Genomic DNA, 286,626 nt, shown 5'->3' with positions numbered 1-286,626 from the left:
CTGCATTGCTAGGAAGCGGGAGTTAGGAGCCAGTGGTGGGCATGGAAACCAGGTAGGATGACCTGGGACTAACTGCTGGCACCAACACCAGATGTTTAATTGTACATTTCTATCGCAGCTATCAATGAGTTTGTGAGGATACTATCCATCTTTAAATAAGTGCTTCCTTAAACTGAGTCCAGTGTTTTTAAAATTATCAGTTTCTTTTCCTTATAATATTAGAATTTCAACTTTTTAAAAATAAAATAGTTGCTTCTGTGATTTAATAGTTGCTTCTTACAGAGAAGGAACTACTAATATTTACAGAGACATGGAAAGACAAAGAGAAAGATTTTCTGTCCTCTGATTGACTCCCCAAGTGGCCACAATGGCCAGAGCTGAGCTGACCCAAAGATAAGAGCCAGGAGTTTCTTCTAGGTCTCCCATGCTGGTGCAGGATCTCAAGGCTTTGAGCCGTCCTTGACTGCCTTCCTATGGCACAAGCAGGGAGCTGGATGGGAAGTGGAGCGGCCGAGACACTAAATGGTGCCCATATGGGATCCTAGCACGTGCAAGGCAAACACTTTAGCCATGAGGCTAGTGCACCAGAGCTTCTCTTCAGTTTTGAAACAAGTCTGAGTTTATTCTCTGGTTGAAGCCACAGCTTGTTACACTGGCATCTCATGTCACAGTGCTGACATACAGGATGCACCTGGACAGATCTGGTTGCCTGCTCATGGTCCTGGTATGTCAGTGGAAGATGCCCCAAGCTCTGAGGAAACCTGAATGGAGGTTCTGCTTCTGTCTTTAGCCTGGCACAGCCCTAGCTCTGGCAGGCATCTGGAATAAACCAGTGTATGGGAAGATTTCCTCTATGCCTCTCAAATAGATTTTGAGCAAGAAAAATAACTTTAAAAATTATTTAAAAGCCAGAAACAGAAGAGTAGCCAGGATATATCTGCTCTTCATCTTAGCCAAAAAGCCAAAAACAATTCAAAACATTTCTGAAAAAGAATAGCCAGGGAAAAAACTTGCTGTCCTAAATAATTAAAATGCAGACTATAGAATAAATTATTATCAAGGGATGAAATAAAAAGTTAAAATCAATTCTAGTAAATGTAAGAAAGGATTGAGGTAAAATTTCAAAGAAAAACAGTGCTAGAATGACTGAGTAACAGTTGGAAAAATAATATCATGATACAAAAATAAATGCATAAATTGAAGATTTAAAGTTTAAAATGTAAAATGACTATTATATAAATAGGTAGCATTGAAATGCAGATGAGTTTTATTAGATTCTCTGGGAAAGTGGAAAATGAAATTTTTAAATTACCACATGAGGAGCACTAATAAGAACACAAACAGCAAAACATTTCCTGTTTAAAATAAAAGGTTAATTTCTTTTTTAAAAAGACACATTTATATATTTGAAATGCAAGCTAGAAAGACTTCCCACATGACTACAATGGTTAGGGCTGGGTCTCCACATGGGGCTAGGGAGGCATGTACTGATACTTTTCCAAGGCACATTAGCAGGGAGCTGGATCAGAAGTAGAGCTGCTGGAATTTGAACAGATACAAGCAATGTCAGCATTACAGCCAGGTTAACAATCCAAAAAGTCAACAGGCATAAACAGGCAAATACATAAAATCATAAATACAAATGGCTGATTAATTCGATCAAAATGTTCAACTTCATTCAGCTAGTGACAATCTGAACTACACCAGCAGCCATAACTCCACCAGCAACAAGGTGGGAAAGGACATTTCCCCGGGAGCTCAGGAGGTGAACCCAGACAAAGAAACAGCCCATCCTGCTGGTCTGTTTGATTTGATCAGGAGCAGAGACAGAGCAGCAGATCCCAGGCAATGCAGGAACCTGGTGGATTTCACAGCCCAGTCTGCCCCCTAGAGCTGATTTGTGTGCCATTTTGTTTAAGAAGGCAAAGGCTAGGGGAGGGACTGTGCATGTGCTGAGCTGAGAGTGAACTCATTCTCATTTTGGGCTCAGTGACCTGCAACAACGTGGCATCCTACACGTTCCACCCAAGACAGGTCTGGGTAGCCCTCAGACCTGACGGCCAGCAGAACTCTACTAGTTCTAGTGAACTCATCAGTGCAATTTTGTACGGTGTGGCAAAGGCTTTAAGACTGCAGGGACAACAGTGAGCTGCACATGCGATGAGCTGGGAGCAACTTAGCTCAGTGCACTGGGCTCGCAGGAAAATAATACCGACTTTGGCATCGTATAGGTCAAAATAGATCCATGTGGCCCTCAGACCTAACAGCCAACAGATTCCTGCAAGATTGCTACCACCAACACCCTAGCTATATAGGACACCTAGTGTCTCCCTAGTCCAGGGACCTACTCCAACTGGGAATGGGAGAAAGGTTGTACAGACAACAGTGCAGCCTCAGCACGGTATCACCGGAGGTAAAAACTGGTGAGCCAAGAGCTGGGACTATGGAGATCATGGTGGAAATCTATGATAAGAACCCAGACCTAGAACTCGCTGGAGAGAGTGGCACAAATGACTGCAAACAAAGAGCCATGTACCAACTGCAATAAGTAAAATAAAACTGTAGACCTGTGGGTGACACAGCTTAGAAACCTGCCCCAAGGAGAAGAAGCTGCTAACCAGAAGTACAATAACCAAGAGCAAAAGAAGAGACAGAGGCACAATTAATATTACTGAAAACTTCCCTGCAAAGGAGCAAAAGCCTTTGCCAACCTCAGAGTTCACTGAGGAAGACAGTGAGAAAATGGGGGTACAAAATTCAAAACACTTGTTATAAAACTTGTCATCAACAATGAGGAGCAGGAATGTGTCACACTGGAAATGAATCAAATGAAAGTTGATTTATCGGAAATGAAGAATACAGTGGAGCAAACTAAAAATACAGCAGAGAGTCTCCAAAAGAGAACAAATGAGGCAGAAGAAAGAATCTCAGATTTAGAAGATATTTCCTGTCACCAGGGGGAAACAAACAAAAAGCTGGAAGCAGAGCTAGATCAGGCAAAAAAACTATTCAAGAATTGAAAGACACTATTAAAAGGCCAAATGTAAGAGTTATGGGACTTCCAGGAAGCACAGAAAGAGAAACTTGGATTAAAGGTGTAGTCAATGAACTAATAAGGAAAAATTTCCCTAATCTAGAGAAAGAATTGGGAAATAACATCCAGGAGGGGCACAAAACTCCCAACAGGCTTGATCAAAAACAATCTTCACCAAGACACATGATAATCAAGCTCTCTTCAACCGAACATAAGGAAAAGATCCTTAAATATGCACGTGAAAAAAAATCAATTGACATATAAAGGAATGCCAATCAGATTCACAGGAGATCTCTAAGAGGAAATGCTACAGGCCAAAAGAGAATGGAGTGACATATTCCAGATTCTAAAAGAAAAAAAGTGTTGGCCCAGGATAACATATCCAGCAAAACTTTCCTTTGTCTTTGAAAATGAAATAAAATTCTTCCACAGTAAAGGAAAGTTAAAAGAATTTGCCTCTTCCAAACCTGCCCTATAAATGATACTTCAAGATGTTCTCTTGACAGAGAAAAGGAATAGCACCAAACAAAACCAAAGGCAAATGTGAAGAACATCCCAGTAAAATAACAACAGATGACTAAATCAGTGAACAAACCGCTGCTAAAATGACAGGACCAAATTACCACCCATACATATTAGCCCTGAATGTAAATGGCTTAAACTCATCACTCAAACATCACAGATTTGCAGACTAGATTAAAAAAATCTGTTTGTTGGGCCTGGCGGTGTGGTCTAGTGGCTAAAGTCCTGGCCTTGAATGCACCGGGATCCCATATGGGCGCCAGTTCTAATCCCAACAGCTCCACTTCCCATCCAGCTCCCTGCTTGTGGCCTGGGAAAGCAGTTGAGGATGGCCCAAAGCTTTGGGACCCTGAACCCTCATGGGAGACCTGGAAAGAAGTTCCTGGTACCCAGCTTCGGATCACTGCAGCACCGGCCATTGCGCTCACTTGGGGAGTGAATCATCGGATGGAAGATCTTCCTCTCTGTCTCTCCTCTCTGTATATCTGACTTTGTAATAACAATAAATAAATCTTTAAAAAAAATCTATTTGGGCCTGGCGGCATGGCCTAGCAGCTAAAGTCCTCGCCTTGAACGCGCCGGGATCCCATATGGGTGCTGGTTCTAATCCCAGCAGCTCCAACTTCCCATCCCTGCTTGTGGCCTGGGAAAGCAGTCGAGGACGGCCCTGCAGTCGAGGATCCTGCACCTGTGTGGGATACCCAAAAGAAGTTCCTGGATCCTGGCTTTGGATTAGCATAGCATCCGCCGTTGCACTCACTTGGGGAGTGAATAATCGGATGGAAGATCTTCCTCTCTGTCTCTCCTCCTCTCTTTATATCTGACTTTCCAATAAATAAATAAATATTTTTAAAAAATCTATTTGTTGCCTACAGGAGACATATCTCACCAACAAAGATAAGCAGAAACTATATCTCATTAATTTTGATTTTTTTTGTTTCAATTTCTTATTAAATTCTTTAATGACTCACAAATCATACAGTGGCATCATTCTCTTCAAGAAGGTTGATTTTCTTTTTCGTTTCTTCAGCGACACATTAGTCATTCAGTAGCATATTATTTAACTTCATGGTGTTGTTAATTTCTTTTTTCTTCCTGTTGGTGATTTTGTTTTGTGGCTTTTCACTGAAGGGGATATATAGTAACTGTGTAATGGAGACTATCATATCCAGATGTGAGGATACAATGCAGTATGCATCTCTACTTCCAGACTAAAGATGGACTCCCAAAAAAACTGTTAAATATATCTTGACAATAGAATACTGGATTCTGCCATTGTCATGCCAACAATAGTGGACATAGACTGTTTATGAAGAACTATACAATAGTAATAACATAGGGGAACCCAGTGAGGTAGGAGGGAATAGGGGAGGGGATAAGAAAAATCCCAGTAACTATGGAACTCTATCATAAAACAATAAATTTTAAAAGGTGAAAAAATAAAACAAAAATATTACATAAAATATGTTCAATTTCACAAATAATCAATGACACAATACTAAATAACATTATTCACTCATCAGAGTCACAAAGCATACAAAGAATGACAATACCAATCACACATACTACTTATGATTATAATTTGGTGCGGTCTTTTTTTTTCAAAGGCAATTGATAAATTTCTCCTGTTTCTGAAGTAATTGCATAGAGCCCTTTGGAAAGAAAGGAGAACAGAAAAAATCTTGAGGTTTTGAAATGTAGCAGGGAACACTGAATTTAACTGCACTTAAAATATACCAGTAGGGTTTCTTTCTTCCTCCTCCACAGGAATTAACAATATATTTCTCACTGTTCTGTCAACTACTGCTATTATCTAAATGTCTACCACTATGAATAAGTGAGTGACTCATTCCACTGAACTATTTCGTAGGGTCTTATGATGTTTCAGCGGGAAAAAAACACCCCATTTTAATTTCCAGAAAAAATAAACTTATTCAACTAATAAGAATTTCACCAGTGAAATGGGACTCAACAGATTTTTAATGCATTTGAGTACTTTTTAACAACTTTGATAAATATGTATGAGATCATTTTTCCTTTTTAAAAAAAACTGGGTGTCTTTTCACTGTGCATTGTATAAAGAGTTTTAAGCATTCTGAAAATGTTTAAATCACTTGAAGATAAATCATAAGTGAGACTTGCATGGATATTCCCAAAGAAAACTAGCATAAAACCAGCAAGGGAAGCCCTCAATACCCACTGAGCCAAGGCACCAGGCTGTGGATGGCCAGAAGTCTCCAGAGCCCCGCCCATAGGCTGCAGGGGTCGTGCAGACCCTCACTGCTCAGAGGGGCTCCATGCTTAGGTTGAATGCTTTACAGACACCATCACAAAGTTCTTTTATTATTATTATGATTACTGTTATTATTATTAAAGATTTATTTTGTTATTGATTTACAGAGAAAAGGAGAGACAGAAAGATCTTCCATCTACTGATCCAAACCCCAGCTGTCCACAATGGCTGGAGCTGAGCCAATCTGAAGCCAGGAGCCAGGAGGTTCTTCTGGGTCTCCTACACGGGTACAGGGTCCCAAGGCTTTGGGCTGTCCTTGTCTGCATTTCTCATGCCACAAGCAGGGAGCTGGAAGGTAAATGGAGCAGTCAGGACATGAACTGGCACCCATATGGGATCCCGGCAAATGCAAAACGAGCACTTTAGCCACTAGGCTCCAAGCCAGGCCCCGTCACAAAATTCCTAACAATTTTGGCTTTAAATGTGTGTTTTTTAATTATAAATTTTATTTTTTATAATGATTACATGGTGGATCAGGGTGGGACGGGCCAAGATTTAAGGATCATTGGGTGTACTCACTGCTTTCAAATTTGCTGTTTCTTCTTGTTGTTCCTGGGGAAAGGGAAGAGTCAAAGGGGTAACAACCACTCATGACTTTCCACACATCTCAGTAACCACTGATGAGGAACTTCTCCTTGTATGAACCCAAAGTCTCAATGTGTACATATTCTAAGGGTTCTGTCCAAGTGGCTTGGATAGTTCTGAAATGGTGCCGATTTCACTGTTCCGAGGATGATGTCACCCTCCCAATGTCCATTGGCTCCGTTCACCAAGATGTTTTGTTGTCATCGTTTGTTTGGTGTAGTTGGCCAGTTATTTCTGTTCTTCTGCTACAGCACCAAATGTACTGCCATATTCTCCCTTTACAACAGGGCCTGTGTCCACTGCTCCACCTTTTTCAGTAAGTAGGACATGTTCTAGCAGGCAGGACCCAGGACCCAGGACCCAGGACAGGAGAGCCAAGTCCCGTCGGATGCCCCACCCCTAGGACTCATAAACCCGGCAGCCAATTCGCAGATAGGCCCCAGGACCTGGGCCAGGCAACCTGAGTCCTGCCAGATTCCCCACCCTTGGGGCTCACAAACCCGACATCCACCTAAAAGGCAGGCCTTAGGATCTGAGCCAGGCAACCCAAGCCCTACTGGTTCCCTTGTTTTTGGGGCTCAGGAACCTGGCCTCCACCACGCAGGTGGACCCCAGGACCTGAGCCAAGCTACCTGAGCCCTGTCAGATCCCCCATTCCTGGGACTCACAAACCCAGCCCTGACTGGACCCAGGCTGGCATGACTCACCTCACCTCAGCATCCATAATCTTATTGCACAGCCTGGCCTAGTCTAGTCTGCCCCCTGTTCCAACTCCTACTGGTGGATGGCACAGCCTATCCCGGCACAGCCTGATTGCTGTCCCAGTCCTAATGTGAACTGGCTGGTGTTGTGGCCTGATCTGGCTCCTCCTGTCCCCCTGCCTTGGGTCTCAGATCTGCCAGTGAGTACTATATGCTGGCCCAGACTGATCTGTCCCCAGACCTAACCCACATGTATTCCAATGGGTACTGTAATCTGGCATGGTCTGGGCTGCTCCTTGCTTGTTTTATGTGCTTACCTGCAGGGACTGCTTCCCAATGAAGGAGTTTCTCAAGTTTCTCCAACAAGTCTCCTCCCAGTGGCAGTTCTTGTGCACACCAGTGGGTCATTGGCTCAGCTTGCCTTTGTACACCTCCTGCCTTGACAAGAATAGTGGCCTTGCTCAACCAGTCACACACATTCTTGTTCTTATTGTTGGTTGTTGCAGCCCAGTGCTACCTGGTCCATGCCCAGACATAGCTTTCACGTCATTCAGTGGTAGACAAGACCTAGCCTGGCCTGTTCTATACCCAACCTGGCTCTCATGAGTACTAGTCGGGGCTGGAGTCTAGCCCAATCTGATGCTCCACAGACTCAGTGAAAATTCTTAACAATTTTGTCTTTAAATGTGTGTTTTGTAAGTGAAGTTCAATGGAATCCTGGAATATCCATTAGAGGCTCGAAGCCTTCAGACTCCACCTCATCCAACAGGTTCTCAGCAACCAGCTCCCTAGGCCTTGATGCCTTACCCGGCTGCCCTCCTCTTATCCCTCCTCATGGCTTAACTACCTTCCCTCTAGAATAACAATTGGTATAGCACTGGCAGGAGAGTTGGGAGGGAGGAGCATTCTCCCTCAAGTCCTCAGCCCCTATCAGCAGCCTCAGTGCCAGTACAAGAGGGCCAGTGGGGTCCTGTATGCAGTGTGTGCACAAGTGTCACATGGTAGAGAAGACAGCAGTCATCCCTGCCTGTGACTGGGAGCACCAAGCCAGTCCACTGGGTGCCTTCTCAGCCTTTCTAACTCTCTTCTGATTCAGGTAATTCAAGGCCTGGGGTTTGGCCAAACCAAAGCCAGGAACCAAGAATTCATTTCTATCCCGGCAGGAATCCGATGACATAAGCCATCATGGACTATAGATGTTCCATGTGCTATGCTAAAGGCCCACCCTGGAAATCAGATTCTGAACAAGTAAAATTAAATTGAAGAAAACATTGAAATCATGCTAGGGGAGGGGGGAAGCTTTGGATGAAGGAGTTAAACCACTGATAAATGCTTGGTCAATTACCATTTAAAAATCACCTCCCTCAGTTTTTATTTGACCCTTTTTTAGAGGGGATTGGATTAGAAAATATCTATGGATTCTCTTAAATGTAATATAATATTCTAAAATATATTAAGTCTAAAGTCTATTAAGACTAAAGTAAATTAAAGCTAACAAATTAATAGATTATACTTCTGATCTCCATTTAATTAATTATCCTCAGGGATTCCTAAATTAACATAAATCATTAATTCTTTAAAACTGTGCTACAGAGTAACTGAAACATAAAACATTAACAAGCATAGCTCATCAACAAACTTCTCTAAGTTTCTGGTACTCACGTTAAAGAGTTCATAAATAAGGTCCTGGCATGATGGCTTAGCAAACTAAACCTTAGCCTGCAGTGCCAACATCTCATATGGAACAGTGTTCATGTCCTGACGGCTACATTTCTGATCCAGATGCCTGCCTATGGCCTTGAAAAGCAGTAGGGGATGACCCAGAGCCTTGGGCCTCTGCACCCTCATGAGAGATCTGGAGGAAGCTCTGCACTCCCAGCTTCAAACTAGCCAGCTGTTACTGCTTCAGCCACTTGGGGAGTGAACCAGTAGCTGGAGAATTTCTACATAGGTCTGAGTTGCAAATAAAATAAGTAAATCTTTATTTGAAAAAAAAAAAGTTCATAAATAAGAGTTAGTTACTTTTACTAAAAGGCACTACCACTTACACTCTTTATTCCATTGCTTAAATGTTTCTATTTCTGGGCCTGGTGCAGCGACCCAGCAGCTAAATCCTCACCTTGCATGCACCGGAATCCCACATGGGTGCTGGTGGTTCATGTCCCGGCAGCTCCACTTCCCATTCATCTCTCTGCTTGAACCAGCAGACCGAAGAGCTTTCTCTCTGTTTCTCCTTCTCTCTGTAAATCTGTCTTTCCAATAAAAACTGATAAATATTCTTTTAAAAAGTTCCTATTTCCAGTATCAAGGATAAAAATGCCTTTCTAATTAAACTGTAGGTCTCCAGAATCCTGCTCCTCTCCTCCTGACCCCTAACACACAAAATCAGAGACAAAGATCTCAGAAATGGGGTAAAAAGAGGTGAGGGGGTACTTATGGTGAAAGCACCTCACTTGCTGGATTAGAGTTCAGGCCAGAAGCAGCCACTGAGTTTTCTCCATGCACACACACACCACGGCAGAAAAGTGTCTTGAGGCTCTGAGTCATCTTCTGATATCAACCAAGGATAATTTAGAAGATCCCAGGGCGGACGGTGCAGTGTTAACAGTTAACCAGGAGATCTGGTCCCACATTTACCCACTTCTTAGAACCGTCCTATAAATCCTTCAGTTAAAACAGAAGAGATTTCTGATTTTCTCTGAATTTCCTCTTGGCTTTGAAATCATTTTAATCTCTATCCTAGAACAAGGTGACATCTACCTTTGGTAGGAGGTCACCATGCTACAGATTCGCATTTTCCCAAATTACGTAATCTCCAGAGGACACATCAGAAATATGTCACGGTGCTTATCCTTGTGATTAGACCTTATATTGGAAAAGATGAAAACCTTAAGGAGATGAACATAAAATTTATATGCACATTAAGAAAGGTTGTCATGGCAACTTTGCTTGAAACTATGTATTTTTAAATCTAAGTAAATTTAGCATTCAAAACACATTGCATCTCCCTCAAACGTTCTGTATCAAGAACATTTTTTAAAAACTACTTTCAATTTCCCCCTGAATCTACAGTTTCTTGAAAGCTTAGTAAAATCCTCTGAACAGAATAGCAGCAGACTCAACCACAGGCTTTTCAGAAGGCCTTATATGAAGCAGGCTCAAAGCTAGGTCCAATTATACCACTCTTCTCTCCAAAGTCCTACCAAGGTTTCTCTTCTAAAGGCCTTAGGTACAGTTCCTTTCAGCCACCAACCTCCTGATTCCCTGAGTTACTTTCAAACCTAGGAACCAAAATGTTCTGGATACTAGAAGATCCAAGGATTTTAATGTGTTGGACACAAACTACAGAAGGTCAAGTAAAGTCCAGAAGACAGAACACAGTAATGATGTCGTATCTCTTGTGTTCATTTCTTTAACCCTAGTGCCTAGCATAATATCTCACACAACTTGTCTGACAAATGAATCCCATTTGTGTGGAGAGAAATGGAAAAGTAAGGATGGGGTCGGGTGACAGCAGAGGTATAAGGAGCTGTGTTGACAGATGGAACTAAGGGTGAGAATACTGAACGCAGATGGTCTGCTTCTAAGACTGGTAATTCTTAAATTAGCCTGTCTCTGGACCAGGCATAGATTAAACAACTAGCTAACACAGATGTTTCTTAAAACTCCTATTTGTCTCTGTATCATGTTGACAAAATGGGTTCTGTTCTAGAGAACACTACTTAAGTAAACCACTGGTTTTCTGGAAAGTGTGTGTGTGTGTGTGTGTGTGTGTGTGTGTGTGTGTGAGAGAGAGAGAGAGAGAGAGAGAGAGAGAGAGAGACTGGAGTAAGGATGCCTTTATCAAAAGCATTTAGTTAAACAAGTTAATTTTTCCAGCATTTCCGATGTCAGTATGAGTTCTAAATATCTGAGAAACAATATAGTGTGGACAATGTAAGAATGAATATGAATAAGGAAGCTTTTCCCAGAATATCTGATAGTATAACAGTGAGGTACACAATGGAAAATAATACTCTCACTAACCTTGCAATAAAAGCCCTATTAGACAGTTCCTGGTTCAATGATGAGCTAGGGATAAAATATAGAAGGAACCAGGGACTGCCTGCTTGTCAACTGTTTTGGTGGAAATCTTACATAACCAGTCTATTACTCATCTATGTTCGCACTTAGTACCGGCTTTCAGGCATCACCAAAACGACAGCCCAGCATCATTTTAAACATTCCCAGTAACAGGATACTCAGCATATCACCAAGTACATTAGAAGTAGTGGCCACTTGGGCCTATTTTTTTCAACTATTAAGTAATTTTAATTCTAAGTGTTTTATTACTCGCACAAAGAAGACCCCAATAAAGATTTCACTCATTTACTCAGAAATATTTGCTGCAGCCTATTGTGGAGACAGTTTATGCTTTTATCTATGACACAGTTACAGTGGTGAAGCAACAAGGTTTCAATTCATATAATCAAGTGAATAAATTTAAGTGATTGATAAGCAAATGATGCAAAATTACCAAATAGAGTGATATGGCTTATTTGTTCGTGATATTCTATCACACGAAATAGCAAGATTTACTTCCTGTCTCAAGAAAAAACAGCCTCCATACTCCAGATAATTTAAAGGGTCAAAGGAACTAAAGAAATGTCACATCTAGCCTGGTTATTGTCTGCACATTTTACAAAGTGGCTCTTAATTCAAACTTATAACTGTCAACCAGTTCATAACATTCTACCAAACAAATACTGAGATTAAAATTGACATATTTTAAACTTTAATCCTTACTGAAGTCCTTCTAAAACTGAAATTACAAAAAAAAATGAGATTACAAAGAAAAAGTTTTTAAGTTTATTAACTATAAATTAGATACTACTGTTAAGAATACAATAAATATACTGGAAACAGAAAAAATTAAACAGTTTGTACAAACATGGTTGGGTTGGCAGTACTCTCTTTTTGTTTCCTTATTATATGAGAGGCAGAGAGACAGGGACACAGGGAAATGGCAGAGAAGCAGGAGAAAGAGAGCAAGAGAGGGACTACATTCTTCTTTGCCGATTCATTCCCCAGATGCTTCCAACAGCCAAGGCTAAAGATGAATAGTGTGAAGTCAATCAACTGAAGCACCATCCCACAGGTTCTACATTAGCAAGAAGCTACAGTCAGGAACCCAAGCACCCAGATAACCACCAGGCCAAAGGTGCCTGCTCCTCCTATCCTTGTACAAACATCCCTCCTGACTGGCACCATGGCATAGGTCAGACCTCAGCCTGAAGGCTGGAATCCCATATGGGTATTACTTTCCAGCCAATCCAGCTTCCTGTTAACGTGCCTGGGAAAGCAAGAGAAGATGGTTCCAAGTGTCTGGGACCCTGTACCGACATGGAAGATCTGGAAGAAGCTCCTGGCTTCCAATGCTTCAGATCAGATCAGCTCATTCTGTTGTGGGCATTTGGGGAAGGAAGATGTGAACCAGCAGATGAAAGATCTCTCCTGAATAATTCTGCCTTTTAAACAAATAAAAAATCTTAAAAATACCAATAAATCCCACTGAAGATATTTAGATAATTTGAAGTGCAAGATTTTACCTTTTTTTTCTCTATATTTGCCTATCTTCATTTATAGGAACTGTTGCCAGAATGAGAAACTCACAGTCGGTATTGAGCTGACTGTTATGCTCTAAGAACTAAACAACATATGCATGTAAAGGAGTTGGCTCATAGCAAATTCAGCATGGTCCCTTGTTCTCCTTTCAGTTTACTGCTGCCTGTCTCTGGCTCCTCCCTGTTCTGTCAGAGCAGGTCATTCCTCATGGTTCACAGTAACTGAACTAACTCCCTCTGTGCTCATTTCCTCTGACTTGAGGGGCAACAATAACAGCTTGGTTCCTATATCCTGCCCCCAGATCTTCTGCTTCTGCTTTAATCATCAGTCTTGGTAACTTAGCAAACTGGAGCAGTACTAGCTCAGAAGAAAATGAAGCTCACCGCTATGAATGCATTGCTATTACAAAAGCTGCCTTGAAAACAGTGTCTGTTCCTCTCCCAGGTTTTCTTCCTGCCATTACTAAAAGACTACCGAACCACTCTTTGCGGGTTTTGGTGTCATCCTTGGTTTTATACATGAAAACAAAGGACATTTTATAGGTTATCAATGCTTTTTATGGACTTAGAGGAAGAGAATCGAGAATTTCAAGAAACAATTTTAAAATGGCTGCCCCATAGTCTACAAAAAGACTAAAAATCTATAAAACCAATTCATTTTTAAGGTTTATTATTTGGATGACAAAGTGACAGTCGCAAGAGGGAGAGACAGGTGTTCTATCCACTGGTTCACTCCCCAAATGCACAACAGGTAGGGCTAGGCCAGAGCTAGGCACTGCATCAGGGTCTGCCATGTCAGTTGCAGGAATTCAGGCAAAGCTTTAGGTGCCATAGGCTGGATCAGATAGCCTGGGTGGGACTTAATCCCAGGCAGTCTGACACTATACCACAATTCCTATCCTCAGAGAGTTTGTTAACAGGTTCTGTAGAAAAGGACTCTCAAAAAGGCTTTAGGTTAGTCACGTAAGGATAGATAAATGTGCTTATCTCTGCTCTTTGCCTGGATCCCAACCATCACCAGACATTCCACAACTCATTTATTGGCTAGCAGTAATGCCAGTGCCCTGACTGGCTGAGCTGCCCTATCTTTGCCCCAATGGATTCTGACATCTAATTGCTTTAACATTCCACCTCTCAGCTCTCCAATCCAATTTCAGCTATATTTGGATTATGTATCACCTACTCTGATCTTCCATTGCCAGTTCCCATCCCACTAATGAAACTTATATACAAAGGAAATTGCTCTCCACACCACAACCACAAACAAAAACACATACAAAATGACAGGGGCTAGTTAGGGCTTGGCGCCACGCGCATCAGCCCACACTGGGGTGTTGGCTCAAGAGCTTGAGTACTTGCTAACCACATGGCAGATCTGGATGCAGTGGTTTTTTGCTATTGTTGTCAGTTTTTGTTTGTTTGTTTGTTTGTTTGTTCTCTATTTTTACCACTCAAGCTTCACTCTGCTTTTCAAAGGGGAAATAAACACTAAAAATAAAGTAGGGGGTAGCCTAGTGACACAGTTGGTTAAGCCACCACCTGCAACACCAGCGTCACATATGGGTGCAGGTTTGAGTCCTAGCTGTCCACTTCTAAACCAGCTCCCTGGAAAGCAGAGAAAGATTACCCATCTTGCCACTCTCTGGCTCTCTGAACTCTGCCTTTCTTTCCTTTCTTTCTTTTTTTTTTTAAAGATTTATTTATTTTTATTACAAAGTCAGATACACAGAGAGGAGGAGAGACAGAGAGGAAGATCTTTCCTTCGATGATTCACTCCCCAAGTGAGCACAACAGCCGGTAGTGCGCTGATCTGAAGCCAGGAACCAGGAACCTCTTCCGGGTTTCCCATGTGGGTGCAGGGTCCCAAAGCTTTGGGCCGTCCTCGACTGCTTTTCCAGGCCACAAGCAGGGAGCTGGATGGGAAGTGGAGCTGCCGGGATTAGAACTGGCGCCCACATGGGATCCCAGTGCGTTCAAGGAGAAGACTTTAGTTGCTAGGCCATGCCTCCAGGCCCATTCTGCCTTTCAAATAAACAAAATTACGTCTTTACAAAAAAATAAGTGGGAAGAAACAGATTTAACAATGAGCTTTTTCTGAAACAACATAACTAAGAAAAGATTTAACTTAAAAGTTCTGGAGTTTAATTATTCCATAAATTATTTCTTCAAAAACAAAAGCCATTTCTGATTAGTCAAGTTTTATGTTAACTCATTACAACTGGCCTAAAATGTTAGCTATTTAACCATAAACAGCATAAAATATCTCAGTAACTAGGGTACATTCTTTAAACTAAAAAACTAAAATTACAAATAAAATTCAGCAGTGTTAAAAATAGACCCGCTTGCAAACAATTATAATTTTTTCCTTCCTTTCCTCTCTACCAACACTTGGCATACAAGACGACTTCAATAATTTGTAGAGAAGTGGAATCTAAAAAGCAAGTTTTCATTTTGCTGCAAAAGAACTTTTACATGTATGAATAATTTTTTCATTATGTACATTTTCCATCAACTTTCAGAGTACCCTTCATACTTCCTTCAGTTTAAACATTTTCTAAATTCAGTAATAATAGGGAGCAGGAGTTGTGGCTAGCTAGCAGGGAAAGTCTCTTCCTGCAACTCCCGCATCCCACGTGGGCCCTGATTTGTGTCCCAGCTGCTATACTTTTGATCCAGCTCCCTGCAAATGCCCTGGGAAACATAGTAGAACATGGCACAAGTGTTTGGGCCCCCGCCACCATGTCAGAGACTCAGATGAAGTTCCTGGCTCCTGGATTTGTCCTGGCCCAGCCCTTGGTGTTCTGACCATCTGGGGCATGGAGCATAGGATTAAAACTTCACTCTCTCTGGCTCTGCCTCTGTTTACCCCTCTATATAACTCAATTTTTCAAATAAATAAAATAAGTTGTAAAGAAAATTCATTGCTTAGCAAAAACAATTGGGTTAAAATACAATTCTATCATAAAATGTTTTATACATAGAATCATTAAATATTATATATATATGTAATATATATAATCAGTGCTTAAAATTTAACTTTGGAACACACCTAAAATATTCTTGAAACAGTCCTAATAATTCTTTGCTTAGTAGTTAGCTTGAACAGTTTTCTAAAAGCCTTCCGATCATCTAATCCTGCAAAAGCTGTTTGTATCTGTCTAATTTTCTAACCAATTTGTATGAACTCCTCATATGTAATATACGTGTTATATATCTCAGGCACAAGTTTTACAAACATTTTCAGCCATCTATTTCCTTTCTCCCTTTTGGTTGTGATTTTGGTCTTGGATGAGAGTTCTGTTTATTTTTTAGGTTTATTGATATGAAAGGTAGAGTGACAGAGAGAGGGAGAGAGACTAAGAAATACAGAGAGCGATCTTTTTCCTAGTTCACTCCCCAGATGGCAACAACAGCCACAGCCAGGCCAGGCCTAAGCCAGCATCCCAGGACTCCATCCAGGTCTCCAACATGGGTGGCAGGCACTGAAACACTTAGGCCATCACCTGCCGTCTTCCCAAGTGCATCGGATCAGAATTGGGGAACACAAGTTGGAAGTTCTGATATGCGATGCAGGCATTGTGGACAGTGGCTTAGCACGTGTTGCCACAGAATTAGTCCCTGATTTTGGATTCACACAATACAAGAATATCAAATTTAGGAATTCTGGTTTTTCCACAAATGAGAATTAATGAAGAGATTCAGTGATGTTGAGACTTCCAGCAAGATGGAAAGATAAACTAAATTCATAGTTTGTGCCACAGGAAAGATGCTTCAAAGCACATTCACAATTAGCCATATTATTTCCAAACTACCCAAAATGGTTCAAACTGGGAAGCACTGAGGAAGCCATGAAATGAGCACTGTGTGGTTAAGAAGAAAAAGATAACAACTACAAGGCGAATATTTCCCAATGAATCATTCAGACCTAATAAACATGATTAAAGCCAATTAATTGATACAGGGCCAGAAAATAAAGATTACTTTTCCAAGAAACTAAATCATGGAAAGTCCTTTTTATTTCACTTGAAGGTGTTTTATTGATGTACAAAAAGAAATTACAGTTGCCTGGCAAGATAGCCTAGTGGCTAAATCCTCACCATGTATCATCCACTGGGATCCCATATGGGTGTCAGTTCTAATCCTGACAGCCCCAGTTCTCACCCAGCTCCGAGCTTGTGGCCTGGGAAAAAAGTCAAGGGTTGTAAAGCCTTGAGACCCTGCATTCACGTGGGGGATCTGGAAGAAGCTCCAGAACTTCGGATTGGCTCCAGCTATTGTGGCCACTTGGGGAGTGAACCATCGGACAGAAGATTCTGTCTCTCTTTGTCTATGTAAGTCTGACTTTCCAATAAAAATAAATCTTTTTTTAAAAAAGAATTAAGATTATGTCTTTTTATAAAATTCTCAGAAAACATGATTCCCTAATTTGTACAAAGTAGCTTTGCTCTTCAAGAATTTTTCTTTTCCATTTTATTTGAAAGTTAAGAAATATGCAGCAAAAAAACAGAGATCTTCCATCGAGCAGTTCAGTCCCCAACTATCTGCCCTGGCCAAAGTGGAACCAGGCCGAAACTGGAGTCCAGAGCTCAACCCAGGTTTTGGACATGACTGGCAGGGATCTAATTAACTACCTGATTAACTAATCATCCATAGCCTCTAAGACTGAATACTGGCAGGAAGCGGGGACCAGAAGTAAAGCTATGATCTGAACCCAGGAACTCAGATATGGGATGTGGGCACTTCCAACGGCACCTTAACTGCCATAGCAAAGCCTCACTCCAATAAAAAATACCTTTTAGAAATGAAACAAAGAAAGAGGATATGCAAATAATGGCATAGAAAGTGATGAAAAATACAAGTAAATATTTCCAATAAAATTATCAACACATTGTTATAAAAAGTATAAATGTTTACCATGCAATTAAAAATTTATATGTAAAGTCAAATTTACATAATAAAGTGCTAGTAGGTTTATATTACAAAATGACATTCGGTTTATGAAAGTATACAACACAAATTTTCTAAATGGACATTTTCCTTGTTCAATTTAACAAAAACCTTAAATGTATATAAGTTCAATATCGCTTTGAGACAGTGATCCAAGCTTCTTCCCTTGATGATGTTACTAATTCATACTTCATTTCAACAACTTGTCCCTCCACGGAATGCAGGCGAAGTCTCCTTACCAATACACTCAGAAGTACCGTGCACACTGTATACGCAAACCTAAATCAGAAGAAAGTTAACTAGTTACTGAACAGAAAAAATGACAGTTTAATTGTATATGCTGCTCATTCTTATCCACAGCGATCATCAACAAGTGTAGACCTGGCATCTCTTCCTTTCCCATTACTTTCTCTATCATTTACCTCAATTCTGGACATTCCTGTGAGCCCGAAAATCCAAGTGAGGAGAAAGTTTTCATTACTGACTCATCTGCAAACCGGTCTGGATCAAACCTACAAAATAAAATTGGGGGTTAATCACAATATAGCTCCCATATTGACACTAAAAGAACATAGATATAAAACTCAAGCTTAAAATCTAAAATCTACCGACACAGAAAATGCTCATACATATATCTACATATCACCTCTTTGTTCCCAAATTGTTGAACATGTATACAGAATATAAGTCTCTTGCTATTAATGATTTCTACACAATACATGCGAAATGCACTTCTCAAAACTGGAAGGGAAGGAGATTTAACAAAGGTTTCTTTCATTTTATGAGATACTTAATACAAAGCCAGAAAATATTTAAATAAATGTATGACCTGTTACATGAAACCAGCTTATCAATATGTGAAGCACTTTAATTGCCTTTTGAACTAATATTTATTTATTAAAATTTGAGGCTCTGGCCTTATAATTATCAATTACATTGAGATTTAGATTTATGGACAAAGAAGAGGGTCAAGAACAGGCTCTCATATTCAGAACTCACTGCGTAAAGTCACTGACAGAATCGATATTTTAAAGCCAAAGAAATAACCCACCAACTTTGGAGCATGAAAAATGAGAAAAAATATATACAGCAAGATCTTCCATCTGTTGGAGCGTTCCCCAAATGCCTGCAATGGCTAGGCCTGGGCTGGACTGAAGCAGAGAGCAGGGCACTCAATCCAGATCTTGCACGTGTCTGGCAGACACCTAATTTCTGGAGTCATTCCTTGCTGTCTTCTGGCATGTATACCAGCAGGAAGCTAGCAACAAGCATGGAGCTGAGACTCAAACCCAGGGACTTTGAAGTGGGACACAGGCATCCCAGCTGGGATTAACCACTAGGCCACATGTCTGTCCCTTCAAAAAAATGTTTCTGAAAGATCTAAACTATGAGCTAAAAACAAAACAAAAAAGAATTCTGATTTTATCTTATTAGCAAATGTGAATTTTTACTTTCAGAATTTACTTACACTAAAAAATATCAAATATAATCAGCTGTTCCCTTTTAAACTACCCTGAACTTAGGGTCTTACACGTCTATCTAATGATATTCAATTATTTGCAGATTAAAAGTAAGTCAAACTTGATCTTTTCAGATGATTTTATAGAGTCCCACATCTTCATGCATTAAACCAAAAACAGGGGCAGCAGGCTTAAGGACCAGCACTAGAAACACCACTGTCCCATGTAAGAAAACCTGAGTTCAACACCAGCCTCTGACTCCTGACTCAGCTCCCTATGATGTGGATCCTGAGAAGCAGAGGTGATGGATGAACTGACTGGGTTCTTGCCAGCCATGAGAGAAGGCCTGGACTGGAGCTCCTAGCTTTGGTCTCAAGCCCAGCACAGACCATCATGAACATTTAGGAAATGAAGAAGCACATGGGGGCACTTGTGTGTTCTCTGTGTGTGTTTCTCTCTCTATTCCTTTCTAAAGCAGTTTACAATTTTTTTAAAAAATAAAATAAGGTTCCAGTGTTAAGCAGAGAATTAAGCTGCCACTGTGACATGGCATTCCAAATGGGAGTGCTGGTCTGAGGCCAAGTCATTCTACTTCCCATCCAGCTTTTGTTCATGTACCAGGGACGGTAATGGAAGGTGGCTCAAGTACTTGGACCCTATCATCCACAGGGGAGACCAGGATACAGTGCCTGCCTCATGGTTTTGTCCTGACCCAGACCTGGCCGTTACTGCCATTTGGGGAGTGAACCGGTAGACAGATGGTTTCCTCTACTCCACCACCATCCCCCCACCCCCATGCTCTTTCAAACAAATAATTAAAAAAAAAAAGAAAGAAAGAAAATAAAGTGGTATTTGCACTTTTTAATCTTTACGTTCATCCCATTTAAAGGTGACAATTTTTTAGTTTCATTTTTAAAATGATGTTTATGTAAAAAGCAGAATGACGAAGTAAATAAACAGTGAGAGAGAGACCTGCCATCAGCTGATGTTCCCAAATGCCTGCTACAGGCTACAACTCTACCCAGGTCTCCCACATGGATGGCAGGGACAAGCACTCAATTCACTGCCTTCCCAGTTGCAGTAACAGGAAGCTGGATTGTAAGCAGAATATTCTGGATTCAACCTGGTACTTTGATATGGATGCAGCCATCAGAAATGATTTCCTTTCGTGCACTGTTATAAAAGGACTGGACATCTGTCCTAGTGGCTGCCACCTGTGTCCACATGGGAGTAACTGGTTTGACGCATGCTCCAGCTGCCGACTCCAGCTTCCTGTGAGTGCAGATCCTGGAAGGCAGTGGTACAGGCTCATGTAACTGGATTCATGCCACCCCTGTAGTAACTATGGAAGGAATTCCTGAGTTCTGGGTTCTGATCCAGCTTGTCCTGGTCAGGACAGGTATGTGGGGAGCAAATCATCAAATGGGAGCTCTTTCTCTCTGCGTCTCAAATTACAAATAAAGTAAAATGTAAAAACTTAAGGTGAGCAAGATGTCTAAAAAAGAGAAAAACAGTTAATATGCCCCTCTCATATTCCAGAAATCAATTACCTAGTACTTGATCCGTGCCACCAATCCTGCATTCCTATGTTTTATACTCAATATATATAACCTTATTACAGGGGTAAAAATCCTAACTGGTCATCTTACAGCAAAGTTTATTAGATGCCCATGTAGAAGCAAATAATAGCTTTGCTTTCACCTTTTCCTTCCTTGTCCTCTGCACATCTAACACACATACACGCTGCACCTGCTTGTGGAATTTCAATAAAGAGCTGAACAGCTAAGAACAAAAGGGAAAAAAAATCCGCATGAACAATACACACTTAACCAAAAAATCCCAAATTCTACTAAAACTAGGAGAGTTGTAGCAATCAAGTAATTAAGCAAATCTAATTACATATGTGATACTAAGAGAGATTAAGAGTAGTAAAAAACAAATGTATGGAAGAAAAAAATTAGTGAATGGAACAAAAAACAGAAGGCAGAGATTTTCTTTCTGTTCAATCATTGTTACATGAAACTTCCTCCCCAAAAGAGAAAGAAACAATGCACAGCACGTAATCACATCAAAATGAACAATGACAGCTGCTTCATACTTGTATGGTGACGGCCAAGCATCAGGATCCTGGAGAACCACTCCAAGGGCATACAAAATAAGAGTCTGCAAAATATAATACATCTAGTTAATCAAGCCTTAACACAGAAAAAAAAAATTTTCTCCCAGAAAATCAATTCACCCTAAAGGTTTCTTCATCAGATAATGAAAATTAAATAAAAACATAAAATATCGGGAAAACACACCCATCACTAATTTTGTATTCTAATTACAAGTGGGAAAGCAAGTAGTAAAAGCTGGAAGCCATAAAGAAATCAGACCTAACTATATCAAATCTGAAGCCTGCATCCAAACAAACAAAAAAAAGCCATAAGCAATAGTACAAGCAAATACAGGCAAGAAAGACACATGTGACATACGACTGATAAAACCGGTTTTTATAGTATATAAAGACACAAATTCACAAGAAAAAAGGTTGAAAGTTATAAAGAGATAGTTCACAAAGAAATACAAACTTAATTATGTACAAAAAATTATTAAATCTGTCCAATGGTCAGAGAAGAACAGATAAAAATTAGATAATTTTTATGCAAGATTCACAAAATATGTAGAAGATTCATAAATCCAGAGCTGGCAAAGATTTAGACAGAGAAATAATTTACACTCATTTTTTTAAGTTTATCTATTTACTTCTATTGGAAGAGCAGAATTACATAGAAAAAGAGAGGCAGAAAGACGTCCAGGCCCCTGATTTACTCCCCAAGTGTCAGCAACAGCCAGAGCTGAAGCGATCCAAAGCCAGGAGCCAGGAGCTTCTTCTAGGTCTCCCACGCGGGTGCAGGGTCCCAAGGTTTTGGTCCATCCTCGACTGCACCTCCAGGCCACAAACAGGGAGCTGGATGGGAAGCTGGACTGTCGGGATTAGAATTGGCACCCATATGGGATCCTGGCGCGTGCAAAGCAAGGACTTTAGCCACTAGGCTACCACACTGGGCCCTGCACTGATGCTTGTTAAAATCATAAACTGCCTTTTGGAGGACAACTTAAAATGTGAATACATAAAGTCTTTGAACTGTAAATTCTACTCTGTACCTGAACAAATCTGTAACTTATAATTAAACACATACATATACACACATACAAATTAACCTGTTAAAAACAGTACCTGTAGGGAAGGAGAGTGAGCATCTGCTATTTGGTAATTAAAATGAATTAAATTTAGTAATTAATTTGTGTTCTATTTAACAATGAGAAGAAATTATTGGGCATTTCAAAGAAAAACATTTTTAAATAGACACCAAAAGAGTTAAGAGAAATAACTGAATGAGCTAAACATGGCAAACGTTTCTCACCTCTCTAGGAATTACAAACTGGTTCACTTTTCCTTCAATATCCTGAAGCCGGGCAGAAACTGGTGTCAGTTTGGCAGTCCGAACAGTTTCACAAAGTATTTGCCGACAATATCTGTTAGGAAAAAAATCTATTTTAACAATTTGGGAGAGGCAATTTGATATATAAGTACATTTTTAAAATGCCATTGAAGAACTTCTCAAATCTTGCCAATTTAAAATAATTCATCATATTTTTTATTAGCTTAAAGGTATGATACAGAGAGCAGGTATACACATTTCTGCAGCATTGGGATCACATATGAGAACCAGGTTAAGTCCCAGTTACTCTGCTTCTGACCCATCTGTCTGCTCATGGCCTGGGAAAAGCAGTGGGAAATGTCCCAGCTGCCTGGGCCCCTGACATCCAGAGGGGAGACGTGGATGGAGCTCCCAGCTTCCTGGAACCTGTCTGGGCCTGGCCAAGCCCTGACTGTTGAGTCCAAGATGGAGTGGACTAGTGGATGAAAGATAACCCTCTCTCTGTAACTCTTAAAAAAAAACAAATAAATATATGAGGAGGAAAAAAGGCAATTTACACACTCACAGAAAAATAAATGGCAAGATGTGAAATCAAGATCTACCTTAATAATTTAAAATCTGCTAACTAAGCCTTTGTAGTTTTACTTGCCACATTGGCAAACATAACAAAAAATGAGTTTAGACAACAGACATTACTAACAAAAGCCGATACCCACAAATGCAGTTAGGGGAAGGATAAATGAGTATCAACTTTCTGAAGTGCAACTGACAATATATGTAAAAAATATTAAGTACATATCACAATGAGAGCAAAAACTAAAATGTACAGTAATTCTGTCATGAGATACTTCACTTAGATGCTTTATGTTTAGGACTTCATTTAATCCTTACCAAAACACTGAGAGCACTATTATTTTTACAGATTAAAGCTAAAGGCAATCATTTAAGATCATACTGCAGGAAAATGATATTGATAGGACTCAAACTCATGCTGGTTTTACTTCAGAGCCCTATATTCATTTTTTTTAAGATTTGTTTTCTTTTTATTGGAAAGTCAGATATACAGAGAGGAGGAGAGATAGAGTGGAAGATCTTCCATTTGTTGATTAACTTCCCAGTTGGCTGCAATGACCAGAGTTGCGCCAATCTGAAAACAGGAGCCTAGAGCCTCTTCTTCTGGATCTCCCATACAAGTGCAGGTCCCAAGGCCTTGGGCTATCCTCAACTGCCTTCCCAGGCCACAAACAGGGAGCTGGATGGAAAGTAGGGCTGCCAGGATCAGAACCAGTGCCCATGTGGGATCTTGGTGCATGCAAGCAAGGACTTTAGCTGCCAGGCTATCGCGCCAGGCCCCAGAGCCCTATACTCATAACCACTGAATTTTTCAAACATCCTTAAACTATTGGTTTGCTTTTACAACCTTATGGTCCAGAAATATTCTGAATCAAGGAATCCAGAATCTAGTAGGCAGAGGGAGCGCACAAAGTACATAAAATATGAACAATTAAACAAGTACACTAAGTATCATGATAAAGCAATGTCAGGTATATGGGAACAAATGGCAGGAAAAGCCAATCTAAAGAAAAGGCTTTTGTAGTGAAACACACACGTAGCCTGAAACCTGAAAGAAAAAAAAAAAAAAGACTCCAGAATTAGCTACAGGAGAGATAAAAAGAGAATCTAAAACAAGAATAGTCTGTGTAAAAGCCAGAAGGTAAGTGAAAAAGTGTGTAGGTTCGGCTGCGGGGCTTGGGTGAAGGGAACCCTCAGCCAGGTTGGACACAATGCTTGGGACTCTGGACATGGGCACTGCTGCCACACAGTGAGTGAGTCCTGGGCTTTGGACTGTTAGCGTGCCAAGTGGTAACAGGCTCTGCCTGCTGGCCGTCCCGCAGTGAGCTATATAGGATTTTGGAATATGTAATTGCTGTCTACGGATTTCCACGGATAAGGTCAATGTGCGTAAGTGAGGAATGAATCCTGTGTGACTCCCAGCAACAGGGTCACTCAACTTGCAGGCAAGCGTGGGGACTAAGACCTAGTGGTTTGGAGGGGAGGGTAAGATTTGTTTAGGTCAGACTGATTCTCCACACCACATGGCAGTCCCGAGATGGTCTGTTAGCATAGAACATCGCTGAGTGCCACACACCAGCCCACACGAGAGCTATGACTGAGGGCCTGTCTGGCAGGCTAGATCTCAGTACTTGACTGAGTGACAGAACAGGGGATGGGTCACATTAGGCAGGGTCATGATACTAAACAGCACGTAAGAGAACCAGGTCTGGGGGTAGATTCTGCAAGGGATAACAAGGTCCAACCCTGTGAAAGCACAAGTCCCACTTGTTAGCTTAAGAGTTGGGGTGGTGATAGATTGAGCAGGTCAAGGCTGCAGCACGCACATGTGCATCCTAAAACAGGGTGTGAGGCGGGTAGGGCTGCTACATCCTCCAGCTCATACAAAGGTCAAGATGGAGCGGCAGGCTAGGCTGGGCAAGGACCTAGCACCTGTCGTAGCATGTGAGATCTGGGTCAGGAAGTGGACCAAGTGGGGGAACCTGGGAAACTACCCTACCGGGATTACAGCTCTCGCTGGTGAGCTGGTGTTTCGGCTCTGGGTGTTGGGCAGCCTAAGCAGCTTAACTCCAACTCTTGGCTAATCTGTGGGTTGGTTTTGGTGAGGGGTGGACCAGGTAGGGCCAAGTCAATTTCACCTTACTAGAAAGAGCAGAAACCAGGTTGAAGTACAGCTCAAGCTCAGCTAGGGTGTCACACCTATTGGTTTGCATGAGCCAGGGTTGTGAGCATACGGAGCAGGGCCAGGTTCCAGCACCTGCCAGCAAGTGGTGGGACTTGGTGTAGGCTGGGTTACGCCAAGCTATAGCATCTAAGGCAAAGGCCAAGAGAGATGACAGGATATGCCAAGCTGGGTCAGAGCAACCATCGCCACGTGCAAGATCTATAGCTGGGAACAGACTTGGTTGAGGAGATAAGGGGACACCCTGTCTGGGCTGTGGTTCCCACTAGTAAGAATGGGACTGGAAAGAAAGTCACATTCTGGTCTGGAGAGGGCTGAGTGCACCAGACTGGGCTAGACCCCAGCATCCACTGGTGCTTGTGAGGATCAGGGCAGGTGTAGGACAGGTTAGGTTTGGTTTTTGCCCCTGCTGAGCCATGAGTGTGAGCTGTGTCTGTGTGTGGACCAGTCTAGACTGGGCTGTAATACCCAACAATAATAACCAGCCTGGGTTGAAGGCCAATCAGGAAAGGCCATTGTTCCTGCTAGGTCAGGAGGTGGATTGAGTAGGGCTGGCCCATGGACACAACAGTATGCATGAAATCTGGCATTGGGAGAGGTTCTGATAAAGGAGCCTGGGAAACTCCTCTGCCAGGACACAGTCCATGCAAGTGAGAACAAGAACCACGATAAGGGGCTGCCCAGACTATGCCAGGGAAGGGTATACCCACTGGCATACATATGGCACAGGTCAGGAGTGAACCAGGTAGGGCCAGTTCACATCACCCACTGGTGAATCTGAGCACCAGAATGGAGTGTAGGTCCACACCAGTACGCATGAAGGCCATGACTGGGTGCCAGCTGGGCTGGGATAGATTACAGCCCCACCAAACTGAGCTGGAACTGGGGTGGACTGGGCCAGGCCAGGCTACAGCACCCACTGGCAAAAGCTGAGGTGAGGCAGTCCATGCCAGACCAGGCCACAGCACCCAACCAACACATGCAAAACCCAGAGGAGGGGATGAAGCTGGTAGGAGCTCACCTGCTGGATCACTACTCCCACTGGAGAACATGAGTTGGGATGGGGGCAGAGAAGACTGGCAGAGCTACAACAACTTTGGCCTCATGTGAACTGCACCAGGGAAAAGCCAGGCTGGGTTGACTGTTCCTACTGATGCAAGTATAAGTCAGAGTGGGTGTGGGTTGGTTGGGTTCTGCTGCAGCATTAGCTGGCAGATGCTGGCATAGGGGTGGCTAATTCTGTCAAGCCAAACTGCAGAACCACCTGGAGAGTACATGATCTGGGAGTGTGATGGAGCCAGTAGGGAAACAGTGGGCACCTCCCTCCTGGGTTGCCACTCTGTCTGGGGAGCATGAGAACCAGGACTGGGGTAGGTATGGCTAGACAGAGTGGCACCTGTCAGCAGGTGTGTGTGGGCTGGATAGTGGGGCCAATTAGGTTGAACTAGGCTTCAATGCCCACTGACATTTATGAGAGCTGAATGGGATGTGGAACAAAATGAACCATTCTGCTGTACATATTGACAAGCATGGAAAAGCAAGGCAGCAGACAGGGCTGGTGAGGGTTATTGGGAGTCATCCCAACTAGGCCTTAGCTTTCACTGATTTATGTGGCCAGTTGTTTGGTGGGCAAGATTGGGATGGGCTCTAACAGCCACTGGTTTGTGTAGAAGACAGGGCTGGAGTCAGAACTGCTTCAGCAATGGCAACCATCAGCATATGCATAGGTTGATAGCGGCGACAGACTGTGCCAGATCCTGTACTGGCAAGAACACCCAAGAATCTGGTCTGGGATCACTTCAGACAAAATTTCTTTGGGAATCCCCCAAGCCAAACTGCTGGACTTAGAACCCCAACCATGAATTGAAGGTTCCATGGTCTGACCATGGAGTCCATATGGCAAACCTGAGCCACCTCAGTGGTTCTGACGGAGCAATGGACAGCACATCCAGGTACATATGGAGAATATGGTAGTACACTGGAGCCTGCATAGGACACTTGGTACCACCACAGAGGACAGAACAAATTGATCAACTACCCCAGCCAAGTGTTGGCAGAAAAAATTGGGCAAGTGGGAAAACACTAAAGTAGACTATGTCAGCCAGTAGATTCTGAAGAGATTTTATTGTGCTTGGAGTGGCGAGATTGGCAGCAATTCAGAACAGTTGAAATATCGAACTACTTGAGCAGTGCCATCGGAGCATGCCCCACACTGGGGACCCTGGGCTGGTTGGAAGGCTGGGTGTGGCTTCTTCCTTTGTCTCTCTCCTCCCCCCAGACAGAGGAAGGAAAAAAAAAGAATGTGGAAACAATGGTCCTACCCACTTTCCTAAGGCCCTTGATCCTTGGAGCCTTAATCAACTATATAAAGATCATCAAATTATATATATATACATGGGCCTGGCGGCGTGGCCTAGTGGCTTAAATCCTCGCCTTGAATGCACCGGGATCCCATATGGGAGCCGGTTCTAATCCTGGCAGCTCCACTTCCCATCTAGCTCCCTGCTTGTGGCCTGGAAAAGCAGTCGAGGACGGCCCAAAACCTAGGGACCCTGCCCCCATGCGGGATACCCGGAATAAGTTCCTGGATCCTGGCTTTGGATTGGCATTACATCGTCATTGCACTCACTTGGGGAGTGAACCATCAGATGGAAGATCTTCCTCCCTGTCTCTCCTCCTCTCTGTATATCTGACTTTCCAATAAATACATAAATCTTTTAAAAATAAAATAATATATATATAATATATATATTTTAAAGTGTGTCTTCCCATTTCACAAAGGAACAAACCTAAATGGCAAACAAACACCTGAAAAAATGCTCAAGTTCCCTGGCAATAAGGGAAATCCAAATTAAAACATCAGTGAGGTACCACCTAACGCCAGTAAGATTGGCCCACATACAAAAAAGCACCAACAACACTTGCTGGCGAGGATGCGGGGAAAAGGGAACCCTACTCCACTCTGGTGGGGCTGCAGGTTGGTACAGCCTCTATGGAAATCAGTATGGAGAACACTCAAACAACTCAAAATCTGTATACTATATGATCCAGCAATAGCACTCCTAGGAACATATCCAAACCACCTATTACACGAGAAACCTACATGCACCCCTATGTTCATAGCAGCACACTCAGTAACTGCAAAACCATGGAAGCAACCGAAATGCCCAACAGCAGAAGACTGGATAAGAAAGCTATGGTTCATCTACTCCATGGAATACTACTCAGCTATTAAAAAAAACAAAATGCAGTTCTTTGTGGCCAAATGGGCCCAACTGGAAACCATAATGCTAAGGGAAATGAGCCAATCCCAAAAGGTTAGATACCACATGTTTGTCTTAATTTAAGATGAAATGATGTCAATATGAAAAATAGTATGTGTGAAATGTAATATTATCTCAACCTCAAACAGCCTATCTCACATGCAATAAGATATTGAGAAGTAACCAACGAACCAACAATCAATGTGAGTCAGGCTGCTTATAATCTACATCAAAGAATTGTAAAACCTAATATACTTTTTAAAATTATTGATTACATTGCATTATGTGACACAGTTTTATAGGCACTGGAATTCCCCTTACCCCTCCCAACCCCGCCCCCCATGGTGGAGTCCTCCACCTTGTTACATTATCACAGTTCAAATTCAGTTGAGATTCTTTCATTGCAAGCATCTACCAAGCATAAAGTCCAGCATCTTATTGTAAAACCTAATATACTTTTTTAAAAAAAAATATTTATCTATTTATTAAAGTCAGATATACAGAGAGGAGAAGAGACAGAGAGGAAGATCCTCCGTCCGATGATTCACTCCCAAAGTGAGTGCAATGGCTGGATGGGAAACAGGGCTACCAGGATCAGAACCAGCGCCCATACGGGATCCCAGCGCATTCAAGGCAAGGACTTCAGCAGCTAGGCCAGGCCGCCAAGCCCAAACCTAATATACTTTTAATACCCTATGTTATTCCATAATAGGGCAGGAGAGCAGAGAAATCTTCCATCTCCCTAGAAGGAGTGAGGAAGACGTGAAATACAACCTACCAGGATCAAAATTGGTAACTCATAGACAACAGACTCGAATCAGCATTAGACAATAGTTAAACTACAAAGACATATGGGGGAATCAAGAGTGATCCTGACAATCTCTTAACAGGAGGTCATATGCACAGCGCAGCGGGGACCCCAGAGTGGAGCAGGAGGACAGGAGGGGCTTGTATCCCAACCCTGAAGACTCCTGGATCCTCACCAAGGACTATCAGTATGAGCACCAAGAACTACATCCTAACTGCCAAGGAGACCACGGGGAATTGGAGTGCCTTCGGAGGCCAAGAACTCTGAGGTCATCCACTCCCGCTTGGATCTACCACATGGGATGGAAGAAGTTCAAATCCTTCTTTACAGGATACAAGGGCATCAGAACAACAGCCAGGAGCCCTGAGCAGTCCGCAGAAACGGAAGAACAGTAAACTTCCTTCAGGAATAGGGAGGGGAGCTCTCTCTGGTCCTCGCTTGGTTCCAACTTGGGGTCCCCACCCTCTCTTGCAATGATCATTAGGATCACCCCGGAAACCCCTCAAAACAAATAATCAACCAAACAAACAAAAAATTAGAATAGATAAACAGAGAACAACAAGAAAAGCTTAGAATCAGACAGGAAACGGTCAGTGTGGATTCACTTATACCTTACTAGGTGGACAAAAAGATTAGTTACTCCTCAGTAGTGTACTGCAGATTTCTCTGCACACCCCTCCTAAAACTGTTCTGCACCTAAACAGTTGACATATGTCTTGTTAGAGTTATAAGCCAGTCTAGACTACTCGAAAAAAAGCCAGGTTCAGCAAAATTATGCTTCAATGCTATAAAATGCTAAATATTATAATGAAAATAGACATGAGACAGCTGAACAGTAATCTATAGCCATTTTAAGATGTATAGAACCCAGTTGTATATAAACTAAAATTGAAATGTCAATGAAGTAGTCACAGGATGTGGTTAAGAACTCTGCTGGCTCTACCTTCAGACCAGAGAAGGTCTCCTCAAGAAGCTGTTGAACTTATCTGAACAATAAGATGCCAGACTCTATGCTTGGTATATGCTTGCAATGAAAGAATCTCAACTGAACTTGAACTGTGGCAATAGAGCAAGGAGGAGGAATCTACCATGGGGGGAGGGTTTGGGGAGGAGTGAGGGGAATCCCAGTACCTATAAAACTGTGTCACATAATGCAATGTAATTAATAAAATACATAAATAAATAAATAAAGCGTGTCTTCCAAAAAACACAAAAGACCAGAGCTGAATTGAAGGGCATGAAAAGATACAGTAATGAGAAAATGAGCATGGTTCTATGTTAAATTCTTTTTTTCCCTTAAGGGCAGAGTTAGAGAGAGATAATCTTACATCCACTGATTCATCCTCCAAGGGCAGCAGCAGCTGGCTCTGGGCCAAGACAAAGCCAGAAGACAGGAGCTTCTGCATCTTCCCACCCAAGCACTTGCGTGATTTTCTGCTGTTTTCCCAGGAGCATTAGCAGGGAGATGGATGGAAATGAATAAGTTGGGACTCTAACCAGTGCCCATATGGGATGCTAGTGTTGCAAGTGGTGGCTTAATCCACTACGCTAAAGTGCCAGCACCATTAGGCTCAGTCCTTAAGATATTATAAGGATAAGATGTTATAAGGATACTCTGGTTTCTCTTCAAATTGTATAAATCTTTGCCCCTGAAATGTTATGGGGTTTAGTAAGTTACAGAGAGAGTCTAAAACTTTATTTAAAGAACACAGAAGAATTTTAAATTTAAGAATGGGTTGATCAGATGTGACTCTCCGCATGTAAAATAAAATCATTCCCCTCTTCCAACCCCTTCCCCCAATTCTTAACTTGGATACACATCAAGAATCATCCAACAAGCTTATGCAAAATTGATGCCAAGAAATTGTGAAACAATTGGTTTGGGATTGGTCCTACATATATCTGCATTGTTTGTTTGAAGTGATACAGAAGGAGAGACAGCAAGAGACAGGTCTTCCATCCGCCAATTCGCTCCTCCCAGGTGGCTGCAATAGCCAGGACTGGGCCAGGTTTAAGCCAGGAGCGAGGGATTCCATCTAGGTTTCCATAAGAGTTGCTGGAGCTCTAGAACTCAGGCCATCATGTTTCCTCCTAGGGCGCATTAACAAGAAGCTGGATTAGAAGTGGAGTTGCACCCTATTAGGTGGGATGTTGGCAATGCAAACAGTGGCTTCACCTGTTGCACCACAACACCAGCCCTCCAAATACCTGTATTGTTAAGCATCCTCGCTGATGGCAGGTGTAGACAAGAGCTCCAGCAGCAATCAGGAAGATGGACCCAAGAGGAAAATGATTCAGGGCTACTGAGGTCTCAGCGTTACACAGTGCTTAACCTTGACGTTTAGACAGATTCATCCCACAGGGGTTCAATTCCCAGCTCCAATACTGGTTCTGGATTCCTGCTAGTGCTTACGCTAATTAACAAGTAAAATTGTCTAACAGTAAAAATATGATACACCATTAAGAGGGAAAAAATTAATGTTTTTAGGATATCTAACCAGAACATTATAATCGCCAGAATATCTGCATCCACTATGAAACCACAGCAACAAAGAACAAAGGCCGACTTTCCATCTCCACCTGAGATGCCGTGTGTTGATTGAAAAGTTATTGCTCATTATGTGTATCTATATTTCTTAGGTAAGAAGAAACATCAGAAGTGGCTGAGGAAGCCAAGAAGCAGATCCTCTAGGGATAAGTTGACTTGTGCTGGATAACTTTTTTTTTTTTTAATTGGAAAGGCAGATATACAGAGAGGAGAGACAGAGAGGAAGATCTTCCATCCAATGACTCACTCCCCAGGCAGCCGCAACGGCTGGAGCTGAGCCAATCCCAAGCCAGGAGCCTCTTCTGGGTCTCCCACACAGGTGCAGGAGCCCAAAGCTTTGGGCCATCCTCGACTGCTTTCCCAGGCCACAGGCAGGGAGCTGGATGGGAAGTGGGGCTGCCAGGATTAGAACTGGCGCCCATATGGGATCCCATGCTTGCAAGGCGAGGACCTTAACCGCTACGCCATCGCGCTGGGCCCTTGTGCTGGATGACTTTTAAAAATGTTTCCTGCAGGGCTGGGTGTGAACCAATGGATAGAAGATCTTTCTGTCTCTCCTTCTCTGTTAATCTGCTTTCCAATGAAAAGAAATAAACCCTTAAAAAATGTTTCTCCCTAAGTCATTAACAGTGTTTTTAATCTTAGAAGCCTCGCTTGGCTTTTATAAGCTCTCATGATTTCTTGTTCTGAATATGTATGGCTTTAGAGTATCAAGAAACCTCGCACACATTTCCACCAAGTCCACAGGTAGTTTTCCTGCAGTATTAACATCATTTTCATCATCGCTATTATCACCATCATCCTGATTCAGAACCATTTCAGGTATTTCACCACCATTCAATGAATGAACAACTGGAGCCTCATTACCAATGTTGAAAATTTCAGCATTCACTCTTTCCTGCTTTCTGATGACCCTGAAGGTATATCCTTTGCATATGCAACTAAATCAAACGTGTTTTTATTTTTACAATGGACATATGGAATCTTTCAAAGTCACCACCTTATTTATCACTAATGTACTACTGTGCCAGATGACCATATATTGTGTTACATGTCTTGGCAACTGCCTATATGGTATCCTTTCTGCAAAATTCCTTCAGGAAACCTGGGAGGCAGTAGCCATGCAGCAGTTGCTACCAACCACGGGAAAATACGGATTGCATACCCAGCTCCTGGTTTTAGCACCTGCCTGTCCTAGCGGTTGTCATCATTTGGGGAGTAATTCAGCAGATGGAAGTTTTTCTTTTTTCTTTCAAATTAATTAATTAAAAAATAAAGTGCAAAAAATGCCCATACTTATGGCTCTGTTAGAATGCTACTACTGGCATACAATTCAAGAAAGTGTTTTTGTATTTACTCTAGTCACATTGCTGAACTAATAAAGACACATTTGGGGAATTATGTGGCATAAACATCTTTGATGAGAATTTCATATGGGAAATAAGCAGAACAGTTGTGAAGGAATGATAAGATTTTTCCATTATTATCTGACTTAGCTTCTCTGCAGACAACACAAGCCACTGGTATACAATATTTGCAAAATCAATCAGAAATGAGGTTCCTGGTGATATGTGTTTTTACACAGAATAATGAACTGATAAGAAATTAATTTTTGTCTACCACACCAAGTCTACAGTTAGAACATCCCAACTGCATTAGTACATCCCAATACAACTATTCTTTTTCATTCTTCTCCTTTTTTCCTTTCCTTTTTTTTTTTTTTTTAAGATTTATACACTTATTCGAAAAGCAGTTACAGAGAGAGGGAGACAGAACAATCTTGCACCTACTGACTCATTCCTCAAATGGCAACAACAGCCACATCTGGGTCAGGCTGATGTTGAGACAGAAACTCTATCTTAGTTTCTGTAAGACTGGCAAGGGTCCAACTACTTAGGCCATTTTATGCTTTCTTAGCTGGAAGCTGGATTAGAAAAGGAATAGCCAGGACTCAAACCAGCACTCTGTGATCTAAGATGCTGGAATAATAAGTAGCAGCTTAACCCACTGAGTCACAGTAAGAATCCCTGTCCATTCCATCTTCAATTTCTATAGGAGCTGCCTCATAGGCCATAGTCAGTATCCTCCTAAGGCAATAATGCCAAAGCAACGTCACTTCAAAAAATTCGTGTTTATTTCAAAGGAAGGAAGACTGAGATCTCTCACTTGATGGGTCACTCCTTGAATGTCCACACAGCCAGAGCTGGGCCAGGCCAAAGTCAGGACCTAGAACTCAACTCAAGTCTCCCATGGGAGTAGCAGGAACTCAACTACTTGACCTGCCACTTGCTGCCTCCGAGGGTGTACGATATCAGGAACCTGGATTTGAATCTAGGCACTTCAGTGTGGATGCGGGTGACCCAAGCAGAATCTTAATTGTGCCACATGCCTGCCTGGCCTTAGCAAACTCATTAATGAACATCTCTATTGCTTCATAATCAGCAGACACGTTATTAACAATGTTTTTTAAATGCTGTCTTTCCTTTTCTCTGGTCATCTAGTGAATATTCATAGTTCTCTTCCATGTTCAGTACACAATGACAGATCTCTGCCTGTCATACCAAGTGGTATGAGTTCACTGCAAAGCTGACAGACCTAGGGCCCGGCGTGGTGGCGCAGTGGTTAAGGTCCTCGCCTTGCACGCCCGGGATCCCATATGGGCGCCGGTTCTATCCCGGCAGCCCCGCTTCCCTTCCAGCTCCCTGCCTGTGGCCCGGGAAAGAGGGCGAGGACGGCCCAAGGCTTTGGGACCCTGAACCCGCGTGGGAGACCCGGAGGAGGCTCCTGGCTTCGGATCGACATAGCATCAGCCGCTGCGCTCACTTGGGGAGTGAATCATCAGACGGAAGATCTTCTTCTCTGTCTCTCCTCTCTGTATATCTGCCTTTCCAATAAAAAAATAATAATAAAAATAAATCTTTATAAAAAAAAAACTGACAGACCCAGTATTTCCATACACAACATTCAGCTTCATATGAGCTCTTTCTGTTTTTCACTAACTTCTGTTTATCACATTCAGCAGCACAGAACTTCAACAGTTTTTCCTTCTAATGATCACCCACAGTGGCCATTCTTTTCTTAAAGCTTATTTGTATTTATGTGAAAAGCAAAGTGACAGAACAAGAGAGAGAAAGAGCAAGAGTTAGTAAGAGAGAGAGAGAGACAGAATCTTCTGTCTGGAGGTTTACTTCCTAAATGGACACATTAGCCAAGCCTGGATGAGGCCAAAGCCAGAAGTCCACCTAGGTCTCCCACATGCGTGGAAAGAACCCAGCTACTTGAGCCATCATCTTCTGTAATCTCAAGGTATGCACTGGCAGCAAAGCTGTATGAGAAGTGAAAGCAATACGTGATTCCAGGTATTTTAAGACAGGAATCTGATACTCCAAGTGTACCTAAATGCATGCAGTTGGTGTAACACCATATTGTTTAAAATGTTTTTAATTTATAAGAACCACATTCTTCTACAAGATGTTTCATACTTATGTCACTATCAATTTCTCCAACATCTTGCTTGATTTTTTTGTACAGTAGATAAACATAAGCATTTTCCCTTTTTCCTATCACTTCTATTCAAGGGGATATATTCAACAGTATCTTTACTTCACAAAGAATAAAGACAAAAACCCATAACATATCTAGGTCTTGGCCCTGTGGGGGCATCATGGGAAATCTTCCATTGACAGTCTGGCTGTTATATTACGCTTTGTTGGCCTGTTTATTGGGGAGAGAGCATGCTATCTGGGTATGCCCAGAAAACATATACCATAGTTCAGGTGGGCTGCGAAGTCCTTTTCCCCTTGGGAACACTGCATAAACTGTGTAATGTGTGGCTGCATTCTGACGGTATCTCATACAAGCGACCCAAAGTGGAATTTCTAACTTGTAACATCACGGTCAGCACTCGGTTTCAAAGGGCTGGGCATCTGACCAAGAGCTAAAAGTGCTGGTTGCAATGCCAACATTCCAGTGCTTGGGGCTGACTGAGTCCTAATTTCAGCTTTCTTCTAATGCATACCCTGGATGTAGCAGATGACAGCTCAGATAGCTAAGCCTCTGTCATCTTCATGGGGACTTGGATTGAACTCCTGGCTCCTGACATCAGTCGGTCCAGCCTTGGCCACTGTGGGCATTTGGAAAACAAACTAGCAGATGACAGCTCTCTTTGCCTAGCTGCCTGTGAAAGAAATGAGGATGAGAGTTCCAGACCTCAGATGTTCAACCTAAAGTTGCACACAATCATGTGACCACAGCTGCAAGCAAGACAGAGAGTAGTTTTTTTCCCTCTAAAACATTTATGCAAGCCCTGTGCACTGGATCTTTTCCTCGTCATTGTACTAGACGACTAGTGACCACTTTCGGTAACCAGTTTATTTTTTCCAGAATTTCAAATAAACAGTTTTTGTGTTTTACTTCTTTTGCTTAGTGTAATGAGATCTATCTGTGTAATATGCTGTATGATCTGATACTGGATTCCTTTTCATTACTTAGCAGTATTTCATGGTATTGTTATACAACAATTTATCTATGTATCAGTGGGTGAACATTTGAATTATTTCTACTTTGTGTCTACTTTGAAAATACTATTGTGAACATTTGTCCACTGATTTCTCTCTGGACATGTTCATTTCTCCTGTATAACTATTTAGAAATGTAATTTATTTAGAAAAGTCCCAAGGGGGGAGGAGTGTTTTACTTGCTTGATACTTTTGGTATTATTACATATAGGGCAATTTATACTGATATAAAGTTATTTATTAAAATCTACATAAACATTTTAAATCCTATCTCTAAAAAACCTGTTACTTTTCAAGATAATAACATTAGCTTTAAATTAGATAAGTCAGTTCAAATTTACCTTTCAATGATCTGCTCTTCCTTTAAGAATATTCTTACCTGAGATGTTCAATTTTTTCTGGAGTAACAGGTCCTTTCCCAAATACTTGGTCTATTTCTTCATATAGTTTGTTTTGAACTTCTTCAGAGGTAGACAAAAAACAGATTGCCCAGGTACACACTAAGTGAAAAATTATAACAATAACAATGAAAACAGCTAACTCCTAGCCAGCCAGAGTACAAAATAAGAAAAAAATTGGATTTTCATTTTTAAATTTTGATACAGGGAAGGGTGGGAACCTTTTTTTTTCTGCCAAGCACTATTTGGATATTTATAACATCAATCATGGGCTGTACAAAATTATCAGCTTAACAATAAGCCTGCAAAAGACTTATTCAATTCCAAGTTCCACCTGCAACTGCCTTGGCATAGCAAGAACAAATTATTTCACTCATCTTATGTAGTCCATGGATATTCTCCACCTTGAATTACAGAAGATATATAATACTACACATGCAAAACAATAAAAATCAAAAATTAAAAATTCCTTACAGGATTCATATTTCATTGAATGGACATGAATCTTATCAAAAGGAAAGTACAATCTAGAGAACATTTAAAAGATTTATTTATTTGTTTACTTATTTATTTATTTATCTATCTGAAATGCACAAAGACAGTGAGGGGGAACAAAAGAAAGACAGAGACAGAGAAAGATCTCCTACCACTTGGTTCATCCACAAATGTCTGCCTTAGCCAGGGCTGGACCAAGTTGAAAGTAGGAGCCAGGAACTCTATCTAGGTCTCCCAGTAGCTGACAGGTACCTCAGTATCTAGGCAATGATGATACACTGTCTGTCATCTGTGTCAGCAGTGAACTAGATCGGAAGTGTGAAGAGCTGGAACTAGAATCCACTCTCTGAGAGAGGATGCAGACACCCGTGGAGATGACTTCATTCACTGTGCCACAACTTGGGTCCTGGGTGCTTCCTTCTTACAACTAGCAAGTACCTAAGTCATCTAATGCACATCACCTCAGACAAAACAGTAGTAAGTTCCTTATCCAGGAGGGGATATTCCCTGCTAATATTTGTGATGAATGATCTAATTCACTCATTCTTGTTTAAAAAAATTGATTTATAGTTCACAAGTCAAACTAGAAAAGATTTAACCAGAAGTCAATATTCTACTTTTCTTTTTTTAATGGTAAATGGCCTGGATCGAGAACACCTGGGAGTTGGGTGATGCCACAGTCTCACATCCAGGTTTGGAGTCACTCGATTTGCGACAAGATACAGGCAAGGGCACTGAAAGCATCCAGTTTTCTAATGAAAAACACAATTAGAATGCCACTGGTTCATGGATTACTTCTGCTTTATTTGCCTGATTCTACTCAGTGAGGAAATAAAAATATGAAAAATTACACAAAGAACATGAAACAGAAGAAACAGTTTCCTGTAGGAATTCACTAGAAGTGTAACCATTCAGAGAATGGAGCCATCTGTATATACAATGACGCCAAAAAATATGCCTGAACAGACACTGCAGTTAACTATACCTTTTTTTTTCTGTAATAAATTTTTAAAATATGCTTACTATAATTGCTACTTGTAACTACCAATTATCTGTTTTTGAACTAAGACTGATTTAAATTTGCCTCAAAGTTAATTTTAAAAAAAACATTTGCCTGATCCACCTAAAATGCAGAGTATTATCTCTAAACTGCATAGTTACCTCATATTCAATTATTTTGGTAATTTCCTCACATTCTGAGTTCAGAAAAAAGCATGGGTAAGTGTCCCTAACCTTGACTACACGTGTTTCTTTACTGTGGCTTTTGAATGAACTACAAAATTTTTATTTCACAAAAAGCATGAAAAACTTTGTTATACACAATATGGACACACAACACAATTTTACAATATGTAGTACTACACAACTGAAAGATTCCCCACCAGTATTTGCATACAGTACTTACCTATATGCCCTACTTGACCAAATTACCACTTGAAAGTATAACTGTATAAGCTTATAAGCCTAAACACTGATTTTTTTTTTGTAGAATTCTACTAAAAAGTATGACTGGAATTAGCTTAAAACAGTGACTTCAAGCCATTTAACATTTCTTAAATACTGAATCAGACATAATTTCATAGTTGAAAGACACCTTGGAGGCTATCTAATGATAAAAACTGATTTTTAGAAAAGGAGAGAATACAAAGCTATCCAGGTGTCTCGTTTATGCCTCATGAATGGCAGAGTAAGGACTTTAAGGTTCTCTATCGTACCACTCAAAAATATGAAGATTGCCCTAGGAAATAATCTCCTGGCAAAGAAACATTCCCCTTAAAATTCCTTCTAAAACATGAAAATAAAGTTAAAATATTAATCCAGTATTGAAATGCTAAATTTTGGGTGTTTTTGAAGGCCTTGCAGAAAAAATACAGCATTTAGTGCAATTCATATTTTTAAAAGAAATGATACATTATTTTAAAAGGATTAAATATGAGACATGCAGTGGCATGGCACATTGGGTCTCCACCTATGGCACTGGCATCCTATATGGGCACTGGTTCAAGTCCCAGCTGCTCTATTTCTGCTCTAACTCCCTACTAAAGCACCTGGGAAGGCAGTAGAGAATGGCCCAAGTTCTTGGCTGCTACACACATGTGGGAGAACCAGAAGTTCCTTGCTTCTGTCTTCAGACTAGCCCAGTTCCAGCCACTGTGGCCACCTGGGAAGTGAACCAGTGGATAGAAGAGACCTCTGTCTCTCCTCTCTCTATTGTAACACTGCCTTTCAAATAAAAGCAAATAGGGCCTGGCAGCATGGTATAGTGGCTAAAGTCCTCGCCTTGAACACACTGGGATCCCATATGGGCACTGGTTCTAATCCTGGCAGCTCCATTTCCCATCCAGCTCCCTGCTTGTAGCCTGGGAAAGCAGTCGAAGATGGCCCAAGGCCTTGGGACCCTGCACCTGTGTGAAAGACCTGGAAGAAGTTCCTGGATCCTTGCTTCAGATTGGTACAGCACCGGCCGTTGCGCTCACTTGGGGAGTGAATCATTGGACGCAAGATCTTCCTCTCTGTCTCTCCTCTCTAAAAGATTTATTTATTTTTATCACAAAGGCAGATATACAGAGAGGAGAGATAGAGAGGAAGATTTCTGTCTGATGATTCACTCCCCAGGTGGCCGCAACGGCTGGAGCTGAGCCAATCCCAAGCCAGGAACCTCTTCCAGGTCTCCCACGCGGGTGCAGGGTCCCAAAGCATTGAACCATCCTCGACTGCCCTCCCAGGCCATAGGCAGGGAGCTGGATGGGAAGTGGGACTGCCAGGATTAGAACTGGCGCCCATATGGGATCCCAGTGCATTCAAGGCAAGGACCTTAACCTCTGCTCCATCACGCCAGGCCCCAAAAATAAATAAATAAATCTTAAAAAAAAATAAAAGCAAATAAATATTAAAGAAAAAGTGTGTGTGGGGGGGGTCTAGCACAGTCACATAGCTAGCTAATCTTCTACCTGCGGTGCCAACATCTTATAGGGTGCCAGTTCCAGTCCTGCCTGCTCCACTTCTAATCTAGCTACCTGCTTATGGCCTAGGAAAGTGGTAGAGGATGGCTCATGTCCTTGAGAAACCTGAAGAAGCTCCTGGCTTCATACTGCTTCAGCTCCAGCTATAGTCGCCATCTGGGGAGTGAACCAACAAATGGACAAACTTTCTGTCTCTCTCTCCTTATCTCTGTAAGTCCACCTTTTACATAAAAATAAATCTTTTTTAAAAAACAGGATCGGGCCTGGCGGCATGGCTTAGCGGCTAAAGTCCTCGCCTTGAATGTGCCCCGGGATCCCATATGGGCGCCGGTTCTAATCCCGGCAGCCCCACTTCCCATCCAGCTCCCTGCTTGTGGCCTGGGAAAGCAGTCGAGGATGGGCCAAAGCTTTGCGACCCTGCACCCGCGTGGGAGACCCAGAAGAGATTCCTGGTTCCCGGCTTCGGATCCGCATAGCATCGGCCGTTGCGGCTCACTTGGGGAGTGAATAATTGGATGGAAGATCTTCCTTTCTGTCTCTCCTCCTCTCTGTATATTTGACTTTATAATAAAAAATAAAATAAATAAATCTTTAAAAAAAACAGGATCAAATATATTATTTTTGACACATGGTTTCATAAACTCTGTTTAACCTATAAATTAGAATATCTCTGGTACACATCTGTATTCATCATTTTAAAGAGAATTCCCTGAAACAGAGAATATAAATTTTATAGACTTTAAAATGATGTCCTAATTTTTCCTTAAAGTACTTTTATCTTTCATGTCTACACAAGCTCTTTTTAGAAATACTGTAGGAATGAAGGGTACTCCACCAGTCTAAAAACCAGTAAGTAAGCTTAGAAATGTACCACACATTTTAGAATTTTAAATAAAAGTCTCCTTCAATTCCACCAAGAAAGGAGTTCTTTTAAACTGCAACTTTTGTGGCCTATATCCTCTGTTGGTAGACCTCAATTAGCAGACCGGCTCTGAATCACAGTGAAAAGCAGCAGCAGGACATGGAAAAGCTCACTGCTCGAAAGGTGTCAACAGCAGCTCCTTCTAAAGGCACTAACTAGAATTCATGATCCACAAAATGTGTCAAAAACTTTATGGCAAGATTCAGAGGTGGCATTGAGCACCTGGTAATTAAAGAAAAAGGATCTGCATGAATCAAGCCTTTAAAATGAGAATAAAAAAAGGAAGCAAGTTATAAAGAGGTCATTCTGAGAGTGTTCCTTTATATCAGAACAGCTTTATCCTCACAGATTTCATAATCTATCCAAAAATGAAATCCATATTACTTACATTTTGCAGTTACCATGCACCCGGCCAGCGAAAATATCATACCATCTTCTAAAATCTAGGAAATAGAAGTAAATTTAGAAAATGTGCAATGTAAGGTGGCCTATATTAAGCTCTACTAGATCATCTAGACTATAAAATTAGGGTCAATGCAAGAAAAAAAGTGCACAGCTTCCTTCTGATGTTTTTAATAGAAATACACATAATGCAAAACTCAACTTACTCAGTGCATTGCCTTTTGAGTGCAATAAACATTTAATACTAATGGCTGAAGACAAACATTGGCAAACTGGCTGGGTCTTCGCTTTCCAGCAGAGCCTAATGTGATAACAAAACCCTGACAAAGTGAAAAAGAGCCTGTCACTGGCTTCAGAGCCCAGTGCAGTGTATGCACCCATGCCTTCCCAGAAAATCAGTTCTGCCCTCAAGGGCTGACATGTGTGGAATGGAACAAAAGATCCCTAGAGAGAATGGGTGTGGCTATAATGAGCCCATACCTGTTCACTGCCTGATAACCCCACAAAGGCAGGGAGTGAGTGCTGGTGATAAGGCACTTACCCTGTGAACAAGCCAAGCTGCTAAAGTTGGCTAAGAGGAAGTGGCTTAGCCTGCAAAGGCTTTTACAAGTCATCCATTATTAGGATCACAAAATTCCAGCTCAAGATTTGTTTAGGGCCCGGTGCCGTGGCCTCGCGGCTAAAGTCCTCGCCTTGAATGCACCGGGATCCCATATGGGCACCGGTTCTAATCCTGGCAGCTCCACTTCCCATACAACTCCTTGTTTGTGGCCTGGGAAAGCATTCGAGGATGGTCCAAAGCATTGGGATCCTGCACCCATGTGGGAGACCCGGAAGAGGTTCCTGGTTCTCAGCTTCAGATTGGTGCAGTATCGGCTGTTGAGCTCACTTGGTGAGTGAGTCATCGGATGGAAGTGTTGTGCCGGATTTTTGAAATCCCCAGATAATCATCAAGTCTGAAGTCCAGGCTAAGGCAAAAAGGTGGCTTATTCAGGTTAGCCTAGGTACCCCAGCCACCTCCCGAGCCCAGCATGGCTGGGCGGGGGAGGGGCAGCCGCAGCTGCAGCCAAGGCTGCTAGGATCCCACAGGGAGGACAAAAAGAAGCACAAGCCAGAAGAGCGAAGAGAGCCCAAGCCCTCCAGTTCTTATACATTTCAGGCTATTAATTATACAGTCATGACTTAGCAGGCTTCTATTGGTGGGTTTGAAACAAGCAACTTTCAAAAAGTACAAATCGATGAGCTATTGGGCTGTGAATCTTATCAAATACCAGGTACCTCCTTTCTGAGGAGTGGTCTGCCTACGTGACCTGCCAGGTGTCCTGCCTGGTGTCAGGACTATCAGGCCTGAGGTTCACACAGCCCCCAGCCAAGCCATTAAGGCAGAATCACAAAAGGCAGAAAATGCCTAGGTTCTTCAGAAGATCTTCCTTTCTGTCTCTCCTCCTCTCTGTATATCTGACTTTCCAATAATTAAATAAATCTTTAAAAAAAAAGATTTGCTTATCCAAATATCAAAAATGCACAGCTGCTTCAAACAGCTAAATAACTATAAATTATCTTGTATTACTTACAAGGTACAATAAAAGAAAACTCATTCATTTTTAGAACATTTAAATTACAGTAAATTCCATACATATTTAATTATGATTGAGTGAATCATCAGATGGAATATCTTCCTCTGTCTCTCCTCCTCTCTGTATATCTGATTTTCCAATAAATAAATAAATCTTTAAAAAAAAAAGGTTTATCCAAATATCAAAAATGCACAGCTGCTTCAAACAGCTAAATAACCAGAAACTATCTTGTATTACTTACAAGGTACAATTAAAAAAAAACTCATTCAATTTTAGAACATTTAAATTACAGTAAATTCCATACGTATTTAATTATGTTTGATAAACATTTAACAGTTACATTACCTGTTGGTCATTAAGGTTCCCATGTACTAAGGAATCAATGAAAATATGTTGACTAAAGTTCCTTCCTTTTCGCTCTTTAATGATTTTCTTTAAGGTACATTCCAGCTGCAAAAATGCTTAGAGAAGACAAAAAATTAGAACACAAGCATTTGTGGAGACTGAGCTTTTCAAGAGTGAAAAGCACAGTTAATTAAGTACAGAACAAAACCTCCAAAGATAATAAAAACAAAAAAGAAAGCTACTTTATATTTTAACTCAGCTATTTCCTTTTCCATCTTCTTTTTCTTATGCTTAACAGACTTATAAAAACATGTAAGTACAATTTAGGAATAATTTAAAAAGCAAATACTTAAGACCTCACCATGCAGATCAAGAGTTGGAACCAGACCAGCACTGTGGCATAGCTATATGGGTCCCGTCTTGAGATCTGGCTGCTCCTCCCCCATCTAGATTCCAACCCTAGCTGTTGTGGGCAACTGGGGAATGAACCGGAAGACTTTGATCTCAATCTATTTCTCTCTCTCTCTCTCTTTCTATTTCTCCCTCTCTCTGTAACTCTGACTTTCAAATAAATAAATACATCTTAAGAAAAAATTGAAGAGAACTTCAAAAACATAACCCTTTTGCTGATATTATCCACCTTTTTTCAACAACTATATTCTTTCTCTTAAATCAGATATCACTTATTGAAAACAGAAGTTATGAAATAACCAGAAAATATATGAAACCAAGAAGATGTAAATAACTGACATCCACAGGTCAATAAAATTGTCCAAGAGAAAGAAGTGCATGATGGTTCAACTGGCTAATTCTCTACCTTCAAGTGGATCCGATATAGGTGCCAGTTTGTGTTCCAGCTGCTCCACTTCAGATTCAGCTCCCTGCTTATGGGCCTGAGCAAGCAGTAGAGCATGGCCTAAAGCCTTGGGACACTGCACCTCCCATGTGGGAGACCCGGAAGAAGTTCCTGGGTCCTGGCTTCAGATTGGCTCAGCTCCAGCCATTATAGCCGTATGGGGAGTGGACCAGTGGAAAGAATATCTTTCTCTCTCTGTATCTCCTTCTCTCTGTAAATCTGCCTTTCCAATAAAAATAAATAAATCTTTTAAAAAATTTTCCAAAGATCCATCCCAGGGCTCCCCTTGCCTGGCCTGTTGTATCATCAACAAAGTTGAGAAGCTATTTATCAGCTACACTCTCATTGGCTCCATGGACCCCATGCTCCCCTCGCCCTCTGCAACCTGATCACGCATTCACAGTTTTTACTGAGACTTCCTCAACTGTTGATTTTCTTAAAAGTGGAATGTCCGAGGACAGGGCTAAGTTTTTGGATCACTTCTCTTTGTCTACCGGTATTTATGACATTACATCTCTATTCAGGACTCTTTTCTGACTCTAGTCTCATGTATCTAGAAACAAAACACTTCCACTTGGATATGTGAAGCACCCAACATGCTGAGCTCTTGATCCTTTCCCCCAAAATTGGACCTTCCAACATTCCTCCTCCACTCATTTCCTAATTACATCATCTTCCAACTATGCAGACCTAAAGCCTCGGTGTTGTCCTCTCTTACATACTGCATTTATTCTGTAGCCCAGTGTTGGTGCTTTTAACTTCAAAATATAGAATTACCCTTTTTTTTTAAAAATGTGAGTAGATTGGGTCTGCTGCCTGCCTACCTGAACTAAACAACAGAATTTATCTTCCTGGCTCACTGTTATAATTCTGTAATCAGTATAGCTAGTGGTGGGCCTTTGACCAAGTGCTAAAGACACTGCTTGGGATATCTCCGTCCCAGAGCTTCAGGGTCAAAGTCTTTACCTGCTCTTGATTCCAGCTTTCTGCTGATTGCTACTCTGAGAGTTCAAGCATTTGGGTCCCTGCCACCTGCCTTGGATGATGTTCACAGCTCCTGGCTTCACCCTTGGCCTTTTCTGGCACCAGAGAAGCCAATCAGAGGTCAGAAGCTCACTCCCTCCCTCTCTCTGACACCTCTCAAATACAAAAATTTCAAAAACAGGGCCTGACGTGGTGGCCTAGCAGCTAAAGTCCTCGCCTTGCATGCGCCAGGACCCTATATGGGCAATGGTTCTAAACCCGGCAGCCCTGCTTCCCATCCGGCTCCCTGCTGGTGGTCTGGGAAAGCAACAGAGCATGGCCCAAAGCCTTGGGACCCTGTACCCGCATGGGAGACCTGGATGATCTCCTGGCTCCTGGCTTCAGACAGGCGCAGCTCAGTCTGTAGCAGTCACTTGGGGAGTGAATCATCTTGCCCTCTGTCTCTCCTCTCTACATTTTTGACTTTGCAATAAAAATAAATAAATCTTAAAAAAATTTTCAAAAACATAAAGGTAATGAAAACTAGATAACAGGAGATGTATAGATTAAGCCTTTTTACTTCTGTTAGGCGTAACTTTAAGCAAAACTCTTCATGTCCTGTGCATAGAACATAGCCTAGCATTTAAGTCTCAATGAATATCTGCTGAAAGAACAAAGACTGAGAATTTTGTGAAGCAACACTATTATAAATGGAAAAGTAAATTAATTATTCCAGTGTAGCCTATGTATTTTAATTTTCCATTACCATTTCCAAGAAAGAAACCAAAACAGCTTAAAAAGAAAGTATTAAAGCATTACCATCCCACAGACAGAAAAGTATCATTTGAAGAAGCTATCTTAAACTCACTATTTTCCTGTGTACATTTATCAAGTGAAATCAATGTTATGCAAATTATGAAAACAATTTTACTCAGTTGTAATGGCAAGAATTTTTATTCTTGCTACAGTTTTTAAAAATTCTTTGTAATATTTAATCAGTTTCACACTGATTCCTCAGGAGCTCCTACAATGCTGAAAATAGTCCACTTTCTACTTGTAGAAATAATGCGACAAACAGAATCTTCATCAACATTTTTTCTCTTAAGATAATTTCATCCTTTACTTACGGTTTTTCACATGAATTATCAAGCTGCTTTCTTAGGATTATACCCTTAAATATTCCATAAATCCCATACTATAGATCAGTCCTTTTTATGCCCTCATTCTGTATTTAATACTAGACATTTTAAAATTAACTTATACCTCCCCCCCCCTTTTTTTTTTGGTTAAAGAAAAACGTTCATTGTAGGGAGAAAAGGCAAGTGACCGATCATCTCTCCATTCACTGGGGCAGGCATGTTTTTGTCTTTACCAACAATGAGGAGCAGCCAAACTTACCATCTTCATATTGCTTTTTCCAAGTTGTATTTTTATCAAGCGACCCATCTAGAAAGCCTTTTCCAATCTCAGTCCAAACCTGAAAGTAGAAAAATATACTATTATCCTGAATCTAGATTTTCTAAATAATATGGAACAATGTAACCTAAAAACTAAAGACCTCCCTTTTCAGCAACAAATCTGAAAATCAAGCTCTCCCTTTTAAGTGGGATGCAGTTTTTTACTTATACATAGGATGCAATATATTTTGATGATTTCTATTAACTGGAAAATTTACTCTTTAAAAGGAATAAGAATAGGGGAGAGCAAAGTGATGTAGCAGTTTACGTGTCCACCTGAAGTGCTGGCATTCCACATGGGTTCAAGTTCCAGTTGTTCTACTTCAGATTCAGCTACTTACTGATGAGCCTGGGAAAGCAGCAGAAGATGGTCCAAGTCCTTGAGCCCCTGCATCCACGTAGTAAACCTACATGCTCCGAGCTCCCAGCTTTGGACCAGCCCAGCTTTGGATATTGCAACCATCTGGGGAGTGGGTCAGCAGATAGAAAACTGTCTCTCCCTTTTTCTATAAATATGCTTTTCAAATAAAAATAAATATTTTTAATGGAATAGGAATAGAAAGGAAAAACAACACAATAGTTAATCCTCACTTTATTATAATGAAAAAAGTAGCTAAATAAATAAAATTTTATTTTGTCTATGATATTAGCAATGGCAAAGGTGCAGAAAAAAATTAAAAATTAGGAGTCCACACTTGATAAGCAGTTGCTTGAGACATTTGCATTTCATGTAAGGTACCAGCTATTGAGTCTTAGCTGGTCCACTTCTGACCCAGCTCCCTGATTATGTCCCTGGGAAAGCAATAAAAGCTGGATGAGGAGTAGGGTCCCTGTCCCCTGTGTAGGAGACTCAGACTGAGTTTCTGATTTTGGGTTTGGCCTGGCCCAATCATGACTGTTGAGGCCAACAGAGAATTAACTAGCAGATGGAAAAATCTCTCTCATCTGCTTTTCCCTCTCTGTCACTTTGCATTTCAAATAGATAAATATTTCAAAATGGGTTGAAGGTTTGGTGATGATAAGCAGTAAGTCAGGGCTTCATTACTATAAAAGTGGGTCAGAAGCACCCCCCCAAAATCATTAAATGTAATTCAAACATTCTCAAAGAACTTGAAGGAAACAACATATATTGATCAATGGCTAAATATCTGAAAAACAATACTTAAAAGTCTTTAACTCCTAACTTAAGAAAGAAACATTTCAAGGCACTTACATGTAAAAACTTAAACTGCTCAAAATACGATATATACATAGAGCAAATATTCATATTAGAAATATCCTGGGGGTCTGGTGTGATAGTGGTTAAACCCTCACCTTGCATCCACTGGGGTCCCCTGTAGGTGCCGGTTCATATCCCAGCTGCTCCATTTGATATCCAGCTCCCTGCTTGTGGCCTGGGAAAGCAGTCAAGCACGGCCCAAATCCTTGGGATCCTGCACCTCCCACATGAGAAACCCAGAAGAAGCTCTTGGCTCCTGGCTTCAGATCAACAGCTCTGACCACTGCAGCCACTTGGGGAGTGAACCAGCAAAAGCAAGATCTTTCTCTCTGTATATCTGGCTTTCCAATTAAAGAAAAATACCCTTAGTATTAAGCAAAATTCACAAAGAAACAAGGTAAAATGATTTAAAAATGTAGAATTACAGAGAGAAAAGGCGAAACAAAGAGGAGAAAGAGAGAGCTATCTTCTATCCACTGGTTCACTCTCCAAATGGCCACAACGGACAGAGCTAAACCAATCTGAAGCCAGGAGCCAATAGGTTCCTCCTAGTCTTTCATTCATGTAAGTACAAGGTCCAAAACACTTGGGCCATCTTCCACTGTTTTCCCAAGCCATAAACAGAGAGCTAGATCGGAAGTGGAGCTGCAAGGACATGAACTGATGACTAGACTATATGGAATACCAGAACCACAGGGCAGAATATTAGCCTGCCACACCACAGAGCCAGCACCATGAATTAAATTTTTTAATAAAAGCACAGGGGAAGGATACATAATGCTGGGGGGAAATAACTGAAATGATCTTTGGGCAGTTCAAAAATTATAACTGAATATTTTATTGAGCTGAATTGAGTGTGCAGTATACATTTTTCTCATTTTAACACTTGTGAAATCAGCACACATCTTACAGCGAATGACATTTCCCAACTGTCACCAGCCAGTTAATATTCATGATACAGTTGCCATCACCTTTGAACTTACAAACTAGTTATTATTCTGGTGACATGACTGGACAGAGGAATCCTTTGGTGTTTCAGACACTGAAAGATCATTTGAGGATGGATAGTAAGTGCTGCTTACGGTCTGAAAACTTTGAGTAATACTAAGAATACCTAACTGCTGCTAAAATACATACTTGGAATAAACTCATGAAATATCAGAAACATCCAGATTGAGGAATACTCTAACAAAATAATTGTCCTGTGTTCCAAAGATACCAAGGTGCAAAAACAAAGAAAAGTTGACAAATCCTTGTAGGTGAACGAAGTTTGATTAACAGGTCTGGTGTTGTGGCCATCATTTGCAACCCTTAATCCCTTACAGATACCAGTTCCAATCCCAGCTGCCACACTTTTGATCTAGCTCTCTGTTAACACACCTGTGGAAGCAGTAGAGGATGCCCTACGCGTTTGGTCCCCTCACTTATGAGGGATAACCAGAAGAAATACAGGTTCCTGAAATTTTAGATTAGCCCAGCTCCAGCCATGTGGCTATTTGTGTGGTGAATCACTAGATAAAGACCTCTCTCTGTATGTCATTAAAACGTAATTTTTTTCCTTCTAGAAAATTTTTTAAAAGATTTATTTATTTATTGGAAAGTCAGATGCACAGAGAGGAGGAGAGACAGAGAGGAAGATCTTCCATACGATGATTCACTCCCCAAGTGGCTGCAATGGCCAATGCTATGCCGATCTGAAGCCAGGATCCAGGCACCTCTTCTGGCTATCCCACACGGGTCCAGGGTCCCAAAGCCTTGGGCCATCCTCTATTGCTTTCCCGGGCCACAAGCAGGGAACTAGATGGGAAGTGGGGCTGCCAGAATTAGAACCAGTGCCCATATGGGATCCCAGCATGTTCAAGGCGAGGACTTTAGCTGCTAGGCCATGCTGCCAGGCATAAATTTCTTTTAGAAATTTATACACAAAAGGCCTTTAAGCACTGGGACAGGACAAGATCAGGACCCAGGAGCTTCTTCCAGGTCTCCCAGATGGCTGAGAGGAACTGAAGCATTAAGGCTATTTTCTTCTGATTTTCCCAGATTGTTAGCAGGGAGCTGTATCAGAAACAGAGCTGCAAGGACACAAATCTGTGCCCACATGGAATACGGGCATCCCAGCCAGTAACTTGCCAGCTATACCACAAGGTCAGTTCCAAAGAAGGAATGCATATATGACAGAATCTTGAGCTTTCTACTTTAGAGGCAAAAATCTGTGTTATTCAACAATTTGAAGTAGAATAATTTACAACTGCCCCCATAGACTTACTGTGCCATGATTCTTTTGGAAGCGAATGACTTCCTGTTCATCTTCAAATGTACTTCCCATGACTAACTGTGTAACGCACTTCATAGCAAAACCAAGCATATGCTGGCTGAGGGGTACATGCTGGCCCTCCGGGTAGGAAAGCCATCTACCTAACAATTCTTCTGAAAGCTGAAAGAGAACAAAAGACCACAATGATTTATCATTTATACTTGCTAAATCTTTAAAAAAATCCAGCAGACAGGCCAGTTCCACATTGTGAACGTTGGCTCCACCTGTTAACTGATTAAAACAGAACACAATCATCATCACACCAATAAAAACAGGAAATCAATGAAAAACTATAATAGACAAACCTTGAACCTAGTGAAAACTAAAAGACCTAAAACTTTTTATGTAATTAAGAAGAATAATGGTTCATTTTAGAATGTCCACAATATTGTAAAAAAAAAAGTCAGTATACGTACTACATTTGTTTCAAAATCCCTTCATTTGCTAAGTACTTATTATATCCATCATGGAATAAAAAGATCACATACTTTGGAGTCAAAATAAATGGTTTTATTTCAATATATTGAGTCCTAGATGCACTACAGCTTTAGATGATTTGCTTAGCCCAAAGCTCAGCGATCAGCAGCCAACCCTCACATAGCCCTTCCTACCTTGCTTTATTAGGGATAATAATCTCATGGTGTAATAACATGGCAAAGGTTCCATAAAGTAATAAATCAGAGGTACTTCAGACACTTTGTGGAAAACTGGAAATAAAAGTAGGAGTCTATTTTACTGCAAAAGTTTTTTCCACCCACATTTACTTTTTTCATAATACAAACATTGGTGCTATGGGGAAAAACAGCTTTTTTTGCAACAAATAAAAAAAACTTTTACATCAAAACATTATAAAAAACATTTTGGGACCAGCGCCATGCGGAAGCTGGGGGTCTCTGCCCAGGCCACCTCTAGCCCGAATAGGGGAGATGCCCAGAGCAGAGCCGCAGAAAGGGGAGGCTTGTATCCCACTCTTAAGGACTCCCGGACTCCTATCAAGGTCTATCAGAACGGGCACCAAGGACGTCATCACAATTGCCAAAGAGAACACGGGGAATTGGAATGCCTTCGGAGGACGAGAACCCAGAGGACAGACATCCCCCCTCTTTGGACAAACTACACGAGATGAAAGAAGCCCAAGTCCTTCCACATAGGAAGCAACGTCATCAGAACAACAGCCAGGAACCACGATCGGTCATCAGAATCAGAAGAACAATAAACTTCCCATCCCAGAGAAAAGGGAGAGGAGCCCTCTCCAGTCCTTGCCTAGTTCCAGCTCTGGGCCTACACCCTCTATAATGACCAACAAGGTGGCTCCGGAACCCCCTCTCCCCCAGCACACCCTCACACACACACACGCACGCACACACACACACACACACACACACACACACACAAACACACAAATAGGAATAGATAAGCAGAGAACAATAAAGAAAGATAGGTCATCAAAAACCCACACATAGGACCATGCGGCTGGGGGAGTTTGGGAGGAGTTCGGTCCTTGGGCTTGGGGGCAACTGACGCTCCCTGCAGTGTGGCAACTGTGGGGGGTGCCCCTGCCGGGTCGGACCCAATGCGGGGGACTCACGCCAAAGACACTGCCACAAGGCAGTGAACGAGTCCTCGGCCTCCCCCAGGACCCAAGAGAGCTCTTCCCTCAGGGTAAGTCCGCCATGAGGGAACTTGGGAACTGGGTGGAAATTCCTAGCTCCGCCCAGCTGCTAAGACCATGCGGCTGGGGGAGTTTGGGAGGAGTTCGGTCCTTGGGCTTGGGGGCAACTGACGCTCCCTGCAGTGTGGCAACTGTGGGGGGTGCCCCTGCCGGGTCGGACCCAATGCGGGGGACTCACGCCAAAGACACTGCCACAAGGCAGTGAACGAGTCCTCGGCCTCCCCCAGGACCCAAGAGAGCTCTTCCCTCAGGGTAAGTCCGCCATGAGGGAACTTGGGAACTGGGTGGAAATTCCTAGCTCCGCCCAGCTGCTAAGACCATGCGGCTGGGGGAGGTGGTGCCAGGCTTTGCCTGCTGGCCGCCCGGAAGGGCAAACTCTGGGGTTTTCAAGATATGTAATTGCTGCCTGGGTCACTCATGACTAAGACTAGGTTGAGTGTAGGTGCAAAGTGAATTTTCGGGTATTCTCAGTGACAGTGTCATGAAAGATACAAGCAGGCAAGGGGACCAAGACCTAGTGGTTTGGGGGAAGTGTCCAGAAGATAATTTTAGTAAGACAGATGCAACAGCTCAATTATGAATACAGAGATGGGATATTAGTATAGAACATCACTGATCACCATATACTAGCCCACACCGAAGCTATGGATGGGGCCTCTTTGGCAGTGTTGGGTACCATTGCCCGACTGAGTGTTGGAGTTGTGGAGTGGTCACATTTGGCAAATCAAGACACTCTCCAGCACACAAGAGAACTTGGGCTGGGGGTAGGCTCTGTGGGGTTGTGTGGGCCCAACCCTTTGGAATACAAATCCCCCGGGTTAGTTCCCAAGCTGGGGTTGCAATGGTCTAAGCTAGGTGTGACCACGACATCTGCCATCACTCATGGGTAAAGGAATCCACAACAGTCAGGGTAGGTCAAGGCAGCAGCACCCAAATGTGCATCTTTAAACAGGATGTGGGGTGGGCCGGGCTGCCACTGGAAGGGGACAGAAGGGGCAAGGCTGAACAAACCTTAACTCACAAGTAACAACAGAAATCAGGTTGGAGCACAGCTCATGCCAGGTAGGTCCTTGCACATACTGATCTGTGTGAGGCAGAGGCACTAAGCCACAGCATCCAAGGGGCCACGACAAGTGAGGGGCTCTGCCAAACAGAGACAGAACAACCACCGGCCTACACCTGCTCTATGGCAGGGCAGAGGCCCGGTTGGGGGAATAACAGGACACCCTAGCTGGGTTGAGTTTCCCACCAAGGAGCGCATGGGCTGGAACTGAGGCTACATTCTGATCAGGATACGATCGTAATCTCACTTGGCACAATTGTGGACTGGGATGGGAAGCACCAAGCCAGGCCAAATTCCAACACCATCTGGTGCTCTGGAGGACCGGGGAGGGTTGTGTGACAGACTAGGTTAGGTCTCAGCTCTTACTGAACCATGTGTGAGCTTGGTAGGGGTATGGAAGAGCCATGGCTGGGTTGAAATATCCAACAACAAGAACCAGCTTGGGTCGGAGGCCAGGCAGGAAAAGCCACTGTTCCTCCTAGGATAGCAGGCGAACTGAGTAGTGCTGGCTCATGGACCCACTGGTATGCGCGAAAACTGGCATTGGGACAGGTTCTGGTGGAGGAGCCCGGGCAACTCCTCTGGCAGGACACAGTCCCATGCAGGTAAGCGCAACAAGCACAATAGGGAACAACCCAAAACAGGCAATGAAAATTATCCCACTGGCATACACATGGCATGGGTTGGGGGCAGACCAGCCTGAATCTGTTCACATTACCTTCTGGTGAATCCGAGCACCAGAACAGAGTGTGGGTCGAGCCAGGTTCGGTTGCAACACATACCAGTACACAACAAGTAATGCCAAGGTGAGATGAGCCGTACCAGATGTGGCTGCAGCACACAACCAGCACATGTGACAATCAGGGAGGAGGCAAAGCCAACAGGGGAACGTGGGCACCCCTGCTGGATAACTACTTCCATTGGAAAGTGTGAATACAGATGGGGGCAGTTCAGACTAGGCAGGGCTATAGCACCTGTGGGCCTCACGGTGAGCTGACTGTTCTGACTGGTGCAAGTTAAAATTAGAGTGGGTTGAGGGGTGTTTGGGCTTAGCCACAGCATTAGCTGGCAGAGGCTGGTACTAGGAGCCAATTCTGACAAGTCAAATGCCAAAACTACCTGGAGACTGCATACTCTAGGAGTGGGTGTGGCCTAGTAGGGAAATAGTGGGCACCTCCCTCAGGGTTACCACCCTCACTGGACAGCACGAAACCCAGGCTAGGAGCAGGGGTGGCTTGACAGAAAGGCACCTGCCAGTGGGTGTATGGGCTGGATAATAGGTTGGTTGGGTTGAACCAGGCTTCAATGTCCATTGACGTGTGCGGGAGCTACTTGGGATGTGGGACAGACTGGACAAGCCTGCAGTGCATACTGGCAAGCATGGGAACCAGGTTAGGGGGCAGAACTGATAGGGGTTTTAGGGAGTCGCCTCAACTAGGCTGCAGCTCCAACTGGTTTGCATGAAGACCGAGTATGAAGTGGGTAGAATCGAGCTGGACTACAACACCCATTGGTTCACAAGGAAGACAGGGCTGGAAGCCGAACGGACCCAGTAATCGCAACGACCAGCATATGCATAGGCTGATTGGTGTGACGAACAGTGTTGGAGTCTGTACTAGCAAATTCACTCAAGAATCAGATCTGGGATCAACTCAGATGAAGTTTCTTTGGATATTTCTCCAACTGAACTGCTGATCTTGGAACCCCAACCATCAAGAGACTGTCAGCCAGTGGACTCTGAATAGGTTTCATTACGGTTGGGAAGGAGAGATTGGCAGCAATCCAGAACTGATGAACTATCAAAACTGTATGAGCAGGACCCTTGGAGCGCGCCTCATGTTTGGGATGGGGGATGGGTGGGAGGTAGGGTGGGGCTTTCCCCTTTTGTTACTCCCCTAACCCTACATACAGGGCAAAATGATAAAAAAAAAAAAAAAAAAAAAAAAAAAACCCCACACATACCCAGTTAGATAGAGCAGAAAGAACAAGTACTCATTAACAAAGTTTGAGAGATTTCTCTGCAACTCCCCCCAAACTAGTTATGCACCTCAATTATTAAAATGCCATTGAATCAGTTATAGGAGGTTCTTAACAATCTACATGTAATCTCAACATATTGATTACTCAGTATTGTGTAATTTAATTCAATAACGATATATATCGTGCTGCTGGGGCTTCTAATTGAACGGGATCATGCACTTTTGGCCCTGCCTCCGGACCAGGGAGGGTCTCTCCAAGAAGCGGAGGAACTTATCTGGAGACTAAGATGCTGGAATCTATGCTTGATATATGCTTGCGGTGAAGGTGTCTCAACTGATCTTGAACTGAGGTCTCGTAACAGGGTGGAGGAATCCACCAGGGGGGGAGGGGTAGAGAGAATCCCAGGACCTATGAAACTGTATCTCATAATACAAGATAACCAATAAAAAAAAATTTAAAAAAATGTTTTGGGGCACGGCACCATAGCATACTTGTTAAAGTCCTCGTCTTGCATGCACTGGGATCCCATATGGGTACCAGTTCTAATCCCAACAGCCCCGCTTCTATCCAACTCCCTGCTTGTGGCCTGGGAAAGCAGTCAAGCACGGCCCAAGGCCTTGGGACCCTGCACCTGTATGGGAGACCCAGAAGAGCTCCTGGCTCTTGGCTTCAGATTGGCTCAGCTCTGGCCATTGTGTTCACTTGGGGAATGAACCATCAGACGGAAGATCTTCCTCTCTGTCTCTCCTCCTCTCTGTATATCTGCCTTTTCAATAAAAAAAAAGTTTTGTAGAAAAATAAATTAATGTTTTTAATTCCATTTTTATATGAACTTTTGGAAAAATTCATATGATGTGTCCAATTAGAATAGGAATTAAAAATTAAGCTCCTTTTCCATATCAACACCATAAAATTTTATTCACAGGATAAAGATTTAAAGTTGGAATTTGTCAGAAACTATATTCAAAATGAAAAAATTTGGCATCACACAGATTTATGCCTAAAGAAAAATATATGGAATTTCAAATTTACTTTTGGAAAAAGGAAAAGAAAGCCTTAAGGATTCCAAAGTATCAAGGGGAATGTTAGTATATGTATTGAAAGAACTCTTGAGATTTGGTGAAAGTATGAAGAAAGCAGCAGTTAATTTGTGACAAACTGTGTAATTTAAATTTTTTTAAAAGATTTATTTATTTTTATTACAAAGTCAGTTATACAGAGAGGAGGAGAGACAGAGAGAAAGATCTTCTGTCCGATGATTCACTCCCCAAGTGAGCGCAACAACCGATGCTATCCCGATCCGAAGCCAGGCTTTGGGCCGTCCTCGACTGCTTTCCCAGGCCACAAGCAGGGAGCTGGATGGGAAGTGGAGCTGCCGGGATTAGAACCGGCACCCATATGGGATCCCGGGGCATTCAAGGTGAGGACTTTAGCCGCTAGGCTATGTCGCCAGACCAAATTCAAATTTTTTTACATATTATTAAAAAAAATACTATCAGGCAGGTCCGGTGCAGAAGCCTAGCAGCTAAAGTCTTCGCCTTGCATGCTCCAGGATACCAATATGGGTTCTAATTCTGGCAGCCCTGCTTCCCATCCAGCTCCCTGCTTTGGCCTGGGAAAGCAGTGGAGGACGGCCTAAAGCCTTGGGACCCTGCACCCGCATGGGAGACCCAGAAGAGGCTCCGGGCTTCTGGCTTTGGACTGGCGCAACTCCAGCTGTTGCAGCCACTTGGGGAGTGCATCATCAGACGGAAGATCTTCCTCTCTGTCTCTTCTTTTGTCTGTATATCTGACTTTCCAATAAAAATAGAATAAATCTTTAAAAATATATATTATCAAGCACAAAAGGTGCCCTTTATCCATTATCTGGCTTTGCTGGCCCACATCCTACATCCAAGAGCCTGGGTTGGAGTCACTGCTCTGATCCCCACTTTAGCTTCACCTAATATGTACCCTGGAAGGCAGCATATGGATCCCATGAGGCACCTGTTTATGTCCTGGCTGCTCCACTTTTCATTCAGCTTGCTGCTTGTGGCCTGGGAATGCAGTGGAGGGATGACCCAAAGCCTGGAGACCCTGCACTCATGTGGGAGACTTAGAGGTTCCTGGCTCCAGGCTTTGGACTGTCTCAGCTCTGGCTATCGGAGCCATTGGGGAGCGAAACAGCAGATGGATGATCTTTCTCTCTGCCTCTCTTTCTCTAGGTAAATCTGATCTGCCTTTCCAATCAAAAATAAATAAACCTTGTAAAAACAAGTGGTTTGGAATAAAGTGTTTATAGTTAAGACAATAGTGTCCTCATCAGCCTGTCTGGATTCAGTTCCTAGCTCGGGTTAATGATTTCGGCTTTTCCTCAGTACAGAACATGGGAGACATTGGTGATGTCTTACACAACTGGAGTCCTGCCTCACACATGAGAAACTAGGATAGAGTTCCCAACTTCTGACCCTGGCACATGGTCTCAGCTTGGCATTTGCAGGTATTTAGGGAATGAAGTGGCAGATAGGAACTCTGTGCCCCCACTTCTCCAAAAAATAAGTTTAAAAATGATAGTGCAGCAGTTAAAGTACTCGCCTTGAACATGCCCGGATCCCATACGGGCACCAGAAGAAGCTCCTGGCTCCTGGCTTTGGATTGGCTCACCTACAACCTTTGCAGCCGCTTGGGGCGTGACCCATCACTTGGAAGATCCTTCTCTCTGTCACTCCTTCTCTCTGTATATCTGCCTTGCAATAAAAACAAATAAATCTTTAAAAAATAAGTTCAAAAATGTTCAGTTAATAGCATCTCAATTATTCCCCAATAACCATGTTTATTTTTTAAGTGGTAGGGGATGGCAATCTTTCATAAACTTTCAAAACAGAAAGGAGAAAAATTGTATTCCTCCTCACAGTAGAGATAGGGAAACTCTGGTGTCAAAGCCAGAGGTTTCAGAAGAAAAGAATACTACACAGCAATTTGCCTCATGAATCCAGAGGATAAAATTCTCAAGAAAAAATAAGCAAATGAAATCCAGAAACATATAAAACCCGAAAGTAGAGGCCGGCACTGTGGTTTAGCAGGTTAAGTCTCCATGATGGCACTAGCACCTCATACTAGAGCACGTGTTCCAGTCTTGGCTGCTCCACTTCCGATCTAGCTCCCAGCTAACACACCAGATGCCCCAGTACTGCTGGCTGCTGCCACCCATGTGAGAGATCAGGATGGGTCCCAGGTATCTGAGTTCGGGCTGGTCCTGCCCTGGCTATTGCAGTTTTGAGGAGTGAATCAGCAGATCAAAGATTTCTTTCTCTGTTTCTCCTTCCTTCTCTGTTGTTCTGATTAAAAAAAAAAAATTCCAAAAATTTTTTTTAAAAGTTTCTTTCTTTTTTTATCAGAAAGGCAAATCAGCTTTACAGAGAGGAGAAAAAGATCTTCCATCCAGTGGTTCAACCCCCCCAAAGAGCCGCAAAGGCCAGACCTGAGCCAATCCAAAGCCAGGAGCTTTTTCCAGGTCTCCTAGTCAGATGCAGGGTCCCAAGGCTTTGGGCCATCCTTGACTGCTTTCCCAGGTCACAAGCAGGAAGCTAGATGGGAAGTGGAACAGCCAGGACATGAGCCAGCAACCACACAGGATCCTGGTGCATGCAAAGCAAGGACTTTTACCACTGAGCCATTGTGCTGAGCCCAATAAAATAACTCTTAATAAAATGAAAGTGTATAACTCTCAAGATTAATAATACAGGCTTCTATCTCATAGCTAGGGGGAAAAAAAGAGCACATTAAAACTTAAGAAACCTGAAGACAGGAAATGAGAAATCAAAGAGCATAAACTGGACTGGAAAACAAACGTAAAGCAGGGGGGGCGGGTAGAGCCAGTTCATAGAAAACAGGCCATAAAATTGGCATACCTGGCATTAGTTATCAATTCAGTGCCCTAACTCTTTTTGACTGCTCTGTAAAAATGGAATTGAGTCCTTTAAGTAATTTTTCCATTGTCACTTGGCATGCTGTAAAGCTCTCCCGGCAGAAGGTGTGAGAGAGACATTTGCTGGAGAAAAGGGTGCTGTTTCCAGCTTCTGCTGTGCTTGCTTAGCACAGCTTCTGCTGTGCCTCTGCCACGTGTATGGTTTCCCAGTGCCAAGCTCCCACAGACTGCTGGAAAGCACTCTCCTACCAGCCCTCCTCTCCAGCCTTTGTAGCATGCATCTCCTGTAGCACCTCCCGCTGCACTTCTCACTCTGCGGGGGCTTGGTTTCCACCACGGCCCTGCAGCAGCCACAGGGAGAAGCCCAGAGCCTGCCCCTCACTCGCCCCAGGCCCTCATATTTGCGGTGAGACATCGCCCATGAACAGCTTTCCCTCTTCCCTTCAGAACATCACATTAATGGATGGATTTCCAACAGGCTCCTAGGGACAGATCAATGGCAAGTTTCACATCCTTGGCACCTCAGCAATTTCTCTGCTATAGTCCTTCAAAAGCAATCCCAGTCCTAAAGAAAAAAAATCTTCCAAGGGCTCTCTGGATTGATTCTATACTGGGGAACTGGTCTATACATATTTCCTATTCTTACATTCCTAACAGCTTCTTTACTTCTGACTGGCCAATCTTTCACAATGCTAGTCCCTTGTTATTGTACATTACAACAAACTTTTCTTTACAATTATGTATGTGTTTTCTTGTTCCTAGTTGGTTTCAGTTATAAAGACTTCTAGAAACATCAATCAAGAATAAAAAAAGAAAGATGCCAATGCGGACCCCAAAGACATTAAAAATATTACTGCTGCAGGTATTTGGTCAAGTAGTTAAGACACTGATTTCTCGTTAAAGCACTTGTGTGTAAGCGCCAATCCCGGCTTTCTGCAAGCACAGATCTGGGAGATTTCAGGAGATGGCTCAGGTAACTGGATGCCAACACCCACATGGAAGACCTGGGTTGAATCACTGGCTCTTAGATTCATCTGCTGCAGGATTTTGGGGAATGATTCAGCACACAGAAATGCAGTCTCTACCTCTTAAATTACAAACACATATAAACAAATATATATCTATGCATACAAATACAGAAATAACACAAAAATACATACATAAAATTTCAAAATAAGCAAAAGTAACAAAAGCCATTAAATGAGTTAGAAAGAGGAAACAGATTATTGTTACTATCAGACACAATGATAAACCACTAGTTAATAGGGCTACTGACTCCAGAGTGCATACACAAAAATCAATTTTGTACTCAGCAACAAGCAAAATGAGTTTAAAAAAATAGTGTTCTAAACACCACTAATTTCTCTTTAATTTGTCTATATTGATTTTTAACTTTTTAAACCATTTATTTATTTTTATTTGGAAGGCAGATTTTCACTTCTATTATTATCTCCCAACATATAGTTTTGTAGGTATATGGCTTCTTCCCATCCTTCCCTTTGCAAGGGAGAAAAGAAAGAGATTTTCCACATGATGGGTCACTCCCCAAATGGCCACAATGGCCAGAACTGAGCCAATCCGAAGGTGGGAACCAGGAACATACCCTGGGTCTCCAACCTCAGTGTAGGAGGCCAAGAACTAGAGTTAAAGGGCTGCCTACGCCTTTATCAGGGAGCTAAACTGGAAGTGGAGCAGCCATGATATGAACCAGCGCATTCACATGGGAGACCTGCATCTTAGTCAAGGGCTTAGCTATTATGCCACAGTACCGGCCTTAATTTTCCTCTTAAATTATCAGTATTACTATTAAGCTTTTTAACAAACTAATCAGATCTGACATGGTAGCCTTGTGGAAAAGTCCTCACCTTGCACGTACCAGGATCCCATATGGATGCTGGTTCGTGTCCCAGTGGCTCCACTTTCCATGCAGCTCCATGCCTGTGGCCTGGGAAAGCAGTCAAGGATGGCCCAAAGCCTTGGGACCCTGCACCCATGTGAGAGACCTGGAAGAAGCTCCAGGCTTCGCATTAGCTCAGCTCCGGCTATTACGGCCACTTGGGGAGTGAATCCTTGGACGGAAGATCTTCCTTTCTGTCTCTCCTTCACTCTGTATATCTGGCTTTCCAATAAAAATAAAATAGATCTTTTAAAAAAACAAACTAAAAAAAAATCAAAGTAATCAACTGCAAAATACTCTAAAGTTCATTTAATTTTGATTAGGAACAAAAACTCTTAATTCAGTGAGTTATTCTATATTATTATTCAGTTGATCTAGCATAAATTATTGAGAAAATCAACTTTTCTCTATTGCAAAATAATACACAATCATTTGTTTTCTTGTTGCTGCTGTTGCCATTATTTTTAAAAATATTTATCTAATTATATTACAAAGTCAGATATACAGAAAGAAAGAGAGGAAGATTTTCTATCTACTGATTCATTCCCCAAGTGACCACAATAGCCAGAGCTGTGCCAATCTGAACCCAGGAGCCAGGAGTCTGTTCTAGGTCTCCCACGTGGGTGCAGGGTCCCAAGGCTTTGGGCCATCCTTGACTGCTTTCCCAGGCTACAGGCAGGGATCTGGATGGGAAGCAGAGCCACTGGGATATGAACCAGCACCCATATGAGATCCCGGCACATGCAAGGTGAGGACTTTAGCCACAAGGCTACTGTGCTGGGCCCTGATGTTATTATCTAAGACGTATTTATTTATTTGAAAGGCAGAGTTATAAAGATGAAGAGAAAGAGAAAGAAATCTAAAGAGAGAGAGCTTCCACCTGCTGTTCAATCTCCAAATGGCTTCAGAAGCTAGGGCCTATTCAGGAGCTTCCTCCAAGGGCCCAAGCACGTGGGTCATTACCCTTGTCATGCTTTCCCAGAATCACTAGCAACGAGCTGAGTCAGACGTGCCCATACAGGAAGAGCTATCACAGGTAGGGGGTTAACCCACTGTGCCACAATGCTGATCCCAGTCATTTGATTTTGTAAAGTCACACATTTTATCACCTTCTAATCACTGAACAGGAAAGAACATTATTCCATTTTAGTTTAAAGCACCATACAGTGAACCAGGTAGACATAACTATTGATCCTATTTTTTATATAGCTTTTCATGTGTTTTCCTATAATTAGGTAGGTTTTCTTGGATATTTATTAAAAATGTAGTAATGTAGGCCCGGAGCAGTGGCCTACTGGCTAAAGTCCTCGCCTTGAACACACTGGGATCCCATATGGGTACCAGTTATAATCCCGGCAGTCCAACTTCCCATCCAGCTCCCAGCCTGTGGCCTGGGAAAGGAGTCGAAGACAGTTCAAAGCCTTGGGATCCTGTACCCATGTGGGAGACCTGGAAGAAGTTCCGGGCTCTTGGCTTCAGATCAGCACAGCACCGGCCATTGCGATCACTTGGAGAATGAATCATCAGATGGAAGATCTTCCTCTCTGTCTCTCCTTCCTCTCTGTATATCTGACTTTGAGATAAAAATAAAATAAATCTTGGGCCCAGTGGCATGGCCTAGCGGCTAAAGTCTTCACCTTGAACGCACCAGGATCCCATATGGGCACCGGTTCTAATCCCAGCAGCTCCACTTCCCATCCAGCTCCCTGCTTGTCGCCTGGGAAAGCAGTTGAGGACGGCCCAAAGTCTTGGGACCCTGGACCCATGTGAGACCTGGAGGAGTTTCCTGGCTCCTGGCTCTGGATCACTGCAGCATCGGCCGTTGTGGTCACTTGGCGAGTGAATCATCGGATGGAAGATCTTCCTCTGTCTCTCCTCCTCTCTGTATATCTGACTTTGCAATAAAAATAATAAATCTTAAAAAAATAAAAATACATAAATCTTTTTAAAAATGTAGTAATGTACAAATCTGTACAAGGTGTGTGAGATCATTATTTGCACATTCTCCTTTTTTCCTTCCTTTATCTGGAAGAAGAGAGGAGATAAGGGGAGAAGTCACACCCAGCCTCCCAAATGCCTTTGTATCCTGGGATGAAGGACAGTTCCCCAACACCACTCGAGTCCCTGATGTGGGGCATGCTCAAGAGGTTTTGCTAGTTCAACAGTTTTGAATTACCACCAATCTCGCCACTGCAAGCACGATGTAATTTCTCCAGAATCCACTGGCTGACATAGGCCCCTGAGAGTCTCCATTTGCCCAGATACTCACTGCCAACACTGGGCTGGGGTAGCTGATCAATCTGTCTGTCTTCTGTCCTCTATTATGATACCAGGTGCAGCTACACTCCAGTGCACTGCTATAACCTCCATGTTCACCTGGATATGCCATCAACTGCTCCATCTTTTGAGCCATGGAGGAGGCCCAGTTCTGACACATGTATGCCACAGTCAGAACATGGAACCTGTGATTCTCTTCATGGTTGGTGTTCTGAGTCTAGCAATTCAGTTGGGAGGATCCTCAAAGAAACTTTATTTGAGGTGATCCCAGATCTGATTCTTATGTGTCCTTGACAACACAGGGTCTGGCACAGTCCTTCGCCCCAATCAGCTTATGTATAGGCTGGTGGTTACAACTGCTGGGTCAGTTCTGTCTCCAGCCCTGTCTTCTATACAAACCAAAGGGTGTTGCAGCACATCCCAATCCTGCCCACCACACATTCAGCTCTCATGCAAACCAGTGGGAGCTGCAGCCTAGTCGGAGCAACCTGAAAAAAACCCACCAGTCCTGCACCCTGTCCTGGTTCCCATGCTTGTCAGTATGTACAGCAGACTGCTCCATTCTGTCCCGCATCCCATTCAGTTCTCATTTTTGTCAATGGGCATTGAAGCCTAGTTCAACTCAATCAGCTCCACTATCCAGCCCACACACACCCGCTGGTGGGTGCCACTATCTATCTAGTCATGCCTGTCCTAGTCCTAGTTCTCAACCTCACCAGGTGGAGTGGTAACCCAAGAGGGAGGTACTCACTGTTTCCCTACTAGACCCACTCCCACTCCTGGATCTTGCACTCTCCAGGTAGTTCTGTACCTTAACTTCACAGAATATGCCCCACTTGCCAGCATCTGCCAACTGATGCTGTGGGAAAGCCCAGCCAATCCACACCCACTCTGATTTATATTTGCACCAGTAGGAACAGTCAGCCCAGCCTGGCTTTTCCCTGATCTAGCTCCCATGAGGCCAAACAGGGGTTGTAGCCCTACCTAGCTGGGTCTGCCCACATTCCAATTCCCATACTTACCAGTGGGAATGGTGGTTTAGCAGGGGAGCCCCACACAACTACCTATCAGTTTCACCCCTCCCCCCTTGGTCTCACAAATGCCGGTTGGGTGCTGTGGCCCGGTCTGGCATGGCCCGCCTCACCTCAGCTTTTCCCAATGGGTGCTATAGCCTGGCAGGCCTCAACCATCCCTAATTCCAGCAACAGCTAGAATTCCTAGTCCAGCCCAGCTGGCCCCCAGTCACAGCCCTCATGTTAACTGGCTTGTATTGCAGCCCAACACAGCCCAACCCACACCCAAATGGTGCTCAGATTCACCAGTGGGTGATATGAACTGGGCCAGCCTGGTCCGCTTCCAGACTGTGCCAAATGTATGCCAGTGGGTACCATTCCCTGGCCTGGTCTGGGCTTCTCCTTATTGTGGTTCTTACGCTCACCTGCAGGGGCTGTGTCCTGACAGAGGAGTTCCTCAAGTTAATCCATCAGAACCTCTCCCAGTGCCTGATCTCGTACCCCTCAGGGGTCCATGGGCCAGTCTTACTTAGTCCACTTCCTGTCCTAGCAGGAATAGTGGCCTTTCCATACTTGCCTTCACCCATTCCAGCTGGGTATTGCAGCTTAGTCACGACTGGTTCATACCCAGACACAGCTCAGCACACATGGCACAGCAAGGACAGAGAGCTAGATCAGCCCATTCTACACCTACCCTGGTTCTCATAAGCACCAATGGGTGCTGGAGTCTAACCCAGTGTGGCACACCCCAGACCCAGCCCACACTTGTGATGAAGGACACTGCAACCATGTCCAGACCAGATCGCAGTCCCACTCCGGACTTCACATTCACCAGTGGGAACCACAACACAGCTAGGGCATCCCCTTTGCTCCCCAACCAGGCCTGTTCCTAGCCACAGATCTTGCATGTGCCAGTGGTTGCTCTGATGCAGCTTGACATAGTCACTCACCTGTCTTGGCCTTTGCATTTGGGTCCTATAGCCTGTCCTAACCCAGTCTGCCCCCAGTCCCATCTCTCACTGGCAGGTGCTGGAACCTGGCCCTGCTCAGTCTGCTCCCATCCCTGGCTCATACAAACCAATAGGCTTCTGGCTTTGGACTGGCACAGCTCTGGCCATTGCAGCCACTTTGGGAGTGAATCAGCAAACGGAAGATCTCCCTCTCTGTCTCTCCTTCTCTCTGTATATCTGACTTTCCAATAAAAATAAATAATCTTTTTTAAAAACACAGCTGATTAAAAAACAAAAGGAATGATAAGTAGTAATCAAACACTTGTTCTAATTTTCTTCTATGAGACAATATGCAGGATAAAAAGAGGAACTGGGATTACAAATGGTTTCCGAAACAGAAAAGGTCATTCTTGGGACACGACCCAGCAGAGATTTAAACAGACTGTCCTCTCCCAGGGTCAGATCACAACAAATGCCCATAGCCTGTGCTAGCAAAGTCCAGCCACAATCATTGATACTTTGCAACCAACATTGTTACTCTCTCCCGTAATTGAGTTACGATTTGCTTATGGCTTAAGCTGTTACTTTTGCAATAATTCATAAATGTAGTATTGTTACAAGTGCATTACAAGTATTACAAATGACTCATCTAGTATTTTTTATATTCTAAACATACACAGAGTAACAAACAGCTAAAGGACTACAAAAACCCTAATCAGTTCTTGAAATCTGATTATAGTGGTACAAAAATTTTAAATTATCATTTATTTTATTTGAAAGAAAGGCAGAGACAAAGATTTTTCCATCCACTGATTCATATGTCAAATGCTAGAAAAGCCAGGGCTATGCCAGGTTGAAATCAAAAGCTGAGAATTCAGTCCACATCTGCCCTGTGGGTGGCAGGAACCTAACCACTTGATACACCACCTGCCAGCTCCCAGGGTGGCCACAAGCAGGAAGCTGGAGTCACAAGCAGAGTGAGGGTTCCAGCCCATGTTCACTATGGGGAGTGGGCATCCCACGCAGCGCATTAACCACAGCCCCAAACATCTGTCCAGAGAGAATTTAATGGGCTTTATTTGGTAGTTCAGTTCAGTTCAATACTAACTTATTGGAAGAAATATCCAAATATATTACAAATGTCTTTTTTTCCTAACAGACTTCTTTTCAGAATAGCTCTTCAAATTTTTGTCTTGCCTGACAAACATTTATATTTACATGAAAGAACTATCCAGTGATTAACAACAATGTTTATATGCTGGAACATTATATTATCAGCTATATTTAAATAATGCATCACATGTATAAACTGTAAAGACTCAAAAATGAATGCTATTAGTCTTATGTATTTTAAACAAAGATAAAACGATTTACAGATGTCTTAATAGTGTTCACATTAAAATACCATGCTAATTTCAACTACCACCTAATTTTATAACAGAAAAACAAAAGTCAAAATTACAAAGACATCTACAAAGCAATATTTGAGATTTTAAATTTATGCCACATAAAAAGAAAGAATACAAAGTCTGTTTTGAAAAAAGTTTTCAGGTAATCACAGTAATTATTATAAAATTATTAAAATGTCAGTGAAATGATTTTTTTAAAATTCCAGCTTATATTCAGATACTAAAAGATTTGCTTAAAAACTCAGCCAAGCCAAAGTATACTGCAGGGAAGCAGAATTAAGGTATGAAGAGGCAGCATAGCTTTGTGCTCAGTGTATAAACTCTTGAATCTGATCTACTGGGGTCAAATTCTAACCACATTACCGTTCACTTATCAACTGTCTGACCTTGGACAAGCTACTGAACCATTTTCTTCATCTGTAAAAGAGAAAATAATATCTACCTACAATGCTCTTGTGAAGATTAAATGAGCCCATAATACAAGTTATCAAACCAATTAACTCCATGATTTTGACCATCAGCATTACTACCAAGCTGTCAATTAAGCAGATTTTGGAAAACAACTATGGATTCTAAAATTTAGAAACACATGGTTTAGATAGTGTTTAGCCTTAAATCACAGGAAAATATTAAACTGACACACATAGAAAAAAGAAATTACACTCACAGTTTAAAGTGGAGGTTCAGGCCTTGAAGCAAAGGTGGTCAGAGCAGTAAGGAGCCAGAACCCACAGGATGAAGTTGAGAATATTAGAGGCATTAGAGGACTAGATAGAACACAGAATGCAGATCTGCTAAAAAACAAAACCCAAAAGCCAAAAAGTTTATTACGGGCAGTGAGGCATACAACTTACTTGGTGTGTGTAAGATCTATTTGTTATATGAAAGGCAGAGTTACAGAGAGGGAGAGTCAGAGGCACACCTTTCATCAGCTGGTTTACTCCCCAAATGTCCACCAGGGCCAGGGTTGAACCAGGCTGAAGTCTCCCACACAGATGCAGGGGCCTAAGTGCTTAGGTCACCTTCCACTGCTTTGCCCAAACCATTAACAGGAAGATGGATCAGAAGTGGAGTGTCCACATAGGATGCCAGCACCACACGAAGTGGCTTTACCAGCTGAGCCACAATGCCAGTCTCAGCACACAACTCATAAAGTTGCATGCTCTGGTAAACAATACTACTCTAATCGACCTTAAGGAAATCAGGTAGGGAGGAGAAGGGTTCCCCGACAGCATCATGTTTCAGTAATGTTATTACTAATTAATTATTTAACGACTGTGTCTAAGTAACTCTGAAGTTAGGTACCTGGCTTATGCTGTAATACTGACGATATAAACCTAAAACAAATTTATCACACAATGACCCAGTCAAGGAGGCAAAACCTGAAAACATGATGGCAAAAAACATACACATAATCTGGGAAACAATTTTTTATCCCGTAAAGCTTTTTACAGGAGAGGAAAAAGAATGGAATATAAAACTACAATAAAAAGACTGTAAGTTTAGAAAACAGCCTGTGATAAATGGTTAAGGAAGGGGCCAGCACTATAGTACAGTGAGTTAAGACGCTGGCTACGACACCAGCATCCCTAACCAGAGTGCAGTTTGAGTTCTGCTCGTTCTGATTCTGATCCAGCATTCTGGCAATGCACCTGGGAAGGCAGCAGATGGTGATCCAAGGCCCCTGGTCATCCTAGAACTTTATCTAGGCTGCTAGCTTCCACCTGGATGAGCCCATTGTCATTACGGTCATTTGGAGAGTAAATCAGAAGTTGCAAGATCTCTTCCTTTTCTTTTATCACTTTGCTTTTAAAACACACAAAGAAAGACATATTAATTTAAACATTAAAGAAATTAGGAACTGGGCCAGTGCAATAGCCTAGTGACTAAAGTGCTCACCTTGCATATGCTGGGATCCCATATAGGGACAAGTTCATATCCTGACTTCCCATCCAGCTCCCTGCTTGTGGTCTGAGAAAGCAGTAGAGGATGGCCCAAAGCCTTGGTACATGGCACCCACGTGGGAGACCCAGAAGAAACTCCTGGCTCCAGGCTTCGGATCAGCTCAGCTCTGGTCAACTGCTGCAGCCACTTGAGGAGTGAACCAGTGGATTGAAGATTTTCTGTCTCTCCTTGTCTCTGTAAATCTGACTTTACAAAAAAAATTTTTTTTTTTAATTAGGAACTGGCATTGTGATAGAGCATGTTAAGCTGCCACTTGCAAATGTGGAATCCCCTGTCAACACGCTGGTTGGAGTGTCACAAGCCAGTGATGGCCCAGGCTAAAGCCAAGAGCCAGGAGCTTTATCCTCGTCTTCCATGTCAGTGGCAGGAGCCCTAACACTTGGGTCATCCTCTGCTTCTTTTCCAGGGGCATCACCAGGGAGCTGGATCGGAGGTTAAGCAGACAACATTTTTGAATAGTCACCATTCTAGTTCCCGTGAAGAGTTTTTTACATCAATATCTAACGATCTTCACAACAAATCTGTAATGTGGTTATTATCCTTAACCTACATTACAGGAAATAAAAGCTGACAAAGGTCAAGTAACATGCAAGGGCTCATGTCAACACTAAAACACTACCAAGAGATAGTGATATAATACAGTGACTCGAGACACAGCAGGTTAAGCCACAAGCTTCAGCTGCCAGTGTCCCATATCTGCGTGTGTGATCAAGTCCCAGCTCTGCTTCTGCTCTAGCCCCCTGCTAGAAGCTGCAGGTAATGGCTCAAGTACTTGGTTTCCCAACACTCATGTGTGTGGCTCGGATGGACTTCTCTTCTCCTGGCTATGGCATAGTTCAGGTCTGACTACTGTAGGAATTCAGGGAGTGAACAAAGAAATGGAAGATCTGGCCATGACTCTTCCCTTACAAATAAATAATCCTTTAATCTACAAATGAACAAAATTCAAAGTCTCTTCTGGGCAAGCACTATATAAATACAATTAATAATGTTATTTCTCAAGAAGCCATATTCAAACTATAATAAACAGCTTTAAGTACACAGATGAAAGGAAACGGAAGAAAAACACAATCTAAAACGGGGACACAGAGAAGAAAACCAATTTAATTGTATTGTGTGTAGGTTGCCACAGTATTTTACAGAAGGCACATAAGGAAAACACACATCAGAGGCTAGAGTAGAAGTTAGGCAAGGCTGGGAAGCAGCAGATGGCAGCGCAAGGAGCTGGATCACTACCCTGCACATGGGAATCCTGGATTAAGTTCTTGGCTCCCGGCTCGAGTCTGGCACAGGCCCAGGCATTATGAACATGTGGGGAGTACAGTGCAGTCTCTCTCCACCTCTCAATTAAAATAAATATAATAAATAAAATCATACATGCAGTGTGATCTCAGTTTATATGAGGGGTCTTCAAAAAGTTCATGGGAAAATGGGATTAAAAGGCAAGCTTACGAAGCCTGCACAATGGCACAGAGGGTTATCTGCAATGCTGACCTCCCCATATGAGTGCTGGTTTAGACCTGAGTGCTCCACTTTTGGTTCAGCTCTCTGCTACTGTGCCTGGGAAAGCAGCAAAACAAGATCAGTGTACTTGCATCCCTGCCACCCATGTGGGAAACCTAGATGGAATTTCAGGCTTCTGGCTTCAGCCTGCCCAGTCCCAGCCATTACAGCTGCTTGGAGGGTGAGCCAATGGAAAAATTTCTCTCTCTCATTTCTGCTCTTAAATTCTGCCTTTCCAATAAGTACTTTTAAAAGTTTATTTTGGTGCAAAAAGTGTTTTTGGAATCTATGCATTCTTTTACAACATGCACTTTCAATTAACTCATTAAAGATCCCTGTTTACAGTAAAATTATGGGTGGCTTATTTTAGACAGACTTCCTATGTTCTCTATGACAACAATATATTTTTAAAAATTTGGTTATTTTAAAGGGCATATATGGATAGAGTAAATGCTTCGGACAGATGCAAAGATTTTTTAAGACCTAAAATCAAGAGAAAAGACAAAGGACTGAGATTGGCAGAATTTGTTGGTGGGGAAGCAGGAAACAAGGAATTCACACATAAGGAGGAGGGAAGGACATTTACAGGAAACAAATGGTTTGTGGAAGACTGGCAATACCAGATGAGGATGAGGAGTTTGGGGGTGGCATTGTGGAGGAACGGCTGAAGCCACTGCCTGAAACACCGACAGCAGCATGCCATATGAGTACTGGTTAAGAGTCCTACCTGCTCCACTTCTTACCAAGTTCCATATTAATAGCCTGGGAAAGCAGCAAAGGATGGCCCCTATGTTTGGTTCCCTGTATCCATGTGGAAGGCCTGGCTTGTAGCATCAGTCCAGCTTAATCTTGGCATTACAGCCTTTTAGAGAATGAACAAGCAGATCAGAAATCTTTCTTCATATCTCCCTTCTTTCTTTTTTGTTACCTTGCCTTTCAAATAAATTAGCAGTTCTTTAAAAAAAACAAAAACAAAAAGGATAATGGTTTGGGATAGTCTTGTGGGGCCAGAGAATGTGAAGTAGTATACTGGGCTCACGAAGGATCTTTAGGGACAAAATGAGAAGGCATCATCAGCAATGTTTTCCTCCAACCCAGCAAATGATTTGTGGAACTTCTTAGAAATGTCAGGCACCCATCTCAGTGACTCAGTGCTTCGAAGCAAAGGCTCAATAAGCTGCATTTTTAACCAGAAGCAGAGATTATAGGTGAGCTTAAATCATGCTTCACAAAATTTAGGCCCAGAGTGTGGCCTAAAAACAAAATTAAAACCAACCAATAGAAAACTCTGGGTTCTCTACAGTCCAGTTATTGCAATGAATACAACGAGTCTCCATGTTACTATTTTTGCTTTCTTGCGTATATATATATCTTTGTGTACATTTGCGTTGAAATTTCACAATAAAAATTAGCTTAAAAGCTAAGAAAAGAGGAGCAAACACAGGACACATTAATAATTTTAAAAATACATTATTACATAAATTGTGGATCATGTACTAAACTACTGATCACCTTACCTTTAGCAGAAGAGTAAAATTACTCTGTAGAGAAGTAGTCACCCCATTTTCATACAATTTTTTCCTCATGTGGATTTCGCTCACACTCTCACCACTTGACTGATACCTCAATAATGACTTCAGCATGGTTTCAAAAGAGTCCGCTGAAATACAGATTAAACATTTGTAAATGAAAATAATCACTTTCTAACTTTTTACAGCAAGAGGACAAAAACATCAGTGAGGAAAGGCTTACTGGCTGACAGCATATTTTTCTCCTACAACTCCCTGGTCTTTTCTAAATAGGAATCCCCAGCTATAGGCAACTGCCTAGTTTGCCTTATACCTAGGCAAGTGTTAAACTGCTGGGAGAAAAGCAACCAATCACTGGCAGGCATTCTGGGCCTGGTTAATGATAACCTTAGGTTAACTATACTAATGTGCCAGCATAGTTGCCTATTCTTTATTTACTTATTTTTAAGATATGTGGGTAGTAATCCATAGCCATTTTAAGGTGTATAGAATCCGGCTGTATATAAACTAAAATCAAAATGTCAATGAAGAAGTCACAGGATGTGGTTAAGAACTTGCATTCTTTTTAACATATTGGTTACTCAATACTATGTCCACTAATTCCATAACGTTATAAATTGTTGCTGATGTTATGTTGGGGCTTTTAATTGATCGGGATGATACTCTGCTGGCTCTACCTTCAGACCAGAGATGGTTTCCTCAAGAAGCCGTTGAACCTATCTGGGCAATAAGATACTGGATTCTATGCTTGGTATATGCTTGCAATGAAAGAATCTCAACTGAACTTGAACTGTGGCAATGCAGCAAGGTGGAGGAATCCACCATGGGGGGAGGGTTTGGGGAGGGATGAGGGGAATCCCAGTACCTATAAAACTGTGTCACATAATGCAATGTAATTAATAATAATAATAATAAAAGATATGTGGGGAAGGTGGACACTGGGCCTGGACTTATCACCCTGGCCCGGTAGGCCATTTCAGGCTGGGCCATAGCACTCACTAGCACATGTGAGATCTGGGGCTTGGGGCAGGCCTGGTAAGGGAATTCAGGAAACTCAACTGCTGGCCTGTAACTCCCACTGGTAAGCACAAGGGTTAGGGCTGGGGACAGGGCAGACCAGGCAGGGCTGCAGCACCCATTAGCCTACATGTAAGCTGGGTCTGGGGCCATGCAGGGCTGGACCAGTCCACAGCACACACTGGCAGAAGTAACAGCCACAATGAGCTGCAGGCCAGGATATGTTGGACCACAACACTTGCCACCTCACATGAGGACTGGAGCTAGGCTGATGCATCCATCAGAGAGAGCTAGGACTGGGGGTAGGCTAGGCTGAGCCAGGCTGTAGCACTTGCTGGCAAACGTTGAGACTGGAGGTGGAAAATCTCAGATTGAGCATCAGCAACCAATGGCATACGCAGGTCTCAAAGCAGCAGAGTGGGGGCCCTGCGGCCATATAGGAGACCCAGCAGAGGCTCTTGGCTCCTGGCTGTGGACTGGCCCTGCTCCACTATCACAGCCATTTGCGGAGTGATCCCGTGGATGAAGGATCTCCCTCTGTATATCCCCTATCCATGTAATTCTGCCTTTCAAACAAAAAATGTTTATAAAGAAAAAAAAAGGTCCATTCCACTAATTTTAAAGCCATTAAAATGGATAAGTTCATGTGTTGTCAGACAGTACAGCTAAAGTTAGTTAAGTTCAACATTTCCTCCTCTTTTTTGTCAAAATATTTATTTATTTTTATTGGAAAGGCAGATGTACATAGAGGAGAGACAGTGAGAAAGATCTTCCATCTATGGTTCACTCCCCTAAATGCCCATGACAGCCAGAACTTAGCAAATCTGAAGCCAGAAGACTCCTGTGGGTCTCCCACACAAGTGCAGGGTCCCAAGGCTTTTGGGCTGTCCGCCACTGCTTTCCCAGACAACAAATAGGGAGCTGAATGGGAAGTGGAACAGCTGGAACACAAACCAGTGCTGATGTAAGATGCTGGCACTGGCAGGCAGAGGATTAACCAACTGAGCCATCACACTGGCCTCTCTGTCATTTTCTGAAAATGCTTCTTTTATGGCTTTATTGTTCTCTTTCATTTTCTTTCACACACTCTCTCTCTCACACACACCACTATAAACAATTCTAAAACAGGAAAATGCAAAGAAGAAAAATTTATTCTAAATCTCACAAACACAGAAGTACATTTTAACATTATAGAAATTATTTACATACTTAATTCATAAAAAGAGACACACGGGAAAGAAATCTGTCCTATTTCACAAAGAACTACTTGTTTCAGAGCACTCTGTTCTGCCTTTGTACAATCATTTAAATAATGTTTACACTCTTCGCTCACTGTCCACCTCTAGCCTAGAAATGTCAAAGCAGCAAAGCCCACCTCTGGTTTACTGTTTTCCTTAACAACGCCATCTTTTCTAATTGGGCAAAGTTGGGTGATCATGATTAGCACCATTTTGGCCCACCAGTTCCTTTGCTATTCACTTGTGACCCTGTGCAGTGACTTGTACTACCCTGTCCAGACCACAGCTTTCTTTTGCAAAATCAAGATACATAATATCTACAGTTGCTATGAGGAGTAAGCAAGTTAATATTTGCATAGGGCTTAGAATAGTGCTAACATAAAATGACTGCAATTTTATATTGCTACAAGTAATTTTAATATATTTTACGTATTTCACACATTAAAAAATCGGATCATTGAGGCCTAAAAGTATTTTATTCAGCAATTGATACATATTTAAGTTGTTTAACTTTTCTCACTTATGTGATTATCAACTTACAGATAAATTCCTTAAGATGTTGTTACTAAGTGAAAGGTCATTATCAAAATTGTCTATGTAAATTTTGTTTGACATTTATACTCCATGTTTCCATAATCTCTCATCATCAATCAATTTTGCAATATTTTTCATCTCTTCTAGTTACACATAAAAATCTCATTTCTATTTGTATCCAACTGATTATTAATGAGACACCAATCTTTTCATTTGCTTACTGGCAATCTGTATTTCTTACTTACACTGTTTCTCCATTATTTTCTATAAGGATATTATTTTCCTTATTACTTTCTGAAGTTGCTATACCTATACTTACATGTACAGGGAGCAAATAGCTTCCCTTTTCTCGTCTTTCATGGTTTCTTTATTTACAGCAGTATAGCAATCAAGTGTATTTCTAAAGTTCCTTTTTTTATTTGAAAGGCAGAATTACAGAGAGATTTTCATTTCCCTGGTTACTCCCCAAGTGGCCACAACGACCACAGCTGAGCTGATCCAAAGCAAGAAGCAGGAGCTTCTTCCAGATCTGCCAAGTGGCTGCAAGGTTCCAAGGCTTTGGGCCATTCCCCTCTGCTTTCCCGGGCACATCAGCAGGAAGCTAGACAAGAAGTGCAACAGCCTGGGCACGAATTAATGTCCGTGTAGGATGCTGCTGCCACAGTGGGGGCTTAGCTGCTACACCATGTCACAGCCCCATCACAATTATTACAGATTCTGTTAGTAACAGGTGGCCAACACTTCTACTACCCTATACCAAGCTGTTTTTAAATTATACTAAAATTCCTATTTTTCCATAGATAGATTTTGCCATCTTGGGTTATACAGCTTCTAAACCTTGGGTCACTGAAGGAAAGGTTTATCTACATGACCTCTAGACAAAATAATTACAATAATAACAACTGAATGGGTTTTAATTATTTCTTCTTTTAATCATTTGCAATTTATTTTTTTTTAAAGATTTATTTTATTTTTATTGGAAAGGCGGCTGGCTATACAGAGAGGAGAGACAGAGAGGAAGATCTTCCATCCAATGATTCACTCCCCAAGTGAGCACAATGGTTGATGCTATGCCGATCCGAAGCCAGGAGCCTCTTCCGGGTCTCCCACACAGGTGCAGGTTCCCAAAGCTTTGGGCCATCCTCAGGTGCTTTCCTGGGTTCACAGGCAGGGAGCTGGATGGGAAGCGGGGCTTCCGGGATTAGAACCGGCGCCCATATGGGATCCCGGGCGTGCAAGGCGAGGCTTAACCACTTGCGCCATCGCGCCGGGCCCTATTTTTATATAAAGAATAAGGCATGGGGCCTGGCGCTGTGGCCTAGCAGCTAAAGTCCTTGCCTTGAAAGCACCGGGATCCCATATGGGCACCGGTTCTAATCCCGGCCGCTCCACTTCCCATCCAGCTCTCTGCTTGTGTCCCGGGAAAGCAGTCCCAAAGCCTTGGGACCCTGCACCCATGGGGGAGACCTGGAAAGAAGTTCCTGGCTCCTGGCTTTGGATCGGCATAGCATCGGCTGTTGCACTCACTTGGGGAGTGAATCATCGGATGAAAGATCTTCTTCTCTGTCTCTCCTCCTCTCCGTATATCTGACTTTCCAATAAATAAATAAATATTAAAAAAAAAAAAGAATAAGGGAGGTATTGAGATTTATTTTTCCAAAAATCTCACTATTTTTCCAAAAATATTAATTGCACCTTTATTCTTTGCCACAAAACACTATCTTTTATACATATCCTTGATTTGTCAGCTAAACAATCTATTCCATTTCATCAATCTCTCTAGTCCTATCATAGTATAAGACTTAAAATTAATCCAGCTGTATCAAATATATAATGTCTGAACTGTTATTACAAACATATCCCAAACAGGGTTGGTTTTATGGTATAGTGCCCATTTGGGTGCCAATTAAAGTTGCTGGTACAACACTTCTGATTCAGCTCCCTGGTAATGCAACTGAATAAGCAAGTGGAAGATGGCCCCTGCATTCCCATGTGGGAGAGCCAGAAGAATCTCGTGGCTCCAGGCTTCAGACTGCCTCAACTCTGGCCACTGCAACCATTTGCAAAATGAACTAACAGCCAGAAGATCTCTTTCTCTCCCTCTCTGAAACTCTGCATTTCAAATAAATAATAAATATTTTTAAAAGTATTTGCCTCAGTAGTATCTCTTCTAGATTTTTCTTTAAGTTTACATATATTTATTTACTTCTTCAACCATACTGGGGAAAGTATGTTTTCAGGTTCCCAAAAGAGCCCTGCGGGAAATTACATTGGGATTTTTTTGTGTATACCTATATATTAAACATATAATTATTTTATAATGTCTTAATTGAGGTAATAAATAAAAAATACACTAGCACATCCCTAGCAGTAACATACTGAACAACAACAACAAAAAAGAACATGTACTGAACAATGTACGATTCTTTATTTATTTTATTTTTCAGAAATAGGGGTCAGAACAGTAAGAAGATGAGACTTACATGTCTTGTTGGGGTTTATGTGCTGCTTTAGCACATCCACGGTGCCCAAACTGACCACAAGCCGACTGCCAAACCAGAAAGAAACCACAGGCCCAAACCTCTCATGCAAATTAACCAGGAACTCATGCAAACTTCCACTGTTCACAATATCTGGGAGGTTACCATCTCTGGTAAAAGATACACATTTGACAAATCATTAACACAAATTAGAAAAACTGGAAAATCAATGGCTTACTTTGAATTAACAGTCTTAATGATGAACACAATGGTTGAGAAACTCGACTTATGGCAAAATCCAAAGTTCAACTACATATGCCTTCTCACTATGTTGTGGGGTCATATTTACAAATGATCTGTCTGATATCTTTGTTTATTTAATTTCAATTCTGAAAAACAGTGACAGACCGAGATGGGGATCTTCTGTACTTCTTTGCTCCCCAAATGCCCATAATATCATTTGGCCTTGGCTGAGCCAGCTCAAGCCCAGGGGTCAGAACTCAATCCAGGTCTCCCATGTTGCAGCAGGGACACAATCACTTGAGCCAGCATCCCTGCTTTCCCAGGGTACAAGTTAACAGGAATAAAGACTCCAAAGTGGAGCTAGGTGTCAAACTTACATATTCAGTCATGGGATACAAGTATCCCAAATGATGGCTTAATCACTGTGTCATATGCCCAACCTGGGTTTGTCTGACATTTTGAGAAATCACAACACTACACAAAGCTACACAAACTACATTTGACTCAGATACAGAAACTACCCAACTTATTCTGAGATAGCAATAAACATAATTACAGGCCAAGGAAAATCCCCAATCAGCTACAGCTATTTTTGTCTTCTTTTCTTTCATCTTAATTTTGTTTTTAACAGTCTCCAAGGGAAGCAAAAAATGAAAACAAGCAAGGGTTGGACTTATAAATCCCTCCCTTCTCTGTTCTTAAAACGTTTAGGAAAGGGCCATCATTGTAGTACAGTGGTTAACACACATCTTGAACTCTGGCATCCAATGTGAACACAAGTTCGAGTCCTGCCTTTTCCACCTTTGATCTAGCTCTCTGCTAGTGCACCTGGGAAGGCAGTAAAAGACAGCTGAACCACCTGAGCCACCAGCACCCCCATGGATATCCAAATGGAGTTCCAGGATCCTAGTTTCAGCCTAGACATTCCCAGCTGCTACAGCCTTTTAGGCAGTGATCCAGTAGATGGAATATTTCCCCCTCTCTGTCTCTTTATAATTCTGTCTTTCAAATAAACAAAGAGATCTTATAAAAAAATTAAGAAAAGTTAGGTAGTATGCCAGAAATAAACTGAGAATAAACAAAGGAACTAAATAAGATAGATAATCTAAATATATGGTGTTGTTCTTCAAAACAAAAACTTTTGTTTCAGTTAAGTCATTATATCTTAAAATATGTATTTATTAGAAAAGAAAAGTGCTAGAGAGCAAGCAAGAGAAAATAAGAGAGACAGCTTTCAAATGCTGGTTCTCTACCCAAATGGCCTCAACAGCCATAGCTGGGCAAGGTCAAAGCCAGAACCAGGCACTCCATCCAAGGGATGGCAGGGGCTCCAAGAACCTGAGTTATCATCTGCTTCCTTCCCAGGAGTAGTAACAGGACACTGGATCAAAGGGGAGCAACCAGGACATGAACCAGCACTCTCGTATGGGATACCAATGTAGCCAACTTGTACACTACAATGTTGGTCCCTACTAGTTTTGATAGCAAAAATGTCTGTACTTGATTAGAAAAACTGTAAACAATGACTCACTTTTCTGCAGTTGGAGTAAGCCCTGGAATTCCTGCAGCTTGTCTGGAAGCCTTAAGGAAAAATATAAAAGTAGTTTAGCATAATGAAACATCATATGTCCTTTAAATCAGAAGTGTGTTTTGGGGCCCGGCGGTATGGCCTGGTGGCTAAAGTCCCCTCCCATATGGGGATCCCATATGGGCGCCGGTTCTAATCTCAGAGGCTCCACTTCCCATCCAGCTCCCTGCATGTGGCTTGGGAAAACAGCTGAGGATGGCCCAAAACCTTGCAACCCTGCACCCGCATGGGAGGCCCAGAAAAGGCTCCTGGCTTCGGATTGGCTCAGCTCCAACCACTGCGCTCACTTGGGGAGTGAGTCTATGGACGGAGGATCTTCCTCTCTATCTCTCCTCCTCTCTGTGTATCTGACTTTGTAATAATAATAAAAAAAATCTTTAAAAAAATAAATACATAAAATAAAATTTAAAAAATCAGAAGTGCTTTTAAGTTTTATTTGAGACACAGAGAACATTCTCAATTGTTGGCTCACTCCACAAACATTCGTAAACGCTGAGATCGGGCTAGAGAGAAATCAGGAGCCAGGAGCACAACCCAAGACTTCCATGTGGGTGCTGAAAACCCATTACCTGAGTAATGATCACCTCCAAGAGACGCTTTAGCAAGGAGTTGCAAGCAGGAAGGGAACCTGAGTATACCAGTATAGGCTGCAGCTCTGCAAACACCCAGCAGAGTAGATGTGTTGTACCAGGGCAATTTCACATTTTAAACAATAGATTACAACAGATTTCCAATTTAATTGACTTTAAGGGATTATTTCTATATTAAAATATTTTTAAACATGAGTCCTTTACATGGAAAAAATCTGTCGTAATATTCTTCTATGTCAATTACACTAAGGTGTTTGAATTTAATATTCATTCTACAACTAGTACATAACAAGCATATCTTTCTTTGCTCTGATTCTATATTTGTACCTCAACTTGCTCAGATTGCAAAAAAAATTCAGTGTCAAAGCTTATAATAGCTTCATTCCTCCTCCCTCCCCCAAATTACACTCTTTTCAATTTGCTAACACACTATTTCTATGTTCCCAAAAATTCACATCAAGATTTAATCCTTTATTGATGGGAATAATAGGTGGAACTTTTGCGTGATTACGTCAGTAGGGAACAGTCCATCCGAATTGGGTATTATAAGTGGCAGAAAGGAACTTGTTTGCTCCTTCCACCATGCAAGAAGATGCCATCCGTGAGCCAGGAAGTGTGCCCTCTTCAGACACTCAGTGCCTAGCTCGCAGAATGGGAAGAAACAAATTTATATTTAAAAGCAACTCCACTTGTTATTTTTGTTATAGTAGCCCAAACCAACTGAGACAATTATGTTCATCTTTTGCTTTGGAAAAGTATCTGTTACCAGCACTGAATGCTCATTAAGATATCTGGATTTATAGCAAACTGCTAAAATGTAACATCTAAGGAATAAACTGCGACAATGTTAAGGAATTTTAATTTCTATTACCTTATATTTGCTGGGGTCTTAAGTTGTTGTTGCTTACTTTTTAAATTTTACAGCAATCATAAAACCTAAAATGCTCAATTTCAGAACTGGTAGTAAATTTTATTAATGATTTTGACTATTACTAATCAGAGTTTTATCTTTGATATTCTGTCCTTTCTCTATTTAACATTAATTTATATATAAGTGAAATTTTACTTATTTAGACATTTCATCAGAATTACTTAATAATTTTCCCACTAAATTCATGTAATACATCTGGGCTACTTGCTTTTTTATTAAAAGCAGTGCTAGGAAAATCTTAGTGCAATCTTACTTTGTTCCTCTTGTTTTCTACCTTTGGAGTATGTATCCCTAAAAGAATATGGATCAATTATATTAACTGAAGAGTTGTATATTTTATACTAAATATTACAAATTCATACCTAGGCAAAAGTTTGCAATCTGTCTTTAACTTATCACAATGAAAATTACAATGCATAATTTTATCTTATACATAGTTATGTTATCCATTACAAATACTGGGAAATAGCTCCCTGCCTGTGGCCCGGGAAAGCAGTCGAGGACAGCCCAAAGCTTTGGGACCCTGCACCCGTGTGAGAGACCCAGAAGAGGCTCCTGGCATCGGCCGTTGCGCTCACTTAGGGAGTGAATCATCGGACGGAAGATCTTCCTCTCTGTCTCTCCTCTCTGTATAGCCGCCTTTCCAATAAAAAAATAATAAAAATAAATCTTAAAAAAAAACACTGGGAAAAGTATGGAGTACCCCGCATTTCAAAAACAGAGTCAATGGTATAAAAATCTCTTTTATTTTCTAGGCAAAAAGTATTACATTTTAAGCGGATTTATTTATTTATTTTAAGATTTATTTATGTTTATTACAAAGTCAGATATACAGAGAGGAGGAGAGACAGAGAGGAAGATCTTCCCTCCGATGATGCACTCCCCAAGTGAGAGCAATGGCAGGTACTTCGCCAATCCAAAGCCGGGAACCAGGAACCTCTTCCGGGTCTCCCACATGGGTGCAGGGTCCCAAAGCATTGGGCCGTCCTCGACTGTTTTCCCAGGCCACAAGCAGGGAGCTGAATGGGAAGTGGAGCTGCCAGGATTAGAACTGGTGCCCATATGGGATCCTGGCGCGTTCAAGGTGAGGACTTTAGCTGCTAGGCCACGGCACCGGGCCCCTATTTTTGTAAAGATTTATTTATTTTTATTGGAAAGTCAGATTTACAGAGAAAGATCTATCTGCTGGTTCATTCCCCAAATGGCCACAATGGCCAGAGCTGAGGTGATCCAAAGCCAGGAGCCAGGAGCTTCTTCCAGGTCTCTCACATGGGTGCAGGGTCCCAAGACTTTGAGCCATCCTCAACTGCTTTCCCAGGCCACAAGCAGGGAGCTGGATGGGAAGCAGGCCACCAGGACTAAAAGCAGCGAACATATGGGATCCCAGAGCATACATAGGTGAGGACCCCAGCCACTAAGCCATCACACCAGGCCTATTGCTTTATTTTTTTAAGATTTATTTATTTTCATTTGAAAGGCAGATTTACGGCTAGAGAGATCTTCTACCCGCTGGTTCACTCCTCAAATGGCCCCAACAGCCAGAGCTGAGCTGAACTGAAGTTAGGAGCCAGGAACTTCTTCCAGGTTTCTGATGGGCCCAGGAGCCGAAGGCTTTGGACCATCCTCCACTGCTTTCTTAGGCCACAGCAGGGAGTAAAATTGCAAGTGGAGCAGTGGGAGTAGAACCAGCGCCCACATGGGATGCTGGTGCTGGAGGGCGGAAGATTAGACGAGGCTAAAATTATTACTGGCTGAACAATTCTCATGATTTCTTTTCAGATACGGTAAACTGGTGAGTCATCTATTTTCTTTTCCTCCTGAATCTAAGCAAAATGCAAGTAAAGAACTATGCAAAGAGAACGGGAGAGGGAGTAAGAAACACTAGTGGGGAACAACTTTACCACGTTCAAGAGTGACACTGTTAGAGGAGTGGTTCACTGACAGGCTGATGGACTCAAGGCTTAGGACATCTTATGCTGCTTTCCCCGGGCTGCTTCACTTCCCATCCAGTTTGCTCCCAATGTGCCTGGGAAAGCAGAAGATACCCCAAGCATTTGGGCTCCTGCACTCACGTGGCTGACCCAAAAGAAACTACTGGCTTCAACTTGGCCCAACCCTGGCCATTTGTGGCCATTTGGGGAGTAAACTAGTGAACGGAAGATCTCTCCCTCTTGTTTTGTAATTCTGCCTTCCAAGTAAATGAGTAAAAAATAAAAAAGAGAGGGCCCGGCAGCATGGCCTAGTGGCTAAAGTCCTTGCCTTGAACGCACCAGGATCCCATATGGACGCTGGCTCTAATCCCAGCAGCTCTACTTCCCATTTAGCTCCCTGCTTATGGCCTGGGAAAGCAGTAGAGGACAGCCCAAAGCTTTGGGACCCTGCACCCGTGTGAGAGACCTGGAAGAGGTTCCTGGATCCTGGCTTCGGATCAGCACAGCACCGGCCGTTGCACTCACTTGGGGAGTAAATCATCAGACAGAAGATCTTCCTCTCTATCTCTTCCTCTCTCTGTATATCTGATTTTGTAATAAAATAAATATATATTTTTAAAAAAGAGAGAAAAAAATAATGGCTCCAATAATTTTATTTCTTACAAGCCAATTTTTTCCTCAGAACTTGGCAGCCCTGACCAGCACATTAACACAACATTGGTCCTTTCTCCCACCTTAAACAATTCACCTTCTCTTATTTCACTCCCTAGTTGGAGCCCCCTTTGAAGAGTTATCTACACTTGATAATTCTACTCCAAACCCACCTTCTGTTTATCACAACATTCCACTGACAGCCACTCAACATTGCTACTCAACTCTCAGACCTATCTTCCATGACAAGTCCGCAGCATCTGACTTAGCCAATTCTTCTAAACAGGGTGGGCGTTTGGCATAGCACCTGAAACACCCTTGGGATGCCCACATCCCATAATGGAGTCCCACATGGGAGTTCTTACTCTGCTCCAAATTCCAGCTCTCTGTTTCTGTGCACCCCAAGAGGCAGCAGGTGACTCGAGTGGTTGGTTCCCTCTCCCCGTCTAAGGAAGATCTAGGTTGGTTAAAGACATCCCCAGCTTTAGTCTGGCAGAGCTCCAGCTGCTGCATGCATTTAGGGAGTGACTAGGCCTTCACATTCTCTTTCTCTTCCTTTCAAATAAAATAAGTACATTTTTAAACACAACTGTCTTCCTTCCATGGAGCTAGCTGCTCCTTCTTAGCTTCCTTCATTGGCTACTGTGCCTCACCTTTAAATATTGCAGAGTACAAGATTTGGATCTTGCATTTCTTCTGTCCAGTATTTGATTTTTCTAGAAGACTGCAGCATGCTTTAAATGCCATGCATACACTGAGAGAGCTCCTGATTACTATCTCCAGCTTAGACTTTCCTTTTGAACTTGATGTACATACCCAATTACCTTCCTAATATTCACTTGAATATCTGACATCTCAAATCTGGCAGGCCCCAAACCATCTTCTAATCTCTACTAATTATCCCCCAAATAACTCTACACAAAAGCACATAACTAAATCTCCAGTGTTCTTTGTAGTCAATGCTTTTATCTGTTGGGCAAAAAGAATTTTTTTTTGATGTTTTCCTTGATGTCTGTCTCATATTGCACACACGGCAATTGGGGAATCCCATTGGCTGTGTCTTCACACACACAAGAAAAAGTCTAGGCAGAGAGGAGCCTCCTATGAGCCGGTTTGCTCTCCAACTTGCTCCAACAGCTAGGGGCTGAGCCAGTTGGAAGCCAGGAGAAGGGAACCCTATCTCACAGGGCAGGCAGAGACCCACCAGCCTGATCCATCATCACTGCCTAGAATTTGAAGAGGTACCAGAACCCATTTGGGGCATAGGTATTCCAAATGGTCGCAACCACTACCTCAAACATCTTAGTCTATTAATACACCAGACCGGCTGTTCTTTACAAATCATAGAAAATTCAACTGTAATTCCCTTAACGTGTCATTCAGCCTCTCACAGGTCATTTAGACTGCGTCCTTCATCCCCAACCCGCTGGCTTTCGGGCCCACTGGTCTCTCCCTTGGTCTGTTTGCAGGCCCCCGGGGAAGCAAGTTTCCTTCTGATGGTTGGCATTTGCTGTGCCCTGCGCCTGCATCCTTCCTCTCCCAGACTGATCTGAACCGCGTGCACCTTCAGCCTCTAGAGGTCTCGGCTCCAACGAACCCTTACTTCTTGCTCAGCCTCCTTTAAAATGAACAAGCCCAGAATATCCAAAACTTTTCTCTCTCCACCTCCCCACCCTCGCAGCAGGCTGGTGCGGAGAAAGGCAGGAGACACTGGGACAGAAGCCCCCTAAGTGCCATGGCGCCTGACTGCAACACCCAGGAGTCACTAAGCAGACCACAGCAGGCGTGTCTCCTCCCCGACGTAGGAGCCAACGGAATACGGGTGTGGCCGAGGGCGACTTCTGGGCAAAAAGCCACCTCAAGTAACTTGGAAGGCGCCTTGCCATAGCCCAGTCCGCGCCTGAAGCCGGCCAGAAGACCGAACCCGCCCGCGGCAGCACCCGGCGCCGCGCCAGCCGTTCACGTGGCCCCGCCGGCGGCGGCCGTGTCCCCTCAGGCCCGCCCCCTCGGGGCCCGCGGCGAGCCCGGGGCGAAGGGCAGGCCGAGGCGGCAGGCGGCCGGAGCCCCCTGAGGGCCGCGCAGGCAGTTACCGGGTAGAGGTAGAGCACGGCTCCCACCAACGCCAGCAAGAAGGTGACGGCGAAGATGGCGAAATCCAACATTGTTTCTTCCGCCCGGGAGCCACGTCTGGGCTCCGGCGCTCGGGCAGCCGCGCCTCCGCCTGGCGCGACCCGAGGAAGGAGCGTGTGGGCGGAGGCCAGCCAAGGGGCCGCCGCGGGGCGTGACCGAGGGAGGGCCGCTGCTGCCCCGCGGGGAGAGCAATGGATCGCCGAGCAGCGGGGCCGGGGTGCGCTGCCTGAGGCGGCTGAGGCCCGGGAACGCGAACGTCCCGTCCGAGGAGGGTTGGGCACTGACGGGATTTCCGAAAGCGCCCCGGCCTCCTGAGGGCCGGAGTTGCTGTAAGAGATAGTGAGAGTTGTCTTGCTCCACGCGAACCGGCGCATCCGAGCCTGCACAAGGTGGCCGCGTGGACACCATTACCCCTCAAATCTAATTGACCCTCCAACTTGCACACTTTGCCTTAGTTTGGGGGCAAAGACCGCCGAGGACCCGCACTTGTGTAGTCTCCCATGACTCAGGAGTTTTGACAGGGCTGATGGAAAGCGGTCTGAGAAGCTATGTGTAGATTTTTCTAACGTTTGTAACACAAAATGTCAGGAACGGTCGGAGATTTCAGCAAGAGAAATCACTCCAGACTGCATTCTAGAACTTACGTGAGAAATGTTACATAAGCATGAACTGCGAAGGCCACATCTTTTGGCAGCTACAGCAAACGAAATGACACATCACCACTTAATATTTCATGTGGCAGAGATTAACACTTTGAAAATTACTTCTCTGTAGATCTTCCCAATAAAAATAAATCTTTTTCATAAATGACTTATTTAGGAGGCAGAGAATTGCCAAGTGAGAGACAGGAATGGCTTTGTCCTGCTGGTTGGCCCCCTAAACGCCCCCAACACTGAAACCCCCGGTAGGAGCTCCAGCTCCAACCAGCCAACATTGCACCTTTAGGGGCTCTGCCTGCCACGTCCAGTGCTCCCTGAGCAGGAGTCTTATTTTCTCTCCTTGCAGTGACAGTGGCTTTCTGTGTTGCTAATCTCCAGGTATTCCAATGTCTCATGGATTCCCTTAACCCATTCAAGTCTATTGAACCTTCCTCAGTCAGATTGGACTTGAGTAGACACAAGGCATGACAACCCGTGAGCAGGTCCACTCTTGAGAGTTTGAGGCATGCACTGGCAACAAGATTATTCTAATGGTCACCAGTGGTGGCCTAGGGGTGGTCAAGGAACAGTACGTGACAGTGGAGACTATGAAAGATTGTGGGTTTCTGATTGCATTAGAGAGCCTTGTATAGGGGGAGGGGAGAAGCCAAGTATAAGACCTTGAACTTGAACTCCTGACAGAAGGCTTCTACTGTAGTTTCAAAAGAATCCCTTAAGCAGGGGCAGCTATAGAACACCTACTAAAGAGCTGTGTCAGGCTCCTGAATCTAATGGTACCGGTTGTGGAGTAACAATACCAGCAAAAAGCACCACCTTTTCAAGACTTTTATTCTGTTACAGCACTAAGAATAGGACCCTGAGATCAAGATGTTCGGTTCAAGAAAGACAAACTTGAAATCCCAAATCTTCACAAAGCTCTCCTATCTGAAGAAACCAATCTCTCCTTGTAAGAGTCTTTCAGATTTCTCTTGGGACAGTCACTTCACAAGCAAGTCCCTGTAATCTTGGAGATTCCCATTTCCCCTCACATTTTGACTAAAAAGAATTCTTACAGGGAGAGGGGGTAATTGCCAGTTCAGTTCTCAGGGGAAATACATCCAAATGGGGCTCCCTTGGTGTGAGGGGACAGGAACAGCATAGCATAGCATGGAGAATAATTCATCACTGAAAATTTGGTCTAAAAATCATTTCAATTAATTTGTAGGGTGAGGGTGAGAGATCATTGTATTCCATATGAACAACCAGTTCCAGCACCATTTGTTGAAAAACTGCTCATCTCCCATAGGATTTCATAGGCACATTAACACCCAGGGACTCAATACATGTACAGGTGTCTAAAGGGCTTCTGTTTCTTCTGGGATTATTGCAACTCTATACAAGTTTTTGACATTCAAGTGTTTAAATCCTCAAATTCTGTTTTTGTTTTTGAAAATTCTTTGGGCCATTCTGGGTCCATAGCATTTGCATATAAAATGTTGAACCAGGGCCTGGCGCCGTGACCTAATGGCTAAAGTCCTCGCCTTGAATGTGCCAGGATCCCATATGGATGCCGGTTCTAATCCTGGCAGCCCCGCTTCCCATCCAGCTTCCTGCTTGTGACCTGGGAAATTAGTCGAGGATGGCAGCCTTGGGGCCCTGCACCCATGTGGGAGATGTGGAAGAGGATCTGGTCTCCTGGCTTTGGATTGGTGCAGCACCAGCCATTGTGGTCACTTGGGGAGTGAATCCATGGACAGAAGATATTTCTCTCTGTCTCTCCCCTTTGTACATATCTGACTTTGAAATAAAAATAATAAACCTTTTGAAGCTGTACAACCAAGTTTTCATTTTCTTCAAATTTGTTTGCATTTGTTCTTAACAAAGGCTTTCTAGATTTCAGAATATGTATCCTGCTGTATTTTATTACATTTACTTTTAAATTTCACATTTTAAGTGCTTTTGAAAATTGTGTTATGAATTTCAAGTTATTACTAGTTTATACTCATACACATTTTGAAAAAAAAAATTGACAGGGAGAGATCTATTTTCCATCAACTGGTTCATTAATGAAAACCTGGCTGAATCAAACTGAGTCTCTTACATGTGTGGCAGTACCAAGTACCTGAGCTATCCTCCGCTGTTGTATCTCTCAGGTACATAAGCAGGGAGCTGCATGGGAAGTAGAGCAACTGGGATCTGAATTGGTACATCATTATGGGATGATAGCATTGTAAGAAGCAGTTTGACTGGTACCACCACACTTTTTTTACTAAATTTTTTTTTTTTAATTTTGAATTTTATGGTACAATTCCTTAGGGTCTGGGATTTCTCCATTCCCATCCTAAATTCCTACCCCCTGACTAATTTTCCCTATACTATTACAATAGTATAGTCTTTCATAAGCAGTCACAAGTCCATTAGTCTGTTATTTAAGAGTGCCATGACATTGCTGCTAAGGACAATGTCAGACAGTCCAGGATTCCATTGTCTAGATACATCCAACAGTTTCATTAGAAGTCCTTCTCTGATTTGAAAGTAGGGATGCATATTGCATTGTATCTTCACATCTGAATATGATAGTCTCTATTTTGCTGTAAGCACACATTCCTTTCAATGGGAAGCCACAAAACAAAGTCAACAACAGGTATGAAGTTAAAACAACAAAATTTACAGTACCATGGAGTCGAAAAATGTGCCACTGACTGAGTAACATGGGTAAAGAAAACACAAAAGCTTCATGGGAAAATGATGTCACCATACATTCCATGAGCCAGCAATGATTTTGAAAAGACAAAAACTATTTGGGAAAAATGAAAATGAAAACAAAAACATAAAAACACATGGAATGCATAAAAAAAAAACAGTATGGAATGGGTTATTGACCTTACAATTTGCATGATTGCTGCCTTATATCAGAGAGAACATATGATATTTGTCCTTTTGGGATTGACTCATTTCACTGAGCATAATAGTCTCTAGTTGGAACCATATAGTTGGAAATGGTATAATTTCATTCTTTTTAATGGCTGAGTAATATTCCATGGAGATGTACCATAGTTTGTTTAACTACTCCTCTTTGGATGGGCAACTGGATTGTTTCCATGTCTTTACTACTGTACTTTGTACTGCTGTAAATATACGATTACAGATCCCCTTCTCATATGCAGCTTTCATTTCCTTTGGATATATTTCTAGAAGCAGGATAGCTGGGTCATATAGCAAGTTTATTTGCAGTTCTCTAAGTACTCTCCATACTGATTTCCATAATGGTTGTACTAGCCTACACTCCCACCAGCAGTGAAGGAGGGTATTTTTCTCCCCACATCCACACCAGCAAGTGTTGTTGAGTTCTGAATGTTGGCCAACCTCACTGGAGTTAGGTGGAACTTAACTGCAGTGTGGTTTTCATTTCTATCTCCCTGACAGCTAGTAAGCCTAAGAATCTAATCCTTTTGAAAAATGTTCAATTTCTTCATCCATTTTTTCACAGTTTTTTTTTTGTTTGTTTTGTTTTGTTTTTTTAATACTGTTTTTGGATTTCTGAAGCTCTTTCTAAATCCTGGATATTAGTCCCTTATCAGTTGTGTAGTGCGCAAAGGTTTTCTCACATTCTATTGGCTTCTTCTTCACTTTGTTAATTGTTCCCTTTGCTCTACAGAAGCTTTTTAGTTTGATGTATTACATTTGTTCATTTTATCTTTGCCTGCTTGGGCTTTTGGTGTCTTTTCCAAGAAGTCTTTCCCCATTCCTAGTTCTTGTAGAGTGCTTTCCTTTAATAGTCTGATGGTTTCTAGTTGTAGATTTAGGTCTTTGATCTGTTTAGAGCTGATTTTTGTATTATGTGACAGGTAAGGGTCTTGCTTCTTAATTCTACAAGCTGCCATCCAGTTGTCCAAAACCATTTGTTGAAGAAAGCAGGCTTTTCCCCTGGATTATTTTCAGTTTTTTTTGTTTGTTTGTTTTTTGTTTGTTTGTTTTGTCAAAGAAGTGCTGGCTATGCATTTGTGGGCTCCATTCTGGTGTTTCTATTCTATTCCATTTATCTTCTCTGTTTCCGTACCAGTACTAGACTATTTTGATGATCACTGTTCAGTAGCATGTCTTGAGGTCTGGAATTGTGATTCCTCCAGCTTGATTTCTATTCTCCAAGATAGCTTTGGCTACTCATGGTTTCTTGTGTTTTCAGATGAACTTTAGTATCTTTTTTTTCTATCTCTAAGAATATTGTTGAGATTTTGATTGGGACTGTGTTGAATTTATATATTACTTTTGGTAATATGGACGTTTTGATGATATTGATCCTGCCAATCCAGGACATGGCAAGTTTCTCTACTTTTCAATGTCTTCTTCTATTTCTTTCTTCTATCTATGATTTGTAGTTTTCATCATAGAGTTCTTCCACATATTTAGTTAGTTAAATTCCTAGGGATTTAAGATTCCTCTCCGCTCATTTAAAGGGGACTGTACTTATAATTTCTCAGCTATGGTGTTATTTCTGTATTTATCATCATTGATTTGTGTTCATTAATTTTATATCCTGCTACTTTGCCAAAGTCATTTATGAGTTCCAATAGTCTCTTGACTGAGTCTTCTGGTTCTCCTATGCAGAGAATCATGTCATCTGCAAATAGAGATAATTTCAATTCCTATTTTCCAATTTGAATTTCTTTTTCTTACCTAATAGCTCTAGCAAGGATTTCCAATACTATATTGATGAGTTGTAGGGAGAGTGGATATCCTTGTCTGGCTCCAGATCTTAGTGGAAAAGCTTCAAATCTTTCTCCATTTAGAATGAGGCTGCCATTGGGTTTTTCACATATCACTTTATGTTACAGAATGTTCCTTCTATGCCTAACTTGCTTAAAGTTTTCAGCATGAAGTGGTATTAGAATTTGTAAAATGCCTTCTCTGCATCTGTTGAGATGATCTTATGGTTTTTATTTTTCAATTTGTTGATGTGATGTATGTATCACATTTATTGATTTGTGAATGTTAAACCATCTTTGCATGCCTAGGATGAATCCCACCTGGTCTGGTTGAATGATTTGCTTTATGTGCTATTGGATCCTGTTGGCTAGTATTTTGTTGAGGATCTTTGTGTCTATATTCATCAAGGATATTGGTCTGTAGTTCTTTTTTCCTGCTGTTTATCTGGCTGTGGTATTAAGGTGATAATGGCTTCAGAGAAAGAGTTTGGAAAGACTGCCTCTCTTTATTGTTTGGAAAAGCTTATGGAGAATTGGGGTAAATTATTTTTGAAATGTTTGGTAGGATTCAGCAGCAAAGCCATCTGGTCCAGGACTTTTCTTTGTTTGGAGGGCTTTAATTACAGATTCAATCTCAGTCCATGTTATAGGTCTATTTAGATTATTAATTTCTTCTTGATTCAATTTTGGTGGATTGTATGTGTCCAAAATCGATCCATCTCTTCTAGGTGTTTTGTTGCTTGTAATAGTTGCTTGTAATAGTTCCTAATAATTCTGTGTATGTCTGAGTATCTGTTATATTTCCTTTCTCATCTCTGATGTTATTGATGCATATCTTTTCCCTCCTTTTTTTTTTTTGATTAGTTGTGCTGGTGAGGAGCCTATTTTGTTAATTTTCTCAAATAACCAGCTCTTTGATTTATTGATCATTTATTGTCTCTATTTGGTTTATTTCCTCCCTTATTTTGGTTATTGCTTTTTTCCCAGTAATCTTGGGATTGCTTTGCTGTTGTTTTTCTAGTTTCTTCAACTATAAGGTTAGTTCATTTTATTGGTGCTTTTCTAATGTCTTAACATAAGCATTGGTTGAGATGAACTTTCCTCTTAACACTGCCTTGATTGTGTTCCATAAGTTTTGATTTGTTGTGTTGATGCCTTCATTTGTTTCAAGCAATTTTTATACTTCCCCTTTGTTAGCCTCTCTAACCCATTGATTTAGTAGCCTATTATCCAGTCTCCACATATTTGCATGTCTTCCTGGGTGTTTTGACTTCTTGGTCTCTAGTTTTACCCCATGATGGTCTGAGAAGATGCATGGTATAACTCTGATATTTTAAAATTTGCTGAGAATTGTTTTGTGGCCTATAACATGGAAAATTCTGGAGGAGATTCCATGTACTGATGGAAAAAAAAGTGTATTCACTGTCTGTAGGATGGAAGGCTCTGTAGATATCAACTAAGTCCATTTGCTCTAGTGTTTGGGTGAGTTATGTTGCTCCTTTGCTGAGTTTCTGTCTCATTGATTTGTCCACTGATTTTAAAGGGATATTAAAGTCCCCCACTATTATTGTATTGGAGTCTATTTCTCCCTTTAAATTCATTAATAATTGTTTCACGTAGCTAGACGCCTTGGCATTTGGCACATACACATTTATTATGAGTGTCTCTTCTTGTTGAAAGGATCCTTTGATCATTATGTGGTGTCTTTATCATCTGATATAAGAATAGATACATTGCATGGTTTTTTTTTTTTTTTTTTACCATTAGCTCAGAATATCTTTTTCCAACCTTTTACTTTGTTTCCTTTAATCTTTGTTGGTGGAATGTGTCTCCTGTAAGCAGTAGATAGATGGGTTTTGTGTTTGAATTTAGTCCTCTAATCTATGGCATTTGATGAGTTTAAAGCAATTACATTTAATGTTAATATGGATAGGTGGCAGTTTGGTCCTGTTATTTTAGTATTTAGCAATGGGTTGTTGTTGATTTAGTCTTCTGATGGCCTTTTATTGGAATGTTCTCCACATTTGTTTTTGCTTTTGGTAGTTGCTTTTCCTTTTCTCTGTCAAGAGAACATCTTTGAGTATCATTGGTAGGGCAGGTTTAGAAGAAGCGAATTCTTTGGGTTTTCTTTACTCTGAAGAATTTTATATCATTTACAAAAACAAAGGAAAGCTTTGCTGGATATGCTATTCTGAGCTGAAAATGTTTCTTTTTTTAGAATCCAGAATATGTCACTCCATTCTCTTCTAGCCTGTACTGTTTCCTCTGAGAGGTCAGCTGTGAGTTTGATTGGAGTTCCACTATAGATCACTTGATTTTTCACAAGCACATTTAAGGATCTTTGCTTTATGTTAAACTGAAGAGAACTTGATTATCATGTGTCATGGTGAAATTTCTTTTGATCAATTCTGTTGGGAGTTCTGTGGCCCTCCTGAATATTGTTTTCCAATTCTTTCTCCAGACTAGAGAAGTTTTCATTTATTATGTCATTGATTATACCTTTAACCCCAGCTTCTGTTTCTGTGTTTTCTGGGATTCCCATAACTCTTACATTGGGTCTTTTAATAGTATGTTTTAGTTCTTGGACACTTTTTTAAAGCTCTGCTTCCAGCTTTTTGTTTGTTTCTTCATGGTGACAGAAAATATCTTCCAATTCTGAAATCCTTTCTTCTGCTTCATTTATTCTATTTTTGGGACACTGCACTGTACTTTTAATTTGCTCCACTGTGTTCTTAATTTCTGATATATCAGCTTTCACTTGATTCATTACTGCTATTTTCAGTGTGACATAGTCCTTAAATTACTTGAACTCTTGTATGTGCTTCTCATTGTTGGTCAGAAGCTTTATAATGTTTTGTCTGAATTCTGTGTCCCCTATTTTTTCAATGCTGAGGCTTTTGCTTCTTTTCTAGAGAGTCTTAAGTAACATTCATAGTGCTTCTGTCTCTTCTTTTACTTTTTGTAATTGCAATTCTGGTAGGCAGATTCTTCTCCTTAGGGCCAGTTTCTAACATATGTTACCTATAGATCTACAAGTCAGTTTTATGTTCAAGAAGTATGCTGGATTAAGAAAATGCCAGTTGGGCGCAGCGGCGTGGCTTAGCGGCTAAAGTCCTCGCCTTGAATGCACCAGGATCCCATATGGGCGCCGGCTGTAATCCCAGCAGCTCCACTTCCCACCCAGCTCCCTGCTTGTGACCTGGAAAAAAAGTCAAGGACGACTCAAAGCTTTGGGACCCTGCACCCATGTGGGAGACCCGGAAGAAGTTCCTGGATCCTGGCTTCAGATCGGCATAGCATCGACCATTGTGCTCACTTGGGGAGTGAATCATTGGACGGAAGATCTTCCTCTCTGTATATCTGACTTTCCAATAAATAAATAAATTTTTAACAAAAAAAAAAAAGAAAGAAAAAAGAAAATACCAGTTGTCCTAAATAACTGGGTTGTCCTGCTGACCCCTGCTAGCCATTAAGTCTGAGGGCCACCTGGAGTTATTTGGTGGGGAGGAGGTGGAGTCTGTGGAGCGTCATGACGGAACTGTTTTCTCTGTTGTCCCTTCAGTCTAACAGTGTCTTGTCCCATGAAAATGGCACCTGAGCCCTACTGATTTAGTGCATGCACAGTTTACCATTGCCCCTCTCGTCTCAGCCCTTGCCCCTCTGTAAGATGGCACCCGGCAGGGAACCAACACAGATCTGGGACTGCTGGCTGTCAGATCTGGGGACCACACAGATCCTGCAGGAGGATGTAAAGCTGGTGCTTCTTTCCCCTTGAATTAGCTCAGTGTGATTAATTAGAAACGAGCCTATTCTGGGCTGTCCCTTCAAGTCCACACTCTCTGTCCCACTACTCAAGATGGCACCTAATCTCTGTGCTGTGAAATTCACCTTGCACTGGAACATCCCCTTGGAGTCCCATGCTCCTTCTCTGCTCGTTGTTGGTTCAAACAAATCAGCAGCACAGGCAGTCTTTAGCCTGGTATTCACCTCCCAAGCTACCTGTGAATTCATGCTCCCACCTGGCTTTTGCAAAATCTGTGGCCACTATTGCATCTCTGGCTGCTGCTGGAGCCTGGATCACCAGAGTCTGGATCACTGTTTGCCAGCTGCTGGTGAGTTTTCTGTTCACTGCAACACCACTTTGATGTTGCAGTTACTTCCCTGTGTTCAGGGGTCTCCAGGTACACCCCATGCCAACTGCTTGACCTCTATCTTTTCCTGGAATCTGCTTCTTGTGCTCCACCTAATGATTCTCCGTCATCCTAAACCTGTCTGCTCCCTAGACTGTCATCTTGCCTTTCATTTTTTAAAGATTCATTTATTTTTATTGTGAAGTAAGATATACAGAGGAGGAAACACTAAAAGGAAGATCTGATGCCTGCTGGTTCACTCCCCAATTGGCCACAATGGCCAGAGCTGAGCCAATCCAAAACCAGGAACCAGGAGCCTCTTCCCAGCCTCCCACGTGAGTGAAGGGTCCCCAGGCTTTGGGCCCATCTTCAACTGTTTCTCAGGCCAGCAGCAGGGAGCTAGAAGCCTGAACAAGCACCCAATAGATGCAAGGTGAGGACTTTAGCCACTAGGCTACCATGCTGGGCCCACAACATTATTTTTGTATGCTTTGTATTCTGTGACTTTGCTTGGCTTTATTCGCCCTAATAGTTTTTGTGTAGATTTTTATGATCTTTTATAAATAGACTAGTTGTAGGGATGCATCATTTTAGTTTCCAATATGGATGGTAGGCTTGGTGTTGTTGTTCTGTCCCTTGATTTATTGCGGTAGGGTATGGGGATGATTTTCTGTCAAGAGCTATTTGGATACTTAAAATGTCTTTCATGTACTATACAAAATCATCAACTTAAAAATAAGCAGTAGCCTAGCGGCTAAAATCCTTACCTTGCATGTACTGGAACTTGTATGGGTGCCCCGGTTTCTTCCCAACTCCCTGGTTGTCACCTGGGAAAGCAGTTGAGGATGGCCCCAAAGTCTTGAGATCCCGCACCTGTTTAGAAGCCCAGGCAGAGGCTCTTAGCTTCCAATCAGATCCAGATCATGCAGCCAATTGGGGAGTGAATGAATGGATGGAAGATCTTCCTCTTGTTCTCTCCTCCTCTGTGTATACCTAACTCCTCGCCCCCTAAATCTTTAAACCCTCATCTTGCATGTGCCAGGACTCCATACGGCATCTGTTAACATCCCAGCTGCTCCACTTCCCATTCAGCTCCCTTCCTGTGGCTAAAAACACAGTCTAGGATGGCCCAAAACCTCAAGACTGTACACTAATATGGGAGACCCACAGAGGCTCCATGGCTTCTGGCTTTGGATTGGTTCAGCTCCTGGTATTACAGCCATTTTAAGAGTGAACCAGAAGACAAAAAAATCTTTGTCTCTCCTTCTGTGAATCTGACTTTCCAATAAAAATAAATAAACCTATATGTTAAAACAGCCAGCTGTGGACTTACTTGGGAGTGCCAAGACCAGTGATTTTACAAGTCTTATATCACCCATGACCCACACGTTCCTCATTTCTTACCCAGTACAATACCAAAACAGGTGAGAATGGTCTTTTTTGCCATGTTTTCACTTACGAAAAAATCACTCAGAGGAAAAAGGCGCAAGAATCTGGAGCTCTGTAGCTGAGGGCAGATGATCAAAGTCCCAGCTTCAGAATAAAGTGACCTTGCTATCTCCCCTTGCTGTGCACGGAATTATGCTTAACCACACTGGTGAGGGTGGATCTTCTTTACTATCTGCTGCCTGAATTCTGATCTCTTCTGAAAACATTTTCACAAACTCTTGCAGAAATGTTTCACCACTTACCTGGGCATGCTAATTCATAAAACTATCCCAGAGTTGTCATGCTTTATCCAGTGTACACACTGTGCAAATGGCTCTCCTGTATCCTCTGGAGGACTTTTGCATCTTTGGTCATGATAGATAATGAACTAGTTTTCTCTGTATGTGAGGCATCAGTTTATATGCTTTCCAGTATTTTTATCCCTCTATTGCCAGCAAGGTCCTAAATATTAAATTTTCCCACTCTTCATCCTTTCCAGCTTACTACCCAGGCTCCAAAGAGACTTACTACATTCCAACAACAATGCTTCCAGAGACTGCCCCATCAAATCTTGCATACTATAAAACTGCTTCTCTGTGTAGTACTCTGATCCACTTAGACCCTTTTTCAGTATTTTTGCACTTAGGTAGCCTCTTTTGGGAGTATTTTTTGTATATTTTTTTACTATGTGCGCAGTAATCCAACAGTCCTAACAAGAGGGACACAGCAAGAGTCAGAGGCAGAGAAAGGAGCAGTGGAATAACAAGTTTTGCCATCTGAGAATGGGAATGCATCTACTGGGGCCAAGCGCAGTAGCCTAGTGGCCAAAGTTCTCACCCCACATGTACTGGGATCCCATGTAGACACCAGTTCTAGTCCTGGCAGTCTGCTTCCCTTCCAACTTCCTGCTTGTGGCCTGGGAAAGCAGTCGAGGACAGCCCAAAGCTTTGGGTTTCTGCACCCGTGAGGGAGCCCCATAAGAGGCTCTGGGTTCCTGGCTTCGGATCAGCATGGTTTCAGCCACTGAGGCTGCTTGGAGAGTATGTTAACACATGGAGGATCTTCCTCTCTGTCTCTCCTCTTCTCATTGTATCTGACTCTCCATTAAAAAAAATCTCTAAAAAAAGAGTACATCTACTTTCAAAAATTATATTGCTGAAGTATGAGTAATGGCTACAGTTTTTCTATACCCAAACCCCAAACCTTTCAAACTCTATAAAATTATATTTAAATTACCTTTTAATAAACACACTCAGTGCTACTTAGGTAATGAGTTTGACAAAAATACTCAATGGAAAATAAAACAGTAAAAATTTCTGTATAAAAATGTGTAAGATTGTTTAATCTAAGACACTCATTAAATGAATAATAGCATCATGTAGTGAAAACACCATAAACTCCAGCATTATTGTGAGGACCAAACACATCTATTTGACAGTTGATATGATGTCACAGACTTACTTTAAAGGGAAGGCAGTCTTACTGAAGCCTGTAAGTAACTGAGTTTGGACTGTCTAATGACCGAGAATCTTACCAGATGACTGATGCAGCCAGTGTCGAATTCTGGTGAAGCATCTGCAGGAGGCTGTTGGAAAGTGGATGGATGGTGCGAGACACAGGGTAGGCCTCATTTCTGAGTCTTATTCATCTGAATCTAGACACAAAATTAAAAGCAAGAACCTGCAGCGCAATGTAAAGTACGTCTTATTGCTGGTTAGGTTCTAATAGCCTTAACAAAAAAGACTGCATAATGTGAAAAGCTGATGGACAAAAAGACTATTTAGAGAATGTTTAAAAAAAGAACAGACTAACGTATTATTTCTTTAACCACAAATACTGACTTACGGCACATGATCTTTTATTCTGAGATAAAAATGCAGATTTATTCTGTGGTAGCTTTAAAATGAATAGATAACTGCACCATTATAGAAGGGATTCAATAAATGAATGGAAAGATGGAATTAAAGTGTACAGTTTCCTGTGAGAGATCTCCTGTGAGTTTAATTGGCATTCCTTACATGTCAATTGATTTTTTTCACGTGCACATTTAAGGATTTTTTCCTTATGTGCAACTGAAGAGCGCTTGATGATCATGTGTCTTGGTGAGGCTCGCTTTTGATCAGGCCTCTTGGGAGTTCTGTGCCCCTCCTGGATCTCCACAGATCCTTCACAGGAGATCTCTCACAGGAAACTCCACAGGCAAGAACAGAATGGAGTGACAGATTCCAGATGCTAAAAGAAAAAAATTGTCGGCCTAGGATAACATATCCAGCAAAGTTTTCTTTTGTCTTTGAAAATGAAATAAAATTCTTTCACAGTAAAGAAAAGTTTAAAAATCTGGCTCTTCCAAACCTGCCCTACAAATGATACTTCAAGATATTCTCTTGACAGAGAAGAGAAATAGCACCAAACAAAACTAAAGGCAGGGCCCGGCGGCGTGGCCTAGCAGCTAAAGCCCTGGCCTTGAACGCCCGGGATCCCATATTGGCGCCGGCTGTAATCCCAGCAGCTCCACTTCCCATCCAGCTCCCTGCTTGTGGCCTGGGAAAGCAGTTGAGGACGGCTCAATGCTTTGGGACCCTGCACCCGTGTAGGAGACTCGGAAGAAGTTCCTGGATCCTGGCTTCGGATAGGCATAGCATCGACCATTGTGCTCACTTGGGGAGTGAATCATCGACTGCAAGATCTTCCTCTCTGTTTATCTGACTTTGTAATAAAAATAAATAAATCTTGGGCCTGGCAGCATGGCCTAGTGGCTAAAGTCCTTGCCTTGAACGCACTAGGATCCCATATGGGCGCTGGCTCTAATCCCAGCAGCTCCACTTCCCATCCAGCTCCCTGCTTGTGTCCTGGGCAAGCAGTCGAGGATGGCCCAAAGCCTTGGGACCCTGCACCCATGTGGGAGACCCGGAAGAAGTTACTGGATCCTGGCTTTGGATCGGCATAGTATTGGCTGTTGCGGTCACTTGGGGAGTGAATCACCGGATGGAAGATCTTCCTCACTGTCTCTCCTCCTCTATGTTATCTGACTTTCCAATAAATAAATAAATCTTAAAAAACAAAAACAAATCTTAAAAAAAAAAAACTAAAGGCAAATGTGAAGAACATCCCAGTAAAAACACAACAGAAGATTAAACCAATTAACAACCCAGTGGTTAATGTCCTCGCCTTGCACGCCCGGGATCCCATGTGGGCACCGGTTCTATCCAGGCAGCCCCGCTTCCCTTCCAGCTCCCTGCCTGTGGCCCGGGAGAGCAGTCCAGGACGGCCCAAGGCTTTGGAACCCTGCACCCGTGTGGGAGACTTGGAGGAGGCTTCTGGCTTCGGATCGGATCAGCATAGCATCGGCCATTGCAGTCTCTTGGGGAGTGAATCATTGGACGGAAGATCTTCCTCTCTGTCTCTCCTTTCTGTATATTCGCCTTTCCAATAAAAAAATAATAAAAATAAATCTTTAAAATAAAAACAACCCATTGCTAAAATGACAGGACCAAAGTACTACCCATACATATTAACCCTGAATGTAAATGGCTTAAGCTAATCAAGCGTCATAGATTAGTACACTGGATTAAAAAACAAAACCATCTATTTGTTGCCTACAGAAGATATATTTCACAAACAAAAAATAGCGGAAACCAAATCGCATGGGTTTTGATAGTTTCTGTTCGTTTCATTTCTTCAAAACAATTTCATCTGATTGTGGCATCATTTTCTGCAAGAAGGTTCTTGATTTTCATTTCTTCAGCTACATGTTAGTCATTTAGTAGCATGTTATTTAATTTCATGGTGATATTAATTTCTTTTTTCTTCCTGATGTTGATTTTGTTTTGTGGCTTTTCATTTAAGGGGATGTATAGTAGTTGTGTAATGGAGACTGTCATATCTAGTAACATGTTATTTAACTTCATGACATTGTAAATTTCTATTTTTCTTTCTATTGTCAATTTTGAATTTGACTTTTCATTTGAGGGGATGTACAGTAGCTGTGAAATGGAGACTCTCATATCCAGATGTGAGGATACAGTGCAGTAGGCATCTCTACTTCCAGACAAAGATGGACTCCCAATTAAACTGTTTACTATATCTCGACAATAGGATGCTAGACTCTGCCATTGTCCATACCTGCAATGATGGACATATGACTGTATATAAAGAACTATAATTTAGTAGTGGAACTAGGTGGTGGGGGAGGAATTGGGGCTGGGATAAGGGAAATACCAGGAGCCTATGGAACTGTATCATAAAATGATAATAATAATAATAAAATGTAGAATGTGAAAAAAGGTAGTTATCCAGGTATCAACAATTTTGAAATCTATGCAGTTTTTTCCAAACATGCATTTTCGATGACCTTTTGAAGACTTCTTATATGCACAGATCTCAAATATTTTTGCACCAAAATAATTACTTACCATTTAACTCTATTCTCTAGACTTTTTGAAATGTCATTGTTTATGACTCAAAGAGGTTAATTAATATAACCTTGTGACACAGAGGTATAGAAGCAATTCTGTTCATATGGGAAATAAGCCATCAATTTTCTGCTTAAGTAATATAATATTCAGACTTTTGTCTACTCCAGTAAGACTTACTTCAGACGATAAAAGTAATAAAGTTTTTATCTGATTCAAAGCCATTTTCATATACAAAGCTAATTTATTATGTACAAAATAAATGTACATTTGAAACTCTTAGAATACAAATCTCCAAAGGATTAGAAAAGTGCAAAATTTTCAATTAATTTTTTCAATCATGCTATACAAAAACAAATCACATCAAGCATTAGCTCATATACACATTGAATTTTCTACTATATCACAAAGTAACAAATAAAAGATAATCTTACAATATTTAATTTTAAAGAATGAAGAAAGAATGCATTGCACCAAACTAACAGTGATGCCATTATAAGAATACTAATCAATATTATTTACACATTTATTTAGTCTAAACTTGTTCAACTTCAAAATTTTTTGGCATATACATATCCACTGAGTCTCAATTGCACAGTCAATATTTAGTTATAAATAAGAATTAGTATTATCTTTCCCATATTCAATTCCAGTAGAATAAACGAGAAGGAATATTTTAAAGATAAATATACAACTTCCTGAATTTTTAAAATATTTAAGTAGCAGCACAATTTCCAAGTAATTTCGAAAAACAAGGCATTCTCAATTTTGAGCTAGCTCACTATGAATCAACCAAGTATATACACTTGCATTCATGATCGCACCTGCATCTGGAACACTCCAATGCTATTTAATCTGACCAGAAGGATGAGTCTCATATGCCTGACATCATTCTGCCTTAACAAAAATGCCTCTGTCTGTAACAGTGAAAATTGCAGAAAAAGGCTGTATGGCCAGATATCTGACTACTTTTTCTGACATATTTTATTTCAAGTCTATAAAAGCCTTTAGGGGAAAGAAAGCTCCACTTTCTAATAGCTTCTGAATAAAACAGAAGAGCAATGCGTTTTTCTAACAAGTCTGCTTACAGAAAGCTAACTAGAAAGTAAGAAGTAGCTATAAAAATTGTTTGTGGATTATGTTTATGAATCACAGTCTTTAAGAGTAGTAAAAAGCAGAATAGAAAAAAAGTAAAAAATATAGAATTTTGACAGAGCTATGATGTTACAGGAAGTAGTATAGAAATTATTACAAATAATTAAAAATTTAAGAAAAGCAATAAAAATTCCAAATCAAGAAATACTCTTTTTAAATCCTATATAAGAAATTTTAAAAAATTAAATCTGACTACTGTAATTTCTCTACCAGATCACTTAAAAGTGCCAATTGATTAAGACTATTTTAACATTAAAGATAAGGTTTTTTTTTTCCTTTATAAATTTGTAAATGGAGCCACTAATTCATAAAATACACTGCTTAGGTAATGTGGGAAAATGTTATGAAAAAAGATTAAGGAAAAAGGTATTTTAATATTGTCCAGTAGTATACTCACTACCACAAAAGTTTTGATATATATGAAACTGAAATATATTATTGCCAAAATAAAATCCAATTTTGACTTTTTTCTTCTAAATTAATCAATAAGGTACAGTTTTTTTTAATCACTCCTAATACTATCTTTTCTCATTATAATGCTACATAATAGCAGTACAAGCAAGTAATCATTTTGTGTACTTGGAGTTATAAATAACTGTAAATAATAAAGTATATATTATTTAAATAAACATAACTGTACTGACAATCATCTCTCAAACAATAGTAGGTAACTTTTCAAATGGTAAAATTGTATTATTATTATTATGGTCATATTTGCCAAATTGTAGATTTCCAAGGAAACACAAGAGAATCGTACCAAGAAAAACAAAGGTTGTATCAGTGGCTTTCTATTTTCACTTCCCTTCTGAATTTTCTGTTAAATTCAGATTACGGCTATGAAGACAAAGGTAAATGCCACTGAGTCTGTGTCCTTTACTTGGAACTAAGACATTAGCGTCAGAAGTCCAAATTCTGCCATGTGTGTAGCAGTCACCCACACGACACAAATGTCAGTGAATTAAAACATGAAGATGTGCCTATGTAGTTATTGTCTATCAGCAAAAGTGTCAAATAATGCAGGTTTTTACAAAAGGTTCCTACACTGAAGGAAATTATATAATTCTATATTTTAAGATAGCCTTATGCTTTCTGAAAGTGCAATCATTTCCATTTTAAACTTTAATTCCTTAAGCATTAATGCTTCATTTATTGTAACATCCATTAAAAATTAAAGATTATTTTCCTACTGAGCTGTATTTATGAAAGCCTTTTGAAGTACCTAGAGAATTTATCCAAGCATCTGAAGCTATCTGAAAAAAATGCATTGATTATAACCCTCAAGAGAAAGACTCAAATTCCATTTTAAGTTTAGCATTTCTTACTTGTGCTTTTAATTACATTATTTAATATATTACTCAACTTATTAATGTAAAATACTCACTGATAGTCATTTAAACTAATATTAACAGACATACTTTTTGAGGTAAAGATTAGTTGCTTCTTTCCAATGCGAAAAGTCTCAAGAGTGTTCTTCCTAAGAATACAACTCAAAAGAGCATTTGTTTCCAGGTACAAAAACCACAGTGATATGACAGCTGATAACTGTACTACTGCCTACTGTCATCAGAAGAAGCATCTCTGACACAGGAAAACTACCCAACTATCTGTACAGTTAGTCTGAACAAATCAAAAATGGGTGTGTAAGGTAACTAAAACCTGGCAAGGGAGTATGGCAAATGGATAATTAAGATGCAAACGTTTAAGACTGTTTACTGGTTGGAGAAGAACAATTTCAGCTGAAGAGGGGAATAAACTCTAAGTCAAACTGACAAATGAGAACATCAGATTAAAATTATAGAGCACACCATAAAATATTTCATTTCTTATACCTTGGTCAAAAACTGCATCCTTAAGACAGATTTAACAATGTACTTAAAGAGAACAACCTTTACACACACAGACACACACATGCACATCCATGTTAAATATTATATTAAATATTACTATGTAAAAGGAGTGAACTTATTTAATTAAGAGATTCCCTTAGTGTTTTTTTAGTGATAGCAACATAAAATGCATTTAAGGCAAGGGCCATATCTTTCCCGTCATTAAATCCAAACTCTGGTATCTAGCTACTTTTCTCTGCCTACCACTATCTAAGCACATTATAAAAGGACATTTTTGATATGCCATAAAAACCCAAAGGGGCTGGCACGATGACGTTACAAACTAAATCTGCATCTGTGGCACCACCATCCTACGTGGGTGCCAGTTGTAGTCCAGGCTGCTACACCTTCAATCCAGCTCCCTAAATATAGACTCGGGAAAAAGCGGATGATGCCCCAAGTGTTTGGGCCCCTGTAGCTAAATGGGAGACCTGGAAGAAGCTCCTGCCTCCTGGCTTCAGATAGCACCAGCTCTGGCTGTTGTGACTATTTGGGGGTGAACCAGTGGATGGAGTGTTTCTCTTTCTCTCTTTTTCTGTATTTATCTCTCTCTCTCTCTCTTTTTTTTTTTTTTGCTGTAAATCTGCCTTTCAAATAAAAATAAATACATTTTTAAAAACTAAATAAAAGCTAGTAAAAACTCATGTCCCTTGCTGATAACAAAATAAACACTTGTTTTCTCCTACAACTGAATGCACTGGCATATAAAGAAAGCTAATAGCTTTTTATAACTGACAAAAGCTACACAGGCTAAAAAGAGATTTGAAGCCAAGTGACCAATCTTCATTTTGACACAATTTCCTGATTTTCAAGTCCTGATCAAGTTTTTCTTCTTTCCTCCAATTTTATCTAAGTTATGACAGAATAAACACTGAGAAAAGTTGTAAATAACTGCCTACATCTTCTTCATTTGATAAGTGCACTCAGCTTTTGCATTCTTTAATATATCTTTACTTTCTAAAAACAGATTCATTATCCTAGCATAATCCTCTCTTCATTCCAAACATGCTGAGAATTTTATTATCATCATTGCCAGCATCAAGAAACACAAACAGACGAAAAGTGAGGTGATAACAGAATCACAGCCAAGCTGAAATATTAAACCAATGAACTAAATGCTAACCTGTTAGCCCATTCTGATGATACTTTCCCTCTCATCAATACAGAAAAAATTTCTATAGAAATTATAGTTCCATCTTTCCAGTTACTACGCAAAAATATTTTTATTTTTAAAGATTTATCTGAAAGACAGAGTGACAGAAGAGACAAAGAGAAGTTTCTTCCATCCACCACTTCCCTTGCTGAATGGCTGCAGTAGCCAGGAGCAGTCCAAGTTTCTTAGCAGGAACTAAGAAATCCACTGAGGTTTCTGACAAGTGTGTCTAGGGCCGACATCTAGGGAGCTGGATGGGAAGAGCCAGGACTGGAACAGGCACTCCGGTGAGGAACAAGAGGTGTTGCAAGGGTGGCTCAACCAGCAGTGCCGTAACACTGACCTCTTTCCAGTGATTTCATCAAGTGATTTTTAATTCAGAGAGTTATAATGTTTAAGTGGAGAATATGCTACTGAGTGAATAGTTCCACATTTGCTTATTTTTGTAGATAAAAGTTAAGTTTCAAGCAGGGAGCTGGAGGGAAGTGGAGCAGCTGGAATACGAACCGGCACCCATATTAGATCCTGGTGCACTCAAGGTGAGGACTTCAGCTACTAGGCTACCATGTTGGGCCCTTAAAAAATCTATTTGAAGAGCACAGAGGAGAGACTAGGGATGGCATAGAACTCCCATTTGCTGGTTATTCCGTAGGGCTTCCAGGAGCCAATACTGGGCTGAACCAATGCAGTTATCCCACTTGGGCAGCAGGGACCCAATAACCTGAGCCATCACTGCTGCCTCCCAGGGTCTGTCTGCATTAGTTGGAAGGCAACTAATCTTAACACAGAAGCCAAGGCAGGGCAGAGTCTGATATGGAACATGGACATCTCAACTACTAGGCTAAACAGCCATCCTATGAGCATCTAGTATTAATCTGGGTAGATTATAATTAGCTCTACTGACTTGCTTTGAGATGTACCTTAAATGCAAACACCTGAAGGAAACCTTACTATTTGCAAATGTTCTACTTATGCACCAGGTCAATTCTGTGCTTTTTACCTAAAACACTGCTGCATGTTTCTGAATAAAACAAGATTTTAATTCACTAGAGAGATAATCCTTCCATAATTTATATTAGCCCTGACTCATAACAAATCAAATCTATTCACAAGTTCCCCCCAAAAGAATCCTTCATTTCACTCACAGGATGATAAAGGGTCAATAGAAAAAAGAAACTGTGCTGAGAGAAATCCTCCAAGATTTCACTGAGAAGGAAATTTGGTTTAAGAAAACTTTTGATTTCTGGAAACACAGATGCATTCCAGGAAGCCATGCAATCATTCTTTCTTAAAAATACAATTAACATACAAGTTTCTGCACAATTTCAAGGACTCATGAATTCTTCCAAACCCACAGAATTTCAGATTAATGACACTGGTGGTTGTAAAACTTTCTGACCTAAGTGAAAAGATGATAAACAAAAACTAGCTTTAACAAACACCTTTGAATTCCAAACTAAATCAATCAGACTTTCACTTTAAAATCTTGTACAAGCATACTGCAACATTTAACTATATGACAGAATAGGCCATAATTCTAAAAGTTGTACTCAACATGAAATAAGTAGATTTTTTATGAAATAACTATTCCTAAATTATTTTAAATTATGCCCATCTTTTCAATTCACTTATCAATGGGATGGATAAGTGAATTGAAAAGTAAAACATTTGAGTATAATTGTTAATTAATTATTTCTAATTCAGAAAACAAAATAGTTGATTTCACTAATGAAAACAAAACAAAACAAAATGAGATTCTAACCATTACAGATGTAAACTGTGCTGCAAATTCTACTTAAAGGACCTCATGGTCAAAACAGAAATCAGCATTTTACAGTTATGCCATTAATGAAATACTTATGTAAAAATGTATCTCTAGTTTCTCTGTTCCCTATTCATCTTTTATTGTAATAGATAATACATCCCAGTACGCATAGGAAGACACCATGTAGTAACATAATGAGCCAATCCATCAGTTTCAGTGCTCTTGTTTTAATCTTAACACATCAACTTGGAACTTTTGCTGAGTTTTGAAAACTTGAGTATGCCACAGGTTCCTTTGAATATATATCCAACTAGAAATTCAATACAAGAATGCATATTTGTAATGGTGATCAGTGAACAAGAAAATGATTCACTAAGGCACTACAAATCCTGTCTCTGAACTACCTCATTTTTTTCACTTTCTTATTACAAGAATTATATTAAAATGTTCCTATTTAGAATACATAAACTGAAACTGGATCTAATGAAAAAAATAAATAATCTTTAGAAATGGGCTACTAAATTGAATCAAATGATTTTCTTAAATCTATCTTGGTATAGATCAGTAATGGGCTGATAAGACTGGATTCATGAATGTTAATCAGAAATTTTAAAAGCTGATAATAATATAGCTATGTGTTTTTAAGTATCGTACCAAATTATAATCCCTAGATGGTTTTCAGGAATAAAAGCACTAAAACATTTCAGAGTTGAAATATGTGTTAAAGCGACAAAGGAATAAATCACGTTAACCATGACAGAAGCTGGAAGCAACAATCACTGGGAATCTTGAGTTTTATATTCAGTTTCTCCAGCTGAAATCTGGGTGAGCCGCTTGCTGGATCCCCACAGCTTTCGAGAAAGTTGACCTGAACGCATCTGTTTAAGATAATCCAGAGAAACAAACATATTAAAACAAAAAGAAAAAGAAAGAAAGAAAAGAATGAATATATAAGACAATCACTTTGTAGAATGTAGAATGGACAGGTTTTGTTAGCTTAATCATTAAAACTCTTAAGCTTCTTCATTAATAACAAAGAAGGGTTTCTACATTGATTAGGTCTTTCGGATGAAAAAGGAGGTCTAATGCCAACGAGCAAATTGAAAATGTCTCAAGCACATCCAAATCACCAGTCACCTCTGCTTTATATAACCAACAATTCTGATTTAAAAAACAAACCATTCTAAACATTCTACCTAGCAAAAGAGTGTTAGAAAACAAAAATAGCATAAACCTTTTGAGGTAAGAACCACATTTTGTTCTGTAACAAATATGTACCACCTACCACTCTTCCCAATAGACAATCAATATTAATTGAATTAGATAATAATGTTCTTGAAAAGTGCTTACATGTGTTTGAGTGCATAAAACCTCATGTGATTTGCTATAATTATTGTCACCAAGCACAACATAGCTACTGTTAATTAATTCTATTTATTTAAAAGGAAGAGAGAGAGACACAGAGAGATCTCCCATTTGTTGCTTTACTTCCAAAGGGCAATTAATAGCCACGGCTGAGTTAGGCTCAAGCTAAGAGTCAGAAATTCTACCTGGGTCTCACACATGTGGGAGGTAGCCCAGCACCATCACCTATTCCCTTCCAACTGGATTGGGAGAAGGGAGTAGCCAGGGCTCCCACTAGGACTTCAAACAATTCTGTCATATGGACTTTAGCATCCAACTGACTTCTGAAAATAACTGTGCCCCAAAGCCCATAGCTGCCACCATCTCTTCTTGATGGTAAAGTTTCTAGAATGCTCTTACAGGACTGATAAAAGATTAACCTTATATAAAGAGATCAGTAATTTTGTCATGCTTGCTTTCCAGATGTATTTTCTGAAACATTATTTCCATAATCTTGCCATCTTATTTATAAACATGAATTTCACACTGACAGAATAATAAACTGGTACATTTAAAAATACACATTAATCAAGATTCTGATGTTTTAAATAGAAATAAATCTTGAAAAAATGCCTATTTCCATAACTGAATGTTGATCTATATCATATTCTGGGTTGTCACATTTATAGAATGAACTATAAGTTAATTATGCAAGTCTAACTAAATTAATAAATTAGCTACAGAATATTCAAGATATAAAGGAAAAATGCTTTTTTTCCCAGTCTTTACACAATTCAGCTTGTATGTGTTAAAGACTACATAAAATTTTCAATGATGAAAAATAATCAAATTTATTTGATGAATAATGCAGAACATTAATTTAGGCCTATAAAAAACTACTTAATGAGTTTTTTTCTAATTTAAAAGCAAAATTTAAAAAATGGTAACTTAAAATTTTTTCGGTAAACTCAGAAGCTGACAAATTTACCTAAGGTAAGGGAGGGCAGGCAAATTTAAAGACACCTGAACAAATGAGAGCATGAAATGCACCTAATGAATAAAGTTTAAATACAGGTTTTACTTAAGCAGCGCATCAGCAGAGGCTAGGATGGCAGCACATATTTGGAAAATACATTAGTCAAGAAACTCAGTACTGAATGTGAAATCATGCTTAAAATACTTAAAATAAATTGGAAATACTGAAATAGAATGGCTGACATTGCACAGGGAACTTTTGCCTCTGAAAGCCAATGTTCTAGTTACTTTAAAAGCACCTCTGTTTGGTGGGGGTGGGCTGGTGGTGTGGGTAGGCATAGCGGGGGATGGAGGATGGGGAATGACAGGAGTGGGGAAAGGGGAAGAAGAAAAGGGATGGGGAAGTTGAGCCCTTAGATCTCCAAAGCTATATCATGGAAAACAAAAAAAATTAAAAACATTTCTATTTAAAAAAACCTATGAGGATTAAAGAAATCTTAAAATATTTATAAAACAAATGTTTTTAAGACAATATGGTAGTAATTTCTTCTCTTGAAATGACTGTTCCCAGTGTCATATCAGATTTCTAAGATTAAACATGACTACAAAAATTATACTGCTTAATTCTGTATTATTAAAGTTTTGGTAAATCATTGAATTACTTAGAGGATAGCTACCACATTTTCCTAGGAATAGATTAATGATATCTGAATACTAAGTAATTAATAAATCAGTGGCATTTACAGCTATTACAAAAAAACACTGAAAATAATCACCTTCTATGAGAATACTTGTAGTTCCAAATAAGAAATTATGGTTTTATAAGAGAAAACTGAATTATGGTTGTGCTACCTATTTTTAAAAAATCAATAGTTTTACTGAGACTGCATTTCATTTTATATAGGCTTGATATACTAAAAATCCAGGTAGTGGTCTTGAATCTAGATTTTGAAAAAAAGAATTTTCTGATAATAAGTAGAAGATGGTAACTACCAAAGGTGTGCTTTCAATTATATAACGATAAGAACATTCTTGAGTGATAGTTTATTCTTTCTTTTCACTTACTGCCTTGTGAAAAATAAAATTTATGTAATGGGGTTATCCATGATGGCGACTAGAATCATTTGCAACACAGAAGAACCAAAGAAATCTACAGCAGTACGAGAAATTGTATTCTTGATGCTAGGTTTTACCTCAGCTGGCTTTCCAACACCTACTACAATCAATTTGCCATCTTCTAAGCCTACAAGGATATGGCTGTGTTCTTTGGTCACACAAACGCAATGGATAGGCAACCTCATGAATAATGGGTTGATGCTGAGATTCAAACTAGAAGAGAAATTTAAAAACACATATAGTTAGATGTGTTAATATTGAATCCACAAAAATTACATTTGGAAAATGATGATCTGGCTCTGATTTCTAATTTTACAGCTGTGGAATGTATGCTCAGGAAGCAGAACTGACTCATGTAAGGGGTGACATTTACAGCATTACCGAGGTCTTCACTGTCAGTATCTGTTTTTCTGCTAACCAGGTAGTGATAAGATCAAACAGCAATAAAGCAACCATATAAAAGCTTGGTTATTCCCCAGACAATCTAAATCTGTTTCTTCAACTTCCCAATCTATTATAACAAATTTTCTGTTTCATAATTTACCTCAACAAAGCATTCCTGTCTGTTCCTTGACAAAGAGTTACTGGAGATTGGAGAGAAGTCACAGACAAGATAAAGAAACAAACAGGTAGGATTTTGTGTGGATATTAACCAGATTCCTGTCCACAGATTATAACTGGACATTTGTGGTCTTGCCTTGATCTTATCCCTGAAATCAAGTACAGCACAAACTGTACTCACTGCTGCCCAAACTTTATTTTCTCAAATCTTCCCTTCCCACTTTCTAAATACTGTCCACACCACCTTCGACCTTTATTTTCGTTTCTGAGCTTTCATCAAGTCTCCTCTGACTACTCAGATCTTAACGTTTTGAAAATTTGTCTTGTATACCTTGCACATGCCAGGAACTCATACGGGAGCTGGTTTGTATCCTGGCAGTCCAATTCCCATCAAGCTCCCTGCTTATGCCCTGGGAAAGCAGTCAAGGATGGTCCAAAGCCTTGGGGCCATATGGGAGACCAAGGAGAAGCTCCTGGCTCCTGGCTTCAAATTGGCTAATTATTTATGATCACATCGGGAGAGGAAACCAGCAGATTAAGATCTTTCTGTCTGTCTATCCTGTCATATCTGCCTTTCCAATTAAAAAATAAAACAAAATAAATCTTAAAAGAAAAAATGCTTATGATTATTCATTAAGAAAATAAAAAACTGTGTCACAGGGTAAACTTTTATAACTTGAAATTTTCCAAACAGTATTCCCAAAAACCAAACTTTAAAAAAGAAACTGGGAAAGATGGGATTGGAATGGGGACTCAATGCTCCATCATTCAACAAAGAACAACAAAAATAAGGTAGAAAATATAAAAGACAGGAGATTTTTGGATAAAAGGAACCCAATATGGAAGCAATAGCATAAAATACCCTGACTAGGAATTTACAAGTAAGGCTTTTTCTGACAGGTTGGGGAATCCACATAGTTACAGCGTATGAAGGGAAGAAAACAATGTATGTAGGGCACCTATGAAATGACAGTGCTTTATACACTAAAAATAGTAAACAAGAACATCAAAGTTGAAAACATACCCATCATTTAGATTTTCCTCTCCTTCACTCAAGTAAATAACAAGATTCCACGACCAATTTTATACACGCAGCTACAGATATATGCACAAGTATATTAACCCTAAAATATGTATTTTGCAGCAATTTAAAAAAAAAGCAATCCGCATTCATCAAAGTCTAACTATAATGTGGACAAACTTCCAAATCCATAATCCAGGCTTGGTAATATAAGCATTTTTTGCTGGGTCCTCATACTTTTAAAATAATTTTTAAGTTGTGGTTGGAAATACGCAAAATTCACACATTAAATAGTCCAGGAATATAAACGTTTTCCAATTTATTTCACAGTCATTGAGAGGCATATTTTGTAATAAATGATAAACCAAAAGAATTAGCAATATTAGATTCTTCATGTTCACTCTAGGCTGGAAGCACTACCACCTTTTTCAAAGCACTACTTCAGTCATTTTTAGTATTTACCTGTGGAGATCTCTTATCGACAAGAACCCCTGTAGGCTGCCTGTGACAATGTGTTCTCCAATTATACACATATCTGATACTTGTTCCTTCAGGATTTGAGATCCCAGGTACTTGCCATTTACAGAAAACAGATGCAATGCATTCTTGTCCTGTGAAGAATTGATTAGGAAAATTGAATTGCCTCAAATGAAAACAGGTTTATACTGTCAATTAAAGCTGTGATTATAACAATGGCTACTTGGTTTAAGATGCTGAAATAAAAACATGGTAATATTTAAATAGAAAATGTCATATATTGCTAAAATGATTTCAAATCAGTCTGGCAAGCAAATTTTAAATAAGACATTTCACTCCATGCAAAAGAAAAATTAAAGCTTCATCCAGTATAAAAAGTCCCTACGTCATTAAAACAAACAAATAAAAATATTCTCTTAAACTTAAGTTTTCAGCCTGATAGCCTAGTGGGCACCATATGGGCACCAGGTCATGTCACTGCTGTTCCACTTGCCATTCAGCTCCCTGCTTGTGTCCTGGGAGAGCAGTTGAGGACTGCCCAGCAAAGCCTTGGGACCTTGCATATGCATGGGAGATCCAGCAGAAATTCCTGGTTTCAAATCGGCTCAGCTCTGGCTGGCCATTGCAGCCAAGTGGGGAGTGATTCAGCAAATGGAAGATCCTTCTATATATCCTCTTCTCTGTATATCTGCCTTTCCAGCAATTAAATAAAATAAATAAAATAAAAAATTTAAAAAATTTTCTAAATCTTTATTATTGAAAGAAAATAAACATAAAACTTGAGGCTTATTAGCTCATTCACTTCCTTGTGCAAAAAGAATTTAAGTTAGCTAACATTTCAACTTAAGCTTATGAATACCCACTTCATGAGAAACTATTGGCCTATTAGAATTCCTAAATTGAAACAGAAAGGCAATACCAATATGGTGGTAGAAATCTGTCTAATGGTAGAGAGAGCAACTGAATGTTGAAAGGAAAAACATCCTCTTTTGGATATGTGCTTTGGGTTGGCTCATTTGATGTCTCTGTAGTGCAAGCTGGTTTTTCTAGGGTTGTCCTGGGTTCTTAGTTCTTTCCAGGTTGCTGGGGTATGTCAAGTTCAACAATGCTTTCCCTGAGAGCCAAACACTTACTACATGTAACTAGACTGCTAAAGACCTAGCAAAAATGCTTAACTCAGCCTCTGCCCCATTGTCTTTTTGAATGTTCACTGAAGATATATCTCAGGATTGAGCATCTCATTCCGGCTATCCAGAAACACAACAAATGACCTTGGTAGTTGACTTTCAGCTCTACAAGCAAATTCCCCTCCTCTGGATAAGATGATTCAACACAACAGCACGAGAGAAGTGAGAAGATAGAATAAGCACACTCTTATCTGAGCGGAGAGAAAGACTGGCAATGCTGAGATGCCTGTTAATGTGTATTCCTAGCTTAAAAAGAACACAGAGACCTTGGTCTTAAGGGAGTACAAAGAGGATCAGGACCTGAGCCTTTCAGATGCTGCTGTGGTTACTCTCCGTTTCACAGAAGGGACCCTCCAGATAATGCTAGGATAGGAACGAGTTATGATAAAGAGTTGGTTTAGGAATAAGCCTTAGTATACAGTTCTTGCAAATAAATAAATTTATTTTATGTAAGATAGACTTGTACACTAGTAATTTTGATAACCTATGATATTTGCTGTGATGTTTTGCTCTTCCTACCTTGATATCAGAATTTATACAAAATTTGTAGTTCCAATGTATTTGCTTTATTATTATTATTATTTTATTAATTGTACTGCATTATGTGACACAGTGTTATGGGCACTGCTATTCCCCCCACCGCTCCCTGAACCCTCTCCCCATGGTGGATTTCTCCACCTTGCTGCATTACCACAGTTCAAATTCAGTTGAGGTTCTTTCATTGGAAGTATTTACCAAGCATAAAGTCCAGCATCTTATTATCCTAGTGAGTTCAATGATTTCTTGGTGCGACCATCTCTGGTCTGAAGGTAAAGCCGGCAAAATATCGTCCCAATCAATTAAAAGCCCCAACATAGCATCAACAATTTGCAACATTATGGCATTAATTGACATGGTATTGATTAACCAATATGTTAATAGGAAAATGCAGGTTCTCAACTGCATCCTGTGACTTCTTCATAGACATTTCAGTTTTGGTATATATTCAACCGGGTTCTATACACCTCAAAATGGCTATAGATTACTATTCAGCTGTCTTGTGTCTATTTTCATTTTACTATTTAGCTGTTTATAGTGTTGAAGCATGATTTTGCTGAACTTGGTTGTTTTTCGGATGGTCTGAACTGGCTTATAACTCTAGCAAGACATGTGTCATCAGTTTAGGTATAGAACATTTTTTTTTTTGGAGGGGTGTGCAGAGAAATCCCCAGTACCCCAGTGAGGCGTAACTAATATTTGTGTCCCACCTAGTGAGGTATGAGTGAATCCCCGCTGACCATTTCCTGTCTGATTCTAAGCTTTTCTTGTTGTTGTCTGTCCATTCCAGGTTTTATGTTTGTTTGTATGTTATTTGCTCTATTTTTAAAGATTTATTTTTCTTTGAAAGTCAGAGTTACACAGAGAAAGGAACAGATGGAGACAGATTTTCCATTTCCTGGTTCACTCCCAAAATGGCCACAACAATCGGACTAAGCCAGGCCAAAGCCATGGGTCTGGAGCTTCTTCTGGATCGTCCACATGGTGCAGCGGCCCAACCACTTGGCCATTTTATGCTGCTTTCCCAGGAGCGTAAGCAAGGAGTTGGATCAGAAAGTGGAGCAACCAGGTCACAGATCAGCGCCAACATGGGTTGCAGCTTTACCTGCTACTCCAAAATGACTGTTCCGGTTTAAACGTATTTAGTTTACTTTATTTCTTTTTTGCCTTTTTAATTAGACCCAGAGAAACACCAATAGCTTTCAAGTATTACCTATGTGCTTTACAAGATCAGAGTCAACAAGATGGAACCCAGCACCAACAACTGAAACACAAAAGTAACTTGCGGAAAGGAATGTAAAGAAAACACTGGAGACTTCAGCTAGAGCATAATAATTTGGGTGGACAATTAAGTAATCTTGTTTTCAAATGTTTGAACTGCAATAAAAGGAAATTCTGATGCATTTTTTGCAATTTTCAAAGCAGATAAAAGAATAGTTAATTTTATTAAAATCATCCAATTTTTTAAAAAAATAGAATGCTCTTTGCTTTTTCATATCCCCAATATGAGAGGGAAACATGCATTATTGATAATTTATCCCAAGTGCATTAAAATGCTGCATACCTTGATGGTGGTCTTTTCTTCAATGCTGGAGTAGACAACAATTTGTCCTTCCCAAGACACAGCCAAGCTGGGAATGGTCAGGAGCAGAGAACTCTCACAAGGTGGCCGTAAAGTCCTCAGGTATTGGCCTTTCTGGATAGTATGAACAATCACAGTGCCATCCTGGCATGCAGAAATATTTGAAAAAGAAAAGACAAAGAAAAAGAACAAAAAAATTGTAGATTGGATAAAAAAATCAGCAAATCTGAGATTTATTAAAAACAATGCAATGTCCTTTAGGGAAAACACTAATTGTGAATTTCCAATTCACAATAGTAATTTATTTCATAAATGTTCCCTTCTAGAAAAAATAGTGCTAAAATCCAGAAAAAGAATCCAGTCAGGTTTTCTTTTATACTTCTTCACTTTTGCAAACTCCTACACATACATTGTAAGTAATTTCTACATTTTAACAAGTTGCCTTAGGAAAACTTTTTAAGATATAAACATTGCTGACTTGGTAGAAAACATAATTAGTATTTTTTTAAAGGTGAAATCTTACCCTTGATCCTGACACTGCCATGTCTAGTTCAGTGCTGATGCCAACACTTAATACTTCATCGGTGTGTCCGTAAAGAATCTGAGATGGTTTAGAAGCTAAGCCAACAGGAACACCTCCCTAATATTAAAATAGAAAAGCATATGTAAAGGAATTTTCTGCTACCTAAATATTTCACTTATTTATTTGTTTTGATGTCAGAGTTACAGAGAAAGAGAGGAGGAGAGAGTGAGAGTAAGAGAGAGAGAGAGATTGTATATGCTGGTTCACTCCCAAATGGCCACAATGGCCAGTGCTGGGACAAATGAAGCCAAGACCTTCTTCCTGGTCTCTGTGAGGATGGCAGGAGCACTGGAGTCATCTTTTACTGCTTTCGCAGACCTATTAGCAGAGTGCTAGTTGGGAAGTAGGGAGCCAGGACATGAAGTGGTGCTCACACGGGATGCCGGCACCACAGAAGGAAGTTCTCGCCACTATGCTGCTCCCTACTTTTTTCTATATATATATAACAACTTTTATACTGCACTTATACCTAGTAGGCACAAACTAATGCTGCACTGTCTATACACAATAGTTATCCAGAGTGTGTCTAAGCATAGAAATATTTGTGTTTCCTATTGGATGCCCAAACTGCAAACTGTTTTCAATTATTCCCAATTCATTATTTGTCTCAAGTGGATAATCTTGGCCTAATTTTTCCAGGACCCTTTTTGGAAAATCTGTTTGTCTATTTGGAAAGAAAGAAAGAGAGAAAGAGAGAGAGAGAGAGAGAGAGAGAGAGAAAGAAATGGATACGTAAAACACATTCAGCAAGAATGAAATTTTCCATTTGTTGCTTTACACCCCGAATGCCTGCAGTAGCTGGGGCTGGCCCTCGAAGCCAGGAGCCCAGTACTCAAATCTAGGTCTCCATGAGGAGGGTAGGAGCTCATGATTTTAAACTACCATCTGCTGCTTCCCAAGGTGTCCATCAGCCGGGAGCTAGGATCAGATTTGGAGCTATACCTTGAACCCACGCACAGGGCTATGAACATATCTCAACTGTCATCAACTGCAACAAACAAACAAACAAACAAACAAACAAACAAGGCAGCCAGGACTTAAACCAGCATTCCTTCCTGTGATGTGAGCCACAAGTAGTGATTTAATCCACTGTACTACAAAAATGCCAGCCCAGCCCGTGTCTTGAATTTCTTATGGTTATTAATTCTTTTTCTAACTGGTTAAATCTCATGTGTCCCTCCCAATGCCCTTGCTTTAATCTTTTTCATTTGTTCTCACTTTATTTCAAAACTCTCTTCCTCATCATTAATTTGGTTGTAATCATATAAAATCTGTTTCTTTTTTTTTAAATTTATTTTTATTATTATTTTTTTTATTGGAAAGGCAGATATACAGAGAGGAGAGACAGAGAGGAAGATCTTCCGTCCGATGATTCACTCCCCAAGTGAGCGCTACGGCCGGATGTTATGCCGATCTGAAGCCAGGAGCCTCTTCCGGGTCTCCCACACGGGTGCAGGGTCCCAAAGCTTTGGGCCGTCCTTGACTGCTTTCCCGGGCCACAGGCAGGGAGCTGGAAGGGAAGCGGGGCTGCTGGGATAGAACCGGCGCCCATATGGGATCCCGGGCGTGCAAGGCGAGGACCTTAACCACTTGTGCCACCGTGCCGGGCCCTAAAATCTGTTTCTTAACTTTTGTGCATATTTAGATTTATATTTGTGACAGTATTAGCTTTAACCTCTGATCGTTTATAATTCCCCTTCTCATTTATCATTTCATCTTTGAGCTATTTTATGGAACTGCTTTCTATGTGTATTCTTACTATGTTTCTACTATCTCTTTAACTACTGAAATGTAAAAAACACAACTAGTGAAACCCAGTAGCAAACTCTTTACTAAAACAGAAAATAGTAAGGTCACTTCAATGAAAATCTGAAAAAAGTCAGAGAAGTTCAATAATTGCTCTATTATACACACACATATACACAGACTATGGAATATCACTCAACCATAAAAAGAATGAAATTCTAAAAGACAGATGCAACTTGAAATCATTATGTTGAGTGAAGCAAACCAGCCTCAAAAAAGACAAATACTGTATTTTTTTTTCTGAAGAGCAGTAGCTCATTTAGAATACAAAGAACTAATGCAAAGGAAGGAAATGGTCACTTTGGGATATGAGTAACATTTTTAGCTCATCGTAATACTTCAGTGGAAGTGTGGTCTTCTTACTTCTTATTTGTTGAATTTTATGATTAGTGGTGAAATATGCCTGCGAAGGTGGAGCGTATTAAAAGCATGCCTTCACAAGAACGGACGAAGAGAGGGAAGTGGGAGAGATTCTGAGGGAAGAACAGGGGAGTGAGGGAAGCGTGGTTGTCTTCATGGAACTGATTTTATGAAACGTACAAGAATTTTCTTTATATTAATAAATTTAAAAAAAAAGAATAGGTGAAACAATTATTCACAGTATAGAGAGATATATTAACTTACTAAAATACTTCAATGTTTTCTTAGGGAGGTCTAAACAAAAAGATGTAATGTGTGACTACCTGTTGTGTTATTTGCCAAATCATACATGTAGTATCTCTGGAACCAGAAATCAAATGTATTCCACAGTAATCCGTAGCTAAGCAAGTCACAATGTCTGTAAGAAAAAAAGAAATTCAATTACATGGCTTCATTTTTTCATTAACAACAACTTAAAAAGTTAATATTCAAGCTATTATTTAATCAGTTATTCCATCAGGGAGGAAGGTAGGAATGATACTGGGAAAGAGTGACGCAGGAAACTGGCAATGTCAAAAACACGTAGGAAAATTTCCCTTGAGATGAATAAGCAATAGACATTGGACCTGAGGAATGTCTACTAGAATTTTTGAGGTTGTTTGAGGGTTTGAAATGGGTCCTTAATTAATTCCCATAAACTTCTCTGCATTTTCATCCCCCAAATCCTTTAAGACTATGGAAAATGCAAACTTAATAAACATAGTACAAATTATGATACAAATTTACAATATAAAAAATATCCTTAATAAATCATCAACTGCTGAGCCAGGTAACACAGTAGGGGTTGGGGCACAGAATTAGCAGTAGATTGCATTTCCCTTTCCTAATGGGCTTTCTGGGGAAAAAAACTCAGTATTTTTTTTTCTGAAAGACTTATTTATTTTTATTGGAAAGTCAGATATACAGAGAGGAGGAGGAGAGACAGAGACGAAGATCTTCAGCAATTTTCTCTTTTTCCAACTTTGTTGTTAGTACACCAAACAGTTGATGTCTTACTTTGACACAATTGTTACACTTTGCCTTAAAATTCTTATTTCTGTAAGTCAATTTTAAAAAGACTTAGCACTAGCATCTTCTAGACATTATGAGGACACACTTAACTTAAACAGTCCTTTATTATGCCTCCAATATTATAATATTGTACTACCAAAAAGTCAGCTTCAAAAGTAAATTTTAATATTCTTTTCTAGGAATATGTCTTATTCTTTAGTTGGAAAAGTCATAAAATTTCAGTTTTCTTTATAAAGGTCAATGCTTACCCATATGTCTGATACTGTGTGAAATAATTTTGCCTTTTGTAAGGGACATCACTTGGATGCTATTATCCCAGTGTCCAGCACTGAAGAGCAACTTCGCGTCATGTGATACTACAAACAATTTGGAAGTGACTTCCAGCCCTGGAGCAAAAGGACCATTGACACTACGCTGAGTTCTGTAAACACAATTAAATAATATTAGATTTTTCCTTAAAAGGTTACTTGTATCAATAGCTACTCTCACAAAATCTCTCCAGAAACAAAAAAAAAAAAAAAAAAAAGAGTCCCGAATTTGTTTGGAATGCCTATTACTAAATAACAAAGACTTTAGGAAATACATTACTCTTAACGTTCTTCATAATTTTTTAAAAGTTCATTAATTCACTTGAATCAGTAGAGTAACAGTGGAGGAGGAGGAGAAGGACATGAATAAACTAATGCAGCTGTTTTTTCCTAGCAGTGAGGTACTGTATCTTGAAGCTGCTTTGACTTAAACATTGATTTACTTACTTTGGATTTGTCACAGTGTGATCCTTGATGAATGTGAAGTAATTAGAAATGTTTCTATCATAAGGTAGCCATCCATGTGTCCCAATAATGTAATTCATGCTCACTGTTACCTAGAAAGGAACAGATGAAGACAAAAAGAGAATAGTATAGAATGACCAGCCGCACAAGAGGTCATCAATTATTATTTTGGGAATATTATGGTATGGTATACTTAAATCTTGACCTCATTAAGAAAGTTTTAAATGGATAAAGTGCTAAATGTTATTATAAGAAAAGCTGTCAAATGCAATATCTAGTATGATCATTTTTTCCTCATAAAATTTCTCAAACATCATTAGCACATATATAGTTAGTCAGAAAATTTCAGGGAAAAGTATTATTAGAAAAATGAGGCGCATAAATATATGTATCACTCAGAATACAAGAGAGACGAAGAACTGAAAAGTGTCCCTATAATGACAGTCCTAGGGCATATATTGTTGTCAAAATGAAAAGCTATTAACCAAAAAGACAAAAGACAAAACAAAAAAATGAAAAATTATTAACTATCTTGATTATAAAAAAAAGTAGTTTGAGCCTTTCCACTAAATTCAGGTAACTTAAAAAAGACATGAAAACTGAATGTTACAAGAATTCTGCCATGCAAAAAACATTGTTTTTGCATATCTTTCTAGACAGCAGGCATTACAACAGGCATGCTTCTGAATTCTCTACTACTCGCTGTGTTAGCTTCCATTTATAGCATGTCTAAGTGACAAAATATGAATTATCTAGACGTAGGTCTGGTGTAAAAGTCCCAGATCTCCTACTAGCTAGCTCTGGCAAGCTGATTTATGCTCTTGGATAAGTTACTTCTCTGAATTTTAATTTCTTATCTATAGAGGTAAATAATAATAAAACATATGTCACAGGACTTGAGATTAAATGAAAAATTCAAATAAAATGCTCACCCCATATGCATACTTTAGTATATTTTAGTATATTTTAGTATATTTTGCATTATTTGTCAAGATCATTATTACAACTTTATAATAAATTTTAATATAAGATGCTATCTCCTGCTTTTCTAATATAGAATTTCCTGGTTACTACTATGTGTTTTTTCAGATAAACTTTAGAATTACAATAACAATGTTAAAACTATGTAAACAGAAGATAAATTTGCAGATGTGCTCATTTTTTAATTAATTAATTAATTAATTAATTAATTTTTATTGGAAAGTCAGACATACAGAGAGAAGGAGAGACACAGAGAAAGATCTTCCATCCGTAGCTCATTCCCCAAGTGGCGACAAAGGCCGGAGCCAAGCCTATCCTAAAGCCAGTTGCGAGGAGCTCCCTCGGGGTCTCCCACTCGGGTACAGGGTCCCAAGGCTTTGGGCCGTCCTCCACTGCTTTCCCAGGCCACAAGCAGGGAGTTGACGGGAAGTGGAACAACCAGGACACAAATTTGCACCCATTATGGATCCTGGCTCATGCAAGGTGAGGACTTCAGCCACTAGGCTACTGCTTCAGGCCCAAGACTAAGGTTAACTTTCCCACAAAATTTTCTCTACTATTCAAAAGATTTTTTTTCTCTTTCTAGTAATTTCTAATGGATTTGCATATAACATGTATGCATTAACATATACATGGGCATGTATATATACATACATAGCATGCAAATGGTATAAAACTACTTACCAGTAACTCAGGACTGCCTTGGGACATAAAGGAACGTGACTGATTTTTGGGGACAACAGCCTTCAAGAGTGGAATACCATCACTAATACCCTATAAAAGAAAAGAGGCTTAGTGGCTGCTTCTGCTTAAATGGATTAGGTACAGTAACTGACAATTTCTATCTCTTTAAATAATGATGGATTCTATAGCACGGCACTTTCATTCTACCAAATAATCATTTACTATCAGATGTGGAGAAGGCACTATACAATGCATTTGGATGGCAGACCTGAAACTTCTGATTTCTATTTCTAAGATCAGGGATCATGTCAAAAATGCCAGTGTTTTAGGAGCTGTCCTTTTCCCTTACTATCCTGATTGGGACATAAAATAGAAAACAGACCATTTATGAATATACTTCTCAAATAAGTCAAATGGTAAAAATCGCTATAATTTAAAGAAATTTCCTTATGAGTATAACTATAAAAAAAGAAAACTAGTTATATTCCCTTCAGTGATGTGCCTCCCACAAAGCCACAAAAGCACGAGTAAATGTAGTTCTCAGACAACACCTGCCATTATTTTACTACAATGCTTTGAATTCACTTTGTCAATGTGACTAACAGCTCAAAAATTATCCCTACAACTCATTAGGTAAATGAGAGCATTATTATTGGGTATATATTATGCACCAGGACTTTTTCTGAGTGCTTCAACTTATAAAATTGAAAAAAATCAGTGTTTATCTTTTCTCCTTATAATGTGAATTAATGAGCTGAATTTAAGAAAGGATAAATGAAAATGGTGTCTACAAAAAGTCATTCATTAAAACTTTGCTTTCACTACCACACTTTCTTTACCATTTTAATATTATGAAGAGGCAATGCACAGAGGCCTTCTTACTTCATGTAAATGCATGCGGAAACATGTCTCATGATGATAAAATGGGATTAACAATTTACTGGTACTCAAAGATACTACTGTGTGTTTATTATCCTGTTCCAGATCCTGTTCCTAGGGAGAGCTACTGCAGTGATATGGTGGGCACAGAGAAGTGCAAATGTGTACTCTGTCTCATGATTAGATACAATAAAACAGTTCTATCAGCATCACACAACAGTATTGCAGGCCAATCAGTTATGGGTAAGATGGGGTTTCATGGATTGCCTTACGTGCAAGTAAAGAGTTAACACAGCAGAGCTAAGGCTGCTGTCTTGGCTCACAAATATGTTCTTTATAATGATACAAAATTTTCCCTAAATAACAAGTCTAGCTCATTACGCTTAGATGCTCTGCATAAGCAATTTGGTTTATGCTGAACACCTGCTTTTCTTCTGGAATCTGAGTATTGTTTCAATGTGTGCTGAGTTCTAAGGAACTGTCTTAGGCACTTCCAGAAATCAATCCTTTATACAGTTTGTATTATTAAACAATAACCTCTTCAATCGGCATGAATCTAGGAAAAGAGTGATATTCATTTTTTCTATCTTTTAAAAAATATTCAATTCATAACACTACTCATGTGAATATAAAATTCATTATAATAGCATAATTGTTATAAACCTTAGTAGATTTTTATACTAAATCATCAAGAACTTCTATAATGTTTTCCTATGCTATAGAATCTAAGAAACATTTCATGCTGGTGCCCTAGTGCAGGGATTTACAAACTACAGCTTGTGAACAAATCCATTTCAATTCCTATTTGTAGGTGATGAATAAGCTAAGCTATTACATCTCAGGTGGTTACACACATACCTACATTCCACACTGACTTTGCCTTAGTTGACAAACCCAGAATATTTGCTATCTGATATAATATATGAGAGGATATTTTTCTAAACACATCTCTACAGTATTCTAAATAAGTTAGTAACTTTTTAATCTTCATTTTTTTGTTTTAATCATAGATATGAATGTAGCTCATAATAGTCTGAACTATTCAAAATCATTCAGTATGTATATTAAAACACTTATTTTAGAAATTATTTAGTTTCATTTTATTTTAAAGGTAGAAAGAGACAAACATCTCCTATCCACTAGCATATTCTCCAAATGATCACAAGAGCTAGGGCTGGGCCAGGTGGGAAAGAGGCACCTACCTACAAATTAGTGTGGGTTGTTGTTGTGGGTGGTAAGGTTATAAGTACCCAAACCACCACCTGCTGCCCCATCAGGTACGCATTAGCAGAAAGCAGGAAGGGAAGCAGAGCCAGAACTTGGACTCAGAGGCTCTGATATGAAATGCAGGTGTCCTAAATGGCATCACAATCCTCAGGCCACAAACCCAACTCATATTTGAATTTTTTGTTTGAATCGAAAGGGACTTTTTCAATCACAGCATTAACTACTCATATTTAACCTGGTTAGTCCTCTGACAGTATCAATTAATCACATGATTTATTGTGATATATTTTATAGATAAGCGGGTGTCATTAATTAAGAATTATCAAAGTATAACCTCCTTCTACATGTAACCTCAATTGTCACAAAAAGCATCTTAAATTCAATTATGGTTTCTTTTTTAAAAAAAATGTGAAGTAGAAAAAAACAAACCAGCAAAAACATCTCAGAGTACCACTGGACAGCAACATTTTCGCTAAAAATTTTTTGTAGGTCCACAAGATTATTACAAAATAATTCACTATTTTGGGGTAAATAATCCAAAAAAGAATGAAATCAAGGTAAGGCATGCAGAATTCACAGAGCAAACTTTCTGATATTACCCAATTGGATTTTACCTCTATAAAAAACGACTTGAGTTCAGGAAGGTGCTGAAATAGGTTTAAGGTTGAAGTGTCAGATTTGGTCTGCTTCTGTATTGCCTCCTCTGCTGACAGTCTAGGAGGGTGTGGTTCCTTCAAAATAATTTTCAGGAAAAAAATCATTAAATAATTGTATTGACACATCTCTTGCTTGGCTCATTCCCACACACTGAACTCCAGCAACAAAGGGTGACACACGACATACTGTTGGTAATTTCCTGCTATTCCCTCAGCAGAGTCACCAACCTTCATCTTCAGGTCTGTGGAAACCCATTCTACTACAAAGTTTTTACTAATGGAATCTCTCCTGAATGTGTAAGTCAGAATTAATCATTCTTTTCTGTTTTTATTTCCTTGGTGAATTATTTACTACCCATTTTAGTATTCATTTCTTCCTATATTGGATTATATACAGTTACTATGTTCTGCCTTCCCCAACTAGCTGTTGGACTCTTCAAAAAAACATTTTATGTATGAGAAGCAGGAAGAGAAACAGATTATTACAGCGGGCTACCCAAAGTTCAAAAAAAAAAAAAAAAGGCTTATCTTGGGAACAAAATATAGCCAATTGCTTCCAACTGAATCAGCCCAGGCCCCTCAGCACAGAGCAATGGTATTAGATGATGCTAAAACAGTGTATAGTTCAGTATGCATGAGGAAGAATTATTGGTATATCTAATATTTCCAAAAGAAACTGGAAAATATTATCAGTAATTATGTACACACATAGAGTTTTGTATCAATTCCCATAGCTGTCACAGAATATTAAGACATCCAAGCAAAAATGTATGTAACCATAAATGAGAGACAAAAAAGTTAAAAAGACACATAAAGGAATACTCTTTTTGAGGGTTCTGAGATCAGTCTTTTATGCTGGCATAATAATAAAAAGCTACTTCCTGCTAAAGACCTTGGTGTCTCTGTTCATGAATTATGCTACAAAAAAGACAGAAAGAGCTCCGTCTGTTGGTTCTCTTCCTAAATGCATTCAAAGCTGGGAGCTGGAAGCCAAAAACACAAGGAAGGTTCTCACATGGGAGGCAGGAAACTAAATATTTTAACCATTTCCTCTGATTCCTGGAGTCTGCACCATCAGGAAAGAGCAAGCAGGAAGCAGGAGCTTGGAGCTGGGACTCAAGACCAGACAGTCCAATGTAGCACGCCAGCATCTTAACCCATATTATAACCACAAGGACAATTGTTCACTCTACGATATAGTTCATCATTTTACTATTTTCTTTAACATTTATTTATTCAGTTAAAAGATGTACAGGGAGAGGGAGAGACAGAGAGAGAGACAGAGAGAGAGAGAGAGAGAGAGAGAGAGAGAGAGAGAGAGAGAAAGGCCTCTCATTTGCTGATTCACTCCCCATGTGTCCAAAATGGCCAGGGCTGGCCCAGGCTGAAGCTGGAATCCAGTAGCTTCCTCCAAGTCTCCCTCATGGGTGTAGGGGCCCAGAAACTTGGGCCATCTTCAGCTTTTCCTAGGCCATTAACAGGGAGCTGGATGGGAAGCAGAGCAGCCAGGACATGATCCAGGACTCATAACGGGCTGCTGGTGTCATGCATGGCTTTACTTGCTACACTACAACACTGGCTCTTACAGTTCATCTTAAAATCATACCTAAGTCATTCTCATTTCTGGATTTTCAACACCTACAACATTATCTGAAACACAGTAGCTGCTGAATAAACATTTTGTAAATTTAAACGCATTGTTACAAATTTATGATTTGGCTAAATCTTTCATTTCTGAAACAAGATTGAAATGCCAATACCATCAAAATCAAAGTATAGATAATCTATTCAAATAGATTATTAATGTCTTAATTTTCATCTCAGAACATAGAATCGCTGAATTCTTATGCATATGAATCACATGACAAATACAGTTAAATACAATTAAAATGCGGAATGAAAGTCTTACTTGTTGTGATGTAAAAGTACTTAAATGTTTAGCTCATGATAATTATTCACTTTGTTTTATATTTTTTAAAAGCCTTATTTATTTATTTGAACAGCAGTTACAGGATGGAGACACACAGAGTGCAAATTTTCTATCTGCTGGTTCATTACCCAAATTGCTGCAATAGCCAGGGATGAGCCAGCTGAAGCTACTAGCCTAGATCATCATCAAGGTCTCTCGTTTGGGTAATAGGGGCTCAAATACTAAGGTCATCTGCAGCTTTCCCAGACGCATTGGCAGGGAGCTGGGTGGGAAGAAGAGCAGCCAAGACACAAATCAGCACTCATGGATATTGGCAGTACAGGCAGCAGCTTAATCCACTATGCTATAATGACAGCCCTATTTATTTCATTTTCTTTTTTTTAAAGATTTTATTTTTATTGCAACATCAGATGTACAGAGAAGAGGAGAGACAGAGAGGAAGAGCCTTCGTCTGATGATTCACTCCCCAAGTGACCACAATGGCCAGAGCTGAGCCTGTACGAAGCCAGGAGCCAGATACCTCCTCCAGGTCCCCCACGTGAGTGCAGGGTCCCCTAATTTTGTGCCTCTCAGGCCACAGGCAGGGAGCTGGATGGCAAGTGGAGCTGCTGGGATCAGAACTGCCGGCCATATGGGACCCTGGGTGCGTCTGAGGTGAGGACTTAGGCACTAGGCCACCATGCCAGGCCCTAATTCATTTTAAATTAAGGACTGAGTTTTTATATGTTTTTAAGGCAGCAAAAAATTAATTAGCAATATTCTTGTTGAACAAAAAATAAAGCTAATGCAAAAAATATACAGAATCTGTTTAAGAATCTTATGTTCTTTTTTTAAAAAATTCTGTTATCAGAAGTTGTATCTCAAATTAGGGTTTAGACATATTACTGATACAATAGTTGTAAAAATTTCAATTCAACATGCAAGAAACATACAAAAATGCTTAAGAGAAAGCTACCGCCTTTAGCATATTTATAATTAACTGGTGCAAACTGATCAACACAGAGATCTCTGGCAGAAAGTAACAAAATAAACACAGAAAAGAACACAGAAAAGAGATCTAATCTAACAGAATGCTTATAGCTACTAATTCAGACACAGCATGGTAGCAATTACTTTGGAGTTATACGGTCATGCATGCAAACCTTATGGTACTCACTTTCTAGTTATATAAACTTACAAGTTTTTTTCTGTACTGTATTGCCAGTATTATTTTTTCCTTTTTAAAAGATTTATCTTTGAAAAGTAGAATTAGAGAAAGAGTAAGAAAAAGAGAGCGAGATCTTCGCTATGTTGGTTCACTCCCCAAATGGCAGTAATAGCCACAGCTGGGACAGAAACTAGAAGCTTCTTCCAGTCTCCCATGTGGCTACAAGGTGTCTAAGGACTTGGTCTCCATCTTCTGCTGCTATCCCAGGAAAACCAGCAGGGAGCTGGATTGGAAGTGGAGCATTTGGATGTCAAGCCAGCACCGGTATGGAACACTGATGTTGCTGGTGGCAGCTTTACCTGCAGAAGCTTTTACACCACAGTGTGTCCTGCCAGATATTATTTTCTTGTGAGGTTTTACTTTATCATCTCAAAAATTATGTTAATTTGGTATTAGGCTAGCTAAGCTATCTAAAACAGTGATTAAAATGTAAAGTATTTAATGTATAGTATATTATTGTGTATTCCTCATCTTTAAATTCATACTAACAAAGATCGAGGCAGTTTCAGAAAGAAACATTAGATTAACTTCTGTGTATCCAAATCTGTGTGCAATTAGGAAGATAATACTAAGGAGGAATGAAAAAAAAGTAATATTTAATGATTCTATTTTATATTTCATATATTCTGTGATGTGATTCTTAGTACTCAGTTTGGGCTTGCAATGCTAAGGGAAGATGTGAGCTCGTGTAAGTTTGCATATGACCAAGCTCTACTACAAGGATACATTTTAATGGCACACCCTAATTGGCACGATTTTCTCTTAAAAATGACATAGGGTAGCTGGATTTCTAAATAAGCAATGATTTCTGCAACTTACAATAATTGGCTATGTTACATTTTTAAAAAAAGCTTTTAATTTATTTAAGAGACAAAGAGACAATAAAAGAGAAAAATCTTCTATCTGCAGGATCATTCCCCCCGGAACTTGTAACAGTTACAGCTGGGTTGGCCAAAGCCAGGAATTGAGAACTCAGCTTGGCTCTCCTGCACTGGTGGTCACTGCCTGCTGCCTTCCAGAGTGTGCATTAGTGAGAAGCTGGAATTTAGAAGGAACTTGAATTTGATCCCAACTACTGAAAAATGAGACATGGGCATCTCAGCAGTATCTTAACAAGCAGGCAAATGCCCACCCTACATATGGAACTTGACTACAATATTTTCATTTTCTCCCCCACCAATATGAACGGTTATTTAAATCTATTTGTTTTTAAGTGACAACATTTTTTCCCTACATTCTAACTTATAATTCTGAAACAAGATTTTAAACATTTAAAATCCTTAAAAATACTGCTAGTTGTACTCCTTAGCAATTTAATTCTATACTGAAGTTGTTCATAACTTATATGCTTTACCTTTAACAACTGACAAGGTGTTTGTCCAAAATTATTAATCATTCCTTCCAAAGCTTTTCTTTCCTTCTCATCTGTCAAGGCATCCAGATCCACAGCTCCTAAAACCACAAGTAGTCAACTCAGTTAATAAAATAAATCAACAATCATATCAACAATTAACATACCAGACATGGATTACTATATTTTCAACACAATGTTATTCTCTTTAGTTTCTAAATACTGTGAAAATTTAATTCTCTTTAAAATAGCAATTCTCCAAGCATTAAATACTTGTACATTTCATCACTTACTTGGCGCTAAGACATTTTTTATATTAAAAAAAAAGAAAAGGTATTTATTTGAGACAGAAGAGAGAGTGAAATTACAGGATTTTATTCATTGATTTACTCTATAAATAATTAAAAGTCAACTGATATTCCTTTGCAAAATTACACTTAAAGTACAACTAGCTGTCACCATCATGATAGTTAAGCTCAAATTATAATACTAACCAATGACTCAAAAATATAAAATTTTAGGTTATTACTTAAAACAAAGGTTGGGGGTGCCAGGTCCAGGGTGAGATATTCGAATAACTCCTTATAATGTGGGCACCGGATTGTGTCCTGGATGCTCCACTTACAATCTAGCTCCCTGCTTGCAGCCTGGGAAGGCCGTAGAGAGTGGCCCAGAGCTTTGGGACCCACATGGGAGACATGGAAGAAACTCCTGGTTTGGGACTGGCCCAACTCTCACCACTGTGGCTGTTTGTGAAATGAGCCAGTGGACAGAGGATTTTCTGCTGCACCTCTCCTTAAATCTGATCTGCCTTTCCAAACTTTTTTTTTTAAAGATATATTTATTTTTATTGGAAAGTGAGATTTACAGAGAGGAGGAGAGAAAGATCTGCTGTCCACTGGTTCACTCCCTAAGTGGCCACAATGGCTGTAGCTGAGCTGATTCAAAGCCAGGAGCAAGGAGGTTCCTCTGGCTCTGTTATGAGGGTGCAGGGTCCCAAGGTTTCGGGCCATCCACGACTGCTTTCCCAGGCCACAAACAGGGAGCTAGATGGGAGGTGGAGCAGCTGGGACCTGAACCAGTACCCACATGGGATCCTGGTGCATGCAAGGCAAGGATTTAGCCACTAGGGTATTGCACAGAGACCAAAGAATAAATCTTTTAAAACACACATACACACATACACACACACAAAGGTAGGGAAAAGTGATACTCCAGTTAACAGATCACACTTTAAAAAAAATCTGAGTAGGAATGCCATGTGTTAGAATCAGTCCAACCATTTTTTAAAGGTTTATTTCATTTATTTGTAGTGCAGAGGCAGAGACAAAAGGAGAGCCAAAGAGGTCTTCCAATGTCTAGGGCTGGGTTAGGACCTTCTTCCAGATTTCCCTCATAGGAGCAGGGATTCAAGCACTTGGGCTATCCTCCACTGCTTTCTCAGGCACAGTGCCAGAGAGCTGGACTGTAACTGAATCAGCCAGGACTTAAACTGGCATTCATTTGAGATTCTGGCACAGGCTGTGCTTACAGGTATGGCTTAACCCACTATGCCTCAATACTGACTCCACATTTTGTCTTTTATAAATATTTATTTGGAAGTAGAGTTACAGAGAAAGAAAAAACAGAGGTGGGGGAGAGAATTTCCACCCACTGGTTCACTACTCAAATGGCAACAGTAGCTAGGGTTAGGCTGAGTGGAAGCCAGGGGTCAGGACCTTGTTTCACCTAGACCTTTCAAATGGGTGGCAAAGGCACAAGCATGTGGGCCATTCTCTGCTGCTCCAAGACACATCCTCCAGGAGCTGGATCAGAAGTCAAGCAGCCAGGACTCTAACCAATGGCCAGAGGTAATGTTAGTGTTGCAGGTGGTAGCTTACCCTGCTATGCTAAAATGCTGGCCCCTTAACTGATCACATGTTTAGTCATACCTAACGTAGGTTTTGACATGTCTAGTAATTGTGTAAAGTCCAGGCTCTTAAACAGCCATTCAATAATATCTCCTTACAAATCTATTACCTGAATGGATATAGATATTGCATGTTAAAAATATGCTTGTTTATTTACCAAAAAACCACATTAGTTCTGCTCTGGTTCACATGACTTCACATTATTATTAACCTTAGAACTAGAAAAGAAAGAACTATTTATTAAAACCATCAGCTTTTGATCCTGAGCTAAACAGTGTCACCTATCAGGTAAAGAATTTATTTGCAATTGTGAAGGCTTTATTTCAAAGTCAGGGAATGGTTTGCAATGACCCTGTCAGTGACGATTTAGTTCTGATAATTTAATACCTGCTTGTGACAATTTCTGTCACCTTCTGGTGATAATTTAATACAATACCCAATTGGATGGAAATGTATGCTAGAGAGCAGAAACCAGAAACTTTTGACTATACTGAGATTCATAATTAAATTTACACATTTTTAATTAATACTAATCGGAAAAAAGCATCAGATTCTTAATCTGTCAAACAGAATGCTATTTTTTAACCTAATCTTTCTCATAGTTAATATGTTCAAAACATCATGAATAAACACATATTAAGTAATAGATCCTGTCAAAATAATTCAAAGGGGTACTGTTTGGCTAATGGTGTGATGCCAGTTAAGCCAACTGCAATACACATCTGGGTTCAAATCCTGGCTCCATTTCCAATTCTAGCTTAATGCTCATGTACATGCTGTGAAATGTCAGGTCATAATTCAACTGGTTTGGTTCTTGCTACCCACATGGAAGAAGTAGATTAAGTTTCCAGCCCCTGACTTCCACCTGGCAAAACCTGGCCACTGTGGGCATTTGGGGATAAACCAGCAAAAGAGAGCTGTTTCATCTCACTTCCCCCTCTTGGTTTCTATTACTTGTTGAATATCTCTCTCCCTTCCAAATACATTTTAAAAATAATAATATGAAAGAGAAAAAATATGTAGGTTTATACCTTCATAACTACAGTAATAAAAAACATTGAGAGCCTCCACTGCAGCTGGACCTCTTTGTTTATAGCCAAAAATCAGATCAATCCATTCATGAAGATGAGCAGAAACATATTCAGACTCCTGAAAAAAACACATTTAATAATCAATAGAGATACTTTCAACTATAAGTAAAAAACAAAAGAAACATTTTCATGTACAAACCTAAATGGCTGTAAATAAAACAAAACTCTTAATGTCAAACATTCATTCAATATCTACTACATAAACTGGCTATTCATACCCACTATGACATATATAGCATATTTATTAATATTGACACACTCATCTCCAAACAATGGCTGGGGAAAATAATACAATCTATTAATAGCCAGAATGTCAGTAACTAAAGAGTTCATGTTATTGTGAAATGTGCCTTTGTGGTGACATTCGTACGGAAACAGCTAGAGACTTCCCATTTAAGAAAAAAGAAAGGGTATTTGCTGTGGCGGTTAAGTGCCGCTGAGGACTCCTAGTTAGAGAGCCTAGCTTAGAGACGTGCATCCAGAATGGCAACAAGTGATGGCACAAGCACCCGGATCCCCGCCACCCACATGGGAGATGTAAATTGAGCTCTAAGTTCCTGATTTCCACTAGTCCAAGATTGACTGTTTCATAAATTCTGGAAATGAATCAGTGAGTAGAACATCTGTCTGCATTTTTGCCTTTTAAGAAAATAAAACTAAGTACAATAAAAACAAAAAGAAAATAAACATATCAAGAAAATTATGAAACCACACTGGGGTGGAAAACATAACTGTAAATGACTCCACTAAGTCTGCCCATGAAGAGGTTGACTGGGTGGCAGGCAGAGACCTGGTGCACTCTGCAAGACTCAGCTTTAAAGACTGGAGGAGAGACTCCCGTGGTTTAGTTACTTGAACTCACGGACTTAGATGTGGAGACCTTGACAGATGTTTGACAGTGACAACTGGCTTCATTTAGCTGCCTATAAAAGATCATTAGGGGTGTCCTGATTTTCCACATGTTTTGAATGGAAGTATATACCCTATCATAAAAGGTAGGATTGGTTAAAAGATGAACTACTTGATTTTGAAGCAAAATTAAAAGAAACTAAGATCTTGTTGACTTTGAAAATAAAACTAATTTTTGGGATCATTTTCAGCATAGAAATTATGCTCAAAATGAGAAATGATCTAATAACTGAATCAGAGTATCATCGTCAAAATATGGCCTCAGACAAGTTTAGTCAGTTCAAGGACTGGCTGTGAAACAACCTGTTGAGGACCATCATAGTGCAACGGGTAAGCCACCACCTGTGATGCCAGCATCCTAACAACCTATTAAAATATCATAAATTTAAGGTTGTACCTCATAGGTCCACTCAGCTGAAAAACAAGTCTAAGGAAAATTTTTTCCAAAGCAGCATCCCATCTAGTCTGGAGTATAGGCTGTTTTGTTTTCATTTTTAAGACTTATTTATTTGAAAGATAAGAGTTTCAGAGTGAGACAGGGAAAGAGAGATCTTCAATTTGCTGGTTCATGCCACAAATGGCTGCAATGGCTGGAACTGGGCCATTTTGTCGTCAGCCTTCCTAGGCACATTAGCAGGGAGCTGGATCAGAAATAGAGTAGCATAGACTTGAACCAGCGCCCATTTGGGATGCCGGAGCTGTAGGTAGTAGCTTACACTGCTATGCAAACCTCAAGAATGGATTATTTTGTAAAGTAGTGTCCAATAGAGTTGATAAATTAGACAGTTCAAAAAGAACTATATTAGCTCAGATTAAGAGATAGAAATTGTACTTGAAAAGAAAAACCTTTGCTTTACAACCTACTGTGGTTAGGAAAAAAGTTGACATAAGACACTGATGCCAAAAAAGGTATTTTTAATTTAAAATAAAGAATTAAGAGAGCAAGGCCAAAACTCAAATGCAGGTCCTAGAGCAATTAGGAAGCAGCCTGAGGAGCCAGCATCGTGAACCAGGAGTTAAGCTACGTAACTGCAGTTAAAGATCCAACTGCTCCAATATGCCTGGGAAAGTGGCTACACATGACCAAGAACTTGAGCCTCTGCCAGCCCGGGGAGGCCTGGATGAAGTTTCTAGCTTTGGCCTAGCCTAGTAACAGCCACTGTGACCATTTGGGGAGTGAACCGGCAAATCAAAGATCCATTTCTCTCTCTCCCTTCCTCTGTAACCTTTTTTCTTTTTAAATATAACTTAAAGAAAGAAAACAAAACAAAACAAGAGAAAACCACATTCTCAAGAATTAGGATAGCACCCTAACAGAAGATGTGAGAACATGTCTGTACTGGCATTCTCAACTGGCACACCAGAGATCACTAGCAGCCTCCTGTTTTTCTCCTTGTTCCGGATGGAAGTGAATGCCATGGTTCTTCTGCCTGTCAAACCATTGCTTTGTGGTCAGTGAGGGAAGATTACTTCTCTCTCTACATTAATCTTCAAACCCAAGGAGTCCCATCTGAGCAGTGCCACTCACACAAACTTGATTTAGACAAAATCCTGAACTCTAGACCTAAAGCCCTAATGCAGCAGTAAACAAACTACGTCTGTGGGTTGAATCTCACTCGCCATTAGAGTTATGCATTAGTAGAACACAATCCCATCCCTTTTTGCACTACAATAACAGAAGCAGTTGTGGCAAATAAAAGCCTTTGCCTTTTATAGACACTTTGCCAATCTCTGCAAGAGATGCGAGGGGGAAGGCTGAAGAGGCAGGAAGTATATTTGCCTGTAGGAGAACGGTGAGTAATTTATGGCCCAAAGAACAGATTCTTTGTGGAAGCAGAGACAGAAACAAAGCCTTTTTTTAAATCTCAACATTTAAAGGGTAGAAGGTTTGTTGCTGGCACTGGTCCTTGTTAATGTTCAACCTTTGTAAGAAAGAAATGATATTATGCCAACTCAGAATCTTAACTGTTAAGAAAGCATAAAAATTTTCACTGTTGCACTCTTGTGGAACCTCGAGTGCCATGTAGAAGGTCTGGGGTCTTGCCACAAACAGGAGATAGCCTGAGTTCATATGGAAAGAGAGTAAAGCCAAGCATCTCAGGGTTCTTGCACAATCTCTTGGTGACTCCAATCCCAGTGGCCAAAAGTGCATGAGACCCTCAAGCAAGACTGACACTTCTGCCCAAATGAGACCAGTCAACTCACAAAAATGTGAGAAGTAAAAAAAAAAAAAAGAGAAGTAAAGAAAAGGCTTTACTTTAAAGCCACTGAAGTTTGTGGCAATTTGATACACAGCAATATATAACTGAAACACATATTTCTAATACTTTATTAATAGGGAGTACACTTTTCTAAAATCCTATATTCTACTTCAGGTCTTAAACAGTACTGTAGTAAAGGATCTAAGAGCCTTCTGGCTACCCAGTAGTAGACTATCTTTAAAAGCTGGATTATTTTTTTCCCAATACTTATCACACATAGCTTTTTACTTACAAATATAACCTAATGCTAAATTTTGTAAATTTGATAAGCATGTATTAACAGGAATGTTTCCAAATATTGGCTTAATTAGTTACACAATCTGCAACATTTCAGTTTGGATAGACAGCATTAGTAGTAACTGGCCTACTGTGCAGAAAAAAAGGAAACATCTCCAAGATAGTAACATAGTATCAATGTTAAATTAATCCTCCATACTCTTTAGCTGAAAACCATACTCATTCCTTAGTTGAAATTTACCCTTCTTATTAGAAACTTAGTGAGATCTTTCAGGATTAAAAAAAAAATGTTCTCATCCTTGGTAGATCTTAAACACATGTAGAAACTTCAAAACATCAAATTATTCCAGATTGGTAATCAGAAAAGTTACTCACACAGGAAAAAACAGTTTAAGAACTGGAGTATCAGAACTGAGTATCCCTTATTGGAATGGCTTGGGACTAGATAAGTTTCTAATTTCAAATATTTAATTTTTGAATATTTAAATAGATATAATCAATTTCAATTTCAAACAAAATTTAAAACTTTTAATATTTATATTATACTACTTACTTGAAAGGCAGAGCCACAGAAAAAGAAAGAGAATGAAGTAGGTGAGCAGGAAAGAGAAATTGGGAGAGAAGAAAGAGGTATCAATGGAGGAGTCAGGACTTGAACCAGCACTCTGACAGAGGTCGCCAGCATCACAAGCAGTGTGCCACCACGCTAGCCCCTACATCCAAACCTTTGACCATCATGTTAGTGCCTGAAAAGTTTCCAATTTGGGGTCATGTTAGAGTTAAGATTTTTTTGGATCACAGATGCTCAACCCCTAATTTGTTACATATTGATGGGGTTGCGCTATGTTCTTGGTACCTCAGAATATTCATATTCTCAAAATAAATTACTGTATTATGCTTTCTAAAAGACATATCTATGTTAGATTACAAATCATTACAGGAAAATAATTAACAGATATATTTTCTTTCATCCTGTGAAAAACAATGATAATTAAGTCTTACCAGAGCTTTTCTATGTTTATAGATGAAATCTTCAGGAGACTTTGCCCATTTGGGGAGAATGACATCATTTACCAGTTCTTTGGAAACTTGTAAGCGACCCAAGTTAAACTCTTAAGACATAAAAAAGATAAATGGATCACATAATTTGTCAAATTACTGCAGTAAAACAAACACAAATGAAGGCACACTACAAAGCAAGTAAGTGGTTTTTTTCTTCTTTTCTACTAGAATGCATTCTATTAGTTAATTAACAATAAATAAAAATAAAATAACAATTTTAAGGTAAGCCAGAACAAGAATTTTTGCTCCTGAGAAAAGCAGGGAAAAGTATGTAATTCACCCTAAATTATCAAAAAAAAATGCAATACTGGGTATTCCTCTTACACTAAAAATAAGTAATATAGTCCTTTTATCAGCTGATTTAGAAAATATACCCATAGACCTTTTTGGTGAAACTAATACTTAAAATTCACTCTGAATGGATTTTATATTTGTCTTATGGAAAAATAACATATTTATATATCACTATTTTAAGTACATTATTGCATAATAATTTGCATATATAGACAGAATATAGCATTTTGACAAAAATTTCCCAAATATAAGGTTTGCTTATTCATACAATGTGGGAGGAAAAGTGTTAACACGAAAGAGCTTCAAGTAAGAGTCTTAAAATTCCATTCCTATAATAGCAGCATGCTGCTTTAAAATGCCACTGTCTCAAGCTGAAGAGAGGTTTAAATGTCATGGAACAGGAGGATGTCCAGGATCTGGGCTATGTTAACCCAACCACTGTGGAGCACATACTGCTTGTCGTCCCCTTTCTCTTGCTGGGTGAACCTTTATTTTGCTTGTTTAAACAGCATTACCCTGTATCTCAGTGTCCGTTTTAGGCGCCTGACTTACTGACTGGAGTATGACTTAGCTCTGCAGAAGGAAGAGGGGTTATGACAAAGGGTTCCTCATTCAAGAGAGGACATAATGGATGAACACCTGTTGTTCCTTCACAGACACCAATGAATCTATGATTCACCAAGCTGCTTTTGTCATCTGCAAAACATTACAGGAAACAGCCCAAGACAAAGAATGGCAGAACAAAAATACATAAAGAAACTGGCCTTTACAAAAGCACCACACTTCAAGGTTTTTGTTAGGGAAATCACTACAATTCCTTTGCACAATTTGAGTTGATTTTATTAATCTGTTCGTGAAGGCATACGATCTATTTGCTTTCTCTCACTTGATTTCTGACAATGAGGATACAATGGGAAAGAGATAGCACCTGTAGACAGCACCCGGCTCTGATGAGTATCATAAAGTCAGGCCAAAAGCGGCTTCAGTTCTACATCCAGTTTCAGTCTGCACTAGGCTCAGACTCCAGTCAGCAGGTTCAACTTATTTACCTTTTCTTAAACTCTTTCTGACTGCCTTACTCTGAGAATCTGATGCCGTGTCTCCAGCACACTGTTTCACAGCACAAGATCAAAATGACAGTGCTGTCTCCAGCTGAACAACTGATTCAACTGAACAAAAACGTGTGAAACTTTCACATTACACATGCCAGAAGGAACCAGAAAGTTAGCAATGACCTTTTTAACACTGCTGAATTGAATACTCAAAAATCTCACCAGCATTTTGTGCTTAAAAACATAAAATTACCACATGTAGAATGTATTTGTATATTTTTGAAGACTGTATTTAGCTCCAAGCTTCCTTTATTTGAAAAACATAATACGGATTTCCATAGAGTAATAACATACCCTGTCATTATTTTCAATTTGACTCCTGTAATGGTCTCTAACATATGAGTCAGCAAATTTTTCCTAAGGACTAAAATATAAATATTTTTAGCTTTGTGAGTGATGCAGTCTCTGTCGCATCATAATAACCAGCTATAAATGCTACATAAATGACTTGGCAGGTTGGGTTGTATTCTAACGAAAATCTAATAAAAACATGAGTTTGCCAATAGATTTGGTCCAAGCACTCCAGGCCTAAACCTGCATCTTCTCTAACTCAAGACTTTGAAGCCAAATGGGATACACAGCTGAAATAGTATACGGCCACTTGCATTTCTCTAATGAACACCTTACTCTTAACCAAAGCCTCTTAATTAAGTTCTTAATGGTACTTCCTGGGTAAGTGAGCCTTGTACCTGAGCCTCAGTTATTACCTATTACAGAGTAAACTACAGGCAGAATGAACCTTAAATAACCCATGGAACACTACAGAGCTGTCTTAAAAGACATTTTTTTCAGTGTTCTCCATTGGGACATGATTGACTTTTTCATTCATATTTCTTACGATTTTGATTCTCCAAAAACTCTGGGAAATAGAAGAATTCAGGAATAAGTTCTTTCACATCATTTGGGTTATCCATGAGAGTTTGCCAGGTAGCAGGGAGAGAATGGAACTGTCGATCTGCGCAGTCAAATCTGCATGTGAAAATGGAATGAGAGCAAAAAGAAGGCATGAAGCAAATCTTTTAAGTCTCTTCAGGCTTCTTACGATTACTCTTTTTCTTATTCTTTCTCTAATGGCTAAAACACGATTTGTTCCCTTGTTAAAATATCCTGTCTTCCAAATCATATCGTCAGCACATCCATGCTCTCATGCAATAATTTTAATCTTGGTAAAAATGAAAACATAATCAGCCCTGAGAAATTCCAGCTAAATTTTGAAACTTTTCAAAACAGATTTATTTATTTTATTGGACTGTCATATTTACACAGAAAAGGAGAAACAGAAAAATCTTCTGAAATGGTTCACTCCCCAAGTGGCTGCAACAGCCAGAGCTGAGCTAATCCAAAGTCAGGAGCCTGGAGCTTTGTCCAGGTTTCCCAAGTGAATGCAGGGTCCCAAGGTTTTGGGACCCATTCTCTACTGCTTTTCCAGGACACAGGCATGAAACTGGGAGAGCAGTGGAGCAGCCAGGATATGAACCGGCCATAAGGGATCCCAGCACATGCAAGGTGAGGACTTTAGCTACCATGGTGGGCCCAAAACTTTTTCTTTTAAAGCTTTAGTTACTTGATAGAGTAACAGAGAGAAAAACAGAGAAAGAGGGAAAGAGATATGGATCCTCCATCTGCTAGTTCACTCCCCCAATGGACTCAACAGTGAGCTAGGACCAGGCTGAAACCAGAAACCTGGAAATGCACCTGTATCTCACATTGTGCTTAGCTAGAACCCTCCACTCCTTTCCTGGGTGTAGCAGCAGATAACTGGATCAGAGGTGGAACAGCTTCCACTTGAAACAGCACTCCTGTGACATGCCAGCATTGCCAGCAATGGCAGCTCACCCAGTTGCCTCAATATTGAGAATCTTTACCTATGTTTAGTGGACATTTGTATGTCTTCTTTGGAAAAAATGTGATCAGATTCTCTTTCACATTTAGAAAAATGTGAAAGTTATTTCAGTAAGTCAGTTTGAGACCCCTCAAAACACCTTGGTTATTTATTATCTGTTCATTATCATTTTATTTTGAAAATCTATTTATTTTTACATACTTCAAAGGTAGGAAGAACAGAAACAGTAAATCCAATGAAAATGGAAAAAGACTTAGATCCCAGGCACTCCTATGGGAGGTGCAGGTGTCCCCAGATGTATCTCCCACCAACTCCTCTTTGTTCACTTCTAATTTCACCTATTTGCCTTTTCATTAATTAGTTGTCTGTACATATTTTAGATGCAAATCCCTTGTCACATATACAGTTTTCATTTTCCTCATTGTGTCCACTGACATCAAAACAGAATTTTAGAATTATGAGAAAAAATAACTTATTCATAAAATGACTAATATCCAAAAAGACTCAATTATACTTTCTTGCATATTGAGGGAGAAAAAATTACTGGTTATCCCAGTATGCATAACATCTGGGAGTGGTTACTAATCTTGGGGACAGAGTTTCTTTCTTCTTAAGATTTATTTTTATTTGAAAGGCAGATTTTACAGAGAGAGAAGAGACACAGAAAGAGGTCTTCCATCTGCTGGTTCTCTTACAAGATGGCTGCAATGACCAGAGCTGACCTGATCCAAAGTTGAGAGCCAGCAGCTTCTTCCCAGTATCCCACATGGGTATATAGGGGCCTAAGGACTTGGGTCATCCATCACTGCTTTCCCAGGATATAAGCTAAGCGCTGGAACAGAAATGGAGTATCTAAGACACAAGATTTCCAGCCTGACAGAATCTCTTTTTTAAAAGCAAAGTCTCATTGGACTTCAGACATGGAAGTCTGAGGTTAACTATAAGAGATGAAGCTCCAAGGAAAAAATAAAATAGGCAATGTTTAAATGGTTATTGATTAGGTGGGAAAGGTAAAATGGTAATGTTAAAGAACAAGGCAACACAGAGGTGTAGGGATGCAGATAGCTGGAGGACACAGCAAGAAGGGTATTCTCAGAGAAGTCAGTCTCCTTAGGATTATCAGGAAAATATGAAAGATAGTAGGTAATGATGTTCACGGGCATATGTTAACACAGTGGTATCACAGATCTGTCATAGCTGCTATAGTGTTGACAGTTTCTCTTGCTAGCTTTTCCTACTTCTCTTGATAAATACTCCTGGGAGGATTACGTAGGCAGGGTTAGGTTTGACTTTCAGGCATAGCAGATCCAATTCTAAATCTTTGCTAGGGTCCTCAAAACAGTATGGATTCCAAAGGTATTCCGAGATCACTGAGTGAAAAGCAATTTTCTGTGAAAGCTATTTGTGTAAGTCAGTTTGAGACCCCTCAAACAAGCGTGGTTAGTTATTATTTAAACTGAAACCTAACAGAAAGCATAAAGGGCAAGACATTAAGGGAAATGGTTTGCACCATTAACCTATAATCAAAAGGAAATAGAGTATTTACCCAAAACATACCTTCCACTCTGAAGCTGGATATGAAGGCTGGTGAATGGTTCTACACGAATGAGATAGTGCATGACCCCCGCAGAATTTGAATAGTGAGTACCATAGTGAAACTTATCAATAGTTCCCATAGGATCCTCAAAATTTTCATATCTGAAAAAAATTAAGGTTTTATAGCAAAATAATAAAATTACAAAAGTGAGAGAAATGTTGTAATGCTGAAAACAGCTTTTTTCTTCTTAAGATTCATTTTTATTTGAAAGACAGAATTAGAGAAGGCAAAGAGAGAAAAAAAGATTTTCCAGCTGCTGGTTCATTCCCCACATAGCTGTACAGCCAGGGTGGGGCCCACCTAAAGCCAGGAGCCAGAAGCATCCTCTGGGTCACTCACATGGGGGCAGGTGCCCAGCATTCGGGCCATTCTCTGCTGCATTCCCAGGCCATTAGTAGTGAAAGGGATCAAAAGAATAGCTGCCAGGACTAGAACTGGGACCCGAACACTTTGCCAGCAGAGCAGGAGAGGCCTAGATTAGCACACTGCAGTGAGAGTCCCAAAAACAGAGCTTTTTAAGACAATGCATTTGTATCACCACAACATAATAATAAATGAAGGAAATTTTATTCCTAATATTTTTCCTAAGCAATGAAATTTTAATAATACTAGATTCTAGAACCATTTAGTGCTATGCAATAATATAATACTCATGATACAAAAATTTTAAAACATGAAGAATTAAAATACAAGAAACTCGAAGTCAACAATAAATCCATTTCCCAGAGATAATTAAAATTAACCTTTTGGTGAATATTCATCTAATGCATGAGTCAATAGTTAATATTCAGTTTCAAAATAAAGGCATTAAATGTAATTTGTAGTTTACAGGCTATTTTTGCATCTGAAGACATTTTCAGGTTAAAGTTGTTTATATCAAGACTAAGCTATACCATTAAAAGTCAAAACTTAAATCTTTGGCTGCCAATAAACTGTTATCTGCACTGGGCCTGGGATTGCAGTGCAGTCAGTTTAAGCCACTGCCTGTGCGTGTGGCATTCCATAGTGGAGACAGTTCAATGCTCGCTTGCTTCCACTCCCAATCCAGTACTACTGCTAATGCACTTGGGAAGGCAGCAGGAGATGGCCCAGTACTTGGGCCTCTCTGAAGTTCCAGGCTCCTGGTTTCAGTTTGTTCCAGCATGACCATTGCAGCCATTTGGAATGTGAACCAACAAATAGACAAAATTGTCTCCTTTTACCCCACCTCTTTTTTCTTTCTTTCAATTAAATAAATAAATAATTTAAAAATAATTTATATGATTATTTCCTGTTCCAGGTTTTTTTTTCCCTTCTATTGTTGTTTTTAACTTGAGAAGTACAGAAAGAGGGACAGAAAGAGAGAGGCAGAAAGAGAGGCAATTATTTACTCACATCTACTGGTTACCACCTAAGACCCCACAAGGGCCACAACGGTTGGGCTTGAACTGGGAAATCAATCCCAGATGCCCTTGTGACTGGCAGGAACCCGATTATTTGAGCCATTCTTATTTCTCCCCCGCCTCCCCGAGGACTGCATTAGCAGAATACTGGCCTACTGATGTTGCATGCAGGGATCTTGACCGTCAGGCTAAACACCCACCTCCAGGACAATGTTATTTTAAAGAGCCAAAAATCTTTTGGTCATTGCTAGGAAAAAATGTTTGGCTAATAGTGGTGTTCGAATGTACACACCTAAAACAAATGTCCAGTGGTAAAATATACTTTACAGCTAAAGTACTGAGGAAGACTGCAAATGAAGAATTTAAAATATACGATAAAGAACCATCCACTTAAACAAATTGTTAGCTAACAACTTAGAATATTTTTATTACCAAAAGTCATTAACTGAACATTTATCTACAAGATCACAGAGAAAAAACGGGAAATGCAATGGGTGTCTTTGAAAAGAAATAAAAAGCACTTACTTTTCTCTCATAGTTTTGGCATTTTTATCATTAACTACTCCAATTGGTTTGGAAAGATCTCGGAATACAGCAGGGTTATTAAGGTCCAATTCTTCTGAAGTATAGTCTTGTAAAATCCAGGGAAACTAAAAGAACAATTTACAATACAGACATTCCTTCTTGGGAAGATTATGTTCCCATATTTAGTATCAAATGCTTATCTAAAGGCAAAAGGGGATAGTGTTTAGAAATAGTTTTTCTGTCACTAGCATTTATTACTCACTAGTTCAATAAATCAGAAACATTATTTCGTATAAATCCATTGGAATACATACAACATAGTGAAAGAAAAAATATTTTATTAAGTTATTCTTCATGCTTGTACACTTCTTAAAATTCACAGAACAAAGACATTCGGGAAAAAAATGATATTTGTTAAAAATAAGAAGAAATCTGCATCAACTTTTATGTATTATAAAATTATAAGGCAACTTCATGTTTACTAGATTTATATACAACTTACCACAGGATACTGTGCAAGGTCATTGTACGTCCGTCCTGCCATTGTATTTATCTGAATGAGGTAGTCAAAATTTGATATCTCTCTGTTCACCCATTTCTAGACAGCACAAACAAAGCAACACCAAAATTTTATTTTTTTAATCTCATAGAAATCAGCAACTATCACTGACAGAACTAATACTGCTTCTCTGTAACCATTATCTACCATATTCGTACTGAAAAGGAATGGAGCTCAGGAAAAATAAAGGTTTATTACTAGGGAGCTAAATCTGCATGCATTTCCTAAATCAACTTCCTTTTAAAAATTAAGAAAAAGAATAGAAATTCAACATATATATACATATATGTATATATATTTCTTTATTGTTATTGCAAAGTCAGATATACAGAGAGGAAGATCTTCCATCTGATGATTCACTCCCCAAGTGGCCAAAAGGTCTGGAGCTGAGCTGAGCTGATCCAAAGCTAGGAGCCCAGATCCTCTTCTGGGTCTCCCACGTGGGTGCAGGGTCCCAAGGCTTTGGGCCATCCTCGACTAATTTCCCAGGCCACAAGCAGGGAGCTGGATGGGAAGTGGAGCTGTTGGGATTAGAACTGGTACCAATATGGGATCCTGGAGCATTCAAGGCAAGGACTTTAGCTGCTAGGTCATCCCACAAACAGCACATTAGCAGGGAGTTGGATTAAAGTGGAGTAGCCAGGTTTGACGAGCACTAACTCTTTATGCCACAATAGGAGTCCGAAAGGAAAATTACTGAAGGGTATATACATTAATTAACTGACATAAGAAATAGAGGGAGGGCCCTGTACGTGAGGGAACCAAAGGAGGATTCAAACATTGTCAGCTAATAAAAATTAAAACAATCAGAAGCGTCAAGTTTTAATTTCAAGTATATATTTGAGATATAAAAGGATCATCCAAACAGTGATATAAATTTCTTACCTGTGTTAATCCTGATGCTTTAAATAACTCTTGTGGTGATCTGCTTCCATAACTATTTGGAGAATGAAGGGACAACAGTCTGCTATATATTTTGTTTCTAACCTAGAAAAACAAGGATTCGATTTTAATTGATTAATTCATTTGATTAAATGGCTTAATCTTAATTGATGCATTAATTATGCATACAATTCAACACATATATAATGATAACTTGACAAAATGTGTAATAATCAAATAAGAGTAACTACCATTCCCATGTCCTCATATGCTTGTCATTCATATGTATCGGAAGTATCAGGCTTTTTTCTAGTTACTTTAAAACATAAACAAATTTTGTAGGCTACAGTTATTGTGCCATACTATAAAATACTAGAACAAATTATTCCCTAATTGGAATTTGGAAGCCATGATTAAATCTCTCTATCCTCTAAGTCTTTAGTGATCACTCTGCTATTTCCTTTTTCTGAGACGAACTATTAACAACGGCACTTTGCAGTTTAAAATGTGATGAAGAAAAACTCGGATTAGTCTTCATGACAGCTCTACTAAGACAACTCGTGTTTTAAAGCACATAATTCAGTGGTTTTGTAGGATATTTAGAGTATTAGTCAAGAGATGGTAGCACCATATTCTTGGACTTCCCAGCTTCCAGAAACATGAGCCAAATAAGCTTCTATTGCTTATAATTATTACCCAGTCCAAGGTTTTAAACTAAAACATTTCATAATGTCAAGCCATGTATAGTTTGCAAGAATTATAACTGTGTAATGGAAATACTAGTAGGTTTGAAGCAGAAAATTTTCTCAAGTTTAGCTCAAATTTAGTCCTCCCATTAGTTAGATACCTTGATAAATCAATCAGATTACTTAATCTAATTTATAGTAATCTTTACGGTATTGTGAATTACTCAGAGCTACACAAATGCGAAGTACCCAAGTTCATCTTTGTATTTTAGCTTTTTCATCCATAAAAAAATTAATGGAATTTTTCATATTTTAATTACAAGATTGTCATTAAAATTAGGAATGGCATACAAATGCGCTTTAACACATATAAAGTGGGGAGCTGGTGGCATTGTGACATTTTGGTATTGCTGCCATCTATGAAGCATGCATTCCTTATGGGTGCCAGATCAAGTCCTGGCTGTTCCACTTCTGACCCAACTCCCCGTTAATACACTTGGGAAAAGCAGGGCAAGATGGTCAACGTGCTTGGGCCCATGGTACCCATAGTGGAGATATGGATGAAGCTCCCGGCTCATGGGTTGAGCCCGACCCAGCCCCAGTCTCTGTGGTCATCATGAGAGTGAACAAAAGATTCTCTCTTCACTCCCTTTCCCACATTCCTTTTCTCTTCCTCCATCTCTTCCTGCCTCTTACTCTTTCTGTAACTGAATCTGAAATGAATATATAAATCTTAAAAAAAAAATCTGTGAAAAGGGGTGGGCATTTGGTGTAGCAGTTAAGACAGTGCTTAGGATATCTGCATCCATACTGGAGTGCTTTGGGGTCACGTCTCAGCTCTGCTCCTAACTCTAGCTTCCTACTGAAGTGCACCCTGGAAAGTCAGTATATGGTAACTCAGCAGTTTGGTCTCAGCCACTCATGTAGCAGACCTAGACTGAGTTCCCAGCATCTGGATTTGGGTTTGCTTAGTCCTGGATATTATGGACAACCAGTGGATAGAAAATGTCTATCTGACTCTACGTATGTCAAGTAAAACTAAAATAAACAACTTAAAACTAACATTTGTTTTTAAAAACCTTGTAACTAAAAGATACAGAAATATATGGCATTAAGAGATAATACATGGCATTCATCAAATTTTAATTTTATGACACAGCTTTTGATATTTTGATATTTTTTAATATTTTTACACAAAGGAGTATTTTAATAATAAAAGGTATCCTCTTATAAAAATAGGAAATGTTATTTAAACAACTGGATCAAATTATTTATAAGTAAACCTGGACTTCTATATGAATAGAAAATTAGATGTTTCTATAAGAATCAGCTTCTTCGTGCAGCAGATGCCAAGTCAGAAACAAACATGCCAGTAGTTTGTTAAGAAAGATGCCCTATAGAGAGAGAGGGCACCAGAGACAGGATCAGAAAAAGAGGAGTGGACATTGGAAACATTCCAGAAAATCCCGTCCATGTGAAAAAAAACAAACCTTGGTGAAACACAAAATTTAAATAGAATATAAAGAGAGGAAAAGAGGCAGGACTGCACATAAGATAAGGTATGGACAATATCAACCTATTAGTGACCTCTTCCATATGTGTAGACAGAAGCAGGGGAGCTAATCCAAATACCAGCCTCACTGCATACAATAGGTGGACAAGGAAGGAAAAAGGAAATAACAGAAAAACATCACTGCACAATGGACTCCCAGCCCTGGGGGCTCTCTTCCATTTGGGGAGCTTTGTCACTAATCCCCAAAAAGCTCACATTCACTTTCACACATGACACCTAACAGAGAGAAAATGGGTATGCTAAGAAAAGTGTACTACAAGTGTGACTCCAAGTGATCAAGAATGGGAAGGTTGGAACTGAGTGTCATAACTAACAAGATCAAGATTACACAGCTGGTGATGGAGTTAGACCTTGGCCCCAAGTAATCTGGCTGCAAATCTGTGCTTATTAACAGCTATACTATTTAAGGATCTATTGCATTTCTAGAAGAAAAATATGCCCCAAAATTGTGGAATTTGAACCCATGCACTATCAGACTCCATACTCTCGGATTCTTATTCAATGTTCTACTGACTTTTTGATCTATTCATTTATACAAAAATTGAAAAGCACCACTGTTCGGACACTCAAAGATAAACTCCAACAAAACTGCACACACTGATTAGCCCCAGGGTATGTATTTTTCCTCTACTCTGTCTTGATAAAAGATTATATACAGTCTAAAGTGTCATCAGAGCTCATTAGGCAGAAAATTATTTCAAGAGGATGCTTTAGGATTGCCAGAGAGGCAGCAGTTTCTATTACATACTTCTTTCCTGAAATTGAGAAAGTAATTGGACTGGTCAACATGAAAAATCTCAAGGGCTGATCTCCTTAAGTTGTAACGCCGTAAATGAATCTCTCGAACTTGACAATGAGGCAACTTGAAATCAAAGCCTACCCCTGAAAAAGAAGAAAGTCTGTCATGGAAATACCATATAAAATTACTCAGCTAAACAAAAATAGCTCCAAAAAAGGTAGCACTTAAGGAAAAGGAACTCAGTTGCTGTATTTCATCTTAAAAGTCATTTGTTCAGTTTATTGGATGTTTAAATTTTTCAAAAAAAATTTTTAAATTGTATAGCTAATCTCCTGCCTTTCCATAAGAATAGAGAATAACAAAAACTGTTGTATCTTTGAGACAGTTTTTCCTTTTCTCTTTATGTTGGCATCTTAATCATACAAAAGATTGGCTGAGAAGCCCAAGAATAAGTATACATACTGAGACAAAATAAAATAAATTTGTGCTTTGTAACTTTAGGTCACAGGAATTCTCCGTGGTCACATCTACTAAATATAAAATATTCTCCCTAACAGATTACTGATAAGTTAATCCTATGCTGACATTCCACTTCTAGTTTTGCATGATACACTAAAATTTCATGTTTCCTTTTCCTGTTTTCATCTCACCCTACGACTGATAAACTATGTGTTTAACCAGCAAACAACATTCTCCCCAAGCTTCTCACCATCCTCTTTTTCAAGACTGCCATCATGGAAGTAAATGTGCTGCGTAGTGATTTCCAACCTGCCAGGAATTACATCAATTATTGTGATGAGTTCACAGTCCTCCGTCAACACCAGTTTTTCTTTTTGATCCTGTTCCTCTTTCTCGTCACTATGAAAACAAAATACACCAAATGAACAAAAAAATACTTTTACTAATTTATTTTGCCTAAATGGAAAAGAATACCATTTTAAACTGCATATGCTACAGGCAGTGGCTTTGCAAGTAGTGGCTTTACACAAAGGGATACAATATTGGTCCCTAAAACAGGTTTTCAAGAGAATTAAAAACTGACCCTCTGATACACAGAAGATTTTAGCTTAGTTTTTTTTTTTTTTTTAAAGATTTTAAAATCTTTATTGGAAAGGCAGAACCGCAGAGAGAAGGCAAGACACAGAGAGATCCTCCATCTGCTAGTTCACTGCCCCAAGAGGCCACAATGGCCAGATTTGAGCTGACTCCCGAAGCCACTGGGTCTCCCACCCGAGTGCAGGGTTCCAAGGCTTTGGGCAGTCTTCCATTGCCTTCCCAGGCCTCAAGCAGGGAGCTGGATGGGAGGTGGAGCAGCCAGCATACAAACTAGTGACCACACAGGATCCTAGTGCTTGCTAGGTGAAGACTAGCCACTAGGCTACTGCACCAGGCCCAGAAGTTTTAATTTTAATGAAAACCGATCTATCTGTTTCTTTCTTTGGTCTCTTAGGCTTTTACCAGCATGTGTTTTAAGAACCACTGCCTAATCAAAGTCATGCAAATTTATTCCTGTGTTTTCTTCTCAGGGTGATGTATTTATAATCTTAAAATTTATGGCTATATGATCTATTTTGAGTTTTTGAAAATGGCGCATCAGGAGTCCACAAGCACTCCCCTGTATGTGATCTCCCAGCTGTCCTAGCACCATTGTCTTCATTTATGCTGGACAGTTTTGCTGGTTATAGAACTTTTGATTGACAGAATTGTTTTTTATTTCATATTTTTAAAAAATTAAATTTATTTTATTAGAATGTGAGATAAATATACAGAGAGGAGGAGAGATAGAGAGGAAGATCTTCTGTCCAATGATTCACTCCCCAAGTGAGTGCAATGGCTGGAGCTGAGCTGAAGCAAAGTGAGGAGCCTGGAACCTCTTCCAAGTCTCCCACATGGGTGCAGGGTCCCAAGGCTTTGGGCTGTCCTCAACTGCCTTCCCAGGCCACAGGCAGGGAGCTGGATAGGAAGCGATGCCACCGGGATTAGAACCGGTGCCCATATGTGATCTTGGCACTTGCAAATCAAGGACTCTATAGCCACTAGGCTAAAGCGATAGGCCCGATAGTTTTTCTTTCTTTTTTTTTTTTTGGCGTTATGAATATGTCATCTCTATCTTCTATCCTGAAGTAAACAGAAGACTTACTCATCTTAAACAGAATTACCAAAATATCTTGTATTATTGGGTTGGAGTAACTTTCATACTATATATATACACATTATTTCATTTTTCTTCTTGCCACTATAAAAACCAAAATTTGCTTTTTAACAAAAATTTCTTGGCTGTAATTAAAAAGAAAACAGTAAAAAGAATTTTATTCCAAAAGGAGTCACAGGAAAAAACTGCAGGTATCACCAACTTTGCTGATTATTTTCTCATGTGACTCCTTCTGGGATAAAATCAGTCTTAGTCACTGTAATCCTGGATGTAAGCAAAATATGGAAAATCTAGAAGCAGAGAGTAACTGTCCTGAAGTACTTACTAAATGACATTATGCTAATAAGTAGAGTTCCCCTTCCTTGTTTCCTTTCTTTTGATTTATTTGTTTGAAAGGCAAAGCTAGAGAGAAAGGGAAGGAACAAGGAGAACCTTCCATTCTTTGGCTCACCATCTGAATGATCGCATTGGCTGAGGTCGGCCAGACTGAAGCCGCGCCAGCAGGAGGCTGAGAGCTGGATGCGAATTAGTGCCATAGAGGATTCTGATGCTACAGGAGGCAATACAACCCACTACGCCACAATGCTAGCCCCTGGAGCTGACATTTCTACACTCAGCAGTAAGTCACCTAGGTACCAGCAGGTTAACTGTTCTTTCTAGTTTTTCCTTCCAATTAAGGCATTCCATCCAATATAAGGTGACTCAAGTTTAAGTGAGCAATGGCATTAGCAGATGTATTTATTGTCTCCAGTTCCATTGTCACAAAGATGTTAAAGTACTGATACTCCAGTGCTTAATTAAGTTGATATTTCATCAAAATGAAAAACAATTTACCCAATTGTGTGGTATTTTTGATTCATATTTTAATAAAATGGTTGTTAATGTATAAACTATTTGTACAAATGTTTATACAATGAAGTATATAAATGGCCAAGAAGTATAGAAAAAGATGCCAAGTCTCTTTAGTTGTTAGGGAAATGGGAGAGTACTTCATCCAAACCATTGAATATAGTTCTAATACATTTTTAAAAAGCAAAAAAAATAGAACAATAAGAGTTAGATACCCATGAGGATATTAGAATCCCCATACATTGCTGGTGTAGCCATTAAAGGACACCTGGCAATTCCTCAAAAAGTTTAACACAATTACCATATAACTAAGCGATACTGTACATCACTGAAAATATTAAGTTCACACAACATCTTCCATATAAATACTTACGTAAATATTTTTCTTAATAGCCAAAAACATAAAAACAACCTAAATATTCATCAATTGATAGCTGTAAACAAAATCTAATAATCCACAAATTTAGCTATTTATTTTTTATTCAACTATATAAAAGGGACAATGTACTACTAAATACACAACATTATACAAAACGAAGTAAATAAGCAGAGGTCACATATTATATGATTTATAAGGAAAGTTTAAAAATGGGCAAATCTATTGTGACCGAATTCTACAAAACACACAGGGCACATGAGGAAATCTCAGGCTACTATTACAAGGTTCAGGGTTTTCTTTTGATTATGATAAAGTAGGAAACAGTGATGGTTGAGTAATACTGCAATATAATAAGACACCACCAAATTATACACTTAAAAGTTTTAATTTTGTTATGTGATGTATATCTTTTAAAAAATGTCTACTTGAAAGGTAGAGTTACAGAGGGAAAGGAAAAGACAGAGATCTCGGATCTGCTGGTTCACTCCCCAGATGGCCACCTTGGCTGGGCTGGGCCAGACTGACGCCAGAGCTAGGAACTCCACCTGGGTCTCCCCTGTGAGCAGCAGGGGAGCATCTGCTGCTGCTTTCACAGGGACGTTAGCAGGGAGCGGGATCAGAAGTGATGCATCTGGAATTAGCACAAGCATTTATATGGGTTTTTGGAGATGCACACAGCAGTTTTTGCTGCACAGTTCTCACAAAAAGAGAAGACAAAGTAAAAACCTTCCCAAAAAAGAAAGACTAAAGTGCAGCTATCAGATTTTCCTTTGAAGAAATACCAAGGGAAACTGTTTATGTTGAAGGCAATATAATACTATATTACAACTGATTCTATGATTTTGTACCAAAATAAATAAATAAAGTGCTTAAGAATGGTACTTAAGCCCCGATGCGATGGCCTAGTGGCCATATGGGCACCAGTTCATGTGCCACCTGCTGTACTTCCCATCCATGCTCCTTTTTTATGGCCTGGGAAAGCAGTAGAGAAAGGCCTATGATCTTGAGACCCTGTACTCCCATGGTAGACCCTGACACCTGTCTTTAAATTGACTCTGCTCTAGCCACCACAACACTTGGGGACTATCATTGGATGGAAGATCTTTCTGTCTCTCCTTCTCTCTGTAACTCTGCCTTTCCAATGAAAAAATAAGTTTTCAAAGTATATTTTCAGGTTTAATAATATCTAAAGTTGTAACATGTGAGATTATTAGTAACATAAAGAAAAGATAAGGAAACAACTACAATGTCCATATTTTTTTCAAATTTATTTATTTTTCTTAGAAAGGCAGATAAGATTTACAGAGAGGAGAGACAGAGAAAGATCCTCATCCACTGGTTCACTCCCCAAGTGGCAGTAACGACCAGAGCCAAGCTGATCCAAAGCCAGGAGCCAGGAGCATCTTCTGGGTCTCCCACAAGGGTGCAGAGTCCCAAGGCTCTGGGCCATTTTCCTCTGCCTTCTCAGGCCACAACAAGGATCTGGAAGGGAAGTGGAGCATCCAGGACCACAAGATGCAAAGTAAGGATTTAGCCACTAGAATATTATGCTGGGCCCAACTACATATTTTCTTTAGGGAAGTTTCAGTATATGTGCTACTGAAGCAAGCATGTAAATTTTCAAACTGCAAATTCAAAATTTTAAAATATGCCAAAAGCTATTCAAGTTATCTTTTTTTCTTTAAGAAAATGTACTAGTAAGCGCTTTCACAGAATTGGTTTCACTTAAGTTCAAATTTATTGGTATAATGCCATCATTATTAGTAGTATTCCTATTAAGCCATTTTAATATTTGTACTAATATTTCCTCTTTCATTCTGGAAAATGATAATTTCTCTTTTTTTTAAAGATTTATTTATTTTTTCATTGGAAAGGCGGATATACAGAGAGGAGAGATAGAGAGGAAGATCTTCCGTCTGATGATTCACTCCCCAAGTGAGCGCAACGGGCCGATGCTATGCCGATCCGAGGCCAGAAACCTCCTCCGGGTCTCCCACGTGGGTGCAGGGTCCCAAAGCTTTGGGCCGTCCTCGACTGCTTTCCCAGGCCACAGGCAGGGAGCTGGAAGGGAAGCAGGGCTGCCGGGATAGAACTGGCGCCCATATGGGATCCCGGGCGTGCAAGGCGAGGACCTTAACCACTGCGCCACCGCGCCGGGTCCAGAAAATGATAATTTCTGTGTTTTTCTTCCACTCCTCCACAACCTGACTATTGGTTTATGTTTTTAGCTATTAATTCTTTAATATCTAGTTTTTGTTTTCTTTAATCTTGTATTTTCTTTCATAGATTTCTTCTTTTATAATATTCTTTCTTTGCTTTCACTTTTCATGCTATACATTTCCACCTAAATACAACTTTAGCTGTATCTCACAAATCTGATACTCTGTTTTCATTAACAATTGAACTGAATCTTTTTTCCCACTTCACGTTATCCCAATTTTACAAAGCCTTCCTCAATAGTATCAGTAAAGAGTGATAGATTCCTAAGAGCCAATACCACATTACCTGTTGGATCTTGGAAACACATAGTGTTTATATTTCAAGCAAATATCTTTTGCAATTTTACAATCTCATTTTTCAAAACAAAGTGATCTAAAATTCTGGGTGTCAGCATTGCGGTGTGTCACTGCCATGGCACCCACATTACACATGCTGTACTTCCAATGCAGCTCCCCATTAATGTACCTGGAAAAGTAGCAGAAGAAGGTCCCAATGGTTGGACACCTGCACCCACATGAGAGACGGGCAGAAAGCCCTGGCTTTAGACTGCCCTTGCTCCAGCCTATCTGACCATTTGGGGAGTGAGCCAGTAGATCCAGTGGATGTATGATCTCTCTCTTTCTCTAACTCTCCCACCCACCCCTCTGTAATTCTGCTTTTCAAGTAAATAAATAAATCTTTTTTAAAAATTAAAATTCCTTCAAATAATTATACATACATATTTACTCTGGCTGTTAAGTCTTCTTCAAGAAGTTCCAATTTATCTTCCTCCATATCATTAACTTTTACTTGTTTTACTACTTCCAAAAGCAATGAATCACTGGAAGGCTGTGAATGCTGGACACCTGTAAAATACAAAATATCTTCTGAATGCATTACAAAAAATGATATGATAGTTCTTCCATAATTTCTAAATGGAACTTTGATACAGAGTAATCTGATGTTTCATGATAACCTTAAAAATTACTATGCCTGTGATGAAAGAAATAGAAGATTTACAATATGGTATCTAGTTTCAAATTTTTTACTGTGCATCTGTACTACAGAAATACTAACAGGGCTCGGTGCAGCAGACTAAGGGCTAACGTCCTCGACTTGTATTCATTGGAATCCCATACGGGTGCTGGTTCGTGTCCTAGCTGCTGCACTTCCCATCCAGCTCTCTGCTTGTGATATGGGAAACCAGAAGAGGATGTCCTAAAGCCTTGGGACCCTGTACCCACATGGAGATCCAGAAGAAGCTCTTGGCTCCTGGCACTGGATCAGCTCAGCTCCAGCAATTGCGGCCACCTGGGGAATGAACCAGTGGTTGGAAGATCTTTCTCTCTGTCTCTACTTCTCTCTGTAAATATGACTTTCCAATGAAAATTTAAAAATAAATCAATCTTTAAAAAAAGAAATAACAAAGAACAAACTATCTTTAATTGGAAGATAAAACACAAAGTGAGTTGAACTGGTATTTCCTGAAGCACACAGAATATAACAGAAAATTCTGATACATACATAAGCAATAAATAGCATATGCTAATATACACATCCATATATATAAAAATATATATAAATACACATAAATGTGTGTGTGACAGGGAGCACTGCCATCCTTTGGCTTACTCCCCATATGCCCACAGCAGTCAGGAATCAGTACCACTAAGGCTAGGTCTACCACATGGGTTCCAGGGACCCAACTACATGAGCCGTCACTTGCTGTCTCCCAGGGTCCATATCAGGAGGCAGCTGGAACTGGAAGCCAGAGCCAGGAACTAAATTCAAGCATTCCAACATAGGAATGCAGGTATCTTAACTGACAGGTGAAAAACCTGCCTTTAAATATAATATTTTCCCAGATTAATGATTTTGAAAGAGTTACACAGAGATGGAGAAGCAGAGAGAGACTGATCTTTCATTTGCTGGTTCATTCCCCAGATGGCCATAATGAAGACAGGAGTCAGGAGCTTCATCTGGGTCTCCCACATAAGTGGAAGGGACGCAAGAACTTGAGCCACCTTCCACTACATTCACTTCATTAGCAGTGAATTGGATCAGAAGTAGAACAGCCAGAATTTGAACTGGCAGCGCACCTATGGGAATGCTTGCAAGACAGGCAGAAACTTAATATACTTGGCTACACAAATGGTGCTTTTAGATATAAATATAAAATAGAACTCTTTAAAATATGTTATAAAAGGAAGATCTAAGGGATTTCTGAGAATTCTATTTAAATCTAATATAAGTATCAACAAGAAACAAACTAAGGAAAAAGGACATTATTTCACTACAGGAGACACAGCAGTTCAAATGAAGTATAGAATAAAGTATTTTTTTTCCTGGAATAATTACTCTCAGTGGAAATATCAAGTCAGCACAGATTTATATTAAACGTAACAGCATTGAAAAAACTTAATCATTTAAATATCAATCATGAAATGCCACCCTTGGAAGCTGATGTTATGACACAGAAAGCAAAGCCATTGCCTCTGATGCTGGCATTCCACACAGGCAGCAGGTTCACGTCCTAGTTGCTCTATCTCAAATCAGTTCCCTACTAATGGCCTGGAAAAGCCAGCTGAAGTTGGGCTAAGTGTATGGGTCCCTTCCATCCATGTAGGAGACCCTGAAAAATCTCCAGCCCCCTGGCTTTGGCCTGGCCCATCCTATCTGTAGTGGCCAGCTGGGGAATGAACCAGCAGATAGAAGCTCTATCTCTCTTTTTCTCTCTAACTCTAATTTCAAATAAGTAAGTCTTTAAAAATCAGTCATTGGAACTCACCTAAATTATCTCTCAAAGCACTAGCTTCTTCATGGGTTTTGAAGTTGTAGTTTGGAACCAGCTTCAGTTTCATGCGGGAATAATTTTCTACGTTGGCTAGTTTCCAGTGAACTGGATTCTGTTTCCTACGATTATTCATAAGCAAATAAATAAAAAAAAATTAGTGAAAGTTACAAAGCCTGGTTAACAGAAATAGTACTTTACAATTGCTTTAGCATCATTTTATTTAAAAGTTCACATTTACTGTCTTAAAGAACATTAAGCATTTGATCAAAAGCTATTAGAAAGAAAAGAGATCAATATGCAAATCATATCTGATAAAGACCTATTAAAGAGAACATATTTGTATAGAACCTCTTACAAATCAGTAAAATGTCAAGCAACCCAATATTAAAATGGGTCAATCTTTCCAGTGAGGATGTCTCCCAAGAAGCTATACATCAAAAAGTGTGTGTTATTGTCACTAGGAAATGGAAAGCAAAATTAAAAGACACTTTTTACTAGAACAGGGATAGGGAATCTTTTTGCTGCTAACAGCCATTTGGATATTTATAAGATCATTTGAGATAAATAAAATAATCTACTAAAAAGTTAGTCTGCTATATATAGATTTATTGAATTTCCGCCCTTGAGGCGGGGAGAGGGTTAACAGGGACTACATTGAAGCAGTACGAGTCCTCTGGAGGTGATAAAAACATTTCAGACAGTAGTGATTAATGTACATTACAAATGCATTGTGTATCCGATACCAATGAACTGTGCATTTAAAATGATTAAAATGGTAAATTTCATGTTACATGAATTTCACCACAGTTAAAAAAAAATGGCTTTCAAAGGAATAGGTAATTCAGTAAAACAAAACTAACTTAGGGTCAATTAAATACATTATAAAATATTCAAGCACATTTCTTCCTTAACCCTCGCTTAAAGAGGTGGTATCAGAAAGACAGACATGAAATGGACCAACACACTTTAAATCATGGGATAAAGGAGGAGAAATAATCACATGATTAAAAAAAATATATAGACATACTTCCAATTATCCCAAATCAAATTTACAAAAAGACAAGAAAGTTAATTAAAGGTACTTTTTCATAAACTGGACATTATAAAAAGCAGCAGGAGAAGGTATTGGAAAAAAAGAGTAAGAAATTACATTCTGGTACCTTTCAGCCCACGGTCCCCTTTCACATGTAAGGTAGAGCTGTGCTGCCTTCCACCGTCGGAGAGTTGCCAACTGTTGACTGCTAAGTTGTTTCAGCATATTGTTATATCTCAAGTTCTCATGGCGAGCTTTTCGATTGAACGGCTCCACAAAAAACTCCTGGGAGAAACAGCAGTAAGAACAACAGAAGAATCTATTTGCAAGTTTTCAAATTTAACCAATACAAATCACGCACCATGAGAAAGCAGCTTGCGTCAACATGCTTTTCTAATTAGAATAATTACTTGATCAAACATGATTATAGAAGTTGGAGATACTAAATGTAAATCCATAGTTGACATTTTATTTTGTTTCCTGTTTCTTAATCAACAAGTAGCAAAAAATGCACACCTTTATGCTCCTGTGATGACATAGATTCCTGCAAAATATGCTAAGTATCAAAAGTTTTAAAATATAAAATTACACAGGAGGAAAAATTCTAGCTAAATTTTTTTTTGCATTTTTTTCATTCATTTTTATTTATTGTAATTGGAAAGGCAGATATACAGAGAGAAGGAGAAACAGAGAGAAAGATCTTCTGTCTGCTGATATCCTTCAGAGAACAAAAGCCTTAAAACATTTATTTATTTAACAGAAAGACAGTGAACTCCAATTGACTGGTTCACTTCTCAAGTATCAGGGCAATGCCAAAGCCAGAATCTGAGGCCTAGAGTGACAACCTGGTGGCTCAATCTTTCCCTTCTTTGTGCCAAGATCCCATATGCATGATGGTTTGTGTCCCAGCTGCTCCCAGTGTGATCAATTTTACTAATATTCTACAGAACTAGAATTTTATTTCTTTGGTTTTCCTTATAGTTTTTCTGCTTCAAAATTTCATTAAAGCTATCATTACTAGTTTCTTTACCACCACTTGTTATAGGTTTTTATTACTTACCATTTTCCAGTTTCTTAAAGTAAAAACTTAAAGTTATGCATGAGGCCTACCATCTCTTCTAATGTGAGCATTTAACACTGCAAATTTCCATCTAAGCAATGTTTCACCACCTCGAGAGGCATTCATTAATAAACTATCAGTTTAACATACTTTTCACGTAATAAGAACAGAACATTTTACTGTTGTTTCAGTTATTGACCAGTATTTTCTCCAATTCCAAAATAATTCTCAAATTATATTATTTATATTCACATTTTTGGCTTATACTATTCTTATCTGAATATTAAATGCGTTTATAACATTTAATGATTTTACCTGAAATTTGAGCTTGCTTTCTCCTCCTTCCCGGTCTCGTTTATGCATATTCACCATTAATGCTTCATAACAACCCTTCCAGTAAAGTGCCATATTTCCACGATCATCATAAAATGTATGTGCTTCATACTGCTTCATATAAGGCACAATCTTACATAAAAAATATATTAAAAGCTTAATACACATTTCTATGAAAATAATAAATTAGTATAAACAGCTCGTACAAAAAAGATAACTTACATATTTTTCTATGTAAACTTGCCATTCATTTGAACTGCAATATGCTTGAAAATCTTCAAAAAATGAGGAGCTACCATTTGTGAAAGGTAAAGAAGGTAGGTGCAAGTTCATGAAAAGAAGTTCATAAATTTTGGAAACCAGTGTCCGGACAAGGGGTACCAGAAATGAGTAGATTTCAGTCTGTTCCTTGATTGACTGTCTTAGAACATGTTCCAGCTTTCCTAAAATATAGCATGCTTCATCCTGATTTTCGATCACTTTGGTTTGAAGAAGGGTATTTAGCTTTGCTGAAGCCACCGCACAAACCTGGAGAACAATTGAGGTGAGAAAAAGCAAAAAAAAGCAGACAATTAGCGACAGCAGAAGTTCACGCTTACTCTACAAGTTCCGAATTTTTATACACTATCAAAAATTGTGGAAGGTATCATATCTTATTTTACTTGTAAGTTAATAAGCTAATCTGCTATAGTTTTACAGATATTGGCAGAAAACAAGAGATCCCTGGTTCAGAGAAAGATCTACAGCAAAAGCAACAAAGTGTTAGAGTTTGGATCTGCTCTCCAAAGTGCAATTGCTACAGTGAGAGACGCAGAGGGCTAGATGATGCATGCAAAGGGACTGCTCCTATTATTGGAGAGGAACACCAGCAACAGGGAACACAGAACTTTTCTTTTCAAATTTGTTTTTGCTTACATGAAAGGTAAAGTGACAGAGACAGACAGATAGAGAGAGAGCTCATCCACCTGCTGGTTAATTCCCAAGATGCCTACAACAGTCAGAGCTGGACCAGGCCAGGCCACAGCCAGGTGCCTGGAACACCATCAGGCTGGAATTCAAATGCCAGAGCCACATTTGTTGTCTGTCAGGATGCACACTGGGAAGAAATTGGATCAGCATAGTTGTGGGCCTTGATACCAGACACTCCATTATAGGATGCAGGCATTCCAAGTGGAAGCCTAACCATGATGAACCACAAGGCATATCCTGGGAATTCTAAAATCATTTAGGCTGAATCATAATCTTATCGGATGTTGTTATAGAGGGAGGCATTATTTTGACTAAATGAACAGTAAAATCACGTTCTTTTTGTACTAGAAGGAGGTAAGGTTTTTTTTTTTTAAAGATTTGTTTTTATTATTTTTTTATGGAAAGGTGGATATACAGAGAGGAGAGACAGAGAGGAAGATCTTCCGTCCGATGATTCACTCCCCAAGTGAGCGCAACGGCCGATGCTATGCCGGTCTGAAGCCAGGAGCCTCTTCCGGGTCTCCCACGCGGGTGCAGGGTCCCAAAGCTTTGGGCTGTCCTCGACTGCTTTCCCGGGCCACAGGCAGGGAGCTGGAAGGGAAGCAGGGCTGCCGGGATAGAACTGGCGCCCATATGGGATCCCGGGCGTGCAAGGCGAGGACCTTAACCACTTGCGCCACTGTGCCGGGCCCGGAGGTAAGGTTTTTAACTTCCAAAGTTGTTCACTATACAAACAACCTTAAAAAGGCAGTTTTTGGGCCTGGTAGCATGGCCTAGTGGCTAAAGTCCTCGCCTTGAACGCGCCAGGATCCCATATGCGGGCCAGTTCTAATCCCAGCAGCTCCACTTCCCATCCAACTCCCTGCCTGTGGCCTGGGAAAGCAGTCGAGGACGGCCCAAAGCCTTGGGAACCTGCACCCGCGTGGGAGACCTGGAAGAGCTCCTGGCTCCTGGGTTCAGATCGGCGCAGCACTGGCTGTTGTGGCCACTTGGGGAGTGAATCTGCAAATGGAAGATCTTCCTCTCTGTCTCTCCTCCTCTCTGTGCATCTGACTTTGTAATAAAAATAAATAAATCTTTTAAAAAAAAATACAGTTTATAACAAGGCAGAGTCTTACAGGATATGCAAACAACAGAAATTTCTGGAGAACACTTTACCAATGACTATTGAAAGAAGCAATGTTTTGCTCTGAATACTGCTTTTGGTGGCCATTTGGTATTCCAAAGTGATGCCACTTTAAGGCAAACTGACACATGATCAATGCCAAGCTCTAAGGGTCACCACTGTGGTGTATCGGGTTAAGGTACTGACTGGGCTGCCAGCACCCCACACTGCAGTAGTAATTCAAGTCCTGGTTGCTCTACTGACCCACCTCCCTGCTCTTGTACCTGGGAAAATAATAAGAGATGGCCCAAGTACACAGGCCTCTTCACCTATGTGGGGGATCTGGAAGAAGCCCTGGTTCCTGGCTTCAGTCTAGCCCAGCCCTGGCCATCGTGGCCATTTGAGAATCGAACCAGTGGATGGAAGAAATTCTGACTCTCTTTAACGCATTCCAAAAAGAATCTTTTATGAAAAATCACAGAAAATACATATCAAGAAAGAAATTACACATAGAATTCAAACTGTTTTTGCACCAAAATATCTATGAATTTCTCCAATACTCTCTTACGTGATTTGGATACACAGATCTTAAACACTCTAGGTAACAGAAGAGATCTCAGGAAATCTTTCACATAAACCTTTGCCATAGCAAACAACACTATAATCTCTGATGTCTTAAAGTATAACTTGAAAATGAGGCATTAGGGCTTACCAGCTAAAGTCCTCACCTTGCACACACTGGAATGGATCCCTTATGGGCGCCGGTTCTAATCCCAGCGGCCCCACTTCCCTGCTTGTGGCCTGGGAAGGCAGTCAAAGACAGCCCAAAGCTTTGGGACCCTGTACCCATGTGGGAGACCCGGAACAGGCTTCTGGCTCCTGGCTTTGAATTGGCACAGCTTCAGCCATTGCGACCACTTGGGGCGTGAATCGACAGATGGAAGATCTTCCTCTCTGTCTCTCCTTCTCTCTGTATATCTGACTTTGCAATAAAAATTTTTTTTAAAAAAAGAAAGAAAATGAGGCTTTACTACTCCTCCTATATTTTCCACCAACCTCCCTAACTTTAGTCTTTGAATGTAACTAAATGAATTTAATTCTAATAAAATCCAATAAAGAAAAAAGTCATTACATTTCTATAGCCAGGAAATTAAAAGGCTAATATTCTGGGGTTTATTTCTTATGTATTTTTCAAAAATGCTGTTCATGTAAAAGATTAAATATTCAATGTTTTGCTTTTAACTTAATATCATGGTATTAATAAAACTGAACTTATATAGTTAATTAAATATATAAATATACTTCCAAGGAATACAAAATAATGTCCTTGATCACTGCCCTAATTCTGCATATATGCATACAATAAACACAAACACAAACCTAACTTACAGGGTTTTCAAAAAGTACATGGAAAATGCTTACTATGAAAAAACTATGCATGAATTTTAGGCTTGTTTTGTACCAAAATAAACATCTCTTAATTCCATTTCCCATGAACTTTTTGAAGTACTCTTGTATGTTTCATCCCAATACCCGAGGAATTACAAAACATACTGATGTCCTATCGCCTATTCTAAAGTAATTACTATGAGCTATGCTCCAGGAATTTTCAAAAAGCTCTTCTAGCTAATGTCATGTGTAGCTACAACAGGTAAGAATCATTGGCAGAGTACAACAACTGGGAGGTTAGGGAACCAGACCAACCTGTACAGAATCTTCAGGTATTGAAATGAATCAACAACTACACAGTCCTTTCTACACTTGAGACAACCAGCAAATCTTCCCCTTCTTTTATTTTTTAATGTGTTATCTCCTAATGCTTACACACTGCAATGGAAGAGAACAGTTTGCTGGCCAAATCAACTTTGTAGGCAGCTCTAGCCTAATCCCTAGAACGGAAACAGATTCCTTTCCTAGCCTGCAAATGTCAGTATCTCAGGGAAAACATGTTTTTCGTTGTGAGAGAATGAAATGACTAGGGAGATTAGTCTTGGGTCTGTTAGTGTTGTAATAGCTCATCTACTCATTTAATGAGTGTTTACGGCATCCCTACTGTGTATTGAGTGATGAGTTAAGCAAATAAGCATATTATCCAGAAACACTTGATTTAAAAAAAAAAAACACACTGCACAAAACTAAAGTGGAACAGAGTTTCCAACACAAGCATCAGGGGGCCAGCGTTGTGGAGAAGCAGGTAAAACCAACTCCTGTGATATCAGCATCTCGCATGGGCACCAGTTCAAGTCCCAGCTATACTACTTGAGGTCCTGTTGCAGGCTTGAGGCCTAGGTAAAGCAGTGGAAAGTCGCCCAAATCCTTGGGACCCTCCATCCCATGCAGGAGACCCAGACAACTGGAGTTCCAGGTTCCCTGTTTAAGCCTGGGCTAGCCTAGGCTGCTATAGCCATCTGGGAAAAACAAAAACAAAAACAAAAAAACAAAAACCACAGCAGTTAGAAGATTTCTGTCTCTCCCTCTTTCTCTCTGTAACTTGACCTGCAGATGAATAAACAAATCTAATAAATTAAGTCTTTTAAAAATAAAATACAACCATTTTAACATCCATTAGGTTAATATTAATGAAAAAAGCCAAGAAAGCTATTCTTGTTCTATTTTTTGAGAAAGAAAAGAAAAAAGCTATGATGAACATACATGACTATAAAAATTGTTCAGTATTTTAGATTATCTCCTTAGATTACATGACTGCAGAGAACTGCCTTTCAGCCTTTAGCTAAAATTAAGTGAATTACTTTAGCAGACAGACAATCACCATTTAAAAAAAATATTTATTTTTATTGGAAAGGTAGATTTCCAGAGAGGAGAGATAGAGAAAGATCTTCTGTCCACTGATTCACTCCACAAGCAGCCACAATGGCTGGAGCTGATCTGATCTGAACCCAGGGGCCAAGAGCCTCCTCCAAGTCTCCCGTACAGGATCAGGGACCCAAAAGCTAGGGGTCATTCTCTACTGCCTTCCCAGGCCACAAGGAGAGCATGATGAGAAGCGGATGAAGCAGCTGGACATGAATCAGTGCCCATTTGGCATGCTGGAGATTGGAGGTGGTGGATTAGCCAACCGATCCATCATGCCAGATCCTAGAAAAATGATTTTTAAAAGTTCCCAGTTCATATATTTTAAAATTATTTTTAAAAACATACAAGTCAAGCATATAGCATTTGCGTGTCCTAATATTGATTTTTGTCTGGTTTCTCTGCATTTCCCCAGACTTTCTACAATAAAAGGGATTTGTAAATTTTTTTATAATAATATTGCCTTTTTATAATAAAATGGGGGAAAAAAAAACCTATTTTGAAAAAAGGGAACACAGAGCAGCCAGAGTTGCAACACTGGCATCCCATACTGTTTTTGGGTCTGGCTGCTCCACTTATAATTCAGTTCTCTGTTAATGCTCCTGGGAAAGCAGCTGAAGATGGTTCAAGTGCAGAGGCCCCTGCAACCATGAGAGATCTGAAGCTCCACGAGGAGCTCCAGGTTCCTGGCTTCAGCCTGACCCAGCCCCAGTCATGGCTGGGGAGAGTGAAAGAGCAGGTGGAAGATGAATCACATTCTCTCTATTCCTCTTCTCCCTTCCCCTACTCTTCCTCTTCCTCTGTATAGCCGCCTTTCAAATAAATAAGCAACATGGAACACTAAGAAAAATTAAACAGAAAAATTTCACAATGTATTATAATTGCAATCATCTGAAACAAATATTCATAGAAAAAAATGACAAGAAGGAAACAATACACTAAAAGACCAACAGTTGTTTTTTCAAAGGCTACAACTCTTTGCTCATAGGCTACAGAATTTATCTATATTTATTTTCCCTCTGCATGCTTGTATTTTCCACAATGAGCACACACTACATTTTATTATTATTATTATTAATAGCACTGCATTATGTAACACAGTTTTATAGGTACTGGGATTCCCCCCCACCCCTCCCATAACCCTCCTCCGATGGTGGATTCCTCCACCTTGTTGCATGACACACACTACGTTTTAAATCAGAAACAACCATATACCTACCAAAAAACAGAATCATTAGACTACAACTGTTAAAACAGCATGTATGCCAGAATCTTACACTTGATTTAAAAAAAATTTTTTTTACTTATATAATTCAAAGAGTTACAGGGGAAAAAAGGGGAGGCAGACACATATCCCATGTGCTGATTCACTCCCCAAATGGCCACAACGGCCAGAGCTGAGCCAGGCCAAAGTCAGCAGCCATATGCAAGTCTCCTACATAGTTGGCAGGGACTAACACACTTAGACTATCTTCAGCTAATTTCTGCGACCATTTCAGGGGGATGGATAGAAATAGTTAGCATTATAGGTGGCAGCTTTACTTGCTACACCACAACATCAGTACCTTCTCAATATTCCTAACAAAGTATCTACTTTATTTATGCTTAGAGCCTAGTCCCACTCTGAACCCTCAACCAAATTTATCATTTGGTTTTTTAAATTTTATTTCTGATGATATTTCACAGTTTATTAGGGTGAGAAAAGTGCAGGGTTAGGGGAAAATGAGTGAGACAACTGTTTCCACATTTTGTTTTTGCTGTGTCTGAGGGAAGAGGGGAGGTAAGGGGAGAAGCTGCACCAAGCCTTCCCACTATCTCCGTACTCAGGGTTGGGGAATGGCCACCTGATGCTATCACAGGGTCCCCGGTGTGGGGCATGTTCCAAGTGTCCTGCTCAAGTTTTTTGATAATCCTGAAATGCTGTCAATCTCTCAAATCCAAGGATGAGGAAATCCTTCCAAGGTCCATTGGCTGACATAGTCCACTCTGAGTCTCCATTCACCCATATATTTGCTGCCAACGTTTGGCTGGGGTAGTGGATCAATTTGTTCTGCTCTCCATCCTCTGCTATGGCATTAGGTGTCTTCTGCAGGCTCCAATGTACTGCCATATTCTCCCTGTGCATCTGGGTATGCTGTCTACTGCTGTCAAAGCCATTGAGGAAGCCAAGTTCTGACATGCACCCCACGGTCAGACCACAGAACCTGCAATTCTCATGGCTGGAGTTCTAAGTCCAGCAGTTCAGTTGGCAGAATACCCAAAGAAACCTCGTCTGAGGTGATCCCAGACCTGATTCTTGTTTGTGCTTGCTTGTATGGGTTCTGACTCTGTCACCCACATCAGCCTACGCACACACTGGTGGTTGCAATTGCTTGGTCAGTTGTCTCCACCCTTGTCTCCTATGCAAACCAATAGGTGCCGTGACTGGCATCACTCATGCTGGTATAGGTGCCACAACCTGTTTAGCCAGGCCCATCCCCAGCCCTGGTTCTCATGCTCACCAGTGAGAGTTGCAACCCATCAGAGGCGCCCATAGTTTCCCTACTGGGCCCACTCCCAGTCGTGGATCTTGGACTTCCCAAGTGATTCTGCAGTCTAGCTTGACAGGTTTGCCCCCAGTCCTAGCACTTGCCAGCTGATGCTGCGGCAAAGCCTAACCCATACACACTTTGACTTATGCATATATCAGTGGGTACAATTGATTAGCCCAGCTTGGTTCTCCCCCTAACGCAATTCACATACAAGTCAACAGGTGTTGTAGCCCTGCCTGGCCTGGTCTACCCTCATCCCAATTCTCATGCTTGCCAATGGGGACAGTGCCTCAGCAGGGGAGCCCCAAGGAGCCCCTACTGGGCTTGCACCCCAACCTCCGGGATCTCACGTGTGTTGGTGGGTGCTGCGGCCCCATCCACCATGACTCACCTCATATTGGCATTTGCCAGCCAGTATTGCAGCTTAGCCCAACCCAACCAGCTCCAAGTTCCAGCCCTCATGTGAACTGTGTAGTGTTATGGCCTGATCCAGCCTGTCTTGTACCCCTTCCTGGTTCTCATATCTGCCCATGGGTGCTGTGGATGGGCCCAGCCTTCCTTGCTCCCAGACCTGACCCATACATATGCCAGCAGGTAAGGTAACCTAGCCTGGTCTGGGCTGCTCCCAGTCTTTGCTATCTGTAGAAATTACATCCTGACAGAAGAGTTCCCTAAGCTCCTATCTCAGGTCTCCTCCAAAGTGGCAGATCTCGCATACTGGTGCATCCGTGGCCCAGACTTAGTCCACCTCCTGCCAAGGCAGGAATAGTGGCCTTGCTCAACCAGCCCACACCCATTCCAGTTCTTACTATAGCCCAGCCACACGAGGTCCACACACAGACACAGCTCTTGTGTGCTTTAGTGGGTTCTGAGATCTATCCCAGTCTGTCCTACATCCACCCCGGCTCTCACAATCACCAGTGGGTGCTGGAGTCTAGCTCAGTCTGGCACAACCCAGACCCAGTCTAAAACCCATCACAAGTGATACTGCAGTCATGTCCAGCCCAGATCACCAACTCCATTCAGGTTCTTGCACTCACCAATGGAAATCACATCTCAGCCGAGACTTCCCCTTAGTTCCCCAACCAGGTCTGTTCCCAAGCATGGATATTATACACACCAGTGGTTGCTCTGACCCAACTTGGCACAACCATCACCCAGCTTGGCCTTCGCCAGTGGATGCTGCAGCCTGATCTGCCCCAGTCCGCTCCCACTCCCAACTCTTGCTGGTGGGTGCTGTAACCTAGCCCTGTCTAGTCTGCTGCCATCCCTGGCTCATACAAACTGACTGGTGTGATAGTCTAGCCCAGCAGGACCCATACTCCATCCTGGCTCCTGCACCTGCCAGTGGGCTAAGTTTGGCCCAGCCTTGCCTGGTACACCCCTCTCCAGAACCAACCCACACTTGCCAATAAGTGGAGCTACCTTGCTCAGCTTGACCAACACCAGGTCTGAACCACATGGTCTCCAGTGGGAACTATGGCCCATCATTGGATTTTCCCAAGTTCCCCAACCAGGCCCTCTTCCAGACCTAGATCTCATACTTAACAGCAGTTGCTAGGCCCTTACCTGGCATAGCCTGCCCCCTCTGTCCCAGCCTTTGTATGAGCTGGTGGATGTTGTAGCCTGGCCCTGCCCAGCCTGCGTTTGACCCCAGTACTCATGAGTGTTGAAGGGTTCTGTGGTCATGCCTAGCTCAGCTCATCACCACCCCCAAGTTCTTATGCAAACCAGCAGAAACTGCAGTTCCACTGAGTTGGGTCCACATATCCCCCACAGAATCTATCTTGGGACCTGGTTCTCTTGTGTGCTAGTTAGTGTCATGGTCCAGCCTAACATGACCCGTCCCCTATTCTGACACTCTCTAGTGTTTACTGTGATCTAGCCCTGCCAGGCAGGTTCCCAACCCTAGCTTTGAGTGGGCTAGTGTGTGGCAGTTGGCACTGTTTCATGCTAATTAGTCCAGCTCTGGTGCCTCAGTCTGACCCATAAAGGTCCTCTGGCCTCTCCCCTCCAAACTTTCCAGGTTAGCCTCTTCGCTTACCTGCAAGTACAGTAACCTTGTCATTGGGAATCCCTCAGAAATCATTCTTCACCTGAAACACACTCCCTAGGGGTCCTCCCTTCCCACACCCTTCTGCCCCTTTCCCTAATGAATCTACAGTTGCTGTGCCTAGGAGTGCATGGGTTCCACAGTCCAGCCTTCTGAAGATCAGTCGGTTGTGAGCTTGTCTAGAGCTCTGCCTGCCCACCAGGGTCCCAAGTTCCTGGCAGATGTGTTGGCCTGGGACCTTACTCTTCTTAAGATCCAGGCCCACTCAAAGTTTCCCAGGCCTGATCCACCAGCACACTAGGCCAGCATACTAACCTGAGACTGCCCCCTCCCCTCTCCTCACCTCACCCAGAACCAAGTGCATGGGGAAATCCCCAGGCTCGCTCCACCTGCCAGAACTTGATCCCCCAGGTCTCCTCATGATCCTGCCAGTACTATCCCCATTGTCCCCTGCAAGCCTGCACCCCCAGAACCCCAGGAGCCGGCTTCTCCCAGACACCTTTGGGAAGGAATGGCGCAAATTATTTTTAAAATCAAGCACAATGCCAGTACTTAGGTATTTAGAGTTGGGTGAACAAAAATCATCAGACATAATGTAAAATTATGGATTAAAATCATGGACTTCTTTTTTTAGAATGGAAAGATCAAAACACCAAAAAAAGATTATTATTCACTTGTCATACAAATAACACCTATGCTGCATACAAGTATAGAAATTAACAAAAAGAATCAACTAACCTGCAGATTGCCACTCCCAATGAATCCTAGAAGCAATTGGATCTGAATTTGAGAGAGTTTTATCCATACTGGATTTTCAGCAAACCAGACAGACAGGCAATCAAAGAGCAGCATGATATCTTCTAATAGCTATTACAATGAAGAAATTAAGAAAAAAAAAGCAAGCTCAGAATTTTTAATTTATAAATGATGACTTTTTCCCCCATAACAATCATAAATATTTCAAAACTAGTCCAATATTTACTTGCCAAAGGCAAAAGTGACTATGCTAGCAACATTTAACAATTTCTGTATGCTCATGACATCTTACCAGTGCTTACCATGTCTGATTAAGTACTAAAGAGAAACAGAGGGATATAATATTTCTTTCTTTGCCATGCCCTTAACTATCCACACTGTAATTGCAAAGGATTATTACGGCACCTTTTCAGTCCACATGTTTGAATTAACTAGTCCTTCTGACTGCAGGAAGTCCTGTACGATCAGCATGAGTCGGAAGGCATTTTCAGCAGTTACTGGATTTGTTTTTGCGTCTTTGTTTTCTGTGACTGCCCATTCTAACATCTTCTGTAGCAAACTAAGCGTAAAACAAAGTCCTCTTAAAACCACTGTAAGCTTAGAAAGGCAGAAAAATATGAAAAACAACAACACTTAATTATTAGTATTTTTATTTTAATCTCTCCAATGATATACTATCATTGAAAATATAATTACGGCATTGTGGATAGAATGTAATATTGCAACAACTTTTTCATTATGTATATTTCATTATGTATAGTTAACTAAAAGCTATGTTTTATTTGACTAGGCAAAAAGCTATGGCAACAACTTACTGCCTAATCTACATGAAATACTCCAAATGGTTTATTTAAAGTTGGAAATTGGGAAGGTCAGGGAAAAAAAACATTATTGTTCACAGATGGTCCAGTCCTGTGAAAAATAGTGATATATTTTTCCTAGTGTGCTACTATTACAGTGTGCCATCATTCACAAGGGACTCTAAATGACTTAAAAGAGAAATACTTTTCATGAAAACACAAGTCCTTTCCCATTGCATGGAAACAAACACTTATTGTGAACAATAGTGTAGAACACAGTGCAACAAGTGCTCCAATATTGTAAATCTCACACTGTAATTTGCTTTTTCTCTAGACCCCAGAAGAATGGTAATAGTCAGGAAAAGGCATGGGGCAGAATTTTTCCTTTTCTCCCCGTCATTGATTAACCTATTATGACTATTTTCAAGTCCTGCCCACTCCAAAAAGTGGGTGGAAAATCACTAACTGATGGCTTACGTAAGTTTTATTTCATCTGGTGGTCGAAGTAGCTCGCTGGATATTCCTGGTTTGGTTAGTGCCGAAAACACTTGTCCTCGTTCAGTCCAAGCATCATCATCTGACTTTTCTAGTCCTTTACACATTACATAAGTCAAAATACTTGTCAGTAGTTGAAAAAGCTCCTCCTCACACCTCTGTAAAATAAAATAATATTAAATTACTGGAAGGAAGAGATTATCAAGGTACATCATAAGAACTACCACATATACTGATTTTAATTATCTTGTAAGTGCCTTGATAAACCCAGAAGCTTTGTTCTCAAGACTTTCAGGTTTCTAAGCCTTATGTCATGAGACTAAGAACATGAATATGATACAAAATTGTTCAAACTGCTTATGTATTTTGGAGGAATAAAAGTACGTAGCCGACATTAAAAAGATAAACTTTTAGAAAAACATGGAATTTTACCTCTTGGCTTTCAAGTAAAGAGTAGTCATCGCTAAAGCCCGTATCATTTGTGACGCTGCTTTCTCTGTCAGACTGTACAGAAAAGGACTTCACAGACTCCATTGGGGATGGTGTGCTAGGCAGGCTGTCTGGCATCTGACTGCTACTATCACTCAATTCACATGAGTCAATTCCACTGAGATCTAAACTCAAATGTGAAGGGATACTGGGACAAAATTCTTCTTGATTCTCTGATTTAAAAGACAATTCTCCCACAGAACTATCTTCCTGAAATAATGGTGCATTCGAGTCAAGGGACTGTCTGTCTCCCAAACTCCACTGATCTGAAGATACATTCCCTGAGGCAAAAGAGTTGGTTTTTTCCTCATCTGTCTTTTCATCGAAGTTCCTCTTAACATCTTCTGCTGATATATTTTGATCATTGTCTTTCATTGGAACTGCCTTACTGTACTTATGAAAAGTATTTCCATTTTCAAAGTTTGTTTTTAAAAACAGTCTAACAAATGTGTCTTGCCATCCCACTTGCTGTGATATTTGATGGGCCGCATCTGACTGGGACTTCAAAATCTGTAAGACCTGCACAAAAATTAAGAGTATAAAATTATTTTTAAATATACAATTTATATCAAAATAGGGTCTTTTCAATTATGTTAATGATATACTGTGGAAGGATATATTTTCAAAAGATTATGTTCTTAATTAGATTAAGAACTCTTTGGGGGACTAATATTATTTCTAACTAATTTTCATACTACTTCTCATACACAGCAGAGCTGTACTTAAGACAGTGACTGGAAAACAGGCATGGGGAGCAGCAGCTGTCAGGCAGCCCTGCTTCATGAAAGCAGGTACCCAACACCTGTGGCTTCCCTGTTACCAAGATCTCTAAGAGGAAAGTCAGACAAGGAGGAGCTAAGAGGAGGTGGATGAGGCAGTCAGCCATACAAGCTCTGGCCAAAGTGGAAACAAAGCAAAAAAGGCCACAGGAAAGAAGGGAACTGTAGCACAATGTTAAACCTTAAAACGCCCTGCTTGGGATGTCCTCAACACCTGTCGAAGTGCCTGGGTTGGGATCTTTGATAAAAACTGCCAAGACACTTTCCAGTCTCATATTTTTTCATGGTAAAGTTTATGATTACTTTTGTAAAAATACTTTTTCAGTAAGATTATTGTGGAAACAAAACAAAAATGCAGCTTTAATTCCAAAATGCTGACAATGAACAATACAAATGCTACTGCTTGGGTGGAGTAAGGCCAAATTAAAGCATGGACACTGACCTGCCAATGTGTATGATCTCCACTATTTTATTTCAGTGCTTTAAAAGTAAAACCAAGTTTTAAAAAATATATAAATTCAGTGAAGATCTTTAGGGCATTTTTATCACAAAGCAATGTAGACGAAAAAAACTGTACCTCTTGGGGTTTTGAGAATCTCCCTTAAGGCTCAAAACCAGGAGGTGACAATAAATGTTAAGAACTTCAGCATGACAGCACTAACATGAAAAGAAATGAGTCATAACGACACCTGTCACTAACGTTATAGTCAGTAAAATACCATTGTCTAATGATGCAGAACATCATTTTCCCCTTCCAGATTAGGCTTTGCTTGGCAAAAAATAATAACTTTTTCTTGATTTTATGATTTTAAGGATTTCATTAAAAAGGACTTATTTTATGTCTGTTATACACTCCTATAACGGAGCAAAATCAAGCCACACTGAGAACTGCTTTTATCTACTACACACTGAAATCAATGAACCTGTAACCTGCTTCAAATTCTCAAGGGTTGAGTTTGTAAGGTTAAAAATGTTGGTATTACAGAGTATTTGGAAATATTTAAATAGCAGCTATTTTGCATAATTTATCAAAATGTAAAATGTGAATACCATTTGGCACAGCTAACATGTTTCAGAGTGTGTTCTACAGGTGAATGAGTACAAATAGGCAAAGATATATATAAAACATTTTTAATAGCAGGTTTTTTTAATGATTTATTTATTTTTATTGGAAAATCAGATATACAGAGAGAAGGATAGGCAGAGAGGAAGATCTTCTATCCGTTGATTCACTGCTCATGCAGCCGCAATAACTGGAGCCTAACCAATCCAAAACCAGGAGCCCAGAGCCTCCTCGGGGTCTCCCACGCAGGTTCAGGGTCCCAAGGCTTTGGGCTGTCCTCCATTGCTTTCCCAGGCCACAAGCAAGGAGCTGGATGGGAAGTGGGGTCGCTGGGATTAGAAGAAGCACCTTATGGGATCCTGGAGCATGCAAGACGAGGAGTTTAGGTACTAGACTACCGTGCAGGGCCCTTAATAACAGTTTTGAACTTGGGAAAACAAGAACAACTCAAATGTTTATCAGTAAGCATTCAGATGTGTTTTTGATTGTTTTGGAGAACTAGAGAGAGACAGGGAGAGAATGAGAAGCGTACACACCAGTGAGCCAGAGCCAGAGCTCCTAAGTTAAAGGTTAAATGTGTGTTTAAGACAAACCACGGTTGGCATAACTGTACAAATATTTTAAATGTTTTTCCACAAAGTCCAAAAGATTCAGAAACTCTGAAATAAATATGAATTACAAATAATCACTGAAATTTTCAGACAAACTATTCTTTCATAATAATTTTTTAGGGAATATTTCCAGGGAATAATGTAGCGCTACAAATAATAATTCAGGTGTTGTGCTCACTCTGGCAGCCTATATACTACAACAGCTCACATGTTGATTTGTGACTATGAATTTAATTCATTTCAAAAAGGAAACTGTTGACAAAATTATGTTACTTGTAAAAGAAAAGAACTGAAAACTTGTAGCAGTGGCAAACAACTTAGTATAAAAGTTATCTGCAGCTGATGATGATGCTACTGTTAAAACATGTCTGAAAAATTCACTAACCTTTCTGCAGATGACCACTCTGACATTTAAGTATGTTCTGTGAGACATATATACCACAGACAACAGGTCTTTGAAATTAATAACTGAATCTGTGGTGGAAAAAAACAAAAAAAATTAAAATTATATTTCAAATATAATCAGAGAAGAAACTGGGTAGTAACTACATAAAGGCTGAGACAATTATTTCGCTCTAGAATAAAAATTACAATGTGCCCAATTTCATCAACACCGCTATGTTAAACCTAAATGATGATATTCATTGTCCTTATCTGCCTGAACAAACAGCCACAATGTGTGTCTCCTCTACTATTACTTAATTTTGAAACATGTATTATCAACAAGATCATAGACCGATCATGGCAAAACATTGTGTCCATGCATCAAAACTCTCTGCATATGGCATAAATTTTATTTGTAATAAGTACTAAAAACTTTACATTAAAAATCAGAAATTTAAGAGCATTTGAAATTATACTTAATCCAAATTTAAGCTCCATAAAAAATCTGTTACACATATTTTTCCTAATTTCTTTTTCTTGTTAAGTAGAGTCAATTAAGAATTAAATTTTTTAATCCACAAATATTTACTGAAAACTACATGAGGCAACCTCTAAAAAAATCTCTTCTAGGTCAAGTATTAAGTAACGTAAAATAGAAGGAAAATAGAGGGAAGAAACACCTCTCGATGTTTCTTAGTCATACCTGTATTTAGGATCTGATGGGTGAGGTTTCTAATAAGAGAAGTACTGACAGGTGCTTCATTAAGGAGGAGTCCCAATCCAGAATAGCCAACCTCTCTGAGTCGAATACGCTGCTTGCTACGTTCGTAAACATTTGTACACTTCAACATTTGTTCCAAGACCTAGAAAAAACAAGTAATACATTCCTCTAAATACAAAAAACAAGAATAGCTTGTCACATAGGTTAATATTGAATATAACATCATTGTATGTTGGCTTGTAGTGCATCACCTTATTCTTCAAGTACAAAAATGCCTACAACATAAACAGAGGAATACTTCACAATACACCATTGTGAAAAAATGAAATTAAGAGCACCTGGGCTGAAATGTGTCAGTGTTTAAGTAAGCAATGTTTAAAATGTTAAATATGGCAAATAACAGATATTAAAATTTTCACTCCTGAGGACTAAGGTTTAGTAAACTGATTCAAATATCTTTCAAAAAGATAAAGATCCTTCAGGAAACCTCTGGATTACTCCATTTATGAAATGGCTGTCAAAATAATTTTCGAAAACAAGCCAATATTTGTGAAGTAATTTACTCATATGCTAAAATGGATAACTAAAATCAGTCATCCTACACTTCTTGAGGTAACATCAATGTTTTACAAGACAAATACTGTAACCCTACATGGTAAGAGTAATTTTCATGGACTATCCTAAACAATCCCTTGAAAGTTATGGTGAAGAAGAAATGCCAAATCTCCTCAGCAGAACTCTTGCACTGTGGAAAATTAGCACCAGACCATTTTAATTGCACCTTTGTTTTTGAAAGTTTAGGAATTTCAAACCTAGCCTCATAAGCAGACTTTGTAGTGTAACTCTAATGTCAATGACCAAATAGTCGTAACAAACAATAAACTATGAAAATATGCTTCTGCTTGTAGAAATATGACTGACTCCTCTACTCACAGGAGCAAAAAGCTGGAGTGTTTCAGCCAAAGGTCACACTTTTGGATATTTTGAATAGCTCCCCAAACTATATTCTATATTCTTTTTTAAAAAATCTTTTTTTATTCTATATTTTTTGATAAAACAGTGATCTTTCTGGCTTCAGTTTCTTTCTGGCAGACAGGAATGGACACCCACTTCATAAAGTTGTTGCAAGAAAGCTAAGCACAGGGGCTTGCTGCATGACATTCTAAAGTTAGTCATTATTATTAATTGATAGAATGTTCTGAACTGCCACTCAAACACAATAAAGGGGCTGAGAGCTTTTAAGTTGAAGATGGTACCAAAAATTAGAGGCTTGATTGAGAAAATTTATCAGACTACTACAAAACTAATTTTTGAATGTTCAAACAACTGAAACATTAAAATACATCAAAATAAACCAAACAACTTAAAATTAAAAACATACATGTAAAAAAAAACTCAGCCATAGAAGAGGGTATGTTGCAAGTAAATTCATAACATAATTGTTCCTAAATATAAAAATACTCATGAAATGTTTGTACCTTGAAAACGATTTCCCGCAGTCTGTCAGAGTACTTCTGATTCAACAGCAAGGCATAAAGTATGTCAGCATTTCCTGGTTCAAACAGCAGTAAGAAAAGCTGACCTCTAGTTGGGCTGCTACGCAAGAGACTGAAGAGTACCTCCAAAATTCCAAACAGCTTTTAACATCGAGCAACATAGAACAAAAAACCACACACAAATATATTAGCACCATGAAGTCATAAACCACCAAGGTTATTTTAACTAAATCCTATATTTCTAACAGTTTACCTTAACTACACTCTCAGATACCTTCTGAATCATTCCTACTCCATCCTGAAAACATGCTTTTGGCTTACTACATTTCCTGTCATGTGTCTTCTTGTGAATCTGGATCCCAGGACCTGGGATGCAGAAGTACTGTTATATTACAAAGACCCAGAGAACCAAGGATCAGGAGTCCAAGGCAAAAAGTTTATTGCAAGTTACTCTTATATCCATTCTACCCAGGTCTCTAAATCTTCAGGAATAGGAATGTTTTGGTTACAGTTGTTTTCCAAGGACTAAGGGAAAGGGGGCCAGAGAGCACTGTGGCAGAGCCTGTCGCCTACGCAACGATCCAGGGAGCCTTTCAAGTGCCATTTGTCTGCAGTGCTTCCCAAACACCAAAGGTTCCCAGCCTGAGTATGAGGCCTGTGCTATTCCAAGCCCCTCCCAGTTACATCTTCTAACTATCTATATTAACCTAACAGAAACATTCCTACGCTGCTTGATCATTATGAAAAATGACCTCTTTCTCTTTTTTAATGTATATATACATATATATTTTGAATGTTAGAATTATGTGGTATCATTTTGTATAGACTAGGATTTCCCTTCAAACTCCCACCCCCAACAGATTTTCCCCATTTTACTACAATGGTGTAGTCCTTCAGAAAGAATCATAATTCCATCAGTCTATTATTTAAGTGCACCCTGTCACTGCTGGTACAGACAATGTCAGACAGAGCAGCATCCCATTGTCTGCATATGTCCAATGTGCATTCTAAATGTTGAGAAGGAAAAAAAGTTTCATCTCAGCTGTAATACCTGCTCTTCTTCATTGGTAGCAGCTATGTAACCTATAATACTTTGTATTTCCTCATGAGTTCCACCTTTGCACAGAAAATACTTAATTAGTCCATACAAAGAAGTTCTTATTGTTCGAATGTCATCAAGAGTTAGTTCATTATATTTACAACCACTTCTGAAAGATAAAACAAAAATGCATTGAAGTTTTAATATTTTTAAAACTTTTTATGAAATGCAAAATCTTTTACAGAATCATTACAATTCATGGTACCTTTTAATTTCTTTTACTCTGAAAAAAAATTCAGTTGAAGCGTTTCAATGACAAAAAGTGGTGTGTTAAAGTTTACATTTATGCAACATTGAATCTATAACAGGCATAATTTTAAGTGCTTTATACATTATGAATTCATTTAATGTAATCCCCCAAACAACCAGAAAAGTCATAGTTTTATTATCTCCTTTTCACAAAGAAACTCAACTCAGAGAGGATAAATAATTTGTCTACAGCTAAACAACTAGTGAAATCCGGATTCAAATCCAATGTGTGCAAAAGACTGTTCACCAATTTATCTCTATATTATCCTGCCTCTCAAATATTAAAAGGTATTATAATCACTAGGGAAGAGAAAATCCTCATGTTCTAATCAGTAGCAGACACAAAACAACTGAAAATGAACAAGGACACCATACCCATAGTACACCCGAAGTGTATCCAGGAGAAACTGCACACCGTACTTCTTTCGGAAAACTCTCCGGCTGTCCTTAATGATGGTTGAAAGATACTGTATATGACCTGAAAGCAAAGCTCACTCAGAAATTACATACTCAAACTCAAACAAGTCTTGACAAATTTCTAAAATAACTATAAAATTTTATCAGTCAATTCCTACCAATTCGAAAAGGAAAATCTCCACGGTTCCAAATACGAAAATCAAAGAGCAAATACTGATACATTTGTTGCAGAAGCTGCAGATTTTTTTCTAATGACACTTGTTCAATGAGCAATTGAACTGCCATCAATACATTAACATCCATTAAGGTGCTTGGCACCTAAAATCAAACAAAAGGATACACAAAGTTCAGTACAAGTAATTTTCTCAAATCAGAATGTCTACCTGAAGTAAAAATACAAAAAAAAAGTTGAAAAATATAAACTTTAAAACTATATATAAATTTAATTATTAGATTTTCTGATGTATCACTGGAACATGTTTTCTTAAGGCCACATTTTTTTGTATCTAAAATTTAGCTAACAAAGTTATGTAATTTGAAGCTAGCAATTATGGTTATATAATTAAAAGATTATATACCACTTATGAAGTCATTCTTGCGTAAGGTGATTACACAAGTTTTAAAAAGTTGTCCATGAAACAAATAATGCTCATTAATACCATCTAAACTATCAGCTATAACCCTTAAACACATTATCCATTTATTAAGAATATCCCAGCACTGTTAATCTTACAATCTAGTACAGCAACATGCTAGATTGATTCACCTTCTGAAGTAAGGTACCAAGAGTTGCAACTCCATGGGAGTGAATAAGATTTTCCTGGTTGATAGGATGCCTCTGAATGAAATGTTTCATAATCAAAATAAATGTCGCAACCAGGTTTCTCTCTAGTCTCGACTCTGTAGAAGTAAGAACAAGTTAAATAGCATAACTAAGTTAATCACTTTCAAGATTTTTTTTTATGTTTATTTGCAAGGCAGAGAGACAGAGATCTCCAATCCTTTGTTCACTCTTGAAATGACCATAGTAGCAATGTCTGTGTGCCATACTGAAACTAGGAGACAGGAACCCAACCACACTCACAGCATCACTTGCTGCTTCCCAGAGTACACGTTAGGAGGAAGCTAGCATCAAGAATGGAGCTCCCATATAGAACTCAGGCATCACAAGCAACATGTTAAGTACTATGCCAAATGTCCACCCTGTTAATCATTTTTACATCAGGTTTTCCTGTTATCACAATACATATCATAACAAAAAGAGAATTAATTCAATAGTTTGCTTCCAAAGCATATCTGTGCAAAAACACCTGCATATTGCATGAATATATTCACATATAAATATTCTCTCTAGTTCAAATTAATCATGTGGTCGTATTTCCACAAAGAGTATAAACTAAAGTGTTAAGAATAAAATCAACATCTTCAGTTTTAACCAAAGTATTAGGCACCTACTGAATGATAATATAAAATCAGGAACAGCTGCTAATAGCTACAAATGGTGATGACATTTTAATCTACTCCTCACTCAATTCCCAAATGTCTCAATGACAATTTTGTGCTAACTTAACCTTTATACCTGATGCCTTTGTGGAGGTCAATACCATTCGATCTTCTTCTACAGGTGTTACTAATTCAGGTTCATTCAATCTTCCAGGAATCTGTCCCTCATTAAAGTGGCTGATTTGCTCCAACAAAGGAAAGAGCACATTTAGTCCACCTATGCAGTTTATGATATCCTGAAAAGAAAATTCTACTTTAAATTTTATAAAACAGATACAGTTTTATTGTTTAATATATACATAGCATGTATGAAGTGATATAATTTTGCTAAACTTTTAAAAAAGATTTTATTCATTTGAAAGGCAGAGAGAAAGAGCAAGAACTAGAGACAGAAAACTTTCATATGCTGGTTCAATTCCCCACATGGCCATAATGGCTGGAGCTGGGCCAGGCTGAAGCAAGGAGCCAGGAGTTTCGTTTGGGTCCCCCATGTAGGTGCAGGGACCCAAGCACTTGGGCCATTCTCTGCTGCTTTCCCAGGCACACTAGTAGTAAGCTGTCTTGGAAGTGGAGCAGCTGGAGCTCAAAGGGACACACATATGTAATCTCCACATAACAGGTAGTGGCTTAATATATTACACCACAATGAAAGGCCCACTAAATAAACTTTAAAGCAATGTCCAAGAGAGCCAAAACTGAATAAATACTTGTGTGAGAAGATAGGACAAAGCGCACCCTAGGGGCCACCATATCAACTACATTCACTGCACTTGCCAAAGCTTAAGGATTTCAAACAAAGGCATTCTAAACATAATTCCATAAAAAGATTTATAATGTAATTCTAATAATAAAGTACAAAACAACCGTCACTAGAGAATCATGGCTCTCAAAACAGCAGAATAAATCATGAAAAAAATTTACTGGTAGAAATGATTGATTCCTCTACTTTTATAAACCTTTTTTTTTTTTTTTAAGATTTACTTATTTTTATTGGAAAGTCAGATATACAGAGAGAAAGAGAGAGAGATAGGAAAATCTTCCATCTGATGATTCACTCCCCAAGTAACCACAACAACAGCCAGTGCTGCGCCAATCCGAAGCTAGGAACCAGGAACCTCCTCCAGGTCTCCAATGTGGGTGTAGGGTCCCAAGGCTTTGGGCCATCCCCGACTGCTTTCCCAGGCCACAATCAGAGAGCTGGATGGGAAGTGGAGCTGCTGGGATTAGAACCAGCACCCATATGGGATCCTTGCGTGTTCAAGGAAAGGACTTTAGGTGCTAGGCCCTGAGTCCTCCTCTTTTGATTAACAAACAAGATGAGGTAGGTGGCTTCAGTCAAAATTCAATGTTTTGGATAACCTAATGAAATATATTCTCTGGCCTTTGATAAACTGTTTCACTGAAACAATAGGTACATTTAATTGTCAGACAAAAATTAAAATTTACCACCAATTTTCCTTTTATAATTTAATATTTTAAAAATTTTATTTAAGCTATAACTTCCATTTAAGATATCTCTTAGGGCCAACTGGCTGTGCTTTGGCTGCTCTATCTCCAATTCAGATCCCAGCTAATGGCTGGGAAAATCAGCGGGAGATGACCTCAATATTTGGGCCTCTGCCACCCACATGGGAGGACTGGAAGTAACTCCTGCCTTCTGCCATTGGCCAGGCCGAGCCACCCAGAGAATGAGTCAACAAATAGAAGATTCCTTTTTCTCTATCTTTGCCTCTCTCTGGAAATGCTTTCAAACCAACCAACCAATCAACCAACCAACCAACCAACTAACCAACAAACCAATCAGCACATAAATAAATTAATTAATTAAAATAAAACATTCTCTTTAGGGAAATAGTATATTTTAGGAGTATAGATTATCTCAGATTTTCATGTCAACCTAAATAACTTTTACTAACTTAACTACTTGGTCAAAAATTTATTGTATATTCCTTGCATTGGACAGCAGGGCAAGGGCCTAGTGCAGCAGCCTAGTGACCAAAGTCCTTGCCTTGCATGCACCAGGATCCCATATGGGAGCTGGTTCATACACCAGTTGCTCCACTTTCCATCCAGCTCCCTACTTATGGCCTGGGAAAGCAGTCCAGGAGAACCCAAAACCTTGGGACCCTGCACCCACATGGGAGACCATGAAGCAGCTTTTGGCTTCTGGCTTCAGATCAGCTCAGCTCCAACCACTGCGGTCACTTGGAGAGAAAAGCAGCCGATGGAAGATCTTTCTCTGTCTCTCCTCTCTGGATATCTTTCTTTCCAATAAAAATAAATAAATAATTGAAAAAAAAAAACAGTGGGGAGAAAAAAGCAGTTGGAATTTTTTAAGTAGTATGGGAGAGTCAGGCAAGCAGTTACTACATACCATGATTTATGACATGATACTGTACTAAAGATACCATGACAAGCACAGCTAATTCAGTTAGCAAAGTAAGCAGCAGTTTCTAAATGGAAGCAACATTTAATGTACACAATATGAAACCAAAAAGAAGGTAAACAAGAAGTGATAGCAAGAGTTAGGAAAACAAAACATGACTCACTTTAACCCTCAAAGAGGAAGAAACTTGGGTATGTTAGAGCTTGTAGACAGATGAATAAAAAGAAGTATCTGATACAGGAGAAGGAACTGAAATCTGCCACATGGCATGGGGGACAGTAATCCGCACCCTCTGTTCACTGATGCTCAATTCACAACACTAAGATATGTAACCAACCTGATGACCATCGACTGATGAAAGGGTAAAGAAAACGTGATATATTTATTCATATTCTATGGAATACTATTCAGCCATTTAAAAAGTCAGCCTTTTATAACAAATTGAGTACAACTGGAAATCATTGTGCTAAGCAAAATAAGCCAGTTGCAAAAACACAAATACCGTGTGTTTTCTCAGATTTGTGGATGTTAATATAAAACACAAAAACAGGTGCAGGAATGAAATGGTCATTTTGGGTTATTAGCCCATGTTTAAACTCCACTGGAAATGTGGTTATGTGGTGTTCTTATTTTTTGCTTATTAAATATTAAGCCTGTGAATATAAAGTGGAATAAAATGATGTCCGTGTGTGGGATCAATGCAATAAAGGCGAAGCCTCCACCTCTGGTTCCAGCAACCCACGTGGATGCTGGTTTGAGTCCAGGTTGCTCCACTTCAAATCTAACTCCCTGCTTGTGGCCTGCGAAAGCAGAAGAAGATGATTCTGCACACACATAGGAGACTCAAAGAAGCTCCTGGCTTCGGATTAGCCCGCCCCAACCGCTTGGTTCATTGGGGGAGTAACCCAGCAGATGAAAGACTGTTCTCTCTGTCCCTCCTTCTCTCTATAACTGCCTTACAAATAAAAATAAACATAAATCTTTTTTTAAAAAATGTATGTCTGTGCAAACGCTGTTGAAGAGAGGGAAGGGAAGGAGTGGAAGTGAAGGATAGAAAGGGCATGAGGGAAGTGTGATTGTCTACAGTGTGGAACTGTACCTATAGAAGACATAAAATCTGTCCCCTTTAAATTAATTAAAAAAAAAAAAACTTATGGGACTGGTGCCATGGCAGGCAAGCTAATCCTCTACCAACAGTAACAGCATTCTATATGTATGTGGGTTTGAGTCCTGACTAATCTACTTCAGATTCAGCTATTGCTGATAGCTGTTAACAACAATAGAGAGTGACCCAAGATTTTAGGCCCCTGAAACTATATGGGAGAGTCAACAGAAACTTTTGGGCCATCTTACACTGCTTTCCTAGGCACATCAGCAGACAGCTGGATCAGAAGTGGAAGTGCCAGGACTCAAGTGGGTGCCTACATGGGATGGCGGCACCATAGGTACCTGTAACAGTGCAGGGCCCAAGAATAAACAACGGAAGAATGAGGCAATACTATGTAGCCTATTTTTCTTATGCAGATTGTTAGGTGCACAGAATAGCAATTATCTCCACGCAAGATAATCATTCAACCACTATAGTCATTCAACTACTTACTTGCTTATCTTCCCAATTGTACATCAGCATAACATTTTAATTGAGACTTACCTTTCATATCAATGTACTGGCGCTTAAACATCTTTAAAAGGACAGATAAATGAGTGATATAACAGGATGCCCATTGTTTATTATTTTGTTTACCTTAATGTCCCAATTCACTACTTTGTTTCCTGTTAATCTTCCATGCAGGCAGTTAGTAGATAAATCAAGACAGATGGAATTTTTGCAGGCCTAAGGAAAAAAAAACACAAAACAAAAACAAGAGAACCACAGTTAACAACTACGTGCAATTAGAACAAAACATAACTAATAATATATGGAACATTTCATCATTACTGTAAATGTTATATAGCCTAGTCAATGATCATTAACCACATGAATTTTACCATGATTGTTCTCCGTCTCAAAAAAACCAGGAACTAGATGCCACAGCATTCATTCATCAAAGATCAGTCACTCTCCCTTGTCATCTGAGGCATGAACTATAGCAAAAACTTCATTGAAATATCAGGAAGCTAGAATTGGGAGGCAGATCTAGAAATCAAGCCCAAGCACAGGGATGTGGGATGCAACTATCTGAACCACTAAGCTAAACACACCCATTCCCATAGCCTTTTACTTCTAGCAGTTTAAACACAACAGGGCTCAGGGCCTGGCACAATAGCCTAAATTCTCACCCTACATCTGCCAGGATCCCATCTGAGCGCTGGTTCATGTGCTAGATGCTGCACTTCCCATCTACCTCCCTGGGAAAGCAGCTGAGGACAGTCCAAAGCTTTGAAACCTTGCACACATGTGGGAGACCTGGAAGAAGCTGCCGGCACCTGGCTTCAGATAAGCTCAGATCTGGCCATTACAGCCACTTGGGGACTGAAGCAGCAGATGGATGAGCTTTCTCTGTGTCAATCCTTTTCTCTGGATATCTTCCTTTCCAATAAAAATAAATAAATCTGAGAGAAGGGGGGCGGGAAGCTCAGCAGTGTGTTGCTCAGCAGTGTGTTCAACAGACTAATCCTCCTGCATTTTCACTGCCATCCCACGTAGAAGCCAGTGCTACTCCTCTGCTCCACTTCCAGTCCAGCTCCCTGTTTATAGACTGGGAAAGTAGTGAGAATAGTTTAAACCCTTGGTCATTGCACCCACGTGCGAAACCAAAAGAAGCTCCTGGTTCCTGGCTTTGGATTAGCTCAACTTCAGTCATTGCAGACATTTGAGAAGTGAAGCAGAGAATGGAAGACCTCTCTCTCTGTTCTTGTTTCTTTTCTTGGTAAATCTACCTTTAAATAAAAAGAAATCTTTAAAAGAGCAAAAAAAAATCAAACCTAGTGTTATCAAGGCCAAACTTACTTTGTAAAAATATTACAATGCCTGCAATATCAAAATGACCAGCTGACAATCACATGTCTAGAATATGCTACCAAATATAATATTTGCATTAAATCCAAGATTCCTTAATCATCTTTACTAGATAGTACATAGTAAAAATAGGAGCTAATAGGGCCCGGCACGATAGTGTAGTGGTTAAAGTCCTCGCCTTGCATGCCCGGGATCCCAAATGGGCGCTGGTTCTAATCCTGGCAGCCCTGCTTCCCATTCAGCTCCCTGCTTGTAGCCTGAGAAAGCAGTTGAGGATGGCCCAGAGTCTTGGGAACCTGCACCTGCATGGGAGACCCGGAAGAAATTCCTGGCTCCTGGCTTCGCATTGGCACAGCACTGGCCATTGTGGCCACTTGGGGAGTGAACCACTGGACGGAAGATCTTCCTCTGTCTCTCCTCCTTTCTGTATACCCGCCTTTCAATAAAAATAAATAAATCTTTTTTTAAAAAATAAGAGGTAATATAAAATATAGTTGGGCAAACAAATGTATCTTTTGGGAGAAAAGTCACAGAAAACAAAGAAACATAAAGCCAAGAATCCAGGGGTGACTTTCTGGCCTGGCAGCTAAAATGCACTCATATCAGAGCGCCTGGGTATAAGTTCCAATTCCACTCCTGACCCCAGCTACCTACTAATATGTACCCTGGAAGGCTCTGCTGAGTGCTGAAATAAATGGACTCCTGCCACCCAATAGCTTCAGCTAACCCTGGCTTTCACAGAGATGCAGTGAATCAATGGATGGTAGCTCTCTCTCTCTGCCTCTCTGCCTCTGAACTCGACGGAAAAATAAGCAAATAAATTAATTTTAAAAGGCACTATTAAAAAATAGAGAAAATTTAATGGACATAACCAATGCAATGCACAAAACGTGAGGAGATTTATAATTGACATGTTAAAGGCTAAACATTTCTGGGAACATCTGCAAGCAGATCATATCAGATGAATCATGTCTCTTCGTTAGGTAAATGAGTATGTAAAGATATTTAGTGATGAAGTGTCCTGATAGCAAGGTCAATGTGCTTTCACAAATGATTTGAGCTGACAGAATCAGTTAGTATGGCAAAATGCTAGCAACTGGTACATTTAATTGAAAAGTACGTGGAAAATCGCTTGACCACTGTTTTAATTTATCTCTAGATTTAAAATTTATCAAACTAAGTAAATTTTATTAAGTCAAATATAATCAGTAGCCAAAATTAATAAAGTTACCAGCGGGCTAACCTAGAAAAAGACATTCCATAACCCATAATCTCACAGTTGAAGCACTGTTGAGTCAATGTAACACTGAATACAATGAGGGCAGATGAGGCTGGTTGTAGTTTATTTTTTCTCCTTCTGAAGTAAACATTACTTTTTTTCCCTCTCCTTGTACTTCCTATATCACATCTTAAAAGCACTCAGATTGAGCGTAATTGTTTCATCTTTCCTTCAAAAAAAACTAGAACACAAGTTTAAACAGCTTCATTTACGCAAGCCAGCCGACGCTATGAATTCCATCCTTGGTCATTTTCATTCCTGCTGTTGAATGATACAGTAGCATCTATGCTGTAGCTCAAGAGGTGTACCTTAATATTTACTGCTTCTCACCTTCCTTTGAAACTTTCCAAAATTTTAAAAATGCTAATTCAATTAAAGCCTCTCCTTCTTAACTACCTACTGCAATGACAAAAGGAACACAAAAGGAATTTTCATTCCCAGCACAGTTACAAGTAGACAGACAGTCCCGCGATTGCTCTGACCTTTGCTGTGTAGTGCAGAAGGACGTTACCGGGCAGGTCGGCTATGTCAGACTCTTGACATTTCCAAAGATTTAAACAATTTGGACCTGAAAATTATTTATACACATACACACACATCACTGAATATGGCCTCCTTGGTTCTGTGTCATCAGAACAAAATTTAAAATTCAGCTGCTTAGTTACTTAAATAATGCAGTTAAAACATTAAGATATGTGCTTTTATATCACTTCTAATTAATCTAAAACCTTGGATCAATCTCCACTACATATGAAAATTTTACATAGCATTGAAGAATTGACAGAGAAATCAATAAATAGTTCATCTCATGTAAACCAATTCAAATATCATAGACAAACTTAGAAAACATTTAATCAAAAATCTGAATAAACACAACAGAAATAGTAAATGAGTAAGAAATTATTCTTAATTTTGTAAAATATCAAAGAAATATGAATTCAAACAAGGTTCAACTTCACATGTAATAGCAGAAGGAACAGTATGGACCATTTTATCTTACTGAGTTGGTAGTGAATCTGGAACACTTATGTTTTACTGACAGATATTGGGAATTAACCTGTTCCTGCTAACTCATTAAGCAATATGTATTCTGAGCCATTAGTATATTCACTCACTTCAAATATTTATCCTGGGAGTTCATACTTAAACACACAAGAATAAGAAAATCATATGTACAAACACTCTAACACATTTTAAATGTGCAGTTTCTATCAATATTAAAATGCATAGGGAAAAATGCATAGGAAGCTTAAGTAAGTCATGTATTTTGAACAAAAGAAATGAAGCAGCTATAAGAAATAATAATTTTTATCGCTTTTTAATAATTTTTACTATTTTTAACATAGTAAATGTTAAAGCTATCCCAATACTTTCCAGAAGTTTGCTCCATTTGTGCCTTCACAAAGTATATGATACTGCTTCTTCCCTTTCAGCATAAATTAAAATATAAGCATCAAATAAAATATATTCCTCAGAACATACTTAGATAATAAGAAAAACTCTTAAATTTAATTAAATACTATAAGTGTACATGCTCACCTGCTAAATATAATGACTTCACTTGAGGAGGCTGTAGTGCTTCACAGAAGACAATAACAGACCCTAACTGACCCTCCAGAGATGTGGGACATCCCCATTCACTGTCTTGGGTTCCAGCTGATATCAATTTGGTAGTTAATTTTGATTTTTCAGGTGATCCTCCCCAGGAGGCTGATGACAGAATCCCACCAAACGATGATCGATGAGGGGTCATGGGAGAAGAAAAGGGAGGATCTGGGATTTGGGATGGTGGAGGAGTGGTAGTCCTTTGCCCAGCTGAACCAATGCAGCAGGAAGTAAAAGGCTAAAAATTAAGAAACACAAAAACAGTTTCAATTAGATTCCTAGCCTCATTTTTAAACTGAAACATTTCATGAAACTACCTCCTATGAACGCTACTTCAAGTCCTGGCTGCTCCACTTCCAATCCAGCTCCCTGGTGATAGGCCTAGGAAGGCAGCAGCATGACCCAGGTGCATGGGCTTCTGCCCACCCAAGTGGGAGATCCTCCAGGCTCCTCGTTCAGGCCTGGCCCAGTCCTGGCTGTTGTAGCCATCTGGGGAGTGAAGCAGCACATGGGAGATTTCTCAGTCTCTCCATTTCTCCGTAATTCTGACTTTGAAAAAAAGCCAAATACATATTTGTTAAAAGAGAGACAGAGAGAAAAGAAATCATTATCCAAGTTACCTTTGCCCAATAGAAGTTGGATGCATTATTTTATGATTCACTTTGTCTTTTGGTGGATTTTGAAATTTAAAAAAAAAATTGTTTTTACTTGAGATGCAGAGAGCTAGCTAGGTAATGTGAGAGTACTTCTGTCTGCTGGCTCACTCCCTATATGCCTGCAATAGCTCTGGGACAGGTGAAGCCAAAAGGCAAGAACTCAACAGGTCTTCCATGAGGTAGAAGAACTCAACCGATAAGAGCCATCACCATTGCATTACCTAATAGAGTAGGTAAGAAATACTTTGAAATTTTGAGGAACAGGTTCAAAGCAAGCAGAGCCTTCTAACACTAACTGAAACTTGCAAGAGTTTCCATAAATCTGTAAAGGTTACACTTACTTCATTCATGGCAGGAAATTTCAGAGGAGCAGAAACCTTCTGTTGTCCATTGTCATAGATATAGACGAGACTCTGACCAAAGGGTCTTTTTCCAGGCATGTGAACAACAGTTATGTTGTGCTGATGAAGTAAAAGATACATTTAAACTATATTAGGTCTTTGGAGAAACAAAGCTGTTCAGACTACTACTTTGCAATAGTTTGTACAAACTATAAAATATTGAAGGTAAGCTTAGTTAAATGCTGACTAAAATAACATCATCAAACGAATATCAGTTTTTCCTGTAGTATTACAAAAAAGTACTTAGGTTTATGCTAGAAAATCTGTACAAATTTGAACAGTGCGTTTGTGTACTGTCCAGCAGACTATTTTTCACAATCTATTTTTCCAAAAGGAAGTTTTAAATTTAAAAAATGAATAGACATGTATTGTTTTTATCAACTTATTGCCTCAGTTCAAACTCAAATTCAAAACTAAATTTGCTTCTAGAAAATTGTAAAAGATACCATAACATTTCATTTTAATTTTCAGCAGAAAAATGATCACTGTTAAAATGGTAACAGCAAACTGCCTATAGATTAACCTCAATATGAGCAGAACTTTCAAAGAGAAAAGTTAATGATCTCTCAAAAACCACACACACACACACACACACACACACACACACAAATCTGATGTTAACTGCTTTTCATAGGCGAGAATCAAGAGATTCATTACGATGTCCTAATGCCATACCCAGAGGGAATCGCAGAAGCTGTGCTCTGGAAGCATCACCGTGGCATATTCTCTTTTCGTGCACACTGCCACAACCAACATACCTGAATAAGTGATAAAAGCTTCAAAACCCATTCCACTTCCTGTAAAAAAGCTAACAAAAATAGCTATTATCAGAACTTTTGAAGCCAGTTGTTCAGTTTCATCATCACTGAAGCAGCAGAACTATAAGCTATCAGTGATACATTCAAAGACAATCCCCTGGGGACGGGCATCGGGGCTGTGATATTGAAGCCGTTGCTTGCACTGCAGACAGCCCATACTGGAGCACTGGCTCCATTTTCTCTGCTTCCTACGCAGTTTTCTGCTAATGCACCTGGGAAGACAGTGCGATCTGGCAGATGGCACAAATACCTGGGCCCCTGACACCCACAAACAAGAGCAGAGAGTTCCTGATGCCTAGCTTCAGCTTAGCCCGGCCCTCAGCTATTGTGGCTATGTTGGGTGCATTACAGGGGATGTAAGATTTGTCTTTGTGTCTTTTTATTGCTGCCATTCTATCTTTGAAATTCACAAATTTTCAAAAAATATACATAAATCTTCAGCTTAAATTTTTAAAAAGATTTATTTTTATAGGAGAGTCAGATATACAGAAAGGAGGACAGACAGAAATATCTTCTGTCTGATGATTCACTCCCCAAGTGGCTGCAATGGCTGGAGCTGAGCCAATCCAAAGCTGGGAGCCAGGAGCTTCTTCTGGGTCTCCCACATTGGTGCAAGGTCCAAAAGCTCTGGGCTGTTCTCGACTGCTTTTCCAGGCCACAAGTGGGGAGATGGAAGGGAAGCAGGGCTGCCAAGATTAGAACCGGAGCCCATTTAGGATTCTGGTGTGCAAGCCACTAGGCTATCATGCCAGGCCCTCTTTGGCTTAAATTTTATCTCCACACATTCTAACCTTTTTTCAAAGACATTTTCAAAATCTTTTTGGAGGATGTAAGAATTTTAAAAATATAAAATGCAGCATTACAAGTGGAATTCCATTAGCAAAATATATCAGTAACAGAAATAAATCTTACAAATAAGATTCAGAAAGAATAATTAAAAGTCTCAAAATCATAACGCATATTATAAACTAATAGGTAATTGAGTCTGGATGTATGTGCGCACACAGACTTTGAGTCTTCATACAGAAGCACCTTCAGGGGAACAGGGCAATCATTCTCCAAGTTTACTGTTTCTTTCTGTCCACTTCTACACTACATTTAGCAAACAATTTCCAGACTAGCTTAAGAATTTGAACTCAAGGATATCTGAGAAATATAGTTCTCATTACAAAAATAATAATAAAATCACTTCTAACTGAACTGTGTATATTCTAAGAATGAAGATGTTTCAGATAAACTGCACATTTAAAAACAAGATCCTTGCTATATGATTTTCTAAGATTTATAGCATATTTTATTATAATAGTGTTCACTTATAATCTATTAACTTGTACCAGTACCTGTATAATTGTTTTCTCTTTCCTCCTTTGTTAGCAGTGCCAACAGTCAACTGGTCCTGATCTAAGCAAAACCATGCGGTGAAAGAAAATGCAGACCCAGGCCACTTCTGTATGGAAGGCACAGAAATTCCTGCCATACTGTGAGACAGATTAAAATACTGCAGTGCGCTCTCCAGGCTCAGTTTCCGGGCCATTGTCAGAATTGCCCGAGTGACAGGAACAGTGTAAGGGTGAATGTGCTCAGCTTCATCCACTCTCAGCAAGCGCAGCAGGCGACGGATTTCTTCTGCACTCACGGACTGACTCCCCAGGGAACCAAGGATTGCAATCAAGTTCTCGGCACAAGTTTGATGGAGGGAAGAATGTGAATCAAGAGTTTCAATGATTCTAATTCCCATGTTTGCATTGACACAAGTAGTTCGACTCTGTCTATTGATACAACAAATTCTTTTAAGCCAATCAGAGATGAAGATTTGTAAGTCATGGGATTCTAGTTCTGGAAGCCACTGGATAAGAATCAAGAGAGGCTGAACATTACTTATACCCAAAAGACCAACTGAAGTATGGTCACCCTCTACAGCCTGAAAAGCAACACAGAAGATAAAAGGTTAGTTACCATTTATGAAGCATGGATGTGAACTTGTTTTAATAAAAGGCCAAAACCTTACCATATTCATAAGTTCTTTAAGTAGTTCTAATGCTGGCTGACCCATAGATTTTAACACTTCAAACATATGTGTATAACCAATTCTTTCTTTAAATACTTCCTAAGAGAATGGGAAATAATATATTAAAGCATATTCCCAATAAATGAATTTAATAAATTTAAAATATATTAAATAATATCTAATAAGTTAATAAGCTTAATAGTTTAAAAAATTAGGAACTAAAATCTTAAAAACCATATTTCTTCCTAAAATCTTAAAAAGCTCTATTTATATATGTGTTATATAGATATATGTATATACGTACATAAATAGAACTTATAAATAGAACTTATTTTAAGATTTTGTGTACAGATATGTAACACACACATACATGGAATAAAAGTTATAATCTACCAAAATACAAAATAAATGAAAATAGAAGTAAATGTGTATTATAGAATTATACAATTTACATACTAGGGCATACAACACTAGATTTATTACTAGCAAAGCATTAGGTAAAGTCAAAATAAAAACAGAAAAATGCAAACAGACTTTAGCAATAAGAAGAATCAGACAGTAGGCGGAAAAGACTGAAGGATACTGGCAATTCTGAGTACCGGTGTGAAAAAAAAAAAAATTGATTATAAAAGCTTTCTCTCTGTTCTTTGTATATAAATAGTCTAAAATATCTGGAACACCAAATGCAAATAAAGAAGTTCCAATCACATTGATTTCTGAACCAGTTACGTTTCAAAAATCATAAAATAAATATGAAGAAAACTGGTATATTAACTTAGGCAGAAATATAGATACAATATAATCAAAAGACTTAAATAAAACTACTTAAGAGTGGTTGCCTCTACAGAAGAAAACAGTTGAAAACGGATAAAAAACAGCATGAGAAAAATTCATTAAAAATGTAATGACTGATTTTGACTCGGAAACCACGTACAGTATTTCATGTTTAAAAATCACATTTTTAAAAGACATCTGACCATATTTTTAGAGTGATTCTTAGAAAACCACATAGGCAACCTACTGTCCCATAAACCAATTATGCAGAATTAAAGTGATTTCTTCCTTACAGAAACCATATTAACTGAAGATTAAAATGAGAAATCAAACTGTAAAAATTAAGATATTACATTGCATGGAAATCTTACCAAGAGCTATAGCAACCAATCTAAGGCAGAGGTTAAGTCTCCTAACACAAAATAATGGAAACTAAGGAATATAATTGATGGGATAGCTCAGGTAACAGAAAATAGTGAAGCATGAAGGATGTGATACTTCAAAAGTTCGTGGAAAAATAGAATAAAAAATAAATTTATTTTGGTGCAAAACTTTGAAATATACTTTTTTCTCTTATGACATATTTTCTATGAACTCTCTGAAGACTCATATTACAGATGGTAGGTCAGAATGTAAGATAATAATAATAGCTAGGAACATTCACTGAGCACTTACCATAAGCCTACCATTTTACATGAATGTCCCTGCTAATCCTTGTGACTGTTCAATGAGCTAACTACCAGTATAACATGGCAGGGGACACTCAGTGGTAGTGAATGAGATGGACATAAGACTGAGTGTTAGTGACTATAAACTCTGAATTCCCAAGACCATTCAACCGTGAAAAACCGTTCTAGATTGATCTGGTTCTTCACACATGAAGCATGTTGATCTTATCGTCAGTCATACACCAAGGAGACAATACAAGGAGTGACTGCCTTATTAATAGAGGAAATATGACATAAAACTCAATTCTTTCAACTAATCATAAATTCACTTAAACTGAGCATTTCTATAGTTCAAGCACAGTGCTATCTTCCCATTCTTTGACCAACATTATAAATCTCTATCAGTTTGTAGCTTGGTCATAAATGTTCTTTTTAACATGGTAAAGTAATGTCATCCAGGTTTATCTTTAAAACTATCAACAAAATAATTTTTATACTAAAATATTTTGTAAGCTATCTCACCAGGTATTAAATCATTTGTGTTACATATTTCTATACACCATTGTGGGACCAATATAATGGAAAGTGGAACATCTAACATCTTGTAAAGCTTGGGGTTATGTGTTTCACCTTAGCAGCTGGCGACTTGTTCATTACTGCTGTCAATGCCTGAATGGTTGATACAGCCAAACAATCCAACTGTCCCTGAAATGCCTACCAGAAGAAAAACAAAAGCCAGAGATAAGCAAATGTGTCCAAGATTTTTATTGTTCATTTAGGAAACCATTTGCCCGAAAACCTGAAAAAGTAAATATTTGACATGCACTATATTCTGCTTTCAATGAAATGTATTTCTGAAACAATAAAACCTGCAAAAGAAGTTATCTACTTAACAGAAAATAAGGTACATGTCAAGAAGGATAAGGCCACATTCACTCATTACATTAAAATATTTTGAGGAGAAAACATCAAGCTCAATACATGCTTTTCAAAAATAATGGACAATCTCTAGAGGAAGGGAGGGAAGTCAATAATTGCAAATTCAATTTTGTTTTCATTTCTTTTCAAAAACAAAGTTTCTACACTTTAATCTACTAGTGTGTAAAGATGACTTAAAAATTCTTGTTCACCTAAGTTTCCAAACCAGAGGTTGACAGTAAAGTTGGAGGTGAGCATGCCAATTAGTCATGTTATTTACAAACAATAAGGTATATCTAATTTCACATAAAATGCAAAAGTTGAAGAAAATACAGAAAAAGAAATATCTAGCTATGAGCACTGTCATGTTTTTGGGAAGGCAATCTTTAGTGCCAAAGTTATAAGAGAAAATAAAACTAGCTCTGTGTTGCCTGTCATTATTTCATGTGTTAGATTTCAGCATGGTACATTCACAGAAAAATTAACGCCAACAATGTTCGAGAAGTGAACAGGACTGTTTACCCATATATAAAATAGTTACCTTGAAAACACAGAATAATAACAAAGATGTTATAAAATAAACAGTCCTAAAAATTTGCTTTCAGAAATACTTAGTTACGATTTAAAGCAAGTTATTTCACAATAAATGATTTTCCTCTTTCTCCCAGAAGATTATGAGTACTAAGGGACTGCTTATATCCTTGTATGGTTGAACTAGGCTCTTCCCTTTTAGAAAATTATTTAATCAAAGTCTTAATTTTTGTTGATGTTATTTGTTTAAAAATACACAGAACATGTTATACATGTAATGAACACATGAAAATGTCTTAAAACATTCTGCATACAGCAGAATTACAAACAAGTAAGAGCTGTGCTACACTTCATCCAAGAAGGAGAAAAAGACCTCATTTCATGTATAATTTTGAATTGTAACATTAAGTCTCTAAGGGACTATAATAATCGTAATCTAACACTTTCAAAGAGATCTAAAACAATATAATACTCTGCAACTTGATATCTGGTTTTAAGAACATAAAACAATAACTACAGTATCCCTTTTTATTTTATATCACAACTCCTACTTACATTAATAAGAGATTCTTTAATAAGAGATCTTATAAGTATTCTCAAAAAAACAGTAATTTTTCTCAAACAAAATGTGAGAACGAATTTAAAAGACACATTTTGTTTTACTACACCTAAATACAGTTGAACTTTTGTAATAGAAAAATGTCACTTTATTCTAAATTAACCCTTAAGGATTCAGAATATTCTTCCCTTCCTCCAAGATTCTAGTTGTCCATTGAATTATAATCATCACTTGTCAATAAGAAGCAAAGAATCAAGATGTTAACAATGACCATACATATTCACAAACAAAACCCTAAGACCCCAATACACCGCAGTGCTTAGAAAAGGAAGCTCCCAGATAAGAGTCACCACCAGGTGGACAGCATTGATAGCATCCCATTCCTGTACTTCATATCTCCTCAACAGGGCACAATGCACAGAGATGGAATTCTACTGATCTTATACATCAACCATCAAGACATTTGTCCTTGAGACAAAAGCAATTTTTAATTCTAATTTTAAATAATTTTCAAAAACAGTGGATATTAAAGTTAGATAACATTCATATACATTAAAGGCAAGATGAAAAGTACAGGAATAGGTGCTCTGATTGACTGATTTTGGACTTCAGCTGAAACAAGATGCAGGCTTTGTAGATACCTGGTCCTCATTCATTTCTGTAAGTAATTTGTTGGCAAGGTCTTTCTCGTTCTTGTCTGTCACCTTATTGCTAGCATTTAAAAATAGCTGTTAAAAACAGAGACAAGAATAAGACAGAAAGGACATTAAATTTTCACCTACAAGCAGGAATGAATGGATTTCCATGTCTCTTCAGGGTGAATTTCAAAATCCACTGGGGAAGTACACCACCTTCAGCAACTAGATTACCTGCTTTTATTATTACAAACTAGTACTAGTTTTTATAATATGTAATTGGTTAAAAAATTAGCTGATATTCCTAAATTATTACAGATTTAACGGAGAATGTCTCACAGAAAAGAAGGAAAGTGGCTAATGAAACAGAGTGAAGATTCTATGTGATCTATAGCCAAGTGAGTTTGTAAACTAGTATTAAACTAACTAAACTAACTAAAAATATTTCTTTCGAAAAATACTTTTCAGAGTCTCAAGTATTCTATGAGGAATGTCAGCGTGCAGCATTTCCCCAAGTCATCTGATAACACATTCCTCTGAAACACTATAAAACAGTGGTCTCCAAAGCAAGCAGGAATTGGTCTGCAAGGGATTATCTGCTTGTGAATAAAATAAAGGAATTAGTCAGCATCCCAAAAGGCCTTCACTTTGACAACACTTTATATAAAAAGAGACACAATGCACAGGAGAGTAAAAGAGAGAGAAAATTTTGCAAGGAAACTTATTAACAGCAGTATAAGAAGTTCTTAGGTTTTTCATTTCAGAAATGAGAAAGCAAAATCTCAGTGACACACTGAAATAATATAATATAAAACAAAGCAAATAGGGGGCCAGCATTGTGAAGTAGCTGGTAGGGCTGACACCTGCAATGCTAGCATCCCATAAGGTCACCAGTTTCTTTTCCTTCTGAACCAGAAACCTGCTACCAGTCATGGTTGAGCAGTGGAAGACAGCCCAAATACCTAGATCTGTGTCTCCTCCATGGGAGGCCTGAAGGAACCTTCTGGCTCCTGGTATTCACTGTGGTCTTTTGAGGAGTGAACCAGCACATGAAACATGCCTTTCTCTCTGTCACGCCTTCTCTGTAATTCTGACTTTCAAAATAAATACAAGAATCTTTAAAACAAATAAACTGAATAGAGAGCTGGTATGATATTACATGCAAAAGTATGCAAAATTTAATATACACATTATTATATATATTATACATATTATACATAATATAAGGGGTCTAAGAAATTCAAGAAAAGCAAATTCGTGCTAGTTTATTAGAACTACATATAGCACACAGCAGGGACTTCACAAATAAAAACAGGAACCGTTAATACCAATAAAGATTTAAACAGTAATAATACTCCATGTTTCCTAGAGGCAGGGAAACAGGACTGCTTAAATAAGCTGAAATTAAAGTCTTTCCAGCAGAAAATCACAGTAATCTATATGAAGAATCTTTATATTTCTCAAGATCCACCCCAAAGAAACATTCAGAAAAACACCAAGATGTGAAAGTTTAATAAACCATGAAATGATTTTGAACTCTTTCTTTAATATTAGACACATGCCATGGTCTTTTTCTTCTCATTAATTCAACTATCCTTGGACAGCTCCAGAAGATTTTTACATTAGAATTCAAATTACAGCCTTGCAATACAGTAAAGCAAAAGTAACAGTTAAATGTTAAATTAAATGTATGATTCACTTAGTCATACTGTAAATACTTAATATGTAAATACTTAGTATGAGAAAACTCATTTTGTTTTCAAGGACTAGAGGAAAGTAGGTGGAACCATTGTTTTCCTTCCTGTGTATGAGGGGACTAGTCCTCTAGAGGACTAGTCCTCTAGTCCTACTTTCCTCTAGTCCTTGACCCTTTGCAGCCTAATAAAATATGTCAAAATTATCAAAAATAAAATTTATATAATTTTGAAAGGGACAATAATTATCATTTCTCACATACGAAACTGTAAGACAAAATAATATCACATTCTAACATTCAAATCAGCTATTTGGTAACAACTGCTTTAAATAATCAGTTCATAAATCAGAAAATTAATCTCCAATATATTTATTTTAAAATTATGCTAAAGAATAGCTGTCTCAAGATCTATGAATTGCAAAAATACAAAGTTTTTCTGAAATTTACTTTAAAAAAGAGTCTTCAATGTGGCAGCAGCATATATCTCTTACCAATTACATTTCATTTCCTTTAATATTGAAAATACAATCACTTTAAGCAACAAAAGCAAAGATGGTAGTATGTTTACTCATATAACACAAATATTACATCTATTCTAACATCCATGATACCCAGAGAAAAAAGTTGAACTACAGGATAGATTATATAACTCATCACTGATCTCTTCAATTCCTTAAAATTTATAAAAATCACTGGGCTTCATTTGATTTTCAGAGCTCACATTTGTTAACGACGACCCCTAATTTTTACAGCAATCATGTTCTAATATGTGTCACACTAGGCAGTTTAAAACTAACTAATTTGGGCCTAGTGCAATAGCCTAGTGGCTAAATCATTGCCTTGTATACACCAGGATCCTGTATGGGTGCCAGTTTGTGTCCTGGCTGCTCCAGTCTCTACCTGTGGCCTGGGAAAGCAGTAGAGGACGGCCCAAAGCCTTGGGACCCTGCACCCACAAAAGAGGCCAGGAAGAAGCTCCTGGTTACTAGCTTCAGATCAGTTCAGCAATAACCATTGCAGTCACTTGGGGAGTGAACCAGTGGACAGAAGATCTTTCTCCCTCTATCTCTTTCTCTATGTATATCTGCCTTTCCAATAAAAACTTTTTTTAGAAACCCTCTAACAAATTTACACATAAGTGAAGAGTAATCCTCCATTATAGTTTATATCATCTAATACATGATGCTGCTATTCTGAAAGTTCTAAAATAAGCCTGAGTTTGCACACTTAAGGTGAGGTACTACAGTGGTGAAAATCAGTGAACAATACAGGTACTTCTGTACTCCAAGAGGACTGTTCAGATAAGCAAAACTTCAAATACATTCTGTTGTCTCTGTTGCTGCTGCTCCTAATGTATAACAAAGAAGTAATGATAGGAAAGAAAACATTGAAGTCAGAATGCTTATATTTAAATTGTTCACTGTTCACATGAAATCAAGGGTGTCACCCCTACAGACTTGCAAGAGGCAGTATCAATTATAAAAGAAGAGTATACGAGTAGTTTTTCAGCTTTGAAATGAAACTGCCTAAGTTCCACATGGCATTCTCCAGGACTGAGGCCCAGCTCCAGCTCCTGACTTCAGCTTCCCAACAATGAGACACTGAGAGGCAGCAGAGGACACCAAGAAGTTGGGCTCCTGTCACTCATGAGGGAAATTTAAACTGAGTTCCTGACTGCCGCTTCTACCCCTCAACCCAAATCTCAACTGCTACAGGCATTTGAGAAGCGAACCAGAGGATGAGAATTCTCTCAGGTTCTCTAAATTTTAGAAAATTAAAAGCAAAACAAAGAAACGAAAGTGTGGGGCCCGGTATGATAGACTAGTAGCTAAAGCCCTAGCCGTGCACACATTAGGATCCCATATAGGCACCGGTTCTAACCCTATCAGCCCCACTTCCTGTTCAGCACCCTGCCTGAGGCCTGGGAAACAGTTGAGGATGGCCCAAAGCCTTGGGACGCTGCACCCGCATGGGAGACCCAGAAGAAGCTCCTGGCTCCTGGCTTCGAATCAGCTCAGCCCTGGAAGTTCCAGGCACTTGGGGGGTGAACCAGCAGAAGGAAGATCTTTTGATCTCTCCTCCTCTACATATATCTGACTTTCTAAAAAATAAATAAACAAATAAATAAATCTTCCAAAAAAATCAAAGTATTCCTAGTAACTCTAAGAATATCAAGGAGGGGTGGCCCTCAGGACAGGGCGTCTCATGCCTGGATCCCAGATGACAGCCACCATGTGCACGTGGTGAACTATCCCTGGGCCTGCCTGGGCTCCAGGGGCTGCTCCCTTCCAGGGTGAGTACACAGAGGGGGGAGGTCACCATGACTGGGCAGGTCTGGGACCCACCCACCACCTTCATTGGGTGGTGAATGGGATTGGGGAGGGGCGCGACCTTGGGCCAGGGAGTTTAAACTTCCAGCAGCCTCCTGGCTGCTGGTGGGTCTCAGGACAGGGCGTCTCATGCCTGGATCCCAGACTCCAGCCACCACGTGCACGTGATGAGCTGTCCCCACATGGCCAGTGCACCATTTGGTGCCAGGCTCCACCCGCTGGCCCCCCAGCCTGGGAGCTCTAGGGTTTTGGTTCTTTGAATCGCTGCTTAGGTAGCTCCAGGTTGAACCCACTGTGCTTCTAGGATGTGAAGCAATCCTAAAGATTCCCAATGACATTAACTCTTCCTTTGAAAACTTGAACAATGCTGACCACCAAATACCAGTCCATGTAAAAGCTATGACTTGGGGCTTGTCATTCAGAATCATATCCTATTACCTGACAAGATGATGGAACAGGAGAAGGGTCACATTAAGCAGGGCCATGACATTAACTAGCACTAGAACCATAACCGGGGGTAGATTCTGTGGGGGATATGTGGGCCAAACCTTGTGGAAATGCTAGCCCCACTGATTAGCTCAAGAGTTGGGGTGGTGATGGACTAAGCTAGGTGTGACCTAGGAATCTGCCATCAATCACAGCTAAAGGAACCCCCAGTAGTCTGGACTGGTCAGGGAAGCAGCACCCAAATGTGCATCCTGAAGAGGGTGTGGAGTGGGCTGGGTTGCAACATTCACCAGCTCATACAAGGCCAAATAGAAGGCCAGACTGTACCAGGCACTGGCCTAAAACCCAGTGGCATGTATGAGAACTGGGTCTGGGAGTGGATCAAGTGGACGAACTTGAGAAACTCCCTTGGCAAGTCATAGCTACCGCTGGTGAACATGTGGTCCAGACCTGGGAAAAGTAGCTCCAACAGCTGGCTAATGTATCAATTGGTAATGGAACAGGGTGGATCAGGCAGGACTGATCAAACCTTAGCCCACAAGCAAAACTAGAGACCAGGAGGGGGCCCAGCTGATGCCGAGCTAGGCTCTTGTACCTACTGGTCTATACGAGCCAGGAACACTAAGCCACAGTGTCTAAGGCAGAGATCGGGACAGGTGAGGAGCTGAGCCAAGCTGAGTCAGAACAACCACTGGCATGCACATAATCTATGGCTGGGAACAGACCCAGTTGGGGAGCTAAGGGGACAACCCTAGCTGGGTTGAGGTTGCCACCAAGGGGCACATGGGCTGCAATGGGGGCTGCGTAATGATCAGGAAACAGCTGTAGTCTCCCTTGGCACAAATGTGGCCTGGGACTGGACACACCAAACCAGGCCAGACTCTAACACCCTCTGGTGTCCTGGAGAACCAGGGTAGATGTGGGATGGACCAGGCAAGGTCCTAACTCCTACTGAGCCATGTGTGAGCAGTATGTGGGTATGGACGAGCCATGGCTGGGCTGAAACATTCAACAGCAAGAACCAGTTTGGGTTGAAGGCCAGTCAGGAAAAGCCACTGTTCCTGCTAGGACAGGAGGTGAACTGAGTAGGGCTGGCTCATGGACCCGCTGGTATGTGCAAAATCTGACATTGGGAGAGGTTCTGATGGAAGAGCCTGGGCAACTCCTCTGGCAAGACACAGATCTGGCAGGTAAGCACAAGAAACATGATAGGAAACAGTCCAGAACAGGCCATGGAAAGTTACATATGGCATGGATCGGGGGAAGACCAGGCTGAATCTGTCCACGTCATCTACTGGCAAATCCAGGCACCAGAACAGAGTGTGGGTCGAGCCAGGTTCGGTCGTAACAAAAACTAGTGCACAATATGGAATGCCAAGGTGAGGTTGCCTGTGCCAGAAGTGATCACAGCACCCAAACAGCTCGCGTGAGAACAAGGAAGGGAGGGGGCAGAGCCGGCAGGAGAATAAGGGGTGGTTCCTTTGCTGGACAGCTACACCCACTGGAGAGTGTGAGCTGGGATGGGGGCAGACCAGACTAAGCAGGGTTACCACACCTATGTACCTCATGTGTTCTAGATCAGGGAAAAGCCAGGCTGGACTGATTATTCCTACTGGTGCAAACAAAATTAGAGTGGGTGAGGGTTGTTGGGGCTTAGTCACAGCATCAGCTGGCAGAAGCTGGCACTGGGGGCTAGTTCTGTCAAGTCAAACCACGGAACCACCTGGAGAGTGCATAATCTGGGAGTGGGAGTGGTCTGTGAGTGAAACAGTGGGTTCGTCTCTCTTGGGTTACCACTTCCAAGGGGGGGGGGTGGTGTGGAACCAGGTCAGGAGCTGGGGTGGAAAGGGGATTGGGACAGACTGGATTACTGCAATACATACTGGACACCAGGGTAGGGGGCGGGCCTGGTGGGGGTCATTGCGGGTCGCTCCAACTAGGCTGCAGCTCCCACTGGTTTATGAGAGGGCCAAGAATGTGTTGGGCAGAACCAGGCTGGACTGCAACACCCATTGTTTCCAGTGGAAGTCGGGGCTGAAATCAGAACCAACCCAGCAACTGCAACCACCAGCTGATCAGGGCGATGGACTGTGCCAGGCCCTGCACCTGCTAGTACATACAAGAATCTGGTACGAGAACACCTCAAAGTTTCTTTGGAGATTTCCCCAATCGAAATGCTGGACTCAGAACCCTAACCAAGAAAAGACAGAACAGGTCAATCAAGCATCTCAGCTATATGTTGGCAGTGAAATACGGGGCAAATGGAGACTCTATGATGGACTATGTCAACCAGCGAATTCTTCAAAGACCTCATAGTGCTTGGAGTGGCAAGACTGGCAGCAATTTGTAACTGGTGAACTATCAAAACCACCTGAGCAAGAACCTCAGAGCATACCCTACATCTGGGACCTGGGGAGGGTGGGAAATTGGGTGGGATTTCTCCCTTAATACCCCTCTTTAAACATGAAGGAAACAATATAGAAATTATACTCTTACCCACTTTCCTATAGCCCTTGAACCTTTTTACCCCAATTAACTATGTAAAGATTGTAAAAAATACAATAATAATAACAAAAAAGATGTAGTTAAAAAAAAAAACGAATATCAAGGAGACAAATGAACAAGAATAAGCAGGATTACCTCAAGGGACCATGAAGGGTTTATGTAAAGAAAAGCTCTAAGATTTCTGGGCCATTTCTTAGAGCTTTTGTTCAACTCATGGCAGAGAGATTTAAAGACTGCTCAAGTGCTTAAATGATACACAAGACATTTGAAGCAAGAGACTACCATCATGGTATCAGCGGGTAAAAATGTCTTTGGCTTCAGTGTGAAAGAGTAAGATTGAAGAGAGAACAGAACAACTGGAAAGACACTGCAATGACATGGAAAGAAGACTGAAAAAAAAAAAGCAAACACACATGAGAGGCATTTAAAAAGTAAAATCATCAGAACTTGGCAAGACAAACAGACCTGGAAAAAGAAAGTAGCGAAGATTTAGGATGACTTGCAAGTTTTTCTCTTGAGAAACTGAGAAGCTATTGGTGCTTTGGTCTTACACTGGAAATACAAGAGAAGTGACAAGAGGAAGATGCAGAAGGAGGACGAAGTCAGACTAAGGCATTCCATTTTTAATGCATACATTAGAGATTTCTAAGACTGAATGAAGTGGAATTCTTCAACAGATGGACTTAATGGGGAAAACAAGGAGGAATACAGATGATATTTAAAGCTGTGAAGTAGTTGACAACTCCTAAGGGTAAGCAAAAACAAACAAAACAATCTATGACCAAACACAAAGTCTGCGTTCTAAAAAAGGGAATACTCCAAACAATCTAATAAATAGACAGTGTTGCACAGAAAAAGTAAATGTGTGGGTAGCTTCAATGTTTCAAGAAGTGAATGATTAACAGTAAATCTCCTGGGCGACAGCAGATAATATTTCAAGTGCTTAGGCATTTGCCTCCCCTATGGGAGACCCAAAAGGAGTCCAATCTCCTGGCTTTGGCCTGGTATAGTACTAGCTGTGTTGGGCATGTCAGGAGAGAACCAGCAGGTGGAAGGTCTCTCTTTCTCTGTCACTTTGCCTTTCAAGTAAGCAGGAGAAAAATTAATTTTAAAAGGATATCGAATGTAAAACCTCCCTACAATCTTTTTGTTGTTGTTCATTTTTTAAGAACAGAAAATGTTTATTTCAACAAGTAGAGAAAAAAGGGAGAAAGAATTTAAACATTTTTCTAAAGATTTATTCTATTTGAAAGGCAGAGTTATAGAGGAAGAGAGAAAGAAAACTTCCATCCACTGGTTTACACCCTGAACGGCCACAATGACCACAACTGGGCCAGGCCAAAGCCAGGAGCAATGAGCTTCTTCTTGGTCTCCCTAGTAGGGTAGGGGTCAAGATGATGGGCCATCTTCCCCTGCTTTCTCAGGCACATTAGTGTGGAGCTATATCGTAATGTAGGCTCCCAAGGCCTTGTGCTCTTTCATACATGTGTTAATGTTTTGCTAACCAAATGCTTTCTTTTCCCAATTTTATTTACACATGCAATTTTTCTTAAATCAAAACCAAAATGTGAAGTGCTCCACTTTTGAAAATTAGTCACATTTTCTCTCTTGTGATTTTGCTCCTTAACATCTATCACATGCAGTTCTCTATGTAATCTGTTCAGTAGCTCTCATTTCCTGTTAAAACACTGTTATACTGAAAAATACAATCTTATATTGTTCAAAATCCACTTACAAACAGTAAGTTTCTAGAGTCTGCACTAACTTGCTTAGCCTCCAAACACTCAAGCAGGTATTGCTGACAGTGGAAAAGAATCAAGTAGACAGCTACTTAAAATTTTGCCTGTATAATTATTACTAAATGGTTTAAAGATATGAGAAATAAAGTTATTAATGTCCTCTACTGATATAACTTAGCTTGATCTTGGTTCTTAGTTTTTCATTAATGAAAGCATATTTTGTATGTAAGGAACTACATAATGTATATGAGGAATTACTTAGAGGCAAAAATTTTAGAATTAATATATTTATTAATCTATAGGAAAAACTGCCATGTTTTCAATGTTTCTATGTTACTGTAGCCACATATTATTTGAATAACTATAACAAATGTTATTTGACATTGACAGTGTATCAAATTATCTATGAAACCGGAATTATGTTAAATTAATTTTGTTTGGGAAGATATCTGGAAATATACAAAATTATTGTTTTAGAAAATACAGGGTATAGAAGTTAAGAACAAAGTTGTAAATGTCAAAAAAAGAGCTGCACTGATATTTTAGCTCAGCCACTTCCTGCCTAATCTAGAAATTGCTCATTGTAAGGTTAATATATAGAGGCCATCACTATGGCACAGCTGATAAAATCCCCATCTACAACATTAGTAGCCCATACGGGTACCAATTCAAGTCCTACTTACTCTAATTCCAATCTAGTTCCCTGCTAATCCACCTGGAAAAGTATTAGAAGAGATGGCTCAAGGCATCAGGCCTCTTGATGTGTGAAATCTGCAAGAAGCTCTTGGCTACTGACTTACGACCACACATAGTTCTGGCCATCATGGGCATTTGGGGAATATATCAGCAAATGGAAGAACCCTCTCTCTGTAACGCTACCTTTCAAATAAATAAAACAAATTTTTAATAAAAATGGAGGGGGCCCAGCAGTTCAAGTCCTTGCCTTGAATGCGCCAGGATCCCATATAGGTATTGGTTCTAATACCAGCAGTCCGGCTTCCTATCCAGCTCTCTGCCTGTGGCCTGGGAATTGCAGTCGAGATGGCCCAAAGCCTTGGGACCATGTACCCATGTAGGAGACATGGAGGAAGCTCCTGGCTTTGGATTGTCTCAGCTCTAGCCATTACGGCCGCTTAGGAAGTGAACCATCGGACAGAAAATCTTCCTCTCTGTCTCTCATCCTCTCTGTATGTCTGACTTTCCAATAAAAATAAATAAATCCTTAAAAAAATGGAAGAAAACAAAATAATAATATATAAAGAGGTTTTAAAATGGACTAAGTATATTATGGAAAAACTGCAGTGATTTCTAATTTTTATTTTTTATTACACAGAATAATCTCAAAAATTTTTTTTAAAAGCTTTATTTTTATTGGAAAGACAGATTAGATTTATGGAGACAAGGAGAGACAGAGAAAAAGATCTTCCATCTACTGGTCACTCCCCAAGTGGCCACAATTGTCAGAGCTAAGCAATCTGAAGCCAGAAGCCATGAACCTCTTCTGGATCTTATTAATGTGGGTGCAAGGTCCCGAGGCCTTGGATTATCCTATACTGCTTTCCCAGGGAGTAAGCAGAAAGCTGGATGCACACAAACTATCACACACATGGGATGCCAGCATGAGCAAGGCAGAGATTTAACTATTGAGCCATCATACCTGGCCCAATAATCTCAAATTTTAACTTGACTCTTTCCAAAAATTTAAAAATTCTCTTGTATATTGTACAAACTCAAATGCATAATCTTTGCATTTCAGAGATCTTCTGTCCACAGATCACACCCCAAATGGGAAAGCAGTTGAGGATGGCCCAAAGCTTTGGGACCCTGCACCCACATGGGAGACCTGGGAAAAGCTCCTTGGGTCCTGGCTTCAGGTCAGCTCAGCTCTAGCTGTTGTGGCCACTTGGGGAGTGAGCCAGAGGAAGAAAGATCTCCCTCTCTTTCTCTCCTGCTGTATATCTGATTTTGCAATAAAAATAAATAAAACTTAAAAAAAATAAAGTATCTAGATGGCTATGCCACTATAATAAAGCTGGTGAAGCCATTGTCTGTTAACGCCTACATCCTGTACAGGTGCCAGTTCAAGTTCTGCCTGCTGTGCTTCCAATCAGTGCTAATGGCGTGAGAAAAACACTAAATTGGCGCAGATCCCTAGGCCCCTGCTACCCACATACAAGACCAGAAGAAGCTCCAGGCTCCTGGCCTCCACCTGGGTGTCGTAGACATCTGGATAATGAACCAGTAGATGGAAGAACTATCTTTCTCCCCTCTGCTCTCTGTTTAACTCTGAATTTCAAATAAATAAATAAATCTTAAAAAGAAAATATTTAGTAGTTAAAAATGATACAATAATAATTTCAAGACAAAACCTGGTTATATAACCATAAAGTTATTACATGCCCAATTTGAATCAAAATATAACCATAATAATAGCTACTTAAAATCAAAGACAATAATAGTAACAGAAAAATACCTTGCAGTTCTGAAGCAATCGTATGAGATGTTCAAAGCAGTTACTGTTAAGAAAAATGGCCTGAAGAACAGGTCTATCTGTACAATCTAACATGGCAGTAATGGTATCTAAAATAAATAAAAAATAAAGTAAAATCACCTATGTCAAAGTGAAAATTTGAAATCATACAAACATTCACACAGATTTTTAGTTTTTTAGCTGACAAAGTAGGATACCTGTAATTATTACTTTTATACTGCCTCATGTTTCTATATAAGTAACATATATTTCCCAGAGATTCATTTAATTGTTTTTCCACCATCAGAGTCTAACTAATTGTGCTGTCCATCTTGATATTAATAAGCAGCAACCTATTACGTCTGGCAACATAGTTTCAGCTATATATTAACAAATTATCATATGTTAATTTTGAAAATAAGACTTAGTGTAAGGAACTACATTGTGTTAATAGCATTTGTATTTAACATCCAACATGAGAATATCATTAAAAAAAAAACCTAGGAAAAATAATGAAAAACAACTAGCAGAAAGACAGGGAAAGAGGTACAGAGATCTTGAAGAAAAATAACAAAATCAGGAGACTTCTAGAGTAAGGAAAGAAACAGAAGTGACCTTGCCAGAGATGTTATAGAGACTGTATATAGACTGTATATAGTTCTTCCATCCAGTCAAAAACCACAAATGGCACTTTGAGAAATTCTACCAGCAAAATTTTGAAATCATAGTCAACTTTGTATTTAATACTGATGGTTTCAGCAAATTATATATTCAAAACAATATAGGAACGTGATTTTGTCACTGTTACAGATAAGATGTTACAGACAAATCAATTCTGTATTAATTATCTGGAAGTCAAAATATAAACACTCGCATTATATCTAACTCAATCAACCTTTTCCACATAATGACCAATACTTCAACAATAAAAAAAAAAGCAGAAAATATGAAAATAAAGATTTGACCCAGAGCAAAATGTCTTTATGCAATACTTACTCAGCATTTTGATCTGTACTGCTATGAACCGTCTTTCCCATTGTCTGGATCTCCTTTGGTTAGGTAATGCTGAATGATCTGAATTTAACAATTTAAAATAATTCTCCAAAATAGTGCTAGTTTCCACTTGACGCTGGTCAGAGCTGCTTGTGAGAAGGATATGCACCACTTCTGTAAGGCACTTCAGGGTCAGTTCTATCTTCCTACCCACTTCTTCAGGCTCTCCATCCTCCCAAGAATCACAATCCGCCAAAACCCGCATAAGAACTTCCATGGTGGCTGGAGAAATTGCTTGCAAAGCATTCTTCTGAAACATCACAGGCAATAAAAATGAAACTCAAACCTGAATCAAGTGTTGTATGTTTGCAACAACAAACCTAAATTTAATAAATCTATAGACAGTTTTCAAAGTTAATAAATCAACATATTAAAAACTTAAACAGAAACTTTAACAGACACTACTAGTGTTTTACAACTACTAAGTCTACCCTTCTGCAAAACCCACAGAAAAATCCCTTTCTACATTGCTCTGCAGCTAGGGGTATCTTTGGACAAAGTTATGTCCAGGGACATAAAAAGGAAGGACTCTGCCCTTTAATGACTGGAGCTATCTTTCTATCAGGAGGAGATAAACCCAAGAATTAAAATAGGCTACAGAGAGCAGAAAAGGAATGTTACAGTATCTTAGTTGTTGGTCTCATCACTGAGATGCAGGATTAATGCACAACTGCCTACGCAACTGCATTTCTTAAGTAAGAATAAAAAGCAAAACAAAACAAAACACTGTGAATTTGGTAGAGCCTCTCTCAGGTTTTGTTGGTTATTGCTAATCCATACTAACAGATTTAACTATATATAAGGTGACTTAGTTGGCACTGATTCTATAAATATGTTTTTGAAATTTAATAAATTAACTAGTAGCTATATGAAGCTGATCCATTAGAAATTGGAAAGAATTACTTACTGCCATAAATCACTAAATTGAAATATGAGACAGAATTAAATTGTGCCAAGATTATCTGAAAGTAATCACACTTTCGTGATTAAGATTGGTATCATAAATAACTATTAACAAACAGTATCAAAATAACAGGTATAAATACTACTGTAGAAGAAACTGAAGGACACAATATTCAGTCTCTATCTCCATCATTATAGGTAGAACTTTGACATTTTCTTAGACATTAAGCTCTCCAGAATAAAGATTTCATTCCCTAACCTCCCTTTGTTGCTGAGGTGTTAGGGAAATAGGCCTTATAAAATTTTAATCTGGAAAATGCTGCCTTCTTTCTACGCATACAACAGAATCTGGCAAAAAGCCAGATTTTTCACTATCTCTTTAAGTGACAGCTGACATGTACCACCTGCTCCCTACTTCATTATCTTCTCCCATCTTTGCAGCCCAAATGTGATCAGCATGGCCAGAACTCTAGAAGCAATTTGTATTGGGACACAGAACAGTAGGGACAACAACTGACAATCAAGAAGAACTTGAGCCTCTGAAGTTCCCAAGTCCCCAGGTAACTATTGGCTGTTCACTACTTTTTAAAATAGAGACAACTAACAAAATTGGTACAAGTTTACGGTTAACTATTATTTATGGAAAACAATAAAACTGGATTTATTCTTTTACAAGCACTCTGTTTAGTGCTTTATTTATATTCTTACAATGGATATGGGATAGGATAGTGAGCTGAACTGCAGGCCATAAACCGCAAGTTCCTGCCCCAAATAACTGTATCCTACTTGTCCCACTGAATACCCTCTTTGCTAAGATGCCCTGTTTTCAGGCTAGGCCTGGGAGAAAGTTGCCATATAAATATGGTTGTTAAGCTCCATGTGAAATCTTACAGAGGCAAAAAAAATTCCCAGGTGACTCCATTACTTCACAAAAGGGGATATTGCAAGGGCCTTGTCCCTGTTTCCTTGGAAGCCAAAATTTAAAAAGGTGCAAAGCTGCTTCTTTCTCTTTCTACTTCCGTTCTCCCAACCCTTCCCTTCTTTTCCATTCCTCACCTATGCCCAGGTGTGTTGGGGGTTCCTTTCCCACCTTTTAAATAAACACTACCACCTAGGCCATCCTCTATGTATCTGCACTTAAAATGCTTCTCTCAGTAGAAGGTAAGATCATAGAATAAAAAAAACTACACTTTACATCTCCCTCTTCACAACTATCCTATAAATGTTAGTGTTTCCATATTTTAAAAAAGAAAAAAGAAACAAAACACATATAAAAGTTATAAAATCAGTAATGAGATAGACCTAGGTCAGCCTGATTTCAAAGTTTTGCTCTTATTGGATCAGGCGAAAAGTCAGGCTGAGTTGACTGTTCTTACTGGAGCAAGCATAAGCCAGAGTGGGTGTGGGTAGGCTGGGTTTGGCCATAGCATCACCTGGCAGATGCTGGCAAAAGGGGCAAATTCTGTCAAACTGCAAAACCACCTGGAGAGTGCAAGATGTGGGAGTGGACCAGTAGGGAAACAGTGGGCACCTCCCTTCTGGCCTGAGAACCAGGATTTGGGCAGGCATGGCTAGACAGAGAGTGGTACCCACCAACAGGTGTGTGGGCTGGAGAGTGGAGCTGGTTCAGTTGAACTAAGTTTCAATGCCCATTGACATGTATGAGAGCTGAATGGGATGTGGGACAGACTGGACCAGTGTGCTGTACATACTAGCAAGCACAGAAACCAGGGCAGGGGTGGGCCTGATTGGGATTATTGTGGATTACTTTGATTAGGCTGTAGCTCCCACTGGCTGGCGTGGGGGCAGAGTATGTAGTGGGCAGGATCAGGCTGGGCTGCAACACCCATTTGTTCATGTTAAAGACAGAGCTGGAGATAGAATTGATCCAGCAATTGCATGTACAAAAGCTGATTGGGGTGACAGATTGTGCTGGACCTTGTATTGGCAAGCACACACAAGAATCATGTCTAAGGGACCCAAGATGGTAGTTAATGGCTAAAATGCTCACCTTGCATGTGCCAGGATCCAATATGGGTGCCAGTTCTAACACCAGAGGCCCCACTTTCCCATCCAGCTCCCTGCCTGTGGCCTGGGAAAGCAGTCAAGGACAGCCGAAAACCTTGAGACCTGCACCCACATAGGAAACCCAGAAAAGACTCCAGGCTCCTGGCTCAGGACTGGCACAACTCCAGTCATAGTGACTGCTGGGGAATGAATCAACAAACTGAAGACCTTCCTCTCTCTCTTCTCTGCATATCTTACTTTCCAAATAAAATAAATAAATCTTAACAACAACAAAAAAATCAGGCCTCCTCTGAGGGATCACCTCAAATGAAGTTTCTCTGGGGATCCCCCAACTGAGTCACTGGACTCTCTGTATATCCGCCTTTCCAATAAAAAATTAAAAAAAAAAAAATCCCAACCATGGAGAGAATTGCAGGTTCCATGATCTGACTGTGGAGTGCATGTGTCAGAGCTGGGCATCCTCAATGGCTTAGACCGAGCAGTGGACAACATATCCAGGTGCACATGGAGGATATGGCAGTACATTGGAGCTTGCAGATGATACCTGGTACCATAACAGAGGACGAAGATAGAACAAACTGATCAACTATCCCAGCCAAGTGTTGGCAGTGAGTATCTGGGCAGGCTGTAAGGTGGACTCTGTCAACTGGTGGATTCTGGAGAGATATCATCATGCTTGCAGTGGTGAGATAAGCAGTAACTCAGAACTATTGAGCTATCAAAGCCTCTTGAGCAGGATCCTCAGAACATGCCCCAAGGCAGGGACCCTGGGATGATGTTGGGTGGCTGTCCTCCATCCCAGGTACAGAGGCATTTGGGAGGCTGGGTGTGACTTCTGCCCCCCTCCCCCTTTCCCTTAGACACAGAAAAGAAAAAAAGAGAATGCGGAAATAATGGTCTCACCTACCTTCCTGTAGCCCTTGACCTTATTGCCCTAATCAACTATGTAAAAATCATTAAAAATAAAAATAATTATCAAAAAATGTCTTGTTCTTAACATTATACAAAGCAGAATATGGTTTTTAGATATTTAATTTACTTCATTTTAATTTTTGTATTCCCAAATCTAAAGAACAACTACATCAATGGGTTGATGTTTTGGGAAAGGAGTCACTGGACTTCAATTTAACTGTACTATGCCCTCATCACAAGAATCAGGCCTTTACAGTAAATAAAACACCAAATTTGAACTCAAGTATCTTCTAAATTTTCATGTTAACTTTTCATTAAAGTGGTCTCTTAGGAAAAGCCATACACAGAAGAACAAGCCTTTTCATATTCAAAAAGAAATAGGATCCAATCAGCTATACTATACTATCCATTAATAACAATGCCACTTCTATGTTCACCTATAAATACTTATAATCCCAATAACAGTAAAGAAATGATGGGAAGGGGTGATACCAATCTAAATGAAAGCTAACAATTAAAATAGAAATATCACCAAGCAAACAAATTGGAACATAAGATTTTTAGTTACCATTCCTTTCAAGAAAATTTGTGAAAAGGAGAAGGCAACACAAAGCCAAAAAGAAACCTAAGTAGGTATTGTAGAGTTAAAAACAAAACAGAGTAAACATGGTTTACTGCTAACTGAAATACTTTTCACTTTTGTAACTTCTGCTTTGCTTGCTTGGTTAAGAACTGTGTGAGTTCACAGGCCAAGCAACCTACATGACCTTTAGCACTGATGGGCCTAAATTTCCATGAATCAAGGCCAAAGCCTGGTTATCGCACAGATGGCTTCAAGGCTGGAGTCTGGTTACCCTAATTACTGGACTGGAGAAAAACCACGCACAGGCTCTCCAACCAAAATAGGCAAAAGAATGTGTGGTCTTTCCTCCCTCACCTTACAAACTATTGTAAACTGCCCCTTTCAAGCTGTTGCCTATTGCCCCTATCAAAACCCTGCAAATGTGCTGTTAAGGGTCACACTCTGGTATGGGGTGTCGGTCCCAGTCTGTGGGTCAGTTGGTCGATGGGTCGGTGGGTCCGTTGCCTTATCTCACATTTTATTAAAACTTTGTTGTGATTGTCACTGATGTGTGTACCATTCTGTTTTAGCGACACCACAGGGATTATGGCCAGGAACCAAAAAAGGGACAGGATAAATTAAACAAAAGAGAAGGACATTTCAGTGGTACTCTGAAAGCTACAGTAAGAGGAAATACAAGCAAACAGGAAAAACACCCATGAAGTACAAAGGCCATGTATGAGTATACACAGGGGAAAACAAAAGACAGAACAAACACAGGGAGATAAGGAGAGCTGCTCCAGTATCAACAGAATTCTTATCTCAAGATGGTTTCATAAGATCAAATCCAAATAGATGAGTAAAAATTGGACACATTAAATTGAAAAAAGGCCACCTAACTATGCATATAATTATTATATATTATATATATTTATACAAGTTTATATAACTATAATTAAGTTTCTCTAAAAAGTGAAAAATACTTTCTCAAATCTCCACGAACAGGAAATGAAAAATTATCAAATAAAGAGCAACCTCCTATTGCTGTAATATTTAAAATTTCCTACTGATACAAAACAATGCAAATAAATGTCAAAATATCCATCTTAACTTCTGTGGCATCTTCCTGAGTGTAGTCAGAGATTCTTTCCTAATGCCTAAAATGCTATTGCTTACTATATTAATGGTATCGCTTTATATCTTTAAATAAAATTTAAGTTTTTAAAACTATAATTTCTCAGTTTTAAAATAAAAGCACACCTTTTAAAATTGATGTATTATTTGAAAGGCAGACAGAGAGGTCCCACTTGCTAATTTGTTCCCCAAATGCTCACATGGGCTTAAGCTGGGCTGGAGCCAAACCCAGGAGCCCAGTTACTTCACTACTGCCGCTGCCTCCCAGAGTCTGCATTAGCACACAGAGTCAGAGTTGGTATCAAATTCAGGAACTCCAATATGCAATGTGGGTATCTTGACCACTAGATTAAATACTTAACCTAAGATTATAATTTCAGCATGAGAGAAAAAGTCAATACTTAAAAAGAAGGAAGTAAAATCTTAAAACTAAGATGAAAAAGAGGAGGAAATAAGACAAAGCAAGCAAATTTGAAAAATTGTCAGATGTGAATAGAAAAGTACTATATATTTGTATTAATCTCTAAGATAAATTTAATACTACTTCCAAATTTAAATATAAGTAATAAAGAAAAACTATGTAAAGCCAGATACTATTAAATATGGTTATTTATCTAGTATTTCATTATATGTGCTAATCAGACTTTTGAAAGACAAGTAAAATAACTAAAGAGATGAGTTGTAAAGAAGATACACATTTTAACAAAAGTTTATGGTTAATAAAATTATAAAAAGAAATACATTAAGTAAACCATGGAAAGCTTTCCAGGATGTTAACTATCATTTTAAATATAAACTTTCAACATTTTGCTTACCTGCCCACCAGCTACAATGGCTCCAAACAGATGTAATAAGCAGCACTTCAGACTTTCCTTGAGATGTTCACTTTCCTGAAAACACTCTGTGAATACAACATACAAATAAACAAAAATAAGAATTCTCTTTCACAAGACATTTTACCTCTAAGGAATGTCTGACACAGAAACTTAAAGAACTACTTATGAAACAACTAAGATGTTTTAAAGAAAAGTTGAAAATGAATGTTTTCATAGGAAACGATAAGATAAACCATCTATGAGGTAGCATTTTAAGCGTCTCATTTATTTATTAAGCATACTCATTTAATCGTCATTATACTTCACACAGGATGATAATCTGTGCCCATGTATAAATGTACAAAGAAGTTCTGAAGTTAATATCTTGCCAGAGGTGCTCACATCACTACTTATCAACAGAGTTAACAATTACCCAAACCTGACAAAAGTTTCTTGTACAACTATTACAATGACAACCACCTCCACCACTACTGCCTGTTATAATTTTCACCTACAGATGGTCAATCATAAAACAAAAGTATCGAGCTTAAAATATTTTCTAGGTCTGTTCCAGGGCAAGAATTTGAAAACTCTAGTCTCTACAGTAATCTTTCTCCTAACATTATTAATTTTTTTAAAAAATAAAACCATACAATGGGTAAAGCAAAGAAAATTAAAACCAAGACTTAACAAGGGAAAGCAAGCCTTTCTGTGACCAATTCCTTAATCCATCACATTACCTCCACTTTAAAAACAAAAGCTATGCATATACAGGCACCCCTGCAGATAGTGGATCCCAGGAGCCGCCCTAGCCCAGAGAGAAACCATTTTCCCATGTATGTATGCTCAGTTTCTATAGCAAATGCTGTAATATCCACAGAGAATCTTCTACTTATTCCTTCATCTTCTTTAAATAATCTCTGAATTACTTGGGGGAAAAAAAAAAAAACACTAAGTGTTTGGGCAGCCATTGAAAGGGAAAGAAGTGTGGCTTCGTGTGTGCGGAGATGTGTAGACAAGGAGGTGGGGGCAGCTGACTTGGAGTCCCAAATCCTTGGTCTCCATTTGCTATTCCTTTTTTTTTTTTCCTCCTTCACATCTAGCTGGTGGCAGTAGGTGTTTATATTTGCACTTATTTTCACTCATTTCCAAATCTTTAAAATTTTTAGGGTTGGGGTGAACTCAGATGTCAAATAGCAGGAGAGTGTGTTTTCCGGCAGCACAAAGCATGGCCCCAACATGGCCCTGGCCCTGGCCTTGCATGCGCCAGGATTCCATGAGCCAGCTTGTATCTAGGCTGTTCCACTTCCCATCCAGCTCCCTGCTTGTGACTTGGGAAAGCAGTTGAAGATGGCCCAAACACTTGGGCTCTGGAACCCATAAAGGCCTGGAAGAAGCTCCTGGCTTTGGATCAGCTCTGACTTTACAAAATACATGCATACATACATACAAAACAAACCATGGTTTATCAGCGTGAGCCCACCCAAGTTGCCACTTGCCTTGGTCCAGGCGCCCACCTGTCACTTTAACAAGGTGGGCGAGAGAGGGACCTCCCCAAATAAATAAATAAACCATGGCTAACACACTGAGAGTATGTTCTCTCATCATAATGGGATTACATTAGAAAGTATCAAGAGATCGTGTCATCAAGATGGTACCAAAAGCATTGGCCTGGTGTGGTAACATAGTGGCTCAAGTCCTTATCTTGTATTGTGGTTTTTCGTTTAAGGGGATGTACGGTAACTGTGAAACGGAGACTATTATATCCAGATGTGAGGATACAATGCAGTATGCATCTCTACTTCCAGAGAAAGAAGAACTCCCAATAAAACTGTTTACTATATTTTGACAATAGGATGCTGGACTCTCTGCAATTGTCCATGCCCACAATGATGGACATATGACTGTGTATGAAGAACTATGCCATAGTAATATTATAGGGAAACTCTATGGTTTCAGCCATCCACACTGGAGACGTGTAATTAGTGCAAGCTCATACTGGCCCTGTTCTAGCTATTGCAGGCCTTTGCAGAATGAAGTAGCAGATGGGCAATCTATTCTCCTAATTCAAAAAGGTCACAAAAGATCAAGGCATGTGGTTATGTGGCTGACACCTGCACCCCACACCAGCATGCCTGGTTTGTACTCTTGGCCTCTGCTCCCAGCTCTAGTCTCCTGCTAATGGGAACTCGGGGAGATAAACAGCGACAGCTCAAGTAACTACATTGCTAACACCCGTGTGGGAGACCTGGACTGAGTTCCATGCTCTGAGCTTCAGAGGCCTGTAGGCACTCAGAGTGAACCAGCAGTCTGTTCTCCTTGAAAGTCTATCTTGTCCATCTTTCACATAACTAAATAAATAAATAAATAAATAAATAAATAAAAGATCTTACAGAATGAAATAACAAGGTAAGTTCATTATCAGGCAAAATTTTTAAAATTATGTATATGAAGAGATTAAAAACTCAAAATATTTTATGGAAATCTACACATGGAATTCAATTTATTTTGTATAATGATATACAAACATTATAAACTTTGTGGAAAATAGAATTAAAATACACTTATCTTTTTTTTCATTTTATATTATATTTTTTACAATCTTTACATAGTTAATTAGGGTAAAAAGATTCAAGGGTTACAAGAAAGTGGGTAACACTATTATTTCCATATTGTTTCCTTCATGTATCTGAAGCAAAGGGGGATATTCAGGGAGAAGCCCCACCCAGTTTCCCACCCTCCCCAGGTCCCGGATGTAGGGCATGCTCTGAGGTTCTTGCTCAAGTGGTTTTGATAGTTCACCAGTTACAAATTGCTGCCAATCTTGCCACTCCATGCACTATAAGGTCTTTGAAGAATCCACTGATTGACATAGTCCATCATAGAGTCTCCATTTGCCCCGTATTTCACTGCCAACATATAGCTGAGATGCTTGATTGACCTGTTCTGTCTTCTGTCTTTTCTTGGTTAGGGTTCTGAGTCCAGCATTTCGATTGGGGAGATCGCCAAAAAAACTTTGTCTGAGATGTTCTCATACCAGATTCTTGTATGTGCTAGCAAGCACAGAGCCCAGCACAGTCCATCGCCCTGATCAGCTGGTGGTTGCAATTACTGGGTTGGTTCTGATTTCACTCCCGACTTCCACTGGAAACAATGGGTGTTGCAGCCCAGCCTGGTCCTGCCCAGCACATACTTGGCCCTTGCATAAACCAGTGGGAGCTGCAGCCTAGTTGGAGCGACCCGCAATGACCCCCACCAGGCCCGCCCCCTACCCTGGTGTCCAGTATGTGTAGCAGACTAGTCCAGTCTGTCCCACATCCCATTTGGCTCTTGTAAATGTCAATAGGTATTGAAGGTTAGTTCCATCTAACCAGCTCAACACTCCAGCCCTCACGGATGTTGTTGAGTGCCTCTCTGTCTAGCCACCCCAGCACCTGTCCTAGTTTTCATGCCCTCCCGTGGAAGTTCCTCCCAAGAGGGAAGAACCCACTATTTCTCTCCCAGGTGTCTCTCACTCCCAAACTATACACTCTCCAGGTGGTTCTGTGGTTTGACTTGACAGAACTAGCCCCCAGTGCCAGCTTCAACCAGATAATGCTGTGACTAAGCCCCAACAACCCTCACCCACTCTAATTTTGTTTGCACCAGTAGGAATAATCCACCCAGCCTGGCTTTTCCCTGATCTAGAACACATGAGGAGCACAGGTGTGGTAACCCTGCTTAGTCTGGTCTGCCCCCATCCCAGCTCACACTCTCCAGTGGGAGTAGCTGTCCAGCAACGGAACCACCCCTTATTCCCCCTGCCAGCTCCACCCCCTCCCTTTCTGATTCTCATGCTTGCTGTTTGGGTGCTGCGGTCACATCTGGCCATGCAGCCTCACCTTGGCATTTCGTGTTGTGCACTAGTCTTTGTTGCGACTGAACCCGGCTCGACCCATACTCTGTTCTGGTGCCTGGATTTGCCAGTGGATGATGTGAACTGATTCAGCCTGGTCTCCCCCTGATCCATGCCAGATATATGCCAATGGGAAACTTTCCATGGCCTGTTCTGGGCTGTTTCCTATCATGTTTCTTGTGCTTACCTGCTGGGTCTGTGTTCTGCCAGAGGAGTTGCCCAGGCTCCTCCATCAGAACCCCTCCCAATGCCAGATTTTGCGCATACCAGTGGGTCCATGAGCCAGCCCTACTCAGTTCACCTCCTGTCCTAGCAGGAACAGTGGCTTTTCCTGACTGGCCTTCAACCCAAACTGGTTCTTGCTGTTGAATGTTTCAGCCCAGCCATGGCTCGTCCATACCCACATACTGCTCACACATGGCTCAGTAGGGGTTGAGACCTATCCTAGTCCATCCCACATCTACCCTGGTTCTCCAGGACACCAGAGGGTGTTGGAGTCTGGCCTGGTTTGGTGTGTCCAGTCCCAGTTCACATTTGTGCCAAGGGAGACTACAACTGTTTCCTGATCATTACGCAGCCCCCATTCCAGCCCACGTGCCCCTTGGTGGCAACCTCAACCCAGCTAGGGTTGTCCCCTTAGCTCCCCAACTGGGTCTGTTCCCAGCCATAGATTATGTGCATGCCAGTGGTTGTTCTGACTCAGCTTGCCTCAGCTCCTCACCTGTCCCGATCTCTGCCTTAGACACTGTGGCTTAGTATTCCTGGCTCATGTAGACCAGTAGGTACAAGAGCCTAGCTCGGCATCAGCTGGGCTTCCTCCTGGTTTCTAGTTTTGCTTGTGGGCTAAGGTTTGCTCAGTCCTGCCTGATCCACCCTGTTCCATTACCAATTGACACATTAGCCAGCTGTTGGAGCTACTTTTCCCAGCTTGTCTGACCCCCAGGTCTGGACCACATGTTCACCAGTGGTAGCTATGACTTGCCAAGGGAGTTTCCCAAGTTCGTCCACTTGATCCACTCCCAGACCCAGTTCTCATACATGCCACTGGGTTTTAGGCCAGTGCCTGGTACAGTCTGGCCTTCTATTTGGCCTTCTACGAGCTGGTGAATGTTGCAACCCAGCCCACCCCACACCCTCTTCAGGATGCACATTTGGGTGCTGCTTCCCTGACCAGTCCAGACTACTGGGGGTTCCTTTAGCTGTGATTGATGGCAGATTCCTAGGTCACACCTAGCTTAGTCCATCACCACCCCAACTCTTGAGCTAATCAGTGGAGCTAGGGTTTGGCCCACATATCCCCCACAGAATCTGTCCCCAGATACTGTTCTCAAGTGCTAGTTAATGTCATGGCCCTGCATAATGTTACCTGTCTGCTGATCCATCATCATGGCAGGTAATAGGATATCCTGCTGGACTAGTCGAGCCTTAGCTTTTGCATGAACTGGTGTTCAGTGCTCAGCATCGTTAAGTGATTACAAGTTCTTTAAAGGAAGAGTCACTGTCATTGGGAATATTTAGGATTGATTCACATCTAAGAAGCACAGTGGGTTCAACCTGGAGCTACCTAAGCAACAATTCAAAGAACCAAAACCCCAGAGCTCCAATGCCGGGCGGCCAGCGGGCAGAGCCTGGCCCTAAATGGCGCACTGGCCATGTGGGGACAGCTCACCACGTGCACATAGTAGCTGGAGTCTAGGATCCGGGCATGAGATGCCCCGGCCTGCAACCCACTAAAATATGCTTATCTTGCTGCAAACAAATCTGAAGCCCATGGGAAGTCTTCAAAAAGTTCATGAAAAATGGATATTATGAAAAATTATATATGAGTTTCAAAATGGTAGCCAGGTTGATTTTATTTTCAACAAAAGTTTTGAAGTACATTCACAAACTTCTGATGTCAAGCTGCCATGAACTTTTTAAAGTATCTTTATAATAGTATATTAAAATTTATCTCTTATCAAAAGGAAAACTCAGAACAGCAAATTCAATAAATTCAAATCAATACAAAATTTAGACCAAAACCAAAAAAATCAAGTACTACAATGACAGGTTCTAAAGAACTTTCTCTTATAAAATCACAAAGGCCAGTCAACTAGGGTCAGAATAAGAAATAACCAAAATAAGATGAAAAATTAATGTAAGATAAATGAGAAGTGTTACTTACGATAAAAGAAAGGGACAAACTCTACTGTAAGAGAAGCTGGTTTATATTTCTGTCTGCTCTTTTCCACCGTACTGAGGATTCGACTATCATTAAAAAAGAAGATAACAACAAATTGTAACACACACTACAAAACACTTATAAAACAAGTTCAATATTTTACTTTTAATATATGCACTGCGAGAGCAAGCATACAATATTTCACTTTTAGAGTAAAAACTGTATACATCTCTAAGACTGGCATAATTTTGAAAGTTTAGCCAATAATTTAAAAGATTTCTTCTTTTGAATTATGCAGCACGGTAACCATGTTAAAACTTAAAATAACTGCAAATTTTAAAAGGAGCTAACCCTTAAATATTTCAATCTTTAAATGAACTCTTTTACAGTGCTGCTAAATTAACAACTAAGAACAGTAGCTAATTATTATGTCACACTAGAAATTAATCAGGAATGGAGGGTTCTCTGCTACTTTCTAAAGTTTTATCTGGATACAACAGATTCATATAATTAGCTTCTTTCTAAGGGTATAATTCTACTGTGGAAATCATCTTTGTTTTTAATAACAATTATAGTAATTTTGATGGATGCAATGTTGTCTACAGTCTTGGTTTGGACAATGCAAATCACATGTACTTTTACAAAACACTGCAAAATTCAAGAAAAAATGAGTCTCTTACATGGATATAGCATTGCAGAAATCAATGAAAATTAAAACCTAAGTGCCAGCACCCTGGCATAGCAAGCTGTCTCTGCCTGCAGCACTGGCATCTCATATGGGAGCCAATTTGTGTCCTAGCTGCCACATTTTGGATACTAGTTGCTTATGGCCAGGGAAAGCAGAAGAGGATGGCTCTGGGACTTGGGGCCCTACACCCACATGGCGTTCGTGAAAGGTCAGAGACCTAGAGAACTATTACATATAACAGAAATTTACTATTAAAATTAATTCAGAATTAAAAATAAAAGTGATTAACATTGTATGTTTTCAAAATCAGTGTGGCTGAAAATGAATGAAATGAATATTGTTTTTAGTACAAAAGTCACTTGTAATCTGCTGGAGAAATTTTAAAAACATAGCATGTTATATTCCTTTTTAAGATCTTGCTACCAATTCTTGATTGACCCAGTATTTACAATCATGTGTGCAAAATATAGATTTCCCTTTCCAGCATACTTTCTACATTTACAATTGGTACTTGGTACTCCACTACAGGCAAGGATCTTCATTTAATCTAAATACGGCTAAATTAACTGGAGGATATGAACTTAGAAAAATGAGAGGCAGACAAATGTTTTCCAACCATCTGAGAAACTGCATATATATTAGTGTCTGAGAAACTGATATGGATTAGTGTCTGCCAAGTCCTATCTTTATACTTGCCTTATCTGTCATGTCTCTAGTACAGACTCATAAATTCCTTTTGTTTTCTTTTTGTTACTATAATTATTTTCACACAGATATTATCTCAGATATGAAAAGTTGGAAGCCCCAGAGAAAAAAATTTTTTAAGAGAAAATAAATTTTTTTAAAGATTTATTTATTTTTATTGAAAAGGCAGATATACAGAAAGGGGGAGAGACAGAGAGAAAAATCTTTCATCTGTTGACTCACTCGCCAACTAGCCACAACGGCTGGTGCTGAGCCAATCTGAAGCCAGGATGCAGGAGCTTCTAGGTCTCCTACATGGGTGCAGTCCCAAAGTTTTGGGTCATCTTGACTGCTTTCCCAGGCCACAAGCAGGGAGCTAGATGGGAAGCGGGGCCACGGGGACATGAACTGGGGGCAGGCCACTGTGTCCTGAAGTCACTGTCTCTGAATTACCACATTGTCTACTTCTGCCTTTGTAGTTCTTTAATATTTGTTTGATAACTTCCTTGCATTACATTCTCTTAATATCGCATTTGTTTTCTGTTTTCCTAAATGGATTTTGACAAGCATAAGATCTCCAAGTAAAAATAAGTGTATAAAATACTGACAAGAAGTATTTTCAAATTATGAAATACACTTTTTGAAAAAAAAAATTTCTTCAAAAATATGTTCTCCACACTTGTTGTTACCATGCTTTTAAAGTTTTCTTATCAGATTATGAGTATTCAGTTGCACTGAAAATACAAATTCAGACAGGGAATGCAATGAATTATTCGGAACTTAACCATTAACTCATTGCCTTTATCATGATGATCTATCTCAAAGTTAAATTTGTGGGTCTCATAAACATCTTTTAAAAAGTTCTCATAGAGTTACCATGGCTTTCATGCTTCAAAAGAACATTATGATTTATAAGACATACCCCGAGATTCTATGTCGCCAATTCCTATATGGATCATACAAACTTTCACAAAAAGCCAATGCATGGATCACAAATTCTTCAACAGAAGTCTGATCTGCCATTTCCTTCTCCTTTTTTTTGCTTTTTAACTGAGAATAAAGTTACAAATAAAATTAAAGGGCATGCTCACTCATCATATAACAGTAAATTATTTTTGCTCAAAATAGCCTATTTTCCCCACTGGGTCAAAAAAGAGCCTTTGATCACATAAACTATATACATCAAATCAAATTTAAAATTTTTCCTAAGACAGGTATAAACGATAATCATTATCTTTTGAAATAAATACGTCCTATAAAGAGAGACAAACAATTAACACATAAAATCACAAACTGTGTTATTTAATTTATAAAATATTGTAACTGCTTAATTACAATAGGCAACATACATCTTTAAATACATTAAGATTTCTTACATATATTACCCAACAATTCTAATTCTCTTCTAAATTATTATCTCCTCTGAAAACATGTTACTATATTCACTATAATTACAGAAAGCAAAAGCTATTTCGTCACAGTAAAACAACAGAAAGGAAATATATTAGTTTACACCTACTTGTTGAATATAAAGGGTTGTCATGGTGATGACATGATTAATATATGAGCAAGTCCCAATTTCTTCCACATTTGACAGATTTCTATAATTAAAAAAAGAACAGTGAATAGAAAGCATGCTCATATATTTAGTTTGAATTTTGAAAACATATTTTGGTAAACAATGTACAAATGACACTTCCTACAACACAAAATCACAATTCTGAGTACTTTCCCAGTGAAAATGTAAAAAGCACTTTAAGCAATATTTAACTTTGTTGTGTATGATAAATGTGTGAAACAGCATCAATGTATTACAGAAAACTGAAAAATGTCACAAAATAGGAAAAGAAAAAATTCATTTTTTTAAACTCAAGCATTTATGTCTAAATTTTTTCTTACAAGTTTCTCCACAATGCAGACATTCAGTTCAATTTTGTGTATGCATTGCCATCATACTATATGTATGGCTTTGTAATTTTCATGTTGCTTTTGGTATACCAGATTTCCTTGACTAGGATAAAAACCCTTGATACGGGTCAGCACTGTGATATCCAGCCAAAGCGGACAGCTGGAGAGTAAATTCAATCGATGGAAGGATCTCTCTCTCTCTTTCTCACACACATACCCTTATTCCTTCTTTCCCTCCATCCCCCAGTTTTAACTCCCAAATAAATAAATCTTTAAAAAAATATTTGATTGGAAGGGCGACCAGCATTGTTACAGACTAAGACAGCACAATATCCTGTTTAAAGCAGTAACTCAATAGGAGCTTGATATTTAGCTATAATATGGTATTCATTTTTACTGTACAAGATTTGAGTATGATACATAAATGCTAATATTTACTACACTTAAAACCATTTTCACATTAAAAAGGTAGTTTTATTAATTTTCAATTCTCAGATACTTATACCTTGTGAAATAATTTATAACTAAAAATGTAGTAGATGCTAGAGCATTAAAATTAACTAAACACACATCTTTTAAAAATTATTTACTTATTTATTTACATATTTGAAAGCAAGATAGAGAGTGCTCCCATCTGCTGGCTCACTCTCCAAATGTCTACAATGCTGAAGCTGGCAGCAGGAAACTCGATCCAGGTCACCCACATGAGTGGCAAGGATCTAACTACTTAAGCCATCATTCCTGCTTGAGCCAAGAAATTGAGACAAAGAGCTACAGTTAGATGCAGGTACTGAACACAGGCACTTCATGTGGGATGCAGGTATCTTAACAACTAGGTTAAACACCTGGTCACAAGGGTTAACTCCACAGCTTAGCTTGTTTCTCAAGGGGTAACAGGATGGGCAATCCTGGCCTGATACATTTAGCCCCTGGCTTGACTGCAAGTTCCCTCTTCCCTGCTTCCTGTTTATCAAGATGCCCACAGGGGATCTTAGGAGTTGCTTGAGCATTGGGAAAATACTGGGAGGAACTAGGCAGACTATAAAGAAGCAGGCCAACTTCAAACAAAGGGCATTCTCTTTACAAGAATGACCCACTGAGTGTTGTCTTTTTTGTAACCCTAGTCCCTCTGCTCGGCTTGGGGTACGTGGACGTGGCGGCACCGGCGTTGCCTACAGTCCCTGAATTAATAGAATTCCCACTATAAAAATTCAGATGGTCACGACATCTTGGACAAAGTGAAGAATAAAAACATGGGTAAAATCAGAAGACTTCGTAGGAGTTCCACACTCAGGGTGAAAAGAATCTTCTGAGAGCAATTAAAAAGGATGAACAGAGCCATCACATGAAGGTTGCTTAAGTCTCTGCTGTTCCACTTCTAACCCAGCCCCTGCTAATGCACCTGGGAAGGCAGCTGAAGGTGGCCAGACTACCTGGGCGCATGCCACCTTTGTGGGATACCCAGGCAGAATTCCAGGATCCTGTCTTGGGCCTGGACCAGCCGACCTGTCACTGTCCTTTAAGAAGTGCACCACAGTTGGAAAGTCTACGTCTCTGTATGTCCTCTGCGCTCTCAATAACTGTATTACAGACAAACAACTAAATCATTTATTTTTTTGAAAAAAAATCACTCGTCTTCACAAAATGTAAAGGCTATTAACTGAAAAATTAATTCTTACAAACATCAGAGACTACATTAAAAAAGCACAAGAATTAAAAAGGAATAAGTGATGACAATTTTTAAATTATTCTTCAGAGATTTAACATAATCATTCATTCAAAACAATAACAAACATGTTGGATGAGAATAGCTTTAAAGTGAAATGAATTATAACAATAATAGAAGAGAACATGCAAGAAAATCTAAGTGACCAAGACTTTGCTGATGATTTCTTTAGACATTTATTTAGTTGAAAGAGGTAGAGAAGGGGTGACAGAGAGATCTTCCACCTACTGGTTCACTTCCCAGATGGGACAGGCCAGGCCAACAGGAGCCAGGAGCTTCATCCAGACCAAATACTTTAGCCATCTTTTGCTGCTATTCCTAGGCCTCCAAAAGGGAGCTGGATTAAAGTGGAAAGGCTGGGACTCAGACTGGCATTCATATGGAATGCAAACTGTGGCTTAACCCACTGTATCACAATGACAGCCCCCTGCTGATGAGTTATCAAATACAAAAAACAAAAACATTACCATGGAAAACAAGTAGATAGACTGGACTTCATTAAAATTATCTACCCACAAAAAAGACTGCTAAGTCACAGACTAGGTGAAAATAGTTCCAAAACACACACGTGATAAAAAAAATTGTATCTCTAAATATTCAAAAATCTTTTAAAACTTAACAGAAGAAAAAAGCATGACAACTTTAAATGGGCAAAAAATTTAAATAGAAATTGAACCAAAGAATATACAGGTACAATTAGCCATATAAAGATGCTGCACATCTTTGTCATTACGCGGTTACAAACGAAAACGGATACCATAAATATCTACTAGAATGACTAAAATCTCAAAGAATGGATTACCGGAAAGGAACAGGAACAAAAGCCACTCACACTGCCAATGGGAATTTAAAATATCCAAGGACTAGGGGGCCAGGCTCTATGGCACTGGCATCCCATATGGGTGCCAGTTTCTGTCCTGGCTGTTCCACTTTCCATCCAGTTCCCTGCTTATGGCCTGGGAAAGCAGCAGAGGATGGCACAAGGCCTGTACCCATGAGGGAGATCCAGAAAAAGCTCCTGGCTTCAGGTAACTCAGCTCTGGCTGTTGTAGCCATTTGGAGGTGAACCTTCTAAATCCACCTCTCCTTTGCAAAATCTGTAAAATCTGCTTCAAATGAAAACAGATATTTTTAAAAAGATACAACCACTGTAGAAGACAATTTGGCAGCTTCTAGTAAAGCTAACATAAGCTAACCATAAGATACTGCAATTACATTCCTACATTTTCATAAAATGAATAAAAAATTTTTATTCATGTCAAAATCCGCATATAGAGGGTTTTTTTTTTCTTAATCTTATTTGACCAGTCAGTGTGTTCACACATGCAGCATGGAAGAGGTAGGGAGAGAGATTTCATTCATGCTTCACCCCTGAAATGCCCTCAACTGTCAGGGCTGATAACATGCATACATCAAAATCCATAGAAATATATAACTCAAACAATAATCTACAATATCGATTTTACTCAGTAACTGGTTCATCAATTATAACAAATGTACGATACTAAAAAAAAAAGTACCATTCTAATGCAAGATGTTAAAATACAAAAAACTAGACAAGAAGAGAAGAAAATATATGAGAATGCTCTATAAACTCAGGTTATTTTGAAACATAAGATTTATTAAAATGCTTAACAGCAGTTTTAAAAAATAAAGCAAAGAAGGGCCTGGCATAATGGCTCCTCATCTTGTAAGTGCCAGGATCCCATCTGCATGCCAATTTATGTCTTGGCTGCTCCACTTTCCATCCAGGTCCCTGCTTATGGCCTGAGAAAGCAGTAGAGGATGGCCCAAAGCCTTGGAACCCTGCATCCATGTGGTAGCTCCAGAAGAAGCTCCTGGCTCCTGGCTTTGGGTCAGTTCAGCTCCAGCTGCTACAGCCACTTAGGGAATGAATGAACCAGGGACAGAAGATTTTTGTCTTTCCTTCTCTCTGTAAATCTGTTGTTTCAATAGAAAATAAATAAACAAGAAAGGAGGGAAGAACAAAGAAACGAAGAAATAAATAAAGCCAAGGTCTGGAAACAGAAGCATATCCTGTAACTGGTAGTTAATGAATATGAAATTTATCAGTAGAGAGTAACTTCTAGTGAAAAAAAAAAAACCTCAAATGAAAAACGTGTTGATCATCCCTATGCTTCCTACTATTATCAAGAACTAGATAAAATGGAGTTAAAACAATTATCCATGTAATCATAAACTTTCACAAATCTATAGAAAGCAGTTCAGCAAATAACCACCACAGAGTCCTAATCACATGTTACTGCCTGAGTAAGCATTTTTCCCCTTAACCTGTAAAATGCTTGCATTACTTTTCCAAAGATGAGAAAGAGCATGAAAACAAAAGTACGACTAAGGGTTAGAAAGAGATAAAATGTTTTTAACAATTCTTCTCAATTATTCCATCATTCTTTCAATCTAAGGCAAAGAGCTACTAGATTGAAAACAAAAGGCCAATTAAGTCACTATTCATCAACTAATTAATTATGAAGTATTTATAAAAGAAATTATTTACATGATGGGAAAGGGATTCAAAATAGGCTTTGATCTGTGTGTTTCTACTAGGCTTCCAAACTGATCCTCTTACATCACAAAATTTAGTACCACAGACATATTCTGTAAACTAAAAACTTCAACAACAATTATACTTGATACAGTAAAATCATAAAACTATTTGGAAGACATGATACCTTTTCATAAGCAATATCACACCATAACAAAAATGAATATAGTTATAAGTGAGAAGCACAGAGGAATAAAAATCTATACACAGTATACATAGAGCAATAAAAATGTATACATAGTTATAAATGAGAATCACAGAGTTAAAACTAGTATAATAGTTTTCTTTTGGGGAACAGCAGTAACATAGCAAGCTAATCCTGAAGCTGCAGCACCAGTCTGTATTCGAAATGTTCCACTTGTGATTCAGTTTCCTGCTTGTGGCCTGGGAAAGCAGTGGAGGATGGCCCAAGTCTCTGGGGCCCTGTATCCACATGGGAGACTCAGAAGAAGCTCCAGGATCCTGGCTTCAGATTTGCTCAGCTCTGGCCATTGTGGTATTTAAGGGGTGAACCAGCAGACGGACGATCTCTCTGTTTCTCCTTTTTTTTTGGTCAAACAGCCTTTTGAATAAAAAATGTCTCTAAAAATTTTTTATTTCTTTAGGATTTTAATCCTTTACTGAAAGAATGAAAGAGAAAAAGGAAGAGACAAAGACAGAAATCCTCTGCTGGCTAGTTCTCCCCAGATGGCTGCAATGGCCAGGTCTAGCCAGTCTGAAGCCAGGAGCCAGGAGCTTCAGCCAGGTCTCTAAGGTATGTGGCAGGGGCCCAAGCATTTGGGGAATCTTCTGCTGTTTTCCCAGGCATATTAGCAATGGAGATGGATAAGAAGTCAAACAGCCAGGTCTTGAACCAACACTCATATGGAATGTTGATGTAGTATGCAGAGGCTTAATCCACTGTATCAAAATCTCAGTCCCGGCTGTAATAATCCCTTGCTTTAGTGTAAACTTCTTTATGCTGTAATACAAATTTTTTAAAATCTTGTTTGGACATCTTTATAACTAAAAGACATCCCACTATACTATCAAATTCCAAGCCTATTGCAAAAAGGGGCATTCACTCTTTCAGGCTCTACATGAATGACAAACATCATTAATGCATTATTGCTATTATCTTAGTAATAATTATTTTAAAATAAATAGGTTACTTTTGTTCCAGTTACCTGCAAAGAATAATGAAGAACTTGACAAGTAAAATGGACAAGGCTTGTTGTTGTTCCTCTAACCCATCTGCCATCTTCTGAACACACTGCAGCAGCTGGAGCCTCAGAACCTGCAGAATATTATCAGGAAGCAGAGATATTCCTGGAGGCATATCATCCACCCTACAAAGAAAGGGAGAAAAGGTATGCACAACATAAGAAAACCTCTGACACTTAAATGAACTGCATGTTCAGCCCTGAAGCTCTCTTATTCATTCCAAGCACTCTGTGCCTTCTCATCATTAATGGCCCATCACATAATCAGTTAAGTAAGTTACTAGAAGATCACCAAAGCAAAGCAATTAATCTGACTTCAGAGGAGTTTTGCTTGGTGGGGCGAGCAGATGGAGGCAGTCACAGAGGCAGGCAGATATGGAAAGAAAATCAGAGAGATAAGGAAAGGGAAATACAAACAGGTTAGTATGTTCACTTGTTTTATTGTCAACTGAAATATTTAGACTAAAAGTAAATGCACTTCCCAATTAGAAATATTAAATGTGTACATATACTGTTTCTAAAAAAAACCTTAACCAGTGATTAAAAGCAATGTACCTAAATAAAATTTAGTATTTAGTCTCATTTACAATAAAGCAGATGACAATCTACATAATGACCACCCGAGCCAGGTATTTGGAAGAGGGAAAATGTATTACCAACAAAAGGGAAAAAAGTAAAATGAAAAGATAAATGCAGAGGCCACGAATGAAAGATTTTTTTTAACGTTTTGAAACTAACAAAAGCCAACTTCTTACAAAAATGGCCTCTGTAGTGTGTCTTACAATAAAAACCCACACCTAGATCCAAAGTCTACCTGGGTACTAAATCCATAAAACAGAACTGCTCATTTAATCTTTGGATTAAATGATTCCCATATCTACATAATTTTAACACCATCTACCCTATTTCACACGTTTCTGACACCAGCCATTATGCATTTTCATCTGTAAAACACATAAAAAACTACAAAAGTAGCATATTTTAAATATATCATCACTAAAACTTAAGCGTCTGTTCATAAACCACTGGATCCTAATTTTCCTATATCCATTAGAAAAAAATTGGCCAAATCTGCAGAGCCAGCACCATGGTTCAATAGCCTGATCCTCCACCTTCTAGTATCAGCATCCCATACGAGCACTGATTTGGGTCCTGGCTGCTCCACTTTCAATCCAGCTCCCAGTTTATGGCCTGGGAAAGTAATACAGTATAAAGTCCTTGGGGCCATACACCCACATGGAAGAACCAAAAAAAAAAAAAAAAAAAAAACGTCCTGGCTTAGGTTTCAGATCAGCGCAGCTCCAGCTGTTATGGCTGTTTGGGGAGTGAACCAGCGTATAGGAAATCTTTCTGTCTCTCCTTCTCTCTGTAAAATCTGCCTTTTAAACAAATAAACAAATATTTAAGGAATAAAAAGACCAAATATGACGACAGTTCTCTGAAGGGCTCCTATGATTAAATAATTATACCTTCCAGTAGTCTCTTCTGCAGATAATGTTTAATGTGAAATGTTACTAAAATCTTTAAACTGAGTAAAAGACTATTTGATTCACTGCAGGCAGAAGAATTTGAAGAGATCACCAGCAGTCACAACAATTCACATGATAAATACATTTTGCCTCTTTATGACCCACCCTACAACACACAACGGATGTGGTTTTATAAAATGAACATCTGATTTTAACTAAATTACACAGGAAATAATTTACAAAGCACATTACAAAGTATCAAATTCTATTACCAAGTTACAGAAATATCATAGTTTTGGCACCATGTCACTTGAAGCCTTGGATTCTTTCACAGTATCATGTTTATAGGCACTACCAGAAACCCTCTCATTTTCACATACAGTCTGTGTCTGCCAATGAGCTAAAAAGTGGTGGTTGCAAAAACCACTGTAGCTTTGAGAGACTGAAAAAATAGTTAAACATAACTAATTTTCAAGACTAAACTATCCCTTGCACTTCTCAAAAAGCATGTCAACAAGAAAGAAGACATTAGATTTTCCAATATTCTACCTAGTTACTTAGAAGCATTTCCCTTTGTCATCAGTCTTGACCTTCTATATTTGCAACTTCAAATAAATATATAAACAGTCTAAGAAGTTACCTTCTTTTTTAAAAACAAAGCTTTTTAAATTATTTTTAATTGGAAAGTCACATTTACAGGGAGGAGAGAACAAAGAGAAAGATCTTCCATGCACTGATCCACTACCCAAGTGACCACAATGGCCAGAGCTGAGCTGATCCAAAGCTAGGAGCCAGGAATTTCCTCCAGGTCTTCCATGCAGGTGCAGGGTCCCAAGGCTTTGGGCTGTCCTCAACTGCTCTCCCAGGCCACAAGCAGGGAGCTGGATGGGAAGTGGAGCATCCAGGAAATGAACCAGCACCCAGGTACAGGCAAAGTGAAGCTATCATGCCTGGTCCCCCAAAATTTTTCTTCTAAAAATAGAACTGTTTTCACTAATAATCTTTGCAAAGCTGAGGCTTAATTAGAACATATGTAGGGATGAAGTTGAAATTTGGGGACTATTTTCCTAAGGTAATGAGCATTGTAAGAACTTGGAAGAATTTCTTCACATCTGGATCTTTACTACCCAAAATTCCATACTCTTGTTGCAATTTCCCAAACCCCAGAAATATGTTTTATGTATCCACTGAATACCTACTGTAAAAACCAACTAATGCTTGTTGATGTCTAACAAGAAAGAAGTCTAAGTTCCAAGGTTTTAAAATCTGGTGAAAATCTGTTATGAATTTTCTCCTTGAAAAATATTTCAAGTCAGTTTAAACAAGAAATACAAACTTATCCGCATTAAGGTAATGTGGCTAGCTTATTACACTCTTGCATATAACATTTACACAATCTATTATTTATGCTTTAAGATTGGGGAAGTATCTGTTTCTGAGAGTCAGAGAGAAACAGACAAACTCAAAGAGACAGCTGCCATCCTTGGTTCACTCCTCCAAATGCTGGCTTTGGCTGGGATGGGACAACATTGAAGTAGAGTCCCTGGAACTCAATCCAGATCTCCCATGGGAGTAGCAGGAATCCTATTACTTGAACCATCACTGTTGCTTCTGAGGGTCTGCTTTAACAAGAAGCCAAGATTCCAATGTGGGACACAAGCATCTTAACCTCTAGGCCAAACGTCTTTCCCACTCTTTAATGCATGCTCATCTGTGTTTAGACACAGTGTTAATATAAAATGTAGCATTTTCGGAGATGACCTCCCAGAAAAGGAGACATTATACTTTATGATAATAACAATTGCACATTGAAACTTCAACAAAGAAAGAGATCCCATTCACTGTTTTATTCTCCAAATGAGCACAACAGCTGAGACTAGGAGCCAAGAATGCAAGTCTCCCACAGTGGCAGGAATCCAATTACATAAATAGTCACCACTGTCTCCTGGGAATCTAACTGGAAGCTACAGTCAGACAGATGAAGAAAGTAACTGAACCCAACACTTTGATATGAGGAAACAGACATCTTAAATTGCTAAGCTACCCAGCTACAGACAACTGCCCAGGTTGCATTGTACCTAAGCAAGTGTTACACTGCTGGGAGAAAAGCAGCTAATAGCTGGTGAGCATCCTGGACCTGGTTAATGCTAAACTCGTGTTAACTGTATCAGCACAGTTGCCTATTCTATTTTTTTTTTAAGATATGTGGGGGGCAGATTACGCTGGTTAGGCAGGTAGAGCTCCAGGTTGGCATGGCTACCACCGGAGAACCGGGCTTGGGGATCTACATGCTCACGGACAAGGGAGGCTGTGGATTGCTTGGGGAGGCAAGTCTGGAGATGTGTGGGAAGGAGGACTGCTGAGGAAGAACATGACAGGTAAGAAATGACTTCTAAGGGATTTCCACCAACCAGGTTTTTGCACTTGTAGGTAAGCGAGGGGGCTGAAACCAGGTGGTTTAGAGGAAGGAAATTGGAGGACTTTTTAGGGTCAAATCAATACACCTGCCCTCACGGGAGACCTGAGCTAGAATTGTTAGTATCAACCACTACTTCCCAGTGCATGAATTTGGGCTGTATAGTGGCATTGGTCAGGTTGAGATAGGCTCCTATACCCACTGGTGTGTACAAGAGCCAAATGGGATGCAAGACAGACTAGATCAGTCTGCTGCACATACCTGCATGCATAGGAACTGGCCTTAGGGGTGGGCCTGATGGGGGTTATTGGGGATCATTCCTTCTTGGCTGCAGCTCTGGCTGGTATGTATAAAGGCCCAGTGTGTGGTAGGCAGGGTTAGGCTGGGCTGCAGCATCCACTGGCTGGCATATGAGATGGGATTAGGGACAAACTGACCAGGTGACTGCAACCACCACTGTGTGCATAGGCTGATGTCACTGATGGACTGAACCAGGCCCTGCACTGGCAGGCACACACAGGAGTCAGGCTGGGGTCACCTCTGGCAAGGCTTCTTTGCGGATGTCCCCAACTGGATCACTGGACTCAGAACTCCAACCACAGTGAAAATCGTAGGATCTGTGGTTTGACCATGGGGTACGTGTATCAGAATTGGAGCGCCATGATTGTTGAGGCCTGTGCAGTGGATGGCATGCTCAGATGCTCAGGGGGAACATGAAAGCCAGCTCTCTGAGGCCTGCAGAAGACATCTAGTACCATGGACATCTAGAGGATAGAAGAACAAATTGGACAGCTCTCCCAGACAAGCATCGCAAGGAAACATCTGGATGAGTGGAGACTCTAAGGTGGAGTATGTAGCCAATGGACCTTGGGAGGATTTCCTTAACCTGGGAGCAATGAAATCCACAGCATGTCAGAAATATCAAAATTACTTCAGGGCCCGGCACTATAGTGTAGTAGTTAAAGTCCTCACCTTGCACACGCCGGGATCCTATATGGTCACTAGTTCTAATCCTGGGTGACCCCACTTCCCATCCAGCTCCCTGCTTGTGGCCTGGGAAAGCAGTCAAGGACAGCCCAAAGCCTTGGGACCCTGCACCCGTTTGGCAGACCCAGAAGAACTCCTGCCTCCTGGTTTCGGATTGGCTTAGCTCCAGCCACTGAGGTCACTTAGGTAGTGAATCAAAAGACCGAAGATCTTCCTCTCTGTCTCTCCTCCTCTCTGTATATCTGCCTTTCCAATGAAAATAAATAAATCTTAAAAAAAAAAAAAAAAAAAACTATTTCAGCTTCCTTGGAACATGTTCCATATCACGGACCCTGGGATGACATCTGGTGGCTATCCCCCATCCCTGAGTATGAGGATTGGGCTGCTGGGAGCGAGCCTCTCCTCTTTTACCCAACTTTCCTGGGATGCAAGAGGATAGGGATTGGAGGTAGTTGTTTTGTCTGCTTTCCCCCATTGGTCCACATGGGCATGCATCTGTCTCAACTATGTAAACATTATCAAAAATAAAATGAATTTATTATTTAAAAAATTATTTAAAACAGCTGCTCCACCTAGAAACTCTAGAAGCTTTCATTCCAATATTCTAAATGAAAATTGAAATCCTTACACATTAACATCCATAGGTAATATTATTTAAAGTTAGCTGTAAATCATCAAAATACAAGTACATCAGGAGTCACATTTGACACTAGGGTACCACATGTCATACTGGAGCATCTGGTTCAAGTCCAGCATCTTCCACTTCTTATCCAACATCTGTAATATATACCCAGGGAGGCAGCAAGTAATGGCTCAAGAAAGTGGGTTCCTACTTTCCAGATGGAAGACTCAAGTTCAGGTCCAGGTTCGTTGCTTCAGCTTGGCCCAATTCTGGCTGTTATGGGCATGTAGGGAATGAACTAGGAGGTAAAAGAACTAAGCCTGTGCATCTATCTCTCTGCCTTTCAAATAAAGTGAAAATAAATAAAATTTTTAAAGTATTCTAAGGCACAAACAAGAATGCTTTTCTTAGACATCATTGACATACAACCTTACTTTGATGACAGTTCAATATGTAATACTTTCCAGCCTCTATAAACAAAATATAAGGAAAAATCTGAAACTACATATTTATAAAAATTAGTCTTTTTAGCTATATCAAATCCTTTTTGAGTTCAATATATTGTACACAACTCCAACAACAACTTCTCTGGATTATTGCAATTATTTCTTAATTTCTTATAGGTTCTTGCTCTAAATTCAAATATTCTCCATAATCTCTATAAAATGAAACACAGAGACAGAACTTCCATATGCTGGTTCACTCCTCAAATGTCCACAATATCCAGGGCTGCGACAGGACAATAACAAGAGTCCAGAACTCAATCTGTGTCACCCAAAAAAGTGGCAGCGATCAAAGCATTAGAGCCATCCTCCCAGTATGTGCACTGGCAAGGAGCTGGAATAGAAGTGGAGTCAGGACTTGAATCCAGGCACTCCAACATGAGAGGCAAGTGTCTTAAATGCTGTGCCCAAAGTCACTTTCTAAAATAACTTTTGAAAAACAAAGTTGATCAGGATAGTCTCATACGGGAAAAATTTTAGTAGCACTCTTATCCATTCTAAGTGGAAGAAGAGGGGTTTTATTTGCTTCTCTATTCTACATTCACCTGGTATCCTCCAAGCAAGTTATTAATTCCCCAGGTACCCTTTTTCATCATTAACCACTATCATAATTCCCCACTTTCCTTCCCATCATGTAACTTTAACTGGAGTTTCTTTTGTGGCTAAACACCTGCCTTAGTTCTCTTACTTATCATTCTATACAACTTCTGCTACCTAACAGCTATAAGGCCTTCAAGAAAGTGAGTTACAAAGACACTGGCAAGTGGACGCACAACTGCAGGAATCCAGAACATGAATGGAGTAATGAAGATTTGTATGTTTTTAATACCATTTGAAATTTTCCTTTATCATTTTTTAATCTAGTTTTTAAAAAGTCTCACTATCTTGCCACTCCTCAATGTTTTTGAAGACTGTATTCTAAGGCCAGAAACAGAAATAAGTGTGAATTTGCATATCTATCTGCAGTAAAGAATACATATCAAATCTATGTGCTAGAGTCCTAGCACTGAGTTTCAAAAACCTGGGAATTTCTGAGTGATAAGAATATCTTTTGTTACATCTAACAAGTCACTTAGGATTACACCTGAATTCATATAAATGAAGTGACTCATGTGGGCCCTTACATATTTTTCATCAACCAGAAAGATCAAACATTAATAGGATGAAACTTTTAGCCTTACTCCCACCAATCCTCTGGACAGGGAGAGGGACTGCACGTGGAGCTCAGACACATGGCCAATGCTGCTGTAAGAGCCCAGTGAAACTCGGCACACGCAGAGCTCAAGGGGCTTTCGGAACACACTTTGTAAGGCACAGTGCTATTTTCTGACTTAATAGAAGGCAACAAAGTTCTGCATCTAAGACTTTTCCATATCTTGTCATATTACAATAGGACAATTTTACCAGATATAATCCCCAGCCCAATACTTTCTCCAAAATGCCTGAGTCTAGTGTATTAATAAACCTGAGAACCCTGAATTTCAGCCACTTGGTCAGAAGTGCACGTGGCCCCCAGGACCACTCATGAGAGCAGTCCTGTGAAGGACCTCTGCCCTTGATTTGTCAGCCTAGGTGCTAACACTGATTACTGCAAGAAATAAAATCAATTGCAGGATACTCAGTTGGTAGTATCTCATTAAAGCGTAAAAGTGGTTTCCAGAAGCAAGTCTGCTATCACCAAGAAAACTGGTATGATCAATTGGCAATGCATGCCATGAGAGAAAGAGTATCAAGAGTACAAATGGGCCCAGCACAAGAGCCTAGTGGCTAAAGTTCTCACCTTGCATGTGCCAGGATCCCATATAGGTGCTGTTTCTATTCCTTGTGGCCCCGCTTCCCATCCAGCTCCCTGCTTGTGGCCTGGAAAAGCAGTTGAGGACGGCCCAAAGCCTTGGACCCTGCACCCACATTGGAAATCCGAAAGAAGCTCCTGGCTCCTGGTTCCTGGCTTTGGATCAGTGCAGCTTCAGCTGTAGCAGTCACTTGGGGAGTGAATCAAAGAATGGAAGATCTTCCTCTCTGTCTCTCCTCCTCTCTGTGTATCTGACTTTTCAATATAAAATTAAATCTTAGAAAAAAAAAAGGAGTGCAAAGCAATTGCCATTCTTGCCACATGTCATCAATAAAACCACTGTGACAAAAACAAATAAGTTCACTTAAGGGTAAGAAATTAGTGCTTCTACATACCTGGTAGGCAGCTTTTCAAAGTCAACATCCAAGAACTGTTCATAGCTGGAAACAAAATTGTCCAACCACAGCTTCAGATAATCTGGATCTTTCTGAAACAAGGAACATATTACAACATTAAATTTATTGTTAAGGGACAAGAAAGGAGACATCCACTTTAGATAGATATTTAAGGAAGCAATAATGAATTCTTTTGATACTGTGAAGACATACACATAGACCTGTTGTTGCATTTTATCAATTTATTTATTTTTATCAGAAAGGCAAACACATGAAAGGAGAAACAGACAGAACAATCTCTTCTGCTAGCTCACTCCCCAAGTGGCTACAACAGCCAGAGCTAAGCTGATCCAAAGCCAGGGGCCAGGAGCTTCTTCCAGGTCTAACATGCAACTGAAGGGTCCCAGGCCACAGGCAGGAAGCTGGGTGGAAAGTAGGGTCGCCAGGATTAAAACCAGTTCCCAGATGGGATTCTGGTGCATGCAAGGCGAGGACGTTTGCCACTAGGCTACAGCACCAGACCCTGTAACCATAGCACTGGCCTCCTTGGCTGTTCCTGAACCACACCAGACATGCTCCCACCCAACAGGCCTTTACACTGGCTGTATTTTCTACCCTAAACAATTTCTCACCTAAAAACAGAAATGGCTAACTCCTTCATCTTCTTCAAATCATTCTTCAAATGATAAATTTTCAATGATGCATATTTTTAACCACCTTTCTTAGAACTGTAAACATTCTCACTGTCCTTCACCTTGTGCTATTCTATTTCTCAACCCTGTGGTATTCAAAACACCCTATAATTTACTCATTTTGACCATTACCCTAGGAATATGAGTTTTACAATTGCAGAGTTCTGACCTTACTAAGTAGTTATTACCATAATAATGCTTAACATCAATGTGTTCAATATTTGTTAATGAATTAACAGTAAATATAAATCACAGAAATAAAGCCAAATTGGAAATGGATTAACATGAACATCAAAACTAAAACAAAATCTTCTAGGATATAAAATATCTTTCCAAACTTTGGAGATAATCAAAAATTCATCAGCACAGATAAATTGAAAGGGAAATTGTTGCTGATTGAATGTAAAACCTATTATTTATCGGAGGGCACGATTAAGAGAATAGACAGGCAAGTCCAACTAAGTTGCATACGTCCCACATTGTGGTGGTTAAGCTCAACACTGGCTCCAGCAACCTAGCTCCAGCTTCTTGCTAACAGATTCTTGGAGGCAGCAGCAATGATTAAGCTAAATTGATTACTGCTATTCATGAGATCTGTATTGAGTTTCTGGTTGCAGGATCTGCTATGCCCAGTCCCAGTCACTATGGGCTACTGGGGGGTAAACTAGCACATGGGAACTCTCTCTCTCTATTTTTAAATGGTATCCTCACTTGAAAAACAATTTGATGGTGTCTTTTCTTTTTTTTTTCTTTTTAAAGATTTAGTTGAAGAACAGAGTAATTAAATCCCTTCTAAAAAAAAAAAAAGCACTGGACACATGGCCGCATGGCTAAATTCTACCAAACTTTCGAGAAAAATTTACCCAATTCTCCACAAGCCGTTCCAAAGAACAGAAAGGGAGGCAATCCTTTCAAACTTTTCTATGAAGTCAATATCACCTTAATACCAAAGCCAGATAGAGATACAACAGAAAAAGAAAACTACAGACCAATATCCCTAATGAACATACATGTCACAAAACACTAACCAATAGGATTCAACAATGCTCAGGCATATCATTCACCTGGATCAGGTGATTCATCCCTGGCATGCAGGGATGGTTCAACATTCAAAAATCGATCAATGACACCACAGATCATTTCAATAGATGCATAGCAGGTATTTGACAAAATCCAACACTGCTTCATGCTGAAAACCTTAAGCAAGATAGGCATAGAAAGAACATTCTATAATACAATCAAAGCAATATATGAAAAACCCAACACCAGTATCATACTAAATGAGGAAAGACAGGAAGCTTTTCCACTAAGATCTGGAACTCACCACTGTTACTCAATACAGTATTGCAAGTCCTTGCCAGGGCTATTAGGCAAAAACAAACAAACAAAAAAAAACCCCACAAGGAATTCAAATCAGAAATGAGGAACTGAGTTATCCTTGACATGATTCTCTGCATAGGAGAACCAAAAGACTCAGTCAAGACACCACTGGAACTCATAAGAGACTTTGGCAGGGTAGCAAGATACAAAATTAATGAACACAAATCGATGGCACTAGTGTACACAAATAATTCCATGGCTGAGAAAGAAATTCCAAGTACAGTCCCTTTTGGAATAACAGAAGAAAATCTTAAATACATAGGAATTAGTCTAACTGAATATGTGGAAGACATCAATAATGAAAATTATAAAACATTAAAAAAAAGAAATAGAAGAAGACATTGAAAAGTAGAGAAACTTGCCATGTCCTGGATTGGCAGGATCAACATCAGCAAAATGTCCATATTACCAAAAGTAATATACAAATTCCACACAATCCCAATCAAAATCCCAACATTCTCAGAAACAGAAAATACAAAAGCCCATCTGGAAACACAAGAAACCATAAATAGCCAAAGCTTCAGGATAGAAGAATAAAAATCAAACTGGAGGAATCACAATTCTAGACCTCAAGACATAGTATGGAGTAGTGGTCATGAAAATAGTCTGGTACTGGCACAGAAACAGAGAAGATCAATGGAACAGAATAGAAACGCCAGAATGGAGCCCACACATGCATAGTCAACTAATCTTTGACAAGAAAACTGATAACAATCCAAGGAAACAGCCCACTCTCTTTAACAAATGCTGTTGGGACAATTGGATAGCAGCCTGCAGAGCTAAGAAGCAAGAACCCCATCTGCACCAAATAACTATCAAACTATTAGAGGAAAACATAGGAAGCACTCTACAATATATAGGAATGGGGAAAGACTTCTTGGAAAATACACCAAAAGCACAGGCAGTCAAAGATAAAATAAACTAATCATTCCACATCAAACTAAAAAGCTTCTGTATAGCAAAGGAAACAATTAACAAAGTGAAGAAGCAAGCAATGAAATGGGAGAAAATCTTTGCACACTACACAACTAATAGGGGACCAATATCTAAGATTAACAAAGAGCTCCAGAAACCCAGTGACAGCAAAACAACCCTTTGAAGAAATGGGTGAAGGAAATGAATAGACATTTTTCAAAAGAACAAATTCAAATGGCTAATAGACATATGAAAATAACGCTAAGGCTCCCTAGCCATCAGAGAGATCAAAATTAAAACCACACTGAGGTTCCATCTAACTTCAGTGAGACCAATATACATTCAGAACTCTACTAATACCACATGCTGGTGTGGATGTGGAGAGAAAAGTACCCTCCTTCACTGTTGGTGGGATAATACAACTGTGTACAACCACTGTGGAAGTCAACATGGAGCATGCTAAGAGAACTAAAAATAAACTTGCCACATAACCCAGCTATCCCACTGCTGTGAATACATCCAAAGGAAATGATATCTGCATATCACAAAGGGATCTGTAACCTATATTCACAGCAGCACAATATACAACAGCAAAGACGTGGTATAACCCAGATGCCTGTCAAAAGAGGAGTGGATGAACTGTGGTGTATCTACTCCATGGAATACTACACAGCCATTAAAAAGACTGATTTTTCTACCAGTTGCAAGCAAATGATCCCAACTACAGACCATCATGTTCAGTGCAATAGGTCAATCCCAAAAGACAGATATCATATGTTCCCTCTGATAGAAGACAACCATCACGCAAAATACAAGATCAATAGCCCTTTCAATACTGTTTTTGCTGTAACTCATGGTTTTTGACATTATTGTTTTCATTTTCATTTCTTCAAATAGTTTCGTTTCTATCATTAAACTCTTCAGTGACTCATAGGTCATACAGTAGCACTGTTTTCTCCTGGATGGTTTTTTATCTTCTTTTTCATTTCTTCATCTTGCATTGTTCTTTCAGTAGCATGTTATAAGCATGTTATTTCACTTCATGTTGTAAATTTTTAAACTTTGTTCCTGTTGCTGATTCTGTTGTATAGCTATTCATTTAAGTGAATGTATAGTAAATGTATATTAGAGACTATCATATCCAAATATGAAGATATAATGCAGTAAGCATCTCTACCTCCAAATCAAAGATGGACTCCCAATTAAGCTGTTAAATATATCTTGATAGGAGGATGCTGGACTGTCTGCCATTGTCCATATCCTCAATATCAGGATACATACAGATAACAAAATGATGGATTTACGACTGCTTGTGAAGGACTATACTACTGTTAAAATATGGGGAAAAATTAGTGGCGGGGGAGGGAGTTTGGAAGGGGAAAAGGGAAATGTATCAAAAAAATGAAAAATTAAATTAAAAGCAAATTTAAAAAATTTTAAAAGATTTTGTGGAAGGGCAGAATTATAGAGAGTGTAAGAATGTGTGTGTGAAAAAGAGGCAGGAAATTCTCCATCCCCAAATGGCCACAAACAGCTGGACCTCAGTCAAGTCAAGCCAGCGGAAGTACTCAAGCAATCAAGCCATCCTGTTGTTTTTCCAAATGCATCATCAAGGAGCTGGATCGGAAGTGGAGCACCCTAGAATCCAACTCATATGGAATGCCAACATTGCAGGGGACAGCTTAACCCATTTCTTTTAAAGTTAAACATACACAGATCAAATGATCTGCTACTTCTCTTCCAGAGGCATGAAAACAATATCCATAAACACACTTGTACAAAAATGTTCACAGAAGTTATACTTTTAATAGTCTAAAACAAAAACTATCAATAGGTTAATGAATGAACACAATGTGATAGATTTATACAACGGAATGTAACTCAAGGTAAAACAAACAAACAAACAAAAACTACTGAGAACTACTGACAGAACACAAGCTTTGAAAGCATCTGAGCAAAAGATGCCAGGCATCAAAGCATATATCCAGAGCATTTCATTTATTTATAACAAGTTCTGAAAAAGCTATGATGACAAAATTGAATCAATGGCTACTTTTGGAATAACTGACTCCAAAGGACACAGAACTTTCCTAGGTGATGGAAGTTTTTCGTTTTTTGATGTAGTGGTTTCAAAATGTTTGCACATGCCAAAACCACTATTCTTTGTTAGGACCCAACCATCAACATAGGCTCATGGCTTCTGCCTGGCCCAGCCTGGCAGCTGAGAGGCCTTGGGGAAATAAACCATCAGATGGAAGACACAGTCTTCCTTTTTTTCTCTTTCTTTCTCTCTCTCTCTCTCTCTGCTTTTCAAGTAAAATGAACATATACGTATTTTTAAATGTGATCATCCTTGACATTTCAAACTGGTTTATTTTACGGTCTGTAAGTAACAAATCAATAAAGCTGAGTTAAACACACACACACACACACACAAAAACTAGAGGCCAATTCTGCATGTTAAGCCTCCAACTGCAATGCCAACCTCTCATAAGGACATTGCTTCAAATCATAGCTATTCCACTTGCAATCCATCTCCCTGCTAATGTACCTCGAATGCAGCAGATGATGGCCCATATTCTTGGGTCCCTGCACCCATGTGGGAAACCCCAAAGCAGCTCCTGGCCTTGGCCCATTCTCAGTCCCTGCACTCATTAGGGGAGTGATCAGAGGATGGAAAATCTGTTTCTCTGGGCCCAGTGTGATAGCCTAGTGGCTAAAATTCTCACCTTGCATCCACCAGGATCATAACTCAGCACTGGTTCATCTTCCAGATGCTCCAGTCCCCATCCGGCTCCCTGCTGGGAAAGCAGTCAAGGATGGCCCAAAGCCTTGGAACGCAGTATCTGCTTAGGAGACCTGGAAGAAGTTCTTGGCTCCTGGCTTTGGATAGGCTCAGTTCTAGTCATTGCGTCCACTTGGGAAGTGAACCAACAGATAGAAGATCTTTCTGTCTCTCCTCTCTATAAAATCTGACTATCCAATTAAAAAAAAAATGTTTTTTTGAAAAAAATCTGTCTCATAAAAAGATCTTAAAAACATAATACTCTAAGAAACATTAAAAATGCAAATTTTAGGAGTGAGATGGGGCACCAGTTTAAATCACTGCTTGTAACATTGGCATCCCATTCAAAGTGCCAGTTCAACTCTCAGCTGCTATGCTTTCAATTCGGTTCCCTGCTAACGTGCCTGGGAAAACAGCAGCAGATGGACCATGGGACTGGGACCCTAACATCTGCATAGGAGACATGAATGGAATTTCAGCCTCCTGGCTGCAGTCTAGCCCATCCCCAGCCTTTGTGGCCATTTGTGGAGTGAACCAGCAGAGGAACAATCTCTTTTCTGCTTCTCATTGTTTCTGTTAAACTGCCTTTAAAATAAATAAATTGTGTGTTTACAAATATATATGCAAGCTACATCTTAAAAAGCACTCTAAGCTTTTTATTTGTCTTCAACAGGTGACTCCGGAGTTTACATCACTTGAGTCATCGACTACTCTAACCACTGATATTGCATGAAGAGAAGCAAAGCAACAACTTTCTTTTATTTCTTTAAGATTAATTCATTTTTACTGGAAAGTTAGATATACAGAGAAGAGGAGAAACAAAGAGGAATATTTTCCATCCATGGATTCACTCCCCAAGTGACCACAATGGCCAGAGCTGAGCCAATCCGAAGCCAGGAGCCAGTGGCTTCTTCTGGCTCTCCCACAGAGGCCCAAGGCTTTGGGTTGCCCTCGACTGCTTATTCAAGCCAATAGCAGGGAGCTGGATGGGAAAGTGAGATCACCAGGACACGAACCAAAGCCCATATGGGATCCTGGCACATTTAAGGCAAGGTCTTTAGCCACTAGGCTACTGTACCAGGCCCCCAAGCAACATATTTCAGTAAAAGCATTACACTACAAATCAGAATCTAAAAGAATGTTCCCAGAATATGCAGGAACTGCTGACCTTTTGTGTATTTGTTTTTCTATTAATATTCTGTTCCAAACTCAGCTTGAAAATTACCACTATTTGCATCATCACTGAAAAATCAGAAAACAGAAATAAATCAGATAAAAACAACCGCCTCTTGTAAGAAATTTGTCAAGTCTCATAACTTTTTACATTCCCAATCAAAATGTCATTCCTTTATTCACTCATTTTTTTCATTCAAAATAGAACTGCACAAATAGAATCAGCTGGAGTTACCCTGTCGTTGTTCCTTTCTAACAGAAATTAGACATAAAACAGTCACTGAACACTTTAAAAAACTCACGGATTTTTCTTCTAATTTTATTTATAAAAATCTATACATCTAAGAATCAAGATGCCAGAATAGGGTAAGGACACATTTAAATGCAGAGAAACATTAGCCAGTGTGAAGCAGAGAGGGTACATTCCAGAAAACAGGAGAGGACAGAACAGCAGAGGGAGACTGACAGACACAGGCAGACACAATGGTGTGGTGTTGCAGTGAACACGCCAGCAGCATTCAGCAAACAGCAATCTGAACTCCACCAGCAGCCACAACTCCACCAGCAACAAGGTGGTAAGAGGCTTTCAGCCGGAGCTCAGGTGGTGAACCCAGACAAAGAAGTGCCCATCCTGCTGGTCTGTTTGATTTGACCAGGAGCAGAGACAGAACGGTAGATCCCAGATGAGCAATGAGGGACCAGGGTGGATTTCACACCCTAGTTAGCCCCCTACAGTCACATCGGGAGCCATTTCGTTTAAGGAGGCTAGGGCTATGGGACAGGACTGCGCATGCACTGAGCTGGGAGTGAACTCATTTCTGGCTCAGTGAACTGCAACGTGGCATCCTACAGGCTCCCCCCGAGCAGGTCTGGATAGCCCTTAGACATGCCGACCAGCAGATCAAGAACTCCAGTAGTGGCTCATCTGGTGCCATTTCGTGAGGCGTGGCAAAGAATTTAAGACTCCAGGGACAACAGTGAGCTGTGCATGCACTGAGCTCGGCGAGGACTCACTTGAGGGAGTGAATCATCGGATGGAAGATCTTCCTCTCTGTCTCTCCCTCTCTCTGTGTAGTTGACTTTGTGATAAAAATAAAATAAACCTTACAAATAAATAAATAAATATTTTTTAAAAACCAACTCTGTAGCATCTGGATTAAACTCTAAAGGTCAGGGTTCCCAAGTGTTAGCCAAGCCCAAAGTACCCCTAGGAAACAGAGCAAGTATAAGCACAGAGCTGATCCTTAAACATGGAGTTGTTTCCTTTACTGAGAAAACACTAACAATCTGTTAAGCATTTGCCACCTCAAAATTATTCAGAGAAAGGAGCTAAATTTTTAGTTAAATTTTCCCTACCTTAAAGCTCATAAAGGGAAGTTCTAAACATAACCTGTCTAAAGTTTTCTGGCTAGCAATGATAGTGCTAAGAGAGAAAAAGGGGGATTAGTCACAATCAATAAACTCAAGGACATAAAACTATAATATTAAAAAAAAAGTCACATTCCATAAAGCCTGGGGAGGTGGGGAGAAACCACAACATTTACACTTTGCTCCAAAAGCCATAAAAACACAGATCTTCACACACAGAAACAGTAAATATCCTGTTTAGCTTTATCCTAGTTTCCTATAGTGAAACTATGTGTACTCTGTATCCATTAACACAGCACACAAATGTATCGAGCAATACAGTAGTGTTTGGGCCACACAATCTGGACTAATCCTTGTTATCACTTTCTTGAATGAATCACCCTATATTTGCGCTTCAGTTTTTTTTTTTTCTCCATAAAAATGAGTATTTGGATGGGGGGGCGGGGAGTTGGCACCATGGCACAGTAGGCTAAACCTCCCCTGTGGCACCAATGCCCCATATAGGTGTCAGTTTGTCTCCCGGCTGTTCCACTTCAGATCTAGCTCCCTGCCTGTGTACTGGGAAAGCAGCAGAGGATGATTCAAAGCCTTGAGACCCTGCATCTGCATGGGAGACCCAGGGGAAGCTCCTGGCTTCACATTGGCTCAGCCCCAGCCATTGTGGCCATTTGGGGAGTGAATCATCAGAAGGAAAATAGATCAGTCGGTCTCTCTCTCTCTCTCTCTCTCTCTCTCTCTCTCTCTCTCTCGTTTGTCTCTCTGGTTTCCTTCTTTCTGTAACTCTGCCTTTCAAATAAAAACACAATAAATCTTTAACAAATGAGTATTATGATAGAATGAATCTTACAGGACTACTGTGAAAATTTTTCAAAGATCAATATTATTTCCACAACTTGCTATGTGCCAAAACTCAGAAAACTCCCACACCTTAAAATGCCTTACAATTTCCCTTGTCCCGTTTGATTTTAATTTTGCTTTTCTCCTAATTTTAAAAAATTTACTATCTGTATCACTTTGGGAAACACTTCAGTCTCTAAAATGTTCTTCATCTATAAAATGAAGATAAATACTTCCTGCCTTGTAAGATTAAGAGATAAATGTCACTGGCAATCAGCAGTATCAGGCATCTAACAAGCATTTCACATTTGCTGATTACTACAATTGATATTAACACAGAGAAACTGAGATCAAGTCCTTTTCATTAAGGCATATTTAACACAAAAAGAAAAAAACCTTCCAGGTTCCTATGGAACTCCTGGAAAGATACACAGAACAAAGACTATTTATTCCCAAATTCGCTCCCAGATGCTCAAAAAATATATTCAAAGGGACAAATACTTAGCACAATGGTTAACACAATGGTTAAGATATTAATGTCACACAACAGGGTCCTGGGTTGTTTCTGTTTAAGATTACTGGAAAAAGAGGGCCTGGTGGCGTGGCCTAGTGGCTAAAGTCCTCACCTCGAACACCCCAGGATCCCATATGGTCGCCGGTTCTAATCCCGGTGGCCCCGCTTCCCATCCAGCTCCCTGCCTGTGGCCTGGGAAAGCAGTCAAGGACGGCCCAAAGCTTTGGGAACCTGCACCCGCGTGGGAGACCCTGAGGAGGTTCTTGGCTTCGGATTGGCACAGCATCAGCTGTTGCACTCACTTGGGGAGTGAATCATTGTACAGAAGATCTTTCTCTCTGTCTCTCGTCCTCTCTGTATATCTCACTTTGAATAAAAATAAATAAATCTTTTTTAAAAAAATCACTGAAAAGACAGACTTGAGAGAGAAGGAGACAGAGAGAAAGATCTTCCATCCATTAGTTCACTCCCTAAATGACTGCAATGGCTGATCCGAAGCCAAGGGCCAGAAGCTTATTCCGGGGCTCCCACCTGGGGGCATGGTCCAAAGGCTTTGGGCCATCCTCAACTGTTTTCTCAGGACATAAAGCAGAGAGCCTTATCAGAAACAGAGCAAGCCGGCTATGGCACAGTAGCCTAGTGGCTAAAGTTCTGGCCTTGCATGTTCCAGGATCTCATATGGGCACTGATTTATTTCCTGGGTGTTCCATTTCTCTTCCAAATCCCTGCTTATGTTCTGGGAAAGCAGTTAAGGACAGCCCAAAGCCTTGGGACCTTGCACCCACGTGGGAGACCTGGGGAAAGCTCCTGGCTCTTTGGATTGGCTCAGCTTTGGTCATTGTAGCCACCTGAGGAGTTAACCAGTGGATGAAAGATCTTTCTCTCTGTCTCTCCTCTCTGTAAATCTGATTTTCCAATAAAAGCAAATAAATCCTAAAAAAAAAAAAAAGTGAAGCAAGTGGGACACAATTTGGTACCAACATGCAAGTGGAGGACAGTCAACTGAGCCACTGTGCCCTTACTTGGGTCATTTGATTTCTGGCTTTGGTTCCATATCCTGGATTATTTGATTCCTGGCTTTGGTTCCTGACTCCTTACCTACTACCCTGCTAATGCAGATCTTGGGAGGCAATGGTAATGGTTTCAATGACTGGGCTCTGTCTTTCTAGATGCCCACAACAGCCACTACTGGGTGAGGCTTAAGCAAGGAGCCAAGAAGGTACTCCAGCTCCCCAAGAGACAAAGTCTCAACTACTTGGGCCGTCAACTGCTGACTCCCTGGGTGCCGATCAACAGGAAGCAAAAATCAGAAACAGAGTGGAGACCTGAACCAGGACAGTGCAATAGAGCTTGGACATCCCAAGCAACTGGGTTCCTGCCCTTCTCTTGAGAAGCCTGGATTGAGTTCTCAGCTCCTGTTTTAGTCCAGGTCCTCCCCATCCACTGTGGCACTGGGGAGTGAACCAGTAGATGGAACCATCTTTCTGTTTCTCAAATTTTTTTTAAAGTATATTTAACATATGTACAGAAAACACTGCATTTATGCCGTTCGTTGCAATACATACAAATACATATAAATATATTAAAGATAAATATATTAAAGATAAATATATATTTAATAATATATATTTATATAAAGATAAATATATTTCTCTATTTATTTGAGAGGTAGGGAAACAGAGAGTAAGATCTATAATTGGTGGATTCACTACCCAGATAGGTGTTACAGCCACAGTTCAGCAAGGCCGAAGCTGGGAGCCAAGACTCAGGGGTAGATTCCTATGTGGATGGCAGGAACCCAACCAACTGACCCATTACTGCTGCCTCACAGGTATAACTAGCAGGAACTTGTAATCAGGAGCAGGGGTGAGAAATGGGACCCAGGAACCCTGACGTGAAAGGTGGGTATTTAAATCAGGGAGGTGGCTCCTTTACCAGTGGCTTACCTTCTGAGTTAACCCCTCCTCCAAAACATTAAATTTAAACCTATTGCTTAATACATGCCAAACTTCTGTTACATGTAAATTTCCTGAAATAACCGAATACAAATACAATAAAGCTAAGAATTTTCACATTACAAAGACTGCAATTCCCTTCATTTTCTTTTGATCTTGTCCTTATCCTCCTAAATGTACTAGTTGCCCATGTCGGCATAGCAAGTTATTCTACAATTTGATAGGTTAAAACAACAAACATTAGTTATTTCACTGTTCCTTGAGTCAGATATTCAAGAGTGACTCAGAGGTCCTGTGCCATGGCACAGCCTTGTGGTGCCAGCATCACACATGTCCTAGCGCTACTTCCAATCCTTCTAACACACCTGGGAAAGCAGCAAAAGCCAGATCAACTCCTTAGGCCCCTGCACCCACATGGGAAACCCAAAAAATGCTCCTGACTCCTGGCTTCAGACTGACGAATGGCTAAGATAGGTGGTGCTGTCTCAGCCTTTGTCATGAGTATGTAATGATTACGTCACCTGAAGCTGCACTCCTGTGTCCAAGCCTGACTGGACTGGAGGAACCCACTCATGGTAGTGGGTGACAGGTTTTATTCCTCCACAAGATGGGTTTCTCCAGAGAGATAGCCAAATCAAAGCACATGGCTCTCCTCACACGGAGTGATGTTTTAAGAACAACCAAAAAACCATACCTGAGATGGAAATAACACTATCTTTAATAACCCCATTTCACAAATGATATAATACAACTTTCGCCAAATACTACTGATAACAAGTACCATTGTGTTCAGGAACTACCCAAAGCTATAAATTTCAAGAGGTATGGATTATGGAGCCTGGTTTTCCCAAGTAATTCATCAATGTTCAGCCTTTATTCTATTTCTATCATACATATATTTAAAACCACAAATTCTCCTCAGGGATGTCATACCGTCCCTCCCAAAAACTTGTTATTTATTTATTCACTCATGGTTTCTTTAGAAAAGCAGACAAAGAGAAAACAATAAGAAAGATCTTCCATCTGCTGGTTCAATCTCAAAATATCCACAACAGCACAGGCAGGAAAAAGGCTGAACCCAGAAGCCGGGAACTCAACCTACTGTGTGTGACAATGACCCAAGCACAGTGGGCTTGCAAAGTCAGAGAAGGAGAGACAGAGGAAGATCTTCCATCCGATGACTCACTCCCCAAGTGACCACAATGGCCAGTGCTGTGCCGATCCGCCGGTCCAAAGCCAGGAACTTCCTCCAGGTCTCCCCGTGGGTGCAGGGTCCCAAGGGTTTGGGTCATTGTCTACTGCTTTCCCAGGCCACAAGAAAGGAGCTGGATGGGAAGTGGAGTAGCCAGGACACGAACCAGTGCCTATATGCAATCCTGGTGCATGCATGACAACAATTTAGCCACTAGACTATTGCACCAGGTCCCCAATAGGTATCTTAACTGCTAGCACCTAAAACTACTTTTAATATCGGTATAATATATTCTAACAATGCTAAATATGCAACTTAAGAAATACCATCAATAATCTAGAAAACATCAGCAAGGAAACAAAATATCTAGCATTATAAATCATATTTTTAACTTGTATTTTCATTTTACTTGAAAGGTAGAGAAAGAGAGAGAGAGACCTTTCAGCCATTGGTTCACACTCCAAATCTCCACAATAGCCAGGGACAGATCAGGCCAAAGACAAGAGGTTGGAACTCAACTGAGGTCTCCAATATGAGTGGCAGACTAGAGTGTATAAGACATCACCTGGTACAGTGTGCACATGAGCAAGTTCGAATAGAAGGGTGGGCTGGAACCCAAGCATTATGATATGGGATGCAGGTATCCCAAGTGGCATTTCAACTGCTATGCCAAATGCTCACCCTTCATCTATGATTTAAAGTGGTTAAACACAGATAATATACACCCCTAAATCTAAAGCTGCTATGGTAGGAAAACTACATCTGTACTCATTAAAACGAAGAATGAAGCCAGTATGCCTCTTATTTACACTACTATAGAATGTCAAATTGGAGTTCTCAGACAATGCAACAAAAGAAAACCAAAGGTTGAAAAATTAGAAGGGAAGGGAAGGGAAGCTTCCACTGTTGGCAGACAACTTTCCAATGCAGGGGACAGGCTGAGGGATCAGCTACGTCACACACAGCCTTCAAAGCTCTCTTAAGAGTCAAAAGAAAATGACAGAGAAAACAAGAATCTCCACAAGTATAGAATACATGAATGATCCTGACAGCTTTTCTCAAGGCCCAGCCTGAATCAGATGGTGGAACACTCCTTCTCTAAGTGCAGAGGAAGGATCAGGGACCACTTGGCCCACAGCATTCAGAGCACTGGTGCCTCATGTACCGCTCCTTGCCCTTCCTCAAGTCTTCACTGTGGCATTCCTATGGTTTCACCATTCAATGCTAAAATAAGCAGGGAGTATGGGGGATATTGGGGACGCAGACATGAATCATGTTTTCTGCATCCACAGGTCTCAGAATCAAAAGAATCACAGTTTGACCTGATACATGTTTCAAGACCACGATCCAGAGTTCTTGAGGTTTACTGGGAAAACACACTCTGCACTTAAAAGAGGCAACAACGATTGTGACCAAGAAAGCAGACTGTGCAGGCTGAGAGTCTAGGTCCTTATTCCTCACTCCTTTGCTAAAATTTGCCAGCTAATTTTGAGTCAGGAAAAGAAAACTGTAGGAAAAGCAGAATAGTAATATGCCAGATGTAACAGCCAATCAAGTTTTGTTTCTGAAACTGGGATCCATGAATTCCTAAGATTTATTGAGAAATACTTACAAGGAAATTTTCTTTATTATTTCATTAAATACAGTTGCAAACCCAGCTTCTCTTCTGCACCTTCTGGTACTCCCATAACTCTTATATTTGGCCTTTTAATAGTGTCTTTCAATTCTTGAATACTTTGGCCTGATCCAGTTCTGCTTCCAGCTTTTTGTTTCCCCCTGATGACAGGAAATACCTTCTAATTCTGAGATTCTTTCTTCTGCCTCCTTCATTCTATTTTGGAGACTCTCCACTGTACTTTTAATTTGCTCCACTGTATTCATTTCTGACATCAGCTTTCATTTGATTCATTTTCAGTGTGACATACTCCTTAAATTCCGTGAATGCCTGCTTTGCGTGCTTCTCGCTGTTGACAAGAAGTTTTATAACAAATGTTTTGAATTCTGTATCCCCCATTTTCTTGATGTATTCCTCAGTGAATTCTGAGGTTGACACATTAGTCATTCAGTTATTTAACTTCATGGTGTTGTTAATTTCGTTTTATGGTTTTCATTTAGGGGGATGTACAGTAACTGTGTAAAGGAGGCTATCATACCTAGCAGGACATTATTTAAATTCATGGTGTTGCAAACTTATATTTTTCTTCCTGTTGTTGATTTTGTATTGTGGCTTTTGATTTAAGGGGATGTATAGTAACTGTGAAATGGAGACTAGCATATCCAAATGTGAGGATACAATGCAGTATGCATCTCTACTTCCAGACAAAGATAAACTCCCAATGAAACTGTTTACTCTATCTTGACAAAAGGATGCTGGACTCTCTAACATTGACCATGCCCACAATGATGGACATTTGATTGTGTATGAAGAACTATACTATAGTAATGATACAGGGGAACTCAGTGAGGGGGAGAGGGAATTGGGGAGGGGATAAGGGAAATCCCAGGGCCTATGGAACTGTATCATAAAGTGATAATAATAAAAATAAGCAAAACAAAAAAAAAAGAAAGAAAGAATAAGAAATATTTTCAGGAATCACATTCCATAAAAAACTGTGTGTCCTTATCGATCCTTTATTAGTCCAAGCAAATAGGGATGACTTTTCTGGACCTGTCACAGTTCCATCTCAGTGGTCACATGTGTGCTAAGAATAAGTGACTATCATTGGCTATTCAATTTATAAAGGAGCGCTTTTCAGATTGCAGAGCTCTAAAGTTACAGTGGAATTCATAAGAATCTGATAATTCCCAGATGCTCAGGAGAGTACCATGCAAAACATGATATACAAACCAGCTAAGGTCTTCTACCCATTTGGTAAAAAAATTAAGAGGAAACATCTTTAAATATTCACAGCTTTCTGGCATCCTTTTTTAAGTTTTCTGAATTTAATTTCAAAAATTGGTAAGAGTAGGTAAATGGTACAGCACTGAAGACACCACTTAGGGGGCTGCAATTGTGGCACAGCAATTTAAGCTGTCATCTGTGATGCCGGCATCCCCTAAATAGTTCAAGTCTGAGCTGTTTTATTTCTAATCCCTCTCCCTGGAAATGTAGTGGCAGAAAGGGCTCTGCCACACACATGAAAGACCCAGATAGAGTCCCATGTTCTGGCTTCAGTCAAGCTCAGGCCTGGCCACTGCAGCCACCTGAGGACTAAACCAGCAGATGGAAGCTCTCTTTCTGTCTCTATTTCCCTGTAACTCTGCCTTTCAATTAGACAAAAATTTTTAAGATTACTTTCTATTGAAAAGGCAGATTTACAGAAAGAGGGAGAGACAGAAAGATTTTCTGTCTACTGGTTCACTCCTCAAATGCCTGTTATGGCTTGAGCTAAGCCAACCCAAAGTCAGGAGCCTCTTCCAAGTCTCCTATGTGGGTGTAGGCTCCCAAAGCTTTGGGCCATCCTCTACTGCTTTCCCAGGCCACAAGCAGGGACCCAGATGGAAAGTGGAGCAGCTGGGACACAAATTAGTGTCCATATGTGATCCTGGTGCTTGTAAGGCAAGGATTTAGCCACTGAGCAATCGCACCGAGCCCTAAATAGATAAATCTTAGAAAAAAAAGTCACCATTTAGAATGCTCACATTCCACATCAGAATGCCCTGGCTCTACTTCCAATTCCAGCTTCCTTCTAATGTACACCTTGAGATGCAGTGGCAATGATTCAAGTTGTTGTGGCCCATGTGGAAGCTCTGGATTGAGTTCTAGGCTCCTAGCTTTCATCTGGTTGTAGTAGATATTTGGGGAATGAACCAATAGATAAAAGATTTATGCTCTTGTTTCTCTGTTTCACTTTTCCCTCATCCCCACCCCATCTTTGAAATAAATTAAATTTATTTTCAATTAATCAACTGAGGACTTGTATTTTTAACATTGTTCCTCCCATAGGATTCAAAATTGATTTTTTTGGAGCTACTAGCAACCTCTAAACTGTCAAATTCCAAAAATGCTCCAAAATGCTTTTCTTGACTGCTATGCTGAGTGTGGCCCAGCTAACTACCGCCTTCCTCATGATATCCCTCAACTTTCTGAAGCAACCACTCATTCTTAGTAGTCTTCTCATCCTCCTTATAAACTGTTCTTCTACTCTCTTCTTAAATGACAATGTTCCAGGACTTCTGACTTCTATCCACTTCTCTTCTTACACTGCTAGTATATGCCAACATGACTGCCAATATAATTCCTCAAATCATTATTTCTAGCACAGATCTCACTTCTCAAGATTCATTTGCTAATGTTCTCTAGGAACTAAAATTGAGCATGCTTATCTGAACAAACTTTACTAAGCTAACCGTGTGAATGATGGGCCCATGTAACAATTTTAAAAAATGGAAATTATTTAAAGTTCTTCCACATCTAGACAGTATACTACATGACTATACATTAAATACTACCATTCCACCATCTGTCAGGGAAATTTCAAAATGTTTCTGTATCTTAACTTTTAGAATACTATATAAGCTCTTCAAATCAAACCACAAAGGTAATATTCATTGCCTGAGTGTTACCCTCAGTTCTAGCTGTAACAAATAATTTTTTGGTTTTACATGTAACAAGCATGGAACTATAACTACTACTATTTACTGCTAATGATTTTTTCTGTAAATCCAAAAATTATCTCACTACAATAATATCAGTATTAAGTCATAAAAAGCCAAGAGTCCTTTCTTGCAAATGAAAGAAATGAGGGTTAAATTGTATGGCTTGATGAGTTTAATCCATCTTATTAAAAGCTTCCCTAGAATCATAACATTGCATTGTTATACTGATAATTTTCTTAATAATCATCCATTCAATTTTCCCACATTAATATTCAGAAAGAAGTATTTGCCTTTCTATCTGAATAAAATACCTCTAAATCCTATTTTCTTCATGAAGAAAAACTTATTCTGAAAAGGAAAGTTACTCTGACCTCACTGCAGAACTATCCATTTCAGTCATATTCCAGATTTAGCAGGACAAAGGGCAACAGCAGGAAATGGAGCATCACCAAGGTCCAAAACAAACTTGGTTTAGAATAAAGGAAAAAACCTCAAATCATTATTCAAGATAATCAAGCACTGTACTTGAAACCAAAAACAAGACAGCTAAAAAATCAAGAAATTATAAGAGCTTCATTTCTAAAAAGGGGAATATTTCTTCAATTATTATATAGATAAAGGAAAATGGAAATCATGATACATAGACTAATACATGTTAAGTTACAAATAGAGGTTTGTAAATAAACATGTAAGATACAAAAAGAGGTTACACTTTTCTTCCACTGATTAACCTACATTTAAAAACAATCATTTTTCTCAACAACTTTCAGAGTTGTAAATTCACTATTTTTCCAGTTGACAGATGAAAAAGCTGAGGTGAAAGAAAACGAAGTAAACTGTTTTTGGTCCTTTAGATCAGCTGGAGAACTGAATCTAAATCCTGCCCCAGACTCTGGAGCTTCACGGAATTTTTCACTATAAATATAATATTAAGAAAGATGCTGGGGACCAGTGGTCTGACGCAGCAGGTTAAGCAATCCCTTGCAAAGCTGGCATCGATTACCAGAGAGTTGGTTCCAGTCCTAGCTGTTCCACTCTTTCTCCAACTTCCTGCAGATACAACTAAGAAAGATCTCTTTCTGTCTCCCCCTCTCTGTCACTCTTTCAAAAAAGTTGTATGGTAATACAGGAAATCAAAGCTGTCACATAACAAACTAAAAGCTTTAGACATTAAAAAAAAGAAGTCATTCTTGCCTCCTATACTTAAGAAAAACATCAGACATTGGCTAGTTAAGTACTAAACTAAACCCCCGCCATATAAGACTATACCTGTTACTAAGAGCTGTAAGAAATGCCTTGCTAACTAAATCCTTGGTGGGAATGATCATCAGGAGGCAACAAGGCTCAGACTACAACATTTGAACTGGGAGTCCTACACACTGCTGAAAGCATCACTAAAGATCACAAATGTTGGGAAATCACATGTTACCTCAGCTGTATCAAATTAATAATCTAATTCTCAGATTAGACTATTAGATGTTTAACTATTAATCTAATGGGTTAATAATTTATTAGGAAGATACATGTTTCTAACAGTGTAATTAAATCTTATTCCTATAAAAAAGTGAAAGATTGAGCCAGCGCCAGCTGGACCCACTTCCTGATCCTACTTACGCTCTGGGAAAGCAGTGGAAGACTGATCTATGCCTTGGGTCCCTGCACCCACATGGGAAACTCATTTACTCCTGACTCCTGGCTTCAGATCAGCCCAGCTCCACCTCTTCGCAGCCAGTTGGGGAGTAAAGCAGTGGATGGAAGATCTTGCCCCCTCCCTCTAATTATACCCATCAAAGAAAAAAATAAATATTTTTTAAAATGGTGAAAAGTTAGGAAAGTTTAATAACAAAACTGCACACTACGAAGAAATGTAAGGTATGAGATAACAAATACATTCACTAGCCTAATTTGGTCATTCCACAACACATACAAGTATCAGAATATCACACTGAACCCCAGAAATACATAATTACAAGTCAAAAAAAAATCAAATAAAACTTCTTGAAAAGAAACTTTTGCCAAATTTCTTGAACCAAAGTTCTTATTAATATTGAATTTAATAATATATACAGAATCTGAGAAACTTAGTTCAATTTTATTTAAAAGTTTAAAATTTATTTAAAAATTTATTTTAAAATTGAGTAACTCAGTTCCATTTTATTTAAAGGAATTCAATTACTAGCGTTTCAGACAAATATACAAAAGACTAACAAGCAAAGATATATTCCATTAGCATTCTTTTCATCAACTAGAACTCTATCTGAATTAGTCCTTCTATTTACCACAGGTGTTAAAACTTTCATGCTGTTTAGTGACAACTTTCAGAACATTACATTAAGCACTGTGTTGGCACCTTAATGATGATCTACTGTGATGGGGACTACAAGGAGCGCTGAGCTTAGCAAGAAAGCAAACACAGAGGACAACTTCCGAAACAGATCTTCATCAATGTCAGAGTTATCCTCAGTCAGGGGTGTAAATAATGTTGAGAACAAAGCAATCAGGGCAGCAAAATGGCAGGCATTCTGCTTAAATTTTAATCTCTAAAGACAATCTTAATACTTGAAAGTAACTCGTCTCCTTGGGAGAATGCTAGGAAATCAAGTCCTTATTCAGAAACACTGACACAGAAGTCCAACATTTATGCTACCAGCCTTCACTTCTGGAACAATCGTCGTCAAATAATTCATGGAGAGACACATCTCTATGAGCTCAACTAATAAAGAAATGTGAGAAGAGCATTACAGTTGTTGCAAAATCCTAATAAAGTCATGCACATGAAGGAACACTGATGGCCCCTACACTTAGGAATTACTGTCACTTTCCCAAAATCAAATAGAACCTGAATCAATGAACTCTAGATCTCCCAGTACAGAGGCACCATGGGAAGAAAGGAACAAATAAAAGCAAGGAAATTCAATAAACAAAATCTAGATCGCAGAAAAACCCAGGGCTTCTTTAATAAATAAATAGCAAAGAATGGCACAGTACAATGAAGGGGAAGCCACAGATTAAAGGACTAACAAACATTTTCAACAAAATACTATATACACTACTTAAATACTGACTCAAACAATGGAAAGATACTAACACCAGCAGGAAAGCTTGCACTGTTGACATACATATCTGATAAATTGTGCTATGATTTTTTTAAAGATTTATTTATTTTAATTGGTAAGTCAGATACACAGAGAGGAGGAGAGACAGAGGAAGATGTTCTGTTCCATGATTCACTCCCCAAGTGACTGCAACAGCCAGAGCTGAGCCAGTCTGAAGCTAGAAGTTAGGAGCCTCTTCCAGGTCTCCCACATGGGCGCAGGGTCCCAAGGCTTTGGGCCGTCCTCGACTGCTTTTCCAGGCCACAAGCAGGGAGCTGGACGGGAAGTGGAGCTGCCGGGATTAGAAGTCGTCCATATGGGATCCCAATGCGTTCAAGGCAAGGACTTCAGCCTCTAGGCCATCGCACTGGGACAAAATTGAGCTATGATTGTTTTTAACGCTTATTTTCTAGATGTATTTTTAAATACTTATGGGTAATATCCTAAGTTGACTGAGATGCGCTTAAGATAATTTGGAGTGGGAGGCTAGGGAAAAGGAAGTTTATAAGATGAAACAGGATTGAATATGAACTGGTAATTGTTTTCTTTTTAAAGATTTATTTATTTTTATTAGAAAGGCAGATATACAGGGAGAAGGAGAGACAGAATGGAAGGTCTTCTGTCTGATGATTCACTCCCCAAGTGACCACAACACCCGGTGCTGTGCCAATCCGAAGCCACGAACCTCCTCCACGTCTCCCACGCGGGTGCAGGGTCCCAAGGCTTTGAAGTGTCCTCAACTGCTTTCCCAGGCCACAAGCAGGGAGCTGGATGGGAAGTGGAACTGTCGGGATTAGAACCTGCACCCATATGGGATCCCAGCACATTCAGGGCAAGTCAGCCCCTAGGCCATGCTGCCGGGCCCAGAACTGGTAATTGTTAAAAATGCATAACAGATACAAAACAGCGGACTATAACTTCTTTCCTACTTTAGGCATGTTTGAAATTTCCATAATAAAAGTTTACTGAGAAGGGTCCAGTGAAGTAGCCTAATAGCTGAAGTCCTCGCCTTGCACTTATTGGGATCCCATAAGGGCACCAGTTCGTATCCCAGCTGCCCCACTTTCCTTTCAGCTCCCTGCTTGTGGCTTGGAAAAGCGCTCGAGGACAGCCCAAAGTCTTAGGACCCTGCACCTGCAAAGGGGATCTGGAAGAAGCTCCTAGCTCCTAGCTTCAGATCAGCTCAGCTCCAGCCATTCTGACCACTTGGGGAATAAGCCAGTGGATGAAGATCTTTCTATCTCTCCTTCTTTCTATAAATCTGATTTTCCATAAAAATGAGCAAATAAATAAATCTTTACAAGTTTACAGAGGAAAGAAAAGTTTAAAGCATCCTATAAAACAATCCACAGAAAAAATTTTTTTACAAATTACTTGTCAAAACAAACAATTTAAATGATGATTAAAAGAGCATTCTCCCCATACACATCCTCACTCAAAAAGAAGAAAACTAGAAACCCAGAGGTTAGCTCTTACTCAAGATAACGAAACAGCGAGACCCAAAACTAGACTACAACACAGAACTCTACTCCTCAAAGAGATCTAAGAAGCTCTTCGAACTAAACCTATCAAAAACATCTTTCTAAGAACTGAAGAGTCCAGAAATCTCCGAAAAGTCCATTAGAAGATTTTTTTTTAAAGTCTAAAATGTTTACCAGGTAAAGGGGGAAAAGGCAGGCAAGCAGGGCTTAAATTTGAACCTTTAAATCTGTAATATTGATGGGCTTAAGAATTCACTCCATGAAGTGTAATCTGGTCATTATCTGATTCAACAGGTTGGCAATAGAAGATTGTGCACCCATGAACCTACGAAGCATAAGATCATGTTGTGAAACAGCTAGTCTTTAAAAATAACTGAAAAAAAGTTAACCTTGCTACCCACACAAATTGTTTGCACCTTAAATAAAAACAGGATTTATCTTCCACTTATAGATAAGCTTCAGAATTTGACCATGAAGGTCCTTCACTGCCGAGGACAGACATTTCAAGAGTAAGCATTAACATCTATATTAAGTCATTAAGGATACAATGTTGTGTACGTCCGTGAACTATACCACCCTTTAAGCGAGTACCGCCTCACTTAAATAAAATATTAACTCTCCCTTGAAATACAATTAATTAATAAGACAATGTAACCCCATTTATCTTTTATTATTCTAAAAATAGAGGTAGTAAATTTAATGTATTTTTTTATTATTGTTAACCTATCGGGCATTTATGTTACATATACATTTGACTTTTGGCAAAGATGTCAGTGACTATTGTGAAAAGTGCCTGATGAATTTGACTGCTGCTCCTTTATTGGAAGAGATGTTTATTTTGAAAAGTAATTCCGGCGTTAAATTACACAAAACTCGAGTTTAAGTTAAAATCCCATATTAAACATTCCAACACTTACATCCGTTTGTAATTATAATAAATATCAAACCAGGATACCACATTAAATTCCAGTGTGAACTCTCAAATTTAGAATTACATATGAATGATATCACTGTTTGAAAAATAACTTGCTTTTCAGAGAGCTTAAGTATCAAAGAGAAAAATGGAAGAGATGACACAGCAACCAGAGCCTGCTGATTGAAAACTTCACCTACAGAGTTTGCGCAGCTGACCCTCATCACTCCTCAGGGCAGTAAAACACCTCCTCATTTGCAAGAGGTGTTTAAGTGGTGTCCTCCTCAGAAACCTAAAGTCAAAGCCACCGTGGAAACAGTCCCAAAGACAAGGAAGGAAAAGGGGGAAAAAAAAGCCACACTGGATGGAACCGTGGACTTGAGTCAGAAGGCAATCCTGAGTGCAGGCTCAGCCCCACCCCTCCCTCGCAGCAATCTCCACATCAGTTTTCTGCTGAAACTGATCCGAAGCAGGAGAATTTAACACCTGCCTGCTGAAGTGTGGTGAGGATCAAATAAGGCAACGGTCCCCAAGTGCTAACCAAGTAGCCATCACACACGGTATCTCCAGCAATTATCTTTTTATACCGTTTTAAAGGTTAACCATGAGAAAAATACCTAGTGCCCTTCCCACAGAAACGGCTAGCCTACACCTTCTATGAAAGAAAAAGAAAGGCATAAACAAAAACAAAAATATTCTAAATTTTCCCTTATGAGCATAATTTTACTTACATAATTCTGAAATCACGGAAGCGTAAACATCAAACAACAGCAACAACAACAACAAAAAAACCACTCTATGGTGTTTAATAGTATGCCAATATTTATGTGCATGCTCGAATCTGAAAAGCCGAACAGAATCCCTTATCCGTATTTTTAAGGCCGTGTTTATTAATATAAACAAATACACTGTTCAGTAAATAACAGCAAGGCTGGTTACAAACTTCATAAAAACTATTTTTTAAACATGCAAATAAAAAGGAAGGCATTTACCTTTGTGCAATAAAGCATCCAAAGTTCAAACAGCCTCTCTCTAGATGCCATTCTGATTTTCACTTGGGCACTTTTATTTTTCCGTTAAAAAAAAATGCTCAATACCACAGCATGTTCATTTTATTTTTGAAGTTTTCCTCCACCACAGCAAAGCTCAAAGCAGTTGGGGGGGAAAAAAGAGGAAAAAGCTGACTGTCTTCTGGCCAGGATGCGAGTCTCCAGTTGTTAACTCGGTGGAGGTGGGATTTAAACAAACCTGTAAAAGAAATACCCAAAGCTCCATCACAAAAGGGACCACACTGAACGATCTAGACATTTGAGAAGTTTATCAGGTTCCTCTGCTAAAAACAATCGGCTGAACTTTTCCACCGATTGCTTCGACTTCACAGAAACTTCTGTGTTTCAAGAAAACCTGAAACACAGCTTGTCACCACAATGTAAAAGCAGAGAACCCTCCAGGGTTAGACTCACAAAGATAAGTATTGATAGATAACCCAACACTGCTTTGAGGCTTTAAAAAGATTGCCCTGCCACTCAAAAATCCTCCACAGAGGTAAAGACTAGGAGTATTATTCGAAGGCAATAGGTCAAATACACAAAACCTCTTAGAATTTTCTAGTCAGCTTCTTAAAAGTTGTGGGGAATGTTTGCTGGTTGCAGGGCAGGGCTCGGCGCGGGGCGGGCCGGAGGGGGGCAGGGAGGAAGAATTCCTGGTTTGTTTGTCTTAACAATCCTCAGGGTGAAAGTCAACCTGCCCACCTGGGCCTCTCTACCGGGAGTAAGAGTGGGGCACGCGCTCCCCGGCGGGGAAAGCATCCCGAGAAAGCCCCCCCACCCAGGGTTTTCGGGAATCATTAAATTTCCTCTTGCCATCCTGGGGAAGGCAGTCCAACTTAAAGGTGTGCCAAGCTGTCAAGAAAAAAGCTTTAGAGCTGGGGGCGACGCGAGCCGAGCGACTCCGGAACCGCAATCCACGCCAGCGCGACGGCACGGGACACGCCCGGGACAGCCTCGCCCCCTCACAGCCGCCCCTCACTCCACAGCCTCCGTAACCCGGCACCCACCTCCCCGTGGGTCGCCGCGCGGCCCCCCTTTCCCCGCCGTCCCGCTTCCCCTCACCGCGCTCCCTGCGGGGTGCCCACCGCCGAGCCCTCGCAGCCGCCTAAACTTGCATCGGTCGCCCCCTTTTTCCCCAAGGCGAAGCCCCGTGTCACCTCACTGCTAGGGAGGCGGGGGCCTGAGGGAGGCGGGGCGGCGACGGCGCCCGGTGGGCGTGGCCAGGGGGCGGGGCGGGCCCCTCGGCTAATCATTCCGGTGGCTGAGGTTTCGCCCGGCCCTCGGGCGCCGGCCCTTCAATGGTCGCGCCGACAGGGGACGGGGCGGGGCGTCACGGAGCCCCGCCCCACATACCCGCGCAGCCGCAGTCCGCCAGACTCCGGGAGACTGGCGAGAGGGTCAGCCTGGTCCCAGCTGTGCGTGTAGGCGGGCCGGCGTGGTGACGTAAACGCCCCGTCCCTGTACGGACGGACCGAGGGAGCTCTAGGCTGCTGGCGTCATTTCCGGGAATCTTCCGGGACTGGAACCCTACTGGGGTTTCTGTAGAGAATGTGGTTGAGTTTGAAGTTTGTAGTAATGTAAAAGGACAACAGACTCAATCCCCAGGGGAAAAAACCTCCTTTTCACTAATCATGCTTGTGACCCATCGTTTTGCCGTCCCGGAGTGTCAAACCCAAAGGATTTGTTTTACAACCACGAAAACCTCCATTAGGGTTTTCTGTGAAGACGGAGTTCGGGGGCGGAGTGGGGTATGAGAAGTACGTGGCTGCATTCACTAGCTATAAAAGACTTGCAGGTTTTAGTTTTGTTTAAGGGAGGAAAAACACTGAAGTTTAATAACCTTTGTTAAATCTGAGCATTTTTTTAAGTAGGGTAATTGTGAAAATGTGTAAGCATATCCAAGAGCAGGCTTCAGCCCCAGCCAGCAGACATTAAAAGCATCTGCAGAGCATATCGGTAGATGACAGATTTCTGCTGTCACTCCCTGTATCTGTTTTACTGCTCCCCCCTCTGCTTCTCAAGCTTTTAAGTGATTATAATAAAAAAAGAGTAATAGTCTGTTGCAGGTGAAATTCAAGTTGCAGTGCTCACAATTGCATCACAACACAGTGATGTCTGTGCCTTTACTATGATCAATAGTCCTTTCGCCCTACCATGGCAGGAATGGAAGGGATTACTTACAAGTTCGTCCTTCAGTTTTTGCATGGGGAAGCTACATCTTACATTCAGCATTTCTCCTGGATGGTTTAGCAAAAGTGTGAAACTTAACATGTCAAAGCTTCCAGGGCTAAAGTTCTCTTCCAGTGAGCTTTTTCCATTTTAATCTTTAGCAACTTCCTTGGTTAAGTTGCTCAGCCCAAGAACCTAAAAGGTATACCTGCCATCTCTCACATATATTTCACATCCAACTAATGCTTTCACCTCTATCTTCAAAATATATTTCTAATCTGAGCCCAATGCAATAGCCTAGTGTCTAAGGTCTTGCACACACCGGGATCCCATATAGGCACCACTTCATGACCTAGAGGCCCAACTCCGATCCAGCTCCCTGCTTGAGGCCTGGGAAAACAGTGGAGAATGGGCCAAAACCTTGGGCCCCTGTACCCACATGGGAGACCCAGAAGAGGCTCCTGGCTCCTGTCTTCAGATTGGTTCAGCTCTGGCCATTGCAGCCACTTGGGGAGTGATCAGCAGATGGAAGTTTTTTTTTTTTAAGATTTATTTATTTTTATTGAAAAGGCAGATATACAGAGAGGAGGCGAGACAGAGAGGAAGATCTTCCATCTGATGGTTCACTCCCCAAGTGACCGCAATGGCTGAAGCTGAGCCAATCCTTAGCGAGGAGCTCTTCTGGGTCTCCCAAGTGGGTGCAGGGTCCCAAGGCTTTGGGCTGTCCTCGACCGCTTTCTCAGGCCACAAGCAGGGAGCTGGATGGGAAGCAGGGCTGCTGGGATTAGAACCAGCGCCCATATGGGATCCCAGCGTGTGAAAGATGAAGACTTAAACCACTACACTATCACACCAGGCCCCAGCAGATTGAAGATTTTCATCTCTATCTCTCCTCCTCTCTTTATATCTGACTTTCCAATTAAAATAAATAAAATTGTATATATTTTTAATTTTATATACATATTTTTTTCTAACCCACAAATTTCTGCATATTACCATCACCTCTACTTGCCCTGGTATGAGTTGCCACAGAATTTTCTCTGGATTATTCTAATAGACTTTCAATCTGTCTCCCTGTCTCTGCCTACATGCTCCCCCACCCACAGACTATTCTTAATATAGCAGAGTGATCTTTTAACATTTTGCTTTTAAAAATTCACTTCAATGCCTAAAACCCCTCAGTAGCTTCCCTGCCTTCATGGAGCCCACAAGGCGTTTTTGTTCCACACTTCCCTCAGCCTTCTGTTACTAGGCAGGTCTGGTTTTACCACCGGGCAGACTTTTGCGTGCTCCTTGCTGCTTCTTAAATGCCCAAAACACAATCCAGGCTCAGAGATTTTTCACATACATTCCCTGTGGTTGGAATGCTTTTTACTCTGGCTATCCACATCAATCTCCAGTCTCTACGCCAAAATGTCCTGATGTGTGACTGTAAAGCAGTCCCTAACTTTTCTTCATGAAACAGGAACCTCTCTTCCTCATTTTCTTCTCCACCTGTAGGACCTACCAGTTGACGGAGAATTTGTCTAGTTGGTGCATATTCTCTCATAGTATTTTGTAAGCATTGTGAACATCTTTCTTCACTGCTATTTTTAGATTCCTGAACAGTTTCTTTTATATACAATAGGAGCTCAAAACTATTTGCAACAAAATGGTTCCAACTAGAGACCATTATGCTCAGTGAAATAAGCCAATCCTAAAAGGAAAAATATCATATGTTCCTCTGATATAAGGCTACCCTCATGCAAAATACAAGATCATTATAGGCAAGTATACAATGAAGTGGAAATACATTGCAGTATGCGTCTCTACTTCTGAACAAAAGATGTACCGCCAATGAAGCTGTTAAGCACATTTTTACACTAGATTGCTGGACTTTATACCATTGTTTATACCTACAATGTCAGAATAGCAGAATGATGGAGTTGTGACTGTTGTTGAGAAACTGAGCTATTGTTATAATGTGGGGGGGAAAAGTGGGGACTAAAAAAGAACTAAAAAAGAAAAAAAAAACTATTTGCTGACTATCTGAACAAAATCACCCTGTTTCATTCTAGCATTATAAAACAATTATAAGACATTAATTGATTTGTAAATCAAAGCAAAAATCACTAGGACAAATTGTACACAAAGGGTGACAAAATTGGACACATTGGTTCTCAAATTTTCAATTCTGTAATAACCATCAAGGCTCATGTTAAAATGCTAATTTTGGTCCAGTGGGACTAGAATGAGTGGGTCAGCAGGTATCAAGCTTCCAAATGATACCAGTGCTGTTGATTACAGTCCACACACTGAGTGTCAAGATCTCTAAGTTAACAGGTGAGTGTTGCCTCATTTTGGAGTAGTATTCTGGACTAATATTGGTAGATTTGCATGGACCCATCCAGCTATTCACATTTTTCCCTTATGATTAGTGAGAACAATACTACAGAAATGTAAAACTAATTATTCTGTGTAGACAGTGAATCCCCAAGCATGCATTATTATAGTATGTGCACCACGTACAAGGCATCAATCACAAGACCTTGCTATATAACTTTAAGATGGCATTCTTCGACAATCGTTAGTTTCATAACTCACCCAATCCTGTTTCCTTTAGCCCCAATCCAAAGTCCTATCTATATGTTATTCCTATCCAGTATTCCCAATATCCTCCCAGGAAAAGAGGGTGTGAGCCCATGCCCTTACTGAAATCTTCTAGGTTCTGTAGCATTTAGGTAGTAGCAAAGTGTCAGGTAGATCCCAACAATCTACCTCTTGTGATGTTTCTGATGACATGGAGGTGCTGGAAAGGACAAGTTTGGCTGCATGAGTAGGCCCTTCAGCAACCTTTAGGCATGTCTTCACTAATGGGGCTGCAGCTACTTTTTCTCCTATAGTACCTCAAGATAATCACATTTATAATCCTTAGAACATTAAAAAAATTTTTTATTTATGTATCTTTTATTTGCAAGGCAAATTTACACAGAGAAGGAGAGACAGAGAGATTACCCATCCACTAGTTCACTTCCCTAAATGACCACAATGGCCAGAGCACAGCCAAAACAAATTTAGCAGCCAGGAGCTTCCTCCAAGTCTCCCGCATGGATGCAGGAACTCAAGGAACTGGGCCAACTCTGCTGCCTTCCCAGACCATAAGAAGGGAGCAGGGTCAGAAGTGGAGTAGCCCCGACACAAACCAGCACTCCTGCAGTTTGCTGGTGCTGCAGATGGAGAATTAGCTTGCATACCACTGCAATGAATCCAGAACACATTTTCTTAATAAGACTTTTACCCATCAGCTTCTAAAAACAATCTGACTACTTATGTTAAAAGCATATTTCTGGCCTGTTTTTCATGACAAAACTCCTCTACATTTTTAAGAATTTTTAAAAGATTTATTTGTTTTTATTGAAAATGCAAATTTACAGAGAAAAGGAGAAACAGAAAAACCTTCCATCTACTAGTTCACTCCCCAAGTGATCCCAATGGCCAGAACTGAACCAATCTGAAGCCAGGAGCTTTCTCTGGGTCCCCCACTTGGATGCAGGGTCCCAAGGCTTTGGGACATTCTCTAGTGCTTTCCCAGGCCACAAACAGGGAGCTGAATAGGAAGTGAACATCTGGGATATGACCAGCACCCTTATGGGATCCTGGCACATACAAGGTGAGGATTTAACCACTACACTACCGTGCCAGGTCCTCCAAATTCACTCACGTGGTCCTGCCTATATTCACTAGGTGTTCCTGTGTTCACATATTCTAGCTGGAATTTCATTTCACCTCACCAGGCAACTCATCTTTGAAAGCTATTAAATTAACAATGAAAAATACACCTAATGTAATGGAACCATTCATATTTATTGCTTATAGCAGCATACCCCATAGAAAAAATTAAATTAGGATATAAAATTACAATCTCAGAATTGCTTGTTCATCATGAGTCAGGACAAGCAAAATTAATTGGACTATTTTCAGTGCTTAGTGTCATCCTTTATAATAGCCTGTATGCAATCTGCCAAGTGAAGAGATACTTAGCTCTGCTAGGTACAATATATTTTCTGCTGGACAGACGTGGAGATGTCCTGATACATTTTTATTTCATGAGCTTCCCTCTCAGAAATCCTGTTTCTGTTCTCTGAGCTTCCTAGATTTATGATTTGGTATCACTCATCAATTTGGGAAAATTCTCCATCATAATTACTTCCATTTCTTTCTCCTCTTTCTGAACTTCCCATTCCACATAGGAATACATTTTTGTAGATATTCCATTGTGCTTGGGTGTTCTTTTTTTTTTTTAACTTTTTAGTTGGAAAAGAGAGGGAGAGAAAGAGAACTTATCTGTTAGCTCACTCCCCAAATGCATGCAACAGCCAAGTCAAGATGGAAGCACCGAAGCTAGGAATAGGGACTTGGGAACTCAACCCAGGTATCCCAGGTGTGTGGCAGGAACCCATTACTTGGGCCATGGCCTGCCAGGGCTTGTAACTAGCAGGAAGCTGGAGTCAGGGGCTGGACCCTGGAATCACACTGAGGCACTCCAAATTCAGAGATGATCATTTTTATTGGCATCTTAATCTTGAGAACAAATATCTGTCTCAATCTTGGATGTTCTGATCCATTCTATTGCATCTATTTTTCTTTTCTTTTTAAATTTGAAAGTTCTAGAAACACATTCCAAGCTCGGAAATTTTTCTTCAGCCATCACCAAAACATTTAATGAACATTCCTGTCTCCTGTTACAATATTTATTACCTGTAGTGTTTTTATTATGTTTTTTTTTTCTTTTCTTAAATCCTTAGAGATTTTCTCTCTGTTCGCATTCCCCTTTTATTCTTGCACTTGGTCTACTTAATCCATTGGGGAGCTCTAAACATACTAATCATAACTTTTAAAATTTCCAATGTGATAGTTTAACATCCTTTTAGGAATAGATGTGGGCTCAGTAAAAAGTTGCATGCTTGGGATATCTGCCTCCCACATGACTGCCTGCTTTGTTCCTGTCCCCTCCACTTCTGCTCCAGTTTCCTGCTAATGTGCATCCTGGGAGGCAGGGGATGATGATGTTAAAATGCTAACTCCCTGTCTCCTGTGTGGGAGACTGGAGCAACCAAGACATGATCAGGCATCCATATCAAATGTCAGCACTGCAAGGAAGGATTGGCCACCATGCTACCATGCAAGCCCAAAGGGAATTTGTTTTTTAACTCAGAGGAATTCTTTTTTTTTTTTTTTAAGATTTATTTATTTTTATTGAAAAGACAGATATACAGAGAGGAAGATAGACAGAAAGGAACATCTTCCATCCAATGATTCACTCCCCAAGTGAGCGCAACGGCCAGTGCTACGCCAATTTGAACCCAGAAGCTAGGAACTTCCTCCAGATCTCTCATGTGGGTGCAGGGTCCCAAAGCATTGGGCTGTCCTTGACTGCTTTCCCAAGTCACAAGCAGGACGCTAGATGGCAAGTGGAGCTACCAGGATTAGAACTGGCGCCCATATGGGATCCCAACGCATTTAAGGCAAGGACTTTAGCTGCTAGGCTACTGCACCAAGGCCCTCAAGGAAATTCTTAAAGGAAGAAAAGAGTCACTTAATGACTAGGGTAGCAGAGAGATGCCACCAAACAATCCTGATGTTTATGGGAGGTTTCTAGTGAAGAATGTGCTGAGGTAGGCCTTAAAATAATTTGAGAGTGTTGGTGTCCAAAAAGATAAAAGAGAAAAACTCTGAGAAGAGAATGCCTTGAATGAAATTTAGAGTCCCGGGGGAGTTCTCTGCATTTTGAGGAGAACAGGACTTACCTGAACTGCCTATGTGGAGTACAAGCTAAGGTGAGATGAGATTGAGATTATATAAATTACAAACTGCTCAGTGTGTCCTTGAATGCTAACTCAAGGACTTAGATTCCTTTCTATTAACAACAGAATGTTCAGCAAGAGCAGGCATGTGACAAAATGGGAAATATATTTGTTGTGCTACACCTTATGATATCTTGCCCAAGGCAATAGGTAATCATACACACATACCTGCATGTGTATACACACAAAGAGAATACAGTAATTAAATGGCAGGTTTCCGGAACAAACATTAAGTTTTGCTACTTGGGACACCTTGAATATCATTGGAGTGCTTGTTTTGAGATCGGGCTTCTCTGTTTTTTTTCCAATTCAGCTTCTTGCCAGTGTGTATCAGGGTAGAAAATGATACTGCTATCTATGAGGGAGAGCTGGATTGATTTTTGGTTGTTAACTTCAGTTTAGTAAGTCCTTGCAATTGTGTGCATTTGTGGAGTTAACTAATGATTGCAATTTCTGTAACTCTCTTTCTGTCTCTTTTTGCTTGAAACACATGACTAAATTTTTTTTCCAACAAGAGTACAATGGTTAAAATGAAGTTACCCCTGAGAATCAAAATGGCAATAAGTGGTAAGGACACATTTAAACAGATGGAGAAACATTAGCCAGAGTGAAGCAGAGAGGGCACATTCCAGGAAATAGGACAGAACAACAGTAGAGGGGTACCTGGACACTGAGAGACACTGGAAAGCAGCAGAAACAACAGTATGGTATTGTAGTGACTGAACTCCAGCAGCATTCATCAGGAGGTGATCTGAACTCCACCAGCAACAAGGTGGGAAGATACATTCACCAGGAGCTCAGGAGGTGAACATAGACAAAGAACTGTTCATTCTGCTGGTCTATTTGATTTGACCAGGAGCAGAGACAGAACAGCAGATCCCAGGCAGTGCGGAAACAGGGTGGATTTCATAGCCCAGTCAGCCCCCTAGAGCTGATTTTTAGCACCATTTTGTATAAGGAGGCAAAAGCTTTTGGACAGGACTGCCGGAGTCCAGCTCCAGCCGAGTTCGGAGCTCGGGAAGGGTGCGTGGAGTCGGCGATAAAGAAAGTCACACAGACGTTTGGTGTGTTCTCACAACAGCTCAGGAAAAAACTGTCCTTTTTATTTTCTCAAAACCCCTCTCAAGCTTCTGCACAAGCAACTATTCTATTTTTTTTCTTTTCAAAATTAAGGGGGCATGTACAGACATTTGGTCACTCTGTCTGCACTTCAAGGCTAAGCAGGTGCTCCTAAAGATAATTTTGTAAAATACTGTATTCATATTCTTCAAAGCAAGCTATTGTTTATTCTACAACAGCAGCCATGGAGCAACAGCCAGGACTCCAAGGCCAAGGCACATGAGATTACCTGCTAATCAGTAGTACTTTCCCACCACATTTCTACTTCTACAATTTACTCATCATTTAATGGGAAAATAGGTTACAAGGGAAAAAAATCTAAAATCTAAAACAGAAACTTCAAATGTTAAATCTCCCTATAACCATAGACTCCTACAACCCCATAAACAATAAAGCAATATTTAAAATAATTTTTTGTTAATAAAACATCTTTAATTCCTCTAGCTAAAAATTATAAAAGCAGCTAAAACAATTACATTTTCTATGTTCCAAAAAAATTGCAAAGACAGGCTAGCCTTTGAGATAACAATAACTATATTTATTGCCATAGCAGTTTCAGCTCTCACTCCCATCACTTGCATTAATATTTAGGATATTTTCAAGCCCCTTCCCAGAAGGAGTGCTACATGTCTGGGCCAGATTCTGAGGCAATGGTTAAGTACCCAATAAGGTGTCCAAAAATGGCATGGGCTTAATTGTGCTCCTGTGTGTAAATTGTCAAAGGCCCACTCACCAAGACATTATCAGTGACATTAACTCTCAAGCTCACATCAGTTGCAAAAACCTGTAAAACTGTCTCACAGGGGAAAACAACAATGCCTCAGAAGAATACAGAATTCTTAGTGGGGTGCTTGAGTGTCCATGCAGCCAGGGGGTGAAACAGCGTCATGGTGGTCAGAGAGAAATACGCCGAGCCCTGTCAAACAGCTGGAAGCTCCCCTGGGCCCTGCCAAACAGGGGAGCTGTTCTCTTCACACCCTCATGCCATCCACACCTACCGCACGGACCCCAGCACAGGACTGTGCATGCACATGAGCTGGGAGTGAACCAATTTCTGGCTCAGTGAACTGCAACAACATGGCATCCTAAGGGTCTACCCAAGACAGGTCCAGATAGTGCTCAGACCTGATGGTCAGCAGATCAAGAGCTCTAGTATTGGCTAATCTGGTGCCATTTTGTACAGTGTGGCAAAGGCATTAAGACTGAAGGACAACTGTGAGTTGCACATGTGCTGCTCGGTGCATTGCACTGGTCCCACGGGAAAATAATACCAACTTTGACATCATACAGGTCAAAATAGGATCATGTGGACCTCAGGCCTAATGACCAACAGGTTCCAGCAAGATTACCACCACCAAATACCTAGCTACATAGAACACCTGGTGTCTCCCTAATCCTAAACCTACTCTAATCAGAAGTGGGAGAAAGGTTGTACAGACAACGGTGCAGCCTCAGCACGGTATCACCGGAGGTAAAAACTGGTGAGCCAAGAGCTGGGCTACAAAGACCATGATGGAAATCTAACATAAGAACCCAGACCTGGAAATTGCTGGAGAGAGTGGCACAAGTGACTGCAAACAAAGAGCCATGTACCAACTGCAATAAGTAAAGTAAAACTGTAGACTTGTGGGTGACACAGCTTAGAAACCTGCCCCAAGGAGAAGACTGTGCTAACCAGAAGTACAATGACCAAGAACAAAAGAAGAGACAGAGGCACAATGAATATTACTGAAGACTCCCCTGCAAAGGAGCAAAAGCCTTTGCCAACCTCAGAGTTAACTGAGGAACGAACATTAAGAAAATGGAGGATACAGGATTCAAAACACTTGTTATAAAGCTTCTTATCAACAAGAAGCACATAAAGTTAGCGTTCAAGAAATTTAAGGAACATGTCGCACAGGAAGTGAATCAAATGAAATCTGATATATCAGAAATGAAGACTAAAATGCAACAAATTAAAAGTATAGTAGAGCATCTTCAAAGTAGAATGAACAAAACAGAAGAATCAATTAAAAAATTAGAAGATATTTCCTGTCATCAAGGGGAAACAAACAAAAAGCTGGAAGCAGAGCTGGGTCAAGCTAAAAAAAAAATTATTCAAGAACTGATAGACACTATTAACAGGCCAAAATGTAAGAGTTATGGATGTCCCAAAAGGTGCAAAAAGAGAAGCTGGGTTTACAAATGTATTTAATGAAATAATAAAGGAAAATTTCCCTAACCTAGAGAAAGAATTGGGAAACAACATCCAGGAGGGACACAGAACTCCCAACAGGCTTGACCAAAAGCGATCTCACCAAGACACATGATCATCAAGCTCTCTTCAATCAAACATAAGGAACAGATCCTTAAATGTGCACGTGAAAAAAATCAACTGACATATAAAGGAATGCTGATTAAACTCACAGCTGACCTCTCACAGGAAACTCTACAGACCAGAAGAGAATGGAGTGGCATATTCCAGATACTAAAAGCAAAAAAATTGTCAGCCTATGATAACATACCCAGCAAAACTTTCCTTTGTCTTTGAAAATGAAATAAAATTCTTCCTCAATAAAGAAAAGTTAAAAGAATATGCCTCTTCAAAACCTGCCCTGCAAAGGATACTTAAGGATGTTCTCATGACAGAAAAGAGGAATAGCACTTGGCAAAATCAAAGGCAAATGAGAAGAATATCCCAGAAAAATAACAACAGAAGACTAAATCAGTGAACAAACCTCTGCTAAAATGACAGGACCAAATTACCACCCATTCATATTAACCCTGAATGTAAATGGATTAAACTCATCAATCAAACATCCAAGATTAGTAGACTCGATTAAAATAACAAAACCCATCTATTTATTGCCTAAAGGAGACACATCTCATAAAGATCACTGGAAACTATATTTCATGGATTTTGATTTTTTTTGTTAGTTTCATCTCTTCAAAACAAGTTCTCATTAAATTCTTCAATGACTCATATCATGCAGTAGCATCATTTTCTTCAATAAAGTTCTTGATTTTCATTTCATCAGCGACACATTAGTCGCTCAATAGCATGTTATTTAAATTCATGGTGTTGCAAATTTGTACTTTTCTTCCTGTTGTTGATTTTGTATTGTGGCTTTTGATTTAAGGGGATGGATAGTAACTGTGAAATGGAGACTAGCATAAACAGATGTGAGGATACAATGCAGTATGCATTTCTACTTTCACACAAAGATGGACTCCCAATGAAACTGTTTACTCTATCTTGACAATAGGATGCTGGACTCTCTAACATTGTCCATGCCCACAATGATGGACATATGACTGTGTATGAAGAACTATACTATAGTAATAATATAGGAGAACCCAGTGAGGGAGGAGGGAATAGGGAAGGATGCAGGGAAATCCCAGGGCCTATGGAACAGTATCATAAAATGATAATAATAAGAATAATAATAAGAAGTAAAACCTTAAAAAGTGATAAATAAATAAAATGAAGTTGGAAAAATGAAAGGAAACCACTTTACTGTCATCTATAATTAGTTTCCATGGTAGCTGGGAACTTCGTTGAAAATTAAGAAAAAATTTTTAATCAAGAAAAACAAATTACAGGAAAATCTTATGCAAGCAGTAGCATTTTCTCTTTTTAAATTCTTCCTTCCTTTCTTTTTTCTTTATGAAAAAAAGAAAAATTTGAGACTTGGGAGACATTTCTCGGAGTCATTCTAAGCAGGCAGCTTTCCTCAAAGTGTGATGGCTCTAAATCAAATTCCAGTGCGTTTAAAATCTATCTCAAGAACATTTCTCTGGGGCCTGGCACAATAGCCTAGTGGCTAAATCCTCACCTTGCTTCCACTGGGATCCTATTTGGGAGCCAGGTATTCATATCCCAGCTACTCCACTTCCCTTCCGAAGGTCTTTGAATCCTGAACCCTGTGTGGGAGCCCTGGAAGAAGTTCCTGGTTCCTGGCTTTAGATCAGTTCTTTCTTTTTTACAGCAATATATTTTTGCAAGAATAAAAAAATAAAATAAAATAAAAATCCACTCTATCCACCCCAATCTCCTTAGTTTCTATTTGCAAATAAAGAATGCTTGATGTTTCTTGGTGTTAATCTGTTAGTCTAGCTAGGAACTATTTCTGGAACTCTTGTTTTCAGTTGTTTTGATGTGTATACTATAAGATTTATTAGCACTTTCACTTTTTATATTGAGTAATTAATAGATTAATAATTATAAATTTATTTTGGGTCAAAATTATAAAACCTAAAGTTTTGGGGATTAACCACTCATAAGGTTTTACTTTTTCAGAGGGTTTGGGATGATGAAGGTGATCTGAGTTCTTATTTCTTGTCAAAGAAAGCTTTCCTCATAGATGGGGCAGTGAGCAAAGAAGATTTATTGAAGTGAGACATCTCCTGCTGCGGCAGCCAGGAGGGGAGCTCCAAAGGAGGAAGTGTCCTGGGAGTCTACAGGTACTGCCCCTTTTATGCACAAAAGCGACTTCATAGATTTAACCAATCAGGGGAAGAACAGATTGACAGGTAACAGTCAATCATAGGGACAGAACAGTAACCAGAGGGTTGGCATAGTAATGAGTCAGAAACAAACAGAAAATTCACTAGAGCTCTATAATTGGTAACCCTGTTGAGTTTAGTTCTATAATAAAGTTAAGTTTGTTAAAGGTAGCCTTTGGATAGAAGCAAACATCTTGCCTGTTCTTAAAGATTGACTCTGCCAGTTTCCTCATTTTGACAGGAACCTGACCTAAACTGCCTATTAGCTTACCTCCACAATATATCATAAAAGAATTTTAAGGTAGTAAACTGTTAAAATATAAGTCCAAGGGGCTGGCATTGTGCATAGCAGTAAAGTCTCCGCCTGCAGGACTGGCCTCCCATATGAACACCAGTTCAAGTCTTAGAGGCTCCATTTCTGATCCAGCTCCCTGCAAACACACCTGGTAATGCAGTGCCTTGGGAAAAACCCAAGTGCTTGGGCCCCTGCTGTCCACATGGGACAACCCAAATGGAGCTCCTGGCTTCAACTGGCCCAGCCATGGCTGTTGTGGCCATTGGGGAGTGAGGCAGAGGATGGAACACAATGCTTGCTTGTGCTCTGTTCTTCTGTCTTTCTCTCTTTCTCTCTCTGTCTCTCCCTGTCATTCTTTCAAATAAAACTTAAAAAAAAAAAAAGACGACCCAACATCCAATCTTCTCCCTTTAGTGCCAAATTAAAGCTAGCCTACTCCACAATGACTAAAATAGTGTTTCCTGAAGAAAGTCATATATTTCATCTTCCCATTGTCATGGATTTAATATAGGGGAAAGATCTTTGATTGCTGAGCATTCCACTCTCATATTTACTCCCTGCAAAAGAGACATTGTCACATGACTCATCACCACTTAACAGATTAGCAGCTCAAAATTATGATTTCTTAGTGAATATGCAGATGGAAAGCAATGCCCTAAAGAAATGTTAATAAAATCTTGCTTCAGTACACATTTTGAGAGAGGAAATTAAAACTGGAGTATTTTTGTTTCCAAGTGAGAAATCAAGCATCTGCTTAAATATACTCTTAGCAAGATAATTTACTGAATACAAATGGCAAGATCCTATTTTCCTAAATATGTGTTCTCATTGTTGATGAAAGTTAAAAGATTTCTGATGTTTTAGTGGATACAGGAATATTATTTTAGGCATTTGGTACAGTGGTTAAGATATTGCCTGGGCTACCCCTTTCCCATATCAGAGTACCTGGGTTCAAATCCTGGCTCCACTTCTGATTTTAGCTTCCTGCTAATGCACTCCCTCGTAGCCAGCAGGTTAAAGTTCAAGTACTTGCATCCTTGCCATTCATGTAGGCGAGTTGGTCCCTGGTTTCAGGTTGGTCCAGTTTCAGTTATTTTTGGCGTTAGGAAGTAAATTGGTGGGTGAAAAACTGTCTCTCTGCACCACTCAAATAAGATGAAAAATGGTTTTTTTAATGTTAAAAATGAAAGATCATTTCATTATTTTAAAAAGAGAATTATTGGGGTTGGGAAAAGGGGGAGTTATTGTTTACTGGTACAGAGTTTCAGTCCAGGATCATGAAAAGTTCTGGAAGAGGACAGTGAATATAATGAATTTCAATACACCATATATATACTTTAAGATGGCTTAAATTATAAATTTTAGGCATAGTTTACAATAACAAAAAAAAGGCAGAAAAAGTTTATGGGAAAAATGTAATATATTCTAAAAACCAATTTAGAAATTTTGTGCTATTTTAGACATTGTAAAATTTTTCTATAATAACTATTAAAAATAAATACAGAATATTTTCAAATTTTAGATACCTGAGTAATTACTAAGTCACAAATCGAGTCAGCAAATAGATAACTTTTTAGAGGAAGTGAGACAGAGACACACAAATGGAGATCTTTCATCTGCTTGTTGCTCCTCAAATGTCTGGAAGAGCCAGGTGTGGGCCAGGCCAACCCAGGTGTATGAAATCCATGTCCTATAGATGGGCAAGGACCCAAGGAGTTGAGTCATCACCTGTTGTGTCCCAGTGTACACATTAGTAGGAAAATGAATCAGAATCAGAGCTGGGGCTCATCCCAGACATTCCTGTGAGTGAGACAGGAATCTCAAAAGGCATTTTAGGTGCAAATGGCTCAATTGGATAAATCCACACCCCAGCATGGAAGTGCCAGCATGGCATAGGGAAGCCAATTTGTGTCCTGGCTGCTCCACTTCCCAGCTTGCTCCCTGCTGGTGACCTGAGAAAGATGGCCCAAAACTTTGGGACCCTGCAGTCCTCTGGGAGACCCAAATGGAACTCCTGGCTCTGATGGGCTCAGTTCTGGCCATTGGTGCCATTTGGGGAATGAACCAGCAGATGAAAGATCTTTTTCTCTGTAGTTCTTTGCAAATATGCCTAATAAAAATATTTTTTTAAAAAGATATTTTAGGGCCCGGCGCAGTGGCGCAAGTGGTTAAAGGTCCTTGCCTTGCACGCCCGGATCCCATATGGGCGCCGGTTCTAATCCCGGCAGCCCCGCTTCCCTTCCAGCTCCCTGCCTGTGGCCCGGGAAAGCAGTCGAGGATGGCCCAAAGCTTTGGGACCCTGCACCCACGTGGGAGACCCGGAAGAGGCTCCTGGCTTCGGATCGGCATGGCATCGGCCGTTGCGCTCACTTGGGGAGTGAATCATCAGACGGAAGATCTTCCTCTCTGTCTCTCCTCTCTGTATATCTGCCTTTCCAATAAAAAAAATAATAAAAATAAATCTTCAAAAAAAATAGATATTTTAAACTGCCAAATACCTGTCCCAGATTTTTTTTTTTTTTTTTTTTGAGTAGAAGGATGTCAAACACTATGTTGAACAGTCTGAGGGGTTGGGAGAACTGAAGATGTGCTGAGAATGAATGAAATCTGACGTCCTCAGCATGAACCTATCATTGCAATCCCTGAAAATAATTTGAAGCTTTAAAAGGTCTGTATCCACTTCCTCATCCAGCAAACACTTTTTGAGTAGCTTTTAAGTGCCAAACTTCTGCTCAACTCCAGAAAAAAGCAGCAATCAAAATAGATTCCTGTGTTTCTGGAGCTCACAGTCCTGTGAGAACAGCCGAGAATAAGAACAGGTTCCAGGTTCCAAACCCAAAATCGATATGAAAACCAGGCCAATCACGGCACGCCAGTAGACAGCCTCTGAGTGGGGAAGATGCTCATCCGTGAACTGAGCTGGCTCATAGGGTGTTTTCGTATACTCCCTCCCTTTGTGAGAGGAGAGAGCTACTGTGCACGGCTGAGTTTATTCATAACATGATGACTGGTACACTCATAACCAACACTGCCATGAGTTACCCTCCCCTCTGCTCACAGCTTTGAACTGTGACTTATGCACAAGACCCTGAATGATCCCATAAGAATAGAGCCTCAGCTGTCTGTTGACAGGAATTCTAGAAGAGGAGAAAACACAAAAACAACCGCCAGAACAAACTGGGTGATCCTTCGCCATCACTTCGCCATCGCAGTTCTCTGACACTACATGGAAAGAAGAAACCAAGGGGAGGACAGGTTGGAGAAGCAGACTGGGTGAAGTGGTCAGGCCACAGCCACAAGTGTTTCTTAGAAGTTTCTACATGTGGTGTGAAGTGGGCATGGAATGTGGGAAAGCTTGATGTGTTTGAGAGAAGAATCATTCTGGCAGTTGAGCTTCGTGGCTGAGGGCCACAGAGAATACGGAGAGCTGTTCCCAGCTGCATTGTGAGCTGTGGAAGCTGTGTACAGTCCCAGAGCAGCGTGACCTGCGGAGCTCCACAAGGGTTTCTGCACTCTGTGGGCCTTGGTTTGTTTTACTTAAAGTAGAGATGACTGGGTCTGGCATAATAGCCTAGTGGTGAAAGTCCTAGACTTAACCACACCAGGATCCCATATGGGCGCCAGTTCTAATCCCGGGAGCACCACTTCCCAGCCAGCTCTCTTCTTGTGGCCTGGGAAAGCAGTCGAGGATGCCCCAAAGCCTTGGGATTCTGCATTTGTGTGGGAGACCTGGAAGAAGCCCCTGGCTCCTGGCTTCAGATCGGCTTGGCTCTGACCATTGTGGCCAGCAGATGGAAGCTCTTTCTCTCTGTATATTTCTATATATCTGCCTCTTCAATTAAAAAAAAAAACTGTGAAAATGAAGAAAGCAACAAGGCTTGGAGTAGGTGACAAGTCTGAAGTCATGGGGTTGGCAGTACCATGCTATGCTGCCTCTAAGGGTTCTGGGCAATGTCCTACTTTGCCTCTACTAGTGCCTGGTGACCGCTTGCAGCCTTCTGGGTGCTGGAGCCATTTTCTTGGTTTGTGGCAGTTCAACTCCACCTCCTTGTGGCCATGTGCCCCCTGGGCATGTTTCTCTTATCAAAACACTAATCCCTGGATTAGGATCTGACAGAAATTTATTTTAACTTGATGATATCTGCCAAGACTCCAAGGTTATACAATAACGGTCTGTCAAAATTAGGCCCCAGGAAATAGGCTCCAAAGTCACATTTATTTTTTCAAAGATTTGTTTATTTATTTGAAAGGCAGACTGACATAGAGAGTGGGACAGAGACCTTCCATCTGCTTATTTACTCCCCAGTTGTCTCCCTGAGTGGTAAGAACCCAAATATTGGGGCTGTCATCCACTGTCCCCCAGGCACTGCTTGGGACACCTGCATCACAAACTGGAGTGCTAATTTGGATACTCACATTTGTAATGCAGCTTTCGGCAAGGTAGCAGGTGATGGTCCAAGTGCTTGGGTTCTTGGCACTCACCATGCAGGTAGGGACAGGGCACTGATTTCCTGGACCTACTGGAAACCCACACCTGAGGCTCACGGATCCAGCACCCACCTTGCAGACAGGCTAAGGGGTTCCTCCATCTCTGGGGCTCAAGGGCCTGGCACCTGCTGCCCTCAGACTGACATGGCTCATCTAACCCAGCTATTGTGAGCATTTAGGGAGTGAAACAGTAGATGGAATATATCTGTTTCTTCCACCCGTATCACTGTACCCAACAAACAAAATAAACCAGTCATCTTTTTTTTAAAAAAAAAAAAAAGAAAAAACATTTTTAAAAAGATTTGGGCCTGGATCCGGCATAATAACCTAAAGCTTAAAGCCCTCACCTTGCACTAACTGGAATCCCATAAGGGCTCTGGCTCCAATCCTGGCAGTCCTACTTCCCATCCAGCTCCCTGCTTGTGGCCTGGGAAAGGAGGTGAGGAAGGCCCAAAGCCTTGGGATCCTGCAGCTTCGTGGAAGACCTGGAGGAGATTCCTGTCTCCTGGCTTTGGATCGACACAGCTCCAGCTGCTGAGGCCACTTTGGGAGTGAATCATCAGACAGAAGATCTCTCTCTCTCTCTCTCTCTTCCTCTCTGTGTATCTCACTATCCAATAAAAATAGATAAATCTTTAAAACATTTTTAAAAGATAAGTTTATTAAAAAAAGATTTGGGCCCGGCCGTAATAGCCTAGTGGCTGAGGTCCTCATCTTGGATGCACCAGAATCCCATATGGGTACCAATTTGTGCCCTGGTTACCCTACTTCCCATCCAGCTCCTTGCTTGTGGTCTGGGAAAACAGTCGAGAACTGCCCAAAGCCTTGGGATCCTGCATCTGTGTGGGAGACCTGGAAGAGGCTCCTGGCTCCTGGCTTTGGATTGGCTCTTCATCGGGTGTTGTGGCCACTTAGGGAGTTAATCATCAGTTGGAAGATCTTCCTGTCTCTTCTCTCTGTATATCTGAATTTCCAATGAAAATACATAAATCTTTTTAAAAGATTTATTTTTATTTGAAAAAATATCATGTCCTACTTGTGGTCACTCAAGTGGAAGAGTCATGTGAGATTGTGGGGTAGAGTGGCTGACTTTTCACTTGCTCCATATTAAAGCATCTTTCTGTCAAGTGGGCATTATGCAATTCACTCACATACTCAGAAGTCAGTGCATGTCAATAATGAAATCCAAGTCCGGATTGCATCTGCAACACTATGTGATTATGAATTAGCCACTTCACCCCTCTAGTCATTTACCCTGGCATTGGCATCAGGGCATGGGTAGGGTCTGGTATTTGGTACAAACACGTTAGGGAAGAAAAGCCCTATGTGGCTGCTGAGTCAAGTGCCCCACTAATCAGACCTCAGTTCAGATCATCACCACTCTCTCCCTTAACATACTCACAAACTCTGTGGATCAGAAATTTAGAAGGGCAAAGGAAGGATTACCTTGTACTCCGCAATATCTGAGAAAGAGTAAAGACAATTCTGTGGCTGAGGGCTGATAGAATCTGAAGATACCCTCATTTCCTCGTCTGGTCATTGATCCCGACTGCTGGCAGAGACTCCAGATGGACCGTCAGTACTAGTTAACCTGTGGTCTTTACTGGCCATCAGTCTGGTATGGTCTACTTTAGCCCCACTCATTGCATGATTGCTGGGTTCTCAGAGAATAAGATGGAAGGGTATGGCATTTCCTCTAATCTACTGTAAGAGCTTATCTAGCAAAGCTTCACTGACTCTACGGGTCAAGGGCGCTGCGAGAGTTTACTCAATTTCAAAGGGAGGACATGGTTTCCACCACCTGATGTGCTGAACATCAACGTCACACAGCGCAAAAGCATTTTGGATGGAAGATAACGATGTGGCCATCACTGAAAAAAATATATTCAGTCACAATTATCTTAAGCTACCTCAAAAATATACAACCAAGATTGAATTAAGTTAGTTATGGCATGTATGTCTGGAGGTAAACATGTAGCTAAAACAAAAAATAAAATCACTTATAAATATGGGGAAGTGTTTAGAATGTACTGGTAGATGCTATGTAAGAATTATATTGGCAAACTGTGACAATGCAGGATTAATAATGATGGCTTAAAAAGGACAAAGGTTTCTCTCTGGTAACAGAGAAGTTCAAAGTTGCTGATTATTTGGCATTTATTCAATAATTAATTCTTGTGAGCTCTATCTGTCTTGGCTTCTAGATGGCTGTTAGAGCCCTTGTGGTAATACTCAAGTTACTGTCAAGGAAGGAAAGGGAACTTGTGCACTGGCTGAAGAAGAATCCTTAAAGACATGTGGTAGAAATTCATTTACTCAGGCCCGGCGTGATAGCGTAGTGGTTAAAGTCCTCACCTTGCAAGCCCGGATCCCATATGGCGCTGGTTCTAATCCTGGCAGTTCCACTTCCCATCCAGCTCCCTGCTTGTGGCCTGGGAGAGCAGTTGAGGACGGCCCAAAGCTTTGGGACCCTGCACCCACGCAGGAGACCTGGAAGTGGAGCAACTGGGACATGAACTGATGCTTTTGGGGATGCCTGTACTATAGTCAGAGGCTTACCATTTGAGCCATCATGCCAGCCCTATCAAGGTGATTTCTTAAGCAAAAAATAAACACACCAGCTACAAAATGGAAAAAAAAGTAATTTCAATAACATGATCAGTCTGTTCCTCAAAAATACCATAGAGTGAAAAGAAGCTACAAAAGATGACATCTAACAAACACATTTGAAGAAAATGTTACTGAAAACATATGAAAAATCCAAAATTTATACAAATAATTCAAAAAATTATTGAATGGGCAAAATATCTGAATTTGCTACTTACAGAGAATACAAATAGGCAACAAATATTAGAAACCTATTTGTAATTATGAAAGTTAAAATTAAGGCCAGCACTGTGGCAAGCAAGTAAAGCCGCCACCCATTATGCTGGCATCCCTTATGGGCACTGATTTTAGTGCCAGCTCTCCTCTTCTGATCCAGTTCCCTGTTAACATGGCTGAGAAAGCAGCAGAAAATAGCTCAGGTGTATGGGCCCCTGCCATCGACATGCAAGACATGGAAAAGTTACTGGCTGCTAGCTTCGGACTGGCCCAGTTCTGACGAATGTGGCTATTTGGTGAGTAAACCAGCAGAAGGAAGAGCTCTCTGTTTCTCCCTTTCGCTATCATTCTGCCATCCAAATAAATAAATGAATACTTTTTAGAAAGTTAAAATTGGAGCCACTCTTAAAAATCACTGTTTATCAGTTTTATAAAGTCTGACAGCAAAATGCATTGTTAAAGATTTTGAAGTAGAATTATTGTACGCAGTGAGAGTGTAACTCAGTATGATCAATTTGCATATCTATCTGGGAAATCTAAAGATATGTACAGCCCATGACTCATCAACTATTTGTACACACCCGGAAGAAACTGCACATGTGTACCAGAACACAGACATATTATCTGTGCTACTCACTATCAGCCTCTTTAGTTCTGATTTCTGTTGCTATTATACAACACCTGAGACTGGGTAATTCATAAACAAAAGACATCACGGTTCTGAGACTGGGAAGTTCAAGATTGGGTGGTCACGCACTGCTTCAACTCACGGTGGAAAAGTAAAGAGGAAACAGATAAGTGTGAAAGACACAAGAGAGGGCAATCTCACTTTACAAGTACATGTTGTTCCAGTAACTGAGCCAGTGAAGCCAGTCCTAGGAGCAAGGTATTAATCCTTCTTAGCAGCCTTTATAAGAGACCCGTCTCTTACCTCTAACATTGCCCCAAGGGCAATCAAATTTCAATAAGAGTTTAAAAGGGAATACAACCTCACTCAAATTACAGCAAGTAACCATCATCTCAATAGATGCAGTAAAAGTGTGACAAAATTCATTTTCAAAATGTAAGCCTTTAGTAACCCACACAGATCTACAGTTTAAAGAGTTCTAAATATGCAGGCCTGGTGCAGTAGCCTAGCATCTAAAGACCTTGCCTTGAATATGCTGGGATCCCATGTGGGCACCTGTTCTAATCCTGGTGGACCCACTTCCCATCCAGCTCCCTGCTTGTGGCCTGGGAGAGCAGTCGAAGACAGCCCAATGCTTTGAGATCCTGCACCTGTGTGGGAGACCTGGAGGAGTTTCCTGGCTCCTGGCTTTGGATTGGCGCAGCACCGGCTGTTGCGCTCACTTGGGGAGCGCATTATCGGATGGAAGATCTTCCTCTCTGTTTCTCCTCCTCTCTGTGTATCTGGCTTTGCAACAAAAATAAATAAATCTTAAAAGATATTAAAAAGAATTCCAAATATGCATGAACTATAGGATATAATGCTTAATCTTAGAAATTAAATATCTGATTTGGTAATATCTGATAAAAAGTCTAAGAGACTACTTCAGAGCTAAACTTCCTTAGGGATTGTCCCTGGGTTTATTACATTTTTTAAAACAACTTTAGATTCTTTTGTCCCAAGGCATCTCAAAGATGAATGCAGGTTGAAAATAAAATTACTGATGCTACTTTTTAGAGAATCTCTTAGTTCCAAAATTAATATAACACAAATGCCAGTTCTTTATCTTCATTTTCTAGATTGGCAGAAAGTATACCCATTATTATGGTGAATATTAATAGCTCTGTATTGTTAATGTAGAGTTAAATATAACTGTAACAAACACTTAGGAATAAAAAAATTTTGGGTTCATCTCTAGGTCTTGGTTTTCTAAACACATGACAATGAGCAAGGTATTTCATCTTTCTGATTTTGTTTTCATTTCTACTCAATTGGGATAATAATATTGAGAAAGGTGTAAGGACTGGTAAACATAAAATACCTATCACTCCATTAATTGTAATTTGATATTTTTAAAAACTAAGTGAAATGAATGTACACTAAGTGAAGGACATTCTCGTTGCCCAGGACTTTTACTAGTACAAGTGTTATAGAGTTGGAGGGAGGACAGCCATGTGGCAAAAAAAAGCAACATGCTGGAAACACTGGGTGATTTTGTTACAATGACTTTTCGGAAACAGGAAGCTCTGTATTCCAGGCTCCACGGACATTACTGGAAAGTAAATGATTAAATATATCCTCATTCACTGTGTATTTAATTTTATATCTATGAGCAAAGTCCATGCAATATTTCACAGGTGCATATAATTCCTGTTCATAACACGTGAGTCAGCGCAGTTCTGCCAATTTTTTCTAAAATAAATGCTTTTTGTTCTTCATTGTAAGCAGAATTACTGTAAAGCTATAGTAAGTTTAAAAAAAAAAAAACCTTTAGGAATGGATATTGTAGTGAAGTGGGTTAAGAAGTAGCCTGCAAAACCTACATCCCATGTTAGTGTACCTGGCTCCAGTCAAATGCTCTGCTTCCTATCCAGCTTCCTCCTAATGTGTCAGACAAGGCAGCAGATGACCTGAACACTTAGGACTGAGAAGCAGGTCCAGGCTCTTGGCTCCAGCCTCGTACATTCCTGTCTATGGCTGGTATCTAGGGAGTAATATTGGCAGATGATGAATTTTCTTGTCTTTCTACCACTCAAACAAGATCTTCTGTCCACTGGCTAACTGCTCAAATGGCCAAAATGATAGGAACTGGGCAGGTATGAAATAGAAGCCAGCAGCATTCGCTGAGTCTCCCTTGTGGGTGCAACAGCAGAAGGAGTTGGGTCATCTTCTGTTGTTTTCCCAGGCACATTAACAGACAGCTGGATCAGAAGTGTAGCGTTTATTTATTTATGTTTTTAAGATTTATTTATTTTTGTTGCAAAGCCAGATACACAGAGAGGAGGAGAAACAGAGAGGAAGATCTTCCATCCGATAATGCGCTCCCCAAGTGAGTGCAACAGCCGGTGCTGTGCCAATCCGAAGCCAGGAGCCAGGAAACTCCTCCAGGTCTCCCACACAGGTGCAGGATCTCAAAGCATTGGGCTGTCTTCGACTGCTCTCCCAGGCCACAAGCAGGGAGCTGGATGGGAAGTGGGTCCACCAGGATTAGAACAGGTGCCCATATGGGATCCCAGCACATTCAAGGCGAGGACCCCAGCCACCAAGCCACGCCACTGGGCCCAAAAGTGTAGGGTTTTTAAAAAAATTTTTAATGCTTAAAAAAAAAAGAAAGAAAGTAAAGTAATGGCTAAATCCTCACTTAATTAGTGCCAGTATCCCATAAAGGCACTGGTTCCTGTCCCGGTATCTCTGCTTCCCTTCCAGCTCCCGGCTTGTAGCCTGGGAAAGCAGTTGAGGACGGGCCAAGGCCTTAGGACCCTTCACCAGCATGGAAGACCTTGACTCCTGTCTTTGGTTGAGCTCAGCTCTGGCCATTGCAGCCACGTGGGGTGTGAGCCAGCGAATGGAAGATCTCTCTCTGTTTCTCCTTCTCTCCATAAATATGATCTGCTTTCCTAATAAAAAATAAGTCATTAAAACAAGAGCTTGAGGGGCTGGCCTGTTAGCTTGCACTGGAATCACATATGGGTACCAGTTTATATCCTGGCTACTTCACTTCCCATTCAGCTTCTGGTTGGTAGCCTGGGAAGGCAGTAGAGGACGACCCAAACCCTTGGGATCCTGTACCCACAAGGAGATCTGGAAGAAACTCTTGTCTCCTAGTATCGGATTGACTCAGCCTCAGCCATTGCAGCTAATCGGGGAGTGACCCAGTGTATGGAAAATCTTTCTCTGTGTCTCCTTCTCTCTGTAAATCTGCCCTTCCAATAAAAATAAATCAATCTTTTTTTTTTTGAAGGCTTAAATCAGTGCTTATATGGGATGCTGGCATCTCAGGAGGTGGCTTTACTCTCACTGGCACCATAGCACCAGCCCCAAATAAACATATTTTTATACTAATGGTTGTGGTTCAGATAATCTCCAATATAAAAATTACTCAGTTAAGTCTCAAAAATGATCTCTAAGCAATTACGAAAACATAATTCCAACTCCAAACTACTAAATGTAACATAAACACATTCCCTACCACTGAATGTCTTCAACTATAAAATAGGAAATATTTATGCTTGTCCTGATCATAGAAATTTTGTGAACAACAGTTAAGCAGCATCTAAATAAAATTTGAAGTACAATGAATAATAAATTCTACGTATCTTATTGGAAAAATATAAAAGTGCATATGAAATATAGTATATACTGTGTATTCTTCCATAAATCCTACAACAACTTTGTAAGATTTTATTACAACTACTGCTATAACAGTGCAGTAATCAAATACAAGAGTATCTAAAAGGAAGCTAAATATAAAAAATAAGGTACAGAAGTACGTTTAAAATGCATGCATAAGTAGCAGAAATGTGTTATATAAAGTAGTTAATGCTGATATATGTAGTTTTATCTGATAAATACACATATACATCAATCTAGAAAAGTGTGAAAAATATTTTTACAATTTTACAGAAAATTAAATTTCAAGACATCCCCTTTATTCTAATTTTTTATAAAGCTTTATTTTTAGTGGAAAGGCAGATATACAGAGAGGAAGAGAGGCAGAAAGGATGATCCTCCATCCAATAGTTCACTCCCCAAGTGACCGCAATGGCCAGTGCTGAGCCAATCTGAAATCAGGAGACTTGTATACATATGCTTAGAGCATGTTATCTGTAGGAGACTGGAACTATAAACAACCCAAATGTCCAGCATAACATGAGTGAAAAACAAATTATAGCATGTTCATATAATGTAATGCTGCTCAGCAGTAAAATTAGCTATTAATTCATACATTCTATGACATAGATGAGTAAAAAAAATTACTATGCTGTGCCACATTGGCCAGACCAAAAAAGATTCTCACTACATGACTAGAACCGGCACCCATATGGGATCCCAGTACGTTCAAGGCGAGGACTTTAGCAGCTAGGCCACGGCGCCAGGCCCTTCATTTATCATTTTAAAATATTCATGTTGGGGCAGGCATTTGGCTTCCTATATCAGAGTGCCAGGGGTCAAAACTGGGCTCTGCTCCCGATTCCAGGTTTCAACTAATGCAAATCCAGGCAGAGGACAAGGCTGGTTCCCATCTATATGGAAGAGCACAACAGAGTTCCTGGCTCTAGATTTTCGGCCCTAATTGGGAATGCTGTAGGCATTTTGAAAATGAACCAGCAATGGCAGCTCTCTCTCTCTCTCCACAGATTTGAGTTTTGTTGTTGTTGTTAATCCTTCTCTTTCTAGCTTTAAAATAAGTGTAAAAAAAGCCCCCCAAACCAAAAGCCGCTGGAAGTACAATGTTAGTACT

General features: G+C 40.0%; 2 protein-coding genes across 7 annotated transcripts; both read right to left on the bottom strand.

Annotated features, from left to right (window-relative positions):
* Positions 1-17,079: 17,079 nt before the first annotated feature.
* On the bottom strand, positions 17,080-84,960 carry LOC121159416 (cytochrome P450 20A1). Of its 3 annotated transcripts, none has more exons than XM_040984466.1 (13): positions 84,834-84,960; positions 78,584-78,633; positions 76,813-76,979; positions 71,529-71,671; positions 50,328-50,495; positions 46,784-46,895; positions 43,567-43,682; positions 41,631-41,685; positions 36,844-36,964; positions 22,556-22,667; positions 21,244-21,308; positions 18,108-18,197; positions 17,080-17,964 (listed from the first exon to the last, which is right to left on the bottom strand). In XM_040984466.1, the coding sequence occupies exons 1-13, from the start codon at positions 84,903-84,905 to the stop codon at positions 17,814-17,816; spliced, it is 1,422 nt and encodes a 473-aa protein (XP_040840400.1). In that variant the 5' UTR covers positions 84,906-84,960; the 3' UTR covers positions 17,080-17,813. The 3 variants fall into 3 exon arrangements, with proteins under 3 accessions (XP_040840400.1, XP_040840401.1, XP_040840402.1); XM_040984467.1 differs by having other exon boundaries at positions 46,784-46,862; positions 84,834-84,951; XM_040984468.1 differs by having other exon boundaries at positions 46,784-46,862; positions 71,529-71,668; positions 84,834-84,951.
* A 21,115-nt stretch (positions 84,961-106,075) lies between these two features.
* NBEAL1 (neurobeachin like 1) lies at positions 106,076-261,168 on the bottom strand. 4 transcript variants are annotated; one of them, XM_040984461.1, is made up of 56 exons: positions 261,059-261,168; positions 259,940-260,195; positions 236,049-236,140; positions 227,829-227,990; positions 221,985-222,066; positions 221,388-221,515; positions 219,097-219,179; positions 213,038-213,123; positions 206,627-206,933; positions 205,634-205,740; positions 194,450-194,536; positions 192,431-192,514; positions 190,359-190,457; positions 189,691-190,271; positions 188,208-188,340; positions 187,473-187,592; positions 186,410-186,713; positions 185,353-185,438; positions 182,377-182,466; positions 178,323-178,482; positions 177,510-177,643; positions 176,902-177,061; positions 176,702-176,804; positions 176,030-176,186; positions 174,961-175,119; positions 173,465-173,624; positions 172,763-172,851; positions 169,868-170,443; positions 169,418-169,593; positions 168,546-168,699; positions 168,123-168,251; positions 158,138-158,443; positions 157,898-158,047; positions 156,650-156,807; positions 155,484-155,608; positions 153,435-153,561; positions 147,826-147,974; positions 147,126-147,259; positions 144,122-144,223; positions 143,180-143,275; positions 142,678-142,802; positions 140,731-140,871; positions 138,169-138,299; positions 135,865-135,974; positions 131,396-131,513; positions 128,458-128,555; positions 123,925-124,041; positions 121,205-121,294; positions 119,522-119,631; positions 119,015-119,187; positions 118,019-118,113; positions 115,470-115,586; positions 114,929-115,090; positions 111,626-111,774; positions 109,659-109,794; positions 106,076-107,024 (listed from the first exon to the last, which is right to left on the bottom strand). In XM_040984461.1, the coding sequence occupies exons 2-56, from the start codon at positions 259,988-259,990 to the stop codon at positions 106,923-106,925; spliced, it is 8,160 nt and encodes a 2,719-aa protein (XP_040840395.1). In that variant the 5' UTR covers positions 259,991-260,195; positions 261,059-261,168; the 3' UTR covers positions 106,076-106,922. The 4 variants fall into 4 exon arrangements, with proteins under 4 accessions (XP_040840395.1, XP_040840397.1, XP_040840398.1 ...); XM_040984463.1 differs by lacking the exons at positions 194,450-194,536; positions 261,059-261,168 and having other exon boundaries at positions 259,940-260,338; XM_040984464.1 differs by lacking the exons at positions 194,450-194,536; positions 261,059-261,168 and having other exon boundaries at positions 176,030-176,183; positions 259,940-260,338.
* Between the last annotated feature and the right edge of the window lie 25,458 nt (positions 261,169-286,626).

Source organism: Ochotona curzoniae, unplaced genomic scaffold, assembly GCF_017591425.1.
Source record: "Ochotona curzoniae isolate NIBS_2020 unplaced genomic scaffold, NIBS_Ocur_1.0 contig_4148, whole genome shotgun sequence".
Lineage (NCBI taxonomy): Eukaryota > Metazoa > Chordata > Mammalia > Lagomorpha > Ochotonidae > Ochotona > Ochotona curzoniae.
This window is presented reverse-complemented; position numbering and strand designations above follow the sequence as displayed.

Bases quoted from the DNA above. Each gene is read 5' to 3' on its own strand.
- LOC121159416 (XM_040984466.1), bottom strand. From the start codon at position 84,905: ATGTTGGATTTCGCCATCTTCGCCGTCACCTTCTTGCTGGCGTTGGTG. The intron at 78,634-84,833 runs GTAACTGCCTGC...TTTTTCCTTAAG, and splicing joins CCGTGCTCTACCTCTACCCG to GCTTCCAGACAAGCTGCAGG. The intron at 36,965-41,630 runs GTAAGTAATATG...TTTTTCACTTAG, and splicing joins GTGCATGGTAACTGCAAAAT to TGTGTACCTGGGCAATCTGT.
- NBEAL1 (XM_040984461.1), bottom strand. From the start codon at position 259,990: ATGGCATCTAGAGAGAGGCTGTTTGAACTTTGGATGCTTTATTGCACA. The intron at 144,224-147,125 runs GTATGTAATAGA...TTGTTTTTCTAG, and splicing joins TTCTCAATTTCAGGAAAGAA to GTTAGAAACAAAATATATAG. The intron at 115,091-115,469 runs GTAAGATTTCAC...TCTGCATGCCAG, and splicing joins TGGCAGTGTCAGGATCAAGG to GATGGCACTGTGATTGTTCA.